At 23.9% G+C, this 261443-nt stretch overlaps 2 protein-coding genes and 1 long non-coding RNA gene across 8 annotated transcripts; 2 read left to right on the top strand and 1 right to left on the bottom strand.

Annotated features, from left to right (window-relative positions):
• Positions 1-26257: 26257 nt before the first annotated feature.
• Positions 26258-238634, bottom strand: LOC129610660 (homeobox protein 5-like). 3 transcript variants are annotated; one of them, XM_055523300.1, is made up of 7 exons: positions 237853-238634; positions 149370-150170; positions 126636-127800; positions 124672-126221; positions 122010-124146; positions 118678-118775; positions 26258-26314 (listed from the first exon to the last, which is right to left on the bottom strand). In XM_055523300.1, the coding sequence occupies exons 2-7, from the start codon at positions 150159-150161 to the stop codon at positions 26273-26275; spliced, it is 5784 nt and encodes a 1927-aa protein (XP_055379275.1). In that variant the 5' UTR covers positions 150162-150170; positions 237853-238634; the 3' UTR covers positions 26258-26272. The 3 variants fall into 3 exon arrangements, with proteins under 3 accessions (XP_055379275.1, XP_055379273.1, XP_055379274.1); XM_055523298.1 differs by lacking the exon at positions 26258-26314 and adding an exon at positions 68023-68302; XM_055523299.1 differs by lacking the exons at positions 26258-26314; positions 237853-238634 and adding exons at positions 68023-68302; positions 208170-208754.
• On the top strand, positions 32181-90485 carry LOC129610661 (anion exchange protein 2). Of its 3 annotated transcripts, none has more exons than XM_055523301.1 (13): positions 32181-32885; positions 56319-56450; positions 83790-84003; positions 84166-84482; positions 84549-84679; positions 84736-85291; positions 85365-85505; positions 87087-87299; positions 87376-87753; positions 87827-89187; positions 89250-89444; positions 89534-89762; positions 89921-90485. In XM_055523301.1, exons 2-13 carry the CDS (start codon positions 56391-56393, stop codon positions 89993-89995), a joined length of 3870 nt encoding a protein of 1289 aa, XP_055379276.1. In that variant the 5' UTR covers positions 32181-32885; positions 56319-56390; the 3' UTR covers positions 89996-90485. The 3 variants fall into 3 exon arrangements, with proteins under 3 accessions (XP_055379276.1, XP_055379277.1, XP_055379278.1); XM_055523302.1 differs by lacking the exon at positions 32181-32885 and adding an exon at positions 32891-32983; XM_055523303.1 differs by lacking the exons at positions 32181-32885; positions 56319-56450 and having other exon boundaries at positions 83866-84003; positions 84171-84482.
• LOC129610663 (uncharacterized) lies at positions 177796-200177 on the top strand. 2 transcript variants are annotated; one of them, XR_008697103.1, is made up of 4 exons: positions 177796-178059; positions 186212-186314; positions 197127-197336; positions 199745-200177. It is a non-coding gene; the product is annotated as an uncharacterized LOC129610663 (long non-coding RNA). The 2 variants fall into 2 exon arrangements; XR_008697102.1 differs by having other exon boundaries at positions 197127-197447.
• Positions 238635-261443: the final 22809 nt, after the last annotated feature.

The raw sequence follows: 261443 nt of genomic DNA, 5'->3' as shown, positions 1-261443 counted from the left end.
ATACTTAAAATAATAGGAAAACCTCTTATGATCTGAGTAAAAGATAGCCCACGGTACGATCTGGTAATAGAGCAGATTTGACAAAAATTTTTCATATAAAAAATGTTAGGCCATGTACCGGAATTAATGAACTTCGTAGCTATACTATCGACTACAACTCTCTTATATTGGTGTTGGTTAGTGTAGTTTAGGCAGTGACGTGTCGGAATTTTATATTACATAATTATTAACTCCAAGTACTGTCATTTCAAGGGTAATTAAATAATTTTGACAGTGTCATAATTAAATTCGGTATTATAATAAATTAATTTAAAAAAAAAATTTCTTACATTAAATCTTTTCGTTTCATTAATATCAATTGTTATAACACGTACAAATTTATCAATAACATTATCTAAATATTCAGCATCCTGTACTGTTAAATCAGTATTAAACATTGTTAATTCAATATCAGCTAAATTTTGTTTATATACCCGTGGAAACATACCATCAATACAATCTGTATCATATTGTTGTATTGATGAATATTGTGATAAAATATTTGGAAATGTTGTAAAAAATTTCATTTTACGACGATTATTAACTTTATTAAATGATATTTTTAATGAATGTATAATATTATCGAGAACCATTTTGTCAAAAATTTTATAAAACTCACAGTATAATAAAAAATTTAAAAATTTGACTAGATATTAATAATGTATATTAAATTTCTTTATTGTTATACAAAAATAATAAATAAATTTTAAAAATTCTTATTATGCAATTATTATAAAATAATTATTGTGAATTAAAAGTGAAAATTTTTAATTTTAGCCGGCTCTCTTATTAAATTTTTATTCTCTTTGTTGTTATTTTTGTTGTCACTTTTGATTACATTTTGACCTCACGCTTTTATAAAAAGTTTGTATAATTAAAATTATTTAAAAGAGAACACACAATTATACAATAGTGTTAGAACCATAGGTAGGTAGGTAAGTACATATATAAGAACCCCAAATGTTTTTTATTTTTATTTTTAATTTGAATTTTTTTTCTTATATAACAGTTTTTATTTATAAACAATAATAATTAACCATGTATAGTATGTAGGTAATGTACACACTAACAGAAACACAAGTAAGTTTTAAAGCATTTTATATACTTTTAATTTTTTTAAACTTCCTTTATGAAGGTTATTACACTCAACTATACTCTAAGAAAATTATAAATTTTGCAAATGAGAAATGAGAAGAAAAAAAACATAGAAAAATTCACAAAGTTCCGGTAAAGTTTCGTTAATCATAAGGTTCCGTCCTCTCCTACCCTTTAATTTTGTTTCGTTCTGTGTTTCTATTTTAAATTTAAATAAATTATGTGTAAAGTTACTGAATAATTATTATAAGAAGTTGTTAGAATTGATGGCACTTTTAATATAACAAATTAAAATTTTTTTTTTCTTTTAAATTTCTGACTAAAGAAAGAACACTAAACACGCTTCCGAGCTTAACTTTTAGATTATCTTAATAAAATTATTCTAAAATAATTTTGTTTTTATTATTAAACAGTGGCACGGTAGTATACCATAAGTATACCAATTAGTATTATAGTTGCTGTTAAAACTCTAAATATACCGAATAAATTTTATTTATTTAAGACGAACGAGAGAGAGAGCTTCTATATTAGTTTTAAGTGTAACCAACTGAACGATTTAAATGGTTTCAAGATCAACAAAATACTAAATGATGATGGTTAAGGAATATAGGAATATGTTGAGCAAATAAAGTACAATTAAAAAAAAAAATAAAGAAAATAAAAAGTAAAAAAAACAAAAAGAACATAATTTAATATTGAAGCGACCTTTATAAATTTATATTTTAAATATGTTTGTATATATATGTTATCAACACAACAATGAACATAAGCGGCAAAGATCGACAATATTTTTATGTTATATTCCTACCTTAAGTACCTAGTATATGTATACGAAAAGGTGTCTCAATTTCAATGGTATTATAGATCATCTTGAAGAGTAAAAGATATTGTACTTAAGAAAAATATAAGGTTGAAAATTAAAGAAGTCCATGATACGCTATGGAAAGGAGCACTGATCAACTGAAGAATGTAGATTGTGAAGAACTTTGATGGCGGATGATTTTGTAATCTGTCGATATTCGGATGCTAAGAAGACAAGACGAAGATTTGGTTTTAAGGGTGATTAGGACTAATCTAATTCCTGAGTATAGTCACATACGCATCGCATTATAAAATTAATCCCAATTTTCAATGTACAATTAAACAATCTAAATTATTTAAACAGGAATCAAGAAAATTAATCTAAAGTTGCTAGATTATTTTGTATTACATTGAATTGAGTATCAACTTTAGATACAAACCTGAATTTTAATATTAGGTTTGTGTCTTAGCTTACGTATTGAAAATTTTCCGAATTCAATGTTATGACAAGCTTCATATAAAAATGCAAAGAGGTTTTGAACAGTTTCCGAAAATTATTAACCGAAGAGTATATTAACAGAGTTAGTCTAATATTATACAACTACATTTCAGTTTAAAAATACTTGTAATAAAGAAATAAATTGAAGAATTGTACGAAATTTGCGCTACATTTGAACAATTTTTTGAAGTAAATTCTTTAAAATAACTCAAATATAGCGTGTATATTTGTAAATATATATTCGAAAAGTTAAAATTGTACAATATTTTGTTAGGATCGAAATTTTCACTTTGCCAGTCAAGTGGGAAATATTATGCGTTTGAACCAATCGATGTCACACTGTGTCGAATATTTTCAATGTGCAATGTGGTTTAAGTGAACTACCACTTCATATACCTTTATATTATTAATATTGAAGAGGTCCCAGTATATTATTTTTATTGAAAGGAAATAATAAAAATGTATGTAAGTATATGTAACTAAAATAACACTTATACAAATGCATAAAACTATACAAGTTGCCCTATACGTTAATAAACGTACGTAACGTAACACTAATACATATGTATGCGTAAATTTCAAATAATATTATAAAAAGAAAATCTTTTTATTCTGTTGCTTTCAATTTTTTAATACAATCGCGCACATTTACAAAAAAAAATGAATTTCTCCTTTTTTTTCAATATTTCTTTTTGTTATATTTTTTTAATGCGCATCTGTTCCCTTGGCAGCTGATCCTTTCGATTTAATTAGGACGTTTTACAAGGCTTATATTATGTATAAAGTTGTACATAACCTATTTGTGTATGCCTGTATACATAAAGCAATTAAAGCAACAGGGAATGAAGTTTGTACGTGCGTATGTGTATTACTGGAAAAAGAGCGTAGCACATCACAGGCATCTTTATATTATAGGAGTTTATGAGCACATGCAGGTTTATAGATTCGAATGAATTTTGTGTGTGTTTAAAATTATTTACGCATGCATAGCATTGTGTTAATCCTAAAGGCAATACGCATGTAAATATATATATACATATCCATGTATATATGTATGCAGGTACTTGAAAATTTTTATATTCACGTTGCACATAAGTATGTACAGGCAGACTTATATGGGTTAAAATTATATATTTACTTATTCTTGGGGTTTTTTTTATCATTACTTCAAATCTGTGAATTTATTTGAATCGCGTATAGTGTCAGTTAATTGATTGGTTGGATAAGCGATTAGAACAGTTGTTGTTGGTTGTACAAATAAATATCTGGTAAATTTTATGTAAAATTCGTTATTATTGTAATTGAAAATATGTAAGAATCGAATTTCATTAAGTAGTTCTTAGTTTGCTTTTAAATTCATTAAAGAAGAGGGGGTTTCTGTTTCACGTTGTTCGGTTATTATTGGAATTTAATTACGACACGTACGTTTTATAATGTTAATGTTTTATAAGCAAAGCAATTTGGATAAAATTTAATTGGAAGAGCTGTAAATTATACATGTATACTCGATAACCGTTCTCCAAATAAGCTATATTTTTAGCTTATGAGTTGGAACTTTTCGTGGCCATAATATTGCACCTTAACGGCTCACGAGCGCCGCTCAATAAAAGCTCATATTGCGCCACATTCCCATTTGTCTTCGAGAATTAAGCTTGTTTTTTAAATTATGCTACGATCAGATAAGCGGATTATAAGGCAATTATATAAACAATGTGGACTTTGAATCCATCTACCTATACGTTATTAAACATTTTAAAATCGTGAACTGACTAAACTCACTATTACTCCATTTTAAAACTATATGATAACCGCAAAAACTAGCTAAATAATATTGATTATTAAATTATCTACATTACGAATTGTTTTCACAATCCAAATGCAGCTCAATCCGCGTACATTAAATTTCTAAACAAATAAATATATTTGTTCACATGTAATTACAGATATACACACTTCCATATTTTAAAAATATTTTTTATATTTATTTGTATTGTACATGGGATCGCTTAATTTTAAAGGACATAACAACGACTTAATTGATATTCAATCTGCTGAATATTAATGTTTTTTTCTTTATTTACATATTATTTATTTCGCGCTCTAGTTTTTTGTTTTTATTCCGTACACCCGTATTGATTTGTGATTCTTGTATGGTATAATAATTTTGGTTATTCCATATGTAATACAAATTTTACGAATTGATAAGGCTGCTTTTAAAAAGTATTTTAAGAAAAGTTGAAATGATTTCTGTTAGAGAATACAGTTCTTCCACTACTATATTTTAATCTGTATTAGGCCAAAACCAATGTCGCCACTTTTGGTCAAAATAGGTCAAACTTAGCCATGTTTTTCGTTTAAAATTTAGCCTGGGATTTATTCGGCTTTGGTAATTTTTGGCTACTTTTTGAGTTTATTTGTTTTGTATTCCACAATCTGGCCAATTTTATCAAGGTCTGGCCCGTAAAAGAATAGTAAATCTTTGTGGCTTACTTGAAAACTGGTTCAGACTTAATAAATTGCTTTGTGAATTATTTTGTGGCAAAAACGCCATATTTATACTTCAAAAATGAATTTCAATGCTGCTTCCGGTACTCTACAGTTTTCCTGCACAAACCTATTAAATATTTATTTGATTTTTGCTCTTTGGCTGTTTCTTTTTTCACGACTATTTTATACAAATTGATTATGTTTTTTTTTCGATTGCATTGATAAATGCCTATTTTTCGAATAAATAAATTTTGATTGTGCGCATATTTTCGATATTTAAATATTGGATTTTTTAATTTTTTTTTTTTAGAAATTATTAAGTTGTTTGTTTGTCTATATTCGATTAAAAATTTTAGAAAAAAAAAATAGTGGGCATGTGTTTTATTGAATTTAAACAACTGCCGCTACTATGGCGGTATGTCGTAAGCATTAATGAATGGAATCCTGTAGAATAAAAATTAAGAAATTGATCCTAGACATAATTTGATAAAAATCATTAAATTTTAAAGAAGGATGCCCTCAAATACGATTTTATATTAAGTATAGCAGCTGCAATGTATATGGGATATATTCTATTTCCGGAACATAGAATATACCTTTTTTCCATTGAAATGAAATATAAATGAAAAGATGCACTCGTCTATAATTTTAAGAATAATGAAGAAAATAACAAGAAAATAAGAGGACCTTTTTCTATTAACTATAATCCCGTATATACGACGTATACCAACACATGGTTTCTGTAACATTTCAGTTGAGTCGCGCATATGGTCCAATAATAATAATAATTATCAAACAAGATTTCTATTATCATGTTCCCGAACAAGTATGTATATAAATTTCATCATGGATTCAGGTGGGTAAATTTTTATAAAAAAATTTTAGCAGATGTCAAAAGACTTGTTTTTTTTTTCATTTAATTTTATGTCAGTGATATTTGAGAATATTTAAAAAAATTTTTTTCTTGATTTCAAAATTTCAGTGATTTATAAAATCACAGCTAATTATAAAATTTTTTTTTTCTGTCTTTAGAGGCAAGAAGCAGAAACGAGGTAAGTATATCGACTTTTTTTTTTTTGTTCTCCTTGAAATTTCTCTCTATACATGGTTTAATTTGGTTTATTTAAGAATTAAATTAGGATTGGTTTTAAATACGATTTTCTTCCCGAATCACCACAAATTAAATGTAAAATTTAACACCGAACACCAAAATCTTAACATTTAAGGAGAAAATAAATCAAACATGAACGAGTATGGATCTTTTTTTTTGCACAATTTAAAAAAATTACATAACAATTTTCGAATATAAAGTAAAATTTTTTTCTGTGTTTATGGATTTTTTTGTTTTGTCCAATTTTTCTCGTCATTTACAAAAGGTAAAGTACTTTGTGTACAAAAAAGTAAATATTTTTTTTTCGTATTCGTTCAATGCTTCGGCGATTTTAGTACGGGTAAAGGGTTTTTCATAATGTAGAGTAGTTAATAAAATATTTAACAAGTTCCTGACCATAAAATTGCAATAATTCTCATTCAAAAAGCGAATTTTGATAAAATTGTGGGAACAACAGCTTTAATATCAAAACAACTTTGATAACATATTAAAAATAGAGTTGTTCTAACTGATAAAAACCGAATTTGGCATGATTACGGGTACAACTGCAATTTTAAAACTGGAATGTGTAATTTTCAATTAGTATCAAATAAAATAAAACTTGAATCCATGATGAAAACGAATTTCGACTTTAAAATTACTTTATTCAGTATATGACGATCTGATAGCATTAAGAACCGGACCGAGAATCGTGACTTGCAACAAATAACTTGTATTTCGATTCAATACTATTTTAATTGCCGGAAAAATTAAATTGATTTCAAATCCGAACTTTGGTATTTAGTCATAATACTACTGAAATTTGGATGTTAAGGTCTGTAACTATTATTAATTTTTCCTCGGTAGTTTATTGGTTAGTATTCCTGCCTATTAGTTTGAGTTATTCCGAAAACAAGAACACAATGTCACATTGCACGTATTGAAACGTATATTTTTATATAATATAATATGTTTTTCCTCGGTAGTTTAGTGGTCAGTATTATCCTGCATATTACTTTGAATGATTCTGAAAACCAAAAACACATTGTCATTATTGTACGTATTGAAAAATATTGTCGTAAGTGTTTTAAAAGCTACAATTGTGATAAAAATTTGTAAGAAATTTGTTGCTGTCGGTTTCTTTTTTGCTTTTAATTTAATATACGTGTGTGTACTCATGTTAATGTGTAAAATACTCTTTGTTTACCTAAGTTCTTTTTTATGAATGTACAATTGTAATGCAACAGATGTTTTCTGTGTTTTTTTTTTTATCAAAATAACCATTTTTTTTTAAGTGGAAAATTCTGATATTTTGAAACATTACCAATTTATGACACCTACAGAAAAATATTGTTTATATTTTTATTTGCCGACGATATTTTTAGTATTGCCGAATTTTATAGAACTATAGAATGTATACGAGTATGTCACAATACAAAATATTCACAAGGTAAAATATTACAAAAAATATATGTAGGTAATATTTTCATCCTTCTACTCATTTATTAAACATATGAAATTTATGAAAGTAACCCAAGATCTCTTCAAAGGGTAATCATTCCTTTATGTTGTATGCATGCATACCCATACATAATCTTGTGTTTTGTTGATTTTCATATATCTATGTATGTACCTACATAAATGTTTTTGAAGATTATTATTGTGAATTTCATATGTGAACGTGTATGTTTTAATGTTATTCTTATATGAAAAAAATTTATTGTTATTCGTTTATTACTGTCATGTTACTGTTTTTGTTGTTGTCAAATTGTTGTTGTTCTTATAACTTTTTCTGTTTTGTTTTGTCAATTTTATACTATTCATATAAATATGTACATATTATGTATCAGTTTACTGTTGCAGGTCGACTATGGTCAAAGTCAATGTCAATACGTAAAAAATAAGAGTCAAAATCATTGGAGCATTCAAATGTTATTTTTTTTGTTGTTGTTAATGCTTTCAGAATCAGTTGTTCTTAAAATGTTTCTTATGAGTTTTATTGCTATACGTCGTAGACTTCAATCAAATGCAATAGGAAATAGTAATTTAACGTGTGACATCTATATAAGAAAATTACCAACTTATTAGTTATAATCAAAACTCCCACCGTCAAAGAAAGAGAGAATGCTGCTCTTATACCACATCTAATACGAACTAATAACTTTCTTTGAATGAATCTTCTATGATACAAATAACTTCGTGTGAGAATCGTTCTAATTAAAACACGTAATTAGCGATTTAAAATTTTGAATGAATTGAAAAAATTATAAAAAAAAAAGAAAAATGGAAAAATTGGTGCAAAAAAATACTGATTGTCAAATCATTTTGCTTCATCTGTCAAACTATTAAATAAAGCTACTAATTTACAAATTTTAACAAACCGCTTGGAACAACGTTTATTACTAAAAAATTATATTTTTATTGCAAAAAAATGTCAAATGTAGAATTTCTCCGCTCGGTTAATTTAAGATTGAAAAACACTGTTCAACGATCGCATCATTGACAAAAAAAAAAAAATGGAAAAAACTATGTTAAAAAAAGTTGAATGAAAATTTAAGTAGTGCAATGCAGTTTTCAAGAGGTAGTAAGTTCCAAAATGAAAAAAAAACCTGTTTTTAAGTTATTTTAATTTTTTTTTTTTTCGTAATCGTTTTTCATTTTATTTTTCTGCCCTATACTGTGTGTGCTCATTTGGTTGAACCTATTGGAATTTTTCTTCTTTCTAATTTTATTTGTGTTTAAAATTAATTTTTTTTTTTTTTAGTTGAATTTAAGAGTCCAATGGAGAATCTTAAGTATTTTATTAAATCGGAAATTTTCTATATTAAAAATAATAAAATTATAAAATTTACAAAGAATTTAATTAAAAAAAGAAATTTAATTTGGTTTCCAAGTGATTACTTAAAAAGTTATCGTCTTTTCATAATTTTAATAAAATAAAATATTAAAAAAAAAAAAATATTTAAAAAAATAAATTAAAAGAAAACTTTTTTAGTTTAAAAATTATAAAAGTAAAATATTTTTTTAATTTTTGAATAATTAAAATTTAATTTTTGAATAAAATTTACTTTGTGTATATGAGAGCCCCCTGATTTCCATAAAACTCAAAAATACTGTATAGAAAACAAAATATATGCAAGTATCTACTACACAATCAAAATAAGAGTGAATAAATTTACAGTAAACAAAACTAAATTTACTGGCATAAATGTACATGTTAAGGCAGTAAAAGTAAAAATATAGTTTGGATAAAATTTTAAAAAGGAAAAGAGAAGTTTTTCATTATAAGAGAAGGTGAGATTGGTTGTACTAAATTAAATGACCTTTAATATTATAAAAAAAATTTTTTTTGATGATTTTTTATTAAAAAATGTTATTATTGCTTTTTGTTTGCCTCTCTTGTATAATAAAAATAATATTATTATTATACGTTAAGAAAAAATTTATATTGCTATCTGTTTCTGTACTCTTTATGTACATTTACATACATACACACATAATCGACAAGTAGATTCATTTATTCATCAGTATTAAAAATTTCCATGCATTTTATAAATGTTTAGTTTACTATTCATACAAAAATATGTATGTATGTAATTTTATATTAAGAAAAACACACGTGCGGTTGGGGTTTATATGATATAAAACCCAAATTAGTTAACATCAAAGTCCATTTTATAAAATTTAAAATGTACATGAATTAAGAATATTTGCTAATTTTATACTCGAAATTGTTACTGCAACTTGCATGCGAAGGTCTGTAACCAAAAAGCAATGGTGAATATTCTTATATAATTATAATTTTTCCTCGGTAGTTTAGTGGTCAGTATTCCGTCTATCACTGTTCTTAAGTTTTTAAGTAAAAAATCATGAGTGTTGCGTATGGATTAAGATTGCACTCTGGCGACGATACTTTACACTAAAGCCGAAATTTATTTTCAAGCTGAAAACAAAATAAAGAATTTACTCATAAATCCGTGTTATTTGATCGTTAAAACTCGATTTTATACTCGAAATTGTTACTGCAACTTGCATGCGAAGGTCTGTAACCAAAAAGCAATGGTGATTATTCTTATATAATTATAATTTTTCCTCGATAGTTTAGTGGTCAGTATTCCGTCTATCACTTTTCTTAAGTTTTTAAATCAAAAATCATGAGTGTTGCGTATGGATTAAGATTGCACTCTGGCGACGATATTTTACACTAAAGCCGAAATTTATTTTAAAGCTGAAAACAAAATAAAGAATTTACTCATAAATACGTGTTATTTAATCGCTAAAACATTAGTATATTAGATATACGTTAGATATAGTCTAGGAAATTAGTAAACTTCTAGGTCATTCATAAATAACTAAGCGTGCACTCACCTTAAATAAAAGGTTTATTTGATTTAAAATCTCAATGTGAAATTCTTAGTAATATTGGGTGTAATGACAGGTGATATTCTTGTTCCAAACTGTTATACAAAATCACTATAGGATCCCACTATGTGTATCAATATTAGTATAAGAAACGCGGCTATATCATACATAAAGGAATAAACGTGTACATTATTATATATTTAGAATTAGATATAGTGTTGTTTTCTTGAATTTGGCAAAAAAAAACACAAGAAAAAAATCCAAATAATATTTGAGAGTCAATATCAAAATATCCTTTTTTTTTGTTGTTTTTGTTTTCATTAGAATTTTCTTATTGTTTTTATCCAAAATAGATAAAAATCTAACAAGCACGTTCAAAATTGAAGACGTGAGTTTATTTTTATAACAAATTTACTTTCTAGTTTTCTTGTATATAAAATTTTTTTTTGTTTTTGTGTATGAAAATTAGTTTTTCTTATTTTTCTTGTTTTATTTTCGTCATATTATTATCATATTGCGAATTTATACGTACCTAAACACAAGTATACAAAAATAAAACAAACTTGTGTTTACAAATGCAATATAAAAATTCGTCATCAATATTTTCATCCTTTATCTATAATGAAATAACATTGAATAATACAAACACATATGTACTCATAGATCACTTCCAAATTTCTATTTAAATTTGTAAAAGAAAATATTTGCTTTTCATTCAGTTTGATTTTTTGAAAATAAGAGAAGTAACGTCACCATACGAAATTTATTATAGTATAGAAACTTGGTTCGAAATAGGGAATAGTTTATAATCAGTTGAGTTTTCAATATTCGCTGTTACCATATTGGCCGTGAATGAGCCAATGATTGTTGCAAGTTGTTAATTCTATTCCTGGTTGTTTTGGGAGCTTTTGGGTTGTTTCGTTGGGAGCTTTTTGATTTTGTTTTAATTTTTGTGTAGTTTTAGTTTAATTTTCCATGCATCATTTAGTTTGTTTTGCTTTTCGTGCAGTTTTAATTTTGTTTTGTTTTTCGTAAATTTTTAATTTTGTTTTGTTGTTCGTGCAATTTTAGTTTTGTTTTTCGTGCAGTTTTAATTTTATTCTGTTTTTCGTGCAATTTTAAATTTATTTTGCTTTTCGTGCAGTTTTACTTTTGTTTTGTTTTTCGTGCAGTTTTAATTTTATTTTGCTTTTCGTGCAGTTTTAATTTAATTTTGCATTTCGCACAGTTTTAATTTAAATTTCCTTATCGTGCAGTTTTAGTTTCGTTTTTCGTGCAGTTTTAATATTACTTATTTTCGTGCAGTTTTAATAGCAGCAGATTACGTTCTGTTCACATGAATTTTTTTTTTTATTTTTTGTATATACATTATGATTGTGAAGAGTTTCTCAATATATTATTAAGTGTATGAATTTTATGAGGTAAAACATAACAAAAACAAAAAGAAACAAAACAAAATATTTTGAAAGGATATCATTGCTCAATTTGATACCTTATATTAAATAAAGCCTATTAAAATATAAATAGATGTAAAATTATGTAAGTAGGTGTATAAAATGATGATACCATTGTAGGTTGTGTGAATGTTAGCATGTGTGTATATGTTTTTCTTTTATAGTTATGTTTTCAGATTATTTGTTTGTCATTTTATAACTTTTTGTATAACAACTTTCCCAATTTTTTTTTTTTTTGGATAAGTAAGGTATTCTAGGCATAGGAAAGTTAATATTATTAGGATTCAATATATATTTTGATAAAATTGTATTTTTTCTTTTTTGATTAATTTAATTTATTCACTCGTTTATATGAGTATGTGGTGGTGTATGGATGAATTTCCTATATGAGAAAATGCTTATATAAAATTTAGTAATTTTGAAAGAATGCTTATGGTATTTGAAAAAAGTTTTCTATATATATTGAAGATTTTTATTGGAAAAAGATTTATTAAGTTCAAATTATTTATTTCTTAAGAACAATTGCGTGAAATTATTTTGTCTTTATTAAATCAGAGTCTAAACAGAATTTAATAATTGATTGCACGCACCTATATTTATTTAATTAAATTCACATTAAAATTGTTTGGTAATTATAGATTGTTTTATAGATTTTTGAATTATATAAAAAATTTGTTTAGGATAAAGCTGCATTAATATGTCGGTTTATTTAATTTATAAAATTATAGTTTCTTAGATCTATTTTGTGACCAGTATTTTGCATATAATGCAGTGGAATCTCATGTTACGAAGACAGCAAACACCAAAATTCAGTTCGTATCACAAAGATTACGTTTTTCATTCAGGAAATCGTATGTTGATTAGAACTGTTCTTTAATTGAGGTGTTCGTTATATAGTGAGTTCACTGTATGTAGATATAGTTAAAGTTGTATACTTTAAGTACTCCTCAATATCTAATTTTTGAAATTCCTTTCCCATGATTTTTATAATATTCTTCATATTTTTTAAATTAATAAACTATTTTCAAAATTATTACACATATTGAATACAAAAACTACATAGAATAAGTGCAAATAACCTTTTAAGTTTTACTTATACATATCTAGAAATGTAACATAGGTGCAATTCATCACTCACTATAACATAATTAATATTTATTATAATAATAAGAGAGTAAAACTCAAGTTTGCCACTAGTTAATTAGCGTAAAGTCAAAAAAAGAGAATAATAAGTAAACACTTGTTCTTAATTAAGAGAGACATGTATGTTATGTGCAACTTATGCTTAGTTGAAGTTGTTTTATAAGTTGCTTAATAAATTGTGTAAAAAAAGAAATAAATTCAAGTACTTATACTGTCGTGGCAATAGTGGTGAATGTCCTTCAAAAATTTTGATTGAAATTAAGATAACATTGAATTTAAATTTTCATATTTATTTTTGCAATTTAATTTATTTTGGTAGTTTTTAAAGGGGATTTTCACTAAATTAAGTAAAGATTTATTCAAGAATTTTAATGTTAATTAAATATTTTGAAAATAAAGAAAATGTAGAAGGATGCAGAAAAGAATGTTACAAAATAGCACTTACAAAATTTCGAAGTTTAAAAATAAAAAATTTTAATTAACTTACATAATTTTAGAACAATTTTTGAGTATAGGTGGAACAAACCGCTCATAGGGCGGCAGTTAGGACAACAGTGATATCGATTCACATAGTAATTACTGAAATATGCAGGTATCATTATGCTCCTGTGTATTATAGAATTGGAACATTGTCATTTTCACACTATATCTTGATGGTAAAGAGTGTGACCATCCTACAGATCGAAAACTCTCTTATTGTCTTTATTATATGTATTCGTTGAGAGCTTCCTTCACCCGCAGAGTATCGGGCAATAACTCGCCATATGTTCTAAGGCTATCATAACCTTCTTTTCTACGACTTCTGTTAGTAGCTTCTATTGAGTTTTAGTAAGCAGTCATTAATGATTTTTCCGAAATGAAACTTATAAATTTTTTGAAACACATAGAGCCTTAACTGAATTTTCTTCCTCTCACTGATGTGTAATGAAAACATTTCTAATATCCATAGAACTGCAGAGCAGAAGGATGAATCAACAATAAGGAATGAATCACGGCAGAGAGATGAAAAGCAATCTCTCCCCGAACTAGACCCGAAACAGACACGAGATCATGCAGAGAGGCATCTTATAATCGATACCCAATGTCTAAAACGAAGCATTCTCTTATAGTGAAAACTAGTTAATAGTATTGCAAAATTCTTAAAAAAGACCATTTCAATCTTCGTGAGAGAAAATAGTACACGAATCTATACCAAATAGAGTAATTTATTTGATTTTCCTTGGGGCTATATATAGATTATAATTTCCACTAGAGGATAACAAGATTTCACTATTCCACAATACGTAAAATGAAACAATAATCCTTAAATATTCATGAGCATCGAATAAACTATAACGCATAAGTATGTTTTTTCAAACCCATGACTACGAACACAGATAATTGATTTTACACATTCCTTCTTTCCTGAGTTTTCAACAAGGATTTTTTAAAAATTATTGGCGAAAATAACAATCGAATATTCATAAACTCCTGTTAAAAATGTGCAACTATGCTATTGCATCCCCACAATAATATATTGCTATGCACGCACGCATATATCAAACAAATCTATATAAGATTCTCGCCAACTATCTCAAGAAATCGCAAAAAAATTCTTTTGAGAATTATAAGAAGTGATCAACTATGAACTGAAGAAGAATGTTATGTACAGTTGTTTGAATTTTTCTCATCTTAGATTCTTAAACTTTATATAGGAAAAGAATTTCTTTTCTATCGAATATCCTTGACTCTTATATCTTAGGTAAGTTTCTTGAACTTTTCTTTCTCTTTTCTTTCCTGATTTATTTCACATATAGAAAAGAATTTCTATATAAAATGCTTAAAGCAATATCATATTGCAGATAGAATAGAGTAAAATTATAAAAAAAAAAAAAAAATTATTTCCTATAAAATTATTTCAAAAAAAACAATATTTCTTCATTTTTCTCTATAATTTGTAGAACTTGACAAGATGGTAAGATTGCATGTAGGTAAGGTACAATGTAGATGTTAGAGGTAGAGGTATGGTATAGAGAAAAAGAGAGGTTTCCTTTAAGAAATATGGGAATTGCATAAATTTTCTTAAAGCTTTAAAGTAATAAAAAACCAAGAAAATAATAAAACGTGTCAACATTGCAACAAAGAAAAACCAAAACAAGCAGAGTAAAAGAGAAAAATTAAAGAAGAAATAAAAAAAGTCTTCAAATTATTTCACCATATTAAAAAATAATCAAGAAAAGAAAATTTTCTTTCATTTTTCAACATAAAAAAGAAAATTATTAAGAGAGAAAGAGAGAGAACAAAAATGAAGAGAAATGCGAGCGAGTCCTTCTTTTCTCGAAATGGAAAACAAATAAATTTTTTTCATTTTTGTCTTTTACGTTTTATTTTTTAAAAAAAATCTTAATGGTAAACCTAAACGGACGCTATTTCTCGTATATGGTTATTAAAAATAACGCATTGCCGGTCCAATAAACCGCGAAATTATATAGGGCTGTAGTATAATATAATATTCATGATATAGAAAACTGATTCTAGAGCGCGATGACAGCTCTAAATGTAAACCTCGAAGCACCTTCTTCTGGAATGTGGAGTGAACAGAAGTTGTGAAAAATTGACCCTTCCAAGATATTCGAATTTATTGAAAAAGAAAAGGTTTCGAAAACTATAAGCACCATGTCTGTTAGGGGACACAATAGATTCAACTAATAGTAAGTGGAAATGCAATGTTGCACTGTTGCTGTAAATCAATAGTTAAGTATAATATCTATTGCAATAAACATATTATTGACACTTTTGTATAAAATGTCAAAAACCATACAATTTTTTTTCTAGTTCCAATGTCGCATGCTTAGAATTAGAGGTACGAATCCGTCGCGGTTGCCATTCAGTTACTTCGGTATACTTTGTGAATTTTAATACATAGAACCAGTTTTTATTTGACAACCGATTGTATCGCATACTGCATCCATTTAGGTTAAGTACGCACAGTTGGAATTGGAAATATAAATTCGTTGCGGTTGCCTTACAGTAATTTCGGTATAAATATGCACTAATTTTTTTGTGACAATCGCTTGCACCGTATATCGCGCCCATTTAGGTTTAGTACTCATAAAAAAAAAAAACAGGATTTTCTTTATTAAATAAAAAAATTTAATTTAGAATTTTAAAATTAAATTTTATATTAAAAATTTTCTTCAAATAAAATAAAGTTCAGTGCAAGTGTATTTGTAAGAGTGTATAGGGTCGGAATATGCAAATTAAATATTAAGTAGTCACATACACATTCATATACATATATGAATTTATATATGTAAGTTTATATAATTTTAATTCAATTTCAGAAAAAATAAAGAATTTATTTTTTTTCATATTAATTTTCTTGTTAAAAATTAAAATAAATATCATTTAATTTTAATAGAGTTACAAAATTATTTTAAAAATATACAAATTACAAAAACGCATCTAAATCTTGTATATTTAACAAAGTATTCCGATTCAATGTAATAAAAACTGATTGTAATATTTGTAAAATTCATGTTGGATTACATTGCTGTTAGTACATTAATATTATTTTTTATTTGAGTAAAATCATTGTAATTAACAGTTACTGTCTCTAATTTTACCGTCATAAATTTTTGTTCTAATAAGGTGTGCAAAATTACTATCAAGTCGAGTAAAATTAACTATGTTAAAATTGAAAATTGAAAATATGGTAAGAATTTCTGAAATTCATTCAATCAAAGCAACCTTCAAAACGATTTTCAAAGTGTAAAGACAATAAAAAGCATTTATTTGAAATAAACTGAGCAGAATGTAGAATTTTTGCTATTATATCCGGTGTAAATGTGCTTTTCTACAACAACATATTTGAAACCTATATTAAAATACATTGTTGTTTTTAATTGGTCTATATTTCATTGAGAAGTCAAACAAGACATATGCGAAAGATTTATGAAAATATTTCTTGGAAATTTTGTTCTTGAAAATCTTACTCCAGAATTCGCGCTTCACAGAGTGAGTAAAATTATAGTAGAATTACTCTTATAGTGTATTTTTACTACAGTGTACATTTACATTCTATCTATGACCTTGTAATATTAATAGTGAAACACTCGGTTAAATAAAGTTGTGTTACACAAAACCAAAAAAAAAAATATAATAAAAAAAAATTTTTCATTCTGTGACCTACACTAACTTTTAATCAAGAAAAATAAAAAAAAAAAAAACAAAAGGTGAAAAGAAAGAAAAGAGAAAAAAAATATTTGCGTCTAACCTGAAATGTCCTTTAATATTTCCTGAAAAAATAATGATTTTTTTTTGCAAGAAATGTTGACATTCGTTTACGTTTGTATGGGTGAGTTTGTTATTAGTGAGTTTTTGTATTATTAAAGTACAATAGAATGACCATATTTTCAATTTTCATTTTCCGAGAATTAAGGCATAAATATAAGTATGAATTTTTAATATGCACAAGTCATTTATGATTTTAAAACATTTTGTGGAATTTTTGCTTCTTTAACAGATTTTTGAGTTCATATTATTGTTAAAGTCTTTTAATACATTCCTGAATGTAAATATTAAAGACTCCAGAAGATAGTTTATAAACTCTAAAGAAGGATGAAAATGGATAAAATTTTTAAAATAAATTCAAATTTTTATTAGGTACTAGTCGTAATTTTAACAAATGAAGGCTAAACGGGTCCTTTTTATATAATCGAAATTTGATGAACGTTTAGATGGTAAAATTTTAAGATCATATTAATATAGTTTTTAGTTGTGCCGCAATCGAAGATTACGTTAGGTTAGGTTAATGCGGCCCCTCGAAGGGTACACTTAGTCTACCTAGGTCAGTTATGGTACCGCCGGATCTCTCCTTTTCCGCTTCTCATTCGAACCAGGCGGAACTCATCACAAATCGGCTGAGATCTAGATCCGCAGCGCAACAGAAGAAGTAAGACCCAAGAAATTTGTGCATGGAATTCGTTAGCGCGCGACATGAGCACATATGAGTCACCTCCCCCTTGTCGGAGCAGCTCCTGCAAAGATCGTTTGCGGAGCGGCCCATCTTCCTTGCATATTCGCCAATTAGACAATGGCCCGTCAGAACCCTATCACAGCACCGATATCCCCCGGCCAAAAAACTTTTCAAAATTTTATGGTGCTCAGCTGAATGATTAATTACTGAGGAGCAGTTACACAAAATCTTGCATACAAAAATTTTTTGTTTTAAAACCATTATGGGGACTGTTCAATTCTTGCGGATTGTTAACAAATAACATCCTTAATTTGACGCACAGATCAGATCTAAACATAGGTTTGTCATACACTCCATTTCTTGCGTTTATTTCAAAGTAAATGTATAGGAAGTCTCTAACGTATAAAATTTGGTATATTATTTTTTTAGAGGCGTACATAATTTTAGATAAAAATGTAAGGTTGTAAATAAAACTTATATATCGGATATTACATACACTCACAAAATGTTATGTTAAACTAGATTTACTACAAAGATTATCATCAACAAGAAAAGTAGGGAAAAAATTATAAATTTCATTCCATCTTCCTGCATTTATCTTTGACTATTTTTCGTATGTGTTGTATTGTGCCGGTGTACCTTCGTCAAAGTATATACATACGTGTATACTTAAATCTACAGGCCTGTACATACGTTCAGGTATATGTATGTCATACACTCTATAATATAGTATTGTAAAATTTATTTTATATTTTTAATAAAGTCAGTTTTATGTAGTCCCCTGGAGATCTTCTATATTTTTTAGGTAATAATATGAAAATGAATATAAACAAAATATAATTTTCAAGGTAAAAATCTAATTTTGAAATCGTCTTTTTTCTTTTTTAAAGAATCACAAAAATAATTGTATACTTTCAGGCGAATATTTTCTAAAAATCTTTTATATTAATGGTTTTTGTCCTTGCTAAATAAATAAGAAAAATACATAGTGTCATATTTTTTTATTTTTTTTATTATTGTTGTTAGTTTTATTTTCCTTTTTGATGTTGACATCAAGATTCAAGTCTGCCTACTTACATGATAGCAAAATAAAATTGGTTAGTTATCCTTATTGCTTAAATAATGTAGTAGTGTAGCTAGGTATAATTATATCTATGCAGAGATCTGTTCTCTCTTATGTAGTAAGAAGGATGGTAAGTTTTATGCATTTTAGTTAACCTTTAGCAGATTATTTAGCACACTTTTTATTATTAAAGAAGAAAAAGAATTTCTTTATGATCTACTTATACTTAAAAATTTTGCTAAATTCTATAGAGTATTTTTTTTGTGTATTTCTATTTAATTTTTGTAGGTAGCCTACCTGCGGATGTTACATACATATTTTTACTTAACCTGAATTAAATTAAATTGAATTAAGTCCAATTTATTTTGCTTGATAAAAAAATATTGTAAATTTATGTATGAATTGCGTATGTGTGTTTGGTTGTAGGTTGATGATTTATTTGGTTTATGCTTTTCTTTTATTATTATTGTTATTATTTTTTTTGAAAGGAAATAGAAAATAAAAAAAAGTTGTTTTTCTAACTATTTTTATTGTAGGTAAACTATATAAATAAATTGTAACCAAAAAAACATGGGGATGATTTTTGGAAGAAACAGAAAATCCGTGGAAACTTACATTAGCATGGGTAAAATTTAAAAAATACCATAGAAATAAGTTCGAACAAGAGAAAATTCGAACAAAATCAAAAATTTGAGAACGTCAGTTTAAACTTCGATTTAGAGAGAAGTTCATCTTATCGGAGATTCAAATATTACTTATAAGGAAGCTTGATGAGTTATTGTTAGGAATGATTCGGCAACACAACGTTCAATTACGGGACAAATTCAGTATTGTCTAATCATTATCTATCACGCGTGCCCAACCGCATGTGGAGAAAATCTAAACAAAATATTAATTCAAAATTTTCTTAAGACTTGTCGGCTAGCATTATGTTGAAGAAATATAGATGAGGTGTTGGAGGTCAACACTAAAATAAGACATGTATGAGAATAGAATGAAGAAGTGACTTTGTTCGCCTTTCTTTTGCTGAAGCTGCATTAGGAGGGATAAACAGACTTCTTTTAAGCGTACTTCTGCGTCTCTATACGGGGCTTCAATGTTCTAGGGAAATAGATATTTTTCTGATACTCGTATATGCTGAATAGGAAATGGGAATCATTCGGTTTCCATAAAGCTGTTATAGAGGAGCGACACGATAATGCAAATTGAAGTTGCAATCTGAACACGAAAATTTTAGTCTCGAAATTGTGCTTTGAATAATGTGTTTTGCAGTTCTGGGTTAAAATAAATATGGACAACGAGAAAATTATAATTATCCTTTCGGAGAAAGTACAAACGAACTTGATAACTACCATAGTTTTGTCACTTCAAATTTGTAAAACAAAATTAATTAAAAAAAATTTATTTCAAATTTTGCTTACGATCGTGTATGTGTGTTCGATACGGATGACAATAATGTTTAATATTTTTGTTTTAAAATATTTTTAATTAAAAATATTCACACAAATTTTATTTATATTTTTTAAAATATTCAACTATAGTAGAATCAAAACTATATTTTAATTTAAAATTATTATTTTTCTTTAAACCTTTTACAATTTATGAAGAATTTTTAGTTAACAATTTTCATTTTAACGCAAGCGCGTAAAAATTTCATTAAAAAAAAAATAATTTCTGTCATCTTAATTCATGTCGTCTACTTTAAAATGACATGAGTTTTGTATAATATAAAAAAAAATTATTGTTGACAAGGAGTAGCACTACTCGTTTCAACTACTCATAGGAAGGGTTCTATAATATTCACATAAAATTTGTTTTTGCATGTCTTTTAAAATTTAACTTAGAATTTTTCATATTTCATTTATTGCTTGTTGTTTCCACTTTCCTCGTCTAATTAATATTTAGGCTAATGAATAGCATAATATAAAAGCTCATTATTTATAAGTCGAAACAAAGTGTAATTGCAAAATTAATTTTGTACATCATTTCATTTAACATGTGCATATGCAAATGCCTGCAATAATTAGAAATAACTCGATTTAAAAGAAAACATGAAGCCGTATGGGCGTCGAAATACCGAAATTTTCAATGGCAACAGCTCAAATCTTAACTTTAAAGAATAGTATTGTGAAAAATTCATATTATACCTAATTTCTCGCACAAATACATTCAATCTTGTATAGATGTCTTAATCTTATGTAACATATGTAGCTTAGTTTTTACACAATGGACCAATACAATATAAGAATACAAGGTAGATTGCCTCAATCATATAGTAAATTTAATTCAGTATTCTACATAAGATAAATTTTATGCCCAAAGTATATAAGAATCAAAACATCCTTGTCTTATTTCAGGTTCTTTCTGCCGTAAATGTGCCATTTTTAAAATAAAATCCTCAATAATTTTACGAAAATTTTTGTTTCTTAACAAAATTAAATATAAGAAAACTTTAAAGTATTTCTGATACGTTCAAAGAAATCCAAAAAAAAAAATTCTTACAAAAGCAGTCCTTAAAAAAAAAAATTTTAAAAGTTAAAAAATTTTCAATTTTTAATTTAAAAACTAAAAGTATGTGGCGTTCTTTTCTGCCCCGCTCCCAAAACAAAACTTTTATTTTCAATTAGAAAATAATCAAAAAATGTTTTTCTCTCTCTCTCTCTTTCTAAAACTGAAAAAGAAAATTTAAAATTTTTTCATTTAAAAATTGTTGTCTATTTTTATTTTTTATTTGAAAGACAAAAAAAAAAATTTTTTTGTAAATTTTTTCACAATTCTTTCTTAACTATCCCTTGTCAGAATGTCGATAAAAAGCAAGTATGCACGTATGTATGTGTATAGGTGTTTATACATATATTTTTTTATACGAGTAATCCTTTTCAAATTCCTATTGAAAGATTAAAGTTGAAAAAGAGAAGTGAAATTTTTTTTTTACTCGTATATAATCACAAGTCTATAACGAGGAAATAAAATTCGTAATATTTTTTTTTTTATTCGAAAATCAACTTAAAATTTTTTTCTGTGTAAATACATCAATTTGTAATTTACACAATGTGACAGATTATATTTGTTTTTTTTGTACAATTATTTATTAACGATGACATTCGAATTTTAATGTCAAATATTTTATGTATGAATGTATGTATTTTTGCATGTATGTTCGTTTATTATGTTAATCGAATAAATTTATGATATATTAGTGTTATTCGGTGTTATGTTAGTGCTATTATTGGCATATTATTATATTTTAGTTATATAAGGAAAAATAATTCATGTATAACAGTGAAAGAGAATAGAGAATAAGAAAAATTTTATTCATATCAAAAATGCGTGGGAATTGATTTAGGGAAATTTTTAGTTAGGGATTTTGAGAAAATGTTCTTATAATATTCTTAATATAGCAACTATATTCTTTATATAGGAACTTTTTATATTTTTTAAATTATATGTTATTATGCTACTTACATATATACATATGTATAGGAATATCATTATTTAATTTTGAGAATTTTAAATTTTTTAAGTGGAATTTTGAGTAGAGTTGAAATTTAATTTGCTAACTTTCCGTAAATAAAGTTTTCTATAAAGATTTTTTGAAAATCCCTGCAATCAAATGACATTCGATTTGACACGGCAAATTTTGTTAATTTGCCGAGTGGGTGTTATTTTTTTGTATAACAAAACTACAATTTAAATTACAATGTATATAATATGATTATCGTAACTGTTATACAACTAAGTTTTGTATATAAATATATTTGATAATCATAAAAGAAATATGATAATTTGACCTAAATTCGATCCATTAAATTATTATATAAAAAATATTTTAAAATATTTTAACTTAATATTCTTAGTTTTAATTTATAAAGAACTCATATACGTATAACAAATACTTAAAAATAATGTCCTTTTTCTTTTATATACAAAAAGCAAATTATTCTATACAGTTTACTAACCTAAAATTGAAATTTAATTTTGAAAAAAAGTAAAAGAAACTAGAGCATAATATAAAAGTTTCCTATAGCATAGTTTTGTTTTTTTCTTTTTTTTTTGGGGGGGGGGGGGGGAGAGGGGGGGCTTTGAATACAAATAAATTGAATATAAGACTGCATTGAGAACAACAAATACATATGTATGTATGTACATTGAACAATAATACAAAAACAAATGTCTTTATAACTATACGAAAATGTGTTGAATTTTCTCTTTAGATTTTGAAAAATAAAAATAATAAATTAAGTAGGCCCGAAAGACTTTAATAGAATTACTCTAGAAAAAATTTTCAAAAAATTTTTTTGTTATATAAAAAAAAATAAAATAATCCTTTAGAATGCTGCATGTACATATGTATGTATGTTGTATGTGTAATATGTGTGTTTGAATGTCCTGTCGAATAGAATCATGTCGAATATAAAATTTATGCATGATAACAGCTGCTATTGTACATTGACTTCAATTTAAAAGTGTACGAATATGGAGAAAAAAGTTTATAATATTAAAAAGGCTATTAAAAGGTTTTTTTTTTGTCTACAAAATGAATTTTTTTTTTTCAAGACTTAATGTACAAGCAAAAATTCGATATTATTTTCAAATTTTTTATACATACGGTAATGCAGCTTTTCTTAAATCAAAGACTTTTTAATTGACTCATTATATACAAAATGGAAATGTTTTAATTATAATAATTAGGAAAACTTTCTTTGATATCCTCAAAGACCTCTTTAATTTGCTTCAATAAATTATTTTATTTGAAATTATCAATTGTGAATTAGAAAGCTCTTTGAGTTAATTCTTAATATAATTGTTTTAAGTTGTTTAATTCAATAGTGTGTGTCATATAAGAGCCGCACATATATTGAGTTGCCATTACATTAATATTGAATAATTATTATAGTTAAACGGAATCAAGCAGTTAGGAACGCTTCTATGTCAATCAAGTTGATTTCGTTTAATTTAACGTAGACCTGTTAATTTTTAAAAGAATTTTATGACTATGGGTTTCAATAAATTCTAATTTAGTCGGGTATTCATTTAAGGTGCTTGTGTTAAGCTGTGCCTAATTCTTAATTTGAGGCATAAAATGACATAGTTTTCCATTCAATTCAATTTTAGTATGTAAGTACACACTTTATTTTTTCTTATAATTCTACTTTATATTTAAACTAATTCATTCATAAATGCACATTTAGTTTACTGTAAAATTCTTTAGTTGTTATCCACAATTCAAAATTCAATTGTGTCATTCATTTTGACAGAGGAATTCTTATCCTTTAGTACTGCACATTTTTATAAATTTTTTGAATGGATAATGCGATTTTTTCTTGTACTTACATGCGTAAATAATAACAATTGAACTCGTGTGTTCCAAAAAAGACACAAAAAGAGTAAAGTGTAAGCATTCATGAAATTATTCACAATAAATTCACTTATATATGCTTACATACATATACATTCATATATACAAAAATATATAAATGTTGTTGTTGAAATTGTGAATTTTTTTGATTTTAAATATGATTGCACATTTTGGGATTTATGGTATATCCCGTGAAAATTTCCAATTGATTACAGAAAATCCATTATTTATGACCGACCGCATTGTATATTGTAAGAGAGAGTTACTGTGATTATATCAAACAGTCGGTCAATTTGTTCTTCAGTCGTTTTGTTTTTGTTTGTCCTTGGCTCACACTCGATTCATATCTGCGAGTTTTCTAAAGGTTTTGCGAAATATTTTGCAGAATTCTCCATTTCATTATCATTTTTTAAAATGCCGAGTTTAATTTATAGTTTCTAATATAGTGTAAAATTTGATTGTCAAAAAACTTCTATAAAATTAATTTTATAAATTGCGTCTCATATATTTTTGTAACAGTTCTGTAATATTTTTAGTTAATAACACTGAAAATCATAAAGTTGCAATTATTCTAGTACAATTTCTAAATTTTAATTTTGAATAAATAATAAATGAACAATAAATGAATAATAATGTTTTGCTTGTAAATTCTAAAAATTAATTAAAACTTGTAAATAAAGATGATTTATAAGTACATCCATGTAATATATAAATGGCATATAAATATCAAAAATTTTACAAGATAATGAAATAGAATTAATAAATTAATTTTTAATTTTTATAACTAGAAGGAGGGATTTAAAGTAATTAAAAATGTACTGAACATTAGATATGGGCTATTATTTATTGTCTTTTATATTAATTCATTGATTTTCCTGAGATTTTATCATAAACTGTATAAAATTGGAGCTCTATGGCTCTTTGTGATTCTCATCTTCACCTACTATAAGTACATCATATCGAACATTGAAAAATTGCAACTGTGTCAAATAAGAGAAATATATATGTGCTTCGACGTCCTGTTTTCTCTCCACCTTCTTTTTTAGTCAGTATAAAAGCACACGGTAGCTGTTCAACCAAATCATTTGGGTCCGCTTCTCGCAGTCGTTAAGGACGTTCAAGATCATCGTTTTTGGCTCCTTAAAATGGAGTCCAATTTGATATATAGAATCACCCCCGTCATTGGAAGAAGTGTTCTCATTTCCGTTTATATGTTCCGATCTCTAGACACCTATACGATAAAGCTTTAAATACAATAGATTTTCAATCGAAAAATTAATTTTTTTCCAATAAAACTTTTGTTTTGTTCGTTTACGTCTTGAATATGTATCGCAGGTTTGATCTCCGATTTATGACATTCACAGCCACACAAAAAAAATTCACATTTAGAAAAAATTTTTTTTAGATTCGAGCTACGTCATCTTCCCTCGGAAGATTGCATAATTTAGCTCCCTTATGAATGTCGACTAAGGTTCATTGACATGCCCACTTCGGCAAAAAGACATCGTCAAAAATTGTGGATGCAACGTTTATTTTCCAAATTTTTAAATCAGAACTCATTTCACCATTCTAGTCGTTCCAATTATCGTTAACACTAATGTGAAATCTCGCTCTCAATCATTTTGTACTATCCTTTCATAAGACTAATTATGGTATGTACGAGCCGGTAAACAGAATGTTGTGGTTCGGGAATAAATATAAAAACAATTTAGTTTTTACAATAACAGAGGACTCTTTAAAAAAGAACCATAAACTTTTTTCATATAACACTGTATTATTTGATGTACGAATAATGTAAAATGTTTGAGTTAAACATGAAAATAAATAAATTAAAAAATATTTATTAATTCCGATACTTACATACAATGAATTGAGTTAACTTACATCACTAATTACTCTCGATATTTAAACTTATCTCAAAATTCATATACAATATAAGGCTTTGATAAGTAGAAATGCAATTACCTGTAAAGAAAAGAGAAAATTAAAAAATTATTTTAACTGTATAACAGGTAAATTAAAGTGTTTTTATAAACAATGCATTTATTTAATATTCTTGTAAACAGCACAACAATATAGCAATATGCTTTTAAAATAAATTAATTTTCAAATATCAGTCACAGAGAAATGCTGAGAGAGCAATTAAGAATGTTCTCCATTCTCCAATAATAACGCACTGAGTAGTTTTGATTTATTTTTTCATTCAATACCAGAGTAGTCGACTTCAATATTGTGTAGGTATTAATTTGATAGCGATTCAATAACATTTTTATTCATAATTTTCTATTGGTAAACATTAAAAGCATTATTTAAATGTAAAATGCTGAACTCATACTCATAAGTCATAAGAAGACTACAAACAGAGCCTGTTAAAATTCTCTAATAATTAATTGTACTTAAATATACTATTAATTGTACTTAAATATACTAACTTTATAAATCAACTAAAATAACTATTTACTCCTATTTAAAGAACACTAATTTCCATTGTACATACATAAATTTATTCCGAACTGACAGTATATGCAAGTAGAAGTGATGGAATTTTTAATTAATTGAAAATATTAATTATTAATTGAAATGAATTTATTAATTGAAAATATTTGTATTTAATTTTAATGAATTTCAATTTTTTCTCTCAAATTAACATAAAATTTAAATAATTCACACTATTCGTACAACATTTACTCTTTAACATTTTTCTATGTTATTTAAAATGTAGACAAATCTACATTTGTCTGTGTACGAGAATTGCATTTACATTTGCAGTATTGTTAAGTTGCGTGTTTGCAAAAAAATGATCTTATTATAAAACAATTTGTTAACATTAAATAATCATTTAGTTAAAAAAACCAAAAATTTCAGAAAAAAAAATTTAATGTTAAACATGAAAACGATTTAAAGATGATAAGCCCGCATGCCATCGCACGTTCCAAATTATTTTAAAAATGAAAAATTTTTGTTTTTTTTTCTTTTTTTTCTTCATCTATGACTTATTCGCAAAATTGTATGTTAATAAATAAAGGTAAGGTAGAACAACAAGTTATGTGATAAAATATTTAATTACTTTTTGTCATTTTAATTAGTCACCGAATATGAATTTTTTCTCTCAAATTCTCATCTATTATTTTGTTTGTTTTTTTGAATTTTGTTTGAGAGGTAAAATATTTTAATGAATTACATTATGTAGATAATGTGAAATCGTTTCAATAGTTTGTAGTCGCCGAGATTGTAAGAAAAAATTTATTTTTGAGTGGGTAGAATTTGTTTCAAAAGGAGTAGCATGACGCTCCACACCCTACCACACTATTTCAAGATTCTATATTATGATGTTAAGGCATCTAACAGCCAAATAAATATATGCTTTTGATTGCATTTCTATGTATGTACCTCTGCCCTATACCGGAACATTACTTGCTTCTAAAATATACTTTTTTGTGAGCACCTGACTATACCTCCGGCCCTGTACTACAACATTATTTGGATCGCACACATTTGGATCACACACATTTGAATCAAATTGGACCCCAATTTCTTCGTGACTACTCATTTGTTTGAAATGAGTAATGTTGTGAGTAAGCCATACATAATATGTTATTTTGTATATGCTATAGTGATTTAGAATTATAGAAAAACTGAATCATAGAATAAACAACTCAAATATAGTTCATTTACATTTCAACGAAGATGTGACACACTAACATTTTGTGAGAGCCACTTTATTTTCACATTCTAAACTTCACAATTCATTAATGTTAAAAATTCATTAGCACATAATTATTGAGCAATTAAATTATTGTAATGCTTACACTTTTTGAACAACATTTTCACAAAGTTAAATTTTAAAAATCAAACAAATTAATAATATTAATTAATAAAATTAAATTGCTTTTTTTTTTTTTCAAAAACCTCATTTGTATAGTTGAAAATTTTGAATTTATAAATTTAGCGATTATTATTAAAAAAAACAAAATTCTAAATTGTTCATTTAATTATTAAAGTTCAATAAAAAACCAAAAAGCAAATTTTTAAAGTGAATTTTGCTAAAACGAGCCGTGGGGCGGAATTAATTCTGTTTTTTTTTTTTATTTTTTGTTTTTTCAAATTTAATTTTTCATTTAAATCCAAAAAAAATATTTCCGATGAGGTTTTTCATTTGAAAAACAATAAAATGATTTTTAGTTTTTCTTTTAATTTTTATGAATTAAACATAAATTTCGTCTTGAAGTGGGCCATAAAACTTTGTAATTCTTCCTCATTTTCATTTTTGTTCTATATTAAAAACGCCTAAGGGCTATTGAGAATCGGGGAAAAAAAATTCATAAATTAAAGAGATGGAAAGGAGAGAGTGAAGAGAGAGAGAGAGAGAGCGAGTATGTACACAATAACATTACAATAGGAAATTATGATTTTTGCGAATTTTATAAAAAGTAAATATAAAGGACCATCGATTCCTTTTTTATTTCAGGCAAAAATTGGATCACTTGCTATCCTGAATACAATTTCTAAAAAAAAAAATATTAATGAATTTCAATTAAAAAAGTGAGTTAAATATAATTTTTAAAGACTTTTTCTTTTATTTTATACAAATTGAATTTTATAGGACCTACTTAAACACGGTACCTATACCTATAGCTTATTATATTTTAAAACGTTATAATAATTCTTAAAAGAAAATTATTTTTTTTTTTATAAAATTTTGTATTCAAAGTGTGTTCTTCTTTGAATTTAAATTACAATTGATATTGCTATAGACGTACTTACTTTCATAAAGTGAGTACTTTTTACAATTTCGAAATTAATTAGTGTTAATTTAAATACAAAAGTTTTAAAATTTAATAAATAAATTTGTTATACCTAATTTAAATAAATTTTAGTTTGTATTACAGTATTACAATTTACCGTATTACAATTTACAGTATTACAATTTTCTAAGATCACTTTCCGAAAAATCGACCGTTGTTGAATTGATACGTGTTATATTTGAGTTTATTCGCCGATGTTTCTGAAAAGTCTCGATCAATTTTCGAAATTATTGAAATTTGAGGCATTTAAATTTCTCGCCATCCCTTCCCCACATATAATTCCGCAGCTATAAATTGAAAACTAATATAATTTTCTATGATTATTAAAAATTAAATAACCAAAAATTAAGATAAAAGTAATCACGTAACGTCACACGTAATCATTTCTGTAACTAGTACATAGTATTTAAATATAGTAACAGCACGTCATATTGTTTTTGATACCATAATACTACATATAAATGCATCGTCATGACTTTAAGTTGAAGACCGAACAAAAGTACTTTTCCGCAACAAAATTCATATAGAATACACGTACACACATATGTATTTATATGTATGTACGAACATAATATGAACGTATACATACAGAATACATAAGTAAATGTTTATAATACGTATGTTATCTGAATACACGCATAGCTCATTAACATTAATGCTACATCCAAGTAAACAACATAAAATTTCATGTTTTGAAAAAAAAAAAAGAAAGCACAAAAGGGATACTCAATGGTAAATTGAAAAATCGGTAATATTTTTATTCCGGTCAATAATCAAGAGAGCATTGGAAATCGATTTGCACACACTTATGTACATATGTATATAATATGTATGTGCACATATTTTCATACCAGACCAGTTGCCTTGCCTTTTATTTATGTTTCACTTTATTCAATATTATGTGAGTACAAAAGAGAAAATTATACATGTCTCTACATGCATACACGTACTTAATTCGTAAGTACAATAAAAGTAACGCATTTAAGTAAAGCAAATGAAAATATTATAGAGTCGCGTGCTTAACTTATGTTATATATTTGATTTTATTCACCGTTATAAATATGCACACACATAATAATTAACGTAAACATTTACACATACATGAATGTGTATGTGCATAGTTTGTTTTTATGCGTTTGTTATACAAGGTGTAGTATCAAATTTCAGTGAATTAATAGTTATGCACGTTTGAAAGAAAATTCTTTAATTCTAATTTCAATTTCTAGTGGTTTTTATAAATAATGATTTGAAAAGCATATACGGTCCAAAGATTTCTAATACATCATTCACAAATAAACTGTATATTAAAAATTATAAAGCTTATTTGTTTGGAAATTTAAAAGCTCTATAAACATTATTCTCTGGTGCATGTATTAAAAACACGATCGGGCGAAAAGAGAAATTTTGAATCCACCAAATCTTACATGGCAAAAAATATATAGGCCACAGGGAACATTCATAAATGACAAAAAGTGGTAAAACTTAGTAGAAATTATTTCGAAAGAAGCAGATTTTAGAGCGAAAGTAGCGGATTTTGAGTAATAGAATCTTTCTATACATATACCTACTTTGGTTCTAACAATAAGTATAATTTAGGAATTATTATTCGAAACCAAAAAATGAATATTAATTTGACAAAGAATAAAATAATTAATTGATATGTCAATGTTATAAATGATGATTTACACGTCAAGTTTTAAAATTTAAAGTTTGATTTACACGTTTCAAGTTAATGTCAATGTTATAAATGTTGATTTACACGTCAAGTTTGATGTTAAATTTTACTTACTTATCTACTTACAATATACTTTGATCATTCACCCTATTCGTAACGAATATGATCGATTTTATGTACATACATACATACATATTAAGACATACGTTTGTATATTAATAAATATGAAATAATGTGGGGAGTAAACGATCAAGCGAATAGTCAGTTTTTTTTTTTGTGGTGAAGTTTAATAGTTGATAAAGTTACAAAATAATGTTTATTACATTATTATGAATGTATGATTGTATATACAAATTACCATTTGTGTACATAAATATGCATGTATTTTGATTTGCCGGTGTGTGCTTAATTGTATATGTGGCGTTTGACATTTCTATAGCAATAAAATAATAATTTTTTTTTTATTTTTTTTTTGTTTTTATTGAAATCATTTCTGAATAGTGTTTTTAGAATATTTGTCAATATTAAAAAAAAAAAAACTTCATGACGAAAAATTCTCCAAATAAAAAAAAAAATTTGGAGTGAAGAACAGAGTACTAAAGTAAAAATAAAATAAATGGCAATAAAATAAAGTTGGGCCAAGCCAATGGTTCGTAAAATAGCGCTTTTCCCTTCAAAACATTTGGAAAAGCTTACAGTTTCAGGAATATAAAAAGTCGAGAGTGGCAATTTTACAAATTTCGAAAGTCGATAACTTGAGAGGGGATGGAAGTTGAAAAAAAATTGCCTTCTAACGAAATTTATTAGTATTGCAACTACAGTTTATTGCTTAAAAGAGAAACGGTATCAAAAATTTTAAAACAAAAACCAATTTGTAGATAACGGTAAATTTTAATGGCAATTTTGTTTTTTTTTAATGTTTAATTGTGCTGTGGTGCGATAGAAGTGACAATCAGTGATTTTGTTGCCCTTGCAGAATTTAAAAAATGTTTGTATTTTCGTTACGACAAATAGTGAAAAAATGAAATTTTTCAGGATTTTGGAGAGCTATAATTTGGTAGGGGAAGTTTTCTCCCACGGAAATTTTATTTATTTATATAAAATTTTGCAAGGTTGTAGAAATTTCGTTAACAAACACATGGACGGACGGACAGAAGATCAGATTGAAATTAATAAGCGCTTTTTCCTAAATTTTGTTGGAAAAGTACTAAAAAAAAAATAAAAATAAAAAAAAATTAATTTTTTTTTGTCGTTTTTCTAATATTTTTTTTCTCTTTCTTTTATTTTATTTGATTTATAGTAAAACGGTATAAAATTTTAAAATTTTAGTCATTAAGCATCTGTTGACGGGCAGACACGTTTTAATAATCTTTTTAAAGAACAAAAATTTTTTAAGAATCGCGGCGTTTCGATACGATTATATTTTTTTTTGTCTTAAATCGATTTTTATTTTGTTTATAATTAAAATTTTTAATTGTTTTTTTGTTGTTGTTATTTTTCTTGATTTGTTTTAATCTTTAAGAAAATAATTTTTTTTTTTGTATTTAATTATAAAATTTAAGAAGAATTAAATAGAAAGTTGGTTATTTGCAAAATCTTTTAAGGTTAAGTTGCAAAATTTTTTTTTATTTAAGAAAATAATATTGAGAGAAAAGAAAAAAACATTTTGAAAATGTAAATTTGTTCTGACTGACTTCAGTTTCAGCAGATCAGTTAACAATTAAAAAAAATTATCGGAGCAACAATAATACCTGCATAAATAACCATCCACCAACTACAACAACAATTCTATTGCTGAAATTTCAAACAAGAATCAAAAAAAAGAACAACTTTTAAGAAGTATAAGTATAAGCGAAAAGAACATGAGCAATAAAAAAAAATATTTTTAGCAAGAAAATAAAAAATATTGAAAAAATATAAGAGAAAAAAATTACCTGTGATTGTGCAAAAAAGTTAAAGTTAAAATTCGAATAAATTTAAAATAAAATATAAAAAAAAAATTTTGCAAATAAGAAACAGGAAAACAAAGTGTTTTTTCACAAAATTTTAAAAGAAAGTGAGTAAAAAAAGAATTAAGAAAAAATTTTAAAATGATCTTATTAATTTTATAGCAGCGCAACCATTAAACCTTAAAATTATTAGCAGAGCAAGTAGGTAAAAATGGCTGACTTTATTAAATCTACTACCTTCCATTTCTTAAGAATTCTTCAAAAAAATTGAGTAAAAATTTAGATTATTTTTTGTTTTACCTACTTTTACTATATGCACAAGATCAGTTTAAATTTCGAAGATCAAGATGGTTTTTTGGGATTATGTCATGCTTGATGCAGTAAAGTAGGTACCTGTTAGGGCAAAATATATCAAAATTGATATTTGAATATGTTGTTAATCGCTTCCTTGTAATATTAATGAATGCAAATTTTAAACAGCACAATTTTTTGTCACATTGATTTCCGAAAATTGGGATTTTGAACAAACTTAAGTTCGAATTTTTAAAAAACATACATATGTATGTATATTGTATACATACATATAATAAGATGAAATCAAAATGTTATTTGGGTACTACTTATAGTCGGATTAAATTTAGTTATAAAATTAATTAAGAAAACTTGGATATGCGCTTAATAATGAAAAATGTCAGCAACTCTAATTGACTCTGGTTTTTGTTTAACAATAATTTTTTTTTTTGCCAAATGCATTCATTTCTCATTTGTTCACTCAAATCATTCTGAGTTGACAACTGATTGATTTCTTTGTGACATTCTCATAATAAATTTAATTAAAATTCAATGGTTCGAGTTGCATCTGGTGTATACGCTGTAGAACTTATACCATTGGACGCTTTTAAATCTAATGAATACCATATGAAGAGTTTAATTTGCTTAAAGATTAAGTGTTATTCAACACTTCAAAGTAAAAAAATACACACTTATTGCACAAATTCGTCCAGTTCTTATTATTCTCCAATTCTTCTTTGCTTTTCAACACTGTTTATTGTTACTATGTTCATATTTACTTATCAAATTTATGTACCAATATTAACTTCCAACATATGTAACTGAAAACTTACTTATGTGCAAGTGTACGAAAAAGAAAAACAAAGTCATTTTCAGATTTTCTCTTTTTTGTTTAATAGCACGTTTTTTAAATTTTATTTTTTTTTTTAAATTCAAATTTCCATTTACGACACTAGTAATAATTGTTGTTAACACATAATTATCTATGTTTATTTCTAGAACACTGTTAAGAAGGGTTAATACACTAAGACCCAATGCAATTAATTGAATTGCAACCAAACAAATTCGTTCCAGTCACATATTAGTATTTTATTTCCAAATATTGAAAACTTTGAATTTTACGCCATATTCTAAATAGACAATAATAATCTTCGCTCTGTTGACCATTAGCTTCTCTCTAATTTTAATTTACATTTGTTTGTGTTTATGTATACTATTATCAAAAAAAAATTCTACCTAAACAAATTGAATTTTGAAGCATTTATTACCAAACTCAGAATAAAATTTCTTTACTACCTATTCCAATATAAATAAGTATGAATGTATGTATGCAAATCGAAAGAATGGAAAATTTTTCTGTTTTCTTCATCTGTTTTACACTCCTCAACATTTTTTTCAATTCTTCTTCATTTTCTACCTAACACATGATTATAACAGTTTTTTGTTTTGTGTATGTATAATATTATACAAAATTATATGAAATGATCATGGTATAGCAAAAAATTTGCAACATTTTATAAGGTTATGGGCCGAAATAAAAATTTTTAAAAATTTGAGCAGATCAAAGCACTTAATGTTATACGGTACCTGTATGTTTGACGGAAGGATTTCAAACTAATAATTCAATGCATAATATCGCATTCTTATATTGAAAAATGGTGCAAAAAAATTGCGCAAATTTTTTTTTTTTGGGAATGTAATCATTTTTGCAGAACATTATTCAGTGCACACAATTCCAATACAGTTTGACACAAGCGCCATAAATTCCAGTTTTTGTTACTGATGCAAGTTGTTACTGTGATTGATATGATTGTCAAATTGATAATATTTTGAGAAAGTACTATAAATTAAAGGGTTATTTTATTTATTTTGCACTATCAAAATCAATATACTTTGCTGGAAGTTATGTTGAGACTAGTGAGACTGATTTGAACTATTTTTCTTCAAAGATATTTTGATTCGCGAACAATAGGTTTTATATTCTTATTGTATAGGTACCAATACAAATTCTATATTTCCAAAAATAAACAAAATATTTATGTATATATGTATGTATGCTTATAAATTTTACTACCTATACATACATTTTTAGAATTTTAAAAATAAGAATTCAAATTTCACATACATATATATGTATGTATGTATGTATGTATAAATTTATTACAAGTGCATATTATGCTGACGGCAGTGAAATTTTTCTGTTCTACTTTAAAAGCAAAAATTCTTTTATTAATTTTATCGCATCGTTTTTTTTTTTTTGCTAAAAATTAAATATTTTTATAAAAAGTATTTCTTATATTTCATTAGTCATAAATCATAACTGTAGTCTGTGTATAACAAATTTCCGAACTTATATTAAAAATATTTTATTACAATGTTATTGTATGTAATCTGAACTTAATTCCAAATTTTTGTTTTTCAAATTTTTGCCAAATTTTTTATAACAATTTTGTTATGTTTTGCTCTATAATTATAAAATTTTTTATTATTTTTGATTTGTATTTGAAAAGTGTAATAAAAATTTTATTAGCGGTGCGCTGTACGAGATTTGAGAACGCTTAACTCGAGTATGTTTAGTTAGTTAGAATTATCGAGAATGTTTTATTTTTTATAATTTGTGGTTTATCATTTTGCTTTCGTATAACAATTATTACAATTTTTTAAATTAATATAATTTTAGGTAATTTGTAATTAAATTATTGTTATATTATGTTTAATTTACTGTTAAATTATATTTTAAACGTTGAAAATAAATTTGTATTAAAATTGTTTTGTTTATTTTTATAAATTAATAATTATTATTTACTAAATTTGAGGGGACACAAATAATTACATTTGATTATTTTTCAAAAAATATTCCAAATCTATAATAATTAGTTGTCAATATATTACGACAAATTGTTTCTACTTAATTATGCTAGCAATTTAGAAAGCCATGCTAAAGAGACCCTGAACTGATAATTCATTTGAATTATTATTTTATACATACATACATAAAGGTAGAAAAATTAGTCAGTGATTATTATTACAAGCCCTTATTACATAATTTTTGAAAAATTATAAAATTTCTGAAATTTTTTTATAAAGTTGTATTTGAGAGAATGATTGTATTGTAACTACATATATAACAAATTACAGTCAGCTGCAAATTTGATATTTTTATATGCTTGTCTTGTACAGTACATAATAATTGTGGTTTGAATATAATTTATGCTGTTCGTTACCCAAGGGTCTGAAGACAAAAAATTAAATTCAAAACTATTACCTATATTGTAAAATTTTTCGAAATCAGACTTAATTTATTTAAAAAAAACTAATGCAACGCTGTCATAAATATTTTAAATATTATAAATTATTGCCGTAATCTCAGTGACGTGTTTTATAGACGGCGTCTATGAATTTTGTTTGCGTTGTGCTTATAAAAATTCACAATTGTGAAAATTCGAAAAATTGAGATTGCCCTTCGTAATCAATTTAGTTTTGAGTTTTGTATGTCCTTATCGTAATATACGTTGTATATATATATATGTATATGTATATATTGTATTTACATTTATTAAGAATCAAAAAATTGTAATAATTATTATGTTGCGCATATTTTAATTTAAGTTTATTAAAATTTTATCAAAAAAAAAAAAATATTTTTATTGATGATAATTTATTTATAGAGACTGGTAATAAAATGTTTGTTAAAAATAACATCTGCGTACATAATCTATAATTAGTGAACTTATGATCGTATATTTGTATAAGAAAGTTATGTTTCGATATTTTTTTCAAAAATAGTTAAAGAAAAATAATGTTACTTAATTGATGCGGTCCTTTTACAGGAGTATAACACTCCAAACTAGTTGTAATATTACGAATCGAACGCTATTTTTTTTGTTATTTAGTTTTAAAAGTGTTATACTTCATTAAATATTCTTCGAATATTTGAATCCAATTCGATAACCTGAATCAATAACAGACAGAAGATCACTCCTAGAATATAAAAATTCTAAAACTGTACTATTTATAAGACAGTAAAATTTAATTCAACGTACTTATTATTATAACTGAATGCAATTAATTTAATATTCTTTATAGACGCTCAGTAAAAGTACAATAAATGCAATAATCAAATTTAATTTATTGAATTTAAATTCAATAATTTAAATTTAATTCATATATTTATTAATCAAACTGTTATACAACAGTATCTACAATATAATTTCATAATCTCAAATGTTTTTAATGTTCTTATAATCTTTTTAAGTGCAGTTATTGTTACGTGGTTAAAAAAAAGTGAGCATTCAGTTCAAATCAATTCAATGCATTAAAATTAAAAATGCATTACTAAAATCTTCGCTGTGTTTTAGTAATTAAAGAAAGAGAGTAATTGTAAGAAAGAGAATTTTTTTTTTAATTAAATTTTAATTTTTTGAAAAATCTTCTAATGTTTTTTTTGCTTTCGTCAAAAATTTCTGCACTAATTTCCATTCATACCATTAATAAAACTGTTCAAATAGCTTTTGATTCGGAATTGAACTTAGAACTACAAAAACTCTAGACTTAGACTTTTCTATATTTAATTTTATGCGATTCTATTATCACAAAATTTACACTTCTATTTTTAGAAAAAAGTTCAATATTACAAAAAAAATTCTAATTGTAATTAAATATTAATTTTCTATATCGTTATAAAAAAATATAACACTTTTATTTTTCCGATTTACCTAAACTTTTACTTTTTATACAAACAAAAAAAAAAAATTTTTAATAGTCATTATTTTTGCATTTAATGACTTAAATGACATTTTCACTATTATTTAAATTTTAGCTTAGGAAAATTTATTTAGAAATTACAATAAGCATAGTAAGTACAAATATAATGACTAAATGAGTGCTTATATTTTGTATACTACTATAATAAACAGTTATAGTAAAATAAATCTTAGAAAAATTATTAGGTTTCACATCATTCACAATAGTAAAACTGGTTAACCGGCTCCGAGAAAAATATTTTTTTTTTGCTCTTTCTCTATCTAAAGTGCTTAAGTTGATTTTATTGATTGCAGTACTCGTATTAACCATGACCACGGTGTAACAACCACATAAACAAACAAACACAAAAAATTAAAAAACAATAACTGCACAATTTTTTTCATAAATAGAAAAACAAAAAGCTTAACTATTAAACAAAAAGTAACTGCTTTTTTAACTGACTTTTTATTTTAGTTATTGTTTTTTTTATTTTTGCTGTCTAAAACTTAAACTGGATACAAAAATTTCAATATCTCGATCAAGGTTATATAAGGTGGTTGTTTTCATTTATGAATATTTTATTCACAATACATGCGTGTATATGTATATAGATATATATATATATATATATATATATATATATATATATATATATATATATATATATATATATATATATATATATATATGTATGTTTCTATATGCATTAACGCTTTTTCAATCATAATTTATTACCGTCATTAAATGCAATTTAAAATTTATTAAAATGAAAATTTGTCATCAATATTATAGGATAATTAGAAGTTGTCAAAAATCTGTCAAAATAATTTTTTATGACAGAATAAAATTATGTTTTGTTGACGTCTCGATTTCAAATTACTGTTAATGTCATTGTAAATTTTTTTCCTTTGTTTCATTTATTTAAAGGTGAAGAGAGAAAAAACTTTTTGAATTTCGGAAAATAATTGAAAAATTTAAAAAAAAATGCAATTATTAGTGAAATTTTTATGATAGTCAAAATTTTATTGATGGATTTCAATAAATAATTTTTCATGAAAATCCTTAAATTACACAGGAAACCTATGAAGAGTAAGCATCAAAACCGATGGGAGATTAACTCTCAAAATAACATGTTTGATATTTGATTTAAAGAATAAAATAAAAGTGTTGACAACAACTCTGAACACGTCATGAATCATTTTCTTTAGATTGGCACTAGATGGTGTGGTATGTCAACGTCATTGGTGTCAGTTCTTTGCCGAATGTATTTGAAATGTCACATTTTTCCGATGAAAACATATATGAGTAACTAAATGGAAAATTAATTTAAATTCTACTTTTACATTTTTCATGAACCTTGCATTTTATTAAGTTATAAATACATTTTATTATGATCACTACATTTCCGAATTTAAAATAAAACTTTTAAATTTGAAGGTGCACACGATTAATTCAAAATTTATTCAAAAACGTGAATAAGATTTTTTAGATAGGCAAAAAGTGATATTTTATTAAAACTGGTTTTAGAAATGTCAAATTTACTTAACAGATTAGAATATTTTTTTTCGAAATGGATTATTAAAACTAGAAAAAACTAGCAAGAAAAACACAAGCCAATTAATTTTTAGCACATTTTATAATTTTGATTAATTTAATTTATTTATTTTCATAATTAAATTTATTTTATTAAAATTTAATAACAATTAATTTCTCACGTTTAAAAATTAAAATTTATTAATATTAGATCAGAAACACAAAAAAAACTTAATTTTCCGGTAATAGGCGGTGTTACCTTACAAAAATTTGTTTTTTTCCTGAATTTTTTCGATGCGCTTTATGTGTCATGACAATATTTTAATATTTTAAAATTTATATTAGTTAAATTTATCAGCTTAGTTTAATTTACCAGTTTTTAATACCATGTAGCAAAAAAACAAAACAACATGAAAACGATAATTAATGCATCCAAGTTCCAATAATTTTGACATTTCTCGGGTATCAAGTAAAATCTGGTATTGTTAGGGAAATAAAAATATCATGTATTAAAATTTGACATTATTTTAATTTGTGTATAGATAGCATTGCCAGTTGAATAAAACAACATTATTTGGTAAGATTTTTATTTAGCAAACAACCAAACCAACATAAATAAATGCGAATGTTTTCAACGAATTAATGTCAATGTGATCAAACTTGAAGTTGCCTCGTCGCTTGCTCTAAAACACAAGATATATTTTGAGAAATATTTATCATTTAAGATTTCGATGACCGATTAATCGATTTCGAACAATATCAACCCTTTCGTGTGAACGTTTCGTATTAATTGTCGGATGTTTTTATCATAAGAACATCCGACATCATAAAACTTAACAATTCTATCATTATGTATTTTACTAGTGTTTTCACAATCCTGTATTTGCAATTCTCGCATTCAAATTAGAAATAGAATCGCAATCAATTCTTTTTTAATGATTTTATTTTAATTTTATTCTACCCATACTTAAACACCTAATACATTCTTACGTGCCTATATTATATTAAATCTATTTGTATACGTACACGTTGTATATGCCTAACTTAACAGGCTGTAATAAAATATATCAAGATTTATTAACATTTCGTGGCAAATAAGAGATTGATTTCAACAAAAAAAAAATGTGTATTTTTGTACTTAATATTCTAAAAAATCAAATCACGTGTTTCTTAAAATTAATAGCTTTAGAATTTTATAATATATTAATAAATTTTCAATAAATGTATTAAAAGAATTTAGTATACGAGTACTTGTACTTATATTTAAATTTATTACATCTTAAGTATACCACACTTATGCTAAGCATAATAAGTATGATGTTCCACTTGAATCTTAAATATTTGAATATGATTTTTTTTTATAAGGACATGTAAATTAGGATATACATAGGTATACTAAGTACGTGTTTGTTATTGCAATTTCATTTTGATTTCACTGAATAGCTCTGTAGGACTTGTTATTAAATACAAGTCATTGTGCGTATAAAATATAGTTGGGAGTAGATATTAATAATAAGTAAATAAATGTATAGAGCTGCTACGAATAAGAAATTAAATTCAGATTCGGAATTGAACAAGATTACTCCGATATTCATATAAAGAAATATTTGCATAATCTCTAAAGCAATAAGTAAATAAATTATTTAATAGTCTACCTCTTTTAAAATGACATTTCAAATAAATTGAATGTTTATCCCTTTAAAGGCCCACATATTTTGAAAATATTAAAAATTTTCTATAATAATCCAAAAATGCCCTTTATTTTCCTATTTTACTTGATTTTTATTACGAATTAATTGTAGATTGAAGTGAATTCAATGTTTTTGTTGCACTTGTGAAAAATCATCCCCAAGACTCAACAAATATAAAACGTGCTTTAGGCATTACCTTACTTTATATTGCCAATTGCTATTTCAAAACTATTTATGCCTTTAAGCGTAATTTAATATAAATTCACACAATTTAAGTAAAATATAATCGAGAACAAAAAAAAATATAAAAATTTAAAATTGAAAAACTTAAAAAAAAAAAATACGATATAAGAAAATTTCAAATTAAATCAATATGCGGTATATAAAAATTACGAAAACAAAAAAAGAAAATTATTTAATAATAAATATGCATGGGAAACAAATAAAACGAGAATAAATAGGGTTGACCATGTCAACTGTCTGGTATGCACAGTTAACTGAATTTTTAAAGTCGCCATTTTAAAGCATCTCAGTTTTACTTACATATATTCTTTGAAATTATGGGGTGGCATTCTTTAAAAAAAATTTACCACAAGAACTTGAAATATCTCGAGTAAACTCTTAAAATATGCCGGCCATATTTATTAATTCGTTGCTCCTTTATGAGAGGTATACGGCTGTTATGTGATATTATAGGGTACTCTGTCTCAGTTTCCCAAGTCATTGTTACAAGTTATCAAACATGAATTTCGCATTAAAAGCAATTTTGTAACGTAAATCAAATAGCTGACGTAAAAATTAATAAGATTAGGAAGGACATAGTGAAGGAAAACGGACATATATTTTGGCTTCTAAAATGCAGTAATATGGTATTAATACACAATTCAGCTTATAGATGTGAATTGCTGAATTGTGTATTAATATAAAATTTTTGCATTTTGGAAGTCAAAAAAATTTAAGACATATGTAAATCAAATAGGTGACATAAAAATTAATAAGATTTGGAGGGACATACTGACGGAAAACTGGCATATACTTTGGCTTCCAAAATGCAGTAATATGGTTTTAATACAATTCAGCTTATAGGTGTGAATTGCTGAATTGTGTTTTAATACAAAATTATTGCATTTTAGAAGTCAAGGATATTTATATCAATTAGAATATTCGACATTTTGCAATAATTTATAAAACCAAGATCAATATTTCTACACAATATATATAAGAACCAAATTCTAAATTTATAATACCCTACAAACGTGTTATTCATACGGAATATAATTAAAATTAAATTTGAAAGTTCTATATATACATATATATAAAATTGTCATGTTCAAAATACAATTTCTTCCGCTTAAAGCTAATTAACACCCCGGTTATATATAGCACATAGACACTCGTATATACCGTAAAATATATTATATAAAAATTGTGGAATAAATTAATTCAAATATTTATATCACTTTTTCTGTACTTACATACATACATATAAGGTTAAATAATTGAAATTAAATTCAATTGAAAATAGAGAATTACATATTTCATTCTTATTATTATTATTACTTGAAAAATCTAGATCAATCTGGCAACACTATAAGGAAATAAATAGGAAATGTACTACAAAAAACAATAATTATTTTTTATAAATTTTTTGTTGATTGATATTTGTGCGATATATGTACTCGTATGTGCATATTTAGCATAGGAATTGAGGAACTAAAATGTGAAAGTTAGAAACCAATAAAATTGCTTATAGCAATTTAATAAATCAACATATTTTGTTAATTGTTGTAATTAAATGCAATTTAAAACTATTAAAAAGAATAAAAATGAAAAAAACATTAAGAATTTTATGCAATTTTTAAGCAAAAAAATGAAAAAAAGCGTCGTCAGACTAAAATATTATAAAAAAAAAAAATGCTTAAAGTAATGCAAATTTTGCTTTTTATTAGAAATTAATTTTGACGGCCATTTTTTTTTTTTTGAATTGAATTTTTTGATATTGACAATCAATATTTGTTTCTGTTTTTTTTTTTTTTGAATTCAAGATCACAAAATCAAATTCAATTTGTCATAAGTTTACATAAACATATTCTTTTACATTCACTTGCACATTCTATTTTTTAGAATGAATTCTAAGAAAATTTTGTTAACCTATGAGTAGGTGTAAGACATAAAATAACGCATATACATAAATTGTATGGGGAGGCTTACACACACAGATATTGATGGTACTTTTATTTTGTTTTTTTTGTTTTGTGTTTTGTTTTCTATTTATGTAAATAAGAGTGAATGTATTATGATTGCTATAGTTTTGTGTTTTTTATTTAGAACAGCAAAATATTGTTACCAGCAGTTACATGTTTACTTTACATACATTTTTATTGTTTTCAAAACAATAAAACAAAAAACCAGAATAAAAACTTGGAAAAAAAAAAATAAATAAATCAATAGAATATTGTGCAATATTTGTTTAGGACAAAATTGTACACAGGTGGGAGAGAAGTGTTTGTATTTTTCTGCTGGATTTTTGTTTTTCAAATGTCATTTGTTGTTTGCTCATACATAAAGCTATAAATACAAAACTGATAACATTGTCGTTTTTACAATTTTTGGAGCATGAACTTCACGTATTTGTGTATGCCTGTATGAATGTGTGTTGAGATATTGAGAATGTGTGTGAAATATTGTTTTGTATACTCAAGTTTTCCAATATGTTCAACATTGTATTTAAAGACAAAAAATATTATTGAATAAATTTAATGTTTTCCCGTTATTATATCGGTTTATATAAGTATTATATATATCATAGAGAATATATATATTTAATTTATCACGACGTATGTAAGTAATACCAAGTAGGAAATATTTACGACCCCATAAATTATAATGAGTATACATTTTGGCTCAGAATCGAATTCTTAGTTGATCTAAGTTTTGCACGTTCGTGCGTCCGTTTTTTTGTTGAATCATTTATTTAAGAACACAAAGATATAGAGGGTTAAAATATTGTACAGGTCGTATATTTTTAAAGCACGCAAATCAGTATTGAAAATGTGAAATTATCTTAAATTTTAAGAAAAGTTAAAAAATTTTGACCTCTCCAAAGCAAACTGATGGTATATGCTTTGCTTACCATCCAAAAAATATTGTTGGAAATAAATAGTTTGATCGCTAAAGGGTTAAAAAATTTTTAATTCAATTCATGATCAAACAATTTGGATACGAGGATATCGAAGCTCTAAATTACAAAATTTATTTATCATCATGGATTTAGTAATTCATTTATACTCACTGAATATTTGTAAAAATATTTTAAAGATTAAAATTAAGAACGTGCTATACCTATTATCCTATTAGCATGCATACTATTAATATGTAGAAAGCCACCTTGTAGTCGGTTTTCTAACTACAATAAATTCCGACAATAGTAATAACTTCCGAAAGTATACTTATTATACCTTGATTTCAAGATTATGTCAATTTGATAATTAAATATTATGATTAATTTATTTAAGAAATTCACAATTTACACTCTTAATATTTTTGATAAAAAAAAATAATTGGAAAAAATTTTTATTATTACAAGTGTTTTACTTGTTTTTAATTGTGTTATAATTTTGATTCAAAACATATCTATTTATAAGTACTTGATTACTAATACTTATAATTTATCTTTGTTCTTATGATTAAGGTTATCTCTGTGCGGGTGCACATGTTTAGGAAATGCTATAGAATTTTTAAGGCATTAGATTCTTCGAAACTCATATTAAGTACCAAATCTTATCTTTAAATTTGAAATCATATTGTAAATTTGCAATTTTATACATGTGACGCGTATATATAGCAAATATTTTTATATCTGTTATACATATACATATTTTTGTAATACACAAAATCTGTTTTCAAGTTATTTAATTAATTGAAAAAAAAATAGAAAAACATTTGTTTAATCAATAATAATATTTGAATTCTTTCATAATATTTCTTATAATACTAGTTATATAACAGAATTACTCACACTATATATATTTACTAGTGACATTGGCAATCACATTTTTCTGTTGATGAAATAAATGTTCATAAATTCTGACAAATAATGTTATTGAGTAAGGCAATTATATAACATTTTAAATTTAAAAATTGTAAACTAATATTTTTTAATTATAAATTTATATTACTTACTGGTAAAATTTTTTTTATGGTTATATAATTTATCGTAAATTCCAAGATAATAGTTAACATGTCTTATGTCATTTCACGACTTTGACAAATTTATTATAGTGTCAAATTAATTTCAAAATTTTATAACTTTTACTAAAATGTTAGAATTTTTTTTTAAATAAAAATGTTTTTCTTATTTAAATTTCACCGAATAATTACGATATTTTAAATATACTACCTTCAGTTTTTAATAAATAATCTACCATTTAATTGTCATACTATAAATTATATAATATGTCACTGTCACATTTATAGTGTATTCTTATTTATGACAATTAAAATGTTGGATGGCGCTCTAATTTGTTTCTTTTTTTTTTAATTTAAGTGGCAATAATACTTTATTGCTACCGTAAATTTAATATTAAAAAAATGTATATAAATTATGCGGTCACAACTTGGAAGTGTTAAATTACAAATTCAAATGCATTCTAATTTCATTTATATTTTCTTACACTTGTATTACACTTAAATTGTTAATTATTTTAAAAACTAAAAAAAATTTACTTTAATGAAAAATTATTTTTAATAACTAAAAACGTGATTCAAAATAAATAAGAAAATTTACCTAGGTTTTTGATTTTAATTTTACATATATTTCGAGTTATGAAAGCTTTTGTTATACATTATGTCATCTGTTAGTAATTAATTATGAAATTTTGTAGAAATTCTGTAAGTAAGCACATACTTATTTACTGCTTATCGTAAGTAAGTAACGTAAGTAGTGTAATACAATTTTGTTAAAAATTATTTTAAATAAAATTTATTAATAATTAAAATGTAAATTTAATGTACAGGAAATTTCATTTTAAAATTACTTTAGACCAATCTTGCATAAATTTTTTGTTTTAATTAATTTTTAAAATTAGAAATTAATTAAAATAAATCCTTTATAGTGTTGATTGTTTCCGACAATTCAAGTTTTTGAAAGACGTCAATTTTATATGAGTATAGTAAGTATAGGGTGACAATTTTGAAAAATTATTTTTAATTCATTAAAAAAAATTAATTGAAATTTTTTAGTGAAACTTGTTTGTTTGTTTGTTTATTTCTCTAATATTCTAAGAGTATTGAAATTAAAAATTAATTGAAAAATATTATACAATTTTTAATCTGTTCGTGCATCTACAGTCATTAAAAGTGTTAAAATTATATTTTGAATTATGAATTGGATTAAGATTGTTATATACAGTCGAACCTTCATAATACGAATCACCATATTTCGTGCTAAAGGGTGTAAGAAATAAAACACGAATTAATAATTTGCAAAATCCATTTAATTGTAAGTTACTCACAAAACGTTGGTCTGTTTTAGAGAAAAAACAATTAAATACACCCGTAGAATTTGCAAATCAAAAATTTCGTGCTAAATGACAGATTGTTTACATTGAAATTGTTCGGTTTTGAGAAATTTTCGGTTTAAAGAGAACTCATATTTTTTAATTTTATGTTATAAAAGTAATTGTCATCAAAATGACGTGAAATTTATTTGCGTTATTAAGAATTTGAAAGAGATCGAAAATTTTGTTCATAATGCAATATACAATAAAATTTTTCGTGCTATGGTGAATTTCGAGAAAAACGAAATTTTTCGTGAATTTCGAGAAAAACGAAATTTGCTATTTCATCAAACAATTCATCTGAAACACACACAAATTGAAAACATTTCAATATGCTTAAAAAAGATTGGATAAGAATGATCTGATAATAAATATTGGTTTTTGATATACTCAAATGTCATTAAAAATAAATTATTAGAGTTTTTAATGGAATTTAATATTATTTTATTTAATTTATGTTCATTTAATTCAGAATAATTTTCAGTCAATAACTCAAATAATTAAGATTTTATTAAGAGAAGGTATGACGATGACTGTGCATTGTGATTTTCAGTTTTAAAAAATTTAATCAGGCTGCAAAATCTTAATAATTTTAAAGGAAAAATTGATTACTTTGTCACATTTGTTGAATTTTAATTAATATTAATAATTAAGTATTGAAGATCAAATTAAAATTACGCAATAATTACGAATTTATTGTACTCAAATTAAATTTTTTTACTAGGATTGAATGAAATCAATCGGAAATTTTCTTAATTATTTTAAAAATTAACTTAGTAATAATAATTATGATTATAAAATTTGTTAATCTATATACAATAACTATTATCACAAATTCACAATATAAAAATATTATTAAATAATAAAAAATTTAGGCGCGGAACAGAAGATTATGCTTTTTTTATTCCGCCAAATATTTATTTTATATAATCTTAATAGTAATAAACTACTTAATTATGAAAATTAATTATAATAAACGAGTATGTAAAATAAATTATTATTTAAAATTTAGATTAGATATCAAAAATATTAAATAAAATTGAAATAGAGTTAAGCAGTAGTAAAAAAAATTTTTATTACACTTAGAGACCAATGACTTCTTTGTGACGTGAAATGACTAAAAATGTAATTACAGTCATACATTGTTCGAATATTATTTGAGCGAATTAAAGTCCATTTTAAATTTTTCTACTTATTCTTATGTGTAATGTAATGTACATGTGTATATATTTTGAGTAATTTTAGTGTTTGCAGTATATACAGTCGAGTGTAGTCATAAAAATAAAGTCTTTCGTATTTTCAAAATTTTAACGTTTACGACATAATACGAATTTTTGAAAGAATTGAATTTTTTTTATTGTACCATAAATATTTTTTAAAATTATTCAAATTTTAGAATTACTTACATTGATATAGGGTTGTTAATGTACTCATTATGTTTGTTTTTATGGTAATAATTTTGAAATATGTCATAAACGTAAAATATAAATATTATAATGTCTGGAAGATAAAATGTTAATCATTTTTAAATTAAATTAAACACCAATAAACATTAGGATTTTACACGGAATTTGTTTAATAAAATGAGAATGTGGATATGAAATGAATGGAAGTCATTGGAATAGAAAGTAAAATTATTAGTAATTAGTATATAGTAATTAGTAAATAGTAATTAGTAAATAGTTGTAAATTATTGAATTCGATTCTTCAAACGCATTCGAATAATTAAATTAAATAGAAGTTAAAAACGCACCACATAATTTTCCAGTATTCCATAGTGTACCAATGAATTTTCCTTTAAATTTTCCTTCAAATAAATTCCTGTTAAATAAAGGTGCTTACAAAGAGTAAAAAGATTTTCAAATCTTTTGAAATGTCGCAAGCATTAGCTTTGGTACATCTATATAAAAAAGAGTAATCAATTTGGTATGAAAAAACAATGGTACAAATTCCAATATTTTTTCCTTCAAGAATATTATATAGATTTATAATGCTTTCGTATAATATAGAAAACTTTTGATGGAAATACTTACAAGTAATTCGACTGAGCATAGACCAGAGAATTGATTATCCTATGCAATTCCACAAGTTTGTTTGAAATGAAAGTGTACATAAGGAGTTTGAGCATTATAAGAAATGTTACGTATTAAAATAAAACATGGCTGTTTATAGGCCACAAAATGGCATATTCTTTAATTTTAATATTATAAAAGATATTAACAGTAAATCAGGTCATGTTTAAGCTTTAATTAAATTTTTGTAATATTAATTATAATTAAAATGAAAATGTAAAAACACATATTATACCTTGAACATTATCCTATACCTATATTATATAAAATAATTAAATGTGTAGATTTCATTGTAAATATTTTTTGTATAATTAATTATTATTTTGTACATAAATCTGCACATTGCATATGCGAGGTGTTGAATCCTGTGTTCTCAGAGATACAAAAGATTTTTTGTTTTTTTTTATAATTAAAGGACTGAAATAATTAATGTTTACAGTTTCTTTGTAAAAATGTAAAAGAGAATACTTTTTTGTTGAACAGCGAAATCAGAAATAATTTCAAGGTATGATGGGTTTTCATTTTTAAATATTTGAGGAAATGTAAAGGATGCTCTCTTAATGAGTAATATACAAAGGTTATTTGTAAATAAATTTGAGCAGAAAATTTAAGTAATGAATTTGTTTGTTCTGGACATTGCTGTTATCCATTAGTGAAGTAACTATGAAGAATTTCAATTAAATTAATCAAATTATTTAAGTATTACTTCTAGGTCTACTTAAATGTTGTTGAAGATATTGAATGGGAAATTTACGTGGCATAATTGGCCAATTTTAATATTAAGTAACTTTGAGAGAGTTTTTCGGCTAAACTATAAGAGATAGAGCGTTTTTAAGCAATTTTTTGAAATTTTTAATTAAATAACTATGGTGTGGTTAATGTGAAAAAAATATTATTTAAGATGAAAATTTTGAAAAAAAATTTAGTCAGGGTTTCTACCCATGAAAATTTTGAAAAAAGAAATTTAGTCAGGTTTTCTACCCAAATTAAAATTTTTGCTACCGTTATATGCAAATAAATTATGCTACTGTTAATCTAAAAGAATATTATTTTGTATTAAATTTGTTAAAAATTTTGAAAGTTTTCATGAATTTTGGACACGTTTTCTCGTTTAACTACATATGTATACGAGTTAGAACAATTTTGAGCAAATATTCGCAATTTTCAAATAAAAGAAGCTTTACACTATACAATTTCTCTCATATTATTTTTTTACTTCTTATATAAAACTTAAATATAACAATTTAGTATATAAAGTATATTTTTCTTAAATAATTTATTATTTAATTACAATAATTAATGTATTAAATTATACTTGCATAAATTAATATTCCACTATTATTAAATTATACAAGTAGTAGATAATAATACATAGAAGTAAATCTTCTATTTCAAGTAATTAGAGTACTTATATTTTTATTTAAGTGCTCTTAAGTGTTTAAATTATATATATTGAGTACTATTTAAAAAATTTATTATTATAAAATTAAAATATTATTGTGGTTAATAATAATTACTTAATAGATTTCAATGAAATATCTGTAATTAACTACTAAATTATGAGTAGTTTGATTGCGTTTCAAATGGTAGTAAATATAGTAATTGAGTTTTTTGTTTTTGAAGAAAACACAAATACAAGTTCTTATTTCACTCAAAATTTGAGTGAATGGTGAATAAAATTTGTGCTTTATACTTTAACATTGAGCAAATTTTCATCAAAAATCTTCATTGGTATTACAGAAATGATTTGATTACTTAAAAATAAATGAGCCGCTCATTACTCATTAATTAGTACAATTATTGTTTGCTCACTTTTAAGAATTCAATTGAATTCAATTAATGACTTCTTACTGAAATCACAAATTTTTTAACAAAAAACTTAAATGCCCCAAAAAAATAATATCAAAAAATTTTGCGGTTTAATCTTGTCTTGTTTAATAATCTATATTATATTTTACAAGATTTTTCCAGTTCATGAACAGGTATACATATAATCTAATAAATAACAAAAACAAAAAAATGAAAATAGCAAAAGAGAATACTAGGTAGATACATTACTCAATTGATTATACATACTGTAAAACAAAAACAAAAAATGAAAAGCGAAAGAGAATAAAAAATGAGTAGTAATATTTTTTTTGTTTTTTTGCTTTACTACCATAAACAAAAATAAAAAGCAAATGGAAGCGAAATATTTTAAATGAGTTAAGTAAGAGTAAAATAATTTTTTGTTGTTGTATTTAACATGGAATGAAATTAAAAAAAATAAAACTAAAAATTGTGAGAGATATAAGAACACGAATAACGTTACGTTACGTACTAAGGCAATTATTCTTCGTGTGCTTGCGAAATTTCAATTGAGTAAGTAGCCAAGCCAGGTCTGTATAAAGTAAAGAGGCATTGATTTTTTATTAATTCACATTCACTTCGGTTTTAAAGTTTAACGTGAAAGGTACTATTTCCAATTGCGGATTCTTTTCTTTTTAAAAAATGGATAACAAACAAATGATGGAAATATTTTAACAGATAACGTTGTTTATAAGGAAATTTTTCGTTCTTAATTGTTAACTAATTCTTAAATTGAATTTTAATCATATCTATGTAATTAACAGTGAGACATATTACATCTTAAAATTTATTAAATTAAAAATATTTCCATTACTTTTATTTATCATTAGTATTCAAACCAATATGATATTTATGCATATACAAGTATAACCTGCATATGTATGCCATAATATGTACAAATTTTTCTAAACTTATTTTAAAATTGATTGCCACAATCCTGTTTTTACAACAGATAATGCTGCTTATAAGCAAACCACAGGCGCCCCTAGTCTTAAGTATATTGTTACAAATTTTATAAGTAGCAGTCTCAAGTTTGAGTACATACTTGAGAGATTATCATATAAACTTCCTATATTGTACTCGTAAGTGTATACATACAAGTACACACGAAGTGTTGACAAACTGAAAATCAATATTTTGCGGAATTTATTTTAACTATATAAAATAATTATGAGTATAGTAAAATTGAATTATAGAATTGGATTATAGAATAAGATGGTCATAAATAAAATGTAATACTTGGCACAGATTGCGTCTAGTTAAGTGATTTCATATATAAGAGGACCATATGACTGACCATATAGACAATTATTTGTGATATTGTGTTTTTGCGGTAGAAAAAATTTAATTTGTGTTTAATCGCTTTGTGTTATACTTTGTATGTAATTCAAGGTGAATTAAATCTTACTGTTTATTTAACAATTTATTACCATTATCATTTCAAAGATTTCCGAAAATTTTTAAATATAATTTCGTATAGGTATACATATATTAATCCCTATATACTCATATTTTTACTCATATTGTCTAATCGAAATTTATAGTTCTAAAGAAATTCTCTATTTGACATAATCTTTATTTTAAAAGTTGATATAAATATTGCTATCTATACACACATTCATAAACATATACGTATATATATACATATTATATTATTAAATGTATACTCATATTTGAATTATTTATAGGCATAAGAGGATGTGAACGGATTATTCATTATTAAATAATTTGTCGGTAATGGATTTATTACTGTGATAACAACAAATTTCACATATAATAAATCATACAAAAAAAATTTAATTCTCTCTGATTTATTATAACATATTAAATGGGATTATTTATATTTAAAAGAATTTTTGAACTCTAATTAACGGTTTAATTTTAGAAATGAGTAATTATAATGTTTATATTTACAAGCTATACAAACGTATACATAAATGTTAACATTGCATTAAGTGAATTCTAAAGAGAGAGAGTATTAATTATTAAAAATTTTCTTCAAATCACATTTACTCATATAAATGGAACAAAAAAAAAGGCGGTTAAAGTTGATATTTTGTTGAGATTTATGAGAAATTATGAGAGAGCAAGAATTTAAGAAAAACTAAACTCAATATTACACTTATTATTAAGTTATTTATTAAAGAATAGAAATATGAGTGATTGATTAATTATTACAGATAATATGTTAATTAAATTGTGATATATTATACATAAGTATGTACTCAATGCATAAGAATGTAAAAATATTTGCACGAAAACTCAAAAAATTAAGTAGTTGATAATCATTAATCAAATAGAGGAAATATAAGAAGAATATTTTGAAAAACGTTCACTCATTTTTGTTTAAGAAAACTTTCCGTTCTAAATTACAATTTTAGCTCTTGTCGTTCGTGTGTTTTTGTATTGTACTTTTACATATGTATGTATGTATGTATGTACTAAAATTTCGTTTTATAAAGATTATTAAACTGCATTCTCTGATTCTATTTTAAAATATTTTTAATTTTTAATGTTACCAAGTTAACATGATAAGGAAAAAATTGAGTGGAATAGAAAAATTCCATTAATTATAATGTTATACATAGTTTATATTAAATGTAAACAAATAATATTTCAAATAATTGAAATAAATTTGATAATTAAAGAATTTTTATAATTTTTTTTTTTTTAAATTTTGTATTAAATTCTTTTCTTATCGAATTTGTTACATGCCCATTGTATGCCTCAAACTAGTCCCATTAATAAATAATTTTTCATATTTAATAATATTGTAATCATAACGATTATTTTGTCATACGTCATAATTATTTTGTTATACGTCATAATTATTGTTATACAAGTGCCATAATGACATTATCTCGTCAATATTAATATTTATTCTATTAAAATAAAAAATGTTTTTTATTTTAAAAATTATTAAAATTATTAATATTAAAAATTGTTATTAGACAGATTCATTTGAAAATATAAAATTCCGGAGACGATATGACGCGACACATCGTGGCAAAAACAATTAAAATATTAAACAAAATGATACGAGTAATAAAAAAAAAAAATAAAAATGGAAATACAAACAAACTGTCAAAAATTGTTGATTATTATGTATGACATAAAATTAGATTTTTCGTACTAATTAAGTAATTAATTAGAATGTAGGTATGCGATTAAAATCTGAATAAAGTTAAAAATGAAAAAAAAATAATAATAATCAAACTAGTATGTTTGTCGTACATAAGTATGATTCAAACAATACCGAACTGATAATAACGACAGCAATATTAGCAACAGAACAAACGATATTTTATTAAAACAAGATTTTTTTTTTTTTTGTTGCTTGCTTTGCTGTCACACTGATAAGAAAATGCTGATGTATTGGTAATTTTCAATAAATTTGTTTATACATACACATATGTTTGTACACACAATTTATAACTGTTAATATTATAAGAGAATCAGCTTGGTTTTGTTATACAATAGCAAGTATAAGTGCGATTAAAAAAAAAAAAACGTGTTTTAGTCTTTTAATTGTTTTTTTTTTTTTTTGTTTGGGTGGCAAATATTATAATTATGTATTTTGTCTGATAAATAGGTCGACTATTGAACTTGAAAAATATTAATAATGACAATATGAAATAATATGCAACACAATAAAATAAAATGCTATACAACATTTAATTATTAAGCTGGGAGATTAGAGGTTTTTTGTTTAGAAATGTAAAATTTGGTGACAAGTTATTTGGAAGAATAATCATGCTAGTTGTAATTTAAAAACTTCACTTGTCTTTATTATAAGGCAAAATTTTGAATCAAACAAAACAACAAATTAAGTTATTTTACAAATGTTAAGTATTATGAGAAATCAGAAACCACACTACTAACCACAGCAATGAAAAATTCAAATAATGTGAATAAACGAACATTTCTCACAAACCAATAGAATGATTTTTGGTTAAACGGCACTATTTTTTTAAAAAAAAAACTTAGAATTCTTATGTACATATGTCTACATTTACCCCACATTATTTCATACATTCTGTATGAACCAAAAAACATACATACTTTAAATACTTTAAATTCTCTATACTTACAATATTCTTTGTAAGTAGAGTTTGATTAATGGGTGTACATAAACGTTTATGTTTCTTGTAATAAAATGATTTACAAACAAAAATTTTTTTGGTAAATAAAACGTGCATTGTAACAATTTTTATGTTATACGTTTCATTTCTTATCCTATACATTAAAAAACACACAAGTAACAAATCTTTAAAACACAGAGAAGGAAATAAAATATCAAAAACTTTAAGAATATGAAAAAGAAGGATAGGTATAATAATATGTAAGCTATAAGAGGAAAAATTAAATTTAGCGTAAAAATTCCAAATCCTTGTATATAGTTGAATACAAAAATTTTGATTAATGTTGAAAATGTTAAATGAGAAGAGAAGCAATCGATATAATCAAAACAAAAACAAACCAAATCACAAATCATGTGTAGGATCAGAAGACAGAGTTAAAGAGAAAGAAATTAAGAGAGAGAGTTAAAGAGAGAGGAAAGGAAGTCCTTAAAATTCTAAAGAAAGATTGTTATTTTTTAACTCTTAAGCATAATTACGTGATTGATTTTCTATTTAAAAAACAAAAACAAAATATTTTAGTAAGCAAACAACGAAATAAAAAATTTTTTTTTAAATCTCTTCTTTTATACAAGAAAGATTATTTTAATATTCCGGTTTAATAAGATTTTTTGTATACAAATACAAATATTATGCGAATAAAAAAAAACATAAAAAAATATAAATTGTGATAATTTGAGTATTTTGTAAGTGAAGAGAAAACTTAAATTTTGTAATGTTCGCAAGTATTATATGTGACACATATAGCTGTAATAATATTGAGTACCGGATAACGCATTATTCACATTGCTGCGACACAACGATAACGAAATTCGTTGCGACAGAGCAACAGTAAAATTTATTCTCAATATTTTGCTCATTATATACTGGGGGTTTGCAATCTACTCAATTTCTTACACATGTTTATTTTTTTAGTGTAATTTTTATGTCATATTTTGTTTCAACATTAAAAAAATACATTATTTTGTAATTCAATTGAAGTCGTCACTCGGTATGTCGCATCGACAAATACTCTATTTTCTGAGGCTTTGGTACTATCGGTATCTCATGTTGTATAGCCTTTATAAACTTTAGTAATTTTTAAATTAGTGAACTGAATAATATTTTGATAATGGTTACAATTATTTTTGTCGCTGTGTTGCATTAAATTTAACAGCTCATTATAAGAGCAATATATTGTTTCCATTAATAATAACTAATGAGATATATTGCTCTCAATTCATAATAAAACTATAAAAATCCAATCTGAGTCTGAGTGATTTTAAACTATGAGAGTATCAGTAGAAATCATGAGAGGAATACCGTTAACATTTCAAAGAAAACACAGAAAATTAGAAGTGAAAAATATTTTCACTCTTTGAATTATGTTATACTGAAATATTTAAGTAGCAAATGTAGCAAAAAGTAATGTCACTTTGCAGCCCAAGCCTAACATATCAGAAATTTTTGTATAATATGCAATATGGTCACTTAGTACCCAGCATTATTTTTTCAATAACATTGCTGCTCTGCATTCCGTTCAATTTTTTTTTTAATTTTGTTTATTTTTAAAAAAATGACACAAATATTTTATTAAATTTATTGTGAATTTTTTAATTTAATTATTTTCGCAAAAAAAAAAAAACAATTTAATTTAATTAACTAATTTGTTATTTTTATTTTCAGATTTCTAAATTGAAAATTGGATTCAAAAACCTGATATTGCAAAAAAAAAACATTTTTTAAATCAACAACAAAATGAGTAAACCATTTGATGCACGATCAAGAAAATTATCATTTCTTGGATTTAACAGCAGGGTAAGCACAAATTTTTTTTTGTCTATTCTAAATTTATTTATAAAATTTCGACTGTTAAAATTGTGGTTTTTTAATTTTTTTTATTGTTTTCTTGTGGTTTTATTTAAAAATTATTAAAATTTCGAATTATTTTTGTATTTTAGCTAATAGGGTACAAAAAATTAAGACTTCTTTCTTCGAAATTAGATCATTTTCTTGTTTTTGTTATTTATATTGATATGGTACATAAGATCCTGAGCTTAAGAGTTAAAACTTTAAAATCAAACAGCATTAAGTGTTAAGAAACTCAAAACTAAAATTTGCTACCCCGACTAATTATAAAATTTTAATTTTAAATTATATGACCCTATCATACAAATTTCTGAGTTACGCACAATCTTTACTAATTTATTAAATTTTCAGATTTATTTGTTTTTTATAGCTTTGTCATTAAATTTTTGTTTTTAATAGATTTTAATCTTGCATACCATTACATAATTCGAATTTAAGATTTTAATCTCATGCCATCAACTTGTACAATTTGTGAATTTTTAATTTTGTATACAAGTAGCCCCCTTCAGTTGTAAGATTCTTATGGCTTTCTTATTTATTAATAAAATTTAATGTCGTCTTTATGACATAAAATTATTTTTATTTTGTAAAATTCTTGTAAAAATTAAGACATTTTTTATGTAACTGAAGACCTACTCATACTATTGTCAAAAATATAGAAACAATGTTGTTACACGTACTGTTAGCAGACTTTTACACTTTTCTCATTCATACTTAATTTTTGTATTACTCTTTTATTATACATAATGTTTTACCATAACAATTAGCATTCTCAATTTTAAACCATTTTTGAATATGAACTATTTCTAAATTACAATTTTTAGTACAATTTTATTTTAAGTACTAACACAAATATAAAAAGTACTTCATTATATGCAATATTTTAATAATTATTGTAATTTTGTATTCGAATATTTCAAATTTAATAAAAATTCAATTTTAATTTCGTATTACTTTTAATGTGTCTCTGCTTGTGCGCTTATTCTCATTAAAATATGAGAGTAAGAGCACTAAATATTTCGAGTGGAGTTGCCGATTTCGAAAAATTATTCTCTTATTCCGGTAAATTGTCAAATAAGTAATTATTTTTTTTAATTAATAATTTCGTAAACATTTTGTTATAAACCATTTTTTTTTATTTTTGCTATCATAATTATGTCATACACTCATAATAATTAAGTAATGTACTGTTTTAATTATATAACATCAATATTTTGATTTTTGTGTTTTTTTTTGCTAATTTTAATTTCAATTTCTTAAATAACAAAGCAAGTAATTGAAAAAAAACGTGACGTTCTAAATAAAGTTATAAAAAGAAAATGAAAAATTATAAAACTAGAAAAAAAAGAAAAATCATTTGTGAATCCATTTTGGAAAAAATTGTCATTTTTCTCGAAATCGCAAACATAACCTTGAAAATTTTTTAATTTTTTTTTTATTTTATAGTTTTTCTCTTTTTATTGTGAATTGTTATTATTACGATGATTTGACTTGACAGTATTGAAAATATTCTCTTTGAAATTGATGTCATAATTTTTTTCTCCCCCTCCTTTCTCCCTTCTATATATAAGTTAATATAAAATATGCGTGAGATTTTATAATAAAATGTTATGTATTAGAATTACATAGTAAAATTATAAACTATTACGAAGTCTTATGACATTTAGCAAAAAAAATATATTATAGAATTGTTTGAATACATGCACACATACATATAACAGTTCATGTATGTTTTCTAAGCTAAAACCATAACTGAAATTAATTTTTCAGAAATTTTATTTTATGTTTTTTAATTATTTACAAAAAAAAAATTATGTACCTTTGAAATTAATGTGACATTTTTAATCTCTAATTTATTTTATTCAAAATGTTTTTTGCAAAGAGTACTTATATGTATGTGTTATATGTATGTGTAAATATTAAAATAATGTAAAGGCATACATTATACAACAAGTTGCTTTGAACTTATGAAAATCTAAAACCATTAACTTAATATAGGCATTAATACAATTTTGAATATAAACTTTCTGGCAAATTATCAAAGCTTTTATATAAGACTTAACTTTATAAAAAAAAAATAATAAATTTCCACAAACAAACCCTTCTAAATTTCCCTTTTGAATGTTATATAGTTATTATGTAATTTTATGCATGAGATGTTGAGTGTTATACAAAATAAGCATACGGTATAACATTTTTGTTTACAATAAGTACTGAGAGTAGAGTAGAAGTTTATTCTTACTACACTGTACACAAAGAAGTTTGTTTTAGTTTGTAGTTGTGCGACAAGGTACTCCACTCCAGAATTTGGAGCAAAAAACAAAAGTAATACCACTATTTTGCTACAGCGATTTGTTTATTTTTATTTTGTCAAGTTTTGCTTAATTTTTTTTTGACAATTTTTGATTTTGTAATTATTGTTGCAATTGGTCGTATAACAGTTTTTATGCATTTGCTTATAGCATCAAATTTTAAAATGTTTGTTATAGAAATAATATTTAAATTTTTTTAATAAAAATCTTTAAAATTTCTATATAACTTTTAGTAGCACGAGAAAAATCAATGATATTATTGTTATACTCGTGTGTATGATTAAAACGATCGAAAAGTAACATAAATTGTAAATTTGCGTGTTATACCAGTAAAATAATTTATTATTTTTATTATAGGCACTTATGTACACGAAAAAGATTCTAAATTATAATTAATAAATTTTAATATACTTAAATTTTACTTAATTAAGAAAAAAATATTTCAAAAGCTGAGTATGTAAACATTTATTTAATATTAAAAGTTTTTCCTACCCTATAACTATTTTGAAATTTCATGAAAAATCAAACTACTATAGTCCCTAAAAATCATAAGTATAACACCTAAAAATCATAAAAGTTCTAGTTGTATAAAAGTTTTTTATGTTTTTGATCTAAAAATAATTGCTTATCAAATCAAAATTTTTATAACATTAATTCTTTTAAAAATATTATATGTGTTTAAAAATACAAAATACAATATATAGTTATGAAGATTATTACTATTTTTATATATATATATAAGAAATATAACAGTTTATATACTTTATGTACACATAAATAACTTTTTGTATGAAAATTTTATGTTCGTGTTTTATCACATTTTCCCAAAAATTAAAATCAAATATTTTGTATAGCAAAAAAAATATATAAACATGCATATTTATAAATATATATATAACATGTTATATGTAGGTCGTCAAACATCGTAGTTATTTAACCCTTTAAATCCCAGAAAGTTCAAATTTGTTCTAAAAATTTAATAACTTTAATTTAGAAAATTATAGGTATACTAATTAAATTCAAAATACCCAAAAACGGTTTCTTCTGAAGAGGAAAACTGAGTGCGATTAGAAACGAGATGAGAAATTATTTTGATCCCGTAAAATTTTACGGGAAATTAACCGTTATTTATTAATTTTTAAAGGTATAATAAACTTTCAACTGAAAACGGATTTAATTTTTTTTTTTGTTTTAGTTGATGTTAAGAAATTTGACATAACATTGTATGTATATCAAAACTCAACTTAAAAACTATTTCCCTTTTCAGAAGAGAAATTCTGTAGCTAAAAAAAAAAGTGCTTCGGTTTTGTTCTCTTCTGTTTGTATTTTGCTTGAATGGGAAATTTTATACCGTCATTTCTTTTTAAGGATTTTCGTAATTATGCAAAAAAAAAGTTTATATGTTTATAGATTTCAGAGCTCTTAGGCAAGAATATACATAGTTGAAAAAAGGGTTAATGTAATTCGTGCCGTACATAGGGTTAATTTTACTATATAGTAGAAAAAACTGACCTTCCATAATGCAATTTTTGTAATTTTTTTTCGTATATTATATTATTAAAATCTATTTTAGAATTATTTAATTATATATACAATGTATGTGTGTATTTAAAATATAAGGATTAAGTATATAAAAAAAATTTTATTTCCTTAATTCATTTAATTGACTTAAGAATATTTTTCTAATTTATGCATGAATAAAATTTGCATATGTATGAGAGCTAAAATTATACCCATATACATATTTTTACATAATATAATAGCTGTATTGTATGTGCTTGTATTGTGTGTTAATATGAGTGTATGCAAAATTAACAAAAGTTTTAATATGAAAAAGGGTTAAGATTTTTTTGTCTCAATTATGAGCAAGTACACATAGGTATGCAGGTGTGCATGAATTTATTTTAAAAAAAAAAACTTTCAGTATTATGTGTTATAAGGTCTAAAGTTCAGAAGTTCAAAATTAGAAAAAACGAAATTTATTATTTTGTGTGTGTGTGTTTTTTCATTTTACTTAAACATAAATTTTACTAATTTACATTTGAATTTGTGATAACGAATAAAATTGCGAGTCTGTAGCTGCATATGCATAGTCAGTTCACTCATAAATTATTTTAATCCTAAAAGTATGCAATATCTTCTTAGAAGCTTAACATTTTTAGACATTGTTTGTATGTCATTAAAGTTAATAAAGGATTAGCATCCTTCACGTAATTTCCAAGTTGTTTTCTTGTAATTTCAAATATATGAGGTCATTAATAAGTTTCGAATATAAAAGTTTGCGTAATTAAAAGCCGAATATATGAAAGTGTTATACATAGTCCATAGTTAATAATTGTAGTAAATTTGCAGAATGAGCTTTTTGAGTCAAAAATAATTTCTCAACTTTATTTTTTTTCTATATTTATGATTTTATTTCTTAATTTTAAAATTAATTGCTGACAAGAGTATGTAAATTATAAACTTTGGTTTGTAATTGTAATGTATGTCCGGTATAAAAGCTATAAAAATATTATAAAATATTTAATAATATACATATATGTAAATAACTACCATATTTTGCACTTATTTTCATATTCTAATGTTATACAAGTAAGTGCTTTCACTTTTATTTTGTTGTTATTCTCACAATACTATGTAAAAATATAATGTACATACCTACAAATTTTCATAATTTATTTTCATATCCCATAAATTTTTCTTATTTTTTGCGTTTTTAATGCCATATAATATAACTGTAAGAAATACTTCAATACCACTATTAGCACACATGTATATACTTATATACATACGTATGTTTAGATTTGAGTATGTAATAATAATAATAATAGGAAAATTTAACCTTGAAAAACTTTACCATAAATTTTCCGCGTAAAAAATAAATTAATATTTTCTCAAAAGAAAACATACAATGTATATAAGTATGTCTAATAACACATCAGTGCATGTTATGTGTGTAGGTATAAACTCATAAATATATTTATAGAGCTGAAACATGCATGCATACATGTTAACGGAATTGTGTATAATAGTTTATTGTTATTCATGTTTATCTAAATGTTATACAGAATGTTTCATAAATATATGAGTAAAATATTAATTTTTGAATTGTATATGAATAACATTCAGATCATTTGAGGGTTGTAGAGTAGTTTACAAATGGAATAATCTGTTATACAAAAACAAATATATATATATATATATATAAACTAATATATTTCAATTTCAATATTAAATATTTTGTCATAAATGTTAAAAATCAAAAGAAATGTCCCGCAACAAATTTTAATATAACTAAAATAACCCCATTCAACTCTCTTTTGTTGTTTCAGATTATGTAGCTAAAAGTGCTATACGGGTAGCCAAAACTGTTATACTCACTTAAAAAGTACGCAACTAATACTGTTTTAATTTCAATAATCATTAATAATTTTTTTTTTAAAAATTAATTCTTAGAATTTCGTTGAGAATCTCATCTATATTCAAAATGGAAACACTTACTACAAATAATATAATATCTACGAATAATAAAAATATTACAATTTTATAGTAAGACACCCCCAATATGAAATAAAAGTATAATTAAAGTAAAACTTCCTTTATATTATTTTATACAGAAAATTATTTTAAAAAATATTCCAAGTATATGCAGATTCAATAATTGTTATTACCCGTACAAATGCTTAAATGAGTGAATTTTATATATACTAGTATTATTGAGCTATTATTAAAATTATTATAATAAAATAATAATATTTTTAATATTAGAATTGTATATATATATATATAAAGTGAATCCTTGTACGTTCATATATATGTAGTTTTGTTGTTTTTTTAATTTACTAAAATATTTTCTTTTCTTTTTTTTTTTTTTCAATTTTTTAATATTTTATGCATAACACTTATTACTTATGCTATCATACTGTTATACGTATAAATATAATATTCCTCAATGTTATGGAAAATAATGGGTGATTTTTAATTTAAACAACTACAAAAATTTTCATTTAATTCATGATTCGAATTGATAAATTCATCTGAAAATTTGAAGAGAATTTCTCAATTTAAAGAGAAATTTTCGAACATTTCAATCACAACATCAACAATTACGCGTTCAAAATTATTTTCCAACATTGTACTCGATAACAGATGATTGAAACAAAGAATATATACTTATTTTATGTATATACCTAGTCATAAACAAAATTACCTGGAGCGGTTGCGTCACATGATTTCGTTGGTAAATTGAAAAATCGTGACGTGGCTTACGGATCTTTTAATTATAATTTTGAATTCATAATTTTGATTCGGATTTAATAATATTATTGAATTCAAAAATTGAAACCTAAAATTTTAATTCAATAATTTGAAAGCATTATGTTTTTCAAACGCCAATCAATGGTGAAATTCAAACAAAAGTGATTTAATTTGACTCAAACAAATTGACTTGAGTATAAACTAAAATGAACGCAAAGTGCAAAAATATGAGCAAAATGAAATTTCGAAAAAAAAATCACCCATTAATCCTCAATATAGAATATTTGATTAAAATTTTTGTAAAAAAAAATGAGATATTAGAAAAAATAAGTATTGGAAAAATAAAGGACATTAAAATTCTAATAAAATAAAAAAAGCAAAAGAGTCAAAAGAGTCAGACAACACTTTTTGAATTGAGTAATTTTCTCCTTCCATTTTATTATTCAATCAAAAAAATATGACAGAGGAGAAGATACTCGTAGTTAGTTGAATAAACGTTTTAAAAAATATTATACGGTAAAAAAATTCAATTAATAATGATAATAAAAAAAATGAAAACAAAAAACAAAACAATCATTTTGGTTTGCGTCTTTAGTTGAATTTTGTTAAGTTATTCAAAAGGTTGTCAATTTTTTTTTAACAATAATTATTTAGAAAATAAAAACTATAAATAAATAAAAATTGTAATGGTCAAAAAAAATTTTAGAAAATTAATTGAAATTTAAAAAAATTTTTTTTTTAAATTCACTCATTTTAAGTGTATTTATGAGAATATTTTATTAATTGCTCTTAGTTCCAGTATTAACACGAGCCTTAAATTACTTTAGAATACCTACATATATAAGATTTATAAATCAATTAAATATGATTTATAATTTTTAAATTACTTAATAAATACTTTAAAAAAATTAAGAAATTATTGAAGAGGATTAATTTCAATTTAAATAAAATGAGCATTTAATAATTCATTTTAAAAAAATTTCTTGTGTTATTAAAAATTAATTTGTTTACTATATTACATAGGAACTTGAATATTTTTTTTTTCTTATTTTAATAATTAATTAATCAAAAAACTAAATTTTAATAATGATCCCTCGGGTAAGTTGTTTTTTTTTTTCTTTTAGTGTCATAATCGAATAACTTAAGGATTACATCAACAAAAATTCATTTGTTTTAGAAGAATATTTGTTTTTAGTCATTTGTTTTAAAAAACATGATTTGTTTATGTCATGTGATACTCGAATTATAATATTTATAATAATAATGATTATAATAATAATTTGTATAATAATATTCGGTGTAATAATGTTTATAGGGATGATTATATTATTATCTTTTATGTTGACGATTACTCGTATGTTTTCAATAGTAAACAAAATTTGATTTGAGTGTATATGAGAATACTCAATGAGTAATTATGATAATAATGAGTATTTTTGCATGCTCATTATTATTATAACACAATATAAAATACTTAAGCCTGAAAATATTATGAAAGTGAAATGAAATTGATTTGAAAAATATGTATGTACTTGAGTATTGTATTCGGAAGTGAAATTTGACATAATTAGACATTTGATATAATTACAATATATTATGGTTGAGCAATATTATTGCATTGATTGAGAGGAGAATACAAAATATAACGTCCTTTCAAATTCATATACTTATACAGTATTATATAACAGTTAACAAGCAAATATCCTAGATATAGCGAATATGCTTAAAAAATAGCGATTTCTTATAATATTAAATTAGGTCTATTTTAATAATTTTTAATTCTACCACAACAGTTAACAAGTAAATATCCTAGATATAGCGAATATGCTTAAAAAATAGCGATTTCTTATAATATTAAATTAGGTCTATTTTAATAATTTTTAATTCAGGTTTTTTTAATTCATTGATTGAGAGGAGAATACAAAATATAACGTCCTTTTAAATTTATATACTTGTATACAGTATTATAACAGTTAACAAGTAAATATCCTAGATATAGCGAATGTGCTTAAAAAATAGCGATTTCTTATAATATTATATTAGGTTTATTCTAATACGTACACTTAGCAATTCTCAATCGAATTGAAATTATAACAGAAATTATGTTATATTATTCAATAATTATCCAAAAGCAATAAATTACTTAATTTACAATTGAATTAAGCAATATAGAATTAAAACCATCAAAAATCTTAATCAAAACTATATCGGCTTTCATTAATTACTATTTATACGGGCAAAAACCGGGTGTGAATGCTTACAAGTATCTTATTGGATCACTGTTGACTGAGAGAACATATGTATCAGAAAACTGGGCATAATAAACTATTGCCATTGTTGATGATTTTGTAGAAAATTGGAGGAGACTTCAGTTCTAAGGGGATTTGTAGAGTTCTGGCCTGCAGTGGAAAGAAAGTGTTAGTTAACTATACCCTCACTAGGGATTCGGTTCATTGATTCTTGAGTAACTTGCTTGAATTCATTATTTAAAAATTTATTGTTCTCATGCAATAAATCACCTTGATTTTAAAACTGTATTGGCGTATAAGAGTTATGTAAAATTTTTAAAAGAGAACTTATAGGAAATTCTCTCTACATAAATAAAATTTATTTCAATTTACTTTTATTTCACCGAAAAATTTTTCCCTATTTTTGCACACATATTAAACCAAAACAATTTACATATATATATATATTTATGTATTGTATGGTAATGGTGGTGTGGTATTTTTTTTTTTTTAGCTTACTCAATAATGTGGTGAGCTTTTTCTTTGCGGATATTTTAGATATATATTTGTACATATATTAAACATTAAGGTTCGATATTTTTTTTATATTTCTATTATTTATATAACTCATATGTATATAATATTGTTTATATTTACAAATGTACATATATATACCTACATATCGTACACAATGTAATTTCTTTTGAATTTCTTCGTCAAGGACATTTAAAGCTTTGCAACTGACACTGATATTTTTTATATAAACAATAAAATTCAATAGTGTTTATACTCGTATCAACATAATAAGGTGAATGAGGAGTTGATGGTGGGGAGCCGGTCGGTCGTATAATGAAAAATTTTGGTTTTCTATTTTTATGATTGAAATTTTTTTTGGGTTTGAAAATTAAAGTTTTTTTTTGTTTTTAGGTTCTATTTTATTACTTTATTACATTAATCAAATTATATTAAAGGTTTCTGATGCAAAATATTATAAGGGTATGCAAGAGTATTCATGGGATAAAAATAAGTTTTATTTCTCATATAAATAAGAATTTAAAGAGATTATTCAAAAACTTATGTACTTATCAGGTGTTCGTAATTCTGTACCTGCCGTTTATAATTAGATTTAAGCAAAACATAAATATGCCGAACTATTGGTAATATACGAAAAGAGTACATTAACAGAAGTAAATATAAAATTACTCAAAAAAGATTAATGTAAGGAGTTAATTTGTATAATTTGTATACTCAAAAAGGAGTAAATAAACCATTATTAATAAAAACGGTAATAAATATCGTAAACGGCAACATGGTAGTTTCCTGAACTAACATATTTGTATAGTCTTCAAATTTAAGTAGATCACACAAGTTTCCTATCACATTAGGTTGTGATTTAAAATTACAGTATGCAAAATAATGTAATTTTGCAGTTGTCCACTCTCTTTACAACAGAGGAGAGAGAATAGAATTTGAGTGACAATTATCCAACTTTGAGTTATATATGTAGTTTACACTACTTGTGATCGGTTATAAGCGGAATATAGGAGCACTATAATAAGTCATTGCTGACTGTGACGTTCGGAAGCTCAATTGTCCATATATATCCCTTCGGTAATCTGCAATCTATAGGTACGTCTCACTTAATTTTAGCGTGAATCATCTATTATAGTTATTTTACTATATTTTATACTGTTATAGTAGGCATTTTGAATTTCCTACACGTTTTTTTTATTAAATATTATACGTTTTGCTTTTAATTATAAATTTATAAAAAAAAAGGATGAAAAAACATATAAAATTTTTTATTATACTTATAAGTGTGCTATCAAAATTTTAATACCAATACATGACTAAATTTTTGATTTAAAAGTTTTAGTGGCCTAAAATTCCTAGTGGCATAAAATTCCTAATTTTATTGACTTTAAATAGTAGTAAAAAAGCTGTTCTATATTTGCATTGGTAAATTTTATATTTAAACTTTTATATTGTATACAGGACATAAATTTTATAACACTTCAATAAATTCAAATTTTAATCAGGTTTTAGTGCCATTATTATTTTTAGTATATGTGTATAACTCTAGCCATAGACCAAATATATTAAGTTTAATTTTTAATATTTATTTTTAGTTTGCATCAAACCAGTTTTAATAAATTTATTAATAATTGAAATTGTATAATAATTTCTATTTATAAAATTTATTTTTTAAATAATATTTGAACTGGATTTCTAAAAATTGACAAAGTCATTTAACCTATTTTTTTTGGTTTATCTAAAAAATAAAATATTTTTATAATTTTAGACTAAAATTCAAATTGAATATGCGGGATTCGAAATCAAAATTGAAATTACGGTTATAATAGTGGAGTTATTTGATTTAGTTTAATGATTTTTAATATTTGAAAAGCGTATAACACATAGCTGCATCAGAGATAAACTCCCCTTTAAAATATTTTGAAAATTTGTCGAAAAAACGTCAGACGTCAAACGTCCATGTCTTAATTGCTCTTCAATTAAGAGAATAACTTTTCAATTGTCTGTTCTCTTCTTTTCCAATTATGCTTTTTTCGATTTGTAGCAAGATCAATTCGTATAAGCAACATTTTGTGTGAAAAATAAAATTCCTCTAATTTCAATACTCTCTGAACTCATTTGCATGAATAATTTAGCATTTCAAACCGTTAAAGGCAGATTTGAAGTTCGATTTGATTTGATCGTAAAAAATGAATTCACAGTTCCGTGATTTACATGAAATATAATAAAATTACTTAGCCTCTCTTAACATTGAGTTACCTATTTCTTAGTGTATTGAATTACTTTCACTACAACCTTTATTTTATATGAAGAATGTGTATAATGTGAGCTAATAAATCTCTCGTTCAATTTAATTAAAATGTCCATTTTGTTCAATTTATTACAAAAATCTTTTGTTTTTGTATTGGCACTGACCTTTGATTTTTTTATTAAAATTGTGAGATAAAATTATAAGAATCCTTTGACATACCTGAAAATAAAGAAAAAAAAATAATTTTGTTAGTGCAAACTCATTTTAGTATTGTAAGAGAATTAAAAAAAATTTTTTGCAAAATTAAATTTTATTAATCAATAAAGAAGGTTTCATCAATAAATTTTCTTATTTGTAGACGTGATTCTTAATTTAAATCAGTAATATTTTGTAAAATTACAAGATAAAGAAATGCTAATAAACGAGAAAGAGAGGTAAGAGGGCCAGGGAATTTAAAGAGTCTATTTATGCAAATTCACCGGCACGTGTCTCGAATTAAAGTTGAGGATTTTTCAGTATAAATATAGTTTCATGAGTAAATATTATTAGAATTTTTAAATGATAGCGAAATGATTGTTACATTTAAATGTCGGTTGCTACATTGAAATGTCGGTTGTTACATTGAGATATTGGTTTGTTACCCTATAATAAAAAAACTCAGTTATTAAAAAAATAACCAAATTAGCATAGTAAAAGTTAAAATCTACTAATTTTGAAATACTTTGCTCCTTTGCCAAATATTCTCAGTTTCCGAAAGTGATGTTAACACCACCAAACTGCGAGTCAAACTGTGAGTTAAATGAGTAAAATGTTTCAGTAAGCCGAGAATTAAAATAAATCAAAATTTTACAGGAAGCTCATTTAAGACAAAAAAAAATGTGAGATTGTAAAGATCTCAACAATTAATTCGACAATTTGTTCCTTCCGATATTTTTAAGACCATTTTCGTTAGCAATTTCTACTTTCTTAATTAGGTACCAGGGAAGGGTTTTGAGGTTAGTAATACTAATAGTAGAACAGTAAATTTTTTAAGAATTCCAGCACTAATCTGTAAAATTTGAATAAAAATTCAAAATTTCTTTTGTCAATAAGAAATTTTCAAGTAGAAGAATCACAAGTGTAAATTTCAATAAAGAATACATAAAATACAGTATAACACTTTATTTTAAGTGTCCTGTTGAAAGAAAAAATTTTGTTTTTTTTTTCGTTATTCCAGCTGAATATTGAAATTCTTAGAACTACTCCCAAATCAAATTAAATTTTTATCGAAATCAATTTTTATTAAATTAAATTTTGTACTTTATTTAAATAGTTCTCACTTCTATAATATAGGACATGGCTCTCTTATCCTTCCTCTCAATCTATATCGCATTCAATGAATAGATTTCTACCATTTTTTTTTTTGTTAGAGAATTTCGACTTCATATTAGAAATTTTTTTATATAAAGAACAAAATTATCATATTTATTCGCCATTATAATTTGATAGGAACAACAAAAACAAAAAAGGATTTGATGTTTTTTAAAGGATCCATAATATTTATTTAAAAAGTATATTAGAAAGAAAAGTACGAATAAAACACCTTTTAAACCCTTGTTAAAGTTTTTCCGAAAAAAACACTTTTTATATGGCTACAATAATAATCTTATCCTTTTCTTCTTTTTTGTTACAAATTTTTTTAGTTTAATCTGATATAAGACTATCATTTTTTAAGGGTTAAAAAACTATAAAAATAATATTAAAGAGAAAAAAAAATTTTCGTATTAAAATGAAAAGAATGAGTGCTTCATTTTCTATTAAGAAGTTTAGATTTTGGGCATTCTTATTCTTTTTGTTCTTAAATATTAATTATATAACTCTATATGGCAGGCTAGTTAGCTACCTAGTTAAACTCTATGACGGAATGAAACTGGGACATGCTATCTATGATATCATGCACCACCCCCATGCTAGATCCTAGGAGTGAAGAAGGAAAAACAAAAACCAATATATAACTCGGGTTACCCAAGTAACTGAACTGCAAGAGATTTGTAAGACGCGCATTTGTGAGACAAATCTAATTTTGAGAGACATTTTAAAATTTCCTAGCTCTTTGGGAACACACGCGTGCCTTACCGCAGCATGAATAAGATTAAAAAATCACATTTTGAGAGCCATCTCTTAGGAAAATTTCGCAGCTTCTTCTGAAAATCTTTAGACTGGTAAAATTATGTAAGTTACCGAAACGCCTATTCTAAAAGTATTTAATTTCAATATTTTTTTTTTAAAAATTTTACTCCAAATTATGCAAATGTTGTCCTTTGTCAAGTTAAAATCAAAAGAAATTTTCATATTTCATATTATCAAAAAAAATCAGAGAAAATCAAAACAGATGTCTCTGTCAAATAACTTGATGTGTCACATAAAATTTCAAAATTTGACATTTTTTTTTGCTAATACGAAAATGTCCCGCCTACACAATGATCTAAACCTCAATATTAAATAATTTTTTTTTATCTATAGAGCATTTTTTGAATTTTTTAGAATTTGGGGGATTTTAATATCATTGTGGTCAAAAAAATTTAATATGTCAATTTAATGTCCTTGAACATTGTAAGGACAAAGACAACCGTCTTTTTTATATCATAGGACATATTATCTGGCGCCTATTTTTAATTTAAATGAGAATTTTAAATACACGTTATTTCACATTTTATGGAGAGTATGGGAAATAAAAAATCCTTGAACAAACAACACACCCTTAACATTCTAATTCTCTAATTCTTTCAGTAATTATTTTAAATGCACTTAATCTTACATAAAATCTAACATAATTACACTGTCAGATTAAAAATCGAATTAAATTTTTTAAATTAGCAATTTCTCTGCTCCGTTTTCATTTTCCTCTTCTTTAATTCAAAAATCATTTAAAATTTAATTGTTCTAATTTCTCATTTACACAAAATAATTACTAAAGCTAAAATTAAACTTAAATAAGAACCTTAAATTCCCTTGCACAAATTGAAGATTTTTTAAGGGAAATGAAACACTCACTCATTGTTCTAACAAAAATTTCCTTATGTGTGTTTGTGTTGCGAAACGATTGTGAAAAAATCATTAAAACAATTTAAGGAACGATTAAAATAAAAAAAATTCTCAGGTGAATTCAATTTTTCTTCTTTTTAACAAGAATGAAAAAAAAAAAAAACCATCGACCTTAAAGGATAAAATGGAACAAAAAGCTAGAAATTTTAATTTGGATATGAAATCTTACATAACATTGTATGTGTGTATGTGAATGGTAGGGTTAAATTTTTGTAAAAGTTCTAAACAGATGATTATACCAAAGAAAAAAAGCAACAATAACAAAACATCATTGGTGGTTAATGAGCATTAAAAATAAAGCTTAAGAGAGAAAAAAATGTTAGAGATGAGGTAACAGTAGGGATGTGTACGGGGCAGGGATGAGTAACAGCATTTAGATATTAGAGAAAAAAAGGATAATTTTTATAATTAATATAGAAAAAATAACGGTAAATATATTTAAATATAAAAAAAATGAAATTTGAAACTTTTAAATATAATTTTTTTGGATAATAATGTGAGAGAGTTGGTTGGGGGTTGGTTGTTTTTTTCCCCTATTTTACAAATTATACAAAAACAAAGTGTTATATGTAGAAGACATGCGGTATAAAAAATTATTCATCTAAAAAATTTGATGGATATGAGGAAGAAGACATTTTTTTTCTTGTAAAAAAATATCAAAGTAAATTTAAATTTTTCTATTCAAGGATATTTGAGGCGTAGAAAATTTAAAAAAATGAATGCCCATACACATACATATACACAAATATGTAAATCATATAAAAATCATTATACTAACACATTATAGGAAAGTTAAATGAATATTTTGTTTTATAAAAAATATTTCAGATGGAAAAAAAATATGGCATACTCCGAAAGAATTTTAATTAAATAAAAAAATAAAAATTTCTAATTAGTTTTGTAAGTAGATGAAACAAAAAATTTTAATCGCAGTCCAACATGAATTTTATTTAATATGGCCGCAAAATTTTACATATAAGTAAGGTTAGAAACATATATAGCAAATACAATTAAAGGCGAACAGGTCAGAAAAATTTATCCGAATTGTATTAGTGTAGAAATTTGAATATAGTATAGCTGCCATATGGTACTTCAAAAATTTTTAGTAAAAAACTCTTTCCGTGAAGTTACGATTCCACTTCCGAATACTCGGAACGTACGTTCGGTTTTCTAAATTCAACGCATAGTTAATCGTAATTTTTATAATTTCTCTTTTTCAATTGAATTTATTTTAATATTAATGTGTTGCACTAAAATATTACAAAAATTCTTAAATATCCTTGAATATTTTAAAATTTATAAAAATGTTGTCTATTAAACAATATGAAAATTGCATAACAAGTTCTAAAGTACAACAAGGAAAACACATACTTAAATATTTTCTTCTATTCAATAAAAAATTTGCGCTTTAATCCTTTCTTCAAATAAAAATTTTTTTTTATTTATTTTTTGTTTTATATAGTCTTAAAATTTTTATTTATAACATTAAATCCATTACTTTACTTATATAGTTCTCTGTAATCAAAGAAACGCATCCTATATATTCTTATAATATGTGTGTGATTTAAGTATATAAACCTATATATTTACAGGCGGCTACACTGTGCATTATAATAGATAATAAAAAAATATAATATTCCCTTTTATATTTATTTATTTTTTTTTTTTCTTTAAAAGCGAACTTAAATATGCCCCTGAAATATTTCAATATTCATATTATATTATGTACCTAACATCTTCATTATTATTTGCTTTCAATGACTTTTAGTTTTTGCTGTTTTAAATTATTATATACCCTATACATTATATGTGTACTTAGATGTGTATAAATATTTTCTAAAAGTCATGGATTTTATATATTATAAAGTACAAAAGTAATACACAATTCGTAGACAGAATTGGAATCAGTTTTTATTGTCGGCATTAAGGGTCACTATTTATATTTCGGGTCCTGGCAATACTAGTGCTGCCAGGTGCAATCTGACACTTCCATTGGAAAGTTTGACATTTTTTAGGACAACTTCACTCAGAACGTCTTGTCATTCGAGCGCGAATTGTTTTGTTTACAGTGACTTGAAAAATTCATCTCGGTCAAAAAATGGAATTGTCCCGTGAAAATTTTCGTGCGATGATTTTTTACGATTTTCGGCGCGGATTATCGAGACAAGAGTGTCTCGATCAACTTGTTTCGACTTTTTGGAATATTTTGAAAAACAATAAAACCATTTCCAATGATAAATGTTTGTTTTTTATTGCTAGACCCGAAATATAAATAGTGACCCTCGTAATGTGTAAATTGAGCGTTTGATAAATTATGCAGCAAGGGACGAGAGTGTTTAAATTTTTTATGTAGTATCCAGGAGTCAAAGAGTCGGAACTTAGGAATCTGTATCAAAGATTCAAAGTCACATAAAATCAAAATAAAGGAGTCGGGATAAAAAATTCGGAGCAGAGAAGTTGATTTCAAAGGGTCGGAGTCGGAATTGAAAATTCGGAGTTGAAGGAATTCGGATTCAATAGATGGAAAGACAGAAATCGGAATAAAAAAATCGGAGCACACAAATCAATTTTAAGGAACCGTAATCAGAGTAAAAGTCGAGGATTCGGAGTTAAAGATAAGGCGTTTCGGAGTTGGTTTTAAAAGTTTTTTAAATTACATTCTTTGAGACAGTTGGAGAGTTTTTGTTTTTTAAATTTGCATATAATAGTCGATATAGGGTCCGGAGTTAATTTCAGAGTCTAATTTTATATTAAAAAAAAAAAATCCGTAATCAGAATCGGATTTCTAAAATAACTCTTAATTAACATTTTATTCTTCAGATTTATTATTCAATTGACTAGATTAAATTTAAGTTGAATGTAGACAATAGATGGCGAATAATTAGGAAATTGAGCTTTTAAATAACAAAATTTCTAAGAAAACAAAAAAAAAAAAAAAACAATTGTCATATAGAATCACCAAAATAGTTCAATTTCGGAAAAGTTTATAAAACTCTTCCAGCTCAGTTTATTGAAAAACACAAGATTTTTGTTCAGAAAACGCAAGGTCATTGGTTCGAAGCCAAGATAGTGAAATGTGTAAATTAAAATTTTTTCAGAATTTTTTGTGGTCCGACTCTGATTTTTAAATAATATGCTTATTTTTTATATATAACATGAATTAAATATGAACAATATAAAAAAAGAATAAAAAAAAAAAACAAGAATATAAGAAAGAAAATGTTTACATTTTGTATTCACTATTTCTCCGAATTCAACAACGCTTTTACCCGTCCTTCGCTTCTAAAAGCATAAATACATAATATACGAGTAAGCATTGAGCACACATCATACACAACACTATATTTTTAGTAGTTAAAATGAAAATTTCTGGAAAAATGAAAAACTAAAAAATTGATTTTTTTTTTTGCTTTCAGCATATACGATGATGAAAACATAAGTTTCATCTATGGGTTGGTTTTTTTTTTTGTTTTTTAATTCTTTGTTGAAATTTTGCATTATGCAACCAACTTGTCTCTCTCTCTCTCTCCATCTCTGTGTTAAACTTGAAAAATCAATTCTTTCATTCCTTTCGGGTAACATTAAAAAACAAATTTTTGCTTCTTGAATTTTATATGTTTATATTTTAATGCACATACAGTACATATACCATACATATATATAATATGATATATATGATATATATGATATATATGATATATATGAAAGTATATATAAATTTTAATACCATGTACTTTTGGTATATTGATTTTTCCATTGACTTGCACTAAAAAATTCTTTTCAATTATTCAACCGTATTAGATGGGGGGCTTTTTTTTTTTAAAAATGCAAACAGAATAAAAAATTTTCTTTTGTATTTTAAAGAAGGTTTTCTTTCAAAATTTTCCATATAAATTCAATTTAAATTGTTGAATTAGTTGATTAGTGTTTCACATTATTTGTATTATAAGGAGTTTATTAGTAACCCTACAGTAAAATTGTATATAACTAAATGAATAAGATGTTTAAAAGAGAAGAGAATGTGTGAAGAAGGTGCGAAGTTTGGCGAAACACAACATAATTATTAAATACAAGAACGTTTATTAACTACTACTTGTATAACATTTAAGCAAAATATTGTTGCAAATATAACAGTTAAGCAAAAATATTTGCCTAAAATTATGAAAATCCAATTCTTAGTTTTAGAGCCCTTTGAATTTTTCCGATGATTTTATAATTGTTTAAATGTGATTTAATCACAAATGTTGGTACTGAATCAAGTGACTTTTCCCTATATAGTCTCCGAATTTTTAATAAATATTATTGTACTAAAACATTGAAATCATGTGAAGTATAATTATAATTTCTTAATTTTCTCAAAAAATTGTTTCAATGCCTGCGGAATTAATTTTTGGCAATCAGTACATACATGTACAATTTAGGTTTCTCCATGCTGTGCTATCAATAATTTTGTATAACATATTTAAACTTTTGTCAACTAAATCCTGTAAGATTATCATAAACCAAATAAAACTAAAAATAATTAATTCAGATAAAATCAAATAAGATTTTCAAAAATTTTCTTATTCCCATTTAAAATTCCACCTCATCTTATATATATTTATTTATTCACCTTAACTGTTATACAATCATATAAATATTTTCCATTTATAATCACAAAATTTAATTATTATTATTTTTTTTTTTATTAAAAGTCTGCATATTAAAATTAATTAACACATTTTTTTTTTTGTGCTGTGATAATTAAATATAAAAAAAAATTTTTTTTAAAATAAAATGTGTTAATTATTTAGTGTGAAAATTAAGTTATTAAAATTATTCCAATTTTAGAGTTACCATATAAACATAGGTATAAAAGATTTTTATATTTAATTAATAAATTTAACTACATGCTAATTAAGCATTTTCAAAAATAAGTGTTTATTATTAGAAGTGATAAAAAAAATGTTTTAATATTTTTGGAATTTTTGGAATATAAAAATAGAATTGAATTGAGATATGAGAATAAAATTATTGCTAAACAATTTTTTTTATTGTTATACTTAATAGAAGGAGACAAATTTTATGATTACCAAATAATTATGACAATTAATTTCTTTTTGAAGAAGAAGAATAAGCAGAATTGGTGTAAAAGTGTTTATTTTTATAAGCTTATTTAAGAATTTTTGATGATTATTGTTTGTTTGAGAGCCTTCATATATGGGAAATTCCCTTGATTTTACGGGAATTATAAAATATACATAAGAGTGACAATAATAATAATGTTCCACGACTATCCCAAACCGCGCGCGGTGAGCCATCAATAAGCAGAAAATCAAATACTTAAATAAATATTATTATTTTTTCCCAAAAAACGTCAATCATTTGCAATGCCATCACGCAGCTTGGCATTTAAAACTGATTGGAAATTTAAGCAAGCAAGTGTTAGGAAAGAGCTCCACACTCCGTCATAAAGTCCAAAAAAATATTGTCATAAAGCCCAGTTAATAAAAAATATTAATATGTGTTAAGAAAACTGTTCTAATTTGGAAGAAAGGGGTAAAATCCTGAGAAATTCTTAAAACAAGTATGTAGAGTAAAATAAAATTAAACTAAAGAAAATAAAGTACAGTATAATATTTTGGGGGTAAACCACACTGCTTATAGAGTTGTTCTACGAATTCTGTAATAGCATCAGCACGAACGAATGATGCCAAATTTCAGTACCATAGCTTTAATAGTGTCTAAAATATCACCAAATCACTATTTATTGGTTCACTATTGTTATCATTAAAATTATAGATTACAGCTAACCAAAACTTAAAACTCCTAAGAGTCGGAACTATTCAAAACAATCTAAAATTTTAATATTTAAAGTTTGATATCATTCAATCTACAACTTAATAATTTTTTTCGCGAAAATACAGAATAATTATTAAAAAAATTGTAAAAATGAGTTTTTTAAACAAAAATTTTTATTGAAAGTGTGAATTAATAAATCGAACTTTAAATATAAGTTTAAAAATAAATAACTAAATATTTGTGAATTAAAGTTTATTTTAGTCCTTAGCGTTTTCTATTCACAATATACGCGTGGAAAATTTATTAATAAAAAAATTTTTTTTTTTTTAAAAACTTTTTATATTATTTTAAGGAAATTTACTGAAAATTTTTTCATTTACTTACAAATAAATTAAAATAAAAAAAAAAAATTCAAATTAAGATTACTAAAAAAAGAATGAATTAAAAATTTCCTTTGATTTTCAGAAGGCGTCATCAATTTTATAAAATTCGTGAGAAAAATTTTTTTTTCTTATTTTTTTTTGGGAATATCTCATTTTTAATATTTTCAGAAATCTTGCGATATTTTTGGTAAATATTAATATTAAAAATACCAGTGATTCGAAAATAATTTAATTTTTTCTCATATTACAACTGAAGTTGTGGGATCCCATAGATTTGTGCAGCAATTTTCATTTCAAATTTCACCGATAATTTTCGATATATAATTATAAATTTTGTTTTATAACGTATTTAGGATTTTCGACCAATTTTAATAAAATAATGATTAAATTAAAAGCAAAAAATATAAAAATTTCTAATTTGGCAATTTTCTATTATAACCAGTTAAGGGTTAAACACATTACTCTTCTTATACTAAAATGAGAATAAATATGTATATATTATATATTGAGAGATTTGCAGGTAAATTTATAATATTCCAAATATATTAACACAATTTAATGAAATCTCAATTTTAATAATAAAATTTTTTGATATATTTATTACAGTATTTATGTTAGAAAGCACATACACACATGCATGAATAAATATCAACAAAATTTTCGGTTTGTTTTTGTGTGAGTGTTTTAGATTCGTGCTCATTATGGTTAATATATTAATTTCGTACCTAATTTTTCTTCATTTACATAATTATTTGGTATATGTACGTATACCTGTACAAGGTGATATATATATATTGTGATATATATGTTATTCAATATAAATAAAGAATTTTTAATTATAATTCATGTTATCAAATATACATATTTAGGTATAGAGATGCCATGTACATATTGGCAGGTATATATATACATATTGGCATATTTATATTTATATATATTGACAGGTATGTAGGTATTCCGTAATCATATGTGTATAAAAAATTATTCTATTTTTACATACTTAAATTATTATTATTTTTATTGATAATTCGTGCATAATATTTTTAATAATAATTATTTATTTTTATATATATACATATATATATATATATATTTGATAAAATCAATATTTAATTTCAAAATGAGAATCTAACAAACAAAATTTTTATGATAAAATGTCAATATACTGTCACGATAAAATATCAATACTGTTATAATAAAATGTCAATAAAAGAAATAGAATAAAAATGTTTATTTGACAATTTTGACAATATTGACATTATATTAACTTAACATACAAAATCTTAAATTAGAATAAAAATTATGAAATTAATCTGAAAATTTGTAATTAATCTAAAAGTTTGCAATTTATCAGAGTTTGCCTATAGGTATACGGCCTCTTGTTTTTATGAAAATGTGTACGAACTTTCCGAATGATTTGCACAGTGGATTGGAAATTCAATGATTTGCAGTGAATTAAAATTAAAGTTTTCCATTATTAAAGTTCGAAAAAGCTTTTTTATGTATCGGTACGCCCTCTTGTAAAAGTTCAACTTATAAGAATTGTTTTGTAACAAGGTCGAACTTGTACAGTTCGATTGAAACGGTCCATTTGTTTCACGTTATTGGTACATAAAATTTTTAATAAAACAATTTTCTTTTTTAATTTTAAATGTGAAAATCACCTACAAAATTACAAAAAGAAAAATCCTTTAATTCGCATTAATCTCGGTTGTTTGATAATCACGGGAGGGGGGGAAGCGGGTTACTTTGGGCTGGATGGGTAGGTGAATAATATGAATAAAAACTTTCATTATGAAAGGTAAAAATATTCTTGAGCGCGTTGAATAAATGCGATAAATTATTATTTGTGATGATTGGATTTGATGAACGAGCTCTTAATAATAAAGTTCTGTTTATTCTTAAATTAGCCGATTAAATCATTCAAGTGTTTTGTTTTGTTGAACTTTAATATAAGTATTTTTTTATTGTGCAGATTTGTTTTGTTTTGCTATAAACAAAAAAAGAAGAGGGTTAATCAAAGAGACTAGAGAGTAGAGAGTAGTTTTTTTTTTGTTTATTTTAATGAGTTTTCTCTTTTCTTTTCATTTATTTTCCCAATTACTTGCTGTTTACTTTAATAAACACTCTCTACATATAATTAGAAGCATAATTTAATTATAATAAGTACACAGGTACATAATATGTATGCATGCATGTATATATATACGGATACGCAAATAATCTGTTATATTTTTTTTTATATATATAACAAATTTTCTGTTATATTTTATTATGAAAATTTTAATCAAATATTTTCTTCTTTTTTTTTTCTCTTTTACTTTTATAAACATTTATGTATGAAGTTGTTTTTGTTTTTTCTAATATTTTGACATATGGTATTTTTTGCTTTTTTGAGAATTTTTATTAAATTTCATTATACCGACTTAAAATACAAATAATTTCATTTGTTTATTATAAATTTTAATATTAAAAATATTTAAATAAAAAATTTTGCTTGTTTTTTTTTTTTAGTATTTCAATTCTTTCGGAATAATTAAAAACGATCTAACGGAAATAAATAATATAAATTTGGTTTTAATTTTTTTATTTTAAATATTTTTGAAAAAAAAAAAAAACAAAATGAAAATATTAAATTGGGAAAATGAAGTAAAAAAAATACTTATTAATTTATAATTTTTAAGTATATTTTTTTTATAATATCGTATATATAATATCGTATATATAATATCGTATATATAATGTAATATCGTAATTTTAATAATTTGCTATAAATGCAGCATAGGTTTTATCTAAAATCGAAAAATCAAATTTCTTTTACTGTATAAATTGTATATAACAGAATAATTGAATTTGGTATACTGTTCAGTTGTATGTTATACATTATTTACTATGTCATACATTATTTATTATATTTACAGAGGGTTGGTTCAAATATCGAATCACTAAATGATGGTAATATTTTTATCGTAAATGTTTTAAAAATCATATTATGTACACCAATTATTTGTATGAATTAATTTATTTGTGTTAACAATAATATCAGATTTTTTACGATAATAATCACTTATCATTTATTAATTCGATACTCGAAATAAACCCAACTAAATTATAAATATTTTTGTATTTTTCTATATTTATTTACGTTAGGTAGCATTTAATTGTAATTAATAATTATGATAGCTACTACTTATACGCGACAACAACGCTTTAATGTTAATATTCATAAACAAAACTCACTATATCACATGTTTGCAGTTTTTAAATATTCTCATAAGAATTTCACAGCACTATTAAATAATGTACAAACATATTTTCAATTTTAAGCAAAGAGTAAAATTAAAAATTTCGAATTTAATTTTAATTAATATTTTAAACTTAATTCATTTTATTTGCGGTAGTGGTAGGACAGCTTTTGAAATTTGTGATTACATATTGAAATTAATATAAAATTTTGATGAAATTGAAAGCTAAAATTAAGACTGTTAAAGCAATTATTGCATTCAAAAGTAAAAAATTTCTCAAAATAGGAAAAAACTAGTGAAAGAACAAAATTTTATAATTGCAGTATCACTGTCAATTGTGAACTATATATATCAAATTTATACCAAATAGAATTTTTCTTATATCCGTTATAAAGTATGTGCGAAAGGTATTATAAATTTGCCTTTAAATTTTGTAACGGTAGGAAATAATGGTCTGAGATATAGACATAAGTGTATGTTTTTAATCAGTGTCGAATTCTGTGTCGAATTCTGTCTGTTCGTCCACCCAAACAGTAATGCAAAAAAAAAAAAACTAATTGAGCACAGTAAATGCCGAAATTGAAATTATTAATAAAATGTCAAATTATTAATAAAATTATTGTGTAAAAAAATAATAAATAAAAATATTACTAATAAATTAATTAATAATAAATAAAAAGAAAAAATTAATATTTTCATCAATTATTTTCAATCTATGTACACATAATTTTTAAATGAATTCAAATGAAAAATTTTCTGGTTTAAAAAAAAACTGGACAATTTCAGTTTTAATTTTATATTAAACTGCATTTTATTTTTTTTTTCTGTGAAATTAATCAATGAAAGAAAAATAATCTAAATTTTCATTATTACTATTATTATTTTTCCTTAATAATATAATGATCATTTTATTTTTATAATAAAAACAAGAAGTCAGAGAGATGAGAACGAGGACTGGATTCAACCGGCATTAATTTGTTTTTTATATTATTAATATTACATGTACTACACAATGCATGAATACATAAGTGATTTTATGTGTGTTCAACAAAGAATCTCAATCAATATCAAAATAAATTTATTGAAAACATAAATTTTATTTTTCGTGATCAAGTATTGTGACAGGGGGGGGGGGGAGGGGTATAAACAAAACGAAAGCATATAAAATAGAAGCATAAGTGACAAATAATAAAATTTTGTAAACAATATTTTTTTGATTTATTTATTTATTGTTTGTTTTTCTTAAAACATTTTAATTTAAATATTAAAAAATAAGAATAATGAATGAAAATATTGTGTAAATTATTAAAAAATCACGTGTTCATTTTATTTTTCTTTTAAAATACAAATTTTTTCTTCAATAAATTGATTTTAATGAATTCTTAATTGAAAATGCCACTTCAATTCATCAATTGAATCGATTATTCTTTGTTATTTCACATTTTTCGATTTTAATTCTTTATTGTTTTAGTTTATGTTTTTTTTTTTTTTTTTAATGTATGGTAACAAGGGATGACAAGAAAATAAATATCAATTTTTTTTTTAAATTAAATTCGAATATTATTTCAAATTTGCGAAAATAAAATTGAATGACTAAGATTTTTTAAAGTACAATATGAAAATTTATTAAAATTGAAAAAATTGTGAAATTTAAATGAAATTTATAAGTTTTTGGGTACCTTTAGTAATTTATTTGAAGCGGGAAACATAAGTACTATTATGGCTAACAGCATATTAAGAATTTAGAATTATATTCCGTTCCGTTATTGGAGATGTTTAAATGTAATTGTGAAGAGATTTTAAGTTACATACACAAAAATTTATTTAATTTTAAGTGAATTATTTATGGTTCAAATATTAATTTAATTGAACAGTGAAATTAATGTTCAAGTGTGATCGAAATTTAAAAAATTGATTGATTTTGAATAGAAGTTTTCGATTTTTATTGCAGAACTGGTTATATATATAAATCAGAAATTTATTCGATATACAAGTAGTAGTAGTAGAGGAAAGGGGGGGCTTATCTGGCCACCAGGGCGAAGCGTATGCATTAAGCCAACAAGAAGGTAATCGGCAACTCTAATATTAATTTTCGACAAACCCCATGTGATACAAACCTTAAAAATTATTTATCGCAACCAATTAACCTGAATGCGCTTCTTCCAGGCGAGGTTAAAAGGTATCCCCAACAGACATTCGTTGAAGTGACTCCAAGCCTGTTGGTCACTTTTTCCAAGAGGCAATACCTTGTCAACATTTCCGCCATACCTTGCCAACAACGCCCTCGTCCTCTTCTCATTCCTACAAGGTTACAGCGCTCTGGCCACCCTGCAAGTCGCTCCTTTTAATGATGTCAATAAAATCCTTAAGCGCAGGCAATACCTTGTCAACATTCCCGCCATACCTTGCCAACAACGCAGTCGTCCTCTTCTCATTGTTACAAGGTTACAGCGCTCTGGCCACCCTGCAAGTTGCTCCTTTTAATTTTCTTATCTATGATGTCAATAGAATCGTTCAGCGCCAGACGGCACATTCGATATATTAACTCACTATATCATTTTGTGCAGATTTTACTGTATGGGTTTGAATAAACTCTCTACGACCTACATTCTTATTTAAAAGTGTTATTTACTAATTATTTATTATGTATATTTTAAATTATCTTATTTATTTGCATGTAAACAGGAAATTTTTTCGATTCCAGAGTAATTTATATTAAGAAATTGTCTTATAAAAAGCAAAAATATTTCACAAAATATGACAACAAAAAATTTTTTTCAATGAAATTTAATTTTTCCCTTTAAAAGTGGAAAACGACTATAATGTCAGGCGCCATTTAAAACGTAATTTTTAAATTTTACGCATACGCAAGTTACTTATTATTTTATTAGTCATTATTATTGTTTTTATGTTTTGACATTATGTTTAATATTTTGGATACACTTAATGTTGTTGATCAATTTAGAGATGACAAGAAAATGAAAACGAAAGAAAAAACGCTCTTTAATTTTAGCGTTGCTGCCATTGTCAATAATTGATTTATGATTTTTTATTATTTGTATATGATTTTTTAAGTCAAATTTTTAATTCAAAACAAATAATTTTATTTTCTTCAACTCAAATTTTCATATACAAATACAAAAAATATGTTTATTAGTTGTTTACATTTTTTAATTAATTTGTTTTTCTTTTGCTTTTTTCTGTGTGTTTAAGGTTCGATCAAATCGTCACGATGACCCTGAGAATGTACTATTAGATACGGAAATGGAAAAACTTTTCGATAAGGCATCGAAAAGTTTAACGAGAGTATCAAGCTATAATAAAAATGAAAAAGATAAATTTGATAAGTTATTAACACGAGATGGAGCTGATGATCAACCGATACCGATGTCATCATACAATGAAGATGGAAAATCATCCTTTGAACGTAAAATTTAGCTTAGTTTTTATAAAATTAGAATTTGGTGTATACTTGCAACTTTTTTGTCTTTACAATAAAGTTCGAACTTCACTTTGACTTTGTGATAAACTGTCACTTTTAATACAAATTGTTCGTGTGCTATTTCATAACGTACAACATTTTTTTCAGAACAGCGAAAATTTTTTATTGAAAGTGCACCAACGTCAGCTGTTTGGCCAATAAATGATTTTTCACTTGAAGATGGTGATGGTGGTGTCGGTGGCGGTGGAGGTGGAGGTGGCGGTGGCGTTGGCGATGGAGGTGGCGGTATTGGAGGCGGTGGTAGTCGTGCTCGTATTAACAGTCACCGTGGTGGTGGTGATAGCGAAAATTATGATGAAAAAGATGAGTTAATTGAAGCTGGTGATGACAATAAAATTGAAGAATCCCAAGAGCATAGTCCTTTGATATCTAGAAGAGCTGAATTTTCGGCTGGAGATCATTCGGTAAGTAGAAAACTTTTGAATTTTATGTAAATTGTTATTTTAATTTTTTTTATGCTACGCTTATAGGATAGTTCATTTGATGATAGACGAGTACAATTTAATAATCGAAAAACTTCTAATATATCGTTTGGAGCTACACAATTACCAGCTGCTGGTGAAGAAAATGATCGTTTTGAAGAACGAAAGAGAAGAAAAAGGTATATAGCTATTTTAATTTCAAAAATAAAATCTAAATAATTAATTTTTTATATAGCCGACATCAGTATTATCGTACAAGAAAATTATCACATCAAGAAGGTACCCAACGAAAAATATCAGAATCAGAACCAATACATAGTGATCATACAATTAGAAAAGTATCTGTTCAACCAGAAGATTTTACATTAGAAGAAGCTGATATTAATGAATTAACATCACATCGTTCTGATGATCAAAGAGCATTACGTCGACCAAAAATCCATTCAATTCGTATGAAAAAACATTCACAAAATAATTCATATTTATCACAAGGATTAAGTGGTTTTGAACCAATTATTAAAAAACATTTTGATCATAGTCCACATGAAATTTTCGTACAATTAGATGAATTATGTGGTACCGGTAAAGATCGTGAATGGAAAGAAACAGCACGTTGGATTAAATATGAAGAAGATTTAGAAGAAGGTTCTGATAGATGGGGTCGACCACATGTTGCATCATTATCATTTCATTCTTTAATTAATTTAAGACGTTGCTTAGAAACTGGTGTTGTATTATTGGATTTAGAAGAAAAAGATTTACCTGGTGTTGCATATCGTGTTGTTGAACAGGTCTGCAAATTATTTTTTTTTTATTTTTTAAATTGAATTATTTTTGTGATAATATTATTTTTTTGTATTTTAGATGGTAATAGCTGATTTAATTACAGCTGATGATAAAGCAGTTGTTATGAGAGCATTATTACTTAAACATCGACATGTTAATGAACATCCATATGGATTTTCATTTCCAAAAAAGAAAAATAGTAGCTGTGTTAGTTTACAAGTAAGTTTTTGTGCAAAGGAATTATATTTTGATAGTTTAGATTGCAAATGTGGCATTAGAATTGCACTGTCTCGTATAGACAAGGGGTTAATTAATTAATTTATTAGAAATTAATAGTTTATTGTAAAATATGTTAGTATTACTTAGTAGACGGCAATATTGACTATACTAACAATAATAGTGTTGCCGCGAATTCAATATTTTAAGAATAAAAATGAGAATCCAATTAGTTCTTAACAAGATTAGTAAATATTCTCTCCCAAATTCTCAGTTTTACAGTATATTTGTTTTGCTGTCAAAAATTTAATTTTAAAGGTTTTTAATGCGAAATTTTCGATTTTATTAATTGTATTTTTTTTTTGAGCGATATTAAAGAAATTAAATGATGATTTGGCAATATTTTTATAAGAAGAAAAAAAAATTTAAAATCTTTAAAAAATATCAATAATTTTTTTTTGCTTTAAAGGCGTATAATTTTCGCGCCGCCGTCGTTTCCATTGTACTTAAATTTTTTGTATCATTTTTTTATAAGATTATTAATCACAATTAATTGGAAGTTAAAGCGAAAGTCCATTAATTTTAATATTGCTCTTTTTTCTGTTTTTGTTTGGACCATCTTTTTTTAATAGTTTAAAGATGAAAAAAAAATAATTAATTACAAAAATACCATAAAACATTTATTTATCTTCTTATTTTTTCAATTCACAATAGGGGGGCGGGATAATTTTTTTATATTAATGACAAATAAAGTTTTTTTATATGTATGAGAGCTCGTAAATAGTAAGAAGAATTGAGTGAATAGTGTATATTAAATTTCTAGTTAAAATTTATAATGTTAGAACACATGGAATTTTTAAATTTGCTTTAGAATTCAGTGTAGCTACTGAATAATTTATTAGATTTCAATTTTCAATAGTAGCATTGTGAATTAATTTGTTCTTAGAAATCAGAAATTTTCCTTAACCGTTTTCTATGCAATGGGAACCTCTACGTTGCTCGATTAAATTTTAAATTTTGCATTTTCTCTGTGACTTCACACATATTAATTGTTTTCAGACCATTCCACTTTGTTCTTGAATTATTTTACATACTTAAGACATTTTTTTTGCAATTCAAATAAGTTGTTTTTTTTTTTTTTTAGAAATACGCGAAAGTAAACAAAGTTTTATGATTTGTTTAACAAATTTTTATGAGCTTCTTAAAGAAATGTTTATAAAAATTTTCTATATTAGAATTTTTAATTCAAATTTAATGAAATTATAAGCTCTTGATATTAAATTTTAATCGAAATATTTGAATTATAATGAAAATTTTTCAAATTATTTATTGAAGTTAATGAGCTCATTAAGAAATTTTTATTATTAAATTGATTATTTTTGCCGGATTCTATTATACTTTTGGGTTTAAGAGAAAATTAAGTAGGTATTTTCAATGCTCATGGAGTCATATTATTGTTAGATCTACTATTTTTGAAATTTTATCGATTCCTTTAATTTAAAATTTATATATAATTGTTGAATTTAGAATGAAATCACAAAATCATTATTAATTTCGAAAATTTTTCATTGTTTTTGGTTATAGACTTTGAATTCACAAAGTCTTAATGCAGATGATAAAAGACCAAGAATTTTACCAGCAAGTGAAATAAATGGAAATCGTAGTAAAAATGATCTTAAACTTGATAATAAAGATGATTTTAATTATTATTCATCATCCCAGGAGGATTTAAAGAAATTAATGAATGATACAATATTACGAAGAATTCCACAAGGTGCAGAAGCCACAACAGTATTAGTAAGTATTTCTTATTAATTCTATTAATTATTAATAATTTTAATATATAATAATGAATTTTATTTTATATAAATAGGTTGGTTCAGTTGAATTCTTAGAGAAGCCAACAATTGCTTTTATACGTTTAGCTGAAGGTATATTAATGCCATCAATAACCGAAGTACCAGTACCAGTACGTTTTATGTTCATATTAATGGGACCAAAATTAATGGATTTAGATTATCATGAAGTTGGTCGTTCAATAGCTACACTTATGGCAAACGAACATTTTCAAGAAATTGCATATAGAGCTGATGATAGAAAAGAATTATTATCAGCTATTAATGAATTTTTAGATGATTCAATTGTATTACCACCAGGTAATTGGGATCGTAATGATTTATTACCATTTGAAGAATTAAAAGCTAAACGTGATTGGATTAAAACAAGAAAAGCAAAAGCATTAGAAGTACAAGTAAGAAATTTGAATTACTGCCAAATTTAATCATAAAGATTCTAAAGCGGAAAATTTTTTTTTTTAATTTTAGGAAAAACTCCGAAAGAAAAAAATTCAAGAGGAAGAAGCATTAAAATTATTAAAGACAGAAGAAAAAGATTTTGATGAAAAGAAACCAAGAAAAGGACCATTAGAAAAAACACATAAATGGTGGGGCGGTTTACGTAACGATATTAAACGTCGCTACCCTATGTATAAAAGTGATATTCTTGATGGTTTGAATACTGAAACTTTGGCAGCTGCTACTTTTATGTTTTTTGCAAATTTATCAACAGCAATAACATTTGGTGGTTTAATGTCTGAAAAAACTCATTATCATATTGGAATCTCTGAAACTTTATTAGCATGCTCAATAGTTGGTGTTATTTTCCATACATTTGCTGGACAACCATTAGTTATAATTGGAACAACAGGACCTTTATTACTTTTCGATGAAGCACTCTTTCAATTTTGTCGATCACAAGAAATAAATTTTCTTGCCGTACGTTTGTATATTGGTATATGGTTAATAATAATTGGTTTAACTGTATCAGCATTTGAAGGAAGTACTTATGTTAGATTACTAACACGTTTTACACAAGAAATATTTTCAGCTTTAATAACTTTAATTTATATTGTTGAAACATTTATGAAACTTGTTATAATTTATCAAAGGCATCCATTATCATCAAGCAGTTATATAAATTCAAATGAATTAATGCCATCAGCTGAAGCATTAATTGGTGGTTTAGTCTCTGATTATGATGATCCATCAATATTCAATTCAACTGATTTACCATTAAATGATATTTTTGGATTAAATGAAACAACTACCATAAAAAATATTTCAGATGGATTATCATTAGTTGATTTAGATCGAGATAATCGACCAAGAAATCAACCGAATACAGCATTATTTTGTACATTTTTAACATTAGGAACATTTGCAATTGCCTATTATTTAAAATTATTCCGAAATTCACATTTTTTGGGTCGTAATGCTAGAAGAGCATTAGGTGATTTTGGTGTTCCAATAGCGATTGCATTATTTGTTGGTATCGATTATTTAATACAAGGTGTTTATACAGAAAAATTAAAAGTTCCTGAAGGATTATCACCAAGTTTACCTGGTCGTAGTTGGTTAGTTTCATTAAGTGGTACAAATGAATGGATACCATTTTTAGCTGCAATACCAGCTGTACTAGTTTATATTTTAATATTTATGGAAACACATATATCAGAATTAATTGTTGATAAACCAGAAAGAGGTTTAAAAAAAGGATCCGGTTTACATTTTGATATTGTATTATTAAGTTTTTTAAATTGTATATGTGGATCATTAGGTATGCCATGGCATTGTGCAGCTACAGTTCGTTCTGTGGCACATGTTTCTGCTGTAACAATAATGTCAAGGTAATTTTTTTTTAATTTTTAAATATTTTAAATCCTAATATTGGCACATATTTCAATTTTAGAACACATGCTCCAGGTGAATCACCACGTATCATTGATGTTAAAGAACAAAGAGTTTCTGGTCTATTTGTTTCAATTATGGTCGGTTTATCTGTTTTAATGACACCACTTTTAAGGCTTATACCAATGGCAGTGCTATTTGGTGTATTCTTATATATGGGTATAGCATCTATGAGTGGTGTACAATTATTTGAAAGGTGAATTATCACAAATATCAAATTTTATAAAAATAATTTTATGTATAAATTTTATAAAAATAAAAAACTAAATTATTATTCTATTTTAGGATTACATTGTATTTTATGCCAACAAAACATCATCCATCAACACCATATGTTAAACGGGTTCCAACTTGGAAAATGCATGCATTTACAACAGTTCAAGTATTTTGTTTAACTGTTTTATGGGTTGTTAAATCATCAATTATATCATTAGCTTTTCCATTCTTTTTAATAATGATGGTACCATTACGTTTTCAATTATCGAGATTTTATACATCAAAAGAAATGAATGCGGTAAGATTTCAAAATAAATTCCAAGTTGCTTCAATAATAATCAAGCCACCAGCTTTTATACTTAAATTTCTAATTATTTTTGTGTTATTTAATATTAAATAAGATAATTATTTCTTAAATTTTTATTAATTTTAAATTAAAAATTTTTCTTCTTGTAGTTGGATGGTACACAAGCAAAAATTGAAGCAGATGATGAACCTGATTTTTATGAACAAGCTGGTATTGTAGCATAAATAATTCGCAATCATATCAAATTTCGAATATTAAAAGAAAGCAAGGAAAATATGAGAATATTCCGTCGGGAATTGAAAAAGACAAAAAAGCAACAACAACAAGTTAAAAGAACAACTCAAAATATTGAACAACTTTAAAGAATATTTTAAGTGTTTCAATATTCAAATGATTTTTAAAAATTGAAATTAATAAATTTTTTCTTATTTGTATACAAAAATCTTAATTTGCACATTATTATAATTTTAATATTAATTATAATTTTATTGCTTTGTTTAATTTATTTAAATATTTAATTAATTAAAATTACTCATAAAAATATTAATAAAATATTATTACAAATATTGCTATTTAAATTTAGATTTCAATTATAAAAGCAAACAGCTCAATTTTTTTCATTTAAATAATTTCAATAAAATCGATATTGTAAACTACATACTTGAATCGATATTGTAAATCGATATTGTAGTTACTTAGTGTGCATAATATATAAAAAATTATATATAATAAGAAAAATTTTTATATTGTAAAACCGAAATTAAAATTTTTGAAAATTTATATTGAAAAAATATTGAATATTTTTAATTTATAGAACTAAAACTAAATTTAATAACACCTAAATGTTAATAGTATTAAAAATTATAAAAAATTATGTTCACTGCAGTAAAATAATCACATAAATTCTGTTAGTCGCATCACTTAACTTAAAGGGGGTTGTTATTCAAAAATTTTGTTATTTTCTAAATAAAATCAATTCAAAAATTTAAAATTCTAAAATGACACCTAGAATATTTTTAAATAATACCCCATCTACCACATCAAATGAGGCGAATAACAGAATATAAGTGAATATTTGTAAACTATTTATAAAATTTCTGTACCTATTATTAAAATATTTAAAAAATATATTTTTTATGTATGTATATATACAAACTTGTAATTATATTTGTAATTTAATATTGGATGTACATGTTTTTTTTTGAAAAAACCCAGTTGATATTTTAAAAATTTGTTTTTACTTTTATTTTATTACTTTGATATTTTCTATTAATTAATTTGAATTTTTTTTATAATTTTTTACTATTTAATAATCAGAAATTAAAAAGCATTAACAGAATAGAAAATTATGAAAAATTATTCAAAATAATTAAAAATTGAAATATAAGAATATTATTAATATTATATTCAAATATAGTTTTAATTAATATTTAAAAACAAAATTATATTAAAATAATATCGAATATTATAATGTATAATATGTATTGTATATGTTAATGTATTTGTCCAAATATAAATTATATTCCAGTTAATATTCCAATTTTGCATTCCCCTCTCCCTCTTAATTTTAATGAATTTTTATTAAAAAATTACAAATATCCAAATTATATATAAAATATATTATATTGAAAAAAAATTTTCATTCTTAATGGTAAAAAGATTTATTTGTAAATTAAGAGAAACTTTTATGTTATTAACTTTAATAGTTTTACAATTAAAATAATAAAAAATTAATTTTGAAAATTTACATTTTATTTAAAAATTTAATCAAAATAAATATATCTAATATTTAAGAATACTTAATTAATAAATAAATAAATAAATTAAAATATAAATTTATATAGAAATAAAAAAAAGATCTGTTTAAAATAGGCTGTTTTCCAGTATATCAAATGTGCGCAACTATGACGTTAGTCATGAATTTCAATGTGTCATAACGTACGGTTGATAAATTCCAATATAATATGTTATCAACGCAGCTCACTTTCATTTTACTTTTTATTTGCATTTCTTTTAAAGCTGATGCATAAATTGATTTTTATATATGAATGAAAAAGAAGACAATTTACTTTTGAAATTTTAAATTTTCCGTTTTATTGATATACTTTTTAAAATTTCAATTGCTAAAATTGCTTAATTTATTGCAGATGATTATCATTGGCAAAATTAAGTGAATTACGTGATTCCGAATGATATACTGGAGAACGGTTATAATTTTATTTTTTAATTTGAATATTTTAATTTCTAAAAGTCAATAATCGAATATTTGTAATTCCTATATGTAGGCCTTTTTACACAATACTAAAATCTATAATATTGATAAAGCAATTAAATGTTGTGATATTAAAAACCAGCAATGATTGTGTTAATGGCAAAAATTTTAAAATTTCAAAATTCTTGCATAACTCTATAGCTAGAATATGATTTGAATGAATTTTTGCCACGGTTTATTTATTTAAGCAGGCTGTCTGTTAATTAATCAATTTTATGTCCGTTTTTTTGCAAAAAAATTTTCACTGTTATAAATTATAAATGATATTGGAATATTTGTAATTTAAAAAAAAAGAAATTTTATAAAATGGACAGAATTGACCTATTCATAAATCGCGATGTAAGTGAAAACTGTAATTTATTTACCTGTAGTCTGTTCATAAATAGCTAAATTTTCGCAATATATTAGTATAACTAAGTAATGCAGTTAACTCATATGAACTGTTTTGATTTTATTATATTGCACATTCATCACATTGTGCTTTTGCAATATTGCACTCCGCGGTTGTTGTTTTGCCGTATTGCGCTTATCAAAATCTCTAATATTATATAATATTAATAGTACAAATACTTTTTATAAATTCCAATTCAAATTTAATAGGGATTACTTCAACGTAGGTCAATCAATAAACTGTACTATACTATACATACTACTAATTATTGTTATCTTATTAAAAATTCATTCCAGATCATTGACATTTTCGATATAATTTTACTTTTTTTTTTATTATATTCGCAAAAACAGCCACGAGAAATGTAGAAAATTTTTTTGTTCAAAAATAATTATCAATATAGCCAATTTAAATTGAACTTTTTCTATATTTAGAATTAAATTTCGATAATATAACAAAAAAAAAATCTTTAAAACAAAAAAAAAGACCATAAAAATTCGATTCCAATTATAAAAAATGGTTTCTGTTTTTTAAATGTTAATTTTTTTATGAGGATCGTTTTTAAACTGCCTGTCACGTACCTATGATGATTATTGTTTTTTTATTTTAGATAATTTTTTTTACTTTTGCTAAATGAATATTAAATTTTTTCTTTTTTCTCTCTCTCTCTCTCCTCTGCTACGAGTATATTTGAAAATACTTATTTAATTTTAAATTATTATTAAATTTTTATTAAATTGTGAACGCAATTCGCTAATTTTTTTTTTGGTTTTTGTTGTTTTTTAAAACTTAATAAATATGAATTAAAAATGTTTCTTTTCAAAGTGATTGACATCGTGTGAGCTCAGTTAAAATTAAAACTTAATAAAATAAATTAGTGTTTGCCGTTTTGGCAATTTATATTAGATTAAATGGCGAATAGTGTTCAAACAAAAAAAAAACAGAAAATTTAAAGCTATTTCAAGTAATTTTTTTGAAATTTGAGATTTTTAAATGAAATTACCAACAATATTTCAATACAATTTAAAAACATTCAAATCAGTTTTATGTAAGAGGGAATTTAAGTGAAGTAATTGGCCAATTTGGTTAAATAAATGCTAATAGAAAATTAAACAAACAGTCAAATTGTGTATTTAATTCTATTTCGAATCCGAAATCGCATTTTTTAATTGAATATCATTGTCCCATACATTTTTTTCCCACAATTAGATTTTCGCACTCTTTTTCAAAATATGAAAGTGAGCGCTTATCACCATCAAAAACAAAATGTATGATACGCAATACGAAAATTACTCTCGATTCTCACCCGAAAATTACTTAACACAAATATATGATAGTTGCCTCACTTTCTTCTCACTCGACGAGTAAAATAGTGAGATACACTACAAAAATAGCTTTATTTCTGCATTATGGAACTCTAAAATTAATTACATTAACGCATTTTTGAATTTTCAGTCTTTGAATTCAATGGAAAATTTAAATATTTTTGGAAGTATAGACGGAGCTGAATATTTAATATTATTACAATTTATGGAAAATAATTCAAAAATATATAAAAATTCTTAATTATTTTCTAATGAAATAAAATACAAATTTGCAATATTTTGCCAGTTCACTGATTTTGATTATGAAAATATTATAAAAATTTATAATTATGAAATTTTTATACAAAGACAATTTATTCATAAAATTCAATTTTAATTCATAACCGAAGAATAGTTGAAAAGGAAAATGTGTTACGCAAAAAAATAACAAGAACACGAAGATAAAAACAAAAATAGTTTACTGGTATTTGCTTTGTTTCATTTTACATTGTTTACTTGTATTCCAATTCAATTCTTTACTTATAAATAACACTCAATTAACTTCTTTTAAAAACTTGTTTTGAGTTCATGTACATTTTAAGAAATGTGGTAGTTTACAACAGTGTTGAAAGTATTTCGCTTTTCCTCGAATTTTTTTAAGCTCAATCAAAATTTTACAATTTTCTTATACTTTTCTTGTTCTTTGTTAAAAATTGAAGTGCCAATCAAAGGAAATTTGTAAATGAAAGTATAAATGAAATCATTAATTGTCAACTTTAGGGTACTTGACCATTGCAGGTGTGTAAAATTATTTGATTGGCAGAATGGGCTATATAAGAACAAATATTGCACCATACTGTATCAACAAAAAAGAAAACGTTGAATTCTCGAATTATTGAGCTTGTCGACGGCTCAACGTCGAATTTGGTAATTTTTCAAAAGATTTATTAAAGTTTTAGTGCATAAGTGCCTATTGACTGTTTTCTTCTGTAGAACAGACTAAGTGGAATTTCTTAAAATTTAAGTAGATTATAAATTTTGAAGAAAATCGAATGGGGACAAGAAGACATTTTCCCCCGGGCAACCTCAGCCTTTTGCGGCTAATTGTACTAACCCTCCCACTGCTCTGCTTATAATATCTTTGTTTCAAGTATAAAGCTGGAGATACGCCAAGGGAATTGGGCAGCAGTTCCCGATTACTTAGAAAACCCCGTACACAATAATGTTGGCACCGTACAACCCATATCGGGAAGTCGAAAAGAATTTGCACATCAGTTTCAGTATTTTCCACACCCAAAAAAACAGTAAGCAAGTACATACTTGTAAAAGAAGTTCAGTTTATAGTATTACACGTGAAATTACGAATTTATAATGCTATTTAAATTTATTTTATTAGTCTCTCTTTATTTCAGTGAAATTTAAGTTTTTTTATCTTACATAAACAAGCATTAAAGCCTGTCTCCACTAAAATTTTCATTTTTATTGTATTTACGTGAGTACATAATATGTGAACGTTGTAGAAAGTTAAATACGTGTTGATATTAAAATTAAGATAACAAAAAAAATCTTATTGTCATTGGTGCTAATTAAAAAATCAAATCTTTTATACATTCATTTACTTATGATCTGATACGCGTATGCATGATACAAACACACACACTCATACGGTTAATTAACAATTTTATAATTAATGTTAAATTTTAGCAAATCAACTAACGGAAACCAATTGTAAACGGTTTTCAATTTTTGTTTTATGCCAATACAAGGCGGCACTATTCTTTAATGTACATATACAAATAGTGACGGATGGTATAATTACTTTAATTATAATATAACAGAGATTAAAACATTTTATATAAAATTAAAATTTTTAAATATAATGAAGAGAGCATTTGATATGCTATTGGAAAAAATATAATAATGAAAAAATTTACAGACAGAATGATGGCTCTTTATTGTATGCATGTGCCTACTTATACAAATATGTGAGGAAACTCGTTTTGAAAGCGTTGCAAAATTATAATTATTTACTTATAACCGGCAAATTATTGAAAACGGTCAGACATTGGTAGACAGATTTTTTTTTTTTTTAGATAACGTTTGATTTGCACTTTATGCACGTTCGATTGCTTAATTATTCCCGTCAAGTTTGTTTCTAATTTACAGATATATTGAAAGTACGTGTATGGCGCCATTCAAATTTTTCATGTACAGCAAATAAGGTAAGATGTCTAATCAAATTGTTATTCACAATGTTACCTTCGCTAACATATGTTTTCAGCTCAAATTTTTTAACATAGTATTATATTTTACAATATATTCGAATGTATAGAAGAATTAAGCGGGAAGGGTTGTGTTATATTAACGTGCAATATTGTCAAAAATCCCGTTCAATGTTGTCAAAAAAGCTGCATTCAATAAACTACTAAAATAATAAACATTAACTGCATGAGCCCTGTTAAGAGCACCTGTGAAGAAGTCTCATTACAATAATTTGAGAGTTGGTAAAATTCTTTTAAGGCCCACAATGTTAAAATAATTTTACGAATTGTTTCAATCGGGCCAACTTCGGTATAATTCGTATGATTTTTCTTAATTTATTTTCTATTGAAATTTATCCAAATTTCTACAAGTAAAATGTTTATATACGAAAAATAATTTGAATTCTATTTAAAAAAAAAATTTCTACACATTTTCTCTTCAAAAAGAAGAGGAATGAGTGAATGAGTGAAAAATAAGCGATTCTCCCCAATATTCAAATTTTAGGCAAATAACATTTTTATTAACTAACAAATTATTATTTTTTTACGATTATTTTTCTAAAATCTAATTAAATTATTATGAAATTAAATCACACATATTATATATATATAGAATAATTAATCAGTTAATTAATATAACACGAATTTATGAATAATAAAACCAAATAATAATAAAATTATAAAAATAAAATTTGAACGTGCAATAGAAATAGAAATGAGAAATGTGGTGAGTTTTTTTTTCTTAGTATATTGTGTTGAATATTTCTTACTCAGTAATTTTATTATTACTTAATAAGTAATTGTAATTCATATTGTAACACATGATAATTATATTTTTGTAATTAATAAATAATAAAAAAAAAAATTAATTAAATTATCATGCATTTAAAAATATTTTTTTATATTATTTCCAAACACACGTCATACATGCATAATGTGTGTATCTCTATGTTTGTAATTAAAATATTTAATTTTTTCAATGATAATTTTAATACAATATTTTTATTTAATTGAAAACAATTTCGGTTTTGTCTTCAAAATACAATTAAATATGGAAATGGTTACCGAAGTGAAATGAACAATATTAAAAATAATAACTGTATTCCATGAATTTAGGCATATTAAATGTTAACAATACTAAATACATATACATACAAAACCGTTTTGTTAAGAGTAGTAAAGTTTAACACAAAATTATGTTAACTACAATGTCAAAATGGTACAATGAGGTTTCACACCTTTGTTAAGGCGTGAACTATATTCAATTGTTTTATAAAAAAATTTACTAAATTTTGCTGTTAAAAACAAAGTATATATAGGGTACATATATGTAAATTAATTAAATATCAAATGTTCTGACTAAAATAGAAGATAAGTTAGTTGAATTACAATACAGAGTTCTTTTAGGAATACCTGCTTCTCAAATATGTATTGTTGTAAAGTGCAAATATTTATAGAAGACTTAATTCTGTCTTAAAGCTCAATTCGATAAAAAGCTTAGTTGAAAAAAGCTAAACAATTAAATTGATCTAATACGAATTATGTATGATTTTCCAAGTCCAAATTAAATTTATTTTAAAATTGGTAATCTAATTGCCAGAAAATCAGAATGCAAAACATTGTCAGAATATTTTGTTGAGAACTATATTAAATTTCATGTTATATAGCAACTAACATTTACTTTAACATAGTAAATCAAGCTTAACCAGTTGAAGGATTTATTTCTTTAAACAAGTTATTAACCTAGTAGTTTTAAATTTATTTGTAGTTTATTTCTAGAGATTTCAGTTTATAAAATATTAAATTTATGTGCATTTTTAATTCAACAATAAATTTAATTATCATATAACCTATACAGTCATACAAGAACATTTGTATGTAGTTTTTGAATATTTTAATTAATTTTTGGAAAATTATCAGATAACCTTGGTTAAGCTGCTTGCCAATATGCACTATTTTTTGAAATATTATTTATTTTACTTTGAATTTAATATTTTAAACTTAAAAAAACTCTTACTATAAGAAAATCAGTAATAAAATTGATAAAATGTAATTTTGTTTGATTTGCAACATGTTTGATTCAAAATAATGTTGTAAGTTGATTTCAAAATTTGTATATGTATTTCGAACATGTTGTGTGCATAATTGTTTTTATAATTATAGGTAGAATTTTGATTTAATTGAATTTTGTTATAGTTAAGACTCTTCTCATATATTAGAATATTGTCTAATTTGTGTTTGAACCACTATGTTCTCTCAATATTTCTTAAGAAATCAATTTGTATTGGATCTTATGACTACACAATTTACATCGTATTTCGAATATAATGTACAAAGTCATTTTATCAGTATTACATTTTATCGCTTGTAAAAATTTATTATCAAAATATTTCCAAAAAATTTCTGTATGAACACATTTTTCACACATGTACTTAAGTATGTATACACAATGTTCCAGAACGATTTTTAACTTCATTTCAAACATAATAATATTGTTAAAAAAATTCAACTTTTTTTTTTTTTTTGTATTTTATTTTCAAATATTCGGTCGAATGACTTTCTGTTGCTTTCATCATTATAATTTATATCATTATCATCATCATCATTATTATTTCTATAATCATTATTATAATACTAAAATGTGATCATAATCATTATCAATTTAATAATATTCGTCATTTCATACAATTTAAAATGTGTTGCACACGTACAATAATACCTCAATATATTTTGTATAGTTATTATTACTTTCCATATGAGTGTCTATGTATATAGACACTAGTATAATGTATAACAATATTTACTTTGTTATAAAAAAAATATAAGGTAAGTATATAAAATATAAAAATTATTTATAATAAAAGGAGAATAAAAAAAATTAACAATAACAGTTCATTATACCCGTACGAAAGAATGTTGGAAGGGTATTGTAAATTTTCTATTCTGTTAGTAATACTATTACGTTTCCGATATAGACAATATTTTTTGTCGATACGTATGTCGCTTTGTTCGTCCGCCTGTCTGTTCCAGCAATAATCTGAATTTCAAGAAAATTGTTTATAGTGGTTGTTGTATGAACATAAGGTGAATTTCAGTTTGATTTGAACAGCCCTAACTCGAGAAATTTAATTGTAGTTGTATAAGTTTTTGCAAAAACTGTTATACTATTTCAAATACTTGAGTTTTGGTGATAGAACCACTACTTAGAACAAATTTCATAATGGTTATCCAAGTTTCAAATTTCTTAAGGGTTATTATTTTAATAAAATAAGAGCCCCATTACCTGTATAACTGTTATAAATCATTCATATACGGGTATCACAGAGTTGACACGGTCAATTATTTCTTTTCGCCTGTTTTTTTTCTTTATTATTATAATGAGAATAACCTGAGTTAAACTCTACCATAAAATTTACCTACATATATACTCATTACTCAAATATGCGCTCATACGAATTTATACATTATTCGCGTGAATATATAGGTTTATGTACAAGAACAGCAAAATGAATTATTATATATGGTGTACTTGAAATTCTTGGCACTGTTCTCGTTTATACACAAAAAAAAAATACATACATTAAACATTATTATTATTATAATACTCTATCATGTTATACCTGAGTAACCCAATTATTTGGTACAGTATTATTAACAATTGATGTAAATAATTCAACAGTATCAACTGTTTCGTTTTCATCATATGTTAATGTATATAAATCTAATACGAAACGTGAATCCTTTTTATAATGACGTTTATATTCTCCAGTTTTTGTAAGATAATTTGATGTTAAACTAATTGGTTCCTCGTCTATATTCGTTATTAATTCTTCAGTATTCATTATTATTATTTTTTTTAGTTATTTGATTATTATTTTAGCTAGATTTAATTTTTATTTTATGTAATTAATTTTTTTAATAATATTTTTTTTATTATTATTTGAAAATTTATAATTAAAACACTTTCACTTTTTATTGATTTGAGAAAAAAAAATATTAAATAATTATTGATTTCCTTTCTCTTTTTTTTATATTTTTTATTTAATAATTATTAATTATAAATTTTATATTTAAAATTTTTTTTTGTTTTTTTGTATATAAGGGTAAACAATTAAAAAAAAGGCTATAAAAAATTAAAATATAAATTTTTTTTTTTTATAATCATAAAATTAATTTTAAATATTTTACTAGTAGAAATTTCCAACAATAGATGGCGTTTATGTAAATATTTTTGTTATGACATAATAACTGTTATTATGAAATAAAAATTTTTGTCAAATTCGGTTTTTGATTTTTGTATAAACGCTCAGAAATATTTGAATATTCAAATTTGAAAGAATTCATTTGCTTATTAATTTAATTTTATTTTTAATTAAAGTTTGATAATTTATTTAATTTGACATAATGGAAAAGTTCCGAAAAAATCCGAATTAAATATGGGTTCGAGTAAACAAATTGAATATTTGTCGATTTTCCTGTTATAAAATTTGAAAGAAGACCTAGCTATAGAGAAAATCGTTTGCAGTTTATAAATTACTCAAATTTTACCGGTATCAGGTAAATATGTATATTTAATTTGTTTGAATATTTAATGTTTAATCTTGTTTTAATTATTATTATTGCGTTCTGATCTAATATTCAAGATTATTTTTAAACGAAAATCTATGCTCTAAATTTACTACAGTTTTTATTTACTAATTGATTTAAATTTTGATATTATTTAATTAGATATTGGTGTTAGCATCTACCGATATGCACGAATTTAATGTCAATTTAATTTGATTCAGCAATACACTTTTGACTACTGAATAAGTTAAATTAACATTAGATCTGAAGTTTGGTAGATGTCTTAACGTTTACCCTATACACAATAGTAATGATTAAAAATTGAAAAGCAAACTCATAGACCGTAAAATTCAATTAAATTGCAAAACTTCAGAAATAAGGGAAAACCCTGCGCAGTTTAATGTTTTTGATAATTTTTATTTTGAAAATTTTTGATTATTTGACAATACTTATTTCATTCAATAATAAATTACATAGAGCGCAAATAAAAAATTAAAAATTTTATTTAAAAAATCCAAACCTTGACAATGTCAATATTATGGAAATAATTTGATCGATTGAAATTTTTACTTTAACATAATAGTAAAATCTATTACAATACCAAATATAATTGCAAAAAAATTCTTTCAATAATTTTTTTTTAATATTTCCAAATAATTAATTAAAAAAATTTATGAAATAACAAAATAATAATTATTATAATAACAATTTCAATTATTGAATTCCAACAGAATCAATCAAATTTACTTAAGCAATGGAGCATCGGAATTTGTACAATTTTATTTCGAAAATTTCGCGCAATTTTTAATGTATTTCGCGCAGTTGTTAAATTATTTCGCGCAAATTTTTTAAACGAATTTTTTTAACGATGTTTTGTTTTTGTTTTCACGTAATTTTTTTTTTTTTTGTTATTTTATTATAGTTTCCTAATTTAATTTAATATTTACATATAGTTTACACATGGCGATTCGGAAGCGAACTAAAAACTATTTTTTAAAAAAAATACAAAATTCATTGGAATCATAAAATAATAAAAAATACAAAAAAAAAAAATTACCAACAACAAAATTTGATGTTTCTTTTTTTTTTATTTGTTTTTGTTGTATTTTTAAAGTAACTACTATAATTTAAAGTATAGCTGTTTGGATAGTAACAAAACAAACGGCACAATAATAATTGTTGTGTTCTCCTCTCTTCACAGTTAAAAATTTTTTTTGATTTAAATTGAATTTTTTTCTTTTCGCTGTGTATAACAGAAATTTAAATTAAAAGCAACAGCAATAAGAAAATATGAAAAACAATTGGGGTTCCCAGAAATAAAAATTAACTTTTTTTTTTGGAAATAAAAAGTCAACGATGAAAATGAAGGAAATAAGAAAAAAGAAAAACTGATCCATCGAAAGAATTTAGTTTTGACGGTATTTTTTTTATTTTTGTTTTTTTTTTTACTTTCAGTAAAATGATTAATGAAAATATAACTATCATTGTAACTTTTACGAAATTGCATAGGAAAAAAAATAAAAATAAAAGCGTGTACGAGAATTTTAGTATTATGGTGTTGAAAAGGCGCTAGGAAATGGGAACAAATTAAATATGACACATTTCGCCTGCTAAAATTTAAAGTTTGCAACATGCGAAATTTCAAATCTCTACAACTCCAGATTCTAGACTCTAGAAAAACTATATTATAATTACCATTTTGTTATGACCATGCTATTTCAAGGTGGAAGAAGTCATCGCAACTTTTCTGAGTTTACAGATTTTAAAAAATTATGATGGGGAGGGGTAAGGGCGGCCGAACACTAATGAGCCCTTCTTTCAATATATGTTAATCGAACCCGATATGAGACTGAAATGACACAATTAATCCAATTATTATTGATTTTCTTTTGTAGTATCTGCTGTATTCCTTTACAATTTTTAAGTCGTCTGGGCTAGAATATTTCCGATTGTTTTTCTTAAAGTATTTGCATATTGCATAAACAACGGAAATTTCAGAGAAATCAGAAGCAACCCGTTAAAGGAATCGGCAATAAAAGTTAAAAAAAACTTTAAAGAAGTGCAAGTTTCTGGATTTTAACATCAACAATTTGACAATGCCGAATCCATCGGTCCCGAACTGCGGTTTGCCTACTAAAAGTTCACAAGGAAGGAAAGCATTTCAAGAATATCATATTCGCAAACGGTGCCTTAACATACGAAATCGCTAAGTGAATACGAGCAGGCATTGGATTGCCTGCTCCGAAAGAACAACTACTTCTTTGATAGTATACATTTATTCTATATTCCGAATCAAAATGATCTAAACTTGGTGTGTGCGATTAAGTGACTCTATTTTTGTACAAGTTTCCACAATATTTTACAACATAATTTTTCTAAACAATTAAATCTCATATTTCCATTATTTATTTTAGGTCTAATATCATCACAACAGCATTACAGCACTATATATAGAAAATATATTCTTGTTAAAAATTACAATAAAAATATTCAATATTAAACAAAAAAAAAAAATAAAAAGGAAACCAGATGCTTTTTTTTCTGTCGAGGTTCACAAAGAAAGTACAATGTTCCAGTTTAATCAAAAAATATAAAATACGAAGCTATGCACTCTTTATGGATTTTTTGAAGATGAAATTAGTTTAAATTTTAATAGACAAATATTTGAATGAAATTTTAGCAATGGTATCTAATGTAGTTGCCTTTTATTGCTGACATCAGATGAAGAAAAATTCACATCAAATATTTTAACATACAAAAAAAAAATTAGGTTATAAAACCAATAAACAATATTTGAATTAGAAGCAGACACAAATAATAGGTGACATATTATGTATAGGTACATGAACGTAGAAAGTCAGAATAAAAATAGAATTTAATAAAAGTATTGCAATTCTATAAAAACATTTTGTTGCAAGGTAAAAAACAGTTGAAATCAAAAGAATCAATCAAAAGTAATATAGAGATATTTTCGCCTAGAAGATATGCAATTTTTTGTAGTACGTTCTTATTTGAAATTAAGAGAAAATTTTAATACAATATTGTAAGCTTTCTAGACAAGAGAATTGTAATAATATAAAATTATGTATATGTATTTTGTTACTAGCACAACATTTATTGGCATAACAAATATTTCAATAAATTTAAATGAGATTTCCGAAATTTCCCAAATTTTTAAGCAAATTGCATAATTTTCGAAACAAAGAGTTAATTAATCTAACTTTTTGCTAGTTTTTTCTCTTAAAATGAATTTAACAGTATGTCTAAAGAGAGTATTAGCAGTATAAGAGTTCGGATTTTAAAATTCATCTCACAAAATAGACAGCTAACCGGGCCTGCTACATCACAATGACCGCGTTGAATTACAATTCGAATTCGAGAAATTTTAAACTAATAAAATTTTAAACTAATTATAAATTCAAGAAATTATACAAGAAATTTCAAAATTCTAATATAAATTTAATAAAAATATTAATAAAATTAAACACTGGATTTAAAATATTAAAAGTAAAATATATAAAATATAATAATATGTATATATGTATATATATATGTATACCATTACTAATATGATAGTTTGAACCTATGACTTGAACTTTTCATAGATTTGTCAGTTAACATTGTATATGTATATTGCTATACGAATGTATATGTGTGTATATATATAACTAAAGTAAAATTGATGAAAAACAGTATATTATAAATTATTATTATTATTGCCATTATAAATAAGAGTTACAACATATTCTACATGCACACATACATTGTATATACAAATAATTTTATAGTATAAGTAGTGTATATTTTATGTGAGAGAGACAGAAACATATAGAAAAGCTTTCAATTCAAGCATAACAAAAAAAAACTTCATTTGTTACATTCAACTGTTGTAACAATACAAATACATTCATAGATGTAGGTAATTACAATATTATTATTGTGAACCACTATATTGTAGTTGACGCTATACTACAGTGTGTATGTATGTATGTATGTATGTAGTTATAAAGCGGTAAAAGATAATAATGTTAAGTTGTAAATTTATTGTTTTGTTTGTTTTGTTGCCTTTTGTTATTATTGCTTTTCTTTTTTCTCTCTTGTTACTGTTATTAATATTACTTATTTTTTATGTTACTATTATGTTTGTTACTGGTATTGGCTGCTGCTATTTTTGCTCTTACTAATAATGCGGTTAATTTTTTTCTTGTTTTTATTTTTATTTTTGTTTTTTACCTTTGATGGATGGTTTTATATACAGTTTTTCTTGATTGAAATTGCTTTTTAGTTAATGTAATTTTAAAAATAAAAAAAAAAAAAAAAAAACACATTTTTTGTATATACAAGAAAAAGTACAAAAAAAACAAAGAAAAAGAAAATTTATCTTAATTTTAAGTGAAACTGTATAATAAATTTTTAATATTAAAACGTAAAGTTGAAAAATTTTATATATATAAGGTAAAATGGGGGAAAATGGGCACTGTTATACTTTGTACTTAAATTTTTTAACTAAAACTCGAAAAAACAAAATTTATAGTCAATTTTATTTATTATTTAAATATTTCGAATTAGTTTTTTGGAATTTGATACTAAGCAGTTACGGACAAAATTATAAATAATTAGTATGAGAACTATTATAAGTATGAGAACCAAACTATAATCCCGTAATATGGGCAATATAGCAAAAATGAAATGCATATCTTGGAAATTATATTTGAGTTTCTTGCTTTGAGTAAATTATCAGTACTTTCAATTAAATTTTGTTTTTTTGTATTTTAGCTACAGCAATTGAAAATTTGAACAGAATCCCTTTAAGTGTATAGATTACCCTATATAATGGCCCTCACAAGCTAATTAATCTCTAAATAAAATTTCTGAAATTTTTGAATTTTAGGTATAATGACAGTAAACAGTTATATTAAGAACACTATCCAGTGTTTTTTTGCGACAATAATTAGGCAGACCAACGTAATTATCCCAATTTAATAACAACTATATTTACATGATCCGTTTTTCTCAAATTTTACAATTGTTACAGATTTTTTCAAAAAATTTTAGTGAGACATCTAGTGTTTAATATTCAAATTTAAAAAATTCATGGTTAAAAAATTTTTTCAAATCTTCTTCTATATACATTACTAATTTAAAAAAATATTTTCATATATTCAAAAATCTTAGTTCTGAAAAATCTTTTCGAAGATTTCTTTTGTTTTCAAATTATTTACAAAATTTTTAATAATTTTTACATTTCACCTAAAAATCACGTATGAAAAACATCTTGGAATATTGCTTCCAGTTAAATTACAAATTACAACTATATTCTTAATAAATAATCCTGAATACAAAACATGTACACATATAAAAACTATATGTAAATACATACTTCATGCACATATGTGGAAAATCATCCTAAATACCAAGGATGCAAGCATCGTTCTATTCTATATAAATGGTACAATAAAATTCTTTACAACAATACATATGATTTGATTATTCTGTAACTACCAAATCTACAGACAATAGAAATGGCATATATATATGTTTGTTATTTATTATACAATATAAAAACAAATGACAGTAAATATTATAACACTAAATGTACATTAAATATTTGAATATAGTGTAGAGAATTATAACAATTTTTAACAGCAATTTTTATTGTTATCGTACAACGGTCCGCGGTCGTATATGAAAGCATTAATCCTCTCTATCGCCATTAAATTTTTGAAAATGCTTGAATGATTCATCAATATTTTGCTCATTATTATTAGTTTCTAATGGTGTTTAATATAACATTTTCAATTTCTATAATAATCAAAAAAAAAAACCATATAGTTACTTTCAAATTAATTCGGATTCGAAATATGATTGCATTTGATTTTAATTAGAAAATCAATATTTTTATTATTGCTAATTATTTGAAAAAATTCTTTGATTACATTTTGATTTTCTGTTTATTCTCATTCTGCCTCTCTCTAATGTAGATTTTATGGTATAAAAATAAAATGAATTCTTATACAAATAATAAAACAAGGGACGAAAAATCACGTTTCAATAATGAATTGTTAATAAAAATTATTCCAAATTCCAATATATATAATGAATCACTCTTATAAACACTTACATACATATATTTTCGATCTAAGGATATTTTATGGAATTCCTTAATTACCATTATTTTTCAATAATATTAAATTAACATTTTCTGTTTGTTTTATTTATCGTTTATATCAACATACAAGAAATCATAAAATGAAAAATCAAAATAAGGGAAATCACCCAAAAACAGAGAAAAAATTAATACTCCTAAAATTATGCTCATTAATTAATCATTTCGATAAATTCGAAAAATAAATCAATATTTATTTTTTTCTGTGTTCTCTTCCAAAATTTCATATAGAAACTTTTTAATGGAAATAGAAATTGAATATTGTTGCATAACATTTGTATAACATTTTGGAATTGGGGAATTTTATTCTTTGCCCAAAAAAAAAACTTAATGAAAATATCGTCCTCTTGTTTGAGAATTTTATAAAACTTCATTGGTACGCACGTAGATTCATTGGCACGCAAGCAATATCATTCTAGTAAGCATATGCACATTCCACACAATGCATATAAATACTCACATAAGGGATATGCTATAATGTACAAGCTATAATTTTCTATGGCAATAAGCAAAAACAATCTATGACATTACTCGATTTACTAGAAATTTCCCAATTTCGATTTATATAGATCGTGCTTCGTTGTTGCCACAGAAGAACACTAATGTAAAATTCTTTACGTATATGCGTTCCAATGTTTGGGTATGAAAAGAAGAGAAATAATAATTTATGACGTTTTAAAACTTAAAATTTATATTTGAAAATTTTGTTTTTTTTTTGTTTTGTTGACTGACTGATAATATGTTAAGCTCGTAAATTTTGGAACAAAAATTTCAAGGCTGCAACCAATGAAATTATATAATATTGTTTTGTTTTTTTTTTGTGAGGATAAATCAATTTTATATGTGGCATAAGAAATTTTTTTTTGTATACTCATGTGCACATGTGTACGTTATTGTGTTCTTTGCATTCTGTATAACAGAATTCATTTCTGATAAAAGTTTTTAAATGCTTTTAACTATTTTTTCCAAAACAAAATAAATATAAATCAAAAATATTTTTATTTATTTTAATGAATTTTGAATTCGTGACACAATAAATATGTGCACGTTTAAATGTACATGTACATATGTGTGCAATGTCAACATTCTGGAATGAAAAATTTAAATTCTGCAGTTAAAAATGTGAAATCGTAGGTAGGTATGTGATCAATAACGAATGGTGTTTAACTGATAAAAATTTTATTAATATTAAAAATATTTTCAATTATACAATTTGGAAAGTGAAAATTGGTTTCGATTTTTTAATTTTAGGTGTTGCAGGGGTTAATAGAGAAGAGGGTGTTGCTGAAATTGATTTTTTTAACCATAATACTAAAAAAGTGTACTATTGCTGCATATAAGGCAAAAATTCGAACATATTAAGTCTGAAAATTGTGAAAGCAGAAACATAAAATTCCGTTTTTCTCGAAAACATAAAAGATGATTTCCTTAACCCCTTCAATTTTCTAGAGTCTTCAATTGTTCTATTGCTGTGATTCTAATAAATAAATTTGATTAGTCGCATGAAACAATAACTTTTGATTAAATCGAGTTTAACCTCCCTAAAATTTTGAATTTAAATTTAAAAGAAGCAAGCACGAAATAAGTTTGAAATAGAGAGAGAAAGAAAAAGCTCCAATATAAAATTTCATTTAAACAATTGAAAAACAAATTTATTGAATAAGAAAGAATTCAATTTAAATAGAAATTTGAATTTTGGAAATTTCGACAAAAGAGACTGTAGGAGAGGAAGTCAACTTCATTAATTGAGACCGAAGAGAGGACAATTAATTCAATTAAGCTAAATTTAATTAAATATGAATTCGAATTCTTAATCTCTCTAGTTTGAATTTATTTAAAATTCTCATATTTTAAAATTATATCGTATATTCAATGATTTTAGGAGAAAATGTTTAATTACGCAATTTAAATCAAAATCAAATTCGTAAGATGCGTATACAAGGAAAAGGGAGAATTCGAATGTGATCAATATCAAAATTTTTATTAGAATTACAAAAATTACATACTTCTTTCCTTGGCCATTAATTTGCTGTCGGAACACACGAAAACAGTCTGACTTTTATATTGTATAACATAAATTTCAAAATATTAATAACAAACAGAGTATAATAGCAATGATAATAATTACTAGTGTTATCATTGAAAGCCAAGAAACAGACATATCTAAGTATGTGCTCAGAAATACTTTTATCATAACAGTAATTGGATATTCAGAAAAAAAAAAGGAGAATCAAAAATATTTACGATTATATCGTAATGAATATTGCATGACTTTCGAAAACGTGTCTGTAAATCTTTAATATACATACATATATTTGCGAAATCTACAAAAGTTAACCTAAAAATCAACTGAACCAATACTCCTTAATATCAGAGAGTATATAGAGATGAAGAATCATCTTGTATTGTACGTAGATATTTTGTTTTTAAATTAAGCAATCAACAGATTTTGCTATATTCTGTGCTATAATTATTACATACATACATACACAAAACATTTAATTCATAAATTTCAGTGGGAATGGAAATTTCATAACCAAAAGTCACTGAGTTAATAAGTACCATTTTTTTTTCTTCTCTCTATATGTGCTTTTTTCTTCCATTAAAATTATCCTTAAATGCAAACGTGTTATCTGTATAATATGTTTTAACATTTTTAGTAAAAATGTTAAAAATTATTGTATACATAAGTACTAGGTATTCTAGGCTCGATAATACTCTCGTAACGGTCCTGTTAAACCAAGCAGCTATCAAAAAAATATTGAAAGAATATTTTGTCCTACAACTTTATTTTTATGTCATACTGATCTTAAAAATTGGGCTTGCTTGAAAAGCGACCAATTTTCATGAAAATACTCAATTGATTTGACATTAATTTGACATTAAGTTTACACTGTTCGGAGATATGTTATGTCAATAACCATTGTTTAAGCAAGAAACAAGAAAATTCACTTAAATTTTAACAATTCAAACGTTAAAATGTCCTAAATCTTGGAGGTACAAGCGCTAGAATCAAACTTTCCAATTGGTTGACAAAGTGTTCATCAGTGCCTGTCAAATTTTTTTATTATAGTTATATATAGGGAAACCCAATGCATAGAAAAGGGACAACATTAGGCGAATCATCTTTGAGACCAAATAATTTGAAAACTTGGTCGGAAACAAGAAAATATCCCTTAATACGTTATTCCGTCTATCATACTACTCCGTCTGTTCCATCTACTCCTCTTGTATATAAACATATTTCGCTTATAATTTCGTATATAAAATGAAGTGCCAAAAAAAAATTAAACCATAACGTTGGCAATAAATTATAAAAAAATGTTAAAAATGAAACATTAACTCAAATACATATGTTTTTTCTTTTGCACTCTACATAAACACATATACAACTGACATACAAATGACATACATTCCTACAAATCATGTAATACTAACAATATTTATGAAATTGTTGGAAAAATAAGGAATATATGATTGGTGTGTGGTGTTAAAACAGAAATTTTTCCCGGATTGCCATTAACAATATAATTTTATTGATATACAAATGTTCATATATATACAACCACAATAATTACGCCCAAAGTTATAATACAAGTAGATATATTGTATAACAAAATCATCAAAAAAAAGAGTAGTATAAGCTTAATAAGAGTAGGTATATATGAGAGGCATTATGATCCTGTGGGAAATGAACTTTTATAATAATGCAAAATTATAATTGTGGTGAATTTTTATGAAGAAAATTAAACAAAATTTTCCATATTAAAATTTTGTGTAAAATTGTTATACAGAAACAAAAATGTTTCTCTGAATTTTATATAAAAAATTTTAAAATAATTTTTGGGTACCAGTATCTCTACCTTAGTCAAATTTCATTTTAACGTATATTCAAATGAGCATTACTTAATATCATGTGAGTCTTACGCGTGTCTTATGCTTAAAAATTATAAAACTTGTTTAAATTAAATGATTTTCTTTCTTGTTTCTTCTTAAGAAAAAAAAAAAACAAATCCACCGAAAATAAATTAATTTTGTTGAATTTATAATGACATCTTGTATATAATTGGAATTTTGTATAAGAAGAGAACAATTCATTTAGCCTTGGATAACGCAATCGTGCAGCATTTTAATATAACATGATACTGTTATACTACTTTCGTATAATGTTATACAATATTTAAATATGAGATAAAAGAGAGTCCTTCAAAATGAAAATTAAATTTCTTGTCGATTTCATGAAGGCGTTAAAATTAATTTTTAGATTTCTTTTTGTATTTTTTATTGTGATATCATCTAAGTGATTCGAATACATTATTTGAGAATAAATGAAATTCTTTAGTCAAAAGAAATCTTATTGCAATGAGAATAATTAAGAACAACGTGTATGACAATGAAAATTTGTGTTAATTATAATATTTTTAAAGAAAACTCAATATACATATACCCTTCCAAATATTTTAAGTAAAATTTAAGGAGAAAAACAGAAAAGTTTGAATTGTGGAGAGGTAGAGAGTGGGAGACTTTGGAGAGATGGAGGGTATTCCTTTTTTTTCTGATGTTTCAACAACGGTGTTCTTGGCTTATTTTTTTTAAACTTTGTCGGTGGTTAATTTATTTTTGGAGAATTTGCAGCTTGATATTTTTCTTAATTCTACAATTAATTTTTTATTTAATAGATTAACACGAGATTCACGAACATACCGGACAAATGGAGCACTCAACATTTGATCTGTGTGCGGAAGATGGAGTAACGAACGATTGTGTGCACGGATAGCACTTCATCTGCGCACTAATTGCAATAATTGTGCCAATTGAAAGACATGACCGGTTTCACATTTCTTTTTATAAATTTACGTGTAACGGTTAAAGCAAAGTAAGTATACTTTAATTGATTTCAGAAGTACTTGAATTATTACGGGTCCAGAAAATTTTCTCAGAGAAAATTACCATTCTTTTTTCACTTTCTACACAAAAAATTACCCTCCATTTACCCTATAAATTTAATAATTATTTCAATGTTCCAGTTATTTAATTTTAAGTTATTTAATAATTGTTTTTCAACCCACAGATGTACAAACTTCTCACTTGAAAGTAATTTTAAATACTCGTATACAAATTATTTGTAGATAAATGTGTGTGTATGTAACAAAAGCTTGTAAAATAATAATTATTATATGCATTTTCATTATGAAATTACAAGATATACAATTCCTACTACGCTAAATACATAGATATATCGAATATAAAATGCTGATTTTCATGTTAAACAAGTTGGAATTTATCCAATATAAAATTTAAACGATTTTAATTCATGTGTGTATGTATAGAATATGTGTGCAGATACAATAAACATCTGTTTAACATAGTTGGCATTATAACAGTAAAATTTATTTAAAAATAAAATTTACTGGTTTTTATCTAGATTATTTTAATCTAGGCCATAAAATATTATTTTTGACCAGAAAAAAACCGATGTTCCTTGTAGTTTTTTGGCAATTTATTTGAGATTTTTTATATAAAATCCACCCAAAGTATAGCAACTAATATTTTAAAAAGTTCGAAAAATATTATATAATGTTTTAGAAAAAGGTTCATATTCAAGATTCTTTATGGATTTAAATTATGTGTGCTTTATGGTATTTAACAAACATACTATAAATTCACTTTTTATGGGTGCAAAATTCATAATTCATAACTCGTAATTCATAATTCATAATTCATAATTCATAATTCATAATTCATAATTCATAATTCATAATACATAATTCATAATTCATAATTCATAATTCATAATTCATAATTCATAATTCATAATTCATAATTCATAATTCATAATTCATAATTCATAATTCATAAATCATAATTCATAATTCATAATTCATAATTCATAATTCATAATTCATAATTCATAATTCATAAATTCATAATTCATAATTCACCGATTATTTTGAGTAATAAATAGATTCGGATAATATTCTAACTTAAAGTGAAAATCATGTTAACTTGGAATTTAGATTTCGAAAAGCAATTTTCGAATATCATTTAAAACCTCCAAATTTTCAATTTTGCGACAGTCTACAAGATTCTTTATAATTACTATTTTTACATGAATTCAAATAAACTTCGGTTCTGTTGGTAATAATTAAAGATGACTGAAGATATTCTGCCTTGTGGGTTGAGAACTAAAGAGATTCAAGATTTTCAAAATCATATCTTAGTAAGTTTCATTGGAACGCTTTTAATTATTCCAAAAATTCATGTAAACTTTTAAAATTCAGTTTTAGTATAATAAAATTTTCAATTAAACTTTATCAATAATTTCAAATTAAATAAACCATACATAATGGTAGAATAAAAATTATTCGGAATTAATCAATATTGAAAAATTTGCTTTCTTTTTTCAAGAATTTAATTGAATTGTTTTTTTGGTATATGAAATTTTGAAAATTCCATCGCATAGACTCCTTCTTCTTTATGTACTCTTATGCAAAAAAAATTTTATGCTTTTATAGCAAGAAAAAGCAAAAAATTCTTAACATTGAAAATGACGACAACGACAACGAGCAGTGATTTTATTCCTTCCGCCCACCACAGTTCAATTTTTGTCTTTTTCTTTTATTTTAATTTCGGAATTCAATTAGACGTTTTCTTGTTTTTTTTTAATATAAGTTTTAATTTATATAAGAAATTATTTATAAGTAGGGTATGGGTGTATGTAGCTAGAATAAATATACATAAATTTATTTGTATAATACTTTTGATTGCAAATAATAAAGAATTTCGATAAATCAAAAGCATTTCCTTAATTAAAAATTGTGGTTTTTATGTACTGTTAAAATTTATATACCCACATAAATACTCTAATAGAATTTTTATATGTGTTTGTATGATTTAATGTAAGTCTTTTTTTCAATTAATTAGCGATATTAGGTGATTTGACTTCTGTATTCGGAAATTTTTATTGCAACTAAGAAAATTTCATGAAGGTCATTAAAGTTGTGAGGAACACTTATAGGTTAAAATTCAAAAATAAATCATTTTGCAGAATTTTAGAAGTAAATGTCCGATTCCTTAAAACGCCGTAACGTTTTGGATCTATTTTGCTAACAATAAAACGACAAAGCATACGATATTAATAATAAATAACTAAAAAATTGTAAAATGTATTGTAGTCGAACATGTCGCTATAGTGAGACTAAAATATTAATATTTACTATGCATACAAGACGCGTTGTTTCGCCAAGCAAAATCATCATTTAAGCAATGAAAAGGAAAAGGAGTATATTAATATGAGAGATATAGAATTTTTCGGAAACTTTCTGCGTCAACTTTTCAATTAAATTAGTAAAGAAAAGCTACAATTCAATTGAATTAATTATAAAAGAAAATCTACATTCATAATACGTTCTCACTTAATATCATACCAAAAAACGGAATCTAAAATTAAAGGTAAAATCACGTAGAATTCAAAACAAGCAAAACCAAAAAAAAAAATTAAATTATTCAATTTTTCCTTATTTAGTACAATGTGGTGGTAATAAGTTCGATGACGACTTTCACCGAATAATAATATTTATAAAAATAATAAAAAACAAAAACGGCAATATAGAAAGATCGTAAAAGGATTTCATTTTTTTTTTAATTCAATCGGAATTTGAAATGGTTTGTGTGCTTTGCAAAGGTTGAAATCAAAGAAAACTAAAAATTTGCCTTTTTCTTGTTTCTTCATTGGAAATTTTAAAAAGAAGGAAATGAGGAAATTGTTTTAAACCAAAAAAAAAATTATTTTTATTGATTAGCAAGCAATAAGGTATACGACGTACGTATGAGTTTAATTTGATTTTCAATTGCTTCGGAATTATATTGAATTTTGTGCTTGAAAACAAAAACAAAAAAAACGAATACAATAATTGGCCAGACAGTTTTTTCTTTTCCAAAATGGTTTACAATATTTTTACACGCGTATACAATCACATACGAACATTAGATACAACAGCATTTGAACATTTCTACACTGTGACAGTAGGAATTTCAGTGGTAGTAAATGTATAACATGATTTTTTATAAAAAGGATTGGTTCGTTAACGCATCCGGTGCAGCAGGTAAACTGCACACCAATTGGCACAAACGTGATGTTTTACTACTACCATCCGCGAACCTTAGGTCGTCATTGAACGCTCGGTTACAGATTGCTTATTCAAGTCATTCGGTTCCTTTGAGAAATTTTTCCAGGTCTCTGATGGCAATATTTTATAGTTCCGTTATGCTTGTCTATACGCACGTGAAAATCTGGCTTAGATCCGGCCACTCACAAGGATAATGAAAAAGTACCGCCCGCTTGTGTATACCCCGGCGGCTGTTAAACCCGTATAAATTGCTGTAAGGTTTACTTTTAAATGAAATTATTTTGAGAGAAAATAGTTCTTACATTTTTTTTACATTTTTAGAAAATTTGTAATTTTGGGGGGAAATTTGCAACTCATGTTATGGAACTGATAATTGTTAATAAAACGATGTAAATTTGAACTACAGGTAGGCTTATCATTTGCAATTACAAGTAGCGGCAGGTATTTAAGTAATAAAAGTAATAGATCATTTAAAAATGTTTAAAAATTTCGCGAAAACCTGTTTTGAGTTTTATTTTTAACAAAATATGGTTACTTATGTAGAAACACGTGTTAATGTCAAATATTGTGAGGCAGAGCTTCTCTAATGTGAGCCATTATTTTTCATAATTGACTTTTTATCATGACAATAATTGAAAACATTTGGTTAAAACATAAAATTTAACTTAATAATCGATTTTAGCCCATGAAAATTGCATTTTAGCTAAAGGTAAATTTTCCATATTTTCATACGAGCAACAGAAAAATAAAAAAATATTTTTATTTTATATTTTTTGGTAAAAATTTCTATGTTTATATAAGTGTGGAAACCAAAATCTAAATTCAAATATGTACATTAAATTTTACAGTTATTTTATAAATTTTACTGTTAGCAATTTTCTAGTTCAATCATCAAAAAAATCTAATTCTATTCTACTCAAATATTGTCTAAGAAAGTAAAAATATAGTAAAGCAACGTTTGAAAGAATTTTTAAAAATTTTACACATTTGATTGTGAGATTTTTATTGAAAACATCATAGTTCAATAGTTAAGAGCATGGGAAATGTATACGAAAGTTATAAACGAATAAAAGAGTATAACAATAACGTTATAGAATAGAAATTTAATATTTAAAAGAAGAAGTTTGAAATTTTAAAAGTTCTAAGACAATATTATTATTGTTTCCATTTTTTTTTATATGTTCATATAAGTTTTTTTCTCTAAATAAAACTTTATTAAAAATATGTAGATGTGGATGAGAAATGAAAAATCGAATACAATAATATAATGGTTTATAAAGTAGCACATTTTCCTTGAACAATTTTTTTTCTCAAACTATTCTCATTGCATACTTTTAGGCTGGGAACAAAGGTAAAACGAAATGTCAACATAATCATTGGATTGGGCACCTAATTAAATGAATTAATATAAAGAATTATATTTTTTTATTTCAAGACATTTAATAGACATTTAGAAAGGTTTACAGTTTCGAAAAAATAAGAAGCTGACATATTGTCATATTTATAATTTATACTCTCTGAGAGAAAAATAATAAATAATGTCAAAAATTCAATCTGCCATCATGACAGTGATTTTGCGTTATAATGACATATTGTGTTGTAATGCAATAGAAGAAGAATTTTCATGATGTCAGAATTTTTATAAAAACACGCCCAGATGGAGCGAAAAAAAATTATAATAAGCACATTTTTCTCAATTATTTTTTGGAAATGTGCTAAAAAATAAAAAAAATCGTTAAAATGTTGTGTATGTTCAGCTGTTTTTCTAAATTTAAGGTTTTATATTACTTGCCATATTATTTTTATTTTTTGCTTTTTCAGAAATTTGTTAAAAAATATTGACTTAAGAAGCAAAAAACTGAAAAAAAAAATAAAACTAAAATATAAAAACTTTAAACTTTCTTAAACTCTGACATCATGTTGTGATTTCATTTAAAACATAAAAGAGAAAGAAAATATTTATGAAATTTGACATTATTGACAAAAATTTGACTCAACATTTAATTGCTTTGAATAAAATAGAGAAAAACAAGCACTTAATTATTTAATATAAAAATTATTTTTTATTTGCTCATTAAACTATGGTGTATTAGAGAATTTTTAAGAAATTCTCTCACTAGTTCATTTAATTTAAGACCCAAACCATCAAATAAAAAATTTTGTAGTTTGGACATTAGTAATACACAATGCAACCATCAAAATTTAATTCAATAAATAAAAAAAATTGACAATTTGATTAAAATTACTATTTGATTTCGAAACATACTAAAAATGCAATAATAATTTTGTACAATATAACCATTCCTTAAGTACATTGATCTCTTATGCCAATTTAAAAAACTTCTTATTAACATAATTAACATAATGATTTTCTTAAATTTTACAAAGAAATATATGATAACGACTTTAACCCATTTAGGAATACAAAAAAAAAAAACTATGGAAGCTAAAGTAAATTAGAAGTTAAATAAAATTAAGGTCGAAAATTATTTAAGTAATTCAAATCAATGTAAAATATTTTATGAGAACATTGTGTACGAACTGAAACCCACAAATGAATATAAAAACATCTGACAACTATTGTAGTTAACTCTAAATAGGACGTATAATGAAGTACAGAAAATAAGAAATAGCTTTGTAAACGGCCAGAACTTGAACAATTTTCAAAAATATTTCAACTAATTTTTCTCTCTTTGGATGAAAATATTTTCTCTCATGCAAATAAATTACTAGCGCTTTAAGCGGCCACAACTTGAACAATTTTCAAAAATATTTTAACTAATTTTTCTCTTTGTGCATGAAAATATCTTCTCTCATGCAAATAAATTACTAGCGCTTTAAGCGGCCAGAACTTGAACAATTTTCAAAAATATTTCAACTAATTTTTTTCTAAAGCAAGAGAATTCTGGCATGTTTTTTCGCATACAAAAATTGTTCGAGATAATTATTGATAAATAAGTAGAATTGAAATCTAAAATATTTTATTATATGATAAAATGTCATACAAATGTCATGTCAAATAGTTTGACAATTTCCGTTCTAAATTTTTCAATCGTCATTTTTTCTTACAATAAATTTTTTAACAATATTTTAAAGATAGCACATTTCATATGTCATTAGACCATTTCTCTTTCTTCTTTTTATTTTTAATGTCAAATAATTTTGATTGTCAATGAACTTAACTTTGTCAGTTTTTTTTTTATCATTTTTTTTTCTCTTTTTCAATTTTGCTTAACAATAACACTTTGAATCTATTTTAATGCTCTTCTTTATTTTCTTTCTTTTAGTATCAAAAATTTACTTGTTGTTTTTTTTTTCTTTTTTAACAAAATTAAAGTAGAAAACCGCGGAAAGTGAGAAAAAAATTGACAAAACGAGAAAAAAAACGACGCTTATCAAAATGTGATGGAACGCCAATTTATAACAAACCGTTTATTTGATATAATTTTTATATGTATAAGAGAATGTGTTTTAAACGCAAACACATTAAATAAAAACCTGAGAAATAATAGAAGAAGAAGAAGCACACAAGAAGAATAACACAATATACGTATACAAAAAAGAAAACAACATTAATTAAATATTGCCTACCTTAAGGTAAAATAATTGACAGAAAGACATTATGAAAAGAAAATACGAAAAAAAAAAAATACAAATTATCTTGCATCTCTTTCTATATTCTTTTTACTTCTTTTCAAAACCAAATCATATTTTGTTATGGTTATTTTATTTTTCTTCTCCTTTTTTTTTTGTTATTTAATTTTATTTGCTTTCAAATTTTATTTCTTTTTTTTATTATTATTCAAAATTCACTTACCTTTTTTTCTTCCTCTTTAGCTTTTTGCAGGTGAGTTTCAATGGCGTCCATATCAATTGATGGTAATGCTGTTTCAATATTGTATACATCAAAACTCGCTATATAAAAATATGAGAAAAAAAAAAGTTATTTAATTTTCAAGAAAAAAAATAATAAACAAAATAGCAAATAAAATAATATTTGATAAAAAAAAAAAATAAAAGCTTTCAAACAATTATTGCGTAAGCGTGCCTCAACTAATTCATTTAAAAACCTACTGACTCAAAAGTAAGTGCAAAAAAAAAAAAATCAATTATGTTAAAAAAAAAGTCAATAAAAAAAGATGAGATGTTAAAAGAGTTTTTCCAATTAGCGGATCGTTTAAAACCTAGTTTTGTAAGCTTAATCTGATGTTAAAAACTTTAGCTAGCAAAATTATAAAATCAAAGTTTGACGTTATTAAACGTAGATCAAATTTCGATTGAATAATCAGAATTTTAGGAAGATACAAAATTAATGTCAAAATATTATTATGCTCCCGGATTTTTAATGTGACTTGCATTCAGAAAAGTTCAATCAATTATCAATAGTAACATCTATGACAGGTTGGATAAACTAGGCTTCAGTTAAGCATGCTTCATGTCAACGAAACTTTTGCTTATAAAAATGTCAAGCTTAACATTAAATTTTAAAGTTCATTTTAATTTCAATAAATCTTCTCAATAAATTTGAACAAAAATTCATTTAATCAAAAACAGAGCAATATCAAAATTGGCAAAATTAAAAAAAAAAAAAGGACATTTTGAATAAAAATTAAGGAGAGGATAGAAAAATTTTGTGTTAAAAATAGAGAACGCGCTCTTTAATAATTCAGTACAATATTGTTAGAGATAGAGATCTTGCAATTTCTTTGATTTCTTAAAACATATACAAAATCTTTAGTTATAATTTCATTTTAAATAGAAAATTAGTCTTTAATTCATTGTTACATCTACACTAAATGATTTCATAAGACCGCCAAATTCTTATAAAATAAATCACGTTTATATTCACAATATTTGACCAAAGTAAAAATTTTCTATAATTATATAAAGTACAATATAATGTAGCCATACAAGAAATAATAGTATTAAATTTTGTAAGATGATTAATTTTAGATTAAAATTAATTTTGAAAATTATTTTAATATTTTTTTAATATTTTTTCTTTATATCCGAAACCCTAAAGAGATAAAAATTATTTTATAAAAACAATACAACAACTTTTGCTTTTATTTTCAATTTATGATAATTAGATAATAAAATTTTATTATTTATTATACATTATTCGAGTATAATTGAATTACATAATATAAAATTACTATGTAGTAGACATGGGTTAAAGAGTAAATATTACAAATACATGATGTAATAAAATAATGTTGAAATTTTCTTGTATGTAGATTAAGATAACGTGGAGAATAAATGTACATATAAGTTTGGAGAGTTTGTTCGTAGGTCGTCATGGTAATAATTTTTTATTCTCTTCTTTTCTTTTTTTTTATTAAATTATAAAATGATTAATTTTATTTTCATTGCTGAGATTTTTTTGTTGTTGCAATGTGAGTTTTGTTTAAATATTTTTTACAATATTTTTTTTTTAATGTTTAACATTCGGTTTTATCCGAATCCTACATATAATTACCGATAATTGAATTTTATTATCACATTTTAAAATTATTATTTCTTTTTTTTAAATAAAAATAATGTATATTATTTCATATTTACAATTTTGTTTTGAAAAAAATTTTTTTTTAAAGAGAAACAACAACAGAGATTATGATTTTCAGTTCAAGATCGCATTATAATAATTTATTTTTTTTCTTTACTTATTAGTTTGCAATAAATGAATCGTGTGACCGTGTCATTTCAATCATAAAATAGTAAACAGATCACATAGACATAATAGTAAAATTTGTGTTATTTATATTATTTATATAATATAAATTTGTACAATACAATTTTATTAACATTTAAAAATTTTAGAAAATATTCTAATCAATGTTAAAAAATCACAATATCATTATGAATTTGATTATCTTAAGTGATAGCCACTCTACTAGCTCATAAAAAAAAACTCAGTTCGTCGGACTTTTCGAATTTTGTATGCCAGAAGACACGGAAAATTCTCTTGCATTAAAAAAAAACAATTATTTACACTACATTAATATTAATTCAAAATGGCAACAGTTTCATGTTTAAAATTCCATTTAATTTTGAATATTCTTTTATTTTTATTTTTAATTTTTAAATATTTAAGGTTAACCAACATTCAAATTTGATGAATTCAAGTGTTTTTTTTCTTTTTATTTTTCATTTTTTTGTTTAAAGATCATACAAATACTCCGCATATGACATTATAAAATAAATATTTGGTAAGAAATAAAGGCGTTTTGTTAAATAAACTGCGTGTGTATGTATGCATACAAACTTATATAATATTTAAATTAGAAAAAATGCAAGCATCTAATCAAATTTTATACATAAATTTCAATATTGCTTGGTTTTTATCTTGCTTTTTTTTATTTCTTTTAAACTTTCATAATAAAATTTTATAATCAAAATCAACCTACACTTTAATATTCGTATTTCATATTTATTTCAGTTTTATTTATATTTTTAGATTTTGAAATAAATTTAAAAATTTGAATTATCTATGCCAGGAAATTATAAAAACAAAAAAAAAACTAAACTGAACTAGGTTTACTAATATGGTAACAATTAATTGATAATAAATTCACGTATAATTATAAATTTATTAAAGTAAACACAAAAAGAAAATATTATTTTTAAATTATTATTAAAGCGATATTTTAATTAGAATTCAATTAACGTCACGATCAAACAGTAAGAAAAAATTTTACTTTATAAAGTTCTTAATAACGATCACTCGCTTCACTTGTACGCTTTTCTACGGTATACCGAAAACAGAGGCGTATAGTTTAATTAAGAATGAAAAAAACAAAATACATTTTTCTTTGAAATATGTACACATGATCGAAAAAAAAAAACCAATAAAAATTCTTATTTCAGTGAGTCAACACTATAAATATGCAAAAAAAAAAAAAAAAAAAACAGAAGAAGAAAGAGGAAAAAAAACGCGAATAAGCTACAAAAGAATTTTGCACATTTTTTTTTCGCTGCTTAATGCCCATCCGAAAATAAAACTAATAACAGCAACAACCTTTCAGAAAAACTAAAAAAAAAAAATATTCACAATGACAATAGAACACATTTTAATAATTACAATCGAAATGATAATTGAAAATAAAAGATTGCTAATTAAAGTCAAGTATCCTTTATGTGTACACTTACATGAATTTGAAGACGATGTTTTTCCATTTTTATTACCACCACTCTTATAAATTCCATTACTGCCGCTATTAATCATATTATTGTTATTATTATAATTACTATTATTATTATTATTATTATTATTATTATGATTATTTAAATTTAATATATATTTTGATGTAACTTCATTGCGAATTGTACGATAACTGTTATCAATTAAAATAGTGCCACCACCGTTGTTACCGTAACCGATATTATTAACGAAACCGCCACCGCCGACGCCGCCAATACTACGATTATTCATATCGTTTATTTTATTATTGTTATTATTATTATTATATTGTTTTGTTAAACTTTTATAAATATCGTGTCGTATAAATTCATCATCATTTGGTATAATTTTTTCTTTTTTTCTTGGTGTTACAATAGCAACGAAACCGTTATCATTAATAGCAGAATTATTATTACCATTAATAGATGTTGTTATTGTTGTTGTATTCTCTTTAAGAATACTATTTTTATTGCTATAATTACGATTATGATGACTATGATGATGATGATGATGGTGATGATGATGACTATGATGATAACGTGATGATGAATGACGATTTGTATGATTTATTGATTGTGATGATGATGATCTATGATTATTATCTTGTTCGATATTATCAATTGATAATTGTGAATTATTATTTCCACAATTATTGGAATTATTGTGAATTTGCTGTTGATTATGATGATGATGATGTTGATTATAATGTTCATTAGTATGCGATGATCGACTATGTAATTTTTTAACAGTTATTTTTGGTGTACCGTTACCGTCATTTGAATTATTAACTGAACGCTGATCTGACTTGTACGATGACAAATTAGCGTTTAAATGATTTTTTCGTGTTTTACGCGTTTCACCCGCATTACAATTATTTCCTGTTGCTGATGTTGTTGTTGTTAATGTTGTTGTTGCTGTTGAATTATAATTATGACTTTTTTCATATTTAATTTTTTGTTCTTCATACCACGGTCGGCTATTTTGTTCAAATACACCTATACCAACTGGTGGTAATTGTCGATCATCATATGAAAATTTTTGATATTTTGATTTAACAGTTGCTGTTGCTTTAATTTGTTGTTGTTGTTGCGATTGTGTTTCGATTTTTTGTTTAGTTTTTTCTTCGTTTTCTTCTTTTGCATCTATTTCTACTTCTGCTTGTTTTTCTTCTTGATTTTTTTGTAAGGTAGCGACACTTGTTAACGTATTTTTTCTTTCTGCTGTTGAATTTTCTGTTATTATTATGTCATTTAATGTTGTTGACTCCAAAATAATTTGTTCACTGACATCAACACTGCTACAAACACTATCGCTATCATTTATTTCATTTATTGTAGTTTTGTTAATACCATTTATTTGTGTATCTTGTACTGCTGCTATTTGTTGTGATGTTGATAAAATTTTATTTTTAGAGAGCTTTTCATTTGCATTTATCTTTGTTGTAGCTGGTGTAGCTTGTATAGTTTCTGTTGCCGCTGTTATTGTTTGATTTGTTTTATTAAAATCTATTTGATTAGCTGATACAGCTGAAACAAATGGATTATTATGACTAACAATATTTGTATATTTTTGTTTTTCGATTTGTCTTTGTTGCTGTTTCAACTGCTGTTGCTTTTGCTGTTGAAGCTCTTGTTGTCGTTTTTGCATTTGTTGCAATTGTTGCTGTAAAAATCGTCTTGGTGGAGGCGGCGGTGGTATTTTCTTAGCTGGTCTTTCCATATTTGATGTGCTTGATACCAGAAGTGAAGGTAACAATTTTTCTTCAATAATTTTTTGCTCTTGATTTTGCTGTTTTTGTTGTATTTGTAATGTTACCTTCAAATCGCTATCTACTGACGATTGTGTTGTTTTAACGCCCCCAAATTTATTTGCTGTTTCCATTAACAAATCACATGGCATATTATTTTGATTGGAATTTAATTTTGCAGTTGATGTCATAATTAAATCTGTTGTTGGATTATTTAAAGTGGCACGTGCAACAACAATATTTGCAACCATTGAAGCTGGTTTTGAGCCATTAATTAAATTCGAACATGATGTTGTATTAATTGATGATTGACCAAAATTAATGTTCTCTTTAGCATCAGACAAATGGGCGTCAGCCATCTATTACATAAAAAAAAATACAAAATTTAAATTAATTTATTGTTTTACATTATTGAGTAAATAATGAAATTGAAAAGATAATAATCTTCAAGTGGAATGAAAGCAGAACAAGTATTTGAAGAACTTTAAAGTATTTGATTTAATTATTGTAGGCACAGATTGAAAGAAAATGAATAAAAAATTATTTCGCTTGAAAAGCGAAAGTTGTTTCATAATTTTTTTTATTGTGAATAATTTTTTAAAATTTAAATGAAAGAAATTTTTAACATTATTCTTTTAAACTGATTGAAAATATTAGACGGGATTAACGCTTTCAGTAGATCAAAAGTTTATGAAAATGACATTTTACATTTTTTTCCAAGTTCTTACAAGGAAAATTTTAAAAAGCATTTCCTGTTCCAAGCAAATCAACTAAAGTTAACGAAATTTAGACAAAACTCAGCTTTTCTGGCTTAATATGAAAGGCCTAAAAAATTGGCCTATGATAACAATAAAATTTCATAAAAAAAAATAATTAAATTTTACCTTTTGTATGAATTTCTTCTCATGGTTTTCAATTCTAGTTGGACTTGGACTTTCATTTCCATTAATCTTTTTAATATTAATCGGTGATGGATCACGATTCATAAGAATTCTTGAATTATAACCAGAAACTAATAATCCAAATTCTCGTTCAACTTCACGACCAAAATCACCAACAATATCAACAGGAGTTGTACCAAAAGAACTGTCTTCCTTTTGTTCGCCACTACGTCGATTATCAATTGAAATATCCGGTATCATTATGCGTGATATTTTTTTATCATCATTACATAACTTTGCGGATGAAGTTATTGGTATACATGAAGACTTTATATTATACGATTCATCAACAATTTTAGTAGACTGGATTGTTTCATCTTGTTGAATTAAATTGAATTTATGATCTTCTAATTTAGTTTCATCATGTAATGATGATTCTTCTGAAGATTGTGATTGTGATCTTAATAAATTTTGATATTCTTCACATGCTGGTGGTTGTGGACTAACATTTCGTAATAAATCAGGTCGATTACCAGTTACTGAATTTTTATGACGTCTAAAATCATTTGCAGAGTTTTTAATTAAAATATCTGGTGTTGGGCAATTACGTGCTTCATCTAATTCATTCTCATTAATTTTGGTGTCTTGCATTTCAAATTTATCTGATTTGATTTGATTTTCTAATGAAGTAGCTTCTTCATGATGTTCAAATTTATTAATTGGTTTCATTTTAATATCAGTTCCCGTCTCATATTTCTTCAAATATGTATCTAAATCACATGATATGTCTTCAACAATATTTGTATTATCATTACTAGAAATAACTCTCTGTTTCTGTTGTTGCATTTCCATTCGCAATTGTAATGATGTTGGTGATGGTGGCGGTGATTTTGTTAATTTCTCATTAATCATTTTATTTCCTTTATCAATTTTATTATAAACTTTTGGTACTTTCTCCTGTGATGTTGTTATTGCTAGTCGTTTTGGACTATCTTTTAAATCGAAACGTTCTTCTAATTTAAGATCATGACATTCAAATGATATGCGAATTTCTGGTAATAAAATCTCTTTATGTTCTCTTATATCTTTTATTTTATTTGTTACTTCCATTAAATTATGATGATATTCATCGTGTTGTGATACAAATTTTGGGCTATTTGTATTAAATTTCATGGTAACATCAGCATTTAGTTTTTTATCATCAAATGATGATGGTGGTACTGGTGGTGGTGATAATGGTGAATCTAATGGTGATGGTAAATCATTTACTAATGGTGATTCAATAATTTGATTTTCTTCTTTTGTTATATTAGTAGCATTATTAAAACCAGCAACAATATCATCATCTATACTTAATTCAACTTCAAATTCTGATAAATCAGAATCGTCTGCATCATTGGGATGATTAACAAAATGTTCGGATAATGTATGAGCTAAATGTTGAAATCCAGGATAATTTGGATTAATAATACCTCTTGGATAATCAGCATTATTAGTACCATTTGATGAATTCGCTGAAGCAAATGATAATGATGGTGATGTTGTATTTGTTACTATTTAAATATAGAAAAAGAAAATTGGAATTTTAATAAATTTTTGAAATTTCTAAAATAAAATCGGCTTTACTAAATTTATAAAAATTATTTATTTGAAATTTAAAACATTTCGACTTGATTTGAAAATTTAATAATTTTATTATTATTTAAAGTGTAAATTTTATTGAATCAAAAATGGATTTGCTTTGCAGCACCCATTTCTCGAATAAGTGCCAAGAACAAGAAAATTTTATGTAAATTTGAATATTGCACATTTTTTCCCCACATGGTAGAAATAAGTTTTATTTGTAACACTGCCATTGTTTTAATTATTATAATGGCAAACTATGTTGCAAACTGAATATTAAATTTATCAAATCATTTCAATTAAATTTAATTTTAATTTTCTGTTTTTGCTTTTATATTTCTTACCTTTTCCATCATCCTCATCATTAGGAAAACTTTTCTCTGATATTGTGCTATCAGATGATACACAACCGGCTGGAGATGAACAACGTCTTTTTGTGCTTATATTATCACTATCCTGATTTTGTATACAATTTTCTACCAAATCATTATTAACATTATCATTATCATCATCAACATCGTCATCATCATCATTATCGCCCTCAATACCAGTATCATTAATATCATTCACATTCTTATTATCATCCTCAATAATATCTTTTATATCATTATTATCAATATCTAAAATATCAGAATTCTTATCAATTTCCATATCTTCACAAATATCATTAATTCTACCATTATCATCATGTAAACTTTTCATTTCAACTGATTCTGTTTCTGAATAGACTTCATTTTCTTCAGGATTTGTAACATTTTTCTCATTATCACCAGCCATTTTATTACTAGTTAATGTTAATGGTCTTGATAATATAATTTTAGGGGATGATATTGTTGTTAATTTTTTATTTATTCCTGATGAATTTTTTATCTTTATTGTAGATTTCTTAGAAGAAGATTTTTTTGCTCCTATTACTGTTCTTCCTTCACTTTCTATTACTATTGATGTTGATGAAGATAATGGTGATGTTGTAGTAAGTTCAACTTGAATTATTCCTCCTGCACCTCTTATTTTATTTGTAGTAAATTCAGTAATTTTATTTGTTAATTTTACTGAATCTCTACGATTATTTAAATTTTTACTTAATGATTCATTCAAATCTTCATTATTTTGTTCTTGGTCATCATCTTCATTATCATTATCAATATTATTTTCATTATTCTCTTTATTTTCAAGCTCTACGTTTTTAGTTTTTCTTTCAATTATAATATTATCATCGTTATCATCACTTATATATTCATTTTCATTTTCATTTTCATCATCATCATCATTATTATCGTTTTCGTTATTTTCGTTACCGTCGACGTTTTTGTTATTAATATTATCTTCGTCGTATTCGTCGTCCACGTCGTCGTCGTCGTCATCAATATCGTCGTCTTCGTCGTCGATTTCTTCTTCAGAACTGGATTGCGATGATGAATCAGAATAATATTGAAGTGATTTTAATTTATTAAAGCCAGTAATAGTTTTTATATTGAAATCCTCAATAGATGAAGGAGATTTTATATCCTAAAATAGAAAAAATTAAAAAAAAATTAAAAAAAATTGAAAGAGCAAAAAATAATACAAAATATTTCAAAGGGTATTTGAATATATATTGAATTAGAAAATGAGTAATTGCGTATTAGGGTAATTTAAAATTTAGAAAATCACAATTGGTACGTTAGCATTAAAAGTGTCATTTATTTGCTTCATATTCCTTTTTCAGGTTTCATGATTTTTTTAATGGATCGGCAATTCTCATTTCTTAACATACCCAAACATACAAACTTTCTAGGTGTATGTCCTTTTTTATTTCAATTACCATTTTTCCCTCCCACAATTTTTTTGAAATAATCTCTATACATTTAAAGATTTTAATAACCTTGGTTAGCCTATTTCTAGTAGAGCATTTTAACACATTATCAAAGAGTGTATTTGAAAGTGCGAAAACAGAAATGCAAAATCACAAGTAGTTTCTTTTAAAGTGTCTCAGCATTTCTTTCAATAGAAAAACTAAACGTGCCAAAGTACTTACAAGAGAGGAATATTAAAAAATGAGTTATTATTTTAATAATTTTGTATTTTGTATAGTTCAAAAAGAAATTTTTTCTTGGTCTTGAATAGCAATACACATGGAATCAATGGTTAATAATTAAACTGAACAACCATTTTCATCTCAATATTCTCACTGAATTATAGCACTTCAAACCAAGTTTTTTGCTATTTATGGAAAAGAAAATGTATTGAAAAATAATTTTAAATACAAAAATTTATTTATGATTCATCACTATTATAAAGGTAGGTGTATGTGTACGATAATAATTGTAAAATTAGTTTTAGAAATATGATTTTAGAATTTCTTTAGTAGAAATATTTAAAATCAAAGGTCATCTAAATTAAATTATATCAAGAGTAAAAGTATGTTAAGGTTTGCAACATAATAATTTTAATTTACACGCGTGTGTCAATAAAATTTTAAAAGAAAAATGAAATAATGAATAAGAGCTGCCTATTATCATAGTCGTGAGTTTATTAATAATTTGTTCTGTAAGCCTATTCCTAATTCCAATTTTTATGCTGTAATATAAAATTTTAATAAAGTCTAATTTAAGAAACCCTTATTTTATTATTATCTGTAATTGAATTAAAGTATAAAAGTTACAAAAGTAAAATTTTTAAATTTATTAGATATTTACATAATATTTTTTTTGTAATTTACGTTTTCATAGAAAAATTCCAAAAGTACTTTAAATGCAAATAAAAAATCATTCTTTTCTTTTAATTTTATTTGACAATATTTTACTTTATTTTTAATTTTGAAAATCAGGAAGAAACCTTATGTCCTTATAGGAGAATTTTTCGTTTTTAAAAATTCAAGTTTAAATTGAAATTGAGATGTTCGAAAAAGCAATAGGGAATACCATTTCGAAAAGGCACTAATTTGAAGTTAATATACAAAAATTGTTCATTAAAATTACAAACAAATAAACTATTAATTAAAAATTTTAATACTATTTAAAATGGAAAATAAATAAAGTATGAGTAAATTTTCGCATACAATTTTTCGAGTCACAAAAATATTGCATATGTTTAGGCGAGCGAATAATTTTTTAGTACATTGATTTCAATAATAAACAAATAAAGTTGGGTCAAACCAATGGTTTGTATTGTAGCACTTTTCCCTTCAACAAGTGAAAATTCTGCTTTTAAATACAGTCTATGTATACCTATCACACTATAAAAATTATTTTCATTCATATACAAAACTATTACTAGGATTGCATATATTTAGGATGACGCATATATGCAGTCTTTGAAATAAAGCAAAAATTAACATAAAAAGGGGTTAACATAATGCTCGATTTTAAGGGTTAATTGTGTGAGTTAAGAAAAATAATTATATTTTTTAGTGTCACGAAATTTACCGTTAGCTTTTTGCGTTTATAAAAATTTGGAAAAGCTTGCGGTTTCGGAAATATAGGGTGTCAAAAATTCAAATTTTACGATTTTCAAGAGGTGATAACTTGAGAGGGGGTGGAGATGGAAAAAAAATTTCTTCTAACGAAATGAACTATTTGTTAATGTCTAAAAGCCCCTAAAATTTCAAAGTTCTAGAATATAGGATCTAGAAGAAAAACGACATCAAAAATTTGGAAAAAAAGGACTTTAGATAACGGTAAATTTCAACGGCCATTTTGTTTTTCTAAAGTTTAACTATAGTATACCGCGCTAGGGGAAGCAAGCCGCTGCCTTTCTGCGTTTGCAAAATTTCAAAAATACTTATGGTTTCATTGCAACAAATATTTAAAAAAGGCCATTTTTATGGTTTTGGGGGGGTATAACTTCTAGAGGGGGGGAGATAGGTAAAAATTTTGTTCTACGAAAATAAGTTTCTAGTAAAGATCTATGTATATATAAAATTTCAGCTTTCTATCTTCAAGGGTGTAGAAGTTTTGTAAACAGACACACGGACAGACGGACGGACGGACGGACGGACGGACGGACGGACGGACAGACGGACGGACGGACGGACGGACAGAGTGAAACTAATAAGCACTTTTTTCAAAAATTTTTTTGGAAAAGTGCTAAAAATTAGTATTAGAAAATTTAAAAATTTCAACCAATTTTGTTTTATTTGAATTTGAATTTTGTTAAACGAAATCATTTAAGTTTTGATTAGGATGTAGTTTTGATAATTAATATAACTGTAATTTTTAGAAATTGAAAGCGACAATATCTTCACATAGCAGCGGAATAAATGGTTATCGTAATCAAAGGAACGAACCAAGATAGAATAATTAAAAATATTTTCTCCTCCCTATAAGTGTAGAACCAGTGGTTTTAAGGCGAATTTTCTTCCAATCTTGTTACAGGGGTATGAAGAAAATAGTGACAGTTTGTTGCCTACACGTTACTTTTTGCAGAGTAATTAAAGTAACATACAAGCATGGGTTACATTCTATTTCTTGATCATCATTGAAATATACAAATACAGGAACTTCTTACTACTTGATATATTTGAAATTTTTGACATAAATAACTACTTAAAAATTGAACATTCACACAACAATTCAAAAAGTGATTGTTTCTTTAATTTTGTTTTTTAGTGAAACAATCACTTTTAAATTTTAATCACATTAAACTTTAAAATTTAATAAAATTAAAGTGTTACCGTTGAAAAATTTTTTTTTCTGTTAAGGTCCAATTTTCTCTTATTAAAATTTTAGAGAACACCATTTTATTTCATTTGAAATTCTTATACTCGTATGTAGCAAAATTTGTAATTTGTCTTAAAAAAAATTTTAACTCTATCTGACATTTTGGTATTCCTACACAAGAGAATTATATTTTATAGACAGACAGAAAATTGAAGTTGAAAATTTCGAATGAAATACAATATAAAAAAATTTGGAAAAAAAAACATTTTAAACAACAAATAAATTTTCCAGCAAAGAAAACAAAAGTAATCAAAATTATTTCTCTGTTTTGTTTATTTTTTATTTTTTTTATTTATTGTTTCAATTATCTCACATGTATCCCTAATGTTTAATACTGAAGATATATATATATATATATATATACGAACACACATATTCTTAATATTTGCTCTTGAAAGATTATAAATAATCAAAATTGTATGTAAGATGTACTTAGAATTGAAAAATACTCTTAGTATGTCTAACAAACAAACGTACTCTTTATAACAATTTTTTTGTTTATTATTTGAATGTGTATGTGTGTGTGTTTGCACGTGTTTACGAAATATGTGTGCATGTACAAGTAAGTGTATAAAAATTTTGAACGTTAATAAAATATTAAAATCGCAACGCATAGAAATCGCTTCGTCGCTTCGTCTCGCTACTTGCATAGAATTCGAAAAGGAAGTAGAAAAAAAAAAACAGAAAAAAAAATTTATAAAAAAAAAAAAACAAAACTTTGTCTGAAATTTAATTTATGATAGGAACATTTTATTTTTACTCCATCTTGAAGTTACAAAGAGCAAAAAATAAGAAAAAAAAAATAAAATAAGAAAATTAAAAGTTGTTGTTGTTGTTAAAACATTTTCAACGATAAAAGTCAAATTTAATATTAGACTTATGTTATAATACTTTAAGAAATATACATATATGAATACAGGGTGTTCTCGATTGCATTTTTTTTCTCAGTTTAATGGGTGAGCTTCATTAAACTTAAGTATGGTGTGTAAAATGAATACTAGTACATAAACATTGGCTTCACTGTTATAAAGGGCATAGGAAAATTCATTTGAAAATTTATTAGGAAATGTTTGTCCAAAATTGGCATTCTTGTAGAATATGGAATTATTATTACAAAGCATTGGAAATTTTATTGGAACATTAATTGGAATATTGGTACATGAACTTTTTTATTTATTATAAGAACAAATTATTAGAAAAATAATTTGAAAATTTATTGGAGCATTGTTTATTGGAAATCATTATTGCAAAAGCATGACTTATAAAAAATTTTTCGGGAAAAGTAAATTTTATTTTGTCAAATTCGAAAAAATTTGTAATTTTGGAATTTTTATTTTAATAAAATACTTATTTTAGCACATTGCGATCGGGAACTCGCACGAGATTTCTCGTTTTTAATAAAATTACGTTGACATCGGGAAACGAGATTTCTCGTTTTTAAAAAAATTACGTTGACATCGGGAAACGAGATGTCGCGCTTTTTGAAAAATTACGTACGCCGTTTGTGCACTTTGCTGATAATTAATATAGTCATCGGAAAACGAAAATATCTCGTTTTTTAAAAAAATTAGACATCGGGAAACGAAAAAATCTCGTTTGTGTACTTCGCTGGTAATTTTTTAACATTTATTTTAGTTCTATTTTTTACCATAATGGATATGTATGATAATATTGAAACACGATATACATGCAAATTCTGTGAAGTACCGTTACACAAAGGAAGCTGTTTCACCAAATATCATACCAAAAACAATACTAATAATACTTATGTACAACATCTAAAAATTTCAATACAATATATTAATTAGACAAATAATAACCGCAGTTTTAATTCACACACCGAAATAGTTTGATTTCATTAAAAATATCCCGATTTATAGACAAGTTTGAGCAAAAATCGCCCGATGGCAATGTTTTAACATGACTAAAGTAAAAACTTCTTATTAAAAGTTTCATGTTATACGAGTACCAAAAAAATTGAAATTTCGCCTAAATAGCATGTATTCGGCTTAAAATTTCCAATTTGAAAGACATTAAAGATCTCATTAAAAATACATTTCAAGTTTCAAGTTTTTTGCCAGAAAAAAAAACAAAAAAAAAAATTCTTTTTACCAATCAAACTTTAATATTCAAAATAAATACTCTACATATACATATTTCATTTAATTCAAAGTCTTATGTTATCAGCGTCAGCCTACGTAAACAGAAACTGCGAGTACATATAATATGTTATTTACATATATTTACTATAAGTATAACAAATTTTATTTGTATACTCACATAGAAAAACTTAAATATATAAAAGTTAAATTGTACATAATATTATTAATGTAAACACATAGTACATCATATTTTTTAATGTATCATTGATGAGGCTCAGAAGGATGAGATCTCGTTTACAAGAAAAAAAAAAAAGAAAGAAAGATTATATAAGAAAGGAAAAAAAAACAACAGGAAAAACAAACATAATATAAGAAGGTCCTTTTTGATTTTACATTTATGCTACAAACATTGGTATACATATATATATATTTAACATGACAATATATTTGATTGGATGTATATATATAAGTTATCATGTAACTGTAAATAATCAAAAATAAAGAAAAATTAAAAAAAATTCCTGTTTTTCCTCGAAAAAATTCTTTAGACTTAAGAGGAATTTTAAATTATTTTTATAAATAAATGTTACAAAAATATTAAATTTAATAAGGAAAGAAACAACAACACAGATGTAGATGTATAACATAGGATCATAATTGTATTTATATAGCATTTTGATATCCGATCGAAATCTACCCACCTATATATTGTATTGTATTGATATTGTCTAGTCAAACTATGTATATGAATTTGTGTACGTATGAAAATGTTTACTACTACTTTTTAAATTTTTTATTATTAAAGACTGTTTAAAAATTTCAATATTCTTTTTTAAGATTCAGTTGAAGAACTGTTAAATAATGGAACATAAATAAATTTTAACCAGAATTGAAGAGTTATTTTTAAATTTTTACGACTCCAAATATATATTGTTCTCGTACTCATACTCAAACACTGAATTCACTATAAAAATTTAAATCCTAATTAAAGGAGTTTGGCTCAATGTTGTCTAATTATTGGAGTAGCAGGGTCGGCATCAGAATCAAAACTATAAAAATTAATTTTTATGAAATATATAAGCAGAAATCGGAGTTGAAAGCCCTTGATCCGTGTTAAAATTGAAATTAAAATTAAAAATTAGAAATTCGGAATTAGGGTTGAATTTTACAGCTCGATTCGAATTTGTTTCGAATTTAAGCATAAGCCTATGTCTAAATTGGTGTTGATCCGGACCTGGATTTGGGTTTTTGGATTTAAGTTATTGGATTCAATGGCACAAAATAGCGAATAACTAAGTTAATTTTACAGAATAGTTATTAGTATAATATACTTTTGTGTTTTCACGAACTACCTGCGCTATTACTTTCTTGAAATAGCATACAATTTAAATTTCTCAACTTGTATTCCTTTATAATATATAAATAATCTAATTAAGAATTTAATTAATATATTTCATGCACAAAAAAATATATACGTGTATATGTGTTTAATTCTTCAAAAAATATATAGGAAATTTTTTTTTAAAACAAATCCCTAAGCCATTTAATATAACTGAAATTAATTGAAACATTCAAAGAAAAATTCCCCCCTTCCGTTACGTAACAGAATTTTAAAATCAATGAAGAACACTCTTTGTATCTCACTTTGAATAAAAGTGGCCATCAAAATGATACAAGGGATCCAATTTATAAAGCCTAATTCGTACAATAAATATGTATGAATTTTATTATAGAAAAACTAGAACACAATACACAAAAAAAAAAAATATCATTAATGTTAATATTATTAAAATAATTTTTATAAGCTGCTCTCTACCTCATTTCATTTATTCATAACTATAATAAGCCTTTCATATTCTCGGAACATAGAAAGAAAATATCAATAATATTAATAAAAAATATTTTTTTTTGTGAAAATTATAATTTATGAGATTTTGAATGCTCGTATACGGCTTGTATGGTTCGTTGTTGTTTCTATGTACTTTATGCAATGAACATTGGAAAAAGGATAATGTTGTATTTTGTTCTCTCTTTTGTTTTTGTTATTTAAAAATTTTTCAACATTTTATTTTCTTGTTTTTTATTTAACATGTTTAAAAATAAAGAGAACTGCCGAAAAAAATTATTTTTGATAAAATTATTACTTTGTTATTCTTTTTATAATTTTATTATTATTATTTTTTTAAACAAACAATATAAAAAATTTATTTTAAATGACAACAGAAAGGCGAAAATATTCTAGTTTGATTGCAATATTTATGAATTTTTTTTTTTACAAAAAAAAAAGAGAGAGAGAAAGAGAACAATAACACAACAAAAACAATCGTACTGTTAAATATCAAAACAGAGAAAAGAGAAAATGTGATAGGTGAGATTTTAAGAGTAAAAACCAAAAATAAACTCAAAATTTTAAAAAATCTCGATTTCCTTTAAAAAAGAAAATAAACATGAAAATTTAATTCTTTTTTGTTTTGTTATCAAAATTGTGCCATTCAAAACTTTTTGTATATAAAAAAATTTGTTTTTGGTTTTATTTTAACACATAAGAGAAGCAGTCTTAGTACACATACATGGCATATTATCCTTATATTATAAAGGAACTTTTATCAGTAGGAAAAAAGGATGAAAAAAAAAAATAACAATGTCAGTTTATTGATTCTCATTTTCATTGCAAATTAATAATTCATAGGATTTAACAGATTTTCATATACAAATTGTTATTGTTTTGTTTATGTTTTTTTTTTTTTTTGAATTTTTCATTTTATTTCCCAAGGGCTTTCCATGTATGTTGGGATGAAATTTTTTTTTTTTTTATAATATTAATATTGAAAGCTTAAGCTTCATTTCAAGATTAAGTTTGTGATAAACATATTCTGTATTGTATGCATACGTACACATTGTATATACAAGAATGTATTTTAAATTTTTACTTACAATTTAAGATTAAAACAGAAAAAAGTTTACACGTTATGTATGCTAAGTGAGAAATGTAAAATATATTAAATTTTATTAAATATAAATTTAATTTTCATAATATTATTTTATAAATTTTTAATTATAACATGAAATTCAATAATCTAAAATGTAAAAAAATTAATGTCATTGTTTCAAATATTTGATTTTAAAAATTGCATAATTTTAGGGGAAATATACATTAATAAAACAAAATTTTCAACTGATTTCACACTATCTCTTTATTTTTAGCACTTTTCCAAAAAATTTTTTGAAAAAAGTGCTTATTAGTTTCACTCTGTCCGTCCGTCCGTCCGTCCGTCCGTCCGTCCGTCCGTCCGTCCGTGGACACTTTTTTTGTTTACAAAACTTCTACAGCCTTTAAGATAGAAAGCTGAAATTTCATACGTACATAGATCTTCACTAGAAACTTATTTCCGTAGAACAAAATTTTTACCTATCTCCCCCCCTCTAGAAGTTATACCCCCCCAAAACCTTAAAAATGGCCTTTTTTAAATATTTGTTGCAATGAAACCATAACCATTTTTGAAATTTTGCAAACGCAGAAAGGCAGTAGCTTGCTTCCCCTAGCGCGATATACTATAGTTAAACTTTAGAAAAACAAAATGGCCGTTAAAATTTACCGTTATCTAAAGTCCTTTTTTTCCAAATTTTTGATGTCGTTTTTCTTCTAGACCCCCAGCCTGAAGAAGCTTGAAATTTAGGGGTTTTTAGACATTATCAAATAGTTCATTTCGTTAGAAGAAAATTTTTTTCCATCTCCACCCCCTCTCAAGTTATCACCTCTTGAAATTCGTAAAATTTGAATTTTTGACTCCTTATATTTCCGAAACCGCAAGCTTTTCCAAATTTTTATAAACGCAAAAAGCTAACGGTAAATTTCATGAAATTAAAAAATATAAATATTTTTCTTAACTCACACAATTAACCCTTAAAATCGAGCATTATGTTAACCCCATTTTATATTAATTTTTGCTTTATTTCAAACATTTCATATATGCGTCATCCTAAATATATGCAATTCTAGAAATAGTTTTGTATATGAATGAAAATCATTTTAATAGTTTGATAGGTATACATAGACTGTATATAAAAGCAGAATTTTCAGTTGTTGAAGGGAAAAGTGCTACAATACAAACCATTGGTTTGACCCAACTTTATTTTTTATAAAAATAAAGAAATAGTTCAAGCGTAAGAGAAGAGAATTAACAACACTATCACAATAATATTTATAATGTGTTTTTATACTAAATATTTGTACTACATTGTGTACTGAGTGAATACTGAGTGAGTATTACCGGTTTTTTTTTTTCTTTACCTTCCTCACTACTAGAAGGAGCATAGGGCTAGTGTATGATATCATGCTCTAGTTTTATAACGTTATAGAGTTAACTAGGTAGGTGACTAGCTTGCCGTAATTTTATTTATATAAACTATTTAAGTTTATTAATATTTACTGTTTATTTTTCTTAATTTTTTAATATCGAATGTTATGAATATATTATAATATTGAGTATAATTTTTTTATAGTGACTTGCCAGGGTTTGAACCCGAGACCCTTCGGTTAAAGTACCGGTGCCATAACCACTGCACCAATGGGGTCAGATGAGTGTTACCGTACGGACTAGTTATTTTAATAGATTTAGCTTGATATTAATATTTCCCTCTAATTGGGTAATTTAGTAGAATCTTTAAGTATATTTTAAATAGAATTATCAAATCTTTTGCAGTTTCAGTATACAGTATACAAGAGTTTTTAATTGTAATATCATATTTTCTTTAACAAAAGATCAATTTAAATTTTATTTAAATTTTTTAAAGTAACATACAAATTTTAAACTATTAAATTTCTTAAATCATTGAAAATATTATACATAATTATTTAAAAATTATATTCAATTTTGTTTTAAATTAAAATTTAAATAATATATATAGCTATAAGGATAATACTCGTATAATTCATAGTATAGGTTTCCATAAATATGTATGTATATTCTCTCATCTATATTTACATATATCTACAGAGTTAAAATTTAAAAATAATCTTGAAATTTTTTTTTCTTTTATATTACAGTTTCACTTTATACAACTACATGTAAGTTAACGTTACAATATTTATTTATATGCTTGAAAAGATAACTGGAATGATATTCACTATTTTATTGAAAATTTACTATTGAAAAAAAAAAAAAAAGAAAAAAAAAAGGAAATTTTCATGTTACTGTTATAAATGTAAATCCAGTTTTCAAGGATTTTTGAAAGTGAATAAGAATAAACCGAGTATGTATATATAGAATTTTTACCCAAAATTGTATTTTGGCTGTATGCCAAAATAAGTAAAAACAAATCAGGTTAGGGTATATGTAATGAAAAATTCAATATAGATTTTTTTTTTTTAGAAATATGTAAATATGAGTATGTGTATGTGAGCTGTATTCATATAAGTACCTATTTGTTTGAGAAACAGCATAAAAAAATAATCCCATTTTGGGTTTTAAGATAAAAAAATTTGCCATATAGTCAATTCTGATTTAAACGAATGTTTCTTTAAATACTGTGAAAGAAAAGAATTTCAAAAAATTTTGTTTTTCTTTGCACATATTAAAATCTATTGATGCATGAAATTCTGATTTTTACTCAATGTGCATACGTTTGTATATTATATTTTAGTATATTAATCAATACCATATTGCAATATATTTCTTTGGATGATATTCGGATTTTTTCAACCATAAATTTTCGTTAAAATTTTCTTAAAACAATTTTCAAAAATTTTTGATTTTTCTACTTAAAATCATAAAGTCAATCTTCTAGCTATAGTATAGCGCAATTTCAATTTCATTTTTTTTTTTCTTTAAATTTCTTGTTACTTGTCTCATATTATTTTTTAATTTTGAACAGCCGTTACCCATGTACGTATTGTGTTATTGTATGTTGTTGCAATGCTTAGTTTTTTAAAACAAAAAATATTTTCAGTTAAAAAATGCTGCCTAAACTTACAAAAAAAAATTCTCTTTAAGGTCACGGTGCAGCCATTGAATAACATGAACTGAATAACACAAAATTACATTTTTCATATGAAATGTGTTCAATAAAAAATCATATTGAGATTGAAACAAAGAAATTTTTGTGTAAAAAATTCAATTCGTAAGAGAATTCATTATACGAGTATACACATTTGAAATTCTAATGAGAATTAAAAAATTTTCAATACGTCAGTGTATAGCATATTTTTTTTATTGTATTTTCAATAATTTTTTTTTGAAATGATTTGTGTATCATTAAGTATTGAGCAAAAATCAAGCCTATAGTTATAATATTTTTTCTTAAATAGCAACGATGTCGGAGAAAAGAATAATGAATTTAATTCTTCTCTTTTCATATTGTAGTGTTATATTTAAGAGAAATAAAAGAGAAATAAGCAAAATTTATATACATTAATTATTTACTAGGCGACCGTAGTGGTTTATTAGTAAATAGTAACATTATTTATATTGCTAACGTTGTGTTATGTTAAGTTGCATTACGTTGTGTTATGAGACGTACGTTACGTTACGTACTACTTTATATATACAATATACTACAATCAACTGTTATACTACAATCAACTGTTATACTACAATCAACTGTTATACTACAATCAACTGTTATACTACAATCAACTGTTATACTACAATCAACTGTTATACTACAATCAACTGTTATACTACAATCAAATTGTTATAGCAATTTTATACGATTCAAATGGGAATTTCTATTTTCTAAATCTTTTGTACTTATAATTTTAGAAAATTGAAAACTACTTTGTTTTATTATAATCTAATAAATAAATTTCTCTATTGTCACATATGATATTCAACCGACTTCCGACTACTTTTTGGCACAATATATAACAGTAATTTAATTTAGAAAACGTGAACTTTCAATTCAAATACATACACATATATATGGTATGTAAAGAAAATAATTAAAAATTTTTTTCTTATAATTTATTATAGCCATAACAAGAATCAGATCTAAAAATTATAGCTTTTAATAAAGAATTAAGGATGAAAATTTTTTCTTTTTTGAAATTAATATTTTTTTTTTTGAAATTTTTTGTTCTCACATTTAATATGTGAAAATATAATTTATTTTTGTAAAAAAAAATAAATTATATTAGAAATTTCCAGTAATTGAACATTACACCATACAATCAATGAAATTTATTATACAAATTCTGCACTATATTTATACACTTGTGAGTTTGGAATGTACAAAAAAAAAAGGGAAGGAAAGTCAAATAATATGGAAAATATTTTTTATAAGCAATGTCGTTTCTTCCATTATATAAGTGTAAGATTAAAGAAATAACAATAAATTTTGTTAGTTTCTTATAAGAGCGCAAAAAAAAATTAAATAAGGACGAAATTCATTTTAACAGCATCCGAGCAAAACTTGAATATAATAAAAATTTATTTTCTCATAAATAATCGTACATTTATTTTTTGCTTTTTTAAATTTTATATAGTTTTGAATTAACTAAAATTTTTTATATGCAAAAAAAAAAAAATGAAAATTAAGTAAATAAATTTCTGGGGAAAAAAATTTTTGATTACTTGTCTTCATAAATTTTTTGGTTGATATTTTGAGATTATTAATTTGCCCGGAGAGGAAAATTAAAATTTTAATGTGGTGTATTCAAAAAAAAATTTTTAAATAATAATCTTAATAGCAAAGACACACAAAGATCATTGAACTGAAGTTTCAAAACAAAACAAAAATACTCTCTGAGAATGAATGTCGTGACCGCCTGTGTCGCTATCTATTTCGGATGTTGAATTTTATAAATACTTATTGTGAATTAAAAATTCCAATTAAGCGTAACGCCATCTGTGTTTTATAATGGAAAGACTTCAAAAGTAAGAAAAGTAAAGAAAGTCTCGGAATCAAAACTAACATAATGTATAATTTTTTTTTTTTAAAATTAGCTTCACCCAAGATCTCAATAAATCGAAGTTTAAGTTTATACTTTTTCTTTAATATAAAATTTTGTATGCATTTGTTTTTGTATTTTGGTCTTTCCAACACGAAAATTTCTGTGATACGAAGAATCATTTCTAGTGAATTAAGCGATTTTGTCTTGGGGAAGTTTTACTACCTACCATCAAATAATGGAATTCTCACATGTAATTCTCATAATAAGAGGATTTAATGCAATAATATAAAATTTGTCTTAAAAATTATCTTCTCTTTTTAATTTAATGCTTCTCTAGAGAATTCCGAATAATGCCAAACATTTCATGCAAGTTATTCTAAAAAAAAAAACTTAATACTGCTAGTTAATATTCATGAAAGAATAGAATTGTTTCTATATTAAATTACATGATAAACAAAATTTTTAAATTCAATCAAAATATTGAAAAAAAATCATTAATAATTCTTGAAATTCGTTCAGAAAAATGAAGGAATATCAGCGTACCTTAACATTTAAATGCATAACCAGTACATAAAGAAAACTTAAATGGAATTTCATTATTATTTATATTTAATCACGCAGTTAGATTAACATTATCACAGTATTATATACTTTCTTATAAGAGCAAAATATTACGCCTAAAATTATGCGTTGTACCATATCAAATCGAAATTATTCCAGTCATTCACTACCTTCAATTTTAATAAAATATAAATGAGACCACCGTATATTTAAAAATATGCATGAGAATTCTCACATTACAAAAAGTATGATCAAAAAATATTGAGCCCATTTCAAGAATGTCTTATTTATAATTAGAAATAATCATTTGGTTTTCATTAAAAATTGTGTGGCATCATCACTTTTTTTTTCTTAAAATAGAAGTGCATAATTTTGTAATAAAGTATTAATTTTTATTAAAATTTAAATTTAATATTTTATATACTAATAGCATTTAGACATGTTTAGAATACTTTTTTCTCTATTTTGTTATTTTTTTGTTGGGGATGAAATAATAAAAATAGAAAATCTTCTTTCTATCCAATTAAAAAAGTAAAAATATTTTGTACAAAATTAACACAATCTACAAAAAATAAGAATGAATGAAAGTATCTATAACACAGAGAAAAAAAAATTAATTTGTACTCAATTTACTTTGTGCTTTTTCTGGATGTTTTGCGTTTCGTGCTGAATTTAATACATTTACCATTTTAAAAGGACGAAATAGAAAAAGGAAACAAATAAGGAAAAATAAACCAAATTATTATTTTTGTTCCTTGTTTTTGTTGCTTGTATTGCCCCTTAATTTTAACCACAATGAATACTGGACTTTCGAAAGGATACTAAGCATCTTACACAGTTTCTCTCCATTTCTTTCCTTATATACATTTTATCTATAAATTTTATTTTTACTTTGTATGAACCGAAAAATATTACGACCGTAAATACCATAAATTTTCATTTTGACTTGAAAAGAAAGGAAAAAAAATTTCATTTTCTCTTTTTTTTTCTTTTCTAATTTTTTTTATCGTTTCCTCTTCAATTCCTTCTCTTTTAATTTCTTTTTGATACTATTTTTCTTATTTTTTTGTTCTTTTAATCCTTGCAATAAATTTGGACAGTTCTATATATTATTTGCCCTAAAGGAATTTCATTTAAAGAATATTAAAATATAATGACATAGGGATTGCAAAAACGTTGAATATACCCAAAATACAAGATTCGATTGACAATAAAAGTGAAAACTTTAACTGCGAAAAAAATTTAATACCAATAAATATGAAATTAAATATGAAAGCATAAATTAATCTATTTAAAAATCGTAATTAAACAATTGAATTAACATAAGAATATCGAAAAATTCGAGCTGAAACAAAGTTAAGAGTTAAAAGAAGAAAATGTTTTTTTTTTTTTCAATGCAACATGTTGCATAATGCAATCATACATGTTGCATTACATACAAGTTGCATACATGTAATGCAACATGTTCGTACTCAATTTAAACTATGATAAATGATTTTTTATAATATTTTAGAACTTAAATAATGTCAATTTACATGATAAATTTCAATTTTTTGATATAATAAAATTGAGTAAATATGACAACGACCAACTCATGGAGAGCTTGTTAATCATACTCATTAATTACAATTTCTGGAATAAAATATGTGAAACAAATTTATTATTGAAGAAATAATTGTTTTGCTATAGGCTTGAACGCATACTAAAACGACTTTCGAAAAACTTCTGCAAATTATTCATTTATATCCAGGTGCAGCTTATGTTTGAACCCGAATGAATTCGACACCGATTACAAAACTAGAAATACACAAATAATTACAACCTATTTGAAATCACATCCGGAAAAATTCAAAATTTTACAGCTTAAGGATGACAATAAATTACATGCATTCGTAAAATACACGTACGCTTTACACATACCAAAATTCAAAGGATCAGACAACCGTAAATATTCTTCATATTGTTTTCATTTAGGAATCTATCTATATATTCCATTCATTAGTAAACTTTTAAACTTTCTAAAACTTTTTGTTAAATTTACGAAAAACTTAACAAGTTTTAATATAAAATTTGCAAAAATAATAAAAAATCGATTGCTAAATTTCGTATATAAAATTCGAATTTAAAGAGGAAAGCATCATCAGTTTTTATGCATGTATTTTTCAATCATCAGTTTTCATGCATGTAGACAATATTTTTTTTGTTTGTTTTGAAGTTTTGTTAGTTTCTTCATTCCATTTTATATGTTAGTTAATTGAATTTTGTTGTTTTCATTCTTATGATGTAGATTAACACGTATATTTTAGTTTCTGTTTGCCATTCTACATTGTCGATGCTGTTCTTAAAAGATTTATTAAAAAAAAGGAAACTTATAAGTAACATAAAACTTTCCCTATTTTTTTTTTTTTTTACTTTTTCATATTTCTAGTTCCACACAATATTCACATATACATATGGTCAAAAGAGTATCCACATATTATGATGTTATGTGAACTGTGCATGCAATCTTTGTACATACCCAATTTTCCATATTAAACTTGGATATATAGGAAATAATTCAAGAAAAAAAATAGACAGAGAGTGAACAAGAACAAACAATACAAGAATATAATAGAAAAGCAGAACGGGTAATTAAGGGTTCGATAGAAATTGATTGGTTATATAGATATTCATTCACATATTCTCTATATGTATTTCTTGACAGAAAAATGAATTGAGAATTGTATATTTGATTATATTGGAACGCCATAATGGATATAACGCATATTACCATATTATGTTCTTGATAAAGATAACACTAGGACATCTAACAACTAAGAAGGAATTGTTTTATTTTTAATGAATGCTATAAAACTATTATCAATACATACGTACAAAGATAATGATCGAAAAACATGAAAAGTACATATTGAAATTGTAAATTCATTTCCTCTTTGCCCTTTAGAACTCCTGCTTTCATCATGTCAATTTTGTATTCTTGGTGACTCGCCTCACATTAATAACAATTATCTTCATTTAGCCTATGTCCAAATTGTGTATACATTAGATATACATTTATTACAGTCATTATAAAATTATATTAATGCCTAAGAATATTCAAAAAAATAGAGAAAAAATATATACATATTTGAGTTTGTATACATTAACCGATTTAATACTACTTTTTCTTGCATCCCAATACCGTATATAATGTAATGTTCGAAAATTACCCTTTACAAAACAGAAAAAAAAATATTAATGATTATTTTAACTATTTAGCCATAAAACAAGTGTAAAATATTTTGGTACATTGAGCAAAAATACAACAAAGTAATAAAGAGAAAAAAAACTGTAAGGAGAAAAATATTTTTTTTTTTTTTTAAATAAAATTCAGTTTTTTATGACTCTTATAATGGTTGTTAATAACATTAATTTTCTCCTATTAATACTGTTACTGCTGCTGCTACTACTGTTACTACAATTACTACTCGACATACCAATAGCAGTAGTAATACGATCTTTGTCAAACATTAAAAATGATAGAAGAGGAGAGGAGGGAAGAGAATTTTATCTCTTAAGACTATAAATTTTTGAATTTTATTCCCTAGTAATATTGCAGTATAAATGTACGTACAGTGATAACATAAATGGAATGGGATAATATTGGTGAATCAAATGATTATATGCTATCTTTGATGAGAAAAAATTGGGTCCATTTGATTCTTCTCTAAAAAAAAAATATAAAAACAAAATTGTATTTAATGGGAAAAAAGGACTAATTTTTAACATTAAATTCTCTCTTTCTTATTTTTTAGTTGCCTTTTCTCTTGTTTTTCCTTGTAAATAACTTAATTCACTCTGTAGACTATATTGTATATAAGGAAAGAAATGTAAAATAAAATAAAAATGTTGAAAGATGTTAGGAAAGAAGTTGGGGGTAGTGAATTAATTTAATTTTTTTCTTAATATAATAAAATAAAATAAAATTTAAAGATTAAAGGTGTGCTGAAAGAAAAAACCAAAGTATATAACACTGTAAAAGGAAAAATATTCTCTTTAATTAAGGAACTTTCCTTCAAGAAAAAAAATCCTTCAAGATTCTCTCTTGATTATATAAAATTTTTCATTTCAAAGCTTGCCATCTTAATAATCATTTCCGTTTTTTTTTCCTTCTTCGTTTTGTTGAAAAAAAAAAACCAAAATTTGTTAGGGAATGTAATATTGAGCATCTTTACTAAAAAGGAATTCTGATTGTATTCTAGTGCTTTCAAAAAAATAATTGGCTCAATTAGTTTTTGTTTATAACAAAATTTTTAAAAAAAATTCATGGCTAAAGCTATTTTTGCATTTGCTTAGCCTTTTTGCTAGGCTGTGACATACATAGGTTTCTATTACAAATTTAAGTAATTTATTTTACTGCCTAGCAGTGAATCAAGGTGTAACGAAAACCATTGACCGACCTCTAAAATTGAAGAAAACCAATGTAAGAACTATAAAAATAGAGTCAAAATAAATTAAAATGCACATATGTATACAGAAATGATGTTCTTTTAAAATCCTAAGCAAAAGCTACATAAGTCAAATTTTACCATAATTGAGTTTATTTTAAATTCTACACTTTAATATTAATATTCTAACAAAATTTTATTAAAGTCAATTTAATTACTTGCCAATTTATGGGGAAAATTTTTAAAAGAGTGTCTGTTTATTCTGAATTTATTTATTAACTTTAAATGCATATAATGATAAAAATTCCTTTAATTCATAACAAAACTAAACGATTCAAATTAATTCAAGGATTCTTAATTTAATACACCTATGGATTGAAAAATGGAATCAACATTTTAATAGATGAGGCATAGAAGATAAAAAGACTTCACCTAATACTTTGTAAATTGTTTTTCACAACATTTATATACGTTAATATGAATAATTTATAGGTACACATTGAAATTGAATAATAGTTAAATGATAATGAAAAATAAATAAAATTCAATTAATTAAAATTCTATTTAATTATATTAGTATCAAGAATTTATTATTAAATTAAAATTGAATACTTATATTCTTATAAAACGTGTGTAGAGAGAAAGAGATACGCAAAAGAAAGAATTTAACATTAATCACAACAATATACAGCGACGTTTATTTATCCTTGTGCGAACACAATTAATTTTTATTTATTTATTATATAAATTTTTCTATTAAAAAACTGTTTTATATAGATGGACTTTAAATAATTTTCAAACTAATAATAATTAACAAAAAAAAACGAAAATTCTTGGAATAGAAATCATTAATCTAATTTTGGTATTAATTACAAGTAAATAATTTTTTTTTCCTTTATTCTCTCTATTTTCTAGTAATTTATATTCAAGGTTATTTCTTAAAATTCAAGGATACACCAAAGAGAAATTACAATTTTATATATAATAAAATTAAAAGAATGAACATATATGTATATGTACAATAAAGCGTTCATTCGATTTTCATTTGAATTTTAAAAAAATAGAAAATGTTGCGTTAATAACTAAAAATAAAAAAGAAATTTGTCAGAGTAAGGAAATTTTATAAAATTAATCAATTTGTATAACAGAATTTTACTAAATTTAAATTTAAATGAAAATTAAAGGCTGAAAAATAATATTGGTCTCCTTTTTCCTTCTTTTGAATACAGGAACTTTTATATTGTAGTACTGTTAAATGCAGAATTAAGAATGCTTCAAAATATAGAATTTTACACAATTCGTTATAATTACAAACAAGTAATTCTCAAAAACTCTATAAAATTTTAAAATTTATTTAGGAATTACCAAGTGAGTTTAACGTCCTGACTTAAGTATTTCTAAAAGATTTTTTATACTTTTTCACATCAACGCGTAGTGCATTTTGTTGAAAATTCTTATATTTAAGAATTTCATTCAATACTAGCTCTAAATTTTGATTAAATTTCATAGATATTGCTTATTAACTTTTGTTTAAAAAATTATATTTAATGTTTAATCCCCAAGAGCTATGAAGCGCATTTGCATCGCATCTAATAACGAGAGGTAGTCTCTCCTTTTTGCAGTAATCTATCGGCCTGTATAATTCCAGTGGTGGCACTTGGACCACGTTTCCTGCGAAATAGGCCGACACTAGAACTATCTTCAGAATTTTCCGTCAGAGGAATCTGACGGGTGTCATGAATTCTAAAAGTAGAATATATTTAATATTTTTCTTATATGTCCCAGATCCTTCGCATGATCCGTCGACAATCGCCTAATTAAAGTGGGTGAGGTCCACCTGGCTGAACATCACCCCGGGGTATACCCTAGGTAACATAGCCCCTGGTACGTACCGTCTTAATGACACCGGCTTAGCTGAGGTGAGGATGCTAGCTCTCGTTTCACTCTGCATAACCGTTCTTCTTCTTTTTCCCTCTTCTTTTTGCGAATTCAGTGACTTTCAGTAATATATTATAAAACAAAACTTTAATATAAAAAGAATTACCCATGTATTCATAATATTCAATATTGAATACCAACAAAAATTAACAATAATTTTATCAATAACCTTTAATAGTTAATATAAAGAAAAAATTACGGCAGGCTAGGCACCCGCTTAATTAACTTTCAATAAGTCAACTAATTACTAATATAAAACTACTGAAAACAACACTAAACTCATCGAAACCGAAGCCAACCACGACATGCTGCTACTTTATGATTGGATGAAACGCCACAAATTGACGATAAACATAACAAAATCGAAGTACATGCTAATAAAAGGAAAAAATGTTGGTTTAAATATTACTTATAATAATAGTCAAATCGACAGAGTTGTTTCATTCAAATATCTGGGTATTATAATTGATGACGAGTTATCTTGGAATCAACATGTCGAAAGTTTGGCTAAAAAGACGGGAAGGATTGCTGGTATCTTTAGGAAAATATCTAGCAGGGTTCCTGAGAGGCTGAAGATTTCTGTTTACCATAGCCTTTTCCACAGTGTTATTACTTATGGAATTTTAGTATGGGGTAACACATTTTTGAAAAATTTAGAGGTTGTTCAGCGAATCCAAAATTCATAAAACACACAATCTTCTAAAATTAATGGACTCTAAAGAGCTAGCTCAAACAATGCATATTCAAAAAATACTAAACAAAAATATAAAATCCAATACGCAGCTTGTCCTCAACAGCAATTTTCATAATTATAGTACCAGAACGGCATCTCACATGCGCAGTCATTCAGTGAATAATCTAAATGGACTTGAGCCAGTCATTAACTCAGCTGTCAAATCTTACAATAGGTAATACACTAAAAAAATCTTCAATAGGAGTATTGAAAAATGCTTTGAAAAAACAATACTTAGAAAAATATTAATTATGTCATTGTCACTTATTGTAAATATCTTTAAAATCAATTAATCTTTTGTTTTTTTTCTAAATATTTAAGTATTTGATGTTTTTTTTTGAATTCTGTTTAGTTTTTTAATTTTTAATTTTTGCTTTTTACAATTTGAATCTTTATTTTTACGTTTTTAATGTAATTGTTTAATTTTTTATTACATTAATTTTAATCTTTTTATATTACATATAATGTAGTTATGTTGTCTTTTTTTTATATTCTTTTTTCGAGTGTTGAATGGCTTATCCTGCGATATTATTATATTATCAATTTAGGCTAATTTTTACTAAAAAAATTTGTAAATTTCTGAATTATATACTCTATTTGAGCTTAAAGCTCTTTTGAGAAATTATTGAAATAAATAAAAATAAAAAATAAAATAAAAGTCAAATGGTAGATCCAAATGAACCTATACTACAATATTAAAATTTATTTTAAAAATGTTTAACTCACCTGTTTTGCACAAAGTACATTCAAATTTTCTAGGAATATATCATTTGTATTATTATTATCCCCCAATATAATATTATTAGAATTCGCTAATTTTTTATTACCGTTATTAATGAGTTGTTGCTGGTTATCATTTAAACGATTTAAATTATTTAATATGGTTTTTTGATTATTTTGATCATTAACCAATGTATTTTTATATTGTTCTAAATCATCATTAATTATAACATTATTTAATGATAATGAATTTTCATTATTATCTTCATTATTATTATCATTTACATTAATTAAACCGCAATCATAATTAATTGTATAATTATTAAAATAATTATTTAAATTAAAATTATTAATATTATTGAAAGATGAATTAAAATTATTGGTAAACGAATTAAGATTTGTTGTATTATTTGAGCTGATAATTTCATTGCTATTTAAATTTGAATTTAATTCATTTGTTGTTGTATTAATTTGTAAATCATCTATATGACCGTATATTGATGAAAGTTTTTCAACAATTTCTTCTGTATTACCATTTAAATTTGTTGTAATTGATGTATTATTAATATTAGAATTTAATGTTATATTATTACTATTACTGTTACTGTTATTATTATTTATTTGTGTATTTCCTAAATAATTTGATGTTGATATTGGATTATTATTTATATTGTTATTATCACTGTTATTGTTATTATTGATATTTGATGTTATTGTAGAATTATTATCCTGAAACGGATTTGATGCAATTGAATGCTGTTGTGATTGTAACACAAATGGACTGTGTACTATACGCATTTTGATTTACTGAAAATAAAAAAAAGGCAAAAATTAGTAACTCATCCATAATTAAAAAATAAAATAAATTAAATACATAAAAATATTTTAGTTTTAAATAAGACTAAATAATAACTGAAATTCATGATAGTTAAAAACATTTTAATGGGTAATCATTTTTATAAAAATTTTATACAATGTTTTTAATAGTTTGACACAAATCTATTAGATATTAATTGGTCATATTCACTCAAATTCACTCAAGATCCTTACTCCTATTTACTCTTAATTTCCTGCACACGAAAAATTCAAAATGAAATTAATTTGAGAAAATATTTTTTAAAACAAAATTATTAACACTTTTCGTTTAACTTTAAATTTGCAATTACACGATTATTTTAACATAATTTTCTAAAATAAAAATCCTAAATACCCTCCAAACAATGTTCCTAATTACTTTCGAATATCCTTAATGTCGATCTTTCATATTCCATTTCTTCTAATTCCACTATCATTCTCTGATTAATCAAAATAAATATTTTTCCTCAAGGGCTTAAAGTTTTTAATAACCAAATTTAAAATTTCATCATAAATTTAATCAGAATAAAAGCCGCAGACTTCCGTTTTTTCTTATATACATATATAGAAAATTTTCCACTTATGTATACAAAATTTTTACTCATAAAAGAATTCCACATGTATAGCACAATGTACTCCTGAATATATAAAGATATAATGTGCAAAAAGGATAAAAATAATTATAAATTAATAAGTTTTTAGTTTTTATATTAAAATTTTAAGAGAGAAAACAGCAAAAAATGCAAATTTAAAGATTAAAATTTCAAAATATTTTGCTATTTAAATAATTTAAATATTAAATACTTTCATATTCCATTATTACTTCTTTAGAGTATAGTTTTTGTAGTCAAAATTCATTAGGGACTTAAGAGAGCACATACAAATTAAAATTAAAAAAATATAGCAAATAGAAGATTCGCTGTAATTATATAAACCTTGTTTGAGAGGAGGGGAAAGGGTGACGAATATTAATTAAAAAAAAATTAACAAGGAAAATCTAAGTGTAAAAATTTATAGTAATGCGGTTAACCTGGTGAGTCCTCCCATGGCAATTACTATTCTCATGACAGTTTATGCTTTGCTACTGTTTATAGTTTATGCATAGTTTAAAATTTTTGTTTTGCTAACACAACATACACAAAACATGGTTATAATTCATGCCAAAGCTTTTGCCTGTTATCAGGAAATAAAAAAAGAAACAGAAGTAAAAAAAAAAAATTTATGACGGTTTTTATTTTTCTTATTTTTTTTGCTCACCTTCGCGTGAATTGCGGTTGAAATTTTGAATTCTTGCGTTAAATAAACTTATATAATAATTTGTATCATATCGTACTTATATACCGTATTTACTTATGCATGTACATAAGGAAATATAAAATATTAATGGAATGTCCTTAAAGAATTAATTAAGAAGGTTGAAATTCTTTTGCCGCACATATACCGGGTAAACGTATTTAAAAGTTGTTATATATGTATGTAGGTACGCATAAGTGCGTGTGTATGGTAAATTGTGAAAAGAAAAGATTATAAAATTAGTTTAGTACGCCTTTAAGTGTAAGTGGCATTTAAATATAGTTTTAATTAAATTAAAGTTTACTTGTTTACTCAACAACCTTGACTGACTTTCTTCTTGTTGTTGTTTTTATTATTTTATTTTTAAAACGTGCTATCATGCATCGAGATTTCTGTATATACAGAGATCAGGTGTCATTAGCAATATAAAAAGCAATTATTTTTTAAGTTGATGAAAATTTGTTCTTTTCTTTTTTTTAATACTTTTTTGATTTCATTTTAAGTTTTGGTTTTTAAATTAAATTTGTTTATTCAATTTCTTTTAACTTTCTACGTCAATCTTGTTATGATTTTCCTTTTCAATACAACAATTTTATTTGCAAAGTAATATGGAAGTTTTGATTTTAATTAAACAAATTGAGATTAAATCTAATATGCAAACGGAAGTAGTTTTCGATAGATCTCCGTAAATTGCTATAAAATTAGTACAGAATTAACAAAAATGCCAAAAGCCCGTAAATTTATTGTTTAGAATAATTTATGAATTTTATATAAAATTTTAATGTATAGGAGACCCGATTTTAATGTATAGGAGTCCTTTTCAAGAGGACCATCGAGAGACAGTCGCTAATAACATTTAAATCTGAACGTGTAACGTGGATTGTTCTCTTCCCGATTTGGTCTTGAGAGAGGCTTAAATTTATTGAAGAAAGAAGGGTCGTTTCAGTGGTCGACTGTGGCCCACGCCGGTCAATCATTCAGGACGCCCAGAATTATCTTCTCAGCACCCCAAAGCAAAGCTTCGGTCTAATAAATAGGGTCGCCGCTCTTCTCCTAGGAAAGCTATCAGACGGAAAGGGTCCAAAAACGCCCCTATTCCTGATTCCTTCTGACAATGTCAGTTACATGATTGAAGTCAAAGAATAACATCATTTCTTAAGAATTAAATTCGAAATTAAATTATTTAATTTCGAATTAGTTTTACTAGTTTTAAATAAATCAATTAGATTTTTAAGGTTATAATTTTTATATTCTATATTTCTATTCTATTTTGTCTACAAAATATATTTAAATATTTGTAAAAATATTTTGAATTTATAATAGTAATAGATAATTAATATCATTAGGATTTTCAAGCAAATCCGAGAATGCCACACCACATATCATCCCAAGTGAATCAATTGCCAATGCTTCACCTAAAATTCCTCAATAAACACAATACATATATACAATTAAATCTAAATACTTAAAGTAAATGTACCCACAAAATTTTATAATATTTAAAGTGTAATATCATTGAAATAATATAAATATAATAGGGCTCACGTAATGAGATGTGACAATAATTATAAATTGTGATTAAGGCTAAAAATAATCGTTTTTCACTAAATTTCAAATACATTTATTAAAATAAAAATACAAATATATAAAATAGAATTAAATTATACTATATGCATATTTAATTTTAATAATTTAATAGAATCCCCTTGAAAATCAAAAGTACAAAATATATGAATATATTTAAAATTTAATTAAAAAACAGTATATACACATATACATACATTTACATAAGTATTTAATATTAATTCCACTCATAAAACAGATTCATGAATTCAACATTTTATTTAGAACTATTAAAACACTAGATTATCATTCATATAATTTACATACATATATATATATATATGTATAAATGAATAAAGCTTGAAAGTTTTTCACGATTGAATAGGAATTTTCTCTTTTTTATACTACTTATATTATTACACTATGAAATTTTTGTGTGAAAATTATGGAAATTATGGAAAATTTTCCTCTTGATAATAATTATCGCAATTATTCCTATGTTTCTTATATATAGTAAATGTTATAATAGTAAAATAGAAAATATCAAAATTTTCATTTATACAAGCAAAATATTATATAAAAAATCTATTATACATCTTAAAAAAAATTTGTAATTAAAAATGATTTCTTGAGTTAAGGAATTTGCAATCACAGCAATGAAAATATTACAGTAACAGTAAATTATATATAGTATGTATAACAGTTAAAAAAATTGCATTCTACATAATTATTAATATTATGTGATTTGTACACTTTGTATATATGTTATATATAATAATGCTTTTAATTATTGTAATCTTAAAAGGATAAGGAGAAATGCAAATAAAATATAAGAGAAACGAAAAAAAAAAAAAATCAGGATTTTTTTCATGACAAATGGAAATTTATGCGCGTTTCAGTTATCTAGGACTTTTTATCTAGGATTATTTGAATATTTCTTTTTTTTTTTAATGAAAAGCAAAAAAATAAATTAAATATTCATTCAGTCAACATTTTTTTCTCATTTTTGATTTAATTATAAAATCTAATTGCAATTTTCAATTCCATTGTAGCAGATATTACCATTTGTTTTTTAAATCTTTACTATTAATCTTTACTAATTCCAAATTTCAATTAAAAAGTACTCTATTTTGTACAATTTAGCCAGAAAATGCATTTAAAGACTTTCAATAATTTTTTACATAAGAAAATTTCATTCTTATTTCAGTAGAGCATTGCTTTAGTTAGTATTTTGAAAATTTCGCTCAAAAAAGTCAGGCCGAACAGTTAAGGCCGAAAACGCGTTTCAGCCTTAACTGTTCCGAAGGTTTTCATTTGGCATTTTTTGAAAATTCTAATCTTATACTTGTGCTTCGTTGTTTAAATTTTTTTTAAAGATTCACTCTACATAATTAATTTAGCTAGAATTTCGAATATTTTCAGAATTTTCGGGAAATTATAAGCAATTACTTATTTAGTTAATAGCTTCTTATATTTTTTTGCTAAATTTGAATATTGTTTACTTAAAAATTCTATAAAATTATAAATAAAATTTTACGACTGTGTCCCTTTTAAGAAGTTCTGTGGAAACTTTAAAAGAATGTTCACTATTCCCCCTTCAATCCTAGTTAAAAGCACATTATTTTACTACAAAAAAACGAAGAAAACAATAATTTAGAATCAAAAGAAAATTCTCTAAAAGCAAAAAATTTTTATTTTACTAAAAATCTAATTTTTTTATGTTAGTATGCACTCATGTTTGAGCACATGCAAGTAATTATTAAATAATATTAACTCAAATTTGCAAATTATTTGATCTTAAAAACTGGAAACAAATTATTCATTTCTTTACACACATACGTCATAGCTTCCTTTATGATTTGTTTATTTCCAAATCGAAATTTGAAATATTTTTTGAGATTATAAAAATTTTTCAATAATAATTTTTATTTATCTTTTAAAATGTGATTGTAAAGATTTCATGTATTCAAATCCGATCATCATCAACATTTTATCAGAAAATCTCTTTTATATAAGAGAACAGAAAATATTTTTTTCTCTTTAATGCTTTTAAATTATTATCCTTTTTTTATAGTTTAATAAAATAAGCATATGTACACTTATTCTTCTTTTTGTATGCCTTTTTAATAAAATTATTCCATTAAGAAATGCAAGTAAAATAAAGTGGAAAAGTTTTAGTTCCTATCCCCATTGAATAAATTTCCAATTAAATTTTCTTTCTCTCTCTCTCTCTCTCTTAAAATTGGCTTTAATGATGTGTGCTTAAAGAAAAAGAATAATTTTTTTTGTTCATCTTAAATTTTCCTCTTTCTTAGTTTTTTTTATCCTTCTTTTCTTCCTTTGCAATTATCTTCAAATACACATATACACTCATGTTCATACATGTATGAAACCATATTCTTATATACAATATGTTTGATAGATATGTATGAATTTGTATGTGTATATTATTTACGCATATATTAATATTTTAACTTTATTATGTAAAATTTATCTCAAGTATACCATTTTAAGAATGTTTTTTTGATAAAAAAGAAAGAGTGTTTTTGTTTTTCTTTTTTTTGCCTTTATGATTTTACTTTTATTCTTTCTTTAGTCTTAAATTCTTTAATTTATTGTATGTGTTGTATTCACAATGAGTGTATGAGTAGAAATTTAGATGCCTGTTGGAATACTAAAATTTATAGTACTTTTATAATGTTAAAATTAAAGTGAGATTTTACGAAAATTATTTTCGTTTTCAGAGCAACGGAAATGTTTTGAACAATTGTTGTGTGTCAGTAACTGCAGTCACAAAACTCCTCCCAAAGCATTTAAGGCCTAAGTGAGCTACTACGTCGCATTTTCAAAATACTTGCTCTAACGTTTCTCCTTCTTCTAGGCAGAAATGACAAACCTCGTTATCTATTTTTCACATTCTCCTAAGATGAACCATCAAAAGGCAGTGTCCTGTGCAGTATACCTACCAATTTGGCTAGGTTCCGCCACTTCAATATCCAGGAATATGTAATTTTTTTTAGTAAAGCCCGGGCAATTGTCCGAATGGTTAAGATTATATATATCAAAATCTTATGTATATTTTCGAAATATTACTTTATCATAATGTTGCATAACATTGCATAGCGCTTAAACTGCCCAACAGCATCCAATGAGGATTATTTTTTAAATAGACAAAAGCCTCGCCCAAACCATCTGCACCTCTTGACAACCAGAACTGGACTGGCACATACAATACGTATGGTCGTCGTAAAAGGGAGTGTGATTTGCCAAGTTTGTACAAGTGATATTTCACCTGACAATTTCCAATGAAGGATCATCACTATAATGGCATTATAATTACAATTTCCAAAATGATAATGATACCTTATTTCATACCTAAATTTTGGACTAAATTATTAATTAAATTTTGACCATATAAATTAAACCTTAAGACACTATGCCAATACGAGTAACAAGATGAAAATTTTTCCATCAAGGCGCTTCATTTCTACACATAGGATGAAAAAACATCAAAAATATTCAACAAAACAAAAACACTTTTAAACCTTTTATAATTTTATAATAAAATTATGAATAAAGAAAAGAGAAAAAGAAATCATTAACAATATTATAACATCATCTACCATCAAACACACTCACTCACACACAAACAATAAGGATTCCAAAAACATTTAGAAAATTTTCATCCTTGACCTTGATCTTTTTTTCTTTTGTTTTCCTTTCATTTTTTTTTTAATTATAATCATTTTCATTACATAATAAAGAATGCCGATTACAGAATCCTTTCTTCCTTATGTTTTTCTTTTGTATATAATTGTTGGTGTTGATGTGAAAGGCAAGAAAAAAAAAATAATAATATTTTTGACTCAAAGCCAACCTTAAAAAAAATGTGAGAAGAGAAAATTATTTTTCCTTAAATTCTTTTTTTTTTTTATGATGATTTTTTTTCTTTCTAATTTTATTTTTGCTTTCCTTAAGAATTTTTCCTTTTTAAAACAAAAAAAATTTTAATTTTCAATGTCAATAAAAGAAAATTCTCTTATTGTCTTTAAAATACAAGTATATTTAGTGTCTTTAATTTTAGAAATTGTAAATGGTTTTCTTTTTTGTTTTTGACTCATCTTTCCTTTATTCGAAAAGCAAAATAGTTGTGGTGTAGGTTTTATAAAAGGAAGGTTCATACTCTTTTTTCAAAAATTATACACAAAGTAGAAAAATTTTAAAATACTTTAGTAACAATAAAAACATGTTCGTGTTTAAAAGAAAAGTTGGTAAAATTTTTTGACTTGAAAATAGTTTTTATAAAAATTTTGGTTTAAATAGTTTTAGAATTGAAAATCATATAATGAAAAGAGTCTGTAATCCAAGCATGTATATTCTAGAATTTTGGGTAATAGAACTGAATTTGAGTTAACGTAATCACTAGCTTTTCTGTTGAAGAGACAATTAAAATGGTACTATAATGTGAATAAACCCAGAAATATTAATAATCAGGTTGATTTTGAACTTGACTTTAAATATGTTATTCTAATAAAAATTTATTATTTTCAACTACATAATTGGAGCTACATTTTGATACAATATGCTGTCACTATGCTTGGTAATTTTTAACATATTTGTCTACTTCTAACACTTAAAACTAATTACGTATTTATTCTCTTCTCAATAAAAATACTGTTGGCACAAATAACATTTAACAAAACTATTAAAAATGAGAATAAAATTTTTACTGCGCAAGTGGACTGGTATTGCGTCACAAGGATTATTTGTGTAGACCCGCATGCAACTCAAACGATTCGTACATGGCTTAAAGTTATCTTACATTATTTAAAATTTCTGCTCTCTCTCCCTCTCTCTCTTTCTCTCAAATATTTGCTTTAGTAATTTCTTTAAAATTTTCTTGTCCAAACCTAAAATATAAAAAACAAAATATATATTTTTTTCAATTTTATTTTTAGATTTCAATTTAACGCATAATTTAATCACTTGGAAAAAGAAAAGAATAAGAAAATCAGAAAACAAAAAATCATTCTCATTTTTATATTAATATATACATACATTTATGTACATATGTATAAGAACAATTTTTTATTACGATATTCCGAAAAGAAAGATAAAGAGTACATATATGTGTTTATCTTCTTAAATAGCTTATCGTATGACTAATTTATAAACCAAAAGAAAACAAAAATATAAAAAAAGAAAAAAGGATAAAAAGTCAGGATATTCCACATTATAAAATTCTAATACAACATTGCAAAATGGTTATTTTCTACATTTTCTTTTTTAGTTCTTTCAGTACTAAAAATACTCATATTATGTATGTATAAATGTATGTACATAAATGTTCATTTTATGTATGAATATTGAATTTGAATGAACGTATGTGTGTGATGATGTATGAGTATATATTGTATTGAATTGTGTTGTGTTGTATTGTGTTGTGTAAATATAAAAATGTTTATAATGTTGTAACAATATTTTCTATTGTAATAAATGAGCAAAAGTTATTTTTTTATTCTTTTTGCTTTTATAGTAATTTTTATGTTCTTTATCGTATACTTATGTTTTGTTTTTTTTTTTCATTTTGTATATGTATATAATATTCACTATTATTATATTGAAGGAAAATGTAAATCATGTTTCAAACTTCTTATACACAAATAAACTTTCATGTCTTTATTCATTTTTAGGATTTTTTATTAAAAAGGAAAGAGAAAAAAAAAATCTTAAAACTTTTATATGCATTAGTTCGTAAATACTAAACTATAGTGTTGGTAGTTTTATAAAAATTTTTATACCCTTTAAGTAACTTAAGATATATAAGGTATGCTTAGAATTATATGGGATAGAATACTGTTATATTTAGAGTATATGAAAATTTTATTTTAAAAATAAAATACTAGTATAAAATTAATTTTAAATTTTTGCACAAAATTAGAGAGTCTAACTGTTATATTTTGTAATATAACAGTTACATATTTTGAATATTTTTTAATAACACACGTCTCACGAGCTAGTTAGTTCTATATTCAAATAATTTCAATTTTTTGTATTTTATTGTAGTTGCTACTATGTATTCAAATGAGTGTAGCCAGATTATATAAATTGAGATTGCTTCAATCGGTATATATATATGAGAAAATTTAAAGTGATACGTGGTAAGAACCAATTGTGGTAAAGAGAATTGAGAAGGGAAAGAGAAAAAGTGGGAAATGCAAATTATAATTCGAAATCTTAAAAGAGAAAGAAAGAGTTATAAGTTTATTAAACAATTAAAACAATAATTAAGTTTTAAAATAAATTCACAATCATAAACCGTTTTGGTTTTTAACTCCCTCTCCTGCTATTAGTGTAATAATTTCTCATTGTGTATAACAGTTATAACGTATGTAAACAACATAAAATACAATATCCATTTAAAATTATTTTTTATTGAATCATCCTGTTTTAAATTGAATTTATTTTGAATAGAAGAAAAAAAAAACTTTTTAAATTCAAAGAAACAAATACCCACATATTTTACAGTTATGGGTAAATAGTATAAAAATTTGGTTATTTCTTAATAAATCTGTTCTCATTCAATTCTCAATGCAATACCAGTACATTTACATATGTACTGGTTGTATATATCAATTTTAATAAAGTTATATTGAGAATAAATTATGATTTGGTTAACGATAATATGCAATCAAATTGTTTTTTTTTTGTTTTTGTTTTATTTTTAGAAGAGTAAAAGGGTACAAAATAAAAGGAAAATTTATTTTATTTAAATTAAATATAAAAGATTATGTGATCTAATTTATTGGTTTTTTTATCTATATATTACGTATAGAAGGATCTTCAGACTAATAAATATGAAATAACTAACTGTTTCGGTTCAGTTTTAGTTAATGTAATTGATTAAAATTGTAATAATTTTTGATAGTGTTAAAATTATTAAAGTTGCCATAACAGTAACTATTTGGACTTGGGATAATGATATACGTATAACAGAATTATTTGATGAAAACGAATTCAATTGCATACAATGAATTTTTAAATTAGGCATAACAGAATTTTAAAAAAATTATTAATTAAAAGATTAATATGAAAAGTATTATTCTCACAATACAACAGAGAGAACAAAAAAACAAGGAAATTTTAACAAACAAATTACCTTTGTAGATATGCAATATTTTTAGAAATGTACTTTAATTTGCACTTTATTCTGAATAAAGTAATTCGTTTCTATGGTGATTATTTGAATTTGTGGTCTGTTAAGGATGTTTATAGATTAAAAATTGGTTTGTTTGAATTAAAAATGGTAATTTTTCGAATCGAATATTCAATTAACACTCAGTATGAATTTCTGAAACCACATGTTTCATTTTCATTCAATTTTCATCCACGAATTTCATTTTCATTTAACAAATTTTAAATTTATTTCTAAAAATTCTTGATATAAAATCACAATATATGATTTTCTTTTCTAGAATAACCCACATTGAACTCACATAATCCTTAAAGGATTTTTTGTTTTTCTTTATATAAATTTATCTTTTTAATATAATGGACGAATTAAGTGCACAATATGAAACAGAAACAAAATCAAATAAAAAGAAAAAAAAAACGAAATAAAACGACAAACAAGACGACAATTTGAAATGAAAGGGAGGTGATAACTTTGTTACCAAATAATAATGAAACAAAAACAAGAAAAAAAACAAAGAGTAGCACAGGAGAAAATCAACAAACTTAGGAAACTTATTAGTAAAAAAAATTTTTTGTTGTTTTTGTTTTCTTCAGTAACTTTTTAAAAGTAGAACATAAATAAAATTGTAAACGTCATTTCCATAATTGTTTCATTATTTTTTTTTTTGACTTTATTGCCACAAACATTTTAGTTCTCAAAAGAGGGAGTGGGAGTTTAAGAAAAGTTACACACTATATAAAGAATATGAAGGGTGTGCGGGAAACATTATTTTAGCTAATGAAAGAAAAGAGCTTTTAATTTGTTATTGACGTCAAAGATGATTAGAAGATTACGGTTTTTTAACACTGTATAGTATTGTGTTATACATATAAAAAATTTTTTTTGTGACATTACGTATAAGAAATTATTTAATGAAATTTGGCAATAATTTTTAATGTTATTAAGCACGAAATTTATAGATTAAAACAAAATGAACAATTTAATAAATAACTGTCTTTGATTTTAAATTCTTTTGTTAAATTCTGTTGTTATACTGGCACGTAGCAGCATATGGAGACTAAAGAGTACTTTTAAATTGGATTGAAAGCGTGCTCAATTTTTATATTACCGTTGATTCAGAATTAATATAAAAAGTATACTAATTCCCTACTAATAAGTTGTACTCTCACTCAAAGATTTATTTTTACTCTCTTTTGTATAACCATTATAATACAATATAAATTATAACATACAAAATTTGAAATATGACACAAGTTACAACATAATATTATTAATATTACATACATAGGATAATTGAGGGAATTTGAGAGTAAATTTAACAAAAAAAAATAATCAAAATTTGCTCCGATATACAAAAGAGCAATAAAATTTATAAATTTTCTACTCACATTATAAATTAATATAACAATAAAATGTGTTCTTAATATTATGACAATTGTCGCCTATTTATTAGTACAAAATTTTTTGTTACATAGAATAAGAGAATGATTTCAGATTTATATGTTATATTTGAATATTTTGAGTATAACATATTTTTAATGAGAAAAATTTTATACGATAATGCATCTTAGTGTATTATGGGGTTTTCTTTGAAATTATAATTGTAATATACTTTTGACAGAATAATAAAACATATACCATATATTTGTACCTACAAATTTTACAAAGAAAATATATTATTCTCATATATCTACTAATAAACTTTTATTTTTAATATTAAAATTTCAACCATTATAGTACTCATTGTATATTCAGACTTTACATTTTCATTTACATATTGGTATACTTCATATGTTATATTAGCCCCTTATTACTATTTACTATATGCTCTTTTATATTACCACTTTGTTACTACTAACTATATACTCTCTCCTTTTTTTATTAACTTAGATTATAATAAGATTTCTCCCTCATTTTCTAGAAATTATTTCAAAATTTGATGTTACTGCATAAAATTTTTTTTCTTTATTTAACAAGAAGTTCTTCTCTTTAAAAATTTTTTATTATAAAAATTCTATTTAAAAATTTTTATACTTGATTACATTTTAATAATTCATATACAGACATACCATATTTCTAACTAGTTTCTAAACTAAAATTTTCTTTTAATGCACTTTCAACTATAATGCAATATTCTATGTTTAATTATGTATATATACACATACAGGTTGCTTTATATATATATTAAAGTGCTTATTAAAAATTTTGAATATTAAATAATATTTCTAATGAAATACAGTAATTTATCCGGGTATATACAAGAAATTCTTATAAAATATGAAATAAAAATAAGCATATAAAAATGTATAAAAAAAAACTTATTTATTTTTTCAAAAGACTGTTAAAAAACTTAAGCTAATTTTTCGCTGAGTGCTTTTATTTTTCTTTACTTTTCATAATTCATTTCAAGAATCAACAAAAATTTCATGTTTACACTTTATTTTTTAGAATTTCTAAACGCTCACTACTATAACTTTTGAAAACAAAAAAAATTTTCCCTTATTCATTTTGTTGAAATTTTTTAATAAGTTTTTTTTTATTAAGTTTTTAATTATACACTAAAGAATAATATGATTATATAATCTAAGAAAATCATATACACGTATAACAGTTTTTGTTTTCTACAATTTTAGTAACTATAAATGCCATGTCAAAAAAGAAAAACTTTTAATTTTATATTTAAACAGTAGGTTTTTGTTTTTTTTACCAACAACTAAAACAAATAAACTAACCGAAATAAAGAGAAAGCCGAAGAAAAAATTAAAATTTCATTATTTTGTAAAAACAAAAAAAAAAGGAATGTGCGTGCCAACAAACTTTTCATCTTCGATAAGAACTTGAATTTCAACGATAATGACTGTGTCCGAAGCGCGAGTATCAGATAGGAAAAACTTATTATTTTGTTATAATATGCGGGGGCGATATTATACAAAATAAATCAAAAAAGGAACAGTTGTTTTTTTATTTTCTCTTTCTTATATTCATTTTCTTTTGTTATATTATTAGAAATTATGGTAAAAAAAAAATGTACAAATATCATTACATTGAAAAAAAAATAATAAGAGAAATGGGTGCGTCGAGACGAGGTCATTTTATTATTTTTAATATTTTTCGCTTAATTTTTAACATTACAGGTCATTTTGCTTATATATATATATAAAATATTTTTTGCGATACCCAAACCTTAATAATATATTTATAAAAAATAAAATAATGAAGAAATATTTGTTCTGAATTTAATATAATGGTTAGATTTAACTGACTTTTAGACAGTTTTCAAAAAATATTTGGCGATTTAATTATTATTAAACTCTATACTTTTAATGATTATATAATGGTATGATTGAAAATTCAACTATAATGAAACAAATTGTAAAATAATATTAAATTGTTACATTAAAAAAATAAAATAAAATTGAGAGCAATTTAATTACTCACACCACAACTCATATATTAATGAAATTTAATGGCATGAACACGGTCCTGCTTAGTATTATAGCATTGAATAACGACATACACGTATATAATTAATCAATGATTTTAGTTATTTATTGCCAGGGCAAGTATAATGATTAATTAGTAATGAGATTTTAACAGTTATGTTAAAATTTTTGAGAAATTTGAGAAGTTTACAATTTACACTAAATCATTTTTTATTTATATAAAACATTTGAATATTGTGAGAAAAAATTTTAATTTACAAGAGAGAAATAAAATATTTAATATTTAATTTATATAATTATTTTTCGGCATATTATTTTTAAAATATTGTAGTTTAAAAAAACCAAATGTACAAGCAATATAAAATTTAGCTTTAATAAATGATCTTCATATCAAAAAATTGAAATACAAATAAATGAGCAAGCATGACTTCTTCATTGCCATTACACGATAACAATCTTCTTCAAATTATATTATGAGCGATATTTACTATTATGTAACTGTCATAGCTAATTTCATAGGATAAAATGACACTATAATGACACTTGTGTACATTTTTTATAAGTCGTTCTAATTTATTCTTACAGAATTAAAAACAGTTAAATTGTAAAATCAAAAAAATCGCCACATGCAAAAAATAATTATTAATTTCACACGATAAAATTTTTTTTAAATTAATTTTTTATTTTTGTTCTTTTTTTTCTCTCTTTCTGACTGTGTATAATAAAATCCAACGACGGAAATTAAGTTCGTGCCATTTTTTTGACATTTTTATGCTAGTGACAAGTTAAAAAGAAACTGAAAAAAAAAATGTACCCGTTCCATATGGTATTTAGTGTTACTGATGAATATTGTGTATTTTATATTTGTATAGCTTATAAAAATAAAAAAAAAAATAAACAAAATATTTAACGCTATCAAAAATTCTGTTTCAAATTTCATTTGAATATAGTGTGACTAGTATGGTACATTTGAATATATTTGAATATATATGTAGCTAAGTAGAACAATTAAAACGAGCACATAATATGAAATTGGACAATGTTAATTTATTAGAAGTCGACACCCCAGATCTAAAGAGTAGTCTAAAAAATTTTATCGATTACAATTTCTGAATTGGTTCGTAAACAAATCTCGAATAATTGATTTAACTTTTCTCATACAAAGCTTTCTAATATCAAGAACAAAATCGTTATTGCTGTATTGAAATCAAGTTCTTTTAAGACATAAATTACAAAAATAATAAATAATATTACAAAATGTAAGATTTTCTGCAAAAATAATGTAAAAATTAAAAAATCAATCATATTGCAAACAAAATTGCATTTTTTCGGGATCTAAATGGTATCCAACGATTACCACACAAAAATCCTCGTATCCGACATATTGAAAATTAATGAAATTGTATGTACATTAGTTGCTGCACCCTATACAACAATAACAATAAATTCCCTATTCTATTCACCATTTTAAGTAAAATACAAAGCATTCACAAAACTTTTCTAATTTAATTCAATTATAATACTAATGTCCGCGTTCAAAAACAATTTGAAAAATAAGTGTACCATGTGTACTTAAATTAAAAATTTTTCACAGTGCCATAATCAAATCCAATGTAATCCATTTATTTAAATTACACATATATATTTTACTCATTATAAAAGTGGATTCATACATTATTATTGTGGAAAAACCTAACTAACCATAAAACTAAGGTATTAATAGAAAATTTCATTCATTTAATTCACGTCTTTTGTGCCTAAAAATATGCATGTATAAAATTATACACTACCGGCTACAATATACATACATAAGTGCGTCATGTGATTAAAATAAAAAAAAGAATGAAAATTCTTTTTTAATTTCATTCTAAAATTAAATGTAGATATAAGCATTTTTATTTGTGTGTAGATACTTTAATTGTCACAGAATTTTCACAGTGTTATGGGAGCTTGTAAATTATTTAAAATGACGCGCGAGTATCAAAATTGTAACATTTGATTAAAGTTCGATTTCCGTATTATTTATAAAAATACATACATCGTAGCTTGCATATTTACAGAGTAAAATCGATTTTTTTTATTGTTTTTTTTTTTCTACTTTTGGTTTGAAAAATTTTGGTTGATTTGTTACACAGTATTGAAAGGATTATTGACTTTATTTTCTGATGTATTTTCTGTTTTTTTTTTCTTGTTTTATATAGTTTTAGGCAGTCTTAAATAAATGAAAAATGAATGAAAAGTAAAAAATTTTGTTTCATTTTTTTTCCTTTTTTTTGTTAACAATTACATAAGAGGTTCAAATTTAGAATGACACTGAATGTAAATGAAATTTTGTTCAAAATTGTGTATTCTTAAGGCGATTCTTGGCAACAATGCCAAATTAAAAATTAAAATTTCCAGAAATGATGGCAAGAAATAAGAAAAAATCGATTGAACTTTTGTTGAATATTTGATGGTATGTTAAAAACAAACTGTTTTTGTATTAAAAATTACAGAAAATGTAAAAATAATGAATTTTCTATTGAATTCTCTTGGAATGTCAGCATTCCGAATGAATTTCATTGTATCCAGGTACCCATCAAAATTTTATCATAAACATATGCGCCCACTGTGCTTTTATTACTAGAATTAATAATATTACAGCTTGCATAAGGGCAGCAATGTTGTACTAAGTTTAAATCATGTTCCAGTCCAAAAAAATTGTATTAAATTTTGCCTCAATTCAATTTTTATGTTGGTAAGGAAGCTTTTTCTTAAAAATTATTGCATATTAAAATTATTGAACTTTGTTTTCCCATTATTTAGGTATGCCTAAAAAAAGTTATAATTAGTATGAATTTTTATATATATAAATTGTTTAAATTATAAGTGTAATTTTACAAACCCACAGGCATCAGTTTTTCTATATTATTTTAGTTTCAAACAAGAATTTTAATAAACAATTTCCAATTCAAACATACATTATGTAAAGGTCTTATTCTAAAGAATTATTATGGTTGAAAAATTAATTCGAAATTTCTTTTTTTAAATCATTTAGGAGGAAATAATCGGACTGGACTACCAAATTAAGAACTCTGTAATGATGTTAAATTAATTATAAAAAATCAAATAGCAAATGCATTTTCTAAACTTGTTTTCTTTTTTTTGGAAAAAATCGTGTACATTAAAAATTCAATAAACTCCTTTTAAAATCTTACTATTCAAATAATTTAATCATTCTATAATGATTATAAATTCGATTTAATCATTTAATTTCTTGCTATTTTAATTATTTTTTCAATCACATAATCATTTCGTTGCACTCATTGGTGTATAGGGTACATAAAATCATTTAAGATTAAATTGTAATTTGAACTCGTTTAAATTTGGGATTATCCATAAAAACAAAAAACCTAAAGGCATAACATAATAACACAATTTTCATAATATTCATTATATACCACAGTTCTACGTGAATTAAGTCTAAGCAACACTTATTCTAAATTCATGTACGGTATAAATGTATATAGACAAATCAGAACATAAAAAACAGATAAGAAAACAAAAAAAAGCAGAAACCGGTACATCAAACAAAAGAGATTTACAAATGTTCTTCTTTTATTTTCTCTTTTTTCCTATTGTGTCATCCTATGCTCTTTAATAGTCTACTTTTTTCGTCAGGTCGTTTATTTTTACTGACGGCATTCATTAAGGGAAGTATCAATGAAAATTAATGCTCACAAGTCTTCAACACCGACCAAATTTACATGATCATATCTTTAAGAGAAATCGTAGTAAGAACAATTGACAAACTAGACTAATTTCGGGAAAATCAGGTTCCAAAAAGTCCTTTTCTACAAAAAAAAAAAATATATTTTAATATTAGACTAGAAAGTTATTTATAAGCTCTGTTAAAATTTATAATATGAGTGTTGTAAATAGTCAATCTTGTAACATGTAACAACCACTTCCTTTAAGATTTAACAATGTCGTTGGTTATGTACTGGTATGCAGGTACTCGTATATCCCTCTGTCCTCTAACCATTTTGCCCCGATAGACTTCTATCTTGATAAAATATCCTACTACACTTAATTTTTTATCTTATGTATTATTTACTTAGCTTTTAGCATTGGTTTAGTTTTTTAAGTAGCTTAGATATAAAATGACAAGAAAATTAATTAATTCTCCCATATATATAAACTGTTTTTAATATCCTACACATTCTAACATATACATATTTTATAGGACAGTTCTGTATTACCCTAAAATTATATAATACATTGTACTTAATTGTGTGTATTTATAAATGTTCCGGTGTTCTAGTAACCAATATACAACATTGTATTTATACATTTAATTTGTATTTATATCCTATGGTTTAATGTGTACTCAATTGAATAATGTATATTCGTATATGTATGTTCTAGAGACATACATATTATGTAACTATTTCCTTAAATGTATGTATAAATAAATACTCCTTATAAATTGTATTAAACATATAGAATACAAGATATTTAAATATAGAGAAATGGTATAAAATGTAGTACATGAATATTATTTTAAATTCAATTTGTGAAATCATTTCAAATTCCAATTGAGAGTACATGATTTTATATATAAATAGGGTTTGTTATATTGGTAACATTGCAATGCATTTTATATTTTTCACTATTGGAATTTTAAAATTAAGTTGTTAAACCATAAGTAAAGTTGGAAAATGTTAAAAAATATTTTTTTTTAAACTAAATTGAAAATAAATTTATTTTAAAACGTACAGGAATTTTTAATAAAATTTATATTTGAAAAATAACAAACTATGTATGTATTTGTGGTTATGTTGCATGATAAAAAATTTTGTATGCTATTTAGATTTCGAATTTATATTATAAACTATTCGATTTTCAATTGAATGAAGAGCTTCAACGTTCAGATATACTCAAAATTATTGATTTATATGAAGATACACTCAATGGCACTGCAGTTTCTATAACAGCAACAACGCTGCATCATAATATTTTAAAGCTGCAAAGACATAGAATATTTATTACACACTATTCTATTGAAAACTATTTTACTCACGAGCATTCAAAAAATTATTATGAGATGAGACCGTTTTCACAAATTTAAAATGGCTAATAATTTTTACATATCAAAGCGCAATATTTATATAAACCAAATTTTAGTTACTATTTACATATACAACATAATCTACGACAAAATATGAGATATAACCTGACTCTAATGAAAGTCTTAGGTAAATACGGTTTGACATCAGAACTTGTATGACGACAAATAATGGAAATTACCCTATTCTTATCAGATTTTTTAAAATTAAAATGGCGACAATTTTAAGTGGATTTTAGATTTTGTCGTATTACATATACGACAAACCGTACCTGATACAAGTTCAAAACTTTAAAGTCACCAAAAATCACAGTTATATTTCCAATCAACTGAAAGCCTATGAATACCCGTTATTGTATATAAAATTACAATTACTGTTGATAAATGTGGCTATGTATGTGTTTTGCAATTTAATTATTTATTTTCGACCATTATTGATAATTAGTATACAGATCATTAATTTACCGACAAGTTCACTTAAAAATTTGTTATATAAAAATAAATTCGAAATAAAATAAATTATAAAGACATTAAAGTACAAAAATAAATTACGAAAATAAATTTTTCGATGTACGACATTGCGAAAATTCAAATTTTTTTTTCCATTTATATGCAAGTTTATAACGTATGGCAAGAGTATTTATTACATACCATTTTTAAGAAATTAATGATAAATTTGTAGTGTATAAGCAAAATAACGAGTGTTTTTCCACTTTTTTTTTTTGTTTTGTGTAAATTATTTTATTACATAATTTATGATGTAATTTTAAATTTTTTTATCTTTTAAGGAAAATTGGGTCATACCCAAAAAAAAAAAAATTATGTACATTGCAAAATGTTACAATAATTTTTGTAAAATATTATTAAAAATAAATTTGGTTGACATTATTAAACTAAAATTTTGTAACATTCTTTTGGTTATAAAATATTAATAAATTATTTATGAAATCATGATATTACAAATTCAAAATAGATAATGGAAAATGGAATAAAGGTATGTGCAATAATAATTACAATTCTTTATAAACAAATTTTTAATTGCTTCGTCCAACGACGTTTTAAGCTTTACTCTACTGCATGTAATTTCAATTCAATTCCTACATTATTGAAAATAAATATTATTGTTGTATGAAAAGTAAAGAGAACTACAACAATTATAATCCAACATTATTTTATAATCTATTCGAATGTACAAAATTTGTTGAATAAAAATTTTTATAAAAATTATAAAAAGTATTTCCATTTCATTTCGATAAGAGAGAAATGAACACAAATACGGAACAAGACTCAGGAGAGAGGACATAACAGAACTGATTAATATAGTACGAAAAGAATTAAATACTGTCTGTTTCGTTGCCATAATAGTAACTCGTGATTCGCGAATGTTATTTCAGAAAAATATCTGGGCATAATTATTATAATTATACTCTGTTTTATGCATAAAATATTTTATTATACCAGATTATCCAATGTTGTGCGTCAAATTAAATACTGATAATTTTTTTTTTAAAATTAAAAACATTGACAGAATTATATGGAGGACATTTTGGTTTTATAACATATCTTTACCCATTCATATACATAAATAATAATTAAAATTTAATTTATAATATCATATTGTTCTATTATAGAATTAAAACAATTATATGTACGTACAACACCACTATATTGAATTTCATGTTAGAAATTTTATAATTTGAATTTTTAATTTGTATATATGTATATACATATTATATTCAGATTTCCGGTGTATGTAGTATTAAAATTGCCTTTGCCTTGACACAAAAAAATTATTTGTAAAAATATTTTTAATTATTGTATTATTATTGTTTATTTAATATACTACATATATGCTATGAACCAATAATATCAAATTTAATTAAATTCAACAATAATTTTAACCTAGGAAAAAATGTTATTTTTATGCAATTTTAGTACAGATTTAGAAAGCGCGTACACATTGCGTAAATTCTGTGTACTAACTAATGTATAATAGAGTATTAAAATGAATCAGAAATAATAAAATTTAAGAAAATATTATTAATAAAAATAGGAAATGACCATTACGTATACACGTGCATACGAAAATTTCTCATAAAAATAAATTTATAAATATTATTTAAATAAAATTTCTCTTAAATAATATAACGAACAATAATGCAAATTACACATGCCTACATACAATATCAAATATCTAAATTGGAAAATTTAAAAATAGAACAAGATGATTTTATGTTCATAATATATAAATATATTGTATAACCTAAAAGTTATAATATTCTATAATATTGTATAACAAATATTCATCTGAATGGAAAATTATTATATTCTATGCCATTATATTGGGCAACATACACAAGATTGTTTATTCTCAAATAATATTTAGTTTTCACAAAATTATTGCAAAACTATTATAATTTGAAAATAATTTTAGGTATAATGTTATTCTAATGCGTATAATAAATTATAAATTCCCATTAAAATATTTAAATTTTAAATATTATTGTTACACTGCAATTATATGTATACTATATATAAAATAATTTTACCTTTATTTAACTATGATATTTAATTTTAAATTCTCTTATACAAAAATTTTTGTTTAAGCAAAATATATATTAGGAAGCTAGACCTATTTATTAGAATATAATATTTATCATTAATAAACGGATTTGTTTTTATTAAATTCTCATAATATCTGACTTAAGTGTAAATTTGATTAAAATTAATAATATTCTTGTTGAAATTATGGTATAAGTTAATTTAAATATTATACCAGCAGTATTTGTTCGAAAAAGAAACAATTTTAACTAAAGTTATAAACAGGTACAATATAAAATTTTTATCGCATAAAATTTTTGAATTTATAAAATGTTCTCTTATAATAAAAGTATAACACTATGAAATTTCCCCCTACTGTATAATATGTTTTGTATTATAATTACAGTGAAATATTGATATTATATGATATCAGCGTTTATTTAGAAGAATTCTTTAATTAACACTGATGCCTGCCATGAGAAATACTGACAATAAAATGTTATATGTACTCATATGGGCTCTTATATATCCTGCATATTATAAATTGTATAACACAATATTTTTGTAATTTCATATTTAAAATAAGAGTCAAAAGCATCCTTCTATATAATACAATTTCAAAAATCCAATAGACAAATCATGAAATAAAACTACGCTATATTTTATCGTATTACCTTAAAAATTTACCAGCATTACTTTAAATATAATTTTATGAAAAATAATATAAAATACACATGCACACTCATATAAACAATTAATTATTCTATATATTTAATATTTATTTTTAATATTACAAAAGAGTTTATAATATTAATTATATTGTTGTAATCTAAATTTAAATAACCTGTAAACCTTTTTAAAACCTATTATATACTCTTATATTATATTTTTTTTTTCGGTTTTGTTATTTTTAACCATTGTTTACATAAGATAAATAATTATAAAATGCAAAATTTTCCGTACACTTGATTTTCTACTGTTTGTTTTCTTTTATATTTATTATTATATACCGGTAAATATATGCAAATTGTTATACACTTTTATATATAAAAGTGTATAATACTATATTATATAATTTTTATATAAAGTCATCTACTTTTAAGTCCTTTTTTAATCCACATCCACTCATAATAACAAAAAACTGTGAAAAAAACAATAATATAAACAAAAAGCCAGGGATAATAATAATTAGCCTAAAAAGAATAAAGGAAGTAGAAAAAAAATATTGGGTACAAATAACTTTTTTTTTGTAATATAAAGGACAACGGAACATACAACATCCATTCTCCTTTTTCGTATTGTTTTTTTTTTGTTCATTGTTATTTTTTCTTAACAATAAAAAGAAAAATAATTTTTTGACAAGTTATTTAGGTTGTACATGACAAAATAATTTTCATTCTTTTCTCTCTTTTCTTTATTTATAAAAATTCTTATTTAGTTTCTCTGTTTTTTTTTTTAATCTTAAAAACATGCTTATATATCCTGGTTTGAAAAAAATAATATAGAAAAGGATAAAACGATTATTTATTGACAATTATGGGACACAAATAGTTTTGTTGTAAAAATATTAATTAATTGAGGTTAAATTAATAAATTGTTCTTATTTTTACAGAAATATAACGTTACCCAAAATACAGAGTAGACTATAGAGGAGTAAATGAAAGTTATATTTACGCGAATTTATTCCAGCACCCGGTAACACATTCTTGAATGACAAATAAAAGTCAAATCTTTAATATGTACTAAATTTATAAAGCGTTCCATTTACAAACTACCCTAGATCAGTTCGAACCAATTGTCAGTTACCCTAGATCAGTTCGAAGTGTTATATTCCCCTACATAATGAATAAAGAATAAAAAATTTAGTTTTTTAATTTTGGTAAAATCTTACACTGGTAACGTACGAAAAGCCCATATTCCTATTGATTAATATCACAAATGGAAATTCAAATTCGTTATATTTCGCACAATATTTACGAATTAGGGGGATATGAATTCGAAAATGAGTAAAAAGAGCAATGTCATTGTACTGAATAAAAAGAAAAAACCTCATTAGTGTTCGCGAAGGATGAGAAGGAAATAAGTAAATATCCTGTTTGAAAGGAACAACCATCAGGGTGATAACTTAAGATGAAAAACAAAGCAGAACCAAAATAAAGAAGAAAAAAGAATTCCAATGTAAACAAGAGCAAAGAAAATTTGTTGCAAAAAGAAAACTTTTTTTTTCTTGTTGTTTTCTTTTTTGTTTTCTGATTAAATTCATAGTATTTTTGATAATTTCTTTTCTTTATTTTCATATTTTTTTTGTTACTTTGTATCTCATATTTTATTTATTCAAATTATTTATACGTACATAATGTGAATATGTATTTCATGAATTTATAAAATATGAAACAATATAATAAGGATATTCATACATCCTTTTTGAAATATATATATATATATATACGAAAATGTTATTTGAATAAATTCCGAAGAAAAAAAGTGTGTATAATAACAAGTAATAAAGTGGTGTAGTCTTGAAATATTGAAAAAAATTGAATTATTTTCAAATAAAAATAAATGAATAGTAATCAAGAGATGCAATGCATGTGTGTTGTAAGTACTACAAAATTTGAAATTTTTTTAGTTTAAATTCTTTTGATTCGGTTGGAGAAAAATTAAAAATACTCCCGACCCAAATAGCACTCAACGAAAGCTTAAAGTTAGAGGAAATTCGTAAAATATAGTTTGAACCTTTCAAAATAGTTTAAAGGGGCTTAATACAAATATGGTAACATCTAATATTATTAAATTTTTTTACAATTGCGGAGTATACCCTGATTAATTGAATTAAAACTAAAGATACTTGAATTGATCCACATATAAGTACAAAAGTTTTAAAATTACCTAGATTAACCGTACTGATATACTGAAACAATAATCTTCTTCCACATAGTAATGGATTGTAGTCCAATAAATAATTCCGACATCCAAGAAATCATTTTCTTCTTCATTGTTAAGGTAGATAAGAACTGAAAATGTTTTGATTCACATATTTCCACCTCCATAATAACTTTCATATTCGAATGCGGTGATTATGATTTCATATTTTCAATTCTAAAAATATACATACACATTGAATTTCCATTTGTTTAAATAATTTTTATTACAAATATTTCGATCTTTGTATCAAAGATTGAATTTCAATTCAGTTTTGTTCGTTTCTTTATTTTTCAAGATAAAATTTTAGGGCTTTTCTCATTGTATTATGAACCAGATATTTTCATCAAATATTCGGAAAGAAATATAATTAAAAATAAACCCAATTTTCTATTATTTTTGTTATTCGTTATCTTATTATTATAATTTTTATGTGTTTCAAAAGGAATTGTAAATTGAATGTGATGGCGTACATACAATAAAAAAAAATAAGTAAAAAATTTATTTATTTGTTCTTTCTTCGAAAATTTCATTAAAAAAATTATTTTGAAAAATAATGCAAATCACCTTATATTTTATTTTGTTACTTCATTTATTTCTTTAAAATTGTAGAAATTTTATTTTTTCCACAAAATGAATGAATTAAGACGAATTTTCATTTTGAATTGATAAAAGATGACATTGCATTTTTGTAAATTCTACTTTACTTGATCAATAAGAAATAATATAATCCTTAAAGAATTACAATGGACAATATCATAATGCTATTTATTTCGTGATCCCATACTTAAAATGTACTACAAAGTGATTATATTATTCAAGAATATGCAATAATCTTTAGGTATAGAAGGTATCTGAAGAGTGTAAAATCGCACAGAATTTAATTTGAATTTCATTTATGCTACAGAGTGAATAAAAATTTACTGTTAAAGTTGATTGAAAATATTGAATCAGATACTAGTGAGATGCTAGCCAATTAAACAGTTTACAAAATAGGCTTTTTGTGGAAAATTTTCCAGGTACCGTAAAATATATTGAATTATCGAAGATTGTTTGTAGAAAGATCAGCGCTAAAATAAATAGTAATGATGATACGCATAAAAATCGCCTAAAATATTCAGAAAAATTAGGTACATACCTCCCTACATTTCCAAGAAAAATTGTGGTTTTAGTTTAAAAAAAAAATCTGTGGTAAGTACCTTGGGTTTCTTTAAAAAGGAAATATTCTTTTTAGTTCGACGCATCTTCCAAAAAAAAGGAGTATGTGTTGTAGGAGTATAAAAGTGAGGCTTAAGAAAAATTTTATCGATTCTTGAATTTTTAAATTGATGTTTTAACTTGCAATTGATACTTACATATATACATACGATTTTATTTCCAAATTCACTGAAAGTCGAGTAATCAAACATCCTGTTAAAAGCATTTTGAATTTACCGTTTGAATTTACTGTTGCCTTTACTTTGCAAATGGACTCTAGAAAATTACCATTAATAATGTGAGAACGCTGCCGACAATCATTTGCCATTTACAAAATTATAAATTGTGCTTTGTACAATTCCATTTTCTCAGGTCAAAAAGTCTTCAAGTGCCTTTTTTAATACTTTAATATTAATTTACTTTGGAAATAACATTTCAAATTATCCTTTAAAAAATATTTAAAAAATAAAACGCCGTTTCACAACACCAATTAATATAAAAAAAAGCTTCGACAGCAATATCATTGGTATTTCTAAATTCCGATTCACAAAAAATTAAATTCACAATTATGTATTTTATTGTGACCTAAATTTTGTTAATATTAATATCATGTATCATATTTGCATACTAATTGGAAAATGTTTTTGAAGTAGGTATATACTTTAACTTGGTCATGGCTTTTTTAATTTTGGTTATTAAAATATTATAAGAAATAAAATTATGAAAATACTTATATTATTTTAATCCTCTATTTGGTTTAATTTAAATATTTAAAAGATAAATATCAAAGTAAAATTTTGAATTTAGATTTTAAAATAAAATTTTGTCATTTTATGTAAATATAGGAGAAAATTACCTTAAGTGCCATAATTAAGTAACTTTAAAAAGCCATAATATCTGTTATTTTTTTAATTCTTTTACAGAGTTTGTTAATTTCATTCTTTTAAGTTTTGATATAACTAAAATATCTGTCAGCCATAGCCTTAGTGAAACTAAAAGGATAAAAATAGGAGTGGAAACAGGACTGGAAATAGAGTCGATAAATAGTTGAAATCAGAATCGAAACTGAAATCACAATCGGGTTCGATGTCACTTTAGACAAATTTCATGCTTTCTGAGAGAAATTAATATTTTAAAAAACATTAAAAAAAATGTATAATCTGCTGATCTCAGTTATTACTGTTCTGCCCTCTACAATTAAATATGTATTTAGCAACTATGTATGTATGTATACAAATATAATATTTTCCTTTATGTCTCAATTAGTTTCCTTCAAACTTTACAGTTTTAGTAATTTTTTTATTGTCAAGTTACATTTATTTTTCCATCCTTTTTCAAACTTTAAAGTGTAGACAAAAAAAAATGCCATTAAAATTAAACTTAAGAGGAGAACAAATAAGAACCAAGTAAGTATAAACATTGTGGCAATTTCTATCCCGCAAAACAAATAAAAAAAAATTTTTATTTTGGATTATTTTTACATCTATGCTATGTTGACACTATAAATTCCCTGACTAAATAGTTTGTTATCCTAAAAACATGAATTTTTAAAATTAAAAATAGAAGCAAATTGTAAGAGACACTTCTGAATAGAAGAAAAATAAACTCATTTTTGAAAGAACTGACAAGAGATTATGTGAGAAATTATTAATAGAGCGAGAATAAACCAAATAAAAAAAGCAAATATTTTTTTTTTTTTTAATAAAAACCAACTTATTTTTCATGCGTGTTTGAGTGTACGTGTGTTCTCTTCTCATCTGGTTTTTTCAACAATCAAACTATATTCGAAGTTGAAGAATTTTTCTTTCCCACTTTAATAATAACTATAATTGTTTATTCACTTTTTGCTTATTCCGCAATCATTCTAGTTTAAAACTCGGTTAATGAAAAGATAAGAAAAACATAAAAAATACCGCACAACATGTTTAACAATGATTCTTTTTTAATTACAAAATAAAAATGCAATATTTGTTTTTTTTTTATCTTATATAATGTGCATTTGAAATGCAGATTAGAGTGACAATAAATGCACATAATTATAGTAGTTAAGTTTTTGATCGGTTTTATTATGCTAACACAATTTATTAATGTTGATAAGTGGAAGTAATAGAATATTCAAAAAGTTGAATTTAATTGTTAGTTTGAACGACTCCAGGTAGCGCTGCATATTTCGATTTTCAATATTGTGAATGATGTGAATTAAAAAAGTCAACGCTAGCAATGTCATGTTGTCATTTTCAGTTCCGTTAAACTTAAAAGTCAGGTGATTCAATCATATATTCTAATAAGCGAAAATTTCAAGGAATATGTGTGCATTAAAAAAACAAGCGCAAATCAAATTAAGAATAATCACATAAATGAAGTTATTAATAATAAAAAGGAAATCTGTACTTTGATTGGACTTCAAAAATTAAATAGTAAATAAGCGCAGTCGAGGAATAAACATCCCCATTAAGGAACTAGTTCTTAATACAGGACGACAAACTTTATTTTAAATATTGCAAGATGGAAGAGAGCAAACTGATTTTTAGTCTAACATTTTCTTGGAATGTGTTCTTCAGTTACTTCAAAGGAAAAATTGTAAGTTATCATTGATACAAGTCTTAACTAGTTCTGTACAGAAATTTGGGCTGAAAGCGGTTTGATATACGTGTAATTACAAATTGTAAGAATAATACAAACATTTAATTTGTACATTGCTTAAACTTAAACAATTTTTCAATTCTCAAGAAACAAGTAATTGAATGCGTTAAATTGCTATGTTGTTCATAAAACAGAAATTGTATTGCAAGCAAAATCTTTAACTTCCAACGGTCCAATACGATATAAAATGTTTCATAGTTCAGAGTTTCAAATATTTACTAAAAACCGAATATATAAAATAATTTTAACAAACTATTATTCTTGTATTAAAATACATATTTGTACATATAATATAGTTTTATATGGAAAACTTGTACGTAGGTACATACATATATATGTATGTATATTTAGATAATAATAATGAAAAAAAAAATTAGGACCTTAATCTTTGCATTTATGTTTCACAGCTTTTCTTTAAAAGAAAATTTTCATGTATAGAAAAAAGAAACTATTCATAAAAGATTTATAAAAATTGAATTTTTAATCCTTGAAAGTTGAAACTGTTATGAAACTGTTTTTCCTCCTGTTTTCCTTTTTTAATTTTTCTCCTTTTTTTGTTTTAGTATTATTGTTTTTGATAATAATCCTTTTTCTTTTATGCATTTACTCAGCATAATTTTTCTATTGTTTAAAGCTTTAAAGTTTTTTTTTATTAAAAATACTTTTCTAGCAAGTTATTTGGGTATCCTTGTTAGTTATAACTTAAAACAAAACACGCGGATTTCTTACAATTTTATACATTATTTTCTCAAAAAGGGTTTGTTCTTTAAATAAAAATATATACATTCATATAGGTAGATATATAAAAATTGTCATTGAATTTAATGGATTTTAGATCAAAAGATTTCTCTATATTTAATTCATTTAAATTATTTTATATTTAATTCATTAAAATTAAAGTTTTATATTAAAAGATCTTCTATGAAAATATAATTTAAATTTTCCTTGCCTGTAGTTCGTCGGTTAACTGTGCTTCTTAGATGAATTATAGTTGTAGGTCAACTTACTTTCGTACAAAACTTGTCAAAATACAACATTTCAGTATATGCGGATGGTATAAATTAAAAAAAAACCTAAAAAAGAATTATTAAACATGAACTTCTAATCAAAAAAGGAACACTTTATACAAAAAATTTGGATAGAAAGATTTCAAGAACAAATTCGTAAAATTTTGAAAAAGTTTTGAAGAATTTATTTTGCTCCATATTATTTTAAATTTAAATTGAACAAAATAGATGGCAATTTCCCTAGAGTCCATAATTTAATTTTATTTTCATTAACCGCATACTTATGTACTTAATTTTTAAAAGTTTTCTTATGATTCTATTCAATATGTTTATTTAACCACAAGTCTGGTACTAAAATATTGTAACCCAAGTTTATATACATGAAAAATTTTTTTATAAATTTCGTGGATAACATTTCATCTTCAATTTTTCATTCTAGCAAATTGACAGAAATTTGTAATAAATTAAAGAAAGGTTTAACCAACGACACACTTAATAAATATGACCATTTTTTTTCTGAATTTTGTCTGTTGCTGTTCCCAGATTATTATTATTGGACGTCATCATTTCAACAAATTTCATTATGACTCTTATGATTATTTCATTTTCCTTCAGTTTTAAACTGAAAACAATATTGAAAGTTTTTTAATGTAACAGCCTTAAGGACAACAAAAATTTCACTTAATTTTAGAAAATGTAAAATTTCCTTAAAGTTTTTTAAAATTATGTTAGAATATTTTTTTTTTTTCAATTATTTGTGTTTTGTTTTGTGTTAAACAAAAAATTTTTAATTTTGATTTACAATTTTTCTTTTATTTTTTGAAACTCTTGTTAAAAATATTTAACAATTAACAATAATTATTCTTAAGGGTATAAAAATGTGAGATATATTTGACCTAAAAAAATATATACATATATTTTTTTTGTTTGATTCTAGTTTAAAAATAAATTTCGGAAATTACTTAGACACCATTAAGATATTGTTGAATTTATGGAAAAGTTGGACAAAGAATTAAATTAAATTTCTCGGTGCTCTCAAATTAAATTGTTGTCTTTTCACAATAAAAAAATTTCAGACGACAACTATAGAAACAGGGCAAAACTAACAGGATGACTCTTGAAAGTTTCCATAATTTTTTTTAGTCTTTCAGGGTTTTAGAAGATTTTTCTGTAAATAAATAGAAAAAAAAATTTGAATTTTGTTTGTGTCATTCTAGTTTTCAAGAGTTTTTTTTTCGTATTTTCTGAAATAATTCCTGGAAAATTGAAGTTTCTTTTAAAAAACTCTGATGGCCCTCTCAATTTATTTATGATTCAGTTCTGTTCTTGTTTTTGTAATAGTTTTTATATTTAATTATTCTTTTCTACACAGAATATTGTTTATGGTCATTTTCTCGTTTCTGTTTTAATTGAAATTTTCCATTTTTAGGTTTCAGTCAGACAAATTAATTAAATTTTTGTACTTTTGCTACTCTAATAATTTTCATAAATTTTAGGATATTATTTCTATATAGACCATCAATTGTTAATCGGAAATTCATTTTAATTACGACTTGTTTTTTTTTTTGGAATAAAAAATTAACAAAATGAGAAGGAAAACAGACCTTAATTATTATAAAATTTTATTATAAAACGAATTTGAAAATCGTATTATATAAAATTCTCTATATTTTGAATAATAAATCTCCCATGAGACAAATGTACCACAAAATTTAAATGACAATTTTTAAAGGGCAATTCATCTTTTGAAAGTTTTTATTTTTAGATTTTCATTTCTATTTCTATCCTTATCCTAGTTCCGTTCCCGTTGTAAATTCTTAATTTTTCTTATGGGAATTATTTTTTTGATCCTTTTGATCCTGATGCAATGGGAAAAACACATGGATTGAATACCCCAGGTGGTAAGCCAATCAGATTGGTAAATCCACCCTCTAATGAGGTCGGTCTCACGGATTCTGGGGGAGACCAACTATTGCTGAATCAACAATCAACGTTTACTTCAATTGCCAGTTTCTCCGGAAGTAATAAGACTCCAAGAACTCCACCAAAAGTCATAAGAACTCCACCAAATGTCGGTGAACAGAATCAAGAAACTGTGCTGCTGCGTAAAAAGCTCGAAGATTTAGAATCAATCATAAAGATGTTGCGTAACGAAAACAAAGAGTTAAAAATGGAAATCATGGCTTTAAAATCAGCCCAACTTGCAAAAAACAACACTCACCGTGCAAGGAATGACTCATCGGATTCAAGTAGTGATCTAACAGGGTTTGAAACAGATGGAAATCAATATACTATGAATACAAGGAAAGCTAAAAAAAGAAAAGCCAAAAACTCTCCAGAACTCAACAAAGATGTACCAACCATTGTTAAGGAAAGTCCTATAATTGTTTCAGGAAATGGTAGTACTAGTAGAAATGAAAATGATAAAAACCACGGGGGTAATACTAATAAAGTCCAAACTAATAATGGAGCTAGTATTACTAGCAGTGAAAGGGATGATCTCCAGCAAATTAGGGAAAGGAAGCCACCTCCTATAAACCTTGTTGGGATCGAAGATTATAATAAAGTTAAAATGTTGCTAGATTCGAATATAAAAAACTATAAAATTACTTCACTAAACCAAAACGTGTGGAAAGTTAACCCAGACACCCCTGAATCCTATAGGCTACTGGTCAAAAAACTTGAAAGTGAAAAGATCGAGTGGTTTACTTACGAGGATAAAAATGAGAGACCGTTTAGAGTTATGGCCAGGGGTCTCCATTGGAGTTGTGATAGAAATGAAATCATTGAGGATATCACCAGTCAAGGTCTTAAGATTGTAGACGCTGTAAATATAATTAAAAACGAAAGAGTTGTCGATGAAAGGGGAGAACTTATTCTACAGAAAAAGAAATTGCCTCTTTTCATGCTGACTTTTGATAGAAGTGAAAATATAACAAAAATTTACGAAATAAGATCAATACTAAATCTTATAGTTAAAATTGAACCTGTTAAGAAAACAAGTAAGGCTATAGTTCAGTGTAAGCGATGCCAGGGATTCAATCATTCGGGTAACTTCTGCAAAAAGGATCCAAAATGCGTCAAATGTGGTAACAGCCATCTCTCTAACAACTGCCCACGCAAAAGAGATGTTCCTGCGTCATGCGCCAACTGTGGAGGCAGCCATCCAGCAAACTATAGGGGCTGTAAAATAGCCAAAGACCTACAGAAAAGGAGAGACCTAGCTTCTAGATCAAGGAATCTTCCAAGTGCAAATAGTCTTCCACAAGCTCATACCAGTAATTCTAATAAAAACTCTAACATAAATAATAATGTTAACAAGATTAATCAAGTCATCAATTCTAATCTAAAAGATAAGCGAACTTATGCTCAGGCTGCGAGCACATATCAAAGATATGATACATCCAACATTGAAAACACTCTAATCCTGATCCTCAACAAACTAGACGAACAGAAAAAATCTGAAATAAATATTTATAATAGAATTAGCTCGATAGAAAATAAATTAAACTCTAGAATTAATAAGAAATGACGAAATCAATCAGAATTATGACATGGAATGCTAATGGCCTTTTACACCACATTCACGAACTTGAAATATTTTTACATGACGAAAAAATTGATGTAGGCTTAATATCTGAGACGCACTTTACAAAGGAAAGCTACTTAAATATAAGAGGATTTACGTGTTACCACACCCAGCATCCGGAAAATAAGGCCAAGGGAGGCACTGCAATAATTATTAAGAATAATATTAGTCACTACGAGGTACCTAAAATTGAAGAAAATCACATGCAAGTCTCATCGGTTGCAATAATGTTTAAAAATAAAGAATTCATAGTGTCAGCTATCTACTGTCCTCCTAAATTCAATCTGAAGGTTGAAGACTATAAATGGCTCTTCAGTAAGCTGGGAGCAAACTTTATAATGGGCGGAGATTTAAATGCCAAAAACACAGCATGGGGCTCGAGAGTTAATTCGCCTAAAGGCAAAGCTCTTTACGAAGCGGCGACTACAATGAACTGCGATTTTCACTCATCTGGTAAACCTACGTATTGGCCTGCAGATCAGAATAGAACCCCAGACCTAATAGATTTCTTTATCTCCAGAGGGATTTCTGGGAACTACATGCATGTTAAAGAAAATCTTGACTTAAGCTCAGATCATACTGCTGTGATACTTACCATAAGCGAATCCGTAATTACTAAACAAGAACCACCTAAGCTATGTAATAAATCAACTAATTGGAACAATGTCAGAAATGAGTTACAAGCCAACATCGAATTAAATACTCCTCTGAGAAATGCTCAACAATTAGAAATCGAAGCAAACAAGTTGGTTACTGACATTCAAAATTCTGTCTGGAATAACACTAATCCTCGCATGATAACCAATAGCAATAATAATTTTATATATCCACTAGAAGTAAGGAAACTAATAAAAGAAAAAAGAAAAGCTAGGAAAAGATGGCAGATTACCAGAGCTCCAGTTGATAAAACGAATTTCAATCGCATGTGCAATAAATTGAAAAAGCTTTTAAAACAAATTAAAAATGAAACAGTTGCAAATACATTAAGTAAACTATCTGTAGATAACAAGAACGATTACTCTCTCTGGAAAACAGTCAAGAGTACAAATAAACCAATAAGTCAAGCTCCACCGATAAGGAAATCTGATAACTCATGGGCTATAACCGATATGGACAAAGCTAGCTGCTTTGCTGAGTACCTAGAGAATATTTTCAAGCCTCTTCCCAGGCAGACTTTCTTGGAAAACGCAAACCAAGTTGCTAATTCCAATCACATGACCATTAGGAAAATAACTTTATCTGAAATTCGTAACGAGATCAAGAAAACCAATAACAAGAAGGCTCCAGGGTATGACCTTATCACCGCAAAAATATTAAAAGAACTACCAACTATTGCTGTTAAGAAAATGCTATTCCTGTTCAATGCGGTAATTCGCTTAAAATATTTTCCGGAAATATGGAAAGTTGCAGAAATTATGATGATTCCTAAACCAGGGAAGCCACCTACCGATCTGAAGTCCTATAGACCGATTTCACTCCTGCCAATTATATCCAAGCTGTTGGAAAAAATGCTGTTGGCTCGCATTATGCCGATTATTCAAGAAAGAAACTTAATACCAGCCCACCAGTTTGGATTTAGAACGAGTCACTCTACAATTGATCAAGTTCACAGGATTACTAATGTCATAGAAAAAGCGTTGGAAAATAAGGAAATTTGCTCAGCAGTATTCCTAGATGTGGCGCAGGCCTTTGATAAGGTGTGGCATAAAGGTTTAATATGCAAATTGAATAAGGTACTGCCGAACGAAATGTGTGTGATTCTAGAATCCTATCTTACCGGTAGAACTTTTAGAGTTAAGCACAATAACGAATATTCAGATATTAGAAACATTGAGGCTGGGGTCCCACAAGGTAGTGTGCTGGGTCCTGTGCTATACCTCCTCTTCACAAGAGACATCCCAGAAATAAGTTCAACAATGACAGCCACTTTCGCAGACGACACGGCAATCTTAGCTACGGGAAAGACAATTGAGGAATGTTCAAACAAGCTACAAGTAAACTTAAATTTAGTCAACTCTTGGATGAAAAAATGGCGTATTAAAATTAACGAATCTAAATCCGTTAACGTAAATTTTACAAACAGAACCATTAACCCTGTTAGTATCATGCTTAATGATGAGGCAGTGCCATACGCTAATGAAGCAAAGTATTTAGGAATGACCCTAGATGCTAAATTACGCTGGAAAACCCACGTAAAGAAAAAGAAGGAGGAAATAAATTTGAAACTAAGAAAATTTAACTGGTTAATCGGAAAGAAATCTGAGCTCAACTTACATAATAAGCTCTTAATATATAATCAAATTATTAAACCAATTTGGACTTATGGTATCCAACTTTGGGGATGTACTAAGAAAAGCAATTACCAAATTATACAGACAATCCAGAACAAGGTGCTTCGATGTATTGTAGATGCTCCTTGGTATGTCAGAAACTCCACTATTCACAGAGACTTAAAAATCAACACAGTTGAACAAGAAATAAGGAAATATGCAATTAACCACAACGAAAGAATAACGCAACACGAAAACATAGAAATGAGGAAAATAATTGAAGATGAAGATAGTAGTGCAACACGTCGCTTAAAAAGAAGAAGACCTTTAGATCTTGCAGCCATAATATAATTATAAAATCCGGGGTTACCGTCGTTGGACGCTCTCCCACTCTCTCTACACGTGAAAAATAAATTGCTAGATAGGTTTAATTAACTTAGTTGCGATATATTAAAAGAGAAATATTTTCCATAATTTTTTTTTTCCAGATCTATATGTAAATTTTTATATCCTTAATTTTTACTTGAGAAAAACTTTAATGATTCAAATCATTAAAACTAAAATGACTTTAATAATGGTTTGGTAATTTTTTTTGAATTTTGGAAGAAAGAGAGGAAAGTTTCCAGAACTTTCTTAAATTCTTTCCTATTAATTTTTTAAGTAAAATATTTATACCTTTTATTGTTTTTTTTTAAATTTTGTAGAAAACGTAATTTAAGTGGATCTAGAACAAAATTTTGGCATTATATAAAGGAAATCATTAAACGATAAAAACTTAAAGCACGTGCCACTTCTTGTTATACAGAGTGAGTCAGAAAGGTGTGCAACAATACATTGTACATTTATATAACAGCTTACAGAAATACAAATGCGTAAAACTTTTGTTTTCGAGTGAGTGCCAAAACCTAATGGTTTCCGAAACAAAGGGATTTTAAGAAAATTTAGCAGAAGTTCTATTTGCCTCAGTTTTTTTTAAAATCCATTCCATGATTTATATAGAGAGAATAGCATGATTTTGAAATTGTCTTCATATCACTTTCGGCCTTAAGTTTGGCTTCATGACAAGCCAAACATTTTGGAAAAATTCCAAAATGTTTTCATGAAGTAGTTTTGTTTTTGTTGATACACACATATCTACATATAATTGTGATTTATTTATATTTTAGTAGAAATTTTTCTGATACATTTTTTACCTTTTTAGATTATTTTTATGATGTCATCAGCCATGGATTTAACAGAAGGATTCGAGCTAGGTGGATCCTTCCAACATATTCAACAACATGATCGGAGTTAGGGAGGTCAAGTGCCCCATAAATTCTCTGTAAGGTATATATATGGATATACAATTTCATTTTTGTAATGTTGTAGTTTCAGTTTTAATGTAACAAAAAAAATTTCTGATCTCCACCCTTCATATTTTTCAGTCATACACAACAGACTGAAAAATATAGCAGTTGCTTTTAATTAGGAATTCCATTTTGGCCCAATTTTACGAATTAAATGATTGCGTAAAGTATGTATTATAAAACAAAAAAATTAATTTGAACTCGCGAAATCATGGAGTATATTGCCCAAGTATTTGACAAAATAATAAAAAATTACGATAAACATTCATTTAAACTACATAATATAAAGAAATTTAAACAGTTCTCTGTAAAGAAAACAATTTCTTTACATTCCACATAATTAATTTTACATTGTTCCGCCCACCTTTTACTGGCACAATTATTCCGTTTTTACTTTTATTTTTTTTTTGTTCTGCCGATGTATTGATATTACTCTACTAAAAATATTCACAAAATCCATGCTTCTAAAAATACCCTACCCACACGATACAGTGCAGAGTACCGGATTTGTTTGTATTTTTATTGTTTAGTCCATTAGTAATTTATAGCTTGATCAACAATGTTAAGTATATAAGTAAAACAGGAACGAACAAGAACAAAAAAGCAAAATAACGATATTAAAGATTGCTATAAAAAAAATCCTTAAACGTTGTTTCATTCAATGTCACTCTATTTACATACGTATGTGTATATAATTGTATGTATATGCCGTTGTCAAATTCTAGATTAATACATTTACATAAATAAAATGAATATACAAAAGGCAAAAAAGTATCCTTAATGACAATTCTGTCAAAAAATAATGATAGCCTGACAAAATAAATTGAGAACTATAAAATGAATATGGATGTAGATAATATATACATACATATAAGAACTTAATAAAATTATTTTATATGTTATATTACATATAGTATACAGGGATTTAGAATTACAATGCAGAAGTAGAGTGTGTGTTTTAATTGAAACCCACATTGTATTCAGTCTGGTTCATTTTAAAACGCTTTCAATTATTTTCGCTCAACTCTCAAATTAATTATTTTTACTTCCTCCACATATTATTTTCTACAAATTATAGTTGTTTTTGATGAGACTGTTTCAAGAATCAAATATTTTTTATGAGGATTTGTTAAACAATCGTTTTGAGGATAAGTTCATTTAAGTGAGAATGAGAGTTATATTGACTGCTACATGTATGTAATGTAAGTTTTCAATAACTCAATTATTTATCACAAAAATAATAAAAGGAGAAAATCGTAAGAATAATAAAGAGAAATTTGAAAATTTGCATGCCATTATTGTCAATAACGATCGATTTTCGACAATTCGTTTAATATTTTTCTCTTCTGGTTCTCTTTCGTTTTTCTTTAATTTTTTTTTTTTTTTCTGTCAAATGTTTAACAAATTTTATAAAAAAAAACTTTTCTTATTCAATCATCTTTTTGTTGAGAAAATGAGAAAAATTATGCAACGAATATAAAAAGCGTACAAACAAAACAAAAATTATTTCTCTCTTTTATTTCGAAACAAAGATGAAAATCCTGTAAAACATCAGCATAATCAAAAAAAAAAAAACGAAATATGAAACTTGAAAAGAAAATCTTCCTTTTTAAGAAAGCCATGTAATTTTTACTTTTTTTTTTGACTCATAAAAAGCCAACAACCATTCTGTACTGCATAATAGTTAAAAATACAATTTTGAAAAATCTTTACAATATTTTCATGTACACATGCCCATTATGCGCTAATACATTTACGAATACAATAAGATTATATGCTTTTTTTTTATATTGCCGGAATTTATATTCTACATAACAGAGCAACCAAGCAAGCATTTTACATCACACACACGTGAACAACATTATGCATAATAGATAATAAAACAAAATATAATGTTGATAGTATTCTCTTCTCTTTTATTTTCTTTTTCATTTTTTGGCACATAACCATATTGACAAGGATATCCTGCTTAAAACTATACGTTTTTTTGTATTCAATACTATGGCAAAAAAAAGAAAATGCCGTCAAACAGTACATCAACACTATCCAACAAGAAATAATAACAAAATTGAAAAAACGAGAAAGAGAGAAACAAAAATGAAAATTAAATGCTATGCAGATTTTTCATTACTCCACAATTTCCTTCCGTTCTCACTGCTTTTCTGCTTTTGTACTATTTTTACAAGACTACCACACTTTCTTTTAGTCTCTTTAAAATTTTTAAAATTTAAGTGACAAAATGCTTCATAATGGGAAACTCTTTATGTTTGGATTGTTTGGTTTTTTTTTTGCACTTTCTGCAACAAGGACAGGATAAATACGTACACGTTCCCACGTTTTAAGATTATAAAAACACATACGTGAACAATATCAGCAATGAAAAGATTTATCTCAATACAAATATGACTTGATAATTTCCTTGGCAAAACATTTTTGAAAAGATGAAAAAATAAAAGTAAAAAGGTAGTAGTTCTATCATATATGTTTAAAATAATTAAAATGTGAAAGATATATTTTATCGTTCTTGCAACTTTAGTAAGGGCAAAGCAGTTCGTATTTTAAATTTCTTGTCAACGACTATGGAGCGAATAATTATGGTCTTTAATAATAATAGAGTATTTTTTTTAGCTTATAGTTTTCTTCTAAATGCAGGGTCATATAACATATGTACTAGCCATATGAAAAACTTGAAAAATATTTATCAAGAAAACCCAGTGGCAATTTAGGTTTTAAAAGCTCAAGACGAATTTTATGCAACTTTCTTAGACGAAAAGTAATTACAGGGCATAATGAGTACTGAAAAAGTAATTAATATATTTTAGGTATGTACATGTACACAAACTATGTTCAAAGGTGTGTTCTAAAATCAAATAATAAATTTGTATTACATTTCTAAATCTTTCTAATTTTAGAAAAATTTTATCCTTTCTTTATGAGTTCTGGTATTGAAAATAGCAAAAGAAAAATTTACGGAGTTTTCAATCGAAATTCGATATTAGTATTTTTTTTTTTTTTAGAATAATGACGTTAATTGTTCTATTTAAAATAAAATTTGCGATATCTATAAATAAAATTTTTATTTGGTATAAAATTGTGGTAGCAAATTAAGTGTTAGAAAAAATTTATTGTTAAACCATTCCGATGAATTGGTAATTTGCATGCAATAATTTTTATTAACGGAATTAGTTAGGTGGTGTAAAAAAATTTATTTGAATAATTTTATTGTAATTGTAAATATAGGTAAGGTAGGGTACATATTGAATTGGAATGCGCTTTCTTGCGATTTTATGAATTAATAGTGAAAGTTTTAAAGAAAATTGTGGAAAATGCTAAAAAATTTTTAAAGATTTTTGTTAATTTTTCCAAAAAAGATAGTCTAAACATTATTGCTTCTAAATAGCAATACAACAATTTCCATTTACGTGGGAAATTCTCTCCCACGTAAAATAATTTAAAATCGCTTCAAATTTGGAAATTTTTCAACTTGATTTCAAAATTTCAACAATATTTTCTGAAATTTATCCAAAACAATTGATTTATTTTGACTTCATGAATTCTTAAAATAATTTTAAATTATAAAATATTAAAAGTTCTTAAATATTAAAACAAAAAATCCTACATAATGTTCCCTGAATCCTCCTTTAGAATTAAATAAATTATACTTGGCTTTTAAATGTGCATTACGTAATCTCTTCAATATTTTACTTTAATAATGAAAAATTTTACAAAATAAACAAATTAAGTAATCAACATTGTGTTATAATAATAATGATATTAATAATAAATATGTACATACAATAATAATAATTACTATCATTATTATTGAACACATAAATTCTTTCTTCAAAATATTGTTGTTGTTGAAAATTCTTTAAAAGTATAATCTTTATAGTTAAACAATCCAAAATTTTAAAATGAATAATTATATACAATTGTTATGTAAATCCACAAATAATATAAGTACACAAGTATTTGTGTTCGAAATATTTTTGAAAACACAATTTTATGTCTTTAACTAGCTATTTTATATAAAATGAAAATTAGAGTTCATTAATTTTTGGTCGATTACAAGTCATTTAAAAAACAAACACTTATATACTTATAAATTTTTATTTGTAGCACATATAATACAGGATGAATCAGTAACCAGTGCCTTAATATCATCGTTTAGAGGGCATCAAAAATTAATAAAAATTTTTGTTCGGAACTAGGAGTCAATTAATCTCAATGGATCCCGAGATACAGGGATTTTAAAGAATTTTCATGAAATTTCTACTTACTCAAGTTTTTTTTCTTGCTTATGACTTCCTTTCCAAAAAAAGATAGAAGATTCAAACAAACAGTTTAGAATAGGACTTGCAAAGAGCTAAATTTGAAAGCAATGTGTTGCTTGATTTTGTATTTAAGGTGCTTTCAGATATATGAAGCATTCTAATTTTAGAAAAAATCAAACGGTAATATATATTTAAAGACACTGATTACTGAATCATTCTGTATAGATGAAATATAAGGATAACTTCATATTTGTGTATGTGTAAATAAATAGCATATTTATAAACTTTCCCAACTCTTTACCATTAAATAAATAAATTATTATTGTTTTATTGCTTTATTCTTATTGTGTGGAAGGAATATATAGTAAAAAAAAGAACCAAACAAAATTTTCTAATTTATTATCCTTTTTTTTTTATTATTAGAACTTTATTCTAGTTTATAAAATGAACAATTTTTTTTCTGTTATACTCTTATACGATGGTTTTATAATTTATTATATTATTAATACTTAAAATAAATCAAAAAAGAATAGTTATTTCTGTGGCTATATAAAAAGAAGAAGATTACTTTTTTTTTAAATTAATGAAAACCGTATTTTCTGTGTTTGGCATAATAATTCTTATATATTTTGAAAAATCAAGCTGCCTTAAATGGATTTCTATTTTATTTTTTTAAATATTTTAATGATAAAATATAAAAACTGATATAAACTCATAATTAATGTCTATTAATTTAAACTTAACTTTGATTTATTAACTTTAATTTATAGAAAAGGATAAGTAAAATTAAATGTTTAAGCAAATTTAATTAAAATTTTGACTAATTTAAAAGCAAATCACATTATTATTAAAAAAAAAAAAATAAATTTCAGAGCTAATTCAGTAAAAGTCTTGTAATATTATAAGATCTAATTTGAATTGATCGTATAGAATCAATTTCTATCAAGATCGTATCAAGATCGTATGATTTTAAATTTTTAAATATAAAATGAAAATATTAAATATAAAATGAATTTTTTCAGAAGATAATCAATTAAAAATATTAAATATATTGTTTTAATTTTAGGAATTACATGCAAATGATATTCCGTTTTTTGAAGTCAAATCAAAATATTAAAGAAAAAACAAAAGAATTCATCATAATTATTGACCAGAAATAAAGAAGAGCCATCTCTGAATGAATAAGATTTATTTCAATTATCAGAAAAAATCGAATGATAGTTAGGAGGTATCACAATTTTGCCGACAAAATTTGTTTTAAAGCAATTTAAGAAAGATACATCCCAGAATGTTGGAATGTCAAAATTTAGCACACTTAACAATACCTCTCTTTTTTCTTTAAAATTGAGCGCGATTAATTTTGAAATAGACAATACACTTATAGAATCAAAACCAAATTTTAATTTCTCCCCCTCAATTTTCTCTTTTCCAAATTCTAAAAAATTTTAAATTGATTACAAAATATTCTTAATTTACTAAAATTTCCAGCTCTTCCTGTGAATTTTAATGAAAAATTGTATTCAATCCGCTTCTTAATTACTTTATAACAGCTTAAAATCAATAATCGTCATATTTTTATAGCAAATTCATTTTTAAAAAAATCGAAATCATAACTAACATATTTTTAAATATAATCACAATATCATTTAAATCATTTGATTTATTTTTATGAAAAAGTAGCACTTTTTAGCTTTCTACTACTATTCTACCCCATTCCCTTTGAAATAATGTGATATCAAGATGACTTTTCAAATTTTTTTTTTTGTATACCTTAGTCTTACAACGAATATCCTTTTTCATGATATAATCAATTTATTTTCTTTCGAAAATTGCAAAATAACTGACACAAAATTATAACAAAACGCTCAAAGAAGGAAAAAAAAAAACCTATTATAAAATCTTTTATAGCTGACTAACTAAAAAATATAACAAATTATTTTCACCTTAAATTTTTGTGAATTTTAACATGATTATCAGATTTTTTTTCCCTAAAAATATACATTTGTCTTTTTTTTTGGAAACCCTTCAAAATTTTTTGTATATTTACACGTATAATTTATAGGTATGTGTAGTAAATATAACAGTGGTATTTTAAAATCATGTTAATACATTTGTGGTCAAAAAATTGAAAACAAATTTTAAAGTAATTGCAAACGTGTATTTGATATGAAAATCACACTACAAATTAGCTATTAAATAAGCAAAATATGATTCAAAACTTACCTTAGGACTTTTGATGGAAATTTATTTTGTTATTTAGCAAGAGAAAGACGTGACGTTACAAGTTAGCGTTTTAACAATAAGAGGCTTACGGTCAACCCTCCAAATTTGTTTCCCAAAATTTAACAAATATTCCAATAGTGGCATTTCCACGAGCACTTTCAGGTGGCAAAATTTGAATTTATGCTACTTGTTTTATTCCTTTTTGGCAATAATGCTTTCTTCATCAGACACATCCGTTAAAAGCCTTAAAGTATTTTTCCATTGCTACTTCTTAGCATATCTAAGATAAAATATCGAACTTTTGTAATGGTGGAAGCATCGAGTAATCAATTCCTTTCACATTAGTTCCAGTTAAAGTCGTTCAGGCTCGTCATTTTCATAAAAATTTCAATTTATGTACATTTTTATAAAAATGCTACTAAATTTACGTCATACAGTGTTACCATCAAAATTACTTTAACAAAAAGACCTTCATAATATATTTTGTCATAACTAGGAATGATATCTGATACATTATAAATTTTAATGTAATATTTTGGGTTTGTAGAGTTGATTAAATTTTTTTTTGTTGAAAAATTTGAAATTTAATACCGTTTTTTTTTTTTGTAAATCACTAAAATTTAATTTTTTATCTACCAAACATATAAACATTCTAATCAAAAAAATATCAGTTTTTTTAACCGTAGATGAGCGAATAATCGAAAGAGACATATTGCAAATTTAATTCTCCATTTGTAACGCCAATAAATAAATGTCAGAAACGTAGATGTGTATATATATATATTTTTGATTAACGTCAAATATTGAGTCAATTCAGCTATACCTGTCCATTCGTCTTTTCAGCCGTCTGTGAAAGTGATAATAATTCAAAAATGTATTCAGTCAAGTTGAAATTTTCAGAAATCATAAAGTATTTACAGCAGGATTATTAATAATTTGGATAGGATCACACTATCGGTTCTAGTAGCTCTTGTGAATTCTAAAACTATTGTAATTTATTTATAACTTGAAGACTACAAAAAAAAACAGTTCAATTAAAGGACCGCTATTTCTAAAAAATTCAGGTCATGGATAAATACATTCTTAAAATAGCTGCCATGTAATATCGATGAGATCTTTATCATATTCCACAGCAGGACTCAAATATTACACGGAAAATTTTTGTAACAGAGCAATTACTTTAAACAAAACATGAAGAGTGTTTGAAATATTAGCACTTTGTAAGCTTTTTATGTTATATACCTTTTTGGAAACATTTCAGAGTTGACACGATCAAATCTGTCTTTACTCATTTTTCATTTACTTTTAACCATGAAAAATTTTTCTTCAAGAAATTTAAGGAATTTTTAAAAAAAAATTCATTTTACAATAAAAATAGAATTTTTTTATTCCATCTTGTTGGCAATTTAAAAAGGTTCTTATCAATCTCATCACATATGGTGAATATTAAAATAATGAATTCTGACATATTGTTAAAAACTGATTTCCTGATGCGAATTTTGTTCAAAATCCAAATATGTATGTAAAAAAAAAAAAGACGAAATGATTGGAAAAGGATAAAATATCGTTATGTCGATAAATCTTATCAAAATAATTTGATTTTCAATCCTTTTTTCTCCTTGTTATTGCCTTCATTTTTTTTTATTTTATTTTAATAGCATTTTATAACAATGTTGTATAAAGTACATTGATTTATTCCAAAATCACTGAATAAATAATAAAAAAAAAATTATGAAAAAGGATAAAAATTCTAAAAAATTTTTTTTCTAAGTTTTTCTTTTGAATTATGTGCAAAAACGAGAAAAAGGATTAAAAAATTTTTCTCTTGAATTTCGTTAAAATTCATACAGATTGAAATTTTGGATTATGACAAAAGAAGTTGGAGGTTAATGAAAGACAAAATTTTTATTCTCAGAAAATGTTATTTTTTTTTTTTATTTTTTAAATGTTTTGCAATCCATACGAGGCCAATTAATATTTATTCATTTTTTTTTTATGAAATTAATGAATATTTTTTTTAGGTATTATATTAATGTTTTAGTATGGAGCACAATAAATTGCAATAGTTGAGTTTAAAAGCCTTGATTCTGACCAAAAATCTTAAATAACTTTTATTTTCCATTTAAGCAAAACAATTTATTAATGTCTTATAATCAAATAAAAACAGAAATTAAAGTTGGAAAATCGTAAGAAGAAATAGATTTTGATCAGCTTTCTTTAATGGCTACTTAAATAATAAATCCAGCAGAAAATATTAAAATTCAGAATTTTGTTCAAGATTATATCTTAATAAAGCAGTATTTTAATTTTTTAGGAGTAAATAACTAGAATTCCTTCATACCACCGTAGAAAAGATGAGTAACTGAAAATAACGAGCAAAAGGCAGAAATATTAAAAAAAAATCTCATCGAATCTGAAATATTTTGAATTGCTTAGATTAGGTTCGAGTAATTATAAGAAATGTTATGGATTTATTGTTAAAAAATTAAGTTTAAGATGAATAATGTAGAATTTAATTTGATTGATGCGCATAATTAACGTAAAATAAGTAAAAAACAAAACCTGAATACATTCACGAAATTTCGTTTAATATACATAATATGTTTAATATACATAGCTAACCTAAATTAATCAGTTTTTTCATATTGAAGTTAATTTATAAGACTACTTTTAATGTAAAATTTTAAAAATATATGTAAATTTATATTTAGTTGTTGAAAAAGTGACGGAATCAGCTACTCATTTTGAAAATCTTAAAGAGATAAAATTTGTGTTAGATTCTATTCCTTAATATTATAAAGATTACTTAATTTAATATAGAATTTATTAATGTTATAACAACCAAATCTTGTATTAATTTTAAATAATATTCATCATATTTTTAAGGTATGTTTAGAATAGGTAATATATTGAACTTAAAAGGTAAAATTTTCATATATAAAAAGGACATAAAATAAAATTTAAAGCACTATAAAAATTTTAATTAATTTTCTTTACATTTTTGTATACATATAGTGCTAAAATTTAAATAAATTGCTTTAGGCCCATATTAAATATCATTAAAAAAATATAGATAATAAATTATTATTAAATAAATTTACTTAGATATTGTATGTATATTGTATATTTAACAATTCATAAACCTTAAAATGCGTCTTATTTAATAAATAAGGTGTTTCTAAAATTTTTCAAAAAATATCATTATGAAAAAAAAGGTATACCTTTTTTGTATCTACCTAATTACTCTAATTTAAACATACACATTTAAATCCCAACTAATTTATTTTCAGGTTGATTTTAAAAGAAAAAAAATTATGTGACTAAATGTACGTATAAATATATTTTGTGAACCAAAAATTATAACATAAAACGGATAATAAGGATATTCATTCAAATTTTTTCGGTATCCACCTAAAATTCAATCACCTTCAATTCAATTATGCTTTTAAAAGCATAATAAGTTGCGTGTATTTTTGATTCGCTCTTTTAATTACTCCATTTTATGGAAAAAAAATTTTTTTTTAAATATTTTATGTATTCCAATATTCGTATATCGGTGTCCAGAAGATTATAATTCTATATCACAAATAAACAAATTAAGGTAGCTAGTTTTCAAAATTACAGGTTTCTTCTTAATTTTTGAAGTCACTTTGAGAAAAATTTTAGCTTTAAGAAGTTATTTTAACTATTATTTCTTGTATACCTAGAAGTTTTGTAAAATATAAAGTGTATGTACCAAAACATTAGTACTAAATCATAATTAGGCTACACAATTTAGGAACACTCACATGCAAATTTCATGTTAGGTCAAAAAAAAACAAGTTAATACATTTTCATCGAGTTGCGATTTTGAATTTAGTTTGGACATCTTGTACGCTTGAATATAAATAAATGAAAATTAATTATTCTTTTAAAATTTTATTTTTGAATTTGTGGAGAAAAAGGGATTTTATAACATTACAGTCATATTATAATAGGATTATAATAGGTAGGTAGTCGTTATACCTTCGGTAACAAAAGGAGCAAACAGTTAAAAACAAAAAAAAACAAAAAATAATAATAAAATTTAAAAGTAATAATATTTGTCCCACGAAATGGATCTAGTCACGGCACAATTATTAAAAAAATTTAAAAGTTATTGCAATGTAAATTATATATTAAAAAAAAAAGTAGGGTTTTATTGCACACATGAGCGTACCTTGTATATTTATATGTGTATGTAATCAAAATTTTAATTTAATATTTTATAATTTTATTTTAGAAAATTTTCTAATTTTTTTTTGCTCTCTTTTTAGGTAAATTTACAGACGAAAAAATTTATTATTTTCATGAAATTATTCTCAATATATGTGCAAGTGTATTTTGCAAAAAAAAAAAAATATAAATTAGTCAGGGTTGTACTAAAAATAGCTGTTGAAATGCAACAATATGAAAGGAAATTAGGATGAAGTTATGGATTTCCAAAATTAATTTCGTTTCCATGAACGGATTTTCTAAAAATAAAAGTAATTGAAATCAAATTTTCTTAGATTTATTACTAGAAGTTGTTAAATTAAGCACATAACGCTATGAATGACCGTTATTAGCTGGAGCGAAAACTAACCTTTATTTTTCAGGTATACTCCTATATTAAGAATATGCTGTGCTAATTTTAAAAATTTTAAAAATATTGAAGCACTCTAATACCAAAACTTTAAAATATATTTTTATTAAAGTTAGTTTACTTGTGAATAACCTGACATAGAAATGGGTTTTAAACTTATTGTGCCTCATTTTAAATATAGATCAACTCAGTTATTGTTTTATTACACAATTATTTCAGTATAAATGAAAATGTAATTTTCGCTAAATTGCTTTAATATTTTTATAATGAAAGTAAATTTCAAAACTTTTGCTAAAATCAACTACTATTTTTAAATTTTATTATGGAAATGAAACATAGAAATTAATTGTTGATCCAAATATTATACTAAAAACAATACTAGAACTGGACACAATACGTCTCCTGCTAAACTTTTATAAAAACAAAATAAAGCCTGTTACTTTTTTTTTGTTAAATTTTATTTTTCAAATAGGAAAAACAAAAGAATAATATTTTTTTATTTAAAAATTTCAACATTTTCATTTAAAAATATTTTAGGTAAATTGTTCTCGTTAATTTTTATTTAATTGTTAATGTGAACCGGAAAATATTTTACTTTTATAAATATTTCAAATATAAAAAAAAAAAAAAACAAATATACACAAAAAACATATAGAAGGTGGAAAATGTAAATGTGAATAAAAAAAAATAAATTGTTACAATGGAAATTTTTACATTGTAATTTTTAATCCTCTTAAAATTTGAACAAAACAAAAAAAATTAATTTTTAAAATTTCCGCAGGTATCAAATTGTAAATAAACTGTTTAAATTTTTATTTGAAATTTTAATTGAGTTGCAGTTATTTGAGGTGGACAAAAGTGCCTTTTATTTTTTTTTTTTTGAAAATGTTGAAATTTAAATAGAAATTAACTTGTTAATTAAAAATTAATTGTTTTGAAGACTAAACGGTTGAAAATTTTAAATACATGGATATTTTATGAAGTGTATAATAATAGCTTCATGATTTATAAATTATTTCACTTGATTTTTAGCACAAATCACTTGAAATGGCAAATTAAATATTTACTATATTTTTAAATCTCTTAAAGAATTGGAAGTAGTGTTCAATTTTCTCATTTAACTTTAATTTAACAGAAACAAATCAATGCACTCTGCATTTAATTAAACTTTTTTTATTAAAATTATTGAAAAACTTTATTTTAGTCGCAGAAATTAAATCAATCTAGTGTGTTATAGTTCAGGCAATAAAATATTTTAATGCTTATGTTAAGGTCAATTTCACCCTGAATGAACTTTTATAAATGTAATAACAAAATTAGTTAAAAATTAGTAAAATAAAATTTACTACAATTGATTTTGCATTTTTATTAATTTTTTTTTCTATAAATTTTAATAAAATCCTTCAGATTTATTTTGTAAAATTAAATAATTAATTATAGCATAATGTTAATTTGTTGAACTTGCAAATGTTATTTTATTATAACATGGAAGTTCCATAAGAGCGGTAATATTTTTTAATTATCGCCTTTATTTCAGCCATTTTTTAGGCTTTTGCGATACCATAAAATTTTAACTTGCAAGCTATAATAATTAGTTATAATGATAAGTTCTCTTTATTTAATTAAATTATGGAGGGACTCTGATGAATTTAAAATAGGCAAGAATATTCAAAATCAAATTTAATTTTTTAAATTCATTTCAATTCTTAAATCATAATTCTATAGTTAGAGTAAAAATTATTTGATTATTCTAGTGAATATTTCATAAATTATTAAATTTTTGAACTTTTCGCTAGAAATAACTTAATACAGTTTTTAATATTAATATGGGACAAATTTCTTAAAGCAATTTACCTAAAAATATTTTTATATAAAAGGACAATACAATTTTACATTCATGTATTATTTATGCTTCCACTGTATAAAATGTATATACATTTTTGCGATTTGACATATACTTATATACAATTGAATTAAATCAAAATATTATTTAAAAAATGTAATATAATATACTCACGTTCTCATATACTATATTTTATTACATAAATATATTTCATATAAACCGGTTTATGTGTAATATTATAAGATGCCTTCATATATTTATTTAACATAGTTTAAATAATTTCATTTCTAAATAATATATATATATATAAAAAAATGAATTAAAGACAATGTGCATTTGGAGCAAAAAAAAAAAACAAAAAAAAATTAAACCATTTCTTTTAAAACAAAATAAAATTTTCTTTCTCTAATTATTTATTCAAGTCATGTTTTACTTATTCTGAAAATTTTTTTCTTATATATTTTTAGCTATCTACAAAATATAAAATAAATGCTGAAGAAAAAAACAGGACTCTCTCCTACAGTTCTACCTAAGGGCAAAGTGTAAGAAGGATAAAGGTAAAAAAAGAAAATAAAACAAAAACACATTAAATATATAAAACAACTAATTTTTATAATGACATAAAATACATAATACGAGTAGGTTGAGAGGGATTTCAAACTTATTATATAGAAGAAAATTTAACATTGTATGTATATCAAATCGATTTTGAAGTATAGAACTACGGCGAGAACTGGATGGAGAGAGGGAACGCAAAACAACTTAATTTTTGAGAATATTTATTTAAGAATGTGATAGTTATTTTCTTTTTATCGTTATTTTCTCTATGACATTTTATTTGCTATCTTGTCAAAAACTTAAAATGTCTTTTTTTTTTTATTTCATTTCTCATAAAACTTTTTTTTTTATATATGGGAGCGTATTATATTAGAGCTGGAATATGATCATATTGTTTGTATAACAGCAGAAGTATACAATAAAATTTCACTTCAGAGAGGTGAAATTCATCACTTTTAACTTTTTAAATTTATACTATGTAGTATATGTATATGTATGTTTATTTGAAATTATTATTATATGTATATGAATATATGAGACATTTTTATGATACCTGAACCATGTTAATATTATATAAAATATTATAAAATAAATTTGCGAATTTTATTATGTATAATGAAAAAAATGATGTCATAACATAAATTTATTCATAGTTATTAAATGTTTTGTACAAATGTAATTTAGATATTGTGTGTGTTATTTTAAGCGTAATGTAATATAAATAAATATAGGTATGCGTGTCCATTTTATTATACAAACAAATTAGTATTAATAACAATGTAAATTAATAATTACGTTACGTTATTTTTACATTATTTAATATAAAAATTTAATATAAAATTTGGTTTTAAAAAGAATAATCATGTTCTATACAATCTTAAATTAATTGTTAGCAAAGCATATCTAAATGTTATAGAATTGTATACCCCTAAATTAAAATTAAATTGCTCGAATTATCTACTAGAATTAGATTATTTCTTTATAAAATCATGAAAAATCAGATAATGATTGAGAACCATTCATAAAATTGAATGAAAATGAGTAAAAATTCGCACACTTTATATAAATATTCAAAAATATGTAAAAGAGAGTAAAATATTTTTATTATTACATTTAAATTTTGTTTTGCAAAAAAATCCGCATAAAACCAATTATACTCAATATATACATAAATATTTTATAATTTTTAATCCAATACCACAAAATTAAAATTGCCACAAATATTATTAAAACAGCTTATAAAAGTATACCCATAATATCATTGTGTAGAGTAGTTAGTCGGTTGTACATAAATAAAATTTATGAGCGAAAAACCGCATTTATAATAAAAAATAATTTCAGAAATGTAAAAAATAAAATATTAAAATTATTATAATACCATACAGACAATTCAGTATAATATAAAAATGTTGGAAGTTGCAAACCTCAGATATGAAAATTTTAAATATTCCTCATATTAATTACATATTAATCAAAATATAATTAATATTTTATTGATACAAATGTGATAAGCGCCACTTCTCTTGTATTAAAAATTAAATTTTAAATGGCTATTATACAAGTATAATCGAAAAATACAATTATTTTTCAATAATTTTATATAAAAAAATTTAATTCACATTAATATTAAAAACAAAAAAAAAAATCACGTATTCAAAAATCAATATTTATTTCCTGATATTTTTTTAATTAAATCATTCCATTTGTTTTATCGAATTTGTGGACTAACAGTGTGTGGAATAATTTAAATTAAACTTTTTTTTTTATTTACGTATTGTATATTCGAATATTTACTTTAAAAAATTATAAATATTTTTTAAAATATTTGCTCGTCTATAAATATTATGTTTAATATTAAAAAAAACCCAGAATAACTAAAAATCTCAAACTATCAGTAACAAACCACAAATAATTTATATTATCCGACATAAGGTAATACACAAGTATTTTGTATGACCTAGACTGACGCAATTTCTATTGTATCTGTTATATATAAGCACATATATTGTAAAATCTACCAACACCTCAACACAAAACATGTAATTCTCAAAACAAAAAGAAAAAATTTTGAAATATTCTTAAAAATATATTTATAAGCTGATTATAAATTTCATTGTTAAGTTTAAAACAAAATATTCCTTTAAAATCTTTTGTTTAAAATTTTTCAAAATAAAATTTATGATAGATTCTTATTCTGATTAAAATTTTACTTATAATGAAATTTTATATACACACATACATATATATATATATATATGTATATATATATATATATATATATATATATATATATATATATATATATATATATATACATATATATTAAATAATTAAGCTAGAGAGAAAATTTATATTGAAAATGTTATTTAAATATAAAAGTTCATACACATAGTAGTTAATTTACTCTTATATACATATACAATAAAGGTGTGCCACACAATCTCTTTATTAAAGATTCTTTAAAATTTAATTATAAATTCTTGTAATAAATAAATGACTATAGTAATCGGATTATAATTCTTATTAAAACTTATTTTCCTAATATATTATAAAGAATAAGATTTAATTCAGTGGTCAATGATTACAAAAAAAAATTTTAATATTTAAGTTTGTTTTACACTTTAAGTTTATTCTTTAATAATAACTATTTATTAAGTAATTTTAAATATGTAGAGAATTTTGTGAAATAGAGAATGAATAAACAGGGTGTTATATAAAATTAATTCAAGGATTTTTTAAATTTTTATTAAATAAGTAATGTATAAATAATTAATATTTTTCTTAAAAGACATGGAATCAGTATTTCTTCGTTTAGAAATATGAAAAATTTAAGAAAGTTATTTTTAAAATATGCAAAATTTTTACAATCCCACATTGCATTTAGAATTTATTTAATTCCGATTTTCTAAATTCAATTTCTCAATATTTCTCAATAAATAGGACATTTTTACTAAAAATTATTTTTGTATTTTAAAATAAAAAAATCATTGAAATTTAGAATTTTATTATTTATAATTTTTTTTGTTTTTAGAAAAAGAGGAGATAAAATTTTCTCACTTGAAAATTATATTATTAAATCTTACAATTATTTTTTCACTTCCAGTGAGTAAATGATTCAAATTCATGATATTAACTCACATTTTACTCGCAGTGAGAATAAAAATTTTATAATTATACAAAATTAGGTCTTTAAATTTCTAATTCTTATAATTACTTTACTTTTAGGCTTGATTTAGTGTTCTAGAAATAAAAAATTATTGATGCATGATTAAATTATTTTATATTTCATGTATAAAAAAATTTTTTAATTATGCAAAAAAAATTATTACAATTTTATTATTTTTTTATTTATTTTTTGTAAAAATTTTAAAAATAGAAATTAATTTATTTTCTAAATATAAATTTATGGCTTTTTTATTAATTTATTGCTATTTTTTTAAATAGCAATAAATTCAATTTTTAACCTATTTTAAAATCAATAAAAAATAAAATTTCTAAAAATCTATATTATCTTTATTTAGATTATTTAAAATTTTAATTAAAATTTTGTTTTTTTTTAATTAAGACTTTTTTTAAGGTCTAATGAATTTTTCTATTACATATTTTTTTTTAATACAATATCTAACACTTCATCTATCAAGAGTAAATATAGAAAAATATTGCATAGGTATAAGAAAAAATATCAGAAAGATAAAATTTTCATTAAATTCATTAATTAAATTTTTGTTATATAATATTTATGCATGTATGTATATTGATTCTATCCACATTTAAATAAGTACACTTATAATATAGAATGCAGGGAAAATGCAAAATTAACCTATATATTTATAAAAAAAAATTTTTATGTTTACATTTGCATAAATTATTTATTATAAAATACGTCAAAAATTTTATTATTTACAAAACATAAATTTTAATTAAATTTTAAACCTATATATATCCACATATACACACATGTATGCATCACAATTAATGTTCAATATACATAAGTATATAAATTATAAAATTTAAGATAAAAATCAATATTCATTAAATATGATGCACATACATAATATGTACACCTTAAATATTAATATTACTTTTAAGATTATTTCATAATAATTATAAAATAAATCCAAATATAACAATTTTATGTACATTCAAAAATATTTAGGGTATTTATCGATGTTATAATTAATATTCATCATATATATAATAATTTTTTATTTTAAAAAATTTAATTATTTTAAATTAATTTTATAATATTTAAGAATTATTTTTTTTCTTAATATTATAATTAAAAATTGCAATAAATAAACAAAAACAACTATAGAAGACAATTTTGTTAATTACACAAAGAACTACTTTTTTGAGGGGCGCTAATGATTATTAAGTTTTTTAATTTAAAACAGCGCCACTCCACAAAAAGCGGTTGCATTTTGTAATTTCAAAATTTTTCTTCTGTATAGCACTATAAATTATGTATGTATGTACATTGTATACAATAAAAATAGGGAATTTATGTATTTTAGGTGTTCGCCGCTAAGTATGCAATTTTAATTAAAATTATTTTTATTACATATTTTAATTTATTTAAATAGTATTTTCATATATAATAACTAACTAAATATTAAAATTTTATATTTAAAAAAAAAACTTTTAATTTAAATTAAAATTTAATTTTTTTTATATTTATTACTGTTATACACAAATTTTTCTATAATTATTATATAATTTCCATTTAATATTAAAAATTTGATTCTTTTTCCTTTTTTTCTTATTTTTAGGGTTTAAAATAAAAAAAATTTTCAATGAAAAAACCTCTACTATATTATTTACAACAACAATAACAATAAAAGGGTAAAAAAAACAGAAAAACTTGTTATAAAATTATAGAAAATTACAATGGAAAGAATTAAAATGCAAATAAAACGAAAAGCAACAACAAGAATAAAAATGGAAAAATTGGAAAAATCAATTGAGGAAAAATTCGTCGCTTTTTTTGTTATTCGTCGTTTGTTTTCATATTTGTTTTTTTTTTTTTTGCTTTGCTTTTATCTTTATTTTCTGTTTGTTCTTTTTTTATGCAGTTCACTTCATTCTTTTCTATTTTTAATATTTAATTTTTTTTTTTTTTGTTTTTTATATACATATGTAAATACTTATTATATATAATATGTACTTAAAAATTTACACATACATTTACAAAAAAAAAAAAAAACATTTCCCATACCTATAAAACCCTCTACAATTATTTTTAAAATAATAATTTTTCCCTATTTTTATTCTACATTTAAAACATTTTATTAATATATATGAAGCGATTTGTAAATGTATGTGTATGTGCGGTATTAATAATAATATATAATTCATATGAATTTTCATATACAATGCAATTTTTGTTGATGGTTTGGTTATTCTGAGGTTTTTTTTTTTAAAATAAAATGAAAGAATAAAATAAATTTGATTTTCTTTTTTTTTTTTTTAAATTAAAAATTGTTTAAATAATAAAATTATGTATTTTTTTTTTATAAAAATTTTAAAATTATTGTGGGTGAATTATAATGTAAATATTAAGTATATAAAAATATAAAAAAATTTTTATTTTATTTTAGAGTAGGTGGATGTTGTATAACAATAAAAAAAAGAAAAATTGAGAATTACATTTTATATAGCATTTTTTTGTAAATGCAATTTAATTTTTAAATGTGAAAAATTTTTGAAAAAAATTCAGAAAACTTGAAAAGAAAAATTGTCATAAATTTTGTATGAACTAATTTTAATTTTAATTATTACCTAATTAATGAAAATTTTATTATAATTAAGAATAGTGATTATAAGGATAATTTTCATATGAGCATTAATTATAATTATTGCATACTGAGTTTCGAATGCCTATTTTTAAATTAACATTAAAATTTTAATTATTTTAAGTTGTTAATTTTGATTAAACATTTCTTATTAATTAAACATAATGATATTGCAATAGATTTTATTTTGAAATTTTTTATTAGAAACTATAAGAAATTGTATCTAAACTAAATTGTATCTATTCTAGTCACTTATTTGTACAAGCATTACGTATTGTTACTTAGTAAGACAATTTTTGTTATTATTTTTAAATTATTTCTAAAAATTAAATATTCTGAAATATTAATAATAGCATTTTGATATATAGCGATGAATATTTTTAGTAAAATATAATCAATCATTTGAAAATCATTATAAGTAATTAAGAAATTTATAAAAAAAAATTAATACTTCCAAGATCAAAATGAAAAGTAACAAAATTCGACTTATGGTCCTTATGACGGCTTATTTTATGCTTAAATTTTTTTGTGTATTCGGTTTTTTTCCGAAATTCTCGTTATTTTACACTAATTGTATTCAAATTCAAATGATAGTAAAAGCAAATTGAAAATTTGTGTCATTGTTTTATACCCAATTATGGCTTATTTCAAAAAAAAGTAAACATTCTTCTATAATATAGAAATCTCTTTGCTGGGGCCTTATTATGAAATTCGATTTTTGTATTTGCAGAAATGAAAAGGTAGTACCATACTGAATTGGTTGGTATTATCGACTTACATAATAAGTCCTACATTTTTTGTAGGGTAGTTATAAATAAATTCAGTCTAAATTAACTTTTAATTGGTTTATTTTATAAAATCAAAGAATTTTTTTTTAATTCAAATTGAAAATTTTGAATTGTTTAGAATTGATTTTAAAAATTTTTCCGTCTCTTTCAATTTTTTCGCAATTAATTTTATAATTGACTCTTTCAAATGCACTTAAATTCCTGAAATTTATTTTTTTCCTGCAAATTAAGACTATTTTTCCCAATTTTTAATTTTTAAACCGAATTTTATTTAAAGTACTAATTTTTACTTCATAATTTATTTTGAAATACTAAATATTCCCATTCAATTTCAGAAATTCTAGTCAGAGAAAAGCAATAAATTTTTGCACTAGCAATATTGTCACTATATCAAAAAGAATCGATATTATGTACATAGGCCTTTCAAATACCTACACCTATACAATGATAGGCGCTTAAGATTTCCAAAAAAAAAAATCCAACAAAATTTTATGTTGAAATACATAAAAATTGTAATATGTAAAAAAAAAAGTCTTTATTTAAATTTTACAAAAAGAGTACCAAGTTAAAACTCATACAAATAAACTATTTTACATAATTTACATTACATTTAATGTAATATAGTTATTTGCATACATTATATATGTATTTATGTATTTTACATGCATAATATTAACCAAAAAAAAAAAAATACAATGTCTTTATAGTGTAGAAATAGGTGTATGTAATAATATGCATAAATTGTTTTTTGTTTTTCCATTTTCAATCAGAATAAATAATGAGTAGAGTTCGGTTTTTCGGAAAATATATGTACGTCTACATAAGTTCGAATATTTTAAATTTTTTCTTGAAAATGTTTAGAATATTTTTAAAAATTCCTATATAATATAAAATTGAATAATATTTACATTTATATTTTAATTTTACATTAAAAACCAGCAGGATTGCAAAAAAATTCCTTATTTTATATTAAAACTAAAAACGTTTAATATAAAATTTAAGGATACATTTACAAAATATACCTGCTATATATCTAAATAATAAATGTAAGATATTAAAAAAAAAATTTATTTTATATATAGTTTAGTTCAAGGACAATTGCATATATACATATACATAAGTAAATGAATACATTCATGTGTATGTATATGCGGTGCCTATATTCCACAGACTCCCATTCTTTATTTGAATTTATTTGAATTTTTTTTAGTTTTCTATACATTTCGTTTTAATATAAAATAAAATATGAAAAAAAAAATAGAATTAAGAATAAGGAAGGAGATGGAAATATTAAAAATTTTATTATTTTTACTTTATAAAAATAGAATTTTGCTATCGCAATGTTGTAAAATAAATAAGTAAATTAGATTTTTTTTAAGTATTGCAAGCAAACTAAGTTTAATATTAATTTTCTAATAGATTGGCTTGCAAGTAGAACAGAAGTATTTTTTGAGAAGGCAATATTACCGATATTTTACTCAGTGATAATTTTAAATGCTCTAAATCTCGAATGCACCCTACACAGCAATAGTGAGAAAATTTTATGTTACATACTTATTACATTCGGCCTTTAAAATATTGCAATAGTTTTGACTTTTGCAAAATAATATTGCAATATACAGAATTCCGAATCACATTCGGAAATGCAATATTTTTTCCTTTAAAGTGTTTCTAAATTTAATTTTCATTCCTTGTTCTGTACTAAAATTTAATGAATTTTTAATAAATATAAGAAAAATGAAATAATTTCTTACCCGAAATCATTTTGAATTAATTTATTTTTGTTCGCTTAATAAACAAAAAATTCTTTAATAATTTTTTAATTTATATTTAAAGTTTTTGTTTTGTAATAACAAAAAAATTTCATAATAGAAAAACACAAAAACAAAAATTTTTATTCAATTCAATTTTAATTGATTTTTCCTGTCTCCTGTTCTCGTTTCTCTTATATTTTTTATTTTCTCTTCTTCTTTTACATTTAAAATATCAGTGTCAATGTTCAATGTTGTTTTTCAAGTCATAAATATTGTATTTAATACAAGAAAAATAGGAAAAGAAGTAAGAAATTATTGTTTTTCTCTCTCTCCCTTATTTCCTCTTTTAACACAGCAAAAAAAAAAAAATCCTTTTATTTTTGTAAATTATTATGTCACACAATTCTTCTTGTTTTCGGAGAAAAAAATCTCAATTAAAATTTTTAATTTTATTAGTTTTCACTTTATTTTCATATTTTTTTTTTAATTATTTTTCGATTTCTCTTTTCAATATTTCTTTTTTTAAATGCGCTCTACTAATTCAAAATATATTATTGTCTCTCTTATTTTTCTTTGAAAGCCCTATCTTATTATATGACTTTTTTTTTCCGCAATTTTTAATTTATTACGATTATTATTTTTCGCGTAATCATCCACAACTCTGCCGATATTGAAATAAAATATTGAGAATTTTCAGCTGTCATATAAACTAGATTTCGAAATAAATAACGAAAAAAATAAGAAAAATAAAATAAAAACAAAAGTATAGTAAAAATAAATATGACAAGAAAATGTAGAACAAAATAATAAAAGTCAAAAATTTTTCGAAAATTAACAATATTTTATTTTTTGTAGTTGGCAGCATTGCGATAACGAAAAGCAACATAGAAGAATATTAAAAAGTTTACTTATTTTTTTTTTTTGGATATTTCTTGTTTTTTTCAAAAATATCCTGGATTTTGTTGGGCTTTTTAATAGTAAAGAAAAGCCACTTTATATTCACAATATATAATTTTTATTATTGTGAATATGAGATAATTTCCCAGAATGGTAATTAATTCTCTTAAATGAAAAATTCAAACAACAGGTTTATAATATTTTATAAATTCCAATCACATTATTAATTTTATTTTAAAATAACCTGAACCACAATAAATTTTCCTTCCTAAATATTTATGAATTGTAAATTGTAATTTTATTTGAAATGATTAAATGAGAAAAATTTAAACAAAATCCAAATATTCATAGAATGAAAAAATTTCCTTTCACAGCGTCAAGAAAATTATTTTGTTATCAACATGTTTCGAATAAAATTTAAGCATAACAACATTCAAAGCTTATATTATGAATTTTACATTTTATTTTTTTTTAAAGTATATGGGAAATTTTTTACGAACGAAAAAATGTGCAAGAAATAAAAGCTTTCTTTATAAATTTAGAAAAGCTTCTTATAAAAACTTTTTGAATTAAAGCTTTAAAATAATATTTACTGCATTAATTTCTATTAACAATAAAAAAAAAAGGATATTTTCCTTGGATTTGTTTTATCATTTAATAAAGTTCTCGTGGCCAATAATTTATATACGAGAATAATGTATGTGTGTGTAAAGAAATTGCGGTTTAAACTTTTTAATAAATTTAATATACAAACACATATAGACAGTATATATTTTTGTTATATTGTCAGAATTATTGTTAATATGTTGTTTTTGTTCAAAAAAAAAATTTCTATAGGTACTTGCAAAAAAAACAAATCTCAAAAACCGCCTGAACTTTTCGTGAATAGAAAATCAGAGTATTTTGTGAATGTAGTAGTATTTTTGAAATGTTTAGAATTTTATGCTTTTACTATGTTAATATTGTTGTGTGTGTGAAAAATGAAATGATACTAAAAAGTTTTATAATCATTATGTTTATAAATATATGGAGAACACGTGTGGTATATTTCCTTTTTTTTTTTGTTTTATACCATGGGTACATAAATATTCGGCAAAAAAGCATTTTTACATTGCCAAAATTTTATTTATTTTTTTTACAACGCAAACTTTTTTTTGTTTGTTTTTTGCATATTGCGCTTTTTAAAATGAGCATAAACATATTTTACTTCGTAATTCTATGTTTCCATACATAAAATGATTTCGTACACATTAGGAAGGCGGTCGGGGAACGGGGGGGGTGAATTACTGATGGGTGTAATTTTGTGTATAACAAACAGATTTGCTTTTATTATTTTACTCCGTATTTTTTTTTATTTTTGTTGTTATTTAATGTCTTTTAAGTTTTGCTATAAATCACTATAAACCGGTTGATTTTTCCACTATATATGTCTATTAAATATCTCATATATTTGTTTATATTGTTGTTTTATTTACATTTTAATTGTATTGGTAAGATTGTATAGATACATGTATGTTAGTATTATTTTATTATAATTGTATTAATTGTAATTTGTAAGTTTTACTGAATTTATTTTTAATATGTACTTATAATGTACTTATAATATTCTTTTTTTTTCATTTAATTCCATTTCAATATCCTTATAATTTTATTACACTCTGTATGATTTATTAATGTATATTATGAAAATAAGAACCTCTTTCCTTTTACAATGTACTATATAATTTTAGGCAAATATCTCAGAATTATTATGAATTACATAATGAACAATAATTAATAACGAATTTATATAAATTTAAGAATTAATTTAATTCTTTAATATTATTCCTCTTACATTTCCCAGTTAGCTTATTAAGATTCTATTTAAATTAAGTGTCAAAGAATCAAATATAATATTGCACTGTAATATTAAATGCAAAAATTCGGTTGTACAAGGGTTTATAATAATATTTTAAGTATATATGTATACATTTAATTATAGAAATATACACAGAGAGTATAAAATAATGCATACAAATTCGCTTATATTATTAATTAATACATAAAAACACATAAAATTTGTAATAAATTAAAATTATTATTTTGATTTATAGATCATTAATTTCATTTGCAACATGCAGAACAAGACAAAAATATAAGCAAATAATGGGGAATTAACCATCACACCATTAGGAAGCAATATTATAATTGAATGCACATTAATATTATTTTTGATTATTTTGTGGACTATTTAATCATGTAAGTAGTATTAAATTTTATTTTTATGTATTTATTTGTTATTAAATATTATGTATTTTTTTTATATAAAAAATATTAATTTTAAAAAAAAATTGCATACTTTTAGGGGTACGATGTTAATAATTTAATTTAAGCATTCCAAACACAACAAGTTATTGTAACAAATATAAAATGCAACAAATTTGAGAAATATGAGAACATTTTTCTAATAAATTTTAATATATAAAGTTATTTTTGAAATATTTGAGGACTTGTAACTAAAATCAAGAGCAAAGCAAGTAGTTCGTTTTCATATTTACTCAAAATTTTGCTGAGATTTCCTGTTAGATATCAGTTTTCATGAACGTGGTGTGTTTTTTCCAATTTTTAGAAATCATATAGATTTGTTTTTCCCAAAAAGGGTTTTTCCAAATTTAACTGGACCCCCTTTTAAATCAAAAATACTTTTTTGGATTTTTTATTAAGTGGTTTTCATTCATTTTTCTTTATTTCCAAACAAATATTTTAACTTCAAATTTATACAACATTTTTATGCTTTAAGCCCCTTACCTAGTTATTTGCGTGTATTTACAATATTATTTTAATTATATACTGTATTAGAAAGTAGTTTCTCAATTTACCGATTACATTTGTTTCTCACTTAATCTAAAATTCCAAAAACTTTTCATAAATATTTAAAATTTCTGAATATTTCCTATAATTCACAAAGTGCACATTTTAATTCACTTAAAATTATACTAATCTGAAATTTATATGGTAATTTTTAAATATTTGTGTCTTAGGTCCAATATTACAAAATACTCCATTGTAAAATAGCATTAAATGTAATAGTAATTTTCTACTCAAGTAGTAATTTTTTAATGCAATGTAAACACAAATTTATTGGTACGGAATAATTTCAAATCATTTTAACAAATTTAAATATAGTTCCACAATAAATTATTTTATAGTCGAATTTATTCAAAAAAAAAAAATTAGACCAGGATAAAAAATATCCTTGCATTTGATATATTACGGTTATGCACTTGTCGTAATGTATTTAAAAAAAAAAATTATTTTTCTTCTTATTTTCTAAAGTTATTCACACAAAATTTCTTCCAATTCTCCAGCTTCTTATTTGCACGTAATGAAGACATTTTTTAAATACTTTGGTTGATATAACAACTATTTTATAACTGTTATAAACTACTACCATTGCATATAAACAAGATTATATACATACTTTTTCAATTATAATAATAGTCTTACAAAATATGCACATAGTGAGAAACAGAGAGTTAGTTAGAGAAATTGGCATGAAAAATAAGATAAAATTAAAGATGAAAGCAAAAAAAACGAGTCCTTTTTTCAATAAAATTTTCCTAGGATATACCAATAAAACTTTTATACATTTATTATTACTATTATGGGTGCTTATAAGAATAAGAACGAAAAAAAAAAATAACAACCCAGTAGGATATTTTGTTCAAATATCTTAAGGATAACAAAAAATTTGAATTTTCTTATGCCGTGTCTATAAAATGCATTACATACATAATCTACATACGTTTATATTATATAAGTAAAAATATATATTTTTTAATTTGGTATTAAGAAAACTGCAGGATATTGAAAGCATTTTTGCAAAGAAATAATATTATAAAAGCATTTTTTTTTTTTTAATAGAAGAGGTCAACAAAACTTCTTAACCTAAGTTCATATCAAATTTATTGTACAATGTACGTGTATAATGTCCTGAATATTTTGTTGAGAGGAAATTATTAACTTATATTTTATAAAAATTTTTTTTTTTTTTTGAAAAATACCCTCATAGACAGATTTTTTTCCTCTTTTTATATATTGTTAAAGAAATTACTTTAAAGTAAATGAGCATTTTGTATATTGAATAAAATAATAATACTTAAGAATACTAAAGAATAATAATACGGGAATACATAGTTCTATCTATTTCTATACAAAATATTTTTAGTATTGTATAAAGCAATATAAGGAGCCTTAACTATTAACTTTCAATGAGTAACTACTTGACATTACACATACACATAAAAAAAAAGTTAAGAATTGAGCAACAAATTCTTGTTATTCAATTAAAATAATTAGAGTTTCCGAATTTAATAAAAATATCATAGAATACAAGTTCTTAAGAAAGATATTAATTAATTAAAACAAACAAAATATTATAATAATTTTTTAAATTAAAAATAAAATAAATGTCATTTTTAAAATAAAAAATTAATTACGGCATTTTCTAAGAACGCCGTAATTTGTACACAATTTGTAAAAGTCATGGCTACCAATTAATTTTTGGCGCTTATGTCGTGAAATTCAGTTTTTGTTGTTAAGGCAACAGATTGTAATTTTTTTTACTGCATTTACAAAAAACATTAGCTGGCAGAAATAAGAAAAGGAGTGAATCTAATCACTATCAAATAGTTTAACAATTACAAAACCTTACAAAAAATTTAAGAATTTTTGCATAATTTTTGAAATTTTTTATTTATTTACTGATTCTTATTGTACATAATATGCCAGGTTTACATTGGAACTGTAATTTCCAATTGTCCGGTTTAATTTCCTGTTGGCTCTTAATTTTAAGAACCTTTTCTTTAGAATCAATAATAATTGAATATCATTGTAATTGAATTGGTCACAGTCCTAGCTATTTCGAACAAAATCGTAATAAATTTTCAAAATCGAAATGTATTTCACATTCAGTAGAACCATGCCCTTTATACACATAATTCATTTGAAAGTCTTATAATATTCCTGAATTAAACAAATGGTTTTAACATCACTTATGGGCAGAATATTAATTATTATACTCAAAACACTGTAAACACACTTTATAAAAATATTTTCTAATAATTTATTCTCATAGTAATTAGAACATTTCCATAATCTTTAACAAGAATTTATTACTTTATAGTCACTGCGCTCCATATAACCACCGACATATCCTCATTTAACACAAATATTATCTATGAAGTAATAAAAAATCCCATATTTTCTTTCAAAAACTTGTAAAGTAACTAGACCATTTAAAAGCTTAATTACTTTAACTGGTTTTTCTTTCTGGTTTTTCACCCATACATTATACAAATAGAACAAGTAACAATTTTTCATTTTCCTTAACTTTTTCATTTAAAAAAAAAAAATTTTACTTGCAAAGAAAAAACTTTTCATCCCACATAAAATTCAAATGGTCAATAATTATAGAGAAAAAAAAAACAGTGAGTACGAAAACTAAAAGTTTTTCTTGACCTATATTTCGAAAAGAGAACTATAAGAAAAAAACCAAAAAAATAAAAGGAAACTAGGAAGTTTTTGAGTGCATCTTAAAGGATTTTTTGCTTAAAAAATAAACACAAAGCTAAAATTATTTTTATCTACAATACTTGGTCTTCTTTTGTTCAAAAGTGTTATAATCCTTTAAAAAAAAAAAACAAGTACATTCAACTTTGAGTAATCTTTAAAAACGGGTCGAGGTTATCGGAATTTTAATTCTATTTTTGGTTACTTTTTTGTTGGTGTATGAAATAATAGAAATAGAATTAGAATTCAGGTTAAAATTTTTGAAAGAAAATCAATTTATGAGCAAATACAAATTTCATTTTGAAAATTTATTAAAAATTTCAAAGATTAAAAATAACAATATTTTTTGGCAATAAAGTTTTCAATTTTGATAATTGAATTAAGCCGAAATTCCTTCTTATTAGTTTTTGAAATTTGATCTATTAAATAGCGCAGCGAGTCCTCTTTTTAAAACAAGTATACTATACAAAATACGCTCTTAAAAACTTCGCTCTCCCTAGTCATTACATAACATAAAATATTTGGAATATTTCATATTTCTCTTCTCTTTACACTCATATACTAACAATAGTTTAATGAGTTTTATTTTTGACAGTTTTGAAAAATTAAAGTGTTGTGTTTTTTTGAGAATCGTATTATGGTTGGTTGTTGGATTAACGTTGCCTGTTCGACAGGATCACCGCACTCCAATAAGCACAAATATGTCGTTTTGCTATCACCAACCTGTGACCACCAGACCGTCATTGATCATACGAATACAGATGACCTATCTAAACCACCTGACCGGTTCTTTTAAGGAATTTATCCAAATCCCCGATGCCAATCTTCGATATCCCGTTCAGCATCGTCACTTTTGCTCTAACCCTCGTGGCTGAATCTTATTTCAATAAGCGATAAAAATATTAACCGTTATTTTTAGATTATTATAAACGTAAATCACTATTTTGTATTAATTGGTTTGTGTCCATGATAACTTAAAACTAATTTATAGAGTAACATACAATATTAGAATTACAATTACAGTTAGAATTGCAATTTCCATAAATTTCGAGAAATCTACTTCAATTAAAAATACTCAAATTAAAAAGTAATGAAGATTTAGTATTCTATAACTGACTTAAAAAACTCATTCAAATTCGATTACATATGGAGAATTTTTAGCATTCTCTCTATATACCTAATAAAAATTATATACATACTTTAAACAAAACATAGAAATAAATTTTTAAGTAAACTATATTCATTCCGTACAACTTATGCTTTAGTTAAGAAATTTAAAATAAAATCTACTTTATTGATTACTTATTTTAAAATCAAAATTCTTAATAAACTGGATATCGTAATAAGTATAAGTATATGTTTAGAAAAGTAATCAAACAAATAGAACTTGACATTTTATGATAATTTAATTAAGAAAGTGGAAAACAGGTGAAATAATTTATTCAAAAAAAATATATATATATATATATTCTTCAGTTTCTGCTAATGAAACCCATTTATCCTTAACAAAATTATTGGAAAATTGGAATAATTTGAATAATTTGAGAAAATTATGCAATACAGAAAAAAATAGAATCTCAAACCATTTTGGATAATCGAAGTTCAAAAAAAAAAAAACTTTAATCAAACTTTTGTATGAACAGAAAAATTTACATGATTTATCAATGAATATTACCTGAAATATACTGGTTGAATAAAATTAATCAAAGACCTGCCTACCTCTTAACAAAATTAAATCTTAAAAATCAAGAAAAAGTAAAACGAATGAAATTTCTACAATTTTTAAATAGAAAATAATTAAACTATTATGTTTGATCAAACATTGTTTGAGTTGTTTTTAGCAACAAAATGTATGACGGTTTCGGTTTGATTGATTACAAATTTGATTAAGGCCCAGCTTTTGAAATTTTGCATAAACTATTTTTTAAATTTAAGAGAAAAGAATGAGTTTAAATAAATTTTTTGAAATAACATTCAATACGAATGAATATCTACAAAATAATTTCATACCTTTTTAATCACTTCGAACATTGTTGTCAATTTGGAATTTCAAATTAAACTGTACAATGGTATTAGAAAAATTTACCAGCAAGCTATTATTTTTAAAAAAGCACTATCATTTACATATGATTTTAACAAAAAATAAGGTGAAAAGAGTATAGAGCTCTCTTTCTCGAACATTCTTCATACATTTGCCGAACTTTTATCGTAATAGTAAGAAATTCGTATAATTCAAACCATGTAAGCAACATTTCTTTTTTGAATATTTAAAAGGAAATACAATTCAGTATTGAACATGCCGAACAAAAATGGGGGTGATTTAAAATAATCAGGTTGTAAGAGGTTCTTGCAAAAAGACTTTGACTGTGCGTGTATGTTATTCACGTAAAAATGTATATGTATGTAAATATGTAAATAGATCGTCTTACATTTTGTATTCAATTGCTAAATTTGTTTCTGTTTTCCCTTTTATTAGCTTTTCAAAACAAAAAAAAAATAAAAGGATTTTTTTTTAAATAAAAATCTCGTATTGAAGAGTAAATCAATATATAAATATGTTTAAACATGTATGTGTTTATATGAATGTTATACCTTCTGTGTAAATACAGGAAATAACGTTGCTGATTTGATTGACTCTTTGATTTCGATATTATTTTCATTTAAAGAGCGTATATCTACATGTAAGAACTATAAGAGCTTATTTACTTTTAAAATAATGCAACATAATATAACAATATAACAATATAACAAAAATCGACTCACTAGTCACTTCACTACTCACATCGTATGTTCTCTTATTCAGAATTTACAACAATATACAAGCTAATATACGAATAATTCTGAGTTTACTCTCTATAAATATTTTACTCATACTCAGCCTTTATATAGTTTTATGCTTTGTATATACATATAACGTATATTACTTATAATGTAGGTAAAGCGAGCACTTATTATAAGCGTTCATTCTAAATTGTTTGTATAATATGTATGTAGAATAAAAATGTCTTAATAATAATGCTCATGTTTTTAACAAAAAGAAAAATAAGAGAACAAAGTTAATCAAAATGCAACTCACATATTAATATACAAAAAATTTATAGAGGTATGTAACGCAGTATATGCGTATACAAAGGAGAAAAATTTTTTTTTGATTTATCATCATTAAGAGAAAAAGTGAAAATCAATAAAAAAAAATCTTAAATATTTTAATATAGTATTTTTGCTTAATAATATACTACAAGTATGATTATATGTCATTATATGAGAGCAGCATTATTAAATGGCTTCAGTAAAGAGATTTAATATAACAGATTCTTATAACATGTGTAAGAAATTAATACGGAAGAGGAGGAGAGCGGAAATTTTATGTTTTATAATATCTATACTACGATAATTAGAGAGAAATGCTCATTCATTTCTTCTGAAGTATAAAATTTGTAATTTCCTCTCTAATCTACCTATATAGAGATCAAATTTAATTCTCGACAAATTTTTCTTTACGAAAATTAAAATTAAATAATGCTGTTTGTAGTTTCGTTTACAGCCAAGCATTTATAAATGTAAGCAAGCCTGTTCTGAAATATGTTTGTTACTAAATTTCCCGTAATAAGAGTCTACGAAAGAGATTTTCGTGTATGTTTGTTTTTTTACTCGAAGGGAGTCGGGCTCGGTTTGTAGCACATAACGATATCATCGCATGTCATGCCGTTATACTGATTGATTTAAGGTCGTTAAAATGAAGTATAGAGTAAAATACGATTTATTCACCATATGCTATAGCAATCTTTGGTCATCGAGTGCGCTATGAGATCGGTGGGTGTCTACATCAATGTGGAGTAGGAAAAAATATTTGGGGGTTTTAATTTCGAAATCGTTTACGTATTTCGAAATAAGCAAATGAATTCTGCTCACTTTCAGTTCTGCACGCATTCAAATTTCAAATCGAATGAAATTATTTTTAACTCTAATGCCATACTAAAAATCTTATCGCATGTTATTCTTATTGAATTTGAATATTTCTTCAACTTCTTAATAAATTTCAATGTTTGCTTGATTCTATCGAATTATATGCCATATCCTTCAAAAGTTATAATTAATAATTTGAATCAAAATTTTGGGAATAAATATGAAAACAATAATTAAAAATAACAAACTAACAAATTCGACTGTCAAAATAAGTATAATGCACGTGTATACAAAAATGCTTAAAAGGTTTCCTCGGCAACATGATATTTTTCGACAAACTGAAAACAAAAGCACAAACTAAAAAAGAACAACAATCAAATCATTTAATTTAACAAATTGAATTCTTTAAGAACCACTTTTCATTTATGTTCAATTAAATCGGTAGCTTATACGTTGTACACTTTTATTTCGTTTTCGTCATTCCTTGTTGCTTAAATTTTTTCATTAAAAAAAAGAACTAGGAAAAATATTAAAGACTATGGCATTAAATTATTCTCTTTCAGCCAGCCCAATTGAATTTTTTCCAATATTTTTTTTTTCTTTTGCTATTTTTGTTTTATTTTTGCTACTTTATTTCCTTTACTATCACTAAAAATGTTTATAAAATAAAAATATTTAATCAATAAAAGAAAAAAAAAAAAGGAGTAAGAAGAAGGAGAGGAGGGGAGAGAGAGAGAGGAAAAAAAGTTTAATCAAACTATCTGAAAAGTTTAAATAAGCGGAAATAATTTTTTTAGGTATCCGATTTTTTTTTCTTTTCTTTCCCCTTTTTTTTAAGGGTCTCAATTTAGATAAAAAAGAAATATTTATGTTAGATCTCCCCCTTTTATTTTCAGCCCCTTAACGGAAATGTTAATCGATCAATTTTCTATTCTACTCCTCACTTAATAGTTGTTACTTATTATACGAGTAATAGCAGAGAAAGCAATGACGTTGATCGTGTTTATAATTCGTGCGAAGCAGTCGGCAGAAATTGTATATTTGGGTTTTTTTAATATTCTTAAACCGAATGAGTGCAAGTTTGTTAATAATTTTTGAAAGGTTTCAAGAAGTGAAAGCAAATTTGCTTTTAACTTCAACATTTTATGAGCTGCTTGTCTATATTTTTGCTGTTCTTAGTAAGAGTTTTGCATTTTTATTCGAAAATTTTATTTAATTGTATTTTAGATACGAATTTGTTTTTGTCGCAAATTAAAAGGAAATAGAGGGTATTTTTGTTATTTCTCTTTGTTGCCAAAACATGAGACTATTGTCTTCTGTTTTCTCTTTTTTGTTCTCTCGCAATTATAAGTGCCATGCCACTGCCATATAATAAATTCAAATAGTGCTAGATAAGGTGGAGACTTGGAACAAAGACCGTTAGAATTTTTGGTGTATTAAAGCTTTTTGGGCCCGAAATAGCCTGCTGGGTAACTTTATTTTTGTTACAATCGCAGTTTGACAAGTATGACGAGATTTTGACGTGCGAATTGCAATACTTCTTTGAAGTATACCAGACAATTTCTGTCATATTACAGATAGTGATAAACTTGAATACAAAAACAATGACCTGATTACTTGAAAGTCTTCCCATCACTGTTATATAACTTAGTGCTTGTATTTTATTTTTACGACAATTGTTGTACATATAAAAATCAATTTTAATGTTTTAACCCGAAATTTAATGCTATCGATACCTTATGTTCAATTTAAGTTTTTTGTTTTTTTGTCTTCTCTTTGGCTATTCTTTAACAACAATTTTTTTTTTTGTTAGTTTAGTTTTTGTTTCAAACGATTTATTTATGTCATTCACAATCACAGTGATGATAAATAAAATCGCTTAAATGGACATAAATAATCCATGTTATTCCCAAAGGGAGAAAAATATAAAGCAAAAAAAAAATATTATAACATGGTTATTTTTTTCTCTCTACACATTTTTGGCTGGCTATTCTCTTATTTTTTTTTCTGGTTAAAGTACCTATTCCACATGATTTTCACTCATATTCTATAAATGGTTTGTAATAAAAACAAAAAACAATTTTTATGTACATGAGTGTAAACATAGTTTATATTCACACCTATAGGTGGTCTTGTAAATAAAAGAAATTCAATGAAGTTTTTAAAAGTAATAAAATTTTTGTCTTTTTTTTAGATTTGGAATAGATTTATCACTTAAACAAAACTAAGAGCCGAGCTGGAGCATGCACGAGGAATCAAAATATCAGCTAGAATATAGAATAGACCAAGGACTTGGGTCCCATCGCTTTATTTAAAAGTTGCTTTTGAAATTTCCCAGTAAAATTGTAAGATTAAAATGGCTGGCTGAAACACGTTTAAATATGGTCTAGTGATATGAAGCGTTATACCGTTATCTCCTTAGATGAATCAAAATTCAAGCTTAATGTTGGTGATGGATGGCTAATACGGTACGAAGGAAAACTGGCGAACAATTAAAAGCAAACTGTATTCAAGAAACACCTAATAAAACTGAGAATATAATGGTTTGTTAATGCCTTGCTATGGGAATACTTTCACAACTTTTTTATTTTTAGGAACATATTTGCGACCAATGCTGCAAAACAACACCAGACCTTTGGTTTAACAGCAATAATAACCATTTTTCAAAGGGTCCCGATTTTTATGAACACTTGCAGTATAATTAACTGGAATTTCTTCTGTTCAGATACACCTATATTTCTATGAATAATTTGAACACACTTATTATATACAAGAAAATGAAATTATTTACGGGATAAACCCTGTAAACTTATTAAAATATTTTTTCTTCCTTCTCATACATATTCAACAGTATATCATAGTATCAATTTTTATATTTACTTGCTTCCATATTACTATATGTTTAAGAATATTTCCTGTTAAAGTTTATGTTTAACAAAAAAAAAAAAATAAAAATCACATAAAATCCTAAATCAATAAAATGATATTTATCCTTTTATATATGTATATGTAGATGATGCTTATACATGACAAATATATGTAGGTACATAATGTACACATAGAAATTTAAACACATTCGAGTATATGACTGTATATAGTCATCAGTACAATGACTATTAATGATTTCTTTCTTAATAGTCATCAGCCCCATATAATCCGCATATATATTGGTACAGTTGTTTGTTAAGTTAAAGAGAATTGAAGAAAAAATCTATTTTTCATTTTGTTTTTTTTTTTTGTATTTTCTCGCTTTAAGTGAAAATCCTACTTTAATCCTTTAGATATTGTAAAATTCCCGATTGAATATGATTTTCTATCATATGCGCCAGATAGGATAAATGTGCCATATACCGTATATAACTTTGGTATTTTATATTATACTCTTAAATGAAATTTAGTATATGAGATTAATTGTAATGATATCAATGTAAATTTTAAAATTTTATTGTGATTTATTCGTGACCCAAAAAGTTAAAATAAACTAAATGATTTTAGTGTTATGCAAGACGAAAAATATGAATATGAAGAAGAATATGTATGAGAGGAAAATTCAAATTTATTTTAATTTCAAAATACATATCTGTATATAGTTATGCAGTCTGTGATGGTTCCATAAAATGATACCTCATATTAAATTACATTTTCAGTTGCTACGTTAATTAAATTGCTAGTTTAATTATTAAATTAGAACAGATATTGAATAAATGCGTGCCATAATATTCGTATGTTATACTAGCAGAATGTACAGAAGGTATTTGTAGAAGTAGAAGGTATTTCATTATATACACGAATTGCAAAATTTTCTTTGAAATATAGTACATGACTTTAGTTTATTAATGCTCAATGCAATTCAAACCGATTTTAAATTTTCAAGATTTAGATAATTCCAATTTACAAACAATACTATCGAAATTGCATCAAGTAATCACAGAAAAAAAAATGGTAGAGGAAAGCAGTCATCAGTTTTCTACACCTGGCATGAACGTTCATTACAACCCCCGAAAAATTTCCCAAGCTTTATTGAGTTTCGTTTTCTAACCCGAAGACATATTCAGCTAAAGGCAATTTGTATAATAAAAAATATGTAGCCAATCAAATCTATTAGGACTAGAATTTTTTATTTATTTTAAAAATTTCTTTCTAAATAGTTAATAAAGTAATTTTGTTGTTTCTTTTTAGATAAATTGTTGAAAATGATTGGAAAATAACGAAATGCCAAGTAAAAAATTTCAAATTTCCCTTTATCCACATTTTTTCTGGAACTACTCAACACTTTCGATGCAATAAAGTTGGTAATAAAATTGATATTTTTAATTTCAAACTATTTCCTGAAATGTCTTTGGCAAACATAATCTATTTTACTTCTTAATTCGGCAAATAATCCTGTAGAGCTTCTATAGAATCTAAAAGTTTTTATATTAAAAATAAAGAATTTAAAAATAATTGAAATTTTAGAAAAAGAAAATTTATTCAATTGGAAGAAGAATAGAGGAAGGTTATATTAAATAATTCAATATTAAATTCGATCAACCGAAAGCAATTACCGGTTAAATTAAATTTAACAGACTTAAATACACAAAAAATAACCATCTTTTATTTTATTAAATTCATCCCAACTTCTCTCTCTCTCCTACATTTTTCGCAGTCATAATATGTCTGATACTTCTTTTAATTCCCTAAAAGAAGAAATTTATTTCTATAAAATTTATATTTAAAATATTTCAATAGAGAACCCTTTAAAATTAAAGTGATTCTTTGTTTTTGCATCATTTAATGTATAAAATGACTCAAACTGATTAATGGTAAAAACCTGAATTGCAAAGTATTATATAAATAAATATGATAAATCTCTAAAATCTTTAAGGATATTATTTGCAATCCTTACATATATTATGAGCTTTATGTACGAAGCAAATATTGTACAAGAGTTTTGGTTCATAATTTTGTACATAATATAATGAACGGGTAATAAAATTATATAAGAATAATTAAAAATAGTTATTCATAGTCAAATTTTCCCCCTATATCTTTTTAACTATTATTAACTTCAAAAAATTTTTTTCTTTATTTGAACCAAGTAAATATAGTATTTTGTAAATAAAATTGGCGACCGACTCGTTAATATTTTGCAGACAATGCAAAATAAAAAGTTTTTTCGTTATAGTCTATTTTAAATATTCATCTACGTATGTACGTGAGTATGTGGAGGTCTTGGAAATTTTGATTATTGTTTGAAATTACTAAGTATATAAAAATAATTTCTATTTTTTTTTTATTGATTTTATACAATTTTTAAATTAAAAAATTGGGAATAAAATGTTCGCGAACTTGGATTACAAATTTGAAAGGCTTTTTCCAAAAACTGAGCGATAACGCCCGAATTGATGCAAGGTACTATTGCATTCTACCCCTGCTCTTAATATTTGGAAATGTTAAAGAAATTTAGCTGGATTAGAATTATTGTATAAGGGAGGGATCATTTTGAACGCTTTATTCAAAAGATCTTTGAAATATTATATTTTTGTTAATGGCTTTCATCAAACCCATGAAATTGGAAACCCAGTGTGGCTATAAAATTAGAAAAAGCTGTAATGTTATGTGACTCGTTACGTCAAATTAATGTTACTGAAAAATTACAAGTTAAAAATTGAAATTTTTAAAATTTTAAAGCTTTGTGATTTTGAATATTGAAAATTTTCATTTTAAAATCATGTAATATCAAAAATGGTGGAACTTGTAATTATCGTGAATATTTATAAGAAAGCTCTTGTTCTGAGTTTTTCAAATCAAATTTAGTAATGCATCTATCTGACACACAAACAAACTAAAATTTCAAAAGGGAAAAAGCAGAGAGTCGAGATTGATTTTAAGCCCCTCTATTTCAGAGCCCGTTAAATTGTGAATATTGTTTCTCAAGCAGAATTTCACCTATACTCATGAAGTTTTATGCGAGGTATGTCGTATTCTTAAAAAGCGAACATCACGTATTTGTTTCGGGAAGTACTAATATGTAGTCTAAGGTAATAGTAAAGAAAATAGATTTTCAATCAAAAAACTATGAAAAAAATTCAAAAACTCTCGAGGGAAAATTTTATTTTTACATAAAATTCATTTTTATCATTCATTTATTTACTTTATATACACAAAGTTTATACATATATACATATATAGCTGATTCATCCCGTTAATTATAAGATGTCCTTGCATATTTTTCACAAATCTTTTCCAAATAATTTTAGTATTATATAAATTTGGAAAAAAAAAACTATAAATTTCCTAAACCACTTGACTTTAAACTTTAATATAAAAATTAATTTCATAAAGTATTATGTAAGCCTATGACAGAGTTCAAACCGCAATGATCCAACGTAGCATAGCAACAAAATTCCTTTTAATTTATTTTGTTAGTTTTTCCTTGTAAAATTTTCCACTACAACAAATTCTTAAATGTTGATGTCGCGCGGCATAAAATTTTTACAAAAAAATAAATAATAAAAGAATAAAATAATATGAGAATCCTGCAAAGAAGTAAAACAAACACACCATTTCTCTCTATTGTGTACACAACCAATTATATTAAAATAAAATTAAAAAAACCATTCCTGCTTACAAAATAATAGTGGATGTATGTCTGTATGTATGTATGTACGTTAGAGATGAGATTATAATAGTGCACCCATTGTACCCATCGCAACCATTTTTTTTTGTTTTAAATTCTTTCTGATTATTTTACACCCAAATAACTCATAGGTTTTTTTTTCTCTATTTTTTTAGTTGGTAGAAAACTTTGTAAAAGACGAAAGAGAAATAATCATTGGAGACAAAAATTAAGCATTGGAGACAAAAGAGAAACAACAAAGAAAATAAGAGGCGGAGTGTGGTGGTAAATGAGAAGCAAAGCTACATTAAAAACTTTAAAAAAAACCTTTTGCATACAAATGTGTTTAAATTAAAAATTTTGTCACAAAAATCTCAAACTCCAAAAAAACTAAAACTAAAATGATATCATCTGGGCTATAGAAGGGGTAGGTTGGTACGTCGGTAGGTAAGTAAGTAGATAGTGTACTGGAGATGAATTTAAAAGGATAAATTTTATTTTTAAATTTTTTTTTTAGTTTTCCATTGCGTGACATGCTGGAACAGGATATCCCAGTTCTCTCTGATACGAATTTTTGTTGTATAAATATAAAATCAAAAAAAAAAAAAGATCTGGCGTGAACAGCACATAACCGATCGCATTGCCAAAGTTTTGCATAAGATTATGAAGATTTTCTTTATATAACCTAAATACATTTTGATGTCTGTGATTTGATTTCCCTGCAAAGTTTCCTATAAATAATTTCGTTAACAACCAGAACTTATTAAATTTCAAGAAATTCCATCAATTAGTTTGTAAGATAAGGTCAAATATGTAAAATCGCCGGTTAGTGAAAGTTATGTTTCCGAGCCGTGAATTTACTGGTTCATTGTTTTATATTTAATTATGAAATTTTAAGTGAATTTTTTAGATTATTTCTCTGTATATTAGCAAAAATATAAATTCGGCCTGCAGTAAAAGTCCATTTGTTGATACCTGATTTCCTCAAAAAGTTAGGTGACTTCCTGTATTGTCAGGCGAAGCTGACAAATTTAAGAATAGAAAATTTAAGGAAAACACGATTATTACTTTTTAAAAAATTAGTTCAGCCGAATTTGAAATACTTGCCTGACAAACAGACCGACTAAATAATCAACCGAAATTCTGCCGGAAACTTGACATGTAAAATTTAGTGCCATCACATTATCTCTCTCTTATTCAATGCACTGCGGTCGTTAAAAATGGAAAATGTAATGATAAAAAGTACACATACAATGCAAATAAATATTATATAACAAAAAGTGTACGGAAAAAACTAGTACACGTACATTACAAATACAAAAATAAAAAAATTTTATTTACTCATAAATGAATACATGCTTACATACGTACATATATAACAATTTATAATAAAATGAGAAAATAAAATGCCGGTTATTTTTCTTCCCTGTGTGACTGACTGGGATTTTCTCGATTCCTTGTTTTTTTCTTTTTTTTTTTTTTGTATATACAAAACGAAACGAATATAATTTTGTAAATTACAGTCGTCGTCTCATCATGTCTGATTTAAGTTTTTTTTTTTTTTTTTTTTGAAATTATTTACTGCATTTAATCATTAATATTCCGTATTTTTTTTTTCGAACTCTAAAAAAAAAATCTCTTTTATACCCCATATATATATGTAATTTATATACGACCCGGCTTGATTTCTATGCCTTTTTCTCATTCCCTTGCCGTCTCTCTGTCTCTATATCCTTTAAGCATTGTAATCGGTATATTGTAGTATTGCTACGTGATTTTCTCCTCAACACGTTCTATATTTTATATAATACTCACCTCTCTACTGTAAAAATGTTTATATTATAATATTTTATTCTAACACTGATGATATTTAAATGGTATGTCTATTGTTAACAATTACGGTATTTTTTCTCTTTTTTATAAATTCTCTTTTATGATGTGATTTTGTAATAAATTTACTGATACGTTTGTAATGTTATTTAATTGATAAATATTTTGAAAATTCAAGAAATTTTTGTATATAGAAAACTCTAATAAGAGAATGAAATAAGAAGGCAATTCATTAAAGCACAATATTAGAAAAAAAGTACTATTAAGAGAGAAATGAAGAGAATTATAACTCTAATATTGAGTAACTCAGATAGCTGACCTACATATATTTAAGTTTTATGTCTCGGTTAGGTAACATCCGGTGATTGCAATTTAAAAAAATTGATTCTCAATAAAATATGCCTTAAAAATTAATCACCATAAATTTTTTCTAATGCCACTCACTTTAATATTATTTAAAAATAAATTCCTCAATCCAATCGCCCTAGTTCCCACAATTTTCGAGTTCAAATATTCGGAAACTTATTAAATACAATATCCTTAAAGCATTCACCCTATATCCTAAAGTCTACACCCTTAACAATTCCAAATTTTTCTCTCTTATATACAATAGATACATTATGTACATAGTTATTTTTATTAATATAAAAATAATAAAATGAAAAAATAAGGAAACGAAGTGTATAAGTATAGTAAAACCGAACTAGAATAGAGAAAGATAATTTGAAGTTTTCAATTGAATTCAAAGCGTTTTTTTTCTATATTATAAAAATTTTCTATTTAATGACTGCATGCTGATTCCAAATTGAAAAAGAAATAAGAAACAGATATAAAAATAATAATAAAAACAGAAGAAGAAGAAGACACAAAAACATTTGAATTTTAACAAAATACAAACACATAAAAAAAGGACATAAGCGACATACTCCTATATTAATGCAGAGGAAGAAAAAAGAAAAAGGAATTTTTTTCGGTTTTTGCCTTTCCATTTTAATTCTCTTGAATAAAAACTGATGACGCGTTCTGTTTCTGTTTTGCTCCCATCCCCCCCTTCCCTCTCTCTTTTTCACATTGCTTAATTTTTTTCTCCCTCATTTTTATTATTATTTTTATTGTTATTGTTATTATCCTTTGGATTTTTTACTCTTATATTAATTTTTTTCTATCATTTTTTGTTTCATTTTAGAAATTCTGCAGGAAAAAAAAGTCTAAATAAATGGGAAGCGCATACAAAAAAAAATGACACTCACACACACAAATAAATAGAAATTTCTACATTCAACATTCAAACTAGAATGAGAAGAAAATAATAATGATAAAAATAAAAAGGATATATAAGGATATTAGACAGAAAACAACAAGAAAAGAAGAAAAAAATAATAAAAATCAGAAAAGAATTTTTCTTTTTTTTGATTTTTAATTCAAAAAAATAAGAATTTTTTTCTGTTTTTTGTTTTTATTTTTTTACAATTTTGTGATTCATAAGTTCTTTTTAGCTTTTTAAATTTTTTCTGCTTATTCTGTTCATTTAAAATTTTTTTTTTTTATATTGTTGATTGGACGAAAAAAATATTTTTAATAAGAATTATAAAGAGTAAGAGATTTTATATATTTAAGCATCCTGCTATACTTATTTTTGTATTTTAAATTCTTATGCAGTAGAAAAATTTATAATTTAAATATTATTAAAAAAATCATCGAATTTATGTATGGAAAACAAAACAAATTAGAATTTAGGTTAAGAATGCTTAACAATTTGTTAAGAAATAAGAATTATTATAAAGATCTGATTTGGGGACCTTTACATAAGAAGCATGTTAATTTTGATAATTTATGATTTGTTTGAATAAAATTATTTGAATTAAAATTTTAATTAAAATTGTTAATTGAAATACAAAAATAATAAATTTAGTTGGACTTGTAAAATCAAATTAATTTCGTATATTAAATTTGAATTTGAATTCAAATTAATAGAAATTTAAATAAATTTAATAAAATTCCAAGAAGAGGTCCTAATATGGAATAAAGTAGTTGTGAATGTAATCATATTATTGAAATATTTAGTTAAAAGTTCTACAGTATCAATTCTAATTTCTGAAAAATATTTGTTCACATTTTCTTAAAATAAATTAAAATTATTGATAAATTCTATTGAATTTAGTTGCTGTCATTTTTAAGTAGCAACACACCCAAATTCCTTAATTTTGTCAGTATCATAGTTAGTCTACTGTAATTATAACTAATAACTTAAATTGTTTTTGATAAATTTTAATTTCTATCATTATTTTAAACATAACTATAAAGATTTTATAAAATGCAAGTAAATTTTTCTGTTGTACGACAGTAACCAATGCCAAGATTCCATTAAATTTTAAATGAATACTATGTGTATATGACCTCAGAATGAATTATTAAATATCAATATTATATTAATTAATTGTCTCTAATTTCATTCACATTTAATATTCATACACAAAACAGTATCTACGCATATCACAATTATGTGCTGTGGCATGAAAAGTTATGTGGAAAAACTTTAACATTTCAATTTCTGTGTTGCATATGCTTATTACTATAATATTTTAATTATTTCCATTATATTAAATTTGCTGTATAGTAATATAATATAATATAACAAAATAAAGTACATATTTTTAAATAGTGATTATTTTTCTATATACTTATCAGACACTCGTAGATACCATCTAATTTTATATAAATTATAATAAAAATTTACTCACATTCTTATAAGACATGTAGTATGATAATTATACGTAAATCCCAACCTTGTAATATTATACAATGTTGCAATTGAAAAAAAAAATCCTTAATTCAATTTATTTATAATCTTTTAACTGAATTATTTTCTAGAAATTGCTTATATCCTTTATGGTAACTAGTTTGTTGAAATAAAAAAAAAAATGTAGGTGTTATTTTGAATAGTTTAAGAATTAAATATTGCTTTTATTTTAAAATTTATATTTAATTTAGCCTTGAAAATCTCTTTTATAATGGTTTTTTTGTATAACTTTAAAAATAATAAATATCATTTTAAAACAGTCATTATACATAAAAAATCACATATAATCATATAATGTTCATCTCTAGTAAATAAGAATGAAAATATATTTGAATTTTTGAGATTTTAACTTGTAGGTGGTTATATTTACATAATATTGGGTGGGTTATATGTAAAATATTGCGCATATTATAATAATCTTGTTAATTTAAGATTATTTAAATTTTCAAGTAATAATTCTTTGAGGATAAATAAAATTTTATTAAGGATTAATTTTAATTGTTAAGAAAGTGAATAAATTTTATTTAAATCAAGTTAGAAATTCAATTGATACTGTAAAATTTATGGATCTATAGTGGTTCAAATATTGTTTTAATTAAGAAACAATTACAATTTATTGAAATAGACAAAAACACAAAATTTGAATATGTAAAATTATTTTAGAAATTAATTGTAACCACTTAATTTTATTAAGAATTTTAATATTAAAACTATTTCATGTATAGAATACGAATACTTTCCGCCTGACCTCATACAAATATTATTTAAAGGGCTAATAATCTTAAGCATATTTTAATTTATTCGTTTGATTATATATCACAATATTTAAAAAAAATTACTTTAGCATAAATCACGGTAAATATAGAAATTCCAAATAATTTTTTTTTTCATGCATCCTTAATCAAAATCGGTCTTAAATAACACGTCACATGAATATCAATAAATTCTATTTATTTTCTAATTTTTGAATTACTGCATCTGCTTTATATTTATATGACCTTATTTTTTTTAAATCCTTTATCAAATTTTTTATCAATATATCCCTTACATTATATAATATTATATATATATATATAATTTTTTGTAAAAAGAAGTTATAACATGCAATTTAATATTAAACATTTGGTGACATTACGTGATAATAATTTTTAAAATATAATTTTATAAAATTTGATATTTTATTTTAAATTTTCTACATTCTCTCTTTATACTTGTAAATCTCGTATCCTATACAACTTAATTTCTTTTGAATCTTTTATAATAAAAGTATATTAAACAAAATTATTATGATTTTTTAAATAAAAATCTTAAATTTGATTATGATGTATAATATCTTTAAGCAAGATTATTTTTGCTTCTTTTGCTGAATTTAATATATGAAAAAAAGATAAAAATGACTTCAAATTTAAATGAAATTCTAAAATTTAATAAAATTAAATTCAATCACGTATACATTCGCAATTTTTTTTTTAATATTTATAACAAATTAAATAATTCATTCAAATTAAATAATATCATAAGAATTTCAAAAAGCATTCCGAAAGAGCATTATTAAATTATAATTTAATTTTAATATTAAATGCAACTTATACACCAAATAAAATAATTTAATAACAATAAAAAAGTAGCATAAATGCTATTGTCACAAAAGACGTGCTACTGTGCTTGTATTCATCATTTTGTTTTTTATACAATAATTTCAAATATTTTTTCATTATACAAGAAATTGATTTTTTTTTTTTTTTCAATTTCAATAAACTCTGGCATAATATTACTCTTGCATTAATATTAATAGAAAATTTATTATGATATAGTTTATATTTTAAAATATTATCTAAATAATAATTATAGAAATTAAATAGATAGAATATTAAAAATAACGTTTAAAAGTTATTCAAATAATTGCAAAAATTTTGGCACGTGTATCATTCTTATTTAAAATATTGTTTAAATGGGTCGGTTAGAAAATATTATTGAAAACTAAAATAAAAATAAATAGAATTTTGCATATTTATTTCAAAAAATTGTTATTCTTTTTTAAATTTTAGTAAATACCTAATATTTAAAATGAGAAATTTAAAATATGAGATTTATTTATTAAAATGAATTTGAAATTGGAAATTAAATTGAAATATTTGAAAAGAATGCATGAAATTTAAATGGCAAAATATGAATAATTTTAAAATTTTTTTAATATTTTTTTTTTTTAAATTGAAAATAATATGGTTATTATTTTAGTCAAAAATATTTATTAATAAGGTTTCTATAGTTTTATTCTAAGGTTAAAGTTTAAGATTTTTGTTTTTCTAATACATGTTTTAATTAGAAAATATTTGTTACTCTTGATTTCAGAAAGGTTTAAAGATTGTAGCTCGTAATCGGGTATATCTGCACAAAGACTACTATAAATCTCTCTACATCTTTTCAATATTTTAGCATTTTAAATTAATTTTAATTAGCTTATTATTATAATCACAATTCTAATATAATTACAATGATATTAATTTCAAAATAATTGCTTTTAAAAAACAAACAGGTTATTATATAATTAATTTTAAAATATATATTTTTTTTTTTTAAATTTAATAATTACATTTAATTACAATATATTTTATTTAAGAAAATAATAATAATGATAAGATATATTTTCATAAAATCCATTTTTTTCATAATTAACTTGAATTTTTTGTAAAATTAATATAACAAATATAATTTATTATAATTTTTCTTTATTAATTAACTTATTATAACACTATATATATGTACACTATATGTGTGTTATACTGTTATACTATTTAATATTTTAAATTCTCATATAACATTAAAGGAAAACTTTTTTGAAAAATAACAAGAAGATAAACTTTTAATCGAAATTCATTTCAACTTTTTGATATTTCATAAAATAAAAAAAATAAAAAAATAAAATTTATAAAGCCCTTTATCCTTACAAAAAAAAAAAAAAACTTTCTTTTACTAAATTCACAGAAATCCTTCAGAAGTTTTTCATTCTTATTTCGCTTTTTCTTTTCTGTTTTAATTTTTCTATTTTATTAATTAAAATGTAAAATAATTTTTACTTCATTTTATTTTTATAAAAGAATTTCAATATGCATAAAATTTTTCTATAAAATTTTTTAATAAATAAAATTAAGAAAATTTTTCATTTTAATTAGATTTTAAAATTTGGTTTTTTTTTTACATTTTCTTAAAAAATATTAATTGTAAGGTTGAAATAAATTAATTAATTTGTTAAATTGTATAATAAATAACAGAAACAAGAATATTGTTCAAGTTCTAAAATTTCAAGTAAATTAATAGAATTAGTATTTGAACCGTATAATGCACTCCTAAAATTCAAGAGTGTATATAAGGATTTTTTTAAAAAAATTAATTATTTATTATTCTTCTCAAATTTTTCAAATCGAAAAAAAAAACACTGATTTTTTATGTTTTCAAAGAATAAAAAGTATTTAAATTTAAAAATAATAAAAATTATTAAATTTCAATTTTTAATCGAGATCAAAAGATTAAGTATACTTTTAAGCAAAAATTTTAATACTTATATGTTATGATATAGAATTAATTTTAATGTTAGCTTTCATTTATCATTAATATTTTCGGAATAATGTAGTTTTCATGTAAATTATTGTAACATAAATTTATTTACATTTAAGTAAATTGAGTAAGTAAATTGCATTATCGGATCGGGGTATTAGGTAATGTGGCATAATAAGAATTTCGGTTTGATGCTTAGAATTTCCAATTTCGAAATTGAATATATTTTGAAAATCTCAAAATTCAAGTGAATTCCGACTAACAGAATATGGTTGATTATTTACTTTAGCCTAGATTTTATTAAACATAATTTTTTTTAATAGTAAATTAATATTTTTAATTCTTCTACACTAAATACCATATTGATATAGTTTTCAGAATCTCTGACTAAATTCTTCTAAAATCCTTTTTGAATTCACCATTACAAATCAAATATCAAATTAAATACGTTTGGAATCTATTATAGAGAATATTAAATACATAAACTCTTTATGTACCTTATCAAAAAAAAAAAAGGATTACATCCTATACTTACAAACAAACATATACATTTATAAAACAAAATAAAAATTTTAATAAAAGAAACAAAAAAATTTATTTTTACGCTTGTGTAATTTCTCACTTCATATAATACATATTAAATAGTTTGAGTCCTTTTAACATATGAACACATAACATACATACGTTTGCCGATTCTATTTATAAATAAATATATATACATTTTTTATTTATTTCATCAATAAGCATATTCTATAGAAATAATCACATTAAATTCAAAATAACAGTTCTTAATTTAACAGAAAAGGATTATTATATAGTTTCTAATATCTTTCTATATATCAGATTTAAAGCTTAAATTTAGACATTGTATAACTATTGAGGAGATCTCATTAAAATATTGTCCTACAATATAACTGGATTTATTAAAGTTTTCACAAAGTATTTAATAATTATATAAGCTAGTATCCTATTTAGTTTACTTATTACTTAGTTTTTCTACTTCATTAAGTCAAGGCAATATAAACATATTATTTAATATGCTTATGGTATAAAATATAAAACTGAAATTAATCAAGGATATTAAGTGACAAGGTGAAAGAATTTTTTATTTTGTATTATATATATATATATATATGTAATAGATTCAAGGCTTTTACGTGATGGTTTATTTTATTTTATCTTATATTTAGGACTTATGGAAAATTTCGTATTTTTTATTGTAATATTTTTTTGGAATTGTAAATTGTATACGTATACGTTCATATTATATAATGGTTTACTGCCTTGAAAAGTAAATTTTCAATGTCATTCAAAATGAAAATTTATTATAAATTTTGTAAGTAAGATCAAGTCCAGTCGGATAATTAAATTTAAATAGTTTTTAAATAATATAAGGTTGTTTAGTTCATTAAAGATTTTTACATTAATGCTATATAAAATTATTGAAAATTTTGAAATTTTTTTAAAGTATACGCATATATTCTGGATAAATTATATAAGATAAAGAGCGTTATATAACAAATAACTATTTAATTCAACTGAATAAGTTCAGTTTAAAAATTAATTCGTTTTAGGCTTAAACATAATTATTGCAATAGTCTAAGAACAAAAATTAAAGGGGACATTAACACATTTAGTAGTCCAGTCTGGTTCGACACCTAGGAAATAATCCAAAAAGACTGCCCCATTATAATTAAATGGCCACGTCTTAAACTAAATTCATAGAAATCATTGGAAATCACTTCGAAATTTTCTAATACAAAGCCAAAAATCTAGTATATCAATTCCAACTACTTTATTATCTAATCTAATTTAAAAGTTATATTAATATAACACATTTAAGTTCCCTATATTCTCAAAAATGAAATCATTGAAATTAAATACCAGAATATTTCATTGTGCGTGTATGTGTATGTTTCATTAAGTACCACATTTACAATATAAACTTCTCTTTTCATTTTATTTTTATAATTCCAAAAATTATTTCTAATCAATATTTTTGAATTTCATTTCATGTACGAATTTTCTTCTATTTTCCTCTAGGCTATTAGAATATATTATATTTTTTTGTTTTGAAAAATTTATTCATTATACTTATAATATAAATTGTTAGAAAATAAGAACAAATTGTTTTTTACATAATAATGTCACTATGTCAGCAAAAATTTTACTTATAACATTTATAATACTTATACACAGATAGAGATAGGGTTTTGAACATTTCCATAAAAGTATACATTTGTATATATATATATTAATAAAGATTTTATAATATTATAACAATACATTTACATTAATTTAAATATTTATGTATTAAGAAGACAGTAGATTTAGGATGCATTTAGAGAATGGTCAATATTATTTTATATATATGTATGTACATAATATGTACATAATGATAGCATTCTAATAAACTATTTCCTATTCATTGTGTTATCCTTTGCAGCTTCTATAATATATAATCATATTATATGTAGTATAATAGTTATATTTTGTTGATAATTTTAATATTTAATTTTGAGGTTATGTTATTGAACAGATTGAATAACAAATTTTATATACTTATACATCAGATGAATTTGAATAAACAGAGAAGGATCTAAGAGATTGAGAATTTTATTTTATTTATGGTATAAAGGGATTGGGAATTGTATTGTTAGAAAATTCAAGGAAATGAGAAAAATAATTTCCAGGTTCTGCCTGAGTCAGGAATACTTTTTAGTGACTTGCACAGTAGTTTAAATCTTGAAATTTTAATTGTAATTTAAAAATATTTTAAAAATAATGTTAGTCCGTATTTTTCCAAATTGCTTATCCCCAATTACAATGATTCTGATTCCCAAATTTGTAATAAAATTTAGTTGTATACCCATATATGGTGTTAAAACACATCATGTAGTAGCACGATAAAAATTTTAAGGTATCTTCGATTTGAACTAGTGCAGTTAATAATCTCAAATATTCTATGATTAAGAAATATTTCTAGAAAACATAATTTTCCAAAAATTTTGAATATAAATGAAATATTCTCAAAATATTTCAGAGAATTTTGGGCACAAGTCGAATGACTCCTTATAATAAGGGTAATTTGTTTATTTTAATTACATTTATGTAGTGTATTGTAGAAGAAAAATAAAATAAAATGAAACATTTTCGCCGTAAATTATGCAATATAAAAATAAATAAATTGTATGCGGGAAAAAATATTTTTCTTTCCAATTAAAATTTTTCATGAAATGAAAATACTTTGATATTTTTAAAATAATTTTCATAATAGCTATCTTTCATAATATTATAAATATTATATTTGTTATAATTTTTGCGGGATTTTTTCGGAATTACATATTAGATAATTTTCTCATACATCTTCTACATATTATGTATAATATGCCAAGAATGTTAAGACAAAAAACAAAAAACATAAAGAATCAAAAATTATAAAAAAAAAATTTTATAATAATTTTCATTTTTCAAATTTTTGTATAAAATACGTAGAATTTTTATATAATAAAATAACATTTTCCTAATAATTTCTATATAAATATAAGAGAGTAGATTGTAATCTAAAAATGTATGAATTGTATAATATTATAGCATGTATAACAATTTATTTAACATATGTGCATGTAAAATATTTTGTTATAATAATCTCCTTAATTATATATATATATATATATATATATATATATATATATATATATATATATATATGTGTATATATATATATATATATATATATATCTATATATATATATATATATATATATATAGATATATATATATATATATATATATCTATATATATATATCTATAATATATATATCTATATATTATTTACTTCAATATATATATATATGATATTTTTATTTTATTCTGCAATAATGACTCATTCAGTAATATGTTCTACTATAATATAACACAAAAAAAAACAATATGATATGAAAAACTCTTCATTATTATATTATTTGTGAGAACAGAATATGGGAAAAAAATAATAATAATAAAGAAAAGAATTTTATAATTTATATGAATAAAATATAAATTTGTTAATATATATGTATACAGTTAACCTTGTCAGCCGGAGACTCGCAATAGACTGATAATTTTTCTAGGGCTTAATTCAGGTTTCACAATTGTTTATAATTTTTTCGGTCTATTAATAAATCAAAAGAATAATGACATTTTGTTTTAAATTTCTCTATCTGTATTATTTTAAATAGATTATTCTCCATTTTCCCTAATGGAACAAAACTAGAACATTTTAAACCAAAATTAGTTCCGTTATAGCCTCGGACACAAAATATATTCAGAAATGTTTAAAAAAATTATTCTAAATATTTAACCAAAATTATTTTCGGTTTTATTGTTTTGAAACTTTCAATTGGCGATTTTTTTTCGATAATTACAGATTTTCACCTCTCAAGGAGAGTTTAGTTCGGCTTTCAGACGTTTTACTGTATGTAACACATGTATGTAAATATATTATATTATACTTATTTATATACGAACACACAAAACATATGAAAAATAAATTTTTTGTACTTACTTGTAATTTAACTTGTTTCGTGTAGGAAATCCTCAAGGATAATAATTGCTTTATTATTATTTTCTTATTCTTCTTTTGGAAAATCGTTTTTGTTTTTCGTTTTTATTCTTTATTTTTCTCTTTGTTTGTTGTTCTCTTTATTTTTTTTTTGTTTTGTTGTTTTATTTTTTCTATTTTGTTGCTTACGTATATTGTTGCCTTTTAATGTTTTTTTGGAGCCGCAATACAAGACAAAAATCAGCAAGGAAAAAATTTAAAAAAACAAAAAAAGAGAAGAGGAGAGAAAAATGAGTACGAAATTGTACTTTTTTTTTTATTATTTGACGTTTTCTTATTTTATTTCTTGCTTGTTTTTTTTTCACTTTTTCTTTCGTTTTATGATTTTTTATTTTTATAATTTTATTCTTGTTCTTCAATGAAGGTTGTTGTCAAATATAATCCTTTTTTTTTTTTTTTGAATTTTTTTGTTTGTTGTTATTGTTATATTTTTTTTATTGTACGTACATACGATTTTATATTTTCAAAAATTGTATTCAAAGAAACGAAAAAAAAACACACTTTTTAATTTTATATTGCTTATTAGGTATACGTATATCTTTTTGTTTTGCTTCTTGTTTTTGTTATAATTTTATGATTTTTATTTCTAAAGAGAGAATATGTATAAGATTCTAATAATACTGTTATACAAGGTATATATATCTATCTCTTTTTATTATTTGGGTTCGTTTTTCTTCTTGTTGTTATTTTTTTTTGTTTTGTTTGTTTTTTTTTTTTTTTAAATCCTTTGTGGGTAATTAAAAATGAGAAAGAAAATGAAATAAAATAAAATAAATAAATAAATCCTTTGTTATTTTGCCACTTGAAAATAATTTTATTACAATTTCTTTTGTCTCTTTTTTTTTTTTTTTATTATTTAAAATTTTTTTTCTTATTTTTAATCAATTTAATATCTACTTATATAATATGGTTTAGTGTGATGTTATATATGTGTATGTGCGCTATATATATATATATCATATTGTATTTAGATATTAAAATTATAATATATTCTATTATTTAATTTTAATTTATTTTGTAAATACAATGTATTAATTTATTTTAAATATTGTGTTATATAAAGAAATTTTTGTGATGGTATGATACCATTATAGATTTAATAATATTGTTATTATAGATATTTATCGTTTAATAATGTAGCTATATACAACTGTACGGAGTTTTGATCAAGTAGTCGTTGAGTATAGACGTGAAAACTAGAAGAAAAAATTTAAACACCTCACATACTTTTTAATTTAACTCTAATCGTTAGTTTATAAAAACATAAAAAAAAGAAGAAGTATATGTCCTATATACTTTAAAAAAATATTTATAACTTAATTTATTAGTTGTAATAAAGAACCATTTAGGAATTGTGCAATATACATTCTGATTGCATTTATGCAATCAGATTCAGCGCAAAGCTCTATAAAAAATAATATTGATAAAAATGTGACTGTAAGTGACATAATAAATGAAAAAATATATAAAATTGCTAATAAACCAAATTTAAAAACCATGTCACATGTGAAAAAAAAAGTACCAAAGGTGGTATCTAAAAAACAATATGATAATTTGGTAAATCAATATGACAAATTAAAAGTTGAATTTGAGAAACTTAAAAATTTTATACGTGCATCAAATAATAATAAAGGCGATTTGTCCGAGGACCACGTTGTGCAAAATACTTCACAGAACAAATTTCAACCTTTAATGGACATTGAAGGTGAAGAAGATCACATTGAAAGTATTAATATTGCTACAGAACGCAATAATGATAAAAACAGTTTCACTAACTATATTGAAGTATTGAAACAAAAAAATAGAGAAAAAAAACAAAATAAAAAATCAAGCACTTCTGGTGTTGGCAATAATTTGAATGTTCATGAAAATTCCATTAATTCACTAAATTTAAATTACCAAAATGGTAATAATGTACCTAAAAACAATGTTAATATCACAACAAACAATAATAAAAATGTATCACAGTTAAATAAATCTAGAATGCCACCAATTAATTTATATAATACAGATGTGGTATACTTGAAAAAATCCATAAAAAATGATTTAAAAATTGATAATTTTCTGGTCAAAGAACTTAATGATAACCACGCGGTAATTTACACTAAAAGCTTAGTAGATTACAAAAACATTTGTGACATGCTTACAGAAACTGAGGCTAATTACTATACATATACACCTAAAGAAGAAAAAAAAATAACACTCATTCTTAAAGGTATTAATAAAAATTATAATTGTGATGATATTTTGCATTGCTTAAAAACAAAAGAGAATGAGAGTTTAAAGTTTGAAAAAGTTACCCAACTAGCAACTAAAAGATCAATCACACAAAATATTAGTTTACCATACTATATTGTACAGGCTTCGCCTAATAGTTCAATAAATGCTATTAAAAATATAAAAGAAATTGATAATAGTATTGTTACTTGGGAAAATATTAGAAGAAAACCTATACAACAATGTACAAGATGCCAGAGATTCTCTCACACAGCATCCAACTGCCATATGGACTATAGGTGTGTTAAATGTGGAGAGAGTCATAAAATTGGAGAGTGCAAAATTACAAGCGAAGACGGAAGAGACAAATTATATTGTACTCTGTGCAAACAGCATGGTCATCCATCATCATACAAAAACTGCACTGAGTATAAAAGGCGAATGCAAATTAAAGAAGAAATGAAAAATAAAATTAAACAAAACATTTCTCAGAGACACATGAGTTATAACAACTATGTACAAACAGGTATATCTTATTCTAATGCTGTTAGAAGCAATAATATAAATAATAATAATTATAACAACTATGTACAAACAGGTATATCTTATTCTAATGCTGTTAGAAGCAATAATGTAAATAATAATAATTTTGTTAGTAAAAGTTACAATGAAAATAACATTAACAATATAGATAATAATAATTCTATTAATAAAATACTGGAAGAATTGCGAAATATGCAACAAAATTTTAATAAATTTGAAAAGCAATTGAGCGAACATTCCGTAATGATCGCTCAAATTATGAATTGGTATGGCATATTACCTAGTCATTAGTAATGGTTAATGGAAGTATGAATATTAATAGTATAAATTTAATTTCGATTAATGTTAATTCATTAGTATCATATAGTAAAAGATATTCTTTATTGCATTTTATAGAGAAAAATCACCCTGATATTTTGTGTTTAAATGAAACAAAATTACAATCAAAACATTATTTAGAAATAGATAATTACAATATAGTTAGAAGGGATCGTAAATACAATTCAAATGGTGGTGGTACAGCCATTTGTATTAAGAAAGGCTTAGCTTATGAAATTGTAGAAAATTTGAAATTTGATAGATTTGAATGCATAGAACCTTGTATAGTAAAACTTAATATAGGGAATAGAAAAAATCTGTACATTATAGCTATTTATGCCCCCAATGGTTCTAACAACAAATTTATTGAGGAGTTTGAAACTTTATTTTCTACGCTTAATTTAAATTGCTTAAATAATCTTTATGTTATTGCTGGTGATCTAAATGCTAAACATTCGTCTTGGCGTAATGAAAATATAAATAATAGAGGAACAAAATTACATAGATGGCTAAATTCAAATAAAATAATTTATAAATGTGCGCTTTACCATTCAGATACACCAACGTTTCCAAGATCAGGTGCTTTTATAGATTTAGTTTTTGCAGATGCTAGATTAAACACAATTAATCCTGATATGAATAGTTTAATAACAATACCGTACGATAGTGATCACAATGCTATCAAATTTAAATTTTCTGTAGCTATTCAAGGTATAGAGGTTGATACTAATAAGAGATATTGCTTTCACAAAACAAATTGGGAAAAGTTTCGCCAGTATTTAGATGTTAATTTTAACTTAGAATATATTGATAACATAAATAAAATAAGAGATAATATTAATATCGATATTTCAGATATTAATAACCATTTATTAGAAATTGAAAACATAATTAAAAAAACTATGAAAGAAGTAATCCCTTCAACCGTAAAGAAAAATCATTTAAAAAACTTTGAGTCAGTAAAATTAAAAAAGTTATGTAAAATGAAAAATAAATTATTAGACGATATACATAGAATTTACAGCCAAAACCTTGATTTCACATCGTCAGAAATAACGTTGTTAAGAAGTTTGTTACGAAACATAAAATGTCTGATTAAGCAGCAAATAAACATAGAAGTAGATAGGTATTGGACAAATAGGATACAAAAAATTCAAACAAGTAACCGAAATATGTTTCCTGAAATTAAAAAAATTTTTTATTCTAAACAGGATCAGAAAATATCGAGTTTAAACATTGATACTGAGTCGTGCAATTTGCTTTACCAAAACAATATAGATATTAATTCACTTGAAAAAACTATTACAGATAAATATATAATTAGCACACCATTAAATATTTATAAGATTTTAGGATCTCATTTAGAAAATACCCATAAGAATATAGGCACTATTGATAATAATTTTCATAGAAGAGTTAAAGATCGCGTCAAAGAGTTTAAAGAAATCAAAGTTAGGAAACAAGATAACAACATTACTATTAGTAATTTTAATGATTCAAACAAATCTTCAGAACAAAATGATAGTGAGTATTTTATAACTTTTTCAGATTTAAATTCGAAATTAAGGAGTCTTAAAAATAAAACATCGTCAGGGATAGATGAAATACCTAATATAGTTTTAAAAAATTTAAGCCCGAAAATCATTTCACAATATGTTATTTTATTTAATAATGCATTGAACTACTGCTATTTTCCATCTATATGGAAAAAAGCGAAGGTTGTGATGCTAAAAAAACCAGGAAAAGACCCAAAGGATGTTAATAGTTATAGACCTATAAGTTTGCTTCCTAACATAAGTAAGATATATGAAATGATTATTAATGACAAGATCGTTCAAATTGTAGATGATAGGCGGCTTTTGCCCGAAAACCAATTTGGGTTTAGGCATAAGCATAGCACAGTTCATGCCATAACGAAACTAACATCTGATATATGTTGGTTCATAAACCAGAAGTATGGTGTAGGGGCTTGTCTGATAGACTTTGAAAAAGCATTTAACAATATCTGGATTGAAGGATTAATTTTTAAACTAATAGAATATGAATTTCCCGAGAGGCTTATTAGTATAATTGTCGATATGATATCTAATCATGAATTTGTAATAGCTAACGATTCGAATTTATGCAAACAAATTTTTAGGATAGAAAATGGACTGCAACAGGGCACCATAAACTCTCCTATTCTATTCTCAATCTACATAATTGAGTTGCTAGAAATGCTAGGACATGTAAAAGGAAATAGTTATTCACTAGCCTTTGCAGATGACATTATACTATATTCTGCAGATAATACGATTGAGAAAATTCAAAATAGAGTTCAAAAAATGTTTAATCTAACAAAAGACTATAGCAAAGTATGGGCTCTAAAGATTAATTTTAATAAATGCGAAACTATACTTTTTCGTAACACAATTGATAAAGTTAATTTTAATATCAAGAAAAAATGGAAAAATTTTAGAATAAAAGTTGATAATAATAATTTATTAGAAAACAAAAAGACAGTTAAATATTTAGGCGTTCACCTACATCGAAATCTTAACTACATTGTTCATATAAAAAAAATAGTTGAAAAAGCAAATAAAGCATTTATGGCATCGAGGCGATTATTTTATTGCAAAAATGTTAGTAATAGAGTAAAAACTATTTCTTACCTTACATTAATCAGACCAATAATGACGTATGCTGCACCGATTTGGTATAATGTGAGCGCAAGTCTCATGGAAAAACTCAGAGTGTTCGAAAGAAAATGTATTAGGATTTGTATCGGGATAAATCGCAAACCTGAAACTGACTACCAGCACTATTTTTCTAATAAATATATTTATAAAGTAGCCAATATTAATAGGATAGATAATTTTTTAATAAAACTAATTCGAAGACATTTTGACAGGGCATTGAAAACTCCTGAAAATGGTCTAATATCAAATATATTTTACCACAATATGGAGTATATTAAAGAAAGCTTAATAACGGGTTTCATTGCGCCCGAACATTTTATATACTTAGACAGTAAGGGTTACATCCAAGATAGCGCGCATGTCCCTATATTATATCATTATAATAGACGGGCTACATGCAAAACCATAGATTATAACCCATCCTGTTTGAGTTATAGTAATCTAAAATTTGATATGAGTATACCTATTAGGGATACGTTCATTAACAGGGGTTACTGGTGGCTAGAAGAACAACTTTAAACAATGAAATACTTTGTGCGAGACGTACTTCCAGTATTTTCTCTTTAATTTAAGCTTAGTTTAAGTTAGGATAGGGTTTTTATTTTATTAAAAAATAATTAATTTTAGGTTTTTTTACAAAAACAATTTTCCTAAAATAAAAAAAAAAGAAATTATTGTAATTAATAATCATTTTAATGAACTAGCAATCCTCTAATACATTACAGAATACAACTAGCTACAAGAAAACAATAAGTTTTTAAGTTAGTTATACCAATTTTTTTTTTTATGTAAATAAATTTTTTTTTTAAACTTTTTTGTTATATAGTTAATAAGAAGAAAATGGATTAAATAAAGTTTACAAACAAAAAAAAAAAAAAAAAATATACAACTGTACATGTATATATATACAATAGTTTAATATTTTATAGGAGAGAAATAATAAAATCTATTTGAAATTATTAAATTTCTTAAAGAGAAATAAATTGAATCACAATAATATTATAATGTAAATTTTTGTAATATAATTTATTGTCATGATAATTCAGTATTTAATTATTGTGCTAATAAATAAACCTACTGTAGAATGATGTTATTGTCAGGGTTTCAATAAAATAATTTAAAAATTTCGACAAAATATTCTTATATTCACGAAACATCAACAAAATTCACAATAATACACGTTAAAATGCGAGAGTGAGAGACTTAACAGACAAAAGAATTGCAACGGTACCAGCACAAATTTTGTTTTATAGCTTGTTTTTATTTTAAAAATTCATTATCTGATAGTCAGTTAGTAATATGAACGGTTAAATTATTGTAATTTTATAAAAATTCTTAATTAAATTTCCCTTTTCAATTCTAAATTTCAAATTCCTATCGCAACAGTAGTTATTGTATGTGGATAAATAATAAGAAATTAATATTTTTGAAAATTTTGCTCTTTATTTCATATACATATACCACCATTTTTTTATAAATACCCTTCGATTCTCACCACTCTCTAATCATGTACAACTCTCTTCTTATTTAAATAATGATAATTACTGATTATAAATGAGAATATAGAGAATAAATTAAAATGCTATGTGAATGAGATCAATATTGCTTTCAAAGTGTTTACATTTACATTATAAAATTTTATTATTTTTGTATTTAACATGATATTTGTAATATTCCTTTATTTTTATTATTACCAATATTAACATTGATTTTACATGTACATTTGCATATTATATGTACTCATATATCTTAAAATATTGCTATTATTCTGTATATTCATTTCTAAAATATTGTTATAATGTTATAGAGATTTTCTCATGCATAAATATATATAATTCATAATTTATAACTTTAAATTTAAATTGATCTGTTCAAAACTTAATAATGACATAAATTGCTACAACTATAACTCAATAACTCTTATGTCACATTACATTTTATATTAAATTATTTAATTTTGACGTCATAATAATCTTAAATGTCATAGTTATCTATATAATTAAGTAATTTTATTTTAAGTATACATTTATGTATAATTGTATAAATTCATAATATTTAAATATTCTTTAAATTTATTCAGTTAATTTGTTATACTTGTATAATAATTAATTTATTATATAAGCTACATAATTCTGACATTCCGATATATGTACATATGTGATTTCCAAAGAAAAAATTAAATATAAAAAAATATATAAAAAACAAAATTTAACCCTCATAATTTTACTCTTTTTTTACACACAAAAATAAATGATAATGACGGTAAATAAAATTTTTTTCCAATGCAAAAATTCATAAATTCATAAATTCATATACATAAGTTTCTTTTGAAAATTTAATTGCAATATAATATGTGTGTATATTTGTATATATGTATAAGAGTGTGTATATTTTACATACACAATATTTTGTTTCAAATTTTTCTATTTTTAAAACTTAATATATAGATATACCATAATATACGTGTATGTAAATATAAACAAAAAACCTATTCACCTTGCCGAGAGAAGAACCTTTTGTATAACAAATTATTATGCATGCATATAATAATAATGTTTTTTTTTATATATATATATTTAAAATTTTTTGATGATTATACAAAATTGAAGCATTTATGCACTTTTGTGCAAATAAATTCCGAAAAAAACAAAAAATCAAAAAATATGTTATACACGAACATGTACGAAATTATATGAGATCAAAACGATAAGCACGTGTATATGTCAATTTATATTATATATATGGGGACAAGGATATGTTCGTGTATAATATTACAAGTGCTAATTTGTAATTATAAAATGTTTGGTATATTTAAAGGTAATATATAGACATACATATATATGAAGGTATATGCAAATGATATACGCATTTGATTTTCATAAAATTAAAAATTCGTGTTCGTATATATGTATGTATATATATGTAAATTTTAAGGTTTAAAGGTAATATTTTTTGGGTGTAAATTATGCCATTTTATTTTTTTTCGTTTAGAAAATTTCAGAATATTATCAGATTTAATAATGAATAAAATTGCATATTTTTAGGGGGTTGAAATATATAAAAATTGTTTTATAAGGGTTTTTTTTTTAAGAAGTTATAACACTTTGTATGTATAACAGTTTTCACCAACTGCACTAGTCTTTATACAAATAATTATACTGGAAGGAGGTATCCACACGTGTTCCGGCACGTGTTCCAAGGAGGTACCCATTCAAATATTCCGATTTCTATAATTTTACCCTATTAATCTAAAAATTAACTATTAAGCTCATATTTTATTAGTTTTTGAGTCAATAGAGGTATCCACACGTGTTCCGGTACGTGTTCCAAGGAGGTACCCATTCAAATATTCCGATTTCTATAATTTTACCCTATTAATCTAAAAATTAACTATTAAGCTCATATCTTATTAGTTTTTGAGTCAATAATGTGAAACCAATATCATTTTCAACATTGAATTTAAAAATACGGGCAGCAAGCAAACGAGAGGACAATAACAATTTTTATAATATTTAAATTAAATTTCGAATAATAAATTAAGAAAATTGGCATGTAGGGGGCCAATAATTGATTCATTTGCATATAATAAAAAAAACAAAATTAGGCTATCTTAAAAATTATAAATTTCAAAATTTAATTTAATAGCTCTTTTAACAATTTATATAAAATCATTTTAAATTATAACAATAATAATATTTCCAATTTAATAATAAATTTATAATGAAGGCAAATAAAACAAATTACCTTATGTAATTTTAAATACAGAAACAACATTTTTATTTATTGCATTATTGACATTTTCAAATTTACACGAATTTAAAACCATTTCCATATATATATATACATATATATGTATGTATATGAATAAAAATTTTATATCAAGAGAATATCGCAATGCAAAATAGGAAATAAACGATAAAATATAAAGAAAGTCAAAAATATATTTTGGTATAATTTTATTTTTACCTTATATCTGCAATAAATATGCATATATATATATCCAAACATACAATATAAATATATAGTATAATAAAATCATTATCAAAAAATTTATTTTTCAGAATTAATATGTCACATGTGATTAAATTTTAATTTATGAATATTTGACTTTAATTTTACATTTACGATCAAATCTACGATATAATCAAAGTCTAATGAAAGTTGTATATATTTAAACAATGATCACAGACTTTGTCTAACAGCAAATAATAGAATTTACTCTACTATCATCAGGCATACTCTCAAATTTTTTAAAAAGTAAGATAGCAACAATTAAGATTTTTTGTGGAATCAGCAGTATCACGTAATTTGAGTCTGATATGTAAACAATTATCGAATTTTATGATAGCTTTAATCATAAATTTTGTCGTATATGTCGCATTTTTGTCGTATATGTCGCATTTTTGTCGTAATTTCGATTTGAGATTTGAATTTTGATCCTATTGGAATAGAAGCAATTTTATTAATATTGAATTTCTGGGAAACCATTTTTTTGGGAACCAGTTCTATATAATTCAATATTACAAATATGAACAGCTCAGCAATAATATTAAGTAAACTAAAAAATACAAAATTATAACATGCGGCATTTTAATTTTAAATTAACAAAATATAATAGTATGCAATTCACACAAATAACCATACATACGTCCATGTATGTATGTATGTTATACAATGAGGAAAATGAGTGCAAAATTATATTTACAAGGTAAAAAACAAAAAAACAAAAACTACATTATGTAAGTATATATTTGCGATTAAAATCTTTGTACAGAAAAAAAAAAAAATATATAAAGAAAATGATTTTATTATGATTTCTATACACGACATGTACCCCAAATATACATAATGTATATATTTATATACGTTATATATATATATGTATAACACTTAAGTGAGGATGTAAAAAAGAAAATTATTTTTGTAAAATTACACGTACAAAAGAAAATATACGTGCACATTCTTGCACATAATATACAAATGTATGATTTCAATTGAAATGATATATACACAGATATGCATATAAAAGAAAAAGAAATGTGTTATACAAAAGATAAGAAGTGAAAACTTACAATTACCTTTATAAATGTAATAATATTTTCTTTTGAATGTAGGTGAATTGAAATAGAAAATGAAAAAAATTAAAAAGTTAAAAGGTATTTAAATGTTTCCATTAATATTTTCATTTATCATACTATAACTGTTATACATATATAATTGTATTATAATTTTTCATTAATATAAAGGTTAAAATTTCCAAGACAATAAATTTTGTGAATTGTTTTTTTTTTGTTTTTTTCAGATTTAAGTACATTAGAAAAACATAATATTTTAATAATACCTTACGAATTACAAATATATAATTTTAGTATAACACATTAGATTTAAAATGAAAAATATTTTAAGAAACACTATTTATTGTAAAGAAATTTTAAAATTTTTTCTTATCAAAGACTCATATGGCGCTAACAGAGATTTTCTTATATATAGACTTTAAGGAGATTAACAAGGAAAAAGTATGAAAATATTTGTTTTTCATTATTTTGTTATACGATGGTTTTAGTTTCTTGTTACAAATGACCTAAACTTTTTTTTCTTTTAATTCTTAAGAATTTAATTAAGTCATGTCATTCATATTGATTTTAAATGAATTGCGTCTGAAATTTTAAATTTGCGGCCCCCTTATTCTCTTCTAATATTCATCGAGATATCAAGAACAATTTGGCTCAATATTGAGCTGCACATCAGCCCGGGCAATAGTAAAAAAAAAACCTCTCTTTTTTTCCCTTGTAACTCTTAACAGCTATCACATGATAAATTGAATTAGAATCACAACTGAAGCATATACCCTTTAACAGGCCTTTACCCTGTATATGTATATGACCTCCAGGAACCTATTGCACCAATAATTTTTTACGTTAATCAACTTCTCAACAAAATTTACAAAGCTTCTGTTACACCAAGAGTAACAAAAAAAATTAAGAAATATGGCGGTGCAATAGGGCTCTGAAATGGTTGCCCCATTTAACACATTAACAAGAGCCTCATTTACCCTATAAACAACATGTGATTTTAAAAATTTCATTTGAAATTCTATTGAATTGCATATTTCGTGGGGTATAAATTAAAATTATACAAAAAAAAAACACTTAATATTTAATTTAATTTTAAAAAATTCCATAACTAATTTAATATTCATTCTAAATTTTTTTTTTTAGCACATTATAATCCACGAATTTCATGAGTCATTTGTTTCGTAAACACACCACACACAAACATAAAATTTCTAAAAATGCAATAGAAGTTCTAAAAATTATAATCGTTAAAAAGTTATAATAAAAATTTGTTTTTTTTATTTTCCAAACAATTATACTGCAGTAAATATAAAAAAAAATTTAAAAAAAAAAAGAAACAAAACCAACAAAACGAGGTCTTTATGCGCTACTTTTTGAATATTTTAAACTAGGTGAAATATTGATAAAGGAATTAAAATAAAATAATTTTGTAAGTGGGTTATAAGTGAGTGTAGACGAGTGTTCCATTCATCTATGCATGACTCAATTATATTTTATTTTTTTCATATTTTTTGTGCCTTTATTTCAAGTTAGAAATTTTTTTACATTTTTGTGTTTTTTTTTTTGAAATGCAAAGTTGAATGAACAATAATAAAAGAACAATTGATGCTAGTACAAAAAAAATTTTTTTTTATTTTATTAATTTTGATGATGTTGGTATGCTTTGTTGTCATGCATTATTCTTATGCTATTTAAAAATTAAAATCAAAGTAAAATTAAGAAAAAAGTGATGAAGAATGGCAAAACAAGTGAAACAAATGAGAAATACAAAAATTAAATTAAAATTAAAACCAAATTTTTTTGTATTTTTTTAAATTTTTTATCGAAAATCCTAAAATAATTAAAAATTTTGACGAATTACATTGAAATCAATAAATTATATTGGTATAATAATTAAAAATTTTTGCATTTAGTACAATTTATAAAACTAAATAGTACATTTTAGTACGTTTTAAATACATTTTAGTACACATAAAAACGCATTTATTCCATTTTTAGTACATTTAAGTACATTTTTAAAATATTTTTTATAAAATTTAGTACTTTTTAGACAAATTTTAAAATATTTTTAGTACATATAAGTACATTTTTTTAAATGTACTCAAATGTACTTTTTAATTTTAATGTACCTTTAGCACATAATTTTTAGTAATTTTCGATATGTGTATATCTTTAATACATTTCAATACATTTTAAATATTTTTTAGTACATTTGATTATTTGGATATTTAAATATAATTTAAAATATCTTAAAATGCTTTTAGTACATTCAATATTTTTTAGTACATTTTTAGTACATTTCAATTCAGTATATCAGTATATTTTAGTACAATTTTAGTAGATTTTTAGTAAATACATTTTTATTAATTTCTTTACAATACTACCAAATATACTATTTAAATAATTTCAGTACACGCTGCCCATATGAATGAATTTCATTGAAATAACCGTAAATTAGTAGTTTTATATTGTTAAAATACTTAAAAGTTATTATTCGGGATCTAAAACAAAAATCGTTTAAGTTGAAATTTTCCACTTTTCAGTTTTATTATAAATTCAATATCTATACAAATTTTTATCTCATATTCTGTTAAAATTTAATTAATATACCTAAAGGCATATCGTATTTTTATGCAAAAAAATTCCAAAATAAAGTTTTATTTTCCGAAAATTCTAATAAAAATCTCTCTCATAAAATCATAGGAATTACGATATTCTATTTTTTTTTTTTAAATAACAGCAAATTAAAAACCAATTCCATTGGGAATTAATTTTCTAAATAAAGGACAAAAATTTTCATGATAATTTTTTTCTACTTTTTATGCTTTCAGCAAGAAAACAAAATTTCCAATTTTATTTATAGATAAAAGTATTTTATTTTTAAAATTAAATTTGAAAAACAATTAATTTTTTTTCTTAATCTATATTAAGGTATTTTTTCTATGATTATACAAGGTGTTTCAAAAATGTAATGAATACATATAGAAATTGGAAATATTTGAAGAATTGTAATGAACGTGAATGGGTGTATAGAATTTAATTTTGGAATTGTTATTTTTTGAATCGCCGAAATCTCCCACATACCAACTATATGGATATCAAAATTTCCAGCAATAAATTAAATATTAATATTAAATATGCAAGAAATATTGCTAAAATTATTAAAATAAATATTAAGTAAATCACATACCAAAATTTTCTATTTAGTATACTTAAATAATACAGCAAGCCTCGCATTTAAACACATAATTTTACGATATTGTTTAAAAAATTTGATCTGAAGCGATGTTGAATCCCCTCAAATTCGCTTTATTTTTGTTAAAACTCTCTAAGAAATTTTCTTAAACAATTCGAATCCAAAAAATTTTAAACCTACGTACATACTCGTATTTATTTTATATATTCATTATTTAATTTTCATTTTGAATTTTTGAAGCAAAAACACTCAAATTGAATAAGAAAGAATTGAATAATATTGGGATCCTATTAATTTTTAATAAAATACTTTGAAAAATTTTTTATTCATTTCATTCATTTTCGGTTTATAGAAAAATTGTAGGCTCTTTTAAAAAAAAAACAAAAATTAAAAATTCACAGCAGAGTGTTTTTTTTTTTGTTTTTGTTATGCTCTTCCTTCAAATATTCCTAAAAGGATACAACAAACAAACAAATAAACAAAACGAACTACCAAACAAACAAACAAACAAGCAAATAACAATAATCAAAAGAGAAATGGAATCAAAAATGAAAAACTTAAGCCTGTCGTACATAAAAAAAATAAAAATAAATAAAAATTTTGATTCTAAAGGCAAAATATATTTAAAACGTGTCCTGAAAAAGTTATTAAACAAAAATAAAAATAACAGAATAATAAAAAAAAATAAAAAAATTCCTTTCTTTATTTTTATTGTTTTCTTATTTTTTTTTTCTGTTTTTGTTTTAAAGACTACATCATCACTCTAATCGTTAAGTGAAATTTTGAACACAGAAAAAAAAAATGGTGTTAAAGTATACCATTATTGTGTCATATATATTAACCCATTTGCGGCCGATGATTACTGGTAATAACCATAAAAAAATTGAAGAGGTAAGTGGATAAAGGGGTTAATTTACATTTGCATTGTGACACATTTTTTCATTAACAAATTGTAAAACTAATAATTTTTTTGTTACTTATATCCTATGTGCAAAGTCAATCTCGTCTTCTATTAAGTTTCTAGCTATAAGAGTAATCACAGTTGAAAATATATGAAATTTAATGATATTCTCTCCGAAAAACTTGATTTTCTTCAAAATTTTGGTTAACCCCTTTGTCCATTTACCTCTTCAATTGTCTTCAGAGAACAATGGGCAACCACGAATGCAACAATAAAAAATTTCAGCCCAATACATCCAACAGCTCAACCCAAGCGATCATTAGTGCAAAAAAAAAGCTTGTTAAAATATTTTTAATGTGTTATAGTCTATCTACCCTAACGTACTATTACCAGCCCGGCTCTTTAATAGTTTGAGTGCAATCTATCATGTGAGCAATATATTGAGCTCTGGCACAATTTATTTTTTTTTGTGCCAGAGCTCAATATTTATTTTAATTATCGGCTGTGTCTCTGATTTTCTTTAGTCGAAAAAAATTTGTTCTCGGAGAACAATGTGCCACCGCGAGTTCAATATTGCAAAATTTCAGCCTAAAATAGCCAATGGGCATTGTACCGCGCCCGTGATTCAGGGATCACTAACATGTTAATACTTTTGAATAAGTATACAATAGGCAAATATTTTATAATAACATAACCAATCTCAAACTCCATACAATAAAAATTGTTTTAAGACAAAAATGAAGGAAAAATAAAAATAGAAAAAATAAAAATTCACAATAATTATTAAAATATTTTCCCAAAGGATTTTTTATGCAAAATACATTTATACACACGCACACTTATCATAATCCGTATAATATGAATAAGGTATATATATATGAAAATAAAAGAATCTCTCACTTTAAATAGAAAAAAAATAAATAGAAAAAATTCATATGATTCTTAAAGAAATGAGAACGAGAAAGAAAATAATATAGAAAAGAACAAAATAGAAACAAAAATAAAATAATTTCGCATGAATGAATATAAGGATGAACCAGCCTTACGTATCTACCTACATGTGTTATATAACAATATGTATAACACTGTTTATAAGAGTATAATATCATAGGTATATGTGTATGTTGTTAAGCATATAATATAAAAAAAAAATATTTATTAATAAAATTGTTTTTAATCGAATATTCTATTTTGAAATATTCTTAGACTTTTGTATAACACGGGCATATTTTTTATTAACTAGCTTTAGTACAAAAGAATTCCTCTTCATTTTTTAGGTCAAAATAAATTGTGAATGAAATTTAAATTAATTATATATAATTTATGTATTATTTGTTTTAACATTTTGAAAAAAATTATTTAGTAATCTGGGAAAGAGTAATATATACGGGAGAGAGTAATAAGAGTAACTGTAAAGCTTCTTGAAATGAAAATTTTTTATATGGGAACAAAAACTAATCTATAAAAATGTAAATATGATGAATTTAGCATATATTTTCTATATAGGCTATCTGTTTGAATAAAAATGCGAAATTTCCACGTTCTGCTGAAACCTTTTAAAATTAATATGACAAAAAAAAGGCGTGAGAACTTAAGATCAAATGCTCCGGTCATTGGCTGGGCAAGAAAACTATAGGCGTTTACAACTAAGAACAATCAAATCCAACTCAAAATAATCAAGCTAACTGAGATGTTTTTTGGCCGGCAACTCTAAGATATTGGCAGGTCTTGTGAGGCAAGAATGAAGTCTAGTTAGAGGAAATATATAGCGTTGATTCAAAAAAGAAAAATATATCGAAAAGTAATTCTCAAGTTCCTTAGGAGAATATGTTAATTTGGAAATAATACTTAAGCTCTAGTTGTTTGGTAATCAAATGGGGAATATTACAGATAACAGGCTTACCTTGGTAAGCCTTTATCAAAATTTCTCAATTTTCAATCTATAACAATCGTCCTTTATATTAGTTTGTGCAGATTAGAACAATATACAAGTTGAAAGTGTTTTTTTCATAAAGCATATGTCATATCGCAATTATTTAAAAATAAAAAATTAAAAAAAAAAATTTACAAATTTCAAGTTTAATCGCGTATAAGTGATTTGAATAATTTTTCCATAATCATGGCTAAAATTGCAATTTAAAATTTATAAGACAAAAAAAAAATTTACAAGTTTTTCTTCAATAAATGTTTTTTTTTATCACATGTTAAATTAAAATAAAATTTTTTTTTTTTGGCTTAAATTCAATTATTTTGCTTATTTTTTTTTATTCCAACAAAAAAATTGTGCTTAGTCATTTTAAAAACCCAAACTATAAAAACAAAAACTTTAAATTTATTGAAATGAAAATTTGTTTTTTTTACAGTTATATAGACACGTATATAAGTATGTATGTAGATTTCAAGTACATAGTGTTATATAAGAATGAAGTTGCAACTCAAATACAAAAAATTCGATACTGGGCGGGCGTCTAAATGTCTAAATGTCATGGGTCAAATTTTTCTTTTTTGTAAATTTTCTTACATACGTCCTAAATTCGTACCATACATATATACTGCATGTGTACGTAGTTATAATGTAGATATTTTGTTAAAATATTATTGGTATTTATTGGAAATTTGGTTTTTGCATTGTCATGTCGACTATATATACGTTTATATACAATGTATGTATGTATATAACAGTTTCCAAATAACCCTTGTTTTTTCAACTACACGTTATAATAAAAGTTTTCATGTCAACTTTTGAAATTTAACATTAAAATTTATTTGCATACATAATGAAAAAAGAAAGAAATTCTCATTATTATTTTAATATTAACAAAACTGTTATAATAGTATGGTTATAAAGTTTATATGCTGATTATTTCATTCAAGTATGATTAAAAAATCAAACAATAACTTATCAAACCCTATATAAAAATTGGATTTTCCCAAAAATTAAAGTGATTAAAAATTTATATAAAATATTTTGTGACTCCATTGAAATTTATATTCAAGTATTTATGAATTTCATAAGTTTTATACGAATGGAAGGCATGCTCTCTTCATAAACATATATGTATAAGGAAAATTTAAACCGGAAATTATCGATATCTGATGAAAATTTACAATCAAAACTGTTATACATAAAACTGTTATACAATAAAAAAAAACTGTTATACATAAATTAATATACGATAAAACTGTTATACGATCAAAACTGTTATAATATGGGAAAGTGTTATACACTTAAAAAACTGTTATACAACAGAAAATTGTTATACAAAAGTACAAATTGACAAAAAATAATCCATACTTTAAATAGACTATTATATCTAAATAGTAAAGTTGTTGTTTAAAATTAATAAATAAGTGTACTATATTATAATTATAATCGAATAACTATATGAACAATTAAGTATAATTGTATGAACACAAGCCTTTAATATATTAAATTTGAAATATATAACCATAAATTAATATTGTAAAATTTCCCGAAAAATATTCATAAACAAATACAGAAATTTACGGAAGGTAAATAAATCAATAAATTTTAAACTTAAAATTTTTGTATATTTTTTTTTCTTTTATTTGTTATACAAAAACCGAATTGTTTAAAATTTGAGTTGTTTTTTCGTTTTTATTTTTACTTTATTTAATATACATAATTATATTTATATAATTATATTTATATATATGTTTATGTGATATTACATATTTGGTATATAAACATTTTTAAACCATATGACACATGTAAGTTATAATAATGATAGAACAAAACAGAAGGAAAAAAAAATGTCCTTAAGTAATAATATAAGGATAAGGTTATCATAATCAACATCATCGTATAGTCATCATGGCATAATCTCATACATATATATATATATATATATATATATATATATATATATTATATATATCATTTATGTAGAATACAAAAATATTTAACCTTGTTTATAATTTTAGTTTTATTTAATATTTATTTCTTGTTTGTTTCTTATTTATTTTATACACATATATTCGTTTAAATGTTTAAAAGTGAGGTGTGTGTGTGTGCAGTAATTTTTGAAAATATTATTAAATATATATTATTAAAAATATTAAATAAAATATTGAATATTTATTATTAAAAATAATTTATTTATATTATAAATAAATAAATATGAATATTTTATTATCAATATATTTTAATATAAATAAATATAGAATACCAAAAGTAAAACAAAAAAAAAATTGCGGAATAAATTAATTTTTTTTTTGTTTGAGAAAAAATATATTGATTGAACGGTCATAGTGTGGAGAGTTTATTTGAATTATCAGGATATTCATTAAGATCTTTATTCAATTAATTTTGAAAAAAAGAATAAAAAACCGCCCAGGTCTCTATTATAAGCTTTAAAATATAAATTAGTCGTTCTTACAATACTTATATACAACAATAATTTTTATAGCAAAAATTATACCATTTTAAATTTCTAATAGTACATACATATAATAATATATACACAACCCGACCAAATATAGAAATAACCCAAATATGCCCCCTATTTTCTAATACAAATCAAGTCAGTATATTTATATATATATATTTTGGTAAAATATCCATTCACAAAACTGCTCTATATACATACATATATAATTATAACATACTTTAGAACTTAATTTTACAATTATTATTAAAATATGTATAGATAATGGGATGTGCACTATATTTAACATCTATTTTCCATCAATTAGGTACTTCCTTTTATTTAGAAAAAAAAATAATTTACTATTGATTTAATTTTATTTAATTTATTATATTAAATTTTTATACTTTATATTAGTGATATAAAAAAAAGATAAATAAAAATTTTGATATAATGTTATATTATATTTCTATTTATAAATTATACTTATATAATATTATACTTAATAAATTTAATTTTAAAGTACCACCCATAATTTTTAGGCTATATATATATATATATATATATATATATATATATATATATATTTATATATATATATATATATATATATATATATATATATAAATATCTACATGTACATGAGAGAATTCTTGTCTTATTTTCATTTTACTTTTAATACATTATAAGTGTTATACACTTATAATATAATATAAAATCTGTATATAAATGTTTAAAAAGAAAAAACAGAAAATAGACGATATCATAATATGACCATTTGAAATATATACCTGCTATATTGTATATATATATATGTATATATGTATATGTGTATATATATAAAAATATAAGAAATTTATTTGTATATGTATATAAGAAATATAAAAAAGAATTTAATGATGTAGAAAAAATGCGTCACAGTACATTTTGACCATAGTGTATGGAGATAAACAATGTATACAATATATAATATATATATATATATATGTATATATATATATATTATTTTTACTTTCTTCATTTTTCGTTATTTTAATTTTTTTCAATATATATATATATATGTACATACACCCTATAAATATACATATATCCTATATATTTTCAATATAATACACAGAGGTATTAATTTTAAAGGAGATCAGAAATAATAAATAAAAAATTTTCTTATAAAATAGAATTTTAAATAATATTTAATATATTTACCTATTATGGTAAACCTACAACATGGATGTTATAATGCGTATTTTAAAATTATATATATACATATATATTTTAGAAAATTAGTATTTTTTATGTTTGATATACAATTATGTCAAACATATTATGATATATATTATATCATATATAATATACAATTTGTTATATATAGTTATTAATATATTTTCCCTGACTTTTGAGCTGCAATATAACAGGCTATTGATATATACGCATAATTCACCTTTTCAAAATTTTTATAACTAAATTATATAAATATAAACAATATTCCTGCAAGTTTGACTTCATATAAGCGTTATATATGCAATATTTATAAATAAATACTATAGTAAATTAAATATATCACTAATTTTTTAATGAAATTTAATATATAAAATTCCGAATTTTCTGACCAATATTAATAATAAAAGTATTTATGATTTTGGAATTTATTTATTTATTTTATTCTTTTATATATTATTTAAACTGTATTTTTTATTTATTATTTTTAACTGAGTTTGGGTAATATTATATCAATTTGAAATATATATACAGGTTGAATATAATAAAAAAAAAAACAAAAAATTTAAAAATATAGAATATAATTTAGATTTTTGTTATATACTATATTATATTTTAATTTTAATATTTCAAGTTGAACGTATAACAGTATTTATGTATATATATATGTATATATGGAAATATATATATATATATATATATATATATATATATGTATATATATATATATATATATATACATACATATATATATATATATATATATATATATATATAGATATATATATATATATATAATATATATATATATATATATATATATATTTATATATCTATATATATATTTATCTATATATATATTTATATTTATATATTTATATTTATTTAAATTATAAATATAATAAGATTATTCCTATATGCAAATATTAAATCATATCACGAAATCAAAAAATAATATAATAATAAAATAAAATAATAACAATGAAAAATATCACAAAATAATTAATTATATATATACATATATATATAATAATATTATATATATAATATTATATATATATAATATATATATATTATATATATAATAGTATATATATATATATATATATATATATATATATATATATATATATATATATATATATATATAAATATATATATATAATATATATTATGTTTATTTTTAATATTCTATTATATCTATCAGATATTAATAATATATTTTGCTATTTTGTATTGTTATATATATACATATAAATGATAAACAGTCAAATCCTTATTAACACAAACTTTCGTAAAACTTATTTTGCATTATAGAACCAGAATTTACCTATTTTTTTGATCTAATAATACAGAACCCCAATTAATTGCGAAATTCTCCTTATATATATTCAAAACAATTATTACATTTCACGTCATATATGATGCAAATTGCTTTTATACAACACGAAATTATAGCAAATTGCTCTTAAGCATAAAAATATTAAGCCGTAAATTTCTCAAATAAATTTTATTGTGAACAAGAACCTGCGATTTTTAACCGGAATTTTTTTAATTCATAAATTTCTTAAGAGTTACATTGAATTTTCTTTTTTCTTTCTCATAAACGGTTCTTATAACGTTTTGTTTTATACAATTAAATTGAATTTAGAAAATATTAATTCATATTTCATTTTCCACATCATTTTACCGCAAAATTTTCTCTAACACACAAAAATAATTTTATTTGAAAAAATTGTAATTTGTGTTATACGAGATCCCGACTGTTACTACCCAACAAATGCATGGACATATTATATATCAATCATGTGTGTGTGTGTGTGTATTACAAAATATATTTTCATTGTAATAAAATGCTATATAATTTTACTATACCGCATAATATAACATTTTATAGTAAAAAATAAATTGTATACTCGTATAACATTTTATTTAAAAAATTTTCCTAATAAAAATATGTATATGTAAAATATATGTAGGAATAATATACGTTTATATATCCATAATAATATTATTTATATAATATACATATATAAACTGTTATACACATATATATATACTGTTATACTCAAGTATATAACTAATATAAAAAATAATATTTAAAATGAAATTTACTTTGACGTTCAAATTTTTTTTTTTGTTTTTCTTCTATAACTCTAAAATCGTTTTATTTATTTATTTATTTTTTTTTTATTATTATTATTATTTCTTTAAGAAATTAAAATAAAGGATTTCTTTTTTCCAATATTCAAGAGTAATTTCACTTAAATTCTTTTAATTTAATTTTTACAAATTTTTTATTTAAGCCGGACACTTGTGCTCTTATTTTTTTTTTTTTTATTTTTTTGTTAGGAAAAGAAAATGTTCTGTTTTCAACAACCACAGAAAATCAACTAAAAAATTTTTCAATTCGGAAAAACCTTTGCAGCAGGGTATTTTATTTTGTTATTGTTGTTTTTGAGAAAAAATTTCATGCATATATGAAATTTTATTTTTATTCTCCTTGCTCATATTATTGTTGTGTTGTGTGTGTGTATGTATTGTGTTTTATAAATGAGAATAAAAATTAAAAACAGAAAAACAAAAACAAAAAAAATAATATAATCAAGGAAAGGAAGACATATTAGGTTTTATTTATTCCCTTTTATGATAAAATGAGAATTGAAAAGGAAAAGAAAAAAAAAATACTCGTATAAAATTAAAATTTTTAAAAGGATATTATAAAATTGAATTGACTTTTATGTTGTTTGCTTTGAACCTATTCAATTACAGAAAAAAAATATTTAAAATTTAAAATTTAATAAAAATTATTAGAATTCAGAAATTTTCTATTAATGAAAATCGTCTTAATTTATTATAATTTTTTTGTATTTATTTTTTTAAAATTTAAATTAAAAAAATTAAATTATTGAATAAATTAAGGGCTAATATATTAATTAAATATTTGAAATTCCTGAAAATTTTGGAAAAATTTAAAATAAATTATATAAGAAATTCATAAAT

The sequence above is a fragment of the Condylostylus longicornis genome, unplaced genomic scaffold (genome assembly GCF_029603195.1).
Source record: "Condylostylus longicornis isolate FDR11 unplaced genomic scaffold, ASM2960319v2 ptg000046l, whole genome shotgun sequence".
Taxonomy (NCBI): domain Eukaryota; kingdom Metazoa; phylum Arthropoda; class Insecta; order Diptera; family Dolichopodidae; genus Condylostylus; species Condylostylus longicornis.
This window is presented reverse-complemented; position numbering and strand designations above follow the sequence as displayed.

Bases quoted from the DNA above. Each gene is read 5' to 3' on its own strand.
- LOC129610660 (XM_055523298.1), bottom strand. From the start codon at position 150,161: ATGCGTATAGTACACAGTCCATTTGTGTTACAATCACAACAGCATTCA. The intron at 124,147-124,671 runs GTAAAATTTAAT...TTTATGTAATAG, and splicing joins AGAAGAAATTCATACAAAAG to ATGGCTGACGCCCATTTGTC. The intron at 68,303-118,677 runs GTAAGTGAATTT...CTTTATTTTCAG, and splicing joins CTAAAGAGGAAGAAAAAAAG to GTATGTCAAAGGATTCTTAT.
- LOC129610661 (XM_055523301.1), top strand. From the start codon at position 56,391: ATGAGTAAACCATTTGATGCACGATCAAGAAAATTATCATTTCTTGGA. The intron at 56,451-83,789 runs GTAAGCACAAAT...TGTGTGTTTAAG, and splicing joins TTCTTGGATTTAACAGCAGG to GTTCGATCAAATCGTCACGA. The intron at 84,680-84,735 runs GTATATAGCTAT...TTTTTTATATAG, and splicing joins GAACGAAAGAGAAGAAAAAG to CCGACATCAGTATTATCGTA.